The 279,350-nt window shown below is 38.6% G+C and overlaps 7 protein-coding genes and 1 long non-coding RNA gene across 11 annotated transcripts; 4 read left to right on the top strand and 4 right to left on the bottom strand.

The window, feature by feature from the left end:
• Positions 1 to 80,816: 80,816 nt before the first annotated feature.
• Positions 80,817 to 100,966, bottom strand: LOC148413075 (uncharacterized). The gene is made up of 3 exons (XM_088433637.1): positions 100,872 to 100,966; positions 88,573 to 88,755; positions 80,817 to 84,871 (listed from the first exon to the last, which is right to left on the bottom strand). Exons 1-3 carry the CDS (start codon positions 100,964 to 100,966, stop codon positions 84,793 to 84,795), a joined length of 357 nt encoding a protein of 118 aa, XP_088289763.1. The 3' UTR covers positions 80,817 to 84,792.
• Positions 100,967 to 102,835: 1,869 nt separating this feature from the next.
• Positions 102,836 to 105,934, bottom strand: foxa2 (forkhead box A2). Its single transcript, XM_088433153.1, has 2 exons — positions 105,614 to 105,934; positions 102,836 to 104,506 (listed from the first exon to the last, which is right to left on the bottom strand). The coding sequence occupies exons 1-2, from the start codon at positions 105,683 to 105,685 to the stop codon at positions 103,253 to 103,255; spliced, it is 1,326 nt and encodes a 441-aa protein (XP_088289279.1). The 5' UTR covers positions 105,686 to 105,934; the 3' UTR covers positions 102,836 to 103,252.
• A 3,967-nt stretch (positions 105,935 to 109,901) lies between these two features.
• Positions 109,902 to 134,649, top strand: LOC148413073 (uncharacterized). The gene is made up of 5 exons (XR_015867795.1): positions 109,902 to 110,051; positions 129,851 to 130,005; positions 130,390 to 130,512; positions 131,190 to 131,298; positions 134,033 to 134,649. It is a non-coding gene; the product is annotated as an uncharacterized LOC148413073 (long non-coding RNA).
• On the bottom strand, positions 119,005 to 160,092 carry prkd3 (protein kinase D3). Its single transcript, XM_088433380.1, has 19 exons — positions 159,841 to 160,092; positions 158,081 to 158,683; positions 137,588 to 137,726; positions 132,753 to 132,884; positions 131,158 to 131,315; positions 130,253 to 130,454; positions 130,080 to 130,157; positions 129,806 to 129,992; positions 129,499 to 129,622; positions 129,215 to 129,292; positions 123,864 to 124,140; positions 123,297 to 123,349; positions 123,086 to 123,158; positions 122,860 to 122,966; positions 122,613 to 122,774; positions 121,597 to 121,695; positions 121,242 to 121,509; positions 120,652 to 120,737; positions 119,005 to 120,532 (listed from the first exon to the last, which is right to left on the bottom strand). Exons 2-19 carry the CDS (start codon positions 158,366 to 158,368, stop codon positions 120,359 to 120,361), a joined length of 2,685 nt encoding a protein of 894 aa, XP_088289506.1. The 5' UTR covers positions 158,369 to 158,683; positions 159,841 to 160,092; the 3' UTR covers positions 119,005 to 120,358.
• Positions 160,093 to 160,669: 577 nt separating this feature from the next.
• mocs3 (molybdenum cofactor synthesis 3) lies at positions 160,670 to 169,491 on the bottom strand. 2 transcript variants are annotated; one of them, XM_088433385.1, is made up of 13 exons: positions 169,321 to 169,491; positions 167,921 to 168,053; positions 167,747 to 167,839; positions 166,161 to 166,281; positions 164,190 to 164,264; positions 163,994 to 164,111; positions 163,825 to 163,933; positions 163,649 to 163,711; positions 162,633 to 162,796; positions 162,489 to 162,536; positions 161,870 to 161,966; positions 161,677 to 161,784; positions 160,670 to 160,877 (listed from the first exon to the last, which is right to left on the bottom strand). In XM_088433385.1, exons 1-13 carry the CDS (start codon positions 169,429 to 169,431, stop codon positions 160,720 to 160,722), a joined length of 1,398 nt encoding a protein of 465 aa, XP_088289511.1. In that variant the 5' UTR covers positions 169,432 to 169,491; the 3' UTR covers positions 160,670 to 160,719. The 2 variants fall into 2 exon arrangements, with proteins under 2 accessions (XP_088289511.1, XP_088289512.1); XM_088433386.1 differs by having other exon boundaries at positions 167,930 to 168,053.
• Positions 169,492 to 169,870: 379 nt separating this feature from the next.
• Positions 169,871 to 178,947, top strand: qpct (glutaminyl-peptide cyclotransferase). The gene is made up of 7 exons (XM_088433388.1): positions 169,871 to 170,069; positions 172,956 to 173,102; positions 173,703 to 173,981; positions 175,846 to 176,010; positions 176,633 to 176,732; positions 177,649 to 177,765; positions 178,144 to 178,947. Exons 1-7 carry the CDS (start codon positions 169,962 to 169,964, stop codon positions 178,323 to 178,325), a joined length of 1,098 nt encoding a protein of 365 aa, XP_088289514.1. The 5' UTR covers positions 169,871 to 169,961; the 3' UTR covers positions 178,326 to 178,947.
• An 863-nt stretch (positions 178,948 to 179,810) lies between these two features.
• LOC148413069 (connector enhancer of kinase suppressor of ras 3-like) lies at positions 179,811 to 225,851 on the top strand. Of its 2 annotated transcripts, XM_088432609.1 has the most exons (25): positions 179,811 to 180,053; positions 195,138 to 195,301; positions 198,139 to 198,341; positions 199,349 to 199,436; positions 203,734 to 203,775; positions 204,518 to 204,637; positions 204,730 to 204,789; positions 205,249 to 205,317; positions 205,440 to 205,586; positions 207,884 to 208,008; positions 208,678 to 208,865; positions 209,896 to 209,982; positions 210,162 to 210,415; positions 212,790 to 212,827; positions 216,003 to 216,045; positions 219,877 to 219,930; positions 220,908 to 220,947; positions 221,254 to 221,423; positions 222,407 to 222,480; positions 222,641 to 222,712; positions 222,822 to 222,886; positions 223,226 to 223,350; positions 223,445 to 223,769; positions 224,753 to 224,943; positions 225,060 to 225,851. In XM_088432609.1, the coding sequence occupies exons 1-25, from the start codon at positions 180,002 to 180,004 to the stop codon at positions 225,258 to 225,260; spliced, it is 2,997 nt and encodes a 998-aa protein (XP_088288735.1). In that variant the 5' UTR covers positions 179,811 to 180,001; the 3' UTR covers positions 225,261 to 225,851. The 2 variants fall into 2 exon arrangements, with proteins under 2 accessions (XP_088288735.1, XP_088288736.1); XM_088432610.1 differs by lacking the exons at positions 179,811 to 180,053; positions 195,138 to 195,301; positions 198,139 to 198,341; ... (10 more) ...; positions 212,790 to 212,827; positions 216,003 to 216,045 and adding an exon at positions 217,420 to 217,666.
• Positions 225,852 to 226,306: 455 nt separating this feature from the next.
• Positions 226,307 to 257,991, top strand: scaf8 (SR-related CTD-associated factor 8). Of its 2 annotated transcripts, none has more exons than XM_088432607.1 (20): positions 226,307 to 226,436; positions 228,322 to 228,405; positions 247,967 to 248,011; positions 248,314 to 248,475; positions 248,566 to 248,722; positions 248,828 to 248,955; positions 250,881 to 251,057; positions 251,783 to 251,862; positions 251,947 to 252,058; positions 252,238 to 252,369; positions 252,492 to 252,601; positions 252,806 to 253,002; positions 253,131 to 253,231; positions 253,367 to 253,480; positions 253,662 to 253,818; positions 254,305 to 254,435; positions 254,695 to 254,836; positions 255,196 to 255,243; positions 255,328 to 255,549; positions 255,636 to 257,991. In XM_088432607.1, the coding sequence occupies exons 1-20, from the start codon at positions 226,407 to 226,409 to the stop codon at positions 257,348 to 257,350; spliced, it is 4,044 nt and encodes a 1,347-aa protein (XP_088288733.1). In that variant the 5' UTR covers positions 226,307 to 226,406; the 3' UTR covers positions 257,351 to 257,991. The 2 variants fall into 2 exon arrangements, with proteins under 2 accessions (XP_088288733.1, XP_088288734.1); XM_088432608.1 differs by lacking the exon at positions 226,307 to 226,436 and adding an exon at positions 230,827 to 230,908.
• Positions 257,992 to 279,350: the final 21,359 nt, after the last annotated feature.

Here is a 279,350-nt window from a genome sequence, read left to right as displayed (position 1 = left end):
TTCAATATGTCTCACTTCAATAAATCATTTATTATGTTATTTCTAACAAATCAAAATGAAGCTCAAGATTTTGGAAGAGGGATTAACCACATCTTTCAGGAACTGCTATTAAGTTGTGTCAAATATTTTTGAGGAAAACATCTATATGTACATATACTATGTACGTAATGCTCAGCCACCACATTTAAGTGAAAAGACATGAACACTGAGGTATTTGTTGATACGAAAATATCACATATATTCTAATCATTAATGTGAAGATCACTGGGGACAAATACATAGTGATGCTTTGAGAGGAACCGTTCCAGTCTTTACACGTGGCCAGTTATACTCAGATTTTTCATTCCGATAGTGTTAACGATGCACATATTTGAGCCCCAACTTCCTTTTAAAAATAACCCATTTATATGTCATCCTCATCATTTGGGGTTTGACTATTTGGACAGCTTTAGTTCTTTGTGCTTCCAGCTCACAACGAGCTGCAGAATGCTAGGTACAACACTGCTGGGTATTCTCCTCTTGGAACGCTCGTCATGAATCAGGACTAAGTTTCAGCCAAGGCTCCAACGTCTACTTGTGTGCGTGTGCGTGCGTGTGCGTATGTGTGTGTGTGTGTGTGTGTGTGTGTGTGTGTGTGTGTGTGTGTGCTGGACTGCACAGTGCATATCTGGAGACCACACAGGTTCCATAAGCATGTCTAAATCTCTCTGCTGCCCTCTATCTTTGTCTGAACACGTCCCTGAGGAATCAGGGTCACAAGTTCAATAACAGCGGGGAACCTTCGCTCGGATGAACAAGTCGTTGTGCTGCTAATTACCCCTCCAAAATCCCTCTGAAAATTACACTACCATTCATAAATCTGTAGCGATTTTATTTTGTTTTACCTCTTTCCATCAACTGGAATAACAGGGTGTGATGTGCTCTTGACAGATAAAGTGTTTCCTCAAATTAAAAAAGGAGCCAACTTAAATGGAGTGATGAATGGGACTAAACCACAACATAAAGCAACTTACGAAATGTGAACTTTATGGGCACGAGCGATTTTCTGATTGGGATCCTTAAAAATAAATAAATAAATAAATACAGTATTGTATGATCACATTTTGGATTTGAGCTGTTCAGCAAATTTAGCCATTTTGCGCTTTGAAGAAAAAAATACTATATAATAGTATATATAATAATATATTTTTTTAAGTTTTGACAGCGTCATGTATAATGACAAGTTTTAATGGCTGATGCTGATTTATTGATGTTTAAAAGCTCCGGAAAACAGCCTCTATATCCAATAAGTACAAAAAAAAACAAAAAACATAAGCAACCCAAATTAAGTCAAAAGGAACAGACTGGCAAGTTAGGTTACTAAAATATATAAAAAAAAAAAAAAAAAAATTAAGAGGTAAACTATGCCCAATTAGTGAATTGGTCCTTTTTTTTTAACACAAATACTATATGTTTATTATTTATCTAACTTTCTAAAATGCCTTGTCAAGGTGGTCTTTTTTGATAGTATTCAAAAAGCAATGACATTGGTGTTTCTGGATGGCAAGAGGAATGGAGGAAGTCACAAGCCTGTCCATCCATTTTCTGTAGCCGCTTCCTCACAAGGGTCGCAGGCTTGATGGTGCCTATCCCAGATGTCTTCTGGGACACTCTTAATTGGTTGTCAGCCAATTGCTGGGCAGGAAGGCACAAGTAATGTCATGAAATGTGTTGAAGCTGGACCTTTACAAATGACTTTGTCATGCTACCATGGTTGACGATATGTGACCTCACCAACCATAATGCTGTAATAAAATCAAGTATTAAGAATGGGTAGGAGAGAAAAAAGTGTCTGCAGTGAGTTATAGAGAAGCGCTGACAGGAAGAAAAACACACACACACAACCACCTACACGCACACACGCACACACGCACAATTAGTCCTGATAAATCTCAATGGATCGCTGTCATTCTGCATGTTGAAAGTGCAAGGCTGATTTGTGTGTGTGTGTTTGTGTACTGTGTTTGTGTGTATACGTGTGCGTGTTGGTGTGTGCTAACATGCGCACTCACACACAAACATGCAGGCATTGGCCATCCGCAGTTTGCTGTGAAAAGAGACTTCCATATGTACTTGTACATTCTGCGGCCCTTTAACCCACACCAGATGTCATCAATAAATACCCCTGACCCATGGAGGCATTTCCAGCATGTGAGCAGACGTGTGTATGTGTGCGTCGCATGGCTTGTCTAGCTGGTGGACACCTGATTAAACTGCTAGTCCTACAATACAGACACGCAAGACACAAGATGCACAATGAACAGGGATCGTTCAAGAAGTGAAATAACAGCTGAGCTTACGCACGGCATCAGGCCCCACGGGAGCAGTTGTGTGAACCGCTACAAGCGGCCTCCTGTTAAAAGGTCTGCTACTAAGTTATGACCTAGCGCTTCGCCATTCTAATCTTTCCACAAACATCTGTAATGGGAAACTTATATGGCCCCTCCTCATTTATTTTAACACGTCCTCAGTTTTCCATTGATTTTCAAAGCAGCACAGCCTCATGAAATGTGGCATTTGCACGTTAGCATGTGCCGGAGTCGCTTGGCACCGCTTTGTCCTCTGTCAGTGATGCATTACTATCCTGATTCATCTTTTCTTGCCTGTGGCTTTGTGGCTGAATGTCAGTCAATTGGGCCAATTTGAAATGACTTTAAAGACTTCACGGCTTTCTACTACAATGTACCTGTCAGACTTATAAATTGTTTTTTTTCTCTAATCCGGCATCTTGGAAGTAATTGAAACCAACAAAATGACTGATGAAGTTCCTTGAAGTCCTTGTCAATGTTTGCCTGATCCTTCACTCATCTGTGTCTGATAACCATCACAGATGAGTGGTGCGTTTCAAAGGCCACAAACTTCCACAGGAAGAGACTTCCACATTTCTGGGAGTGCAAAAAACAGGGACCCTCTAGGTGGAGAGCGCCATTATCATACAGTATGTGGATGATTGAACAGACATGTAAATGCAGAGGAGGGTTAGTGTTTAAAGTTAGTTTTGCAGTTTGCGTCTTTCTTTCCTGTTCCATCGTCATTAGTTTGATAGGATTACCAGCTCACGCTGAGCAGGTTTTCTGAACAAAATACTGCTTTTCGTCCTTGGTTTCATAGATTGAATTTGATCCGCTATTGCTGTTTGCCAAGATAAACACACCTCCGGATTAATTGACTCATTTTAAGGCTGAAAAAATAGTGCAACCAGAATAATTCTCCATCACTGCGACAAGTCAATAATGATGCAATGGTTTATTCGCCTGCCCTGCGCAGGCATTGTGGATTCAGTTGCCCCCATTTAACAGAGTAAATGTGAGATTTAATATTTTTCTATCTCTCTGTGTCCCTTGTGATTGTCTGGACACCAGTGAGGGGTATAGTATCTGTCTAGAAGTCAGCTGGAATAAGCTTCAGCTCACCGTGATGCTAATAAGGACAAGCGAAGGATGACTGAATGGAATACTATTGACGTTCAGCTGAATGATAAATTATGGCGGGAATGTGGCTGTTAATCACTTGATAACATCATGACTGTCCAATCTATAATTTATTTTATGTTAATGTTTTTTAAATAATATATGGATTTGGAGTCACGGGTCATTAGCTTGCAAGCTACGCTCATAAGCCTATAAATTTAATTTCATAAAATAATTTATAAAAAACGTTGACATTCATGTCAAAAACTACCTGCTGTTGATGAGCTTATCTGTTGAGTGATTCAACGTTGTTAAAAATGTTGTAACATCTTTGGATAATTCTATAACTTGCATAAATTGGACCGTAACGTTTTCAAGGTATTAACAGCCACATAACCACCACAAATAAATAAACAATAAATAAACAAACCTTTATTTGTAATTATTTTTTCTTCATTTGTTAATAGGATTTCAAAACAGCATTTGTGTGTGCATCAAAAGCAAGCATTTCACAAAGCAAAGGGTTCTTTCCATAGCGGCTCGGTGGCAGACTGGTTGTTAGCACATCCGCCTCAAAGTTAATAGGTCCAATTCCAGTACGCTCTGGCGTTCCTGTGCCGGGTTTGCATGATCTCCCCATGCCCGTGTGGGTCATCTTTGGGCACTGTGGCATCCTCTCGTGTTCCAAAACCATGCATGGTATGTGTATTGGACACTTTAAATAATCCTTAGGAGTGATTGGTTGCGTGAATTGTTGTTTGTGCCTATGTGCCCTGTGATTGGCTGGCAACCAGTTCAGGGGGTGCCCCGCCTACTGCCTGAAGACAGCTGGGATAGGAACCAGCAACCCAGCGGCCCTACTGAGGATAAGTGGCTACAGAATATGGATGGATGGATTCTTTCAAATCAACTGCAGGCTTAGTTCCTGCCATGAGAAGTACCAAGCTGTTACAGAAGCTTCCCAAAATGAAGCTTCATTTCAGCATCATTAAAAATGTGCAAACATTATCCTTAACGCTGAAGAATGACAAGCTACTGACAGCTTTGTTTTCTTTTGGTTGATTTCCGCCATTCTCTGCTTGACCCATGCGTGGCATGGATGATTCGCACATCAACTTACTTTGCTCGGCAGCTTGGTGTGACGTCATCTTAATTTGTATTCAGACACAAAAGAAATCAAAGTCATGCATCCAAAGACTGCAATCCAGATGAGACATTCATGCACAGACGTGAAGTTGTGTCTGGTGAAGAGTCATCGTCGTGCAAATGAGAGTTGAACTCAAAATACTTTGCAAGTTTTTAATTCAACGTCATGGAAAAAAAATCAAACACACACAGTTGTGATTTGTACTCACATGAAGAAAATTCAATCCCAACACAATTTAGACTCGTACTCGTACCTCATGCTTTTTGCTTTCAAAGTTCTCAGTTTGGTGAGGAACTTTTTCTGTTCCAGCATGACAGGGTTGCAAAGCAAGGTTCAGAATAACACTTCTTCATTTTAATGTCAGAACAAATCAAGTTTCACATTTTTGTATTCCCTTGCTGACTTCCACCTCACTGGATGTTCTGGCGGCTTGAGCTGCCACACCACTTATGCACATGACAATTTCAGAATAGAAAGTAGACTGCTCTGAGTATTAAATAAGGCACATCTTTCTTTTTCAGGCTGTGGCAATTCTATAGTTTATCATGTTTGGAAATTTAGTGGACTGCACTATGCCTTGATGGAAATTAGGGCTGATGGATCTGCAGTGCATCTGGATGTTTTGTGACATAAATTACTTTAGACTAGAGTTCAGACTCACCAAAACCAAAAGAAAGAAGACTTCTATCTAATTGTGTGTAATATTTGTTACAAATAACAAATATAAAGATAATAAAGATAATAAAGATTATGACTTTGGTTTGGTATAAACTATCCCTTTTGTTTTGGATGTATGCCTTCTCCAACACAAATGCTCAAAAGTTCATCAGGAAATTCATCCAAATCAGGTGTAATGACATGAAAAAAAACAATATTGTACTCATCAAATATTTTTGTCAATTTGATCCTAGAGCATGCAAGAGAGAAATAAACCCCAAAATGCGAGTATGACTGTTTGATTAGTGTCCGCAAAAGACCATGTTTAAAAAAAGGCAGCAAACTGTATACAATATACAGCGAAGATTAAAAAAAAAAAAAAAAAAAAACAGTATTTCACAAGTTAGGTTGAAATGACAAGGGATTCCTCATGAGACATAAAGAATTTGTAATCAGTTGGAAAAAAAAAAACAGTAATTGTGTAGTTTTATACTGTACGTCCACCGAAAAGATTCTCATCTCATTTTAACCCCAACAGCCTCTGCACCTGATTAAAAGTTTGCTGGAGGTCATAAAAATTCCTCACCTTCAGTTAAATTTATGGCAGGACTCATTAGTTGAAGTAAAACCGATTAATACTCTTACAATTAAAAGTGACCTGTGGGTTTAATACTGAAGCCAAGTCTACTTAAACATGTCTCTTCCACTCTCCCCTGCAATTCAAGACCTCTCATAAAAAAAAAAAAAAAAAAAATGTTGGCAAAGGAGAAACTGCCGGAAATCAAAGATTCCCTTGGCAGCCTTTACATACAATGAAATGTACTGAATGTGTTGCACAGATATAAATTTATTTTTTTGATGGAACCATATTTTTTTTTTTTTTTTCTGGAGGGGTGTAAGTACGAGCGCGTTAAATTTTCAGGTGATACAACATGTCAAAGGAGAAAATAACCCCACAGGGAATGCTACTCTGAGATTTGTGTGCAAATCTCCTCTGTGTGTCCATGTCATGCTCTTCCACAGGAATGAGGAATTAGTTTAGAGAGAAGGAAGCCACTACCTCATTATGTTGCTAATTTTAGACACCAGGAAAAGATGTTTGGACTTTTCTGGCCCAGAATCCAAATGCTACAGAATTACCCAGTGCACTAGCCATTCCCAAGGGTGAAGCAGGGGTAAATTTTGGTTGTTGAACTGGCTCAAAGAGACAGCTTACAACATATACACAGAAACTTCAAAGTGTCTTATCAGAACCGGGCATCAAATGTGAATGATTCCATATGAAATAGCAACTTTGTGTTTACTGTAATTAAGGGAATATTTTTCCATTAAGGAAGTAAAAACAAATTAACTTTGTTTTGCTTCAGAGGCTGATGGGAAAAAATGATCAGGCTTGGACTTCTAAAAAATGCATATAAAAAAAGTATTTCTTTGATAAACTATATGTTTCTTTGTCAATAAATTCAGCGGTTATTTTAAGAAAAGGTTTTTCAAGGTCACATTTTCATGTAAACCTCACTAATTACATGAGACAATTTTGACACATTTCAGTTAAAAAAGTCAATATGAGGTATTTTGTATATTTAGTATACCATTGTTGTGCGAAGTGTGTACATATATATATTTAGTGCAAGGTGTGACCACGTAACAGCAGAATTCACAGCAGGTTCTTTTTCGACCCATAATTGGGGTATGTTTAACCCAACTGTTTTTAGAATCTAGGTTAACTTATCTCAGTTTTCTTAATTTCTGATTTCTTTTGATGTTTCTAATTAAATGTGAGTATCTATTACTTCAAATTTTGCTTAGCACTTACAATGCATTATTGTGTCAAAAATACTGTTCAAATGCTTAAAATGACATATGTTGTACATGCCATACAACAGCACAGTTGCATTGTCAATCAAGACCTTCCTTGATTATGTAACACATGAAAATATGATTAAGAAAAAAAAAAAAACAAGCATGCCACCAAAAAGCTCCACTGAACCAATAAGTCAATTAATCATGAATTGTATCTATGTAATTACACCTTTTTTTCAATGCAATCAAAACCCCTCACAAGTTTAATCTTCAAATTTTGTTTTAACTACACCACATTTCTTTGCTCAGCCATCTACTGTATTTATAGAGTGTTAGGGGAGGGTCAAAACTTGAAAAGCCCATCGAGTGGCAGAAGTCTCTTAAAGTCAGGCGTCTGCTCTGTGTTTGACCATAAACGTGGCAGGAGCTATGGGGAGGGACGGAGGGGGTAAACCCAACAAAACCATGATGGTTGATTAATTGCAGATGAAACAAGTGACACTCGGACACTGGCTTCAGAGGCGGCCTTCTCAAAAAGCACAGCTGAGTAGAGAGATCTGGCGCCGGGCCAGCTATAAAAGTCTGTGATGGTTATTAGGAGTGTGTCGCTGAAACAGTACTGCAGTATCTTCAGAGGACTTGTGGTTGGACTCCCCTTAGGGGAAAAATGCTTGCGCAGTCAAAAAATCAGAAGGTAAATCAGGAATTCTGACGCTTTCCAAATTTAAGGCTACAATGAGCGAACAAACTGTAGATGTATGCAGTATTGGGATTCTAAATATTATCTGTAGTAAATCATCGGACTCACCTCACCACAGTGATTTAGAATCAGTGTATAAATATACAGTTTGACCTATACTGGTGCCTCCCTGGGACGGTGAAAAGAAAAGTGTTTGTTGTTCTGTTGAAACATCCATTTAGGAGGTAGGCAGCACATGAGAGTACTGTCCCTTCCCAGTCACGTCAGACCACCCACCCATTCAGTGTTGAAACACAGTCAAGCAGCAGTCATTAAACCATTTCCCCAGGTCACTCCTAATCACACTTGTTAAAGCTGTGAACTGCTGGAAAGGGACCCTGCTGCTAAACATGGAGCAAGCTCAACTCAATCTAATCTGCATTCATAATATTTCTTCCTCCCTTCAAAGAACATTTAGACATTGCTCCATGATGTTGTCTTGTTTTCTTCACGGAAAATTACATTTTACATCTGTGGCTTGGAAATTATAATGTGTGATTTTTGCACATGCTGCCCAGAACATGATACACAGATGGGTCATATTGATCCAAAATGTCACACTGACTGTAGCTTTTTTTCTTTTTTTTGTACTTGCCAAAGATCATTGAATACACCCAGAAGAAGACTAGATTCTTTAGATGGCTGCCTCAGCCATTTTAGGAGAGAGGGGCCACTGAGTTTGGCAAATTTGATCAAAGACCAGGCAGAAAGATTCCACGTTCTCCTGATATGTGTGGTGAAACACTGCATTAACACTGCATAAACATTGCATTCATAATAACGCATCTTAAAGCATTGTGAGTTCATAATTGTCTTTCGTTAAGCAAAAAACATGACAGGAAAAATAAATAAATAAATAAATAAATAAATTAAAATATATATATATATATATATATATATATATATATATATATATATATATATATATATATATATATATATATATATATATATATATATATACCCCTTTATTATCCCTTTAGGGTACAGGATAGTCTGTTCTTACTTTGCGAATGGTTTGTGAGCACTCTCAAATTAAAACATTTTTTTAAAAAAGTTGCAGGTTTCTCCTGTCACAAAAACCGCCGTGGAAGCTTCAAAATTTACTTAGAATTATAAACCAAATTAATAAGAAAAAATGTGCCTAATCCTCAGCTAATTTCATGGATGTGACTTAAGTTGATAGTGTTGTATGCAGAGGAAGAACTTGTTTTTTGTGTTTTTGTTCCAATGCGATACAATGCAGATAGAGGAAAATTTTCACCGTTGGAGTCACAACGGAAGTGTTCCTGCTACCCCAGAATGCAAATGATACCATCAGTATAATGCCAATGTTTTAGGTCAAACTCCATGAACCCAAACGTAACCTGTTTACTCACAAACTGACAATTGTTGCATGAATGTACTGTATCTTTTCGACATTTGAGTGACACTTGAAATGTTATCACTGTCGAGCATTGAAAAAATGTCACAGCCATCATACTTTTGTTCGAATAAACAAAACTAATATAACTGGACTTATTTATTGAGTCTTTCCTGTAAGTGGTTTCAGTAATACAGGTACAGTATCACTGTATACTTGCAATCAGGCACCTTTTATGCAACATGGTTGCCATCTGTCTAAAATACAGAACTGTATGTGCATTTCTGCATCTCCCTGCAACTTTTACATGAATAACAACTGTCTGGTTTGTCCCACTGGCTCAGTGGTTGTCAGTGGTCAGTGGCCCCTTTTTTAAACTCTACAGAGGCAATAATGATATGAGCACTTATTCTGTGCCAAACCTCCTGTGTGTGCAAGTTGTTACCCGCACATTTCGAGGACTCTGCACAGAGTGTGGTCAACATAGAAGCCTTTAAAATGTTTTATCAGAAGTCAACAGTGACTTCAGGATTACCCGCTGCCACATTTGAGCCGTATACAGATCCTTTGACAGGTTCAGTCACTTTGGCTTCAACAGCTGACCTTCTCTCAACTTCTAACAGTCTTAATAAAAATAAAGGACAAGTTTTAAGGGAGAGCACTGTCCGCCTCACATGCAGAGATTGTGAGTTTGCTTCCCATTTTGGTCTCCCTATGTGAAGTTTGCATCTTCTGCCCGTGCCTGCATGGATTTTCTCCGTGAACCCTGTTTCCCTCCCACATTCCAAATTATATGTATGGAAGGTATATTGGACAATCTAAATGGTCCTTGGCTGTGAGTGTGAATGGTTATTTGTCTTTGTTTACCCTGCAATTGGCTGGAAAACAGTTCAGGGTGTACCCTTCCTACGACCTGAAGTCAGCTGGTTTTGGCCTGTGACCTTTAAGAGGATAAGTGCTTAAGAAAATGGATGGATGGATGGATGGATGGATGGATGGATGGATGGATGGATGGATGGATGGATGGATGGATGGATGGATGGATGGATGGATGGATGGATGGATGGATGGATGGATGGTTTGGCATAAGATTTTGTCAGAAGGGTGTATTGATCTGCAGCTGCACCATTACCATCTTACAAAACTAAACAGGCCTGCAACAGTAGCCTGTTATAAAGAACATAATATTCTATTCTATTCTATTTCTTCACCATCAAGGGAAATTGACTTGTCACTTACACAGAGGGAGTTAAAAAGTAGATGAGAAGAGAGTTTAGAGTGCCTCAGAGAGCATAAGAGAGAGAGAGAGGGAGCGTGCAAGAGCTACAGAGAGAGAGAGAGAGAGTGAGAGAGAGAGAAAGATGACTTAGAGGGAGTCATCGCTAGTGAAGGTTGAAGATCCTGTGAGTGAGGAGTTTAGAGAAAAGAAATAGAAAAGGTATAATGTTTCTTGACCAGAGGATGTCCTTTCCAACAACATGCAATATTGTTCATGGTAACCTTTTCTTGCTAGTTCCAAACATCTATCTGGTGGATGCTAACTAGCTTGTGGTGTATGTCAGTAAAATGTATTCTTGACGGCTGTTTTTCAGAAGTGAGCTGAAACTGCCTTAATGGCAGTCATGGAATATCTGAAGACTGTGAGATATGAAGGATTATCCTCTGTACTCTGTTGGATCTATCTGCAGCTTTTGATGCTGTTCATCATGAGATACTCCACAGACTACTCTATAACATTGGTATCTCAGTTACTGCCCAATCTTGTTTCAGGTCTTACCTCTCTGGATGCTTCTTTAATGTGTCATGGCAAGGACTCTCCTCAGCTCACACCCTCTCCACAGGAGTGCTCCAAGGCTCAGTGCTCGGGCCACTTCTGTTTGCTCTACATATATGCCAGCTCCCTTGGTCATGTGATCTATTCACTCTTCTCCTCCCATTGTTATGCCGATGATACCCAGATGTACCCGTTGTTCCAGCCAGATGACCCCAAGGTGTCTGCATGCATTCTGGCCTGCCTCACCGACCTGTCTACATGAATGAAGAACCACCACCTGTTGCTAAACCTGTTGAAAACAGAGCTCCAAAGACTCAATCTGCTGGAACATCAACCTCAAATTGGGCTCTGTCACTGTTGCCTCAAACAAGTTTGCCAAAAATGTTTGTCATGCTGTTGACCGACTACCATTCTGTAACCATACTGCACTTGTTGCCCAAATGTGCTGTTTTGCATTGTTGAACATAGAGAAAATTAGGCCATACTTATCCCAGCACGCCACCCAGCTCCTGGTACAGGCCATGATCATCTCACCGTTAAAGTCGCACTGAGTTGATGTGGATTTTTAGTACATGTAGTAGTTTCCTTAGCCATCAGTACCAACCAACCCAGATACTATCCCTCTCACCCGCATCGACGGATGGTTGCCAGGCTGCAACAGGTTTGGAAGAACAGACAGAAAAAAAAAGAGTCAGTCGTGATTTTATCAAAAATGACAACAGGTAGATATCACCTTAAACTTTCCCTCACACCAAGTAGGAGTGTCCCTCCTGTTTTGCTTTTGACTATATTGAAAGGACATGGTCATGTTCACTATTGGCCTGATTTTCACACTGATAGTTTGACTGTTTGCATACCTGGCAGAAGCAGTGAGAAGATGTGTTAATTGGCACATAAGTGCATGTGACAGGGGCCGCCAGCTGCATCTGTATTTGCCGCAGCCTCTGCAGATTGAAGTAGAGATCATGATGTCAGCTCAAAACATTTTCACCTCCACATGTGCATTCTGCACAGATGAAGGTCACACTCAATGTACGGAGGATACTCATGTGCTGTATTGCAAAGGGGAGGGCTTGACATGAAGGAAATCCAAAGTGGGGGACCAATCAAATCATAACCTCACTCCTTCTCTTTTTAAGCCAATGGCTTTAGGATGATGGATGAGCTCCACTCAATGGGTTTTTTCACCGTAGCAGGAATGTTTCTCTGGCAGTCGCAAAATCCATAAATAGGTGCCACTTTGAGACTGGTTTCTCCCTACGTGGTGAAATGTGGGTGGCTTTTTGGAACTACTTAAGCATTCACTAAAGTAATAGGAGGAAAATGCTATTCAGCCGCAATCTTGGTTTTCGTTTTTTTTCCCTCGCTGTTTCCTTGCCCTTTATGCAAATTTTGTGTGATGATTTCTGACCTCGTGTCTTTTCTTGTGCACAGTCCACATCTATTTTTTTTCTGCTAAATCAAGCAGCGTAACAAGTTCATGAGTAGAGCTACGGAATGAATAAACGAAATTCAAAGCATTATTTTGGGAGATGCATTTATAGTCTTCAAACGTACATACAATTATTACAGTTTTATATACGTCTTGTTGTTGTTTATAGCCTGCTTAGGAATTACTGGTGCAAAGACAGACAAGCACAGTGTACTATAGGTAGTTTTACTGGTAAGTTTTACTGACTAATTGAATGAAGAAATCCCATGTAACTTGTGCACTTTACAAAGCCAAATTCAATAACATATTTGTTATATGTCTTTGATGTATTATCTCAAGTAAAATGTCCTGCTCAAATTCCCTCCACTTGCAAATCAACCTTCCTGGCATGTGCTCCTAATGGGCAGAAATAAACATGGAAGAGACGTTTTGAGAATTGTTTCTATGAGGAAAAAGATGCCTGTAAATTCCAAGATTTTTTCCGAAATAAACAGTACCTATCCCAGCTCTTTACATTGACATTGTACAATGTTTAATTTAATTTTGATTGAGCATGAAAAATTGTGTACATAGCGGAAAATTTGCTTGACAGCACTAGTCAAAGTATTAGGAATTTTACAATTTTTTTCTCTCCATTACCATATATCAGTAACTGATTTTGTTTTAGCTTTTTTTTTAATGCAAACATGGTGTGAACTTGGACTAGCAGCATAGTAGAGCTGTAAAAGCATTGAAAACCTCATTTGCATTCAAAAGACGACAGAAGGCTAAGTTTTATCAATCATAAAAAAGTGAAATTCGGTTAGCTCTCTCATGCATGTGCTACGTGTTTTTTTTTTCCACGTATAAAGATGATCTATGAGGACCCATTCCTCAGTATCACTATGCAGGTGAGGCCCGGTCTCCTGTGCAAGAGTCAGCCTGCAATATGGGTTGAAGATAACAAGATGTTTTAATGTTTGAGGTTTTTTCCCTCCTTCTACTCAGGAGAAGGTGAGAAACCAAACTACCAGCATTACTCCCATATTTGTAAGCAGAGTTTTTTTAGGCGAGATATGAGGTCTGAGAAGGCTGGGGGTTGTTATAAATTACTTTGTGATGAAGGAGATAATCCTTGTCAAAACAGCTCCTATAGTGGGCACAGTTCACATCATTGGATGGCATCTCATGCTGGAAATTATCGTCATGTTGAAGGTGATCAGGGCAAAGAACCGTAGTCGCAACAGGCATTTATAAAGGAACACAGTATTTCTCCTGCTGGAGTGACACTGCACAATAGCATTGTCATTGAGCTTGACATAATTATAAGACATGATCAGAAATAGATCAATCTTTCAAAGATTTTTTTTAAATAAGCAACTGCTCATTTTCAGACCTTACTAACAATTTTGTGGGTCAAAAGACAGTCTGCTTGTACTTGCATTCAGGACACCAACAGCGACAAGGTGCCGTTTGAGCATAAATTACGTTGTTTCACAAACAGCAAGACAGCATTTATAGACCGCAGAAACCAAAATAGGTTAAAATGCACCTAACCTTTCTTTTTTTTTTCCTGCCAAATAGCTAGACATTTAAGCGCGTAATGACTGAAAAATCCCCTTTATCAAGCTACGGAAAATGCTTTGAGGATAAGCCTGGGCAGATAATCGTTAAGACGATACACTCAGTCAGCATGTGCAGAGGGCAACTTCATGTTTAATTGCTTAAATCAACACGATTAGATGCTCTTTAAATGTCTGACAAAGCTTGTTGACATTGTATGCAGGCATCCAGTGTTTACTTATTCAAGAGCTCCATTACAAAGATCAGATCAGTGGCAAACATCAAGATGAACAACTTGAGTACAAGAAAAAAAACATACATTTTATTTACAGGAAATGAAAGTTCATTTGCATCATTTAGGTATATGCACAAATAACTTCACCGGGTGTTTAGATGCTTTGTATTAAAAATGTGCAAAAGTGAAGCAAAAGCAGTGATATCATCCTGCTTGCTCATCAGACTAGACTGCTCAGCAACAATCTCATAATCATTACCATTACAGATGAAAGGCCAGGCCCAATTAGAGTGGCTCCAATTGCTGCAATTAAATAAGTGTGGTTGAATGATAATATCTTTTCCCTCCAGAAATACTAGTAAACGACATCAGCATTGAATAATCGTACAATCAAAAACAATCAAGTTGGACTTTGAAGTTGTGGCACGACCAAATCTTACAAATACATCTGGTAGAGAAATGGCGTCTCGGCCTCAGCCGACAGGCGCCGTGAGCCCTCTGCCATGCAAGACGTGAGGTTGGACCTACTTATTGCTGCATGCTAGGGTAGCTTTTGTTATGCCGAGGACACTGGAGTGTGTTCCCACCCACAGTGGATTGCAGCAGACGGCCACAGTCCACAGGCCTTTCACTGGCGTCCAAGAGTTTTCCCGTGATCCCATCCCTGCATCAAAACCAGCTGAGTGCGAGTGCGGCGTGGTAAGCGCTCGTGCTCGCACATAATTTGTAGCTGACTACTGCTCTTGCAACCGATTGATCACTGAGTAAACAAACATGATATGAATGGAAGCAAACCTCAAAAAGATTAACGCTCTGCTTTGGATTCAAAAGGCTTTTTTAAGCGTTAATGTCAGGCTTTCGGTATTTTTTTAGAAGGCCGCTATCTGCCAAGTTCATAAGTCCAATACCCTCAGCTGATTAAAAGAACATCTCCAAGAATGGTGAAATTGCAAAGGAAATAAGTCTTATTAGGAAGGCTCTGATTAAAAATGCGCTCGACACCCGTTCACTTTTCTAGCTGCCGGCACACATTGAATTGGCTCTTGCAATAGTTGATCCCCATGGCCTCACTAAATCTTAGTGGAGACATGGCACGTGAGCCAAGAGAGAGAACTAAGATATGGCGAGGCTCTTAAAAAAGAGGCCAAGGCAAAATTTTAATTCCATGATGTGAGTCATCGGTTGAACTATATAGTGCATTTAAGCTCACTTACAGCTAACACTGAAATCCCATTCATACTGTACAGCTACTAGATTACTACATACATCTTTGAAATGGCAAGTCACTTGGTAACTGACATAATCGAAAGACACAAAACCTTTCACACGAAGTTAAGAAGCTTAATCAAATGTTATTCTGTCAAGAATTTTTTTAAACTTTATCATGATGTAGAGTTCAAAAATGCATTTTTTTTAAAGTATATATACATAAATATAGTTCTTCAACACACTTCAACAGTTGTTGAAGTCTCACAACTGTTGAAGTGTGTTGAAGAACTATATTTAGACAATAGTATTCATTTATTTTCATCTTGTAGAAACTGGAGGCAATTTCATTTTTGCAAGATGCAAGATGCCATCAGATTGTGCCTAAGCAATACAGTACTGTCATTGTGTTATCCTGGGCACAGAAACAGCAGACATGTTATCTCTTTCTCCGTAGCAAATATTAGAGGATAAGCTTTAAAAAAAAAAGAAAGAAAGGCTTTTAATAAGTAAACTTGTGATTGGCAAACCTAGATTGAGCAAGCCCATGTGTGTTTCTAGCCCTTTTTTGGGTGTACACAAGTGCTTCTAAATTGAATCCTAGCACTTTCTAAATTTAAGAGGGAGATTGTTTTTACTTTGTTTTTTTATGAATGTCCATTTCAAACAAGCAAAACATTTAAGTGTATTCACAGGCAATATTTTGCTAAAGCAAAATATTTTAACAACAAAAATACAGTAATGCCATCATCGCAAAGATGGTTTGTTCTATCTTTTCCCACCCACTTCTCCTGGACCAGTTTTCACAGATGAATATGGTGACTTCCAATGTTACACTGACAGTACAGCACGTGTTAGCATCTAAAAATATAGCTCGTTATTTCACAGGAATATAGCATTGTAAGCATACATTGTAAATATCTTAAACCCTATTTATGTGCTAGCTGCTAGCTACCTAGGAAAGGCTTCAGTTAGTCAGAGAGAGCATGGGAGAATGGTTGAAGGTAGCGTGCAAATGGCAAGCTAACTGATTGAAAACCCATGACCAAAAAGTGTTATGTATCAGAAAATTCAAAAAATGTGAAAATGAAATTACGTAAGTGCAAAATGCTTAAATTTATCTTCTCTGGTCAGAAGATCATAATCCTCAAACCTTTGACCAAAGATTTAACCAACTAGTCTTCACTTTTGGGCTACATCTAGAGTTTGCTCAAAGATTTGCGCCTGGAGCATGTAAAATGGGACTTCACAGAGACATATGAAAAAGCTTGTTACGTGATTAATGGGAGCATGTAAACAAACTGTATGGCTGTCCTTTTGGATTTTTTAAAGTAGCAGCCTTATCTTTAACAGCTTCCTCACATGCACTTGCCAGACAATCCGACTTGTGTACCAACTTCAGTACCCAAACAAATTACCTCCACATCGACTGAATCATCAACAAGCAGCCCAACTGTTAGGACATGTTGCTTAAATATACTTGGAATAGCGGACAAATTCTCCTGCTCAAGATTATTCGACTAGGCCACTTAAAGGACATTAAAAGACAGTTAGGATCTTTGAAAACAGTTCTGGTCTTGAGAACGGAGATTAAATGTGTGATTAGGTCAGCCAGAAGCTAGAAGTTTATTATTCAAGTCTAATCATGGGCACTTGGAGGTTTGCGACTGTTGCTGCTACCATGCAACGTAGATATTTCCAGTGAACATGAAAAGACACGTTTTTTGTGTTTTTTTTTTTTTTTTTACACTGTTAACTTTGCCTCATTATGAGACACAGCAAGTTTAAGACATTTTCTAACAAGAAAACAGAAAGAATGTAGTTTTTGCTCCTTGGCCATCCATGCGTCTGTAAAGTGTTGTGTCAGTCTACTGTACAGTATTTGCAAATCATGAGATATTTCCTACTACTTTTCATGTTTGAGATAATGGGAACATTAGATTAGCGGTTGCTCAAATGGGGGTACGAATATCCCAGGGCATTTATGAGAACAGTTCTGCGAGTACATAAGCATGTAACAGGTTTGCCACATGTATCATCACATTTTGTTTCATGTTTTTTTTTTTTTTGTGAGAGCAATGGAAGAGTTGTCCTTTCAAATTAAGAGGAAGTTATTTGAAACATCAAGCTATTTATTACTAAATGGCATTGTGAATTTGAGTGGCTCCTTTGCAATGTATAGCTTCATTTTATTAGGTTTAGTATAGATCCAGATTGTCATTAATGACTAAATGACAAAAATTAGGATGATGTTGCTCCTTCTCAACTACTAAAGTTGCTGAATAAAATACACCTGGAAATACAACTGCAAAAGTTTAACATTTAGAAATGCTTGGAGTTGGTTAATACGTACTTGACATGAAAAAATATTTCACTGGGGTACATCAGTGAATAATAATTGAGAACCACTACAGTAGAAGGTCCAAGGGGTGCAGATTTTACCCAGGAATCAGTAGCCATCAAAGGGAATAAATTGGCTGAGAGCCATACCACAACATGATTGCTTTTGGAATGTGAGAGGTCAGAACACCTGAAGAAAACCCACCCAAGCATGGTGAGAACATCCTAACACCACACAGAGGCACAAGCAGAAATTCAAACCTGGAATCATCTGAAGATGAGACATATGTGCTACACTCACAACCACCGCTGTGCCAAACTATAATCAAAAATGCATTTGATAATTTCAGTTTAAAAAGAAACTCAAGTCAAGTAATTGACAACAATTACATACCTTATTAATAACTTACTAAATTCAGTTTGTCTACACATTACAAATTACTCTGAATAACATGATTCAACACCTATGCTAAAGTATCATGGATGATTCATTAATGTCATTAATTATGTTGGATGACCTTGTTCTATTATATATAAGCACATCTAAATTCAACAAGAACCAAGGTCATTGTAGTTCACAAAATGAACAAATAACATAGATTATAATAGTGGTGGCGTAGTGGTTAGCACTCCAGCCTTGCTGTGTTGAGTTTGCATGTACTTGCATGTATTGAGGCCTCCTGGGTTCTCTCAGGGCATTCAGGCTTCCTTCCACACTCCAAAAACATTCATGGCAAGTGAATTGGACACACTAAATTGCCCTTAGGCTGATTGTCTCTGTGTGCCCTGCAGTTGGCTGGCAACCAGTTCAGGAAGTCCCCCGGCTACTGCCCCAAGTCAGCTGGGATAGGCACCAGCAACCTGTAACTCTTGTGAGGATAAACTGCTCTAGAAAATGGATGGATGGATGGATGGATTGATGGATTGAAAAAACAAAAGTACTGTATAATAATAGTGTATAATAATATAATAATATCATTGAGGAGCTTGCAGGATTTGTGTTAAATGTGTTAATTTTGGTATTGTTGTTGAGATCTTGCAGAACAAAGAAGGTCAAACATTCAATCAGGAATTCAAATTTACTTTACCACTTGATACTTAATACTTAACATTTTTGTATTGCACTCAAGTGATGCTGTATTCAATATAAAAACAAGAATTAAAATTATAACAAGAATGTCTTATTTTTTGGCGTGTCAATTAATATTGATCATATTTTGGAGTTCATTTTCTTTATATCTTTAAATTATTTATTTTGGCATTACTGGTCAAAGGTCAAACAGTAGTTTGGGAATTATAATTTACTTAAAAAAAAACTTTGTTTTTATCTTGCGCTCGACTGATAGTGCACGCGACATAAAAAAACAAAACAAAAAACAAATACAACATTCACAAAATTTCATTTAAAACAAAACATTTAAAAACAATAATAAAATATAATAGACATAAAAACAAAATAAAATGTAACTATAATAAATTATTGTGACCTAATCAATGTTTCAAGCTTTTTGTGTTTATTATTCTTTATTTTTCAAATCATGCCACCACAGTCGGATTAAATGCAAGAGACAAATGTGACGACAACCAGTGAACCTTAACTGAAACTTACAATGCAGCAAAGAACTGAACATGTACAACATGAGCAAGTTGACGGAATAATTCCTCAGTAATTTCTTTACAAACCTTCTTTGAGCGGGAAGAAAATACATCAAACTGCCTCAAGGTTACCTCAGTTTGGCGTAACTGCAAACAGACTTTCCCAAACAGGTATTTTACCGAACCAATAGTATAAGTGAGAGGTTTTAGCTTAAGTTACTTAAAATTAGAAAATGCTGTTAAGAAGACTTTTATGTGTCCCATTCCAACACTCGGCACAGTGAAATCCATGAAACGCTGTTTAGGTGATGATGTCACAGCATCCTAATCTCATTGCTTTTTTTTTGCTTTTTTTTTTTTGTCTGACTTTGCTCCAGGGGGGCTGCGCTGCATCCTGCCAGAAACACAATTCAATATAAACGTGTTCCGGCAAAGAACTTGAGTTACAGTACGTTGTCCTGAGAAACCAAACCAGCATTGAGTAAATATAAATAATGATTAGCATTGGCAATATTTAGAGTACAAAATACAATTTTGAAGCGCAAATATAATTTACACTGGCAAATAATTGCATATTGTAATAGATTTGAGGTATCTTTATTTACAACTATATTTGCTGGAATTGTCAAAACATTTAATAGCAAAGTCATAATTATCCAACAGTAAACATTCTTTTGTTCATTTTTTTGCGTAATTCAAATCTTCGCTCCTTACTTTCACATTTGAGTTTAAGTATAAATGCTTCTCCTGAGCCTTACATGTCATTGTGCCCCTTTCAATCGAGAAAATTCAATTTGCATCAAGGCAGGAAACCATTTCAAAGAAGACGCCTTTTTGATCCAGTTTGCCCAAAAAAGATAATCTAATCTACAGTCCCAAACAGGGACATATTTCATGGTAAATAAAAGATCACTCAATCAGTTCACCTCGCCTTATTTGAATCACCTTTTGAAAAGCACAGAAACGTTGGAGCGCCGAAGGCTAAACATGATCGATGTCATCGGAAGAAACAAACGTGCGGTTTGCTTTAAGCGGTCCAAGGCGTGAACCAAAGAAAGCACCAATGGTCTTGGTTAGCACGTCCACCTGAGATTCTAACCAGATTAAGCCTTTGTGAATGTATTCCATCACTTGTGCATCTGACATACAGTACGGCGAGGAAGAAGAAAGATATAGGGCCAGCGTCATGTCTGGTGTTCATTTGATCGTTCTGAGCATGGTTAGGCCACCTGGTCTTCATTTCAGCAGTGAGCAAACTGGTCAGCGTTGCATGTTTTATGGGGAATCTTGTTCTTCTATTCCCTGTCTGGTCTATGCTGACCTCTGACAGCTTTCCAGAGGCCCACGAGTGCATCCATGTGGTGTGGCCCCGCTCGCTGTTGCACATGACACTTGCTGTAGCCGTTGTGCTGTCTGGGAAGTGTTTGTGGAGGCCTGCTATTAAGTCACCCCACAGGGAGGGGGAGGAGGACTTTTGTATGTGTCGTGTACTGTGACCAGTTGTTTTGCCGCAAAATTGTTGCACTGTGAAAAAAGGCGTGTCGACGACCCAGCAAGACAGCAGAATCATATTACTTGGCGGAAATATGATGTTTGCACCAGTAACAGTCTACAACGCATTGGAGACAGACTAGCATTAAGTACACACAAGTTCTCGCATGCTATCCTACACACGTTACATTGACTTGAATAAGAAATATAACACATTCGAATCAGTGAGTTCTAATTGATTGTAAATACAGTTAATTTGATATTACTTACCTTCAGCCACATGTAGTAATTTTTTTGTGATATTTCAACATTTTTTTTTGTGGGGTGGGTGACCAAAAGGGGCAAAAGCACAGCAAAAACAACAAACAAACAGCAGACAAAAAACGCTAACACCTTAACAAACAGCAAAAAAGAAGACACAATCACAGTAATGAAATGGAAGCAAAAGGATAAGTAAAAAAAACAAAAACAAGATTAAAACAGTTGCAAACAATAATGCAATAAAATTCAAAACCTTAAGATGCAATCATAAAAATGACATGGATGCAAACTTAAAACAGAGAGAAAACACACTGAGAAGCATCAATATCCTTTTGGTGTCAAATTTCAATATTTTCTTCTATTCATTGCTGTGTTTTTTTTTTTGTTTTTTTTTCCCATTACATTTGTTTTGTTTTACATTTGTGTCCATGTTGTTTTTGTGATTGCATCTTTTTTTGCAGCACATATCTAATGTTTGTATTTTTTGTTTGCAGCTATTGTAACCTGCGTCTGTTTTTTGTATATTTAGAATGTTAAGATATATTTTTATTTCAACAAAACATGAACTATAATGTAGTAACAAGTACAAAGTAAATGGTTGTCCACGCTTCCAGGGTTAAAAGGTTTTAAGTGATATTTTTTTTTCTATATGAGAACTGATGTCAAATCCGGGGGGGCATTTTACTTGTTTAGAAGTGCAACAAGAATTACTAGATGATGTGCTGCCTGCCAAGCCACTATATTATAGTAAATCTCAAACATTGGGGGAAAGCTTAGTAATGCTTCAAAATAACTGTAATTATGGTACAACAAACGTATGACACAAACGACCTTGGCACACTTTTATTTTGAAGCTCTCCCGGAAGCATAGTCACAACAACGCTCAAATAATTAGTGATGTGAACAACACGGTGTTGTTCTGAAATCCTGTTCACATGGTGTTGTGGTGTGTTGAATTAGTTGTTGTTTTTTAACTATCATTTGAAAAACAGCTGGGATAGGCAGCACCCAGCCAAAGGCCCGAGTTTAGATATGCAGCAGTAGAAAATGGATGGATGGATTATTATAATATTGCCTTGTAGCAGTCCTTGATGTAAAATTGCCTAAATATCCTCTTATAATACTTGCTCTCCTATTGATGCTTTATTTCAGCTTCCAACCTTGCATCTTTTTTACATCTCAAGCTTCAAGGAGCCATGTTATGTGCTCGTAAATGAAAGGATGGACATAGTGTATGCACGCATCTAGGACCTCGATTACATATGTGTGGTTGGTCTGTGATTCATACTGCTGCGTCTCTTAGAGAATTGCAGTATGCATCCATGCAGATATAGAAATATGTTCGGTCTGCAAACATTTGTAATTTTATAACATCATGGATCAGATCCATGATCTGAAATAGTAAATAACAACCTTTGATTCAGCCAGGATGCATCCATACTGTTTTTATCCCCGTTTGAAACCCATGCCTATTTCCTGCCAGGGCTTCCAGTCCTGATGTAAAGCTGCCATTTCGTTCCGATTTAGGCTAATAATTTATTGCATGTGGCATGCGGGTCTGCGCAGCCAGACCAAAGGCTTTGCACGCGCTTTCCAAAAGAACCTGATATTTTCTACACACCCTAATCAGTTTAAGATGATTGCGGGGAAAAAAGAAGCACCGTTTGTGAAACGGGACAAACCAAACATCCTTCTCGACTTACAGAGCTATTAATAAAGATATAATCACAGGCCTCCTACAGAGGTTTTTACCGTCAGAGGGAATTCCTCTCTGGTGGGTGCCCGACCCTCTTCAAAGCCCAAGTGTGACTTACAAATGATTTGTTGTGAATGAGTGACGGGGAACATGAGAGATGGCTGACATCCCTTTGTGGAAAAGTGATTTTCCTCAGCAGGCATGACTTGAAGCCAAGCGTCATAACATACTTCTTTCTTCTAAGCACCAGTTTACGGTCATATTTGGCCTCTAAATGCTAGCTTGTGTGCAAGGACACCTCCTTTTTTTTCTAAATGCTATCATTGCTACAGTGCTAAAATGCTCTCGTGAATACGGCATCACAATTTTACATTGAAGCCTAATTGTCAGCTTAGGAATGCCTGGGCTCCAGCAGCCACATCCTGTCCTGCTTGACCTTCCACTGTGGTTGCGAGAGACAGCAGATAAGAGGAGCGAAGGGAGACGCACACTCTCCTGTTGGCAGCCATCAAAGCAAGTTCAGAGCTGCCTTTGGAGAAAGAGTGGCGCAACAGGCTAATGCTCCTTGTTGAAACGCTCCACTTGCTGTGAATGGACACATTTGCCCACGCTAAAAGACGTCCTCGGAGACAAGCTTAGAGAAGGTGAGACTGTGTCACTGCTACTGGCGCCTGGACTCACCTGGCTGCATAACTCCACCGCTGTCACCTACTGTATGTGTGAGTGCTGCCAAACACATACAGACAACCTTTGACATATTTTCCATTTGTTCTCAGCTCAGATGCTTCTTGGCGATTTTAGATTTAATGTGTTTGTTTAGTCAAATGACGCTGTCACACACTTGAAAAACAGCTGAGTCAAAATGAACTCAAATTGGGTCGAACAGGGATCGACTTAACTTTTTGAGTGATTTATTACATCCAAAAAGTTTCATAAAAATAACCCACTATACAACCCGCTTTTGTGGCTTATTGCTTTTGCATAAAAAGACCCCATCTTGCGTTATGTTGTGCAAAGATTCAGTTTTGGGGGTTGTTTTGTGGGTTATTCTTTCAACCTACCTTTTTGCGTAAATGACTAACTCAAAAACATGTACCTTCTAAAAACCATTGAGTTAAAACTTACCAAACTGGGTCAGCAAGTGACCGACCCAACTTTCTGGTTTATTCATTTAACCCCCAAAATTTGGTGTATGGGTCATTGGCTTTGTGTAAAAACAACCATGTTTTTGCATTGTTAATTTTTTTACAAAAATTGCTCTTTTTATTTTATTTTGTGTGAGTGTGGGGGAAGGGAGGGGGGAGCACAGTTGAGTCAAAATGGACCAATAATGGATCAAGAAGGGACAAAAACCAACTTCCTTGTTATTTATTTAACACTAGAAGTTGGATCAAAGTAATAGCCTACCATACAATTCGGGTTGTTGGTTTATTAAAAAAAAAAAGTGTTTTGTGGCTTTTTCATTCGACCCATATTTTGGGGTTTATTTACTAAGCTAAAATGTTGTACACTCAATTAAATGTCAGTCAGAATTGACCAAAATTGTGTCAATTAGGAGCCAACCCAACTTTCTGTGTTATTTATTAACCCAAAAAGTTGAGTCAAAATAATATCCCACCAAACAGCTCAATATTACGTGTGACCAAACAAAGATCAACAAGAGACTGATCTGACATTTTGTGTTATTTAATCCCCCAAAATGTTGGGTCAAAGTAATAATCATCAAATAGCCCAATTTTGGGTCTTTTAATTTTGAGACAACAATCTAATTTGCTTTTTGTTTTCTAAAGAAGCAGTTTTGGTCTTGCAGTTTGATCGGCAACTTTTTGAGCTCATTTAAGCAATTTTTGACCCAACTGTTTTTGGAGTGTTCTACAAGAAAACACATGTTCCATGCTGAACAGTTCATTCCAAGATTGCTGTTTCTTTTTTATCGCAACATAAATATGTGTGCACTTGAGAAGTGTTTTTTTTTTTTTTTTCCACATATAAGCATCATTTTTATGATAATCTTGTTGTATTGTTGTGGCACCGCAGGGACTGTCTGCTACCCTTGGTTCCCCACACTGGAAAAGTTAACAGCTTAGTGTGGAGCAGCTTCACAGAGGGCGAGCCTACTTGCTGGAGGGTCTTACACGCTCACAGAAAGAAGAGTCACTTTCTATGTGTCATGGGTGGTGACGCAGTGTAAAAACAGTCCTGTGAACTCTGCAGGGAATTCTTAGCTTTACTTTGTTCATGCCAGTTATTTTTAAACTGCCTAATAACCGGATGGACAAACATAATAAAATGTTAAACATGGCCTGTGTAAGCAACTACTTTGGGGAATTAGTGTGTTTTACAAATATGTACTGTTGCATGCACTAAAACATTTTACTTAAAACTGTTTACTTAAAATTAAACGAGGCGACAAAATCAAATAACTACCACTTGTGCCACACAATGTCCGATTACTTTGGCAATTAAGCTATTACCGAGAAAGAAAGAAAAAAACTAAAGTCTTGAAAGATGGCGAGATTTAAATTGAACATTTCAAATGAGATACCCATCTTAACACTAACCCGGTAGGACTAAAATTAATATAACCAACTTTATTATCTTCAGAAAAAAAAACAAATATTTATTTAATACAATTATTTAAAACGTGTTTAAAAGTTATTATTAAGTTATTAAGTTATATAAGAATTGAATTTCATTTTGTTTTGAATTAAAGACGAGAAACTACATTAATTACTACGATGAATTTAAGCGGTTGAGCAGCAGAAATTCTGCTGTTTGGTTTGAGTACTCTGTGATGTAATCAATCAAGCGTCAACACTACCATCTAGCGGCCCAAGATTTTAAGTATGTCCCTGCATTTGTCTCGGCCCCTTCCACAAAGCCCCACCGCCTACATCCTCAATAACCTTCCCTTTGGAAAGATGGTAAAGTGATCTGTGGGTCCCTAAGTGCTTTTTGCTGTCAGTGGTGTTGACATGAGACGCTATAGAAACACAGCTGAGGCCACCTTGAACGGGGAAACCTGTCAGGCAGGCTACAAAGTATCCTTTTTTCTGTTTTATTACTTCCTTTAATGATGGATATGATGTTGTTTCTTTATTTGTCATGCTCGTACACAAAACCGTGACAATTGTTTTATTCAGTCAGATTTACTGAGCGATGTCTGCCACGTTACCGTTTGCCTTGCAAGCAAGCAACTTGAAGGAAATGGTCAATATTCTGGCACATATTTGTGTTTTTGTTTCCATGGCGCTTCATCCTGAAAGAAATATTTCAAGGCCCCTTCGGAACCATTGACTGTATGGGAACCCCCCTTCCTCCCCGGCTGTTGAAGGAAGCCACGGACACGAACGGGGAGAGATGTGGCCTACCTGCTGTTTAAACAGATAGCCAGGCCTCCACTTCACGTGTTTAAGTGTTCCACTGAGAACATTTGGGTCCTCCTGAGGAATAAGCAACTACTTGGCCAGAACCGGGTGGACCTCTGGGGCCAATGCGGAGCTAAAAATTTGAAACTAACCTTCAAGAAGAACAATGGAATACTTTTAAGTCCTGTGCCCAGCTGTGGCTCACTGCGGTTTATCATTTAATTAAATCATTTGTCAAAATTGCTTGTGATTATATGGAAGTTGAACAGTTCTCCCAATAATATAGACAGGGCGCAGGAATGTGAATATGTGGTACTTGATCGCACATGTGAACAGAAAATGTTAAATTAGGAGTGGAATACAGGGCTCTAGTGGTGTGTCTTTGCGTATTATATAAATATAGAAGAGTCCTTTGACTGAATGTATTGAATGATATTGCACGGATGTCTATTTTATTTCTAATCCTATATTCAAAACAGAATTTTTTGAAATTGCAGGAAATGCAAAACATACACGAATTAAGATTCACTTACTAACATCAGAAAACCTAGCAACAATTAATATTTTTTCCCCCATAGTAAAAGCACATTTGCAAATGTTTTATTTTGATCCAACACTTAAACACTGTATAATTTTTCCGCTTACTACGGATATGCAAATGAACACAAGCATTGATTGAAATGATAGCAAAGTTGGTATACATTAAAAACAAAGATTAGTTGTCTATACTTCACGTTTACATATTTTGGTTTCTTGTGAGTCCCTGACTACCTCGCTTTTTAGTGCATATGCATGGGGCACACCTGCCGGCAGACCATGGCATAGATACGCTTTTATTGTATTTTCAGTGTTGTTTAATACTACCTTAGTGTAGACTTGCTCTGACTTATTGTCCGCCTCCCCATTACTTTATTTACTTTGTATTGTTTTGTTTTGTTTATACTAGTTTAATAAGTTTAATACTATTATGGCATGGTGAAGAACTCAACAAGTTTAATTTGAAAAATATTACCCTTAGATTTTGTGAATCTAAAAGTAATTGATACAACTATAGGCGATACTGGCACCAGTATTTGCTTGGTATCAATTGATACCAAAATTTCAAGTATCACACTTACATGGAGAAATACAGAAGCCAGATGATATTAAAAAATGGAGAGGCTGAAATTCCGATGATTCGTACCATTTTAATATAAACTAGGTCTTGAATGTCAAAAAGATGATCAATCAATTAGCTGGTAGTCATCAATTAATCTTCGCAGCCCGAAACGGTGTAATAATTTCAAAACAAAATGTGCTAATTGAATCGATCACCCACTTTTCGATATCTGGTTGGAATACATTTGCATCTACCAAATACTGTATAAAACAATGCCAAGGGGGGAAAAAAAATCCCATGTTATTATTATCAATGATAATGTTGCTGTTACATAAACTAGACCAGCAAAACACCTGTGGGGCAACTTTGTTCTCCGTGTGAGGCCCCACTTTGACTCCTTTCACACTGAGCCAATGGCTGGCCAGGGACCCAGATGAGCAGCAGTAAAATCCAGAACAAAAACATTACATGAATAACCGGCAAATATGCCTCCCAGACTGAGAGACAGGTGGAGATCAACCGGTATGGTTTGAATACACATATTAGCGATTGGGCACTTGTTTTAAATTCAAATGAAGCAGGCTGCTGAAGGGTTCGACAGGCTCGAGCCTGTCTCGTGAGGCGCCCATTTCTTGATGTGGAAAGAAAAACACCATAATGATAGGTGGATGAATGTGGATGCCTCTATTGCATGACAGCCTCGGCACATTTTATTGCACCCGTTTTGGGTTTACAGGAAATATGTGTTTATTTAGAGGCACATGAAAGTGTCAACAAGTAAAGGATCTCTGAAGTCCTGCCTTATTAATGATCAGGAGGTAATTGGTAGCCCGCAATAGGATGTCCACAGGTCATCTGGAGTGCAAAGCTATTTAAGGTAAAGGCTATCTTCTTGTTTGTGGCAGTCACTGTTTAACTTTTGCCCCACCTTTCAAGGAAACAATTACATGGAGACGCGGTGACATCATTTACAGTGTTGTTTAAAATCCAGAAAGGTCCTGCTGTATATTTGATTTGGCTTCTGCCGACCGACACATCTCATGGTAGGACTTTGACTATTTAATGTAGATTCTCCAAAACTCACAACTGCGCTATGACCAAATGTTCCAGAGATGTACCACATATTCTAAACAGGCCATATATCTCCAAACAGAAATAGATTTAGCTGAATTGTTTGATACATTTGGTCGAGGTTTTCCATCCGTCCTCATTGGAGCTCCTACTGTTTTTCTGGCTGTTGGTGGCCTAAGCCCTAATCACCCTGCGTTCCCTCAGAGGCCATAAATTACACCGATGAGATGGTGCTTTGTGTTCCTACTGCCGGGGAGCAAGGCGAAGTCGCAGTGCCATATTTTGACAACCCGTGCATTAAATCATTGTTTTATGACAGATGGGAAAACTTCTGCACTTTCACCGTTCTGATTTATGCTCATTTGAGTCTGGAGGACACTATAATTTGCAAGTGATGTGAAAACAGATGGATAGAGAGATACCAAAGGGTAAAACTGACCTATACATTCTCAGTGCAGCCTACAAATGGCATCCATATGCCTCAAAAAGTCTTCCAGTTACATCTACATTACCACGTGTGCGGTTATAACTGTCTATGTCCGTGCACTCTGTTTGTGTGTATGTCCGTGAAACATCGTTTTCACAAAGGAAGTAGGACAATCTACCCTGTTACATGCGCAAGGCCTTGTTTTCGGGTTAAACTCGGGAAACTCCTGAATCTAACAGAATTAGCCCAGTGGCTTCCACATTGTTCTAATTTCAAAGCAATTTAGATAAATAATCTCAAGTGAATTCATTTCTTTCTCTTTGCCATGGTATTACCTTTATTAGATGTACAGTGAATGGAATGTTTTGAATCTCAAACAAATTTGTTGAACAACTCTATTAATACAATCGACTAAATGAAAACCAAATAAAGTAAAACTGAAACCCGCCTAAAAAAAAAAAAAACGGTCGCAGAGCATCATCTAGTGGCATTTGTTGGAATTAATCAGGTTTGTTATTCTGATGGCAGGCACCATCACAAAATGAAGCATCTGAAGTAGAGGGTGTTTGGGGTATGTACTTTTCAATTCATTTTCTTTAATGCTCAGCTTATCGCTTAATGTAGTGACATTATGGGAAAGACTGGAAGAACACATAAAAAAATAATAATTAAATTTCGTTTTTATAGTTGAAGTATAGAGTATTGCCCTCCAGTGCAGCTTCTGAGTTTGCCATCCCCTATTTCACTTTTTTTTTTCTACTTTTTAAAAAATAATTTTGTCATACCCACCTTTATTTTGGGTATAATTCCATCATTGGACGCTAGATGGCCGCTCATTCGTTGGCGTCCGACGTTTTGCCAATGTACCACCGAATGATGAAAACATTTTTAAAATGACAGAGAACGACGGAACGATTGTTTTCATCCATCAATTTAATCTGTCGTTGCAATCATCATGACCTGTGTCACCGATCACTGTTGTTAACAGTTCGTCACCTCACCCGGTTAAATCCTCACAATTCAAAAGAAATGTTTAAGAAGCCATTGACTTGGGAGCCTCGAGGTAGCGACGAGATGGAATGTATCAAGGCTTTGAGGCTTGTTTCGAGTAATGAGAGGGCCGTGCTCACAAAGTGTGTATCGAGGCACGCTTCATATGACCTTGCTGGCTGGCCGGATCATGTGACTGCTTCATGAAGTGGTTTGATGATTTGAGCACAAATGCAAATATAAAAAAAAATTGCAAACTGCAATGGAGTTTGCCTGCCATCTCATCTCTATGTTTAGCATGGCAAACAATTTTAATTCTGTGTCCTTGGTTTACTGTGAAGCTTCCCTTCACTAATGGGCCATGAAAAATGGAAGTGAAATAACTTGAGCCATACCGGAGCAGATTTCCTCTCTGGTCAAAAGTCAAATTCAGCAAAATTATAGCTCTGCTTCATTTCCACTGCCTCGGGTCATATAGCAAGGTCATGTATACATTGCTTATGTTCTACTGCAAGCGTCGAATTTTTATAAGACACACTGCGTGGGGCAACTTTAAGTAACATCTTGACCTCAAAATGATAAAAACACCCCCGTAGCTTCTTAAATGGATATGAATGCTGGTTTTTACGCATGAAACATTCAGGGATGTTTTTCATAAAGTACAATAAGCTGTTTGGATAAGCTACAGCGACGTCCAAAATCATATTTCTGGAAATGTAAACATATTGATAAAAATTCCTTTCGTTCTTGTGGCGATAAGTAGCAAATGTCGGGTAACCTGTGAGGGAAGAAAATGCTCCAAATATATCATGCCTGGGAGCCCAGGACGTCCGTGTTTTATGACTTTTCCAATGAGGCAGGACAGTATGTGAGAGTGCAGCGTCTGGTGCAGCCATTGTGTTCCAATGAAAAGGAGGGGCCAAAGGGGAGACCACCCACATGAAGTTGGTCATCAAGTAAATACTGTTGCATGTTCCATGTCATCTTCCCTAGCTCTCAGAGTAAACTGTGGTCAAAACTGGCCTGTTAGCTCAACTTGACCAACACAGGAGAGGCTTGAAAGAGGGAAATCCAGCGCATTTCGACCCCGATAGCATTTGAACTAGAAGGTCAGCTCATGGTACTTAGCGAACTTGGCCGAGTTTCTCAAGAAGGACGAGCACCCATCTGGAGTGGAGGTCATCGAGGTGCCTTCGTCTTTTGTGCACTTTAATACCCAACATCAAACAGACTGTACAGCGGACGGACTAATTAAGCTTAATGAAACAACTTGCAGGAGCAAAGTTGCAATTATAAAGCTCAGACCAAACAGAAGAGAACAATTCAGACTAACAAACAAACCTCTTGTGTCCTGAACCCATAAATCACATCCTCTCTGTTTGTTTATTTGACTTGTTGGGTAGTTATCAAACTTTTCATGGGGGAATAATATCCCATGTGAACAAAACAAGTCTACTTGGAGGAAAAGCGCATTTGTGGCCCACCAACAGGAAGTTTTACTTGATGGAAGAGTGATTACATCCAGACTACTGTGTTGTTCAAGTCTTCTGCCACCAATATGTTGTGGTTTTATAAATCTTACCACGGTATCAATTATTTTGACAACTTGTACAGTGCCGAGGAATTTCTGAAATTGAGAAATAATTTCTTGAGCTCAGTCATTATCCTTTGCTGTTTTTAATCCAAGGCCAAAGCATTATGATCTAACAGCGATTTTTCACCACTGTGGTCACCCATTTTTCCATTCTAGTTTCTCCAGACACAATCTGAAGATTCGGATTTAGAAGATTTAGATTTATTAGTCCTTGTGGGAAATTCATCTTAGCTGACTATTTACAGGGGCATCATTTCACTTAAAGCAACGAGGAAAAAGCAACAGCAATTAACAACAAGAGACTACACAAAACAAAGACAATGCAGTAACAGGCATGCCTACTATTTAGGGCGGCAATTGCTGCATGAATCATGGTTTTGCCAAAATGGGCTCTTCTAAACTTGATTGTTCTGGATCTGCATCTTGAGGTTTGTGGAATGAAATATTGGTGGAGAGAATGTTTGATGTTTTGAACTATGGCATTTGCTAGGCGAGTAATGGACCTATTGTCAAATTCTGCAAGATTAGGTGTTGGGAGATCAATGATTTTGGAAGATTGGTTGTGATGCGAAAGAATTTGGACTGGTTAAATACGGAGAGCTTGGGTGAAGAAGCATGTGGGACAGTCCAGGAGGATGGATTGAATGATGCTTTTAAAGAGTAACAACAGAAGTTTGGGTGTCATGTCATGTTAAGGCAACGGATCCTTCTTTGTAGACAGGCGCTCATGCGCTCGCCTTAAAAATGGAGTCATCTTCATTTTCATGTCCGGTCATGTCTTGTTTAGTATGTGTGTCAATTTGCTAGCCTTGGGTGCACCTGGAAATTTGGTGACAAAACGTAAACTTGATTTTAGATTTGCAGAAAAAAAGGTCAGAGTGGTGCTTCAGCATTAAACTTAAAGGTCAGTGAGTAAAAATTAAAATGTTTTACCTGAGACCCTGAGAAACTCCGTCTATCCACTGTGGTTAAGATCACATGCCCTCCTGTCTTTGGTTATTTAGTTTTGGGTATATAGCTGTGACAGTCGCAATAAACATGTGAATAGGGATTTAACGGTTGTTTCACCGTTTGTTAGCACTCTCTGTTGGTGAAGCTTTGAGGCTTCTGTCGGCTCTTTTACTCCTGCTCTTATTAAAAAACATTGCTTGAACCATGTGTCCGAGCCTGAGGTGCAAAGTGCAATTCATGAGCTAAAATTACGGGCTGCCAATACAACTCAGCACCAGACGTAAACAGAATGCATGCTAATTGACATTATTAGCGTAGTCCTCTTCAAAAACTATCCCAAAACTATGTCAGATATCTTTCCATTGAGTAAATCAACAAAGCCCGACCCAACTACTGTTGCTGAGTTTTATTGTATTAATCACTGAGACTATAGGGAAAGCAATATCACCATCTAAGCTCAGCTGCATCAGGAACGAGAATAACAGAGGCTCCCGCACATACAGTATCATGATGTCACCAGTAAATTGTCCACCTAAGCATGCACACCAGCTCTCACATCATAAATGTGCAGGTATAAATAATGAAAAAATGATGTATATGTATTTGTGCATTTGCAGTTAGCTTTTAGCCCCTTTGATCGCACTTGTGTTTTTTTTTTTTCCTGTTTGTTTTTGCATGTCACACGTTGGGCAGCGTGTAGACAGGCGGGTTAGCACGTCCACCTCACAGTGTAGAGGTCTTGGGTCACTGTGAACAACTGCCTACTGCTCAAAAACAGCTGGGATAGGCTCCAGCACGCCCGCAACCCTCATGAGGATAAGCTGGAAGGAAAATGGATGGATGTCAGGCGATGTAATCTGATCTACCACTATGATTTACACACACATTTAGCACCCCTGGACTATATGATAATAACCCTTCTCTAAGGGCTGAAATCCCTGCCCTTTATGGTAAATAGAAGGTAACCAATTCAGGGTGTACTCCATTTCGAGGCCAAATTCAAAAAGTGCAGAGAAGAGAATGATAAGTGGTTTCTCAGTAAAATATGTTTATTGCTATCAACTGCCTCACTGTGGTCCAACTGCATGCTGCAGATTACAGAAAGGGCTGTTTGCCCATGTTTTTAAACTAACATCAGTTTAACAATTATTGTGCTCTGGTGTGATTTTATTCCTGTGTTTTTTTTTGTGTTTCACGTTTGTTTTATTTCAATTAAGAAGGAATTTTTAACCACTGCATAGTTAAAACAACAAATGTTTGAAGGTAATGATGCTATGAGGAGGAGCATCATTATGTTGCCATGAGTGTTTCAAACAAATGTTAAAGCTTGGTGAAAAAGCATTTAGAACAATTCAGATAGATGGATTGGATGATGCATTTACAGAGTAACAACTAAAATATAAAATAACTGTTCACACTGCAAGCATTTCTGTTTTTACATGTTTCTCTTCTCAGCACAAATTTTCATGAATCCCACTGCCAAAATTCAATCAAATGTAAGGTTGTCTACAGTGTAGGAGGGTATCCAATTTTGATGGTTTAGCTATTTTTGAAGTATGTTTTCAGCAGGGCGCATTTTAATTTCTTGAATGTTTTCCATGATGAGAACGTGCACTCGTATTAAAAGCATGATCTCAGTGAGAGGCGCACTTTGAAATGTCTACCAACATGATGTTTAGTGACAGTTATATGTGAGGAGACTGTTCATACAAATGGTGGCTTTATTGGTCCTAGATGATAGCACGTCTTTCGCTTTCATAGTGATTTACTGCAGCCTGGTGGGATGAGCTCAGTCAATATGTGTGGTCGCTCGTCTATTGCACTTTTTCCTCTGTTGCTTTTCAGGCTTCGTGGGCCCTAGAGGTTTCCTAAATGCTGTAGGGCCGTTTGGATTGGAGGCCCGGCAGTATAAAGCAGCCTTTGGCAGACAATCTCCTAGCCTCTCCAAAAATAAGAAAGAGCAGAGTGAGCGTGTGTGTGCGCGTTTGTGTTCATGTGTGTTAAGAAAAAAAGAAATCTGTAACATTAAAGAGCACATCAAGTTTTGTTATTGCCCTTGTAGCTTATATAAATCCTTTAAACAAGTATGCATTGTAACAAATACAAATATAAATCTAAATGTAAATTTCTATTAATAAATGTAAACTTAAAGGTGTTTTGTTTTAAGTATTTATGTCCAGGTGTTCATCCGCTGTGCTTACATTTCTACCTGCAGCTGCTCCTCCTGGTCATCATCTTGAGGAAATGTCTGTAGAAGTAGACTTGACCCGGCCAGCGCTGATGTTTTAAAAGGAGAGAGGTGAGGACCTTGCTCCTGAGGGACCAGTTCTTTGACCTAAGAACCACTTGGTTGGGGACATGAACCTCAAAAGCAGCTGGAGGGCTCCAGCTGGTGGGAGGTTGGCAACAGGAGACCTTATCTTTATGTGTTAATATCACCGATGATTTTGTTGGAATAAAGAAAAACATCCGTTTGTTTTTTTTTTTCATTATTTTTCTGGCAGCGGGGTGGGTGGAGTCTTGGAGTTAGCATGGTCTTGCTGTACACGTGAGGGTTTTTTTTTTTTTCCCCCTGACTTCTCCGTTACCCCAAGAACCGGTTTATACCTCGAGAAAAAGCAGTATACAGTAGAAAATGTAAGAATGGACATTTTTTTTCTTTACTGGTGCAAATGTAGATCTCAAGTGACTACACTCCACAATTAAGGCCTTGTCTAAATATCAAACAAATGAAACAGTTAAAATGACTAGTTGAAATGAAACAAAATAAGTAAAAATTAAAGCAATAAAGCATCTCAGTGATTACATTGTATCATGAGCGTCATTTTAGCACAAACAGCAAAAAATAGGGACGAATAGAGCTGCCAATGTGGAGTAAATCTTTTTTGACTGGCAAACTAGCGCGAGCTTATTTACAAGTTTGTTTGGACATATTTATATATGTTCTAAGTACTGTATGTGGAGTATGTATGTAAGTATGTTCAAATGTTAAATGCTGATAGTCGACTTTACTTTTACTACATATACTTGTATAAATTGTAAACATTTCTATAAGTCTACAAAAGGAATCAACATACTAGTGAAAATAAAAGGCGTAACATGAAGGTAAATTATGACATTACAGCTGATAACTAATCTTTCATAAAATGAAAATTATCGTCAGACCACGGACCAAGCCTTATCAGATAAGAGTAAAGTCTTGCTAAATGCAAAGTGGCATATAGCAACACTTTAGTCTTTTGTTTTTTTACAGGTACATTTAGAATGTAGATATAATTGCAAGTACATTAGAACATACAGTATTTATACGTGCATTTTAAAGTATTTGAAAATATGTTCCACCGTACTGTAATTTCAATTATTTTTGAACATTCTCACAGCGCTTTGACAGTTAAAAATGTTCACTCCAGATTGGCAGCAACGTGTTTCCATTATGAAATTTAATAATGAATTTTGTTATATTAAACAGCGCTCCCCCATGGTTTGGTTATTGCAGTTTCCCTTTATTGCAGATACTTGCATTTTTATTCCTTTTCTGTCAAGTAAGTAAAAGAAAAATAGCAATCATATTTATTAAAAAAGAAGAAAAAAAAATCAACCTCTACCACATCGATTTTCATTATAACTATGTAGACCATACAGGTTTACCTCCCTGTTTTTCTCGATTGTCTTTCCCCTCCTAAATCGGACAAGGCAAAAAAAATATCAATAAATATGTGTTTTTTATTTTTTTTAACAAAAGAAATCAAGTAAAAAGGGGGGGAAATCCATTTCTACTCTCTGCGCGGATTTCTGTGAGTATTTTTGAAAACGCAATATGCGATGAAAATGCGATAAATGAAGGAAGACTGTGTAATATCATAATTGTATATTAGAAACAGTCCTTATTAAGATGTGATGCGTTTTACAACCCTGGGAACTTTAATGTAATGCTAATCATGCAATTGTAATGTTATTCTCTGACGGTGTCAATATAAGTAGAGCACCATAACGCACAATAACTTGATAACCATAACGGATTGGAGTCCATTCACTTCTGTCTACAATCAATAAAATATTGAATGTACTGTCAACTCAGACGAACGCAGCTATTTAAGAACTGGTCAAATCCAGTCAAGCCAGTTCAGCTTGTTTGAACCAGTCAGTCATGTTCAAGCTGCTCTGTATTTTCCTGGCAAAGAGTCCACATGACAAATGATCAATTTTTATCAATTTGGCTGCTGATTCTACTATTGGTCTTGCTCCAAATGGCAACGTGACATAAGGCATGGTGGACATGTTGCATAGCTGTGCAGTTTTCTGGCAGGATGGCCCTTCTTCCCTGATCTGTTTAGTCCGTGTACATTAAACGACATGTCTTCACACTTCCAAATTTCATGGCGCAATTTATGAAAATGAAGGCCCCCCGTATTAGATAGTAATCACATCATGTTTGAAAAGCTGTGTTGGTGATCGCATGCCGCATGTCCCAGCTATGTTAGGGTTTGTTCGGAAGCCTTTTGATGACTTTTCCGATCCTTCTTCAAAGGCTGGCAATGAAGAGAGTACAGTTAGTCAGTCAGTTCCACAACCCTCAGATTTAGGACTGGACCTCAGGCAGGCTCCACAGCCTTTAACTTTCCACCATTCATGTTTGTTCTTCTGCAACTTCACTCCAGCGCCAGTCTGCCTTATGACGTGCACAGGTCAGAAAGGGAAAGGAAATCGCAATCCCAGCTGACGACACGGATACAACAAAATGAACTCTGATCCGTGCGAGGGGAAAATGGATCACTCAGTAAGTCGTTGCTTTCAACCGAAAGGCTGATTCCACCGCCACCCGCCGCGTCACCCCCCAAGGGACGATAACATTTTAGATTTGCATGGTGAGAAAGCAGCTGTCTGCTCTAGTGTGTATGCAGCGTGTGGATCATGTTGAGCAAAGCAATCATTTGCTGTAATTTGGGGCAATTATTTACTGCAGCACACTATGTTTGCATGTTTTCTTGTCCCGCACAGCGGCTTTGAATGCCTTCTTAATAAAAGGCCAGAGTTCCGTAGTGATTTATGACTATTTAGACAAGTGGTTAACAGAGGGACGTAGGATTGTGGAAATACTGCATTCATACAAAATACACAAAGAACGTCATGAGGACATTTAATCTGCTGGCAAGGAACAACCATTCCTGCTTGAGACGCTTTTTTTAACAATTTACTTTACTCTAACAAACTTTACTTTCTGGTTCATTATTCGAATTGTGTTTTGGGAGGACAGTTGATTGGCTTCACATGGTGGAAGATGTCACAGACCGGCCAGGAGACTAGCCTCTTGTTTAACCTACATCACTCAACAAGACTGTGGAGCTTTCTCATCCAGGTGTTGGAAACGCCAAGAGATGACCAAGACTGACTGATGCTGTCATACGTTTTTCATCACTTTATTTTTGGTGGGTGGATGATTCAACCAAGATTTACTTACATGATCATTTATCCAGTGAATCATATACAGTATCATAGGTAAGAGCTTTTAAAAAATGTAGCCCGTTTTAAAATAACCAAAAATAATGTTGCTTTACAACAGTGCTTCTTAATTACATTTTGCAAAGGCCCTCCGAGGAAAGAGAAAACATTTGCACTTGCCATGCCGACCATAAATAAAATTTATATTATTTATGAAAATTCTATATAAGTGTATCTAAAACAGTTTCATTTGAACTCTGACACAAGGAAAATGCAATATAGAAAAACAGCAGTTTTTTTTTAAAGGCTTTATACAGGTTAAAAGTTTGTCTAAGTAGAAACAAACCCAAGTGCACCAAAGTGCCTGAAAAAAAAGATGCCAATCCTTATTACAAGGGGGGCTTGCCCTTTTATTTCAGAAACACTGCTTTACAAACTGGGAAGACAACTGATGCAAATGTCAAAGAAAAAGTACGATGATGACTATAACATGGTTAAATGCAGAACAACGCAGCTTAATGTCACTGAAAACAAAAGTACTTCATGTTGAATTTGACTCTCTTACCCAAATACATTGTCCATGTTGTCCTTCATGTACAGTAGACCGCTAAAACTCCAATTTAACATATCTGTCGACTTTCAAACACACCTCCTCCTAATATTTTTAGAGACAGATTACTGATGTCATTTTGTTTAAATTAACCAAATGTCAACAACGTCTGGCACAAATGGTTGTCCTATAGGTTCACTGTTTTCTGCAATGTACAATGAATTCATGGGGCGATCGCAGGATTGAAATGGCCCAACCATTTCAATATTCTTCATATTCTTCATATTCATCAATATGCTTCATATTTACACACATGTAATATACAGTTTATCCATCAAACTTGACAACAACATTTGAACACAATCAAATGGGAAGGAAAAGTAATATATCAAAAGGGTCAAAGTTGTTCTTGCTGTCAATGTGACTTGATTCAAGGCCCTACTGTCAAAGACTGATTGTTTTGATGCCTCTTACTCATTTGATTAAATGAAATCATACAATTTAAATTTCGAATGTCTGTCGTATAACCTGGCAAAAGACGTTTCTGAAATCTTCCTCGAGGGATTTTGAGGGAGCTCCTGTGCCATTAAGATAGCTCTCACTATTTTCCCACAATAAAATAATAAACACATTTTAAAAAATGAGCTACATATTTCAAAATAGCGTTTTGCTTCAAATGTCAACACATTGGCAATTCATTTGTAATTTGTTTCCATTTTTTCTTTGAAATACGGTTACTATCTGCTAGATACCCATACTTGATATTAATACTTGTCCAACAAATCATGTTTATATATATATATATATATATATATATATATATATATATATATATATATATATATATATATATATATATATATATATATATAAATTCTAAAGTCTAAATTCTAAATTATTTCCTGTATTTTACATCCTGTCTGTTGCGGATTTGCTCAAAAATTTCCGAGGTTAGTTTAACAAAGAGCATTGCTATGGCTTACTAAATTGGACTATTGTGAGCTGTGGCTGCAGTTGCGGATTTGCTCAAAAATTTCCGAGGTTAGTTTAACAAAGAGCATTGCTATGGCTTACTAAATTGGACTATTGTGAGCTGCGGCTACAGTCGCAGCTGAGTGCTTCACATTGATGTGGTAGGCTAAATCAGCTCCTTCATGCAGGGGACCATGTGTCAGAGAGACCACTCGTTCGCTTACAAATGATTCTACCTATCCCATGAAATGTTGATGCCGTTCAAAAAGAGCAGTGTGATAACCGCTCTTGGCGATGCAATGTAAGAGGCGACTTGCACGAGGTGTCAAGCACCTGCCTTCTGACTGAGGCATGTCTCACTCACTCTTATTTGATCTCTCACAAATTATTTTCGGCCCTCAGTTGACAAAGATAAATGGGGGGATTAATATATATTGGACTAATCTGTTGTCTTGCACTGGGGGTAGCAGAGAGCGTGGATAGTATTTCCCTCAGGTAACCAAATACAGGCCTACTGGATTAAGAGCCATTTGCAGGAAGGCTTAGCCAAGATCCAAAGCCATTAGCAGAACATGGCTGTGGAAAAGTAACGACAGGAGCAATCAAGTTTTTCTTTTTTTTTTTCTTTTTTATTGCTTCCTGCTCATTATAATTCAAGATGTTCTTTTAAGCTTGCTTGCATTAGTTTAGTTTATGTGAACACAATGTGCTATATTTTCACTGGAAAGGTGAACAAAAGGAGAGAATTTACAATATTCAGTCTATTGATCACTCTGTTGATGTAAAAATGTTAACACCACGATACATCAGATTACTAAATGTTGGCATTTAGTCAAGTTGCATATTTGTGTTTTAAATTGATGATGAATTTATGTTCATCTTTGTGTTTTAAATTGGTGATGAATTTATGTTCATCTTTGTGTTTTAAATTAATGATGAATTGATGTCAAATAAAAGATTATAGCAATTGAGTAGTGTTTTAGAGCAATTTTCACAGAATGTATACATGTGTGCCCACACTCTCCCAAAACATGCAAAATCCTTCAATATAGCTCATTTCTTTCTCATGTACACAACCCCGGGTTTTTCTTCTTGACATTTTGGGTATACGAACTGCTCATCTATTGATTGCAATCTGTATTCTACCCGCTAGGTGGCACTAAACTCCCAGTGTGTAAACCCATCAGGGTTTTTTTTTTCTCGCTAGTCATTAAAATCGTACCGAGCTTCTAATCGCAAGCAATGTGGAGGCTTATTTATTTGTGTTTTTTTCCTAACACACCTTGAGCAGATTATCAGTCAATTACATATACATACAAAATAGATATGAAAAGTCAGCAGACCACGGATAAAATGCTAGATTTCTGTGATATAAAAAATGATACCAAGAGAAATATTTTCAGAACTTTTTCACATTAATGTGACCTATTATATGAACTACTCAATGGCCGGCATAATGTGGTTGCACAAATGTGCACACCCGTTCATTATGCAGCTGTGTTATGCATGGTAAACAGCATAACCTGTCTCTTATTATATCAAAAATAGGTTCAGAGGATGTTTTTTCCTGCTATTTTGTAATCATATTTTACAGTTAAAGCCGTGGACTAACAGACAGCTTTCACAGCATTAGTGTGACATCATTGTTGAAAATAATCAGAAAAAGGGTGTAAGGTTTTACAAGGCATTATATTAGCCGTTTTCAGCACAAAAAAGTTGATATTTTCTCTGTAATTAATGATAACTAAAACGTGCCTACTAAAAAGACATAGCAAATGTTTTTTTAAAGGTATTCTTATAAATGAAAAGTAATTACTGTCAAAAAAACTGCCAAAAATGGCGAAATAAGTAAAGTATCTCTTCAATATACTATGGATCTCAGTAACGTCCATCGTCATCATTAGTAGACAATTAGTAGACAAAGCATCATTGATTATCTGCAGGGATTCATGTCCTGACAGTAGTGTGAAAACAATCGCTCCCATCTTCTTCAAATGGCCGGGCTGTGGGGCAGCAGTTCTTGAGTGAAACCTTACAAAGGAGAAAATAAATGCACGCATATCCTCTAGACACGAAATAAGTGGCATCGATCAGAAAACGAACTGGTGGTGCCCAAATGAAAATAATTTATATTCTGCAATACACCCCAAAACCACAAGAAGGCGTCACAGAATAAGATGAGCTGAGGCGTGTTATGATCCAGCAAGAGCAGGTGGATAAAAACTAGGTGTCTGACATCATCCGAGAGTTTGAAAGGAGCAGGACATCCTGATGATGACATGAGTTTCTTCATTTTCCACCTGACCTTTTCAGCCTAATCAGAGTCACTGTAAAAGAAGAGATATAAAACACTGGCCAGCTGGTGATAAAGAGCCCTCACACGGAGCAGGTGGTGCTTATGTATAACGTCCCCACCATACATGAAGCCGGTTATGGCTTTATTGCTCTTGCACATCCTCTTTATATCTGCCTGCTTCCCAGCCTCGGGCAGGTTACACCACCTGTCGGAACAACCGTAATACAGAGCGCGGGGATCTTGTTACAAAAACAAAAATGCGAAACTCATCCTCAAATTGTCAAAGTTTCTCAAGTGGCACATAACAGATTTGTTGAAATGTGAAAATCATACGAGTAGAATACCGTCGATTTAAAAGACGAATCATCACACAGAATCAATTAAAAACATGTCAATAAAATGAAGAGTATATGTTTGCAAATGTTTTACAGTTGGCACGCGTATGAAAAGTACGATTGTAAATTGTGCTTTGGAGCATAAAGACTTTGACGGAAAAAGGTGGAATAAACTAAATAAACGACGAAGTCTTCGGCAAAATATGGCTTCAGTCTGCAAAGGGAAATGTGATTAAATAGCAAGGATGCGTTTTTTCATGCTTTTTTCCCATAACCTATAACGCACTTGTATTTAACCTTAATTTGCATTTTATCTTTGATATGGTTACTTTTCGATATTATTGGAAGCCTTTTATATTTGCAATGCAGTTTAACCATTCAATTACACCTTTTACTATACTATTAAATAGAAGCCTACTTTTTCATTTTAGATGATGCACATTTTGACTTATACTCTTGGTGTTGACTTCTTTCTTTTTTTTTTTTTTTAAATCCTTGGACCAGAACTCGCACATCCTTAAGCGTGAGATCGCGGAATTTGCTTATCCTAACAAACTTCACACAGTGGTAATAGGTTTTCTCTCCCTGGGACTTAAATTATTCCCGCGACAGCCTTTCAAACAACCTTCAAAACTTAATTTAACCTTTTAACTCAGACGTGCATGTGATTGACAGATGATTTGATCGGCATAATAACAGCACACACAGATTCATGTTTCGCCATTTGTGAATTAACCTATTCACAGTTTTTCAACAGAAACATTATTTGCTAAAGCAGTTTAACAGTTACCTTTTTGTTTTCATTTTTTGGGGGGTGAGGGTGACAACTTGTTGCATTTGAGCGTCACCGAACTACTGTATGTTGAAGTGATAGGAGGAATTTCATTTGAAAATGGATGTCTTGACATGCACACAATAAGATGATGAAATATCAATGCAAAACATAGCTCTTACGTAAAACAAAATCATTCACTACAATCACTAAAACAATGCTTTTTTCAAGTTAAAATCCACCGTCTCGAATATTCTACCGTTTAGAGTTCAAGAAAACGTCAGGGAAATGAATCAAAACAATCAGAAAATCCTGACGTTTCTCGCCTTTCTGCCTCCAATGCGAGCTTCCTATCTCCACTAGAGAGCAGTGTTGCTCACTTCAGCACAGCCTCTGCTATGTCGGCCAACTGTGCAGAGCCACAAGATATATTTGATATTCCTTCAGCATTAAGTGGTATTATTAACACCAAACACCTCAGCAATAAGTATGAAAACACAAGACGGTTGCTTTAAGTAAATACGTCTCTCCCTTGTCCATTTTGGTAGTAGAGGGTGTCGCAGCTGGAGTGGTAAACAATCATGGCTCACTTTCTGGGACTTGGTTGGTTTAGCAGTTATACAAACAAGGCAGGATGATTATTTTTTTCCCCCCACTATGATTTACTAACATGCCGCTGAGATCAGCAGCTAGCTGGTCTGTCTGAATGCCGCGCTTTTCAGCACACTTTGCAGTAAGTCGGAGAGGCTCTCTGCAAACAGCCTCTTTATGACAGAGAACAAGGTGAGTGGCTTCACACTCTACAAGGCAGACAACACATCAAACAAACACTAAACGCACTGAATACACCCACAGTGTACTATCTAAATTTGTGTTATTAGAGCCATTGTTGACGCTGGTGCAATATTACAGCATGCTATCAATCAAACATGCTGAAGCGCATACACTACTACATAGGCCTCAGCTAACGGCCAATCATGACCCATTTACTTTCTGGGTTTGGTCATGTGACATTCACTAGATGAGCCCTTTGGTACTGTGATGTCATTTTTAGTCGACAGCAAGTAAATGCAAAATGGCACCTGAGATGGCCTAAAACGGCTGTATTTTGCTGCATAATTTATATTCTACAAATACAATAATCATCTGTACAACATGTTTGTTCTAGGGTTGTCAGATTAACAGATAAATTGCAATCAATTATTCACAGTCATGGTTAAAGCGCAATGATTACAATTTAGAGTACACATATGGGATATAGTGAGCATTCAACACTTTCTACTTTTTCAAAAACGTTAACATAAATGCACTCTCACCAGTCAAGTAGAATTCAGGATAGCAAAATCGATTACTGTAATCCAAGTGCATGAAGGTTAACAACACGCAATAACACGTGGCTGTTTTCACCAGTTATTTTTTTTGTCTGATGTCTTTGTTGGCATTTTCTTCTCTGTTTGCTGGGTGACTGGGGGATCAAAGATTAACAGTGGTCTATCGACTCTCCTGTTGTGCCCTGTTGTGTTATTTCTTGCATGTTATGTGGAGAAATTCCTTCATCCTCCACCTTCCTATCCCACTCTTCTTTCTCTTTCTGCTTGTATTTAGAATTGTCACACAAACCTCCTTTTTCCTCTTCCTTACATTAAATTATGTTAGCAAAGTTTTACTCCTTCAGCTTTCCATTGCTAAAAGAATCATGACGGCTTCTATCTGATCATTTATATAATTACAAGACCTACGATTATTTAAAAAAAAAAAAATTAAGTTGATGCGATAGAATGCATTTGCCATATGTGCATGTTATTGACATTTATAGAGGGTGTTTATTGATAACTCAATAAATTCTACACACTGTGCATTTAAAACTTTATCATTTTTAGTCTTGTCGAGCAGATTTTTACTATCTAACTTCATGCTTTCTACGTAAAGATGACATCTTTTTTATGCCTTTTTTATACCTTTTTTATCGGGCGTTTTGTGCTAAAGTTGTTGGGGGATGGAAAACAAAGGCCAATAAAACCCTGGAGAGGAAACTGATTGCTGCCATTGTGTTTGGCATAAGCTGATAGGATCCTATTATAGGTGAGAGGGCAAATTCAGGAGCAAAAAAATGTTGTGAAAACGGAGCATGTGAGAGTAGTTGGTCTGATGAAAGGTAAATGTAACTTTTCCAAAAACATCCTGATGGCACCTTCGATAAAGGTAGAGTGATTCTTTGTGAGACGGGGTTTGCCAGCCCAACAGAAGAAGTTCATGTTTAGCTTACCACATAAATGCAAAGCACCCAGCTGTGACTGCATCTACCAATAGACACAAATATGCCAACAAATATGAACATACCACGTTTGAGCAAGCGTGTGACTGACAGGATAGAGAAGACAATGTGTTTTTTGGCATATAATGATGCAATATATCAAAAATAAAATTAAAAAAATTATCATAAATGTTTGGAAGGGATTAAAATGATCTTAATTAGATCAGTTAATTATAAATTGTAATTAATCTGATTTTGCATCTCTTGGCAGCGATTGTTTGTATACTGTTAAGTGGGGCCACATAGATCATATGTTGTAAAGATGTTTTTTTCTGGTCATCCCCTTTAAACTACATTATGCAACATTTTTTTGTCATCTCTGTCTAAGCAGTTAATGAAAGAGAGAAACTATTTTTGTGATGACAAACTATCAGTCTATTTTTGTCCATAGCAGGACCTTTTAGTTTTAAGCATTATTTTAGTATTTAATTCCAGAACATGAGTACTTTTTGTTAACTCTAATGTAAAAAACACTGTGGTGTTTATTCTACAGCAATAAAATTAGATGTCCCTTATACAGTGTATCCTCCGTCCTCTCCTCTGACAATTTTATTCCACTTTTGGCACTTGTAACATCGGGAAGCATTTATCTGTTTATTCAGTACTCCATATGTCGGAAGGTGCCATGCCTTCTCCCAGCTTAGCGCACCTTTCAGCACGTTTCCAGCAGCCTCATCCTGCAATGGCAGTCCAACCTGATGAATCTGTACACGCACGCAACTCCCAGCTGCACAGCTCAGAAGCTTTACAGCAGCTGAATCTGCTAGCAGTCTGAATACTAATCTCCGCTGATTTTTCTCCTAGGCATTTCGCTTCATTGTCTCTTGAGTGTGAAAGTCGCTGATTGATCATTCTGTTCTTCCATTTTCCAAATCTCTTATCATAATTCGAGTGGGGGAATAAAAGGAAAACATAATGATTCAAGAAAAAGCAGGTGGTGCTTAGTGCTGTATCGTAAATCCTTACAAATACTGAAATAAAAGCATGATAAAAACGTGTTCTCCGCTGTACAGACAACTGCTGCAAGGAGAGCTCACATCCAGATGAACTACTGATACAATACTTTTTCATATATATCCCTCGAAATTCTCCATGACAACTGGCATATGATGGAGTTCTTAGCAGTTGCGGCAGAAGCCAGGCAAATACACTCAGTACACATGAGATACAAGAACAGGGAAAACATTTATTGAATCAAGCATAATGCATCGTTTTGAACTAATGCTTTTAGTTTGCTGTGGTGTTGAAGAACTGTTTCTCATTTATTTGGCAATAATGCATTGCAGTTTGACCAAAACAATAAACGTACACATGCATGTTATATGAATTCATTCAATACATACAATACATACATTTCAGTGTTTAGCAACTCAACATAGCTTATCTTAGCAATAGCTTAGCAATTAACAATGTTCCCTGTCTTTGTCTCTGTCTTCCCCTGTCTTTGCCATAATGCTCCTTACAAAGTGCAGTTTTTGTCGATGTTTTGGAGACCAGCAATGCAGACAAATGTTTGCATTCTCATTGTATTTTGCTATGTTGAAGCAAAAAAAAAAAGAAAAAATTTGAAAAAACTAACAGCAGTGAAGCGACCATTGTATTATTTCGCCCTTGGCCACTTTATTATTATTTGAGCGGAGAGGGCAGCAAGAAAGCAAACAGCTGAAGAAAAGTAGAGGCTTCGAAGTATAATACTGCAGCGTCAGGAGCTAAGGCAGAGCAGCACATTAAAATAACAGCAATATTTGTCATTGGTCGACGAGATCTGTAACAGTCACAAGGTGCAACAAGTTGTGCTGTAGTTCTTGAAATCGGTCTCAGCCTCAAGATCACTTTTTGAGGTTCTCATCTTGGAGTTGAAGGCATTCTTTCTCTTCCTTTTTGATCATGACCTTTCAAGACCTGGCCAGTATATTTTCTTTTTATAATAAAATTTACCATGGCTAGACAGGACAATTTGAATGTAACCCTGTACTGGGCACAGCTGCTGCTTTCGGACGATAGTCTACACAGGCAATATGGCAAAAAGCATCCGAAATAGCCATCGCTTAAAATCTAATGTACCCCTAAATTTCTCTGAAATCCCGAAAATTCTTGCCTGTTTATGACTTAAAATTAGAAAAATGTGTGCCTAGTAAAGGCTGGTTTTGCCTGTTTAGACTATTGGCCAAAAGCGGCCACTGTGCTTAATATTAAATCATTTTTAGACCCGTCTTGAGTGTAACACTTGACAAAATTTTAAAAACATAAGCATTCTTTCAAAGTGTCAATTAAAACAAAGCAATGTGATTCAAAAACATTTTAGCCAAATTCCATTAAATTAAATTAAATTAAATTAAATTAAATTCCATCTTTTTCAATTGATTCTTTTCTATGCAGTTGAATGATTGATATCCATATATTTGTGGAACATCAATTATTCTGAATTATCAAGAAAATTATAAAAAAAAAAAATAGAAAAAAGTAAATGAGGTGGCAAAAACACAACACATGGCATTCACATCCCTGCGCTTGTCTCACAGTCTCAGTTCATTGCTGTCTTAAAGTTTTTTTTTTTTAATTAAAAACAGACATGCGCCTTCACACTTGTTGTTCAGGGATTCCACCATGTTGTTTTAATATGCACACGGAGTGACGCGATGAGAAATAAAACATATTAAAATAAGCGTTGTGCTTTTATTTGGCTATGAAAAGGAAAATTGGATTCATTAGGGTTAGGTATAGGGTTAGGGTTACTGTGGTTACTGTCAAAGTGTATGACTTTTCTCACATCCACAAATTGAAGCTACATTTGACCAAATAAACAAGAGTCAAATGAGTAACAACACCTACAGCATATTAACGACACATTTTAGGTGAGAATGTGTTTAGAAAAAAATATGTAACCACCAGATGGAAAAAGTTGCAGTCCGAACTTATCCTTGTGGTGTATAGGAAAATGTTATACAAGAATCAGAAATTATTATCATATATGTATATCACAATCACATTTCTTTAGGATGCTCTCAAGCTCGTACAGATAAACAAACCATGAATGGTGGTTTTGGTGCGTGCTTAGCTGAAAACATTGTGTGTTGAAAGCCAATTCTGCGGTCAAGAGTAGTGTAAAATGAGGCAACCGTCACAACTGCCAGTCTGTGAGACAAATTTATTCAGACGCACAATGCACACACTCATCCGCACATCCGAAAATGTGGACAGAGAAAAAAAATGTTGCTGCAGCTACTTTTTGGGGATGCACCCAGATATCTCTTGCACCTTTGCCGAGTGAGCTCGGAATGTCCTGATGGACGTCGTGGTGAAAAGGTCCTGATTGTGTTGTTCTGCTTGGAGTCCTTCCATCATGCCAAAGTAGGCCTGCTCTGCGGCCATGTGTGACGGGGCCACTTACTGGCTCCCACTAATGACCCTAATTGGGAAAGTGGGATTCGTTTCCGTGTCATTGACAGACTGCTTGGCATGTGAGGAATGTGACCTGATGGCACCACCAGCCTTTTGTGTGCGGCAATTAGCTGCTCCCTGCATCGGACAACTTCAATTATTCTTATCTGTGTTGATCTCAGATGGACAACAAATAAAGCCTATATGTTTAACTTTTTTTTTTTTCTTTTAGAGATTGAAAGGGATGGTTTTGCATTGTGTTTATGATTGCAATTTCCCTTTTGGGGGGTTAATGGGCCTTTATGTGCAGAACTACGTATTTCTTTAATCATTCATCTTTATATTAGTGAGAGAAAAAAGCAACGTTTATTTTTCTTTGTTTTAGTTTTTATACTTATCTTTTGCAGTCAATTACAGGTTAATGTCTGGAATGCATATGCTTTATGTGATGCTGGATTCAATCCTGTTGAAGCTGTGGCAAGAGTGCCATTGGTTTCTGATTTTGGTTCTTGGGTCAATTTTGCTTCAGTTTTGTTTTCAGCGAGGGAATGCATGCTCAGTCAACAGGGTGCTCATGGGCAATGCGCATTTTCAAGTAGGTAACGAAACAGCTGAGGAAGCATCACAAATTATTACTCCGTGTAATATCACTTGCTCGTAGAATTGACATTTAAATGAAAAGCTCACACTTCTCACTCATAGCGCAGTGTAAAACTAGTAATGAATAATAAAACAGGAAAAACACCTGATTCCTAACACTATAGTACTCACTGATGTCTAAAAAAATATATACACTATAGAACACCAAATAAGGTATGTTATTGAACACCATGAAATGCATTATTGGACCATTCACATATCATTCACATCTGAATGACATCAGTGATGGAAGCAAGCATAGTCACTATTTTAAGTTTGTATCTCATAAAAATCAAAACGTTAAGGTTTTTGCAGTCAGCAGTGTTATTTACATTGCTTCAACAGTCAAAAGCGGGAAAAAACTGTCTGCAGAGCAGTGTGCATTCTGTCACATCTGATTGAGTGACTCCAAGAAGTACTGAAATGTAACTATTATATTTGCAGACAATGAAAATAATAAATGTTGCATTTTGCTTTTACAGCATTACAAGTTAAATAGGTATGTCAAGTAAGCCTGCCTTTAATTTGGGAATGATTAAAAATATATTCTTACTAAGTCAAGACAAACTCTTATTTAAGACTGTCTTTAATTTAAAATTTATTCGAATGTATTTTTATTAGTAAGTTGAGAGACTGTCTTAATTTTATCCATCCATCCACCCAGCCAGCGAGCCATTCAGCCATTTATCTACTATCTTAACCGCTTATCCTCAGCATATTGCGTATGCTGGTGCCTATCCAAGCCATCTTTGGGCAGTAGTAGTCAAACACACCGTGAATGTGTTGCTAGACAATCGCAGGGCACACAAAGACAAGCAACCAGTCACATTCACTAACACGCCTAAGTACAATTTGGAGTCTCCAAGATATGTATCGGCAATGTTTTGGGGGAAGGACGTGGGGGGGAATTCAAGTACCTATTGTAGAGAGGAACCATGCAAGCATGGGGAGAGCACTGATTAGCACATCTGCCTGACAGTGCAGAGGTCGTGGGTTCATCAGTGTGTGGTTTGCATGTTCTCCCTGTGCCTGTATGGGCTTTCTCCTGGTACTTCGGTTTCTTCACGTTCCGAAAACATGCAGGGTACTGGACACTAAATTGTACTGGGCGGCATGGTGACTGACTGGGTAGCACATCACCTCAAAGTACCAGAGGTCATGGGTTTGCTTCCGGCTCTGGCCTTCTTGTGTGGAGTTTGCGTATTACTATCACGTCAGCATGCGTTTTTGTACTCGGGTTTCCTCTGACATTACAAAACATGCGTGGGAGGTATATTGGACAGGAAATTGTCAACAGACTGTGTTTGTGAGTGTGGAAGTTTGTTTGTGTACCCTGCAATTGGCTGGCAACCAGTTCAGGGTGTAAATGATTACACCTGCTTCAAAACAGCTGGAATAGGCTTCAGCACATCAGGATAAGCAGTTAAGCTGATAGATCGATGGATGGGAATAAGTCAAAAAAGATGCCGTCTTTATTTTACTCTTAATAAAAGACAAACTTTGCTAATGTTTACCAGAGTGGTGTGTGTCTACCAAGTAAGTCTGTCAAAATAATTTTCAATCTAACTTAGTTACTTTTGAAAGCAATTTATCAAGCAAGTCATGTGTTTTATCAATTTCACCAGATGCACTTGTTTTTAACCAAGATTAATAATATATTTTTCTTGTGTATATATGTACACACACACACACACACACACACACACACACACACACATGAAAAGAGTGTTTAGCACGTTCATGTCACAGTTCAGAGTCCCGCTCAATCCCAGCTTGCTCTGTCCTTCCTGTGTCGAGTTTGCATGCTCTCCCTGTGCCCACATGGGTTTTTTTATGGATGATCCGGCCTCTTCCCGCATTCGAAAAAAATACATGGTGAGTGAACATTCTAAATTGATTTTAGGTGCGATTGGGTGCGTGAATAGTTGTTCATCTCTTTGTGCCCTGCAATTGGCTGGCAACCAGTTCAGGGTGTGTGTCCCCTGCCTATGCTGTAAAAGTAGATCTTAGTGGTAGTAGATATTGGAGCACTGCTGCTAAACTGGAATCAGTTGAAGTGACTGATTTTGCCAATTTGTGTCTGGAAATACGCACACTCTTCCCAATTTTGGGGCGTTCCAGATTCTGTTCAAAGCAGACATCAAATGTTTAGTCTTAAGTCATTTATGACTTTTTATCAAGGTAGATTTTTTGTGTAAACATCATTTATATACAGACCTATTTATTAGGTGGCAATTTTCAACCCAAGCGAATGACCTAAATGACTCAAATGTCTAAACCTCTATAAGATTTGATGTTATAAGCTTTGACTTGTGATGATTTTCTGGCTCTAGCTCGACATTGCCACTCATTGAAAGAAGTGGGCGTGAGCCGCACGCTGCAAGGTATGTGTGTCAACACAGTTGGCCCGGAGGTGAACCCTTAGATACACCTTGTGTTGGAGTGAGAAGAAAGGCCGAGATGGGGAAAGCAGGTGTGGCTTGCTAAGTGACTCAGACTGACTCCGTTGAGTGACAAATCAAATGGCAATTGACAAAGCCCACGTAGGCTCCAAATCACTGGCTCCCTCCGCTGCACAGGTGGTCTTTGTCTGACACACACACACAGGAACACACCCAACCGGACCAACACACAGTATGTACAGCTCAATTAGTGATTGCAGTCTATATTAAACAGGTTAATCTCTGTCGAAAAAAACTGTTCTATTTGAGTTTGACAAACAATGCTGATCACACATCAGAGAATCAATATGCAACAGGAAATAGCAACACATTTATACCTGTGTTTGGGTGACTCATTGCTGTTATTAAGATATTGCTGATCTCGTGTTGATCCAGTGCCCTGCTCATGACCCAGCAGTTGCAACACATTGCACTACAGTCTGATCTCTCTCTCTCTCTCACACACACACACACACACACACATGCACTTGTGGCATTTGATTAATGCTTTCTGGTGTGTGTGCCCCAGGTCAGTCTTTATGTGTTGATCCTTGATGGGTGTGGTCAAGTTGGCCCAGATGAATTGATGGTTCGTCTGTAGAGGCGGGGGGGGGATTGCAATTGTGGCATAGTGAGACTTGCAGAACTCCTTTGTGTGTGTTTCTGTCACACACACACAGACAAGCACTAGCACAAATAGAAACCACTTTCAGGTGTCAGTCACAGTTCTCGTTTACCTGGATAACGCTGGCGTAGTGTCAAACTTGAATCTATAATAGGTGTGTTTGCAAAGCAAAGATTCTCTAAGAATGATCTATTTGCACATTTCTTAGTTCTTGTTCAAATAAATGCATTACATAAACATTTTTTCAGTATTTGTTTGTCAACATTAAGGGATGGCACGCTGAGCAAATTTACTTTGGAGGCCGTTGAGGTGTCTCCATCCAACAACAGACGGCTTTCAACATATTGCAGTTTGAGGATGGTATTTCTTGAATTTGCTGGGAACTTTCTCGCTCCTTGTGTGCACAAGAGAAAGTTGGGGCAAAGGAAAACAAAAGACCGATAAATTAGGACAGTAGTTCTCAATACGGGGATATTCATATACCCTTGAGGATACGTGAAGGCACTTTGTTTGTGTAGATATCAGCAAATGTAATTGAAAGCTTTTCAAGCCCATGACAGGTGCAGCACATTGTCTTTTTAAATTAAGGGCAAAAGAATTGGAACATGAAGCATCTTATTGCTAAGTAGTTTTATTGCAAAACATCCTCCTTTATTTTAACATGCACATCGTCAATAGTAAGGAAAAAAAACAGATGCTACACAATCTATCTTCTGGAGTTACAGAGAGTACATAACTCACTTGATTTCATTGATGGTTTTGATGGCTTCAGTTAAGAATCTACAACTTAAATTAGTCATGATATTAAAGAAAACACATTGAATGGGATCATGAGTCTCAACTTTTGGCCTGTGTTGTAGCACTACCAATGAAGTTCCAAAATTTAGCATATCAGGCACGAACGGCACCGCACTCTTTTCTAAGTTTGTGTTGTTGGGTTTTTTTTCCATCAAAAAAAGCTTTGCACTGGGGTAAAGGTTCCTAGCTTAAAAACCATTTTACTGGAGGCACACCCTTGGATAAAAAAGACTGAGAACCACTGAATTAGGATGCAAGTCATAAAGTGTTCTGTTTTTGTAAATCTGGATGATGAAATCAGTTCCACGGCCTCTGCGAAGCGAGGCTACGACATCGTCTATGTCTGCATGCGTTAGCACGTTATTGCATGAAGCGGGGTTTCCAGCCCACTGTTCTGCAGCCTCACGCTGATAGCGTCGCCCGAAATGTTGTCATCGTGAAAATGCGCCTTCATGCTCAGTGTGTTGAACATCTTATGAACAGACTTGCAACCTGCCCGCCTGTCTGCTTCCTTGTCTGCACTCCACCTCGGGAGACGGGGATTAGCGGCCTTGGAGGAGCGACTGTATGGATGGCGTATGAATAAGTTGGAGCGAGGTGACAGACGGGACAGATCGCGTCTCATCACCAGTAAAGCCTCGGGGCTCCCATAGGGGACCGGGGCGTCACGCAGAGAGCGACATAAAGGGCCGCCGCAGACGAAGGCCTGGTCAAGGCCTAAGCTATAGAAGCCCTGACATCTGGCTTGCTTCTATGTTTCGCCGCCAGCCTGCTACCCCAGTCTGGCAGCTATATGCACTTCATTATTGTGCCTTAATGCGCTCTTGAATCGTTGTCAAAATTTCGCCCCGTTATGTCTTTTTAAATGCATCCGGAATGGGATGCCTGCCATATACAGTAGGTTATAAGGTGCATACAGGAGAGAATGCGCTCTGTATCATTATATTGGCCATCAAAGTACAAAATGTGCAATGTGTGTTGCATTTTGACTTACAAAGTGTAAAGATAAAATGATGAAACAATGAAGGCAGGCTCAATCACATCGAAGGGAAGCAACACAGCAGGTGGTAGGAAAAGCTGCGACAGAACCCCTGATTTGTGCAGAATTGTGTTGCTTAAAGGATATGGCCACCAGATGCCCATTTGGATGAAAATCTAGCTTTCAGTCTAATCTGTCAAATTCGGAAGCCAAAAACGTGTCAGCTTCGTGAGACGTGCAAACTTTGGTTGGAACACCAAGCTCCAAAAGATTTGGTTATTTCTAAGAATGAAAATCACTGAATATCATTTGTAATGTTATGAGTATTGTAATGTATTAATCTTTTTTGTAAATATTGCACAATCATTTTTTCTTTCAATGAATAGCAGGCAGTCAGCTTTTTTGGTGGCTGCACAAGACCTGAGCAGTCCTCAGGAAGAAGCCATAGATGGCAGTGTTTTGCCTTAATTTTAGCAGCCTATTCAGCCAACTGTGCTAAAGCCGCATGTCAGAGGTTTAGTTTCATTTTTATTGACTATATGTTTACCTTATAGATTGCGATCATTTACTAACAATAAAGTAGCGTACCAAGGTATAGTGGGAAATTTAAAGAAAAGACAAAACAATGAATTCATGCTGTGTCTTATAATGAATTCACATTCAGTTCACATTCTCCTTTTGTCCATCCATCCATCCATTTTCTAGAGCCGCTTATGTAATTATGTCAATTACTTTTCGTGAACTTGGCTCGTGAATTTTATGAGCTATTTTTCATGTCGCGTTGCTGCACTGACAAAAGCCTATCCACTGTACAGAATGTGTACACATTTTTTTTCAGCTGAATCCAAGTATATCAGTATAATTATGAGATGTTATAGAGTCAGTTTGTCTGTTGCCTAGATTTAAATAAAAGACAGACATTTTTTAAGATTTTTTTCACAAGGAAAGCAGACGATTTTTATATTCAATGATTTTGAGTTATTGATAGAAAACACCTGGGTATCATGTTTTGGTGATTTGCAAAATGATTTTTTTCTCAAACAAAGTATCGTTTATTGGGAGCCCATTTCCTTGGTCTTGTGCTCCGACCGGGCCAAGGTCGCTCTTACGTTTGACTGAAATCATAAAATGACACTTGAGATAAACAGAATGTTTACCCAGCCAATGTGAGCTGAGGCCGATATGTAAATGCAGCCTTATTCTTTCATCAAATTTGCATTAACCCTCTTAACCAAACACTACAGGCTTCCAATTCAAACAGCACTAATGATGGCTGGCCCTTTATGACCGATTGCCGTATCTGCAAAAGGGGAAAAAAGAAAACAGGAGGGGCAAGAGCAATTTAGCCTGGAATTAAAAAAAAGAGCAAAGCATAGTAGCTATGGTGTTAGTGGCTGGCAATAATTGGATCAACTTTGCAAAGAAATAGATGTGTTTTGATGCTCTAGTGGCTGAGAAGCGATAGCCTATTTATCATTCCCCTTTTATCTGCTGCTGCCAGACCTTTCCACAGCCTTCATTCCGGGGCCGACTAATCAAACAACTTTTTAATAAGACTAAACTGCATCTCAGCAGCCACACATCAGCGTGGTGCAGAAAGAAATATCTTGGGATGAATATCAATGACCACTGTGACAAGCTGCTTTTCTCTCATGACGATTCAGCTGGACATCAAGAAGAAATTATGCAAACTTAAGAAAACTTGACATTGCGGCTTTCTGTCTTACATTTCCCCGAGGCAAATTCTACACAACTGCAATAATACTTTCCGGTTGTATGATGAAAACAAGACAAAACATATGAACCGGTGGTTATGGAAAATGCATCAAACATACTTAAAACAAGAGTGCAAAGAACTAATGCTTGGCCAAGTTGTGACAAAAGAATCCTACATGATAAAATTCAATGCCTCCTAGTTAGAAATTATACAGATGTATGATTACTAAAGGGCCTATAATAAATCATGATTTATTCAACTTTCCACTCCTGCTTCCTCCCACTCTCCAAAAACATGCATGGCAGGTGTATTGGACATCATAAATTGTCATTAGGACTGATTGGGTGGTGAATGGTTGTTCATCTCAATGGATATATGGATAGATATTAAACTTTCCACAGTGAAATGTTGCGTATAAATTATATTTGGCCCCTTGGCGATTAGATTTCTTATTAAATATGACTTTTATGATACTAATACTTCAAATCAGGAAGTAAAACGACATGTATGCTAAGGCCACACCTCTCACCGTGTAGCTGCCTCTCCTCCTTTATGACATTGTTCAATGCCGGCCAGCCACGAAACATCCATCCATCATCCTTTCAAGGCTCGCAGTTGCTGGAGCTTATACCAGCAGAGTGGAAAGAAAAAGGGACAAAAAAAGTGTTTTACTGACATTAGAATGCGAAACAGAGTCAATGCACTGCTCTCACTAACACCCATTCCACCTAGCAAATCAGTCCCTATGGGATCCTAGTATTTATAACAGTAGTTCTGCCCACGGTTGAATTATTTACTACTGATGTTGATTGTCTGGCTGTGTGCTCTTTTTCACTATGTTGCTATTTTCTACGGTAAAACGTTGTCAGTAATAAATGATACATTTCTAATTACTTGGCCAAATCAGTTCAAACTCAAAAATACACAAAAGGTTGGTGGGTATTTACTCTTGCACTGGCGGTACAGCGGTAGTGTAGGTGAAATATAAACTTCTTCTGTCGTCAAAACTTCTTTTTCAAGTCATGATTATCTGCTCAGGCAGGGCCAGTGTGAGAGCGCAGAATAAGCAAGGAATGCTTAGAAATCAATCATCAATGAAAGAAAATTACACTTTGGGGTTGTTTAGGGTGATTAAACAGGGACGGTGATTAAAGAAGTCAAGATCAGTCAAAACCTTTCTAAACAATATGTTCTCTGTCCTCACTGACCTGAACATAGAATTCTGTTCCATATTTTTTTTTAAACAAATCAAGCAGCAAAAAACACCCGTTGTTTAACTCATGTCGGTGTGGCAATTCTGTCACTTACTGTCGACTGAAAATGAAATGCTCAGGTAATGATCAATTACAGCTCACCTGTTGTCCAGGTTTCGTCATGTGACATTAGCAACCCTGTGGTGGGCATGAGGACCTTGCCTCTCACCCAGCGGGCAAGTTGAAACGAGTCTTTGAAGCTTTGAGCTTTGTGAATTAGACTTTGATGATTTGGACAATGTTGTACAGTTGTTGTTATCATGCGAAGCATAAAGACATATATTTGAACAGCAATATGCGGTTGTTCTTCTTGCCAAAACCCTTTCAACCCTTGGTGTCAATTTCGAACCAATTTGGGCCGTTGATCTTGATACCTCTAAAAATAAAGCATTAAAAAACACTTTTTAACACCAATTGTTCAATTATGAAATGTAGACTGCAGCTCGAGGAAGTGAACAGAACGTGAATTTCTTTGTATGGTACAACTATACATATGACAATAAATCTCTTGAATCTTGAATATTAGGAGATTGCTTGACATGGCACAACGTGCAAAAAATAAAACACATGAGACACATGAAACAGGTTATAAAAGGTATTCTGCTAGTTTCACCCAAAGCACTACTGTTAATATTAGGATTAAGAAAATATTTTCTTTCATTAATTATACTGTATGTGTGGACTTACTACGTGAGTTGATGTGCGTGCTGAGCAAGATAATTGTGTTGTGATGTCAGGCTATGTGTGCCTCTAACATTGTCGCTCCTAATGTTTATGTTGCTTTCCCTAAATTCTCAACGATTGAAGCGATAAAACTAAATTAGATTAGCTGTGTTGGGCTTTGTTGATTAATTCATTGTAAAGATATTCTGCATGGTTTTGGGCTCGTGTAGTGGTTGCAAGGTGATAATTTTGAACCACGGTTTATTGAAGGAAGAAGCTAATTTTGTTAAAGCTGAATTGGGTGCATTACACCTACCAGTGACACTCTGCACTCGCAGCTCAAGGACATGGTTGCAGGCCACCATGAAGAAAAAAGTTATCTTATAAGAGGTTCGACTGCTTGAAATGTAGGTTTCGGCACACCTGCCTTAGGCATTAGGGTGTCATTTTTATTCAGGTGGCAAAATGGCCGTCCCTTGAGGTTTTTGCTTCTTATTCCACAGTCTCAATATTAATCAAAATATAATGTTTACAGTAATGAGACTAATGAAAAAACATATTGTAAAAAAAAAAAAAAAAAAAATCACTCAATCAATCATGACCACTTGTCACTACTCATAAAGTTCATAGATCTTAATAGTGACCACTCCATTGGCCAAATGGAAAATGTAATGACATGGGGGGGTGGCACTCCTCCGAAGGTTGCTATTCTGTCATAGCTACGGACAGCTGGAGGAAGAGTATGTATTGCTGCATTTACCGTAATGCTCCTAAAGCTCCCACGAGCACATGCGAAAAATTAAACATACTCCCTTAGAGTAAGCATCTGCAATTCAGGAAATGTTGAAATAAAATAACCACAAAATTCCAGATATCTTCTGGACATAGGATTTTGGGCTAAATCTGGTCCATCATTCTTGGACTCCATTAAGTTCATAAAAAGTAATTGAAAACTAGGTTGTGTTATTGCCTGTCGAAAATGGTCCAAATTTAGTCCCAAAATAGTCATTAGAGTCAAAGAGTTGTGTTTAGCCCGTCCAATGGCATCCAAATAATTTGTTGAAAATAGAATTGTACATTGCCTGTCCATCAATAACCATCCAAAAAGAATCGTTCATATTTGGGTTTTGTTTAGCCCTTCCAATTTGGTCCAAATTTAGTCTAAAAATAGTCCTTTAGAGTTAGGGTGTATTTTGCCTATTGAGTGTGGTCAAAATTTAACTCAAAAATAGCTCATTCATTTAGGTCCAAATTTACTTCAAATTTGTTAGAAGATTTATCTGATTTAGAGAAGAGACAGCCTTTCTTATATCTATCAAAAAGAATTATAGGAAAGAAATGTATGAATACAAAAATTAATCATTTTGAATTCACCAAAAATGGAGATCTTGGATTTTTATAAATGCCTTGCCTGCTAGCATCGCGCACTGTGCAGCAAAGCTTGCATCTGCAAAGGCCAGTGGTTAAGACCACTGGACCACTTTGAGCACGAGAAACTGAGGTTTGGTTCTCAGTCAGGATCAAAAGTAATATTGAGTTGGTTCTGTAGACAAAATCTTTTGGGTCAACAAAGTCCATGCCAGTTGTTGGGGAACCAGGACAAACTGGCGTTAGTTAAATAAGCAACTGAAATAAGAATGGGAAGTGTTCCTTGTTTGAACATGTCGTTAGACGAAGTTGGAAAAAAAACATTTTGACTGTAAAAGAACATCTTGTTAACCACTTGAATATTTTCACTTTTCAAACACACTCATATTTCTTTTTGGAGCGAAACGAGTGACAACTTTTCAATGTGTGACCGTTTGGGGTGTTTCCAAACCTTTGACTTGTTCGCTACAAAATATTTTTCATTTACCTACAGTATGTAAGGCTCATGGTTGCTTGGCAACATGCACAGATGACGTTAAAGGGGCAAGGTTGAAAGCGCAAAAGCTGCTGTGTTTTGGTTGCTTGTCCCAGGATCAAATTGATGCGTTTCAGCCCAGTGCAAGGCGAGCAGCTGCCACAGCGAGGTTAACAAGACCAAAACAAAACAAGTGACAGCATACAACAAAGGGCAGTGTGAGCAGGCCAGGCATGAGGATCTCCCCGTCGGTCGCCTACCGCCAAAGGAGGCCGAAAAGAGGACCTCGACAGGATCCCTCGCTAGGAAACTGAGGCTCTCATGTTTGGAATGCGTCTCCCTACGTCTGTGATATCCCACATCGGCAGCCCTCCCACCATAGGTCTCACAATTTGTCTTTTTCTCCGGGGCGCCTCAATTATGATTTCCTTTTGGAGTAAATGATTAAAACAAAAACAAAAAAAGACAGGACATGCCTGGGATGCCCTTGGAAGAGGACAACAAAGTGACATTTGGAGTGTGCCTGTCAAATTGCTATCTAATTGTTGCAGGGCTGCAGGGGGAGCCCATATCTGCTTTTCTCCCGCCGCCGGCTGCTGGCCCTGCCGCTCACAAAGCCCGGGGATGCCACACACATTCTGTTTGTTCTACATGAGCAAACAGATTGTAAACTGGCTGATAATTTTTGTACTGACAATGTCATTTACGGCTGTCAGCCTTTTGTCTGCTCTGTTTGCTTTATTCAAATATGAAGCGAGTGGACCTCCCCTCCGTCGCACACTTCTGCATTAAAATCGCATCAATTCACTTCCATTTTGTCTTATCTGAAATTCATTGGAGGCAATCATTTGGTTGAATGCCCGGCTGTTGCCATGGAGACCAAGGGTCCCATGTGGACTTCAGAAGGATTAGGAACTTGTAAGGTTTAAGTCGTGAAGTACACAGTTGCTTTGTTGTCACTCTTTGATTTTGATGGGCAGGAATTTGCCTTTTCTGACTTTGAAATTTGCATGTAGAATCACCTTCGAGCTACTATTAATAAGACTTTTTGCGTCCTTTCATAGGAGAGGCATGCAAAGTAGTGGCATGGGAATATTTACTCCTAACCTGCTGAAATAACGTTGTGGCTGCTGGCCTCCTGGGATGTCCAACTCAGCTCCTGAGGCATGCCCCCCTCCCCCTTTGTTCGCCAAGGTCAGGGCACAAAGTGCTGAGTTATTCACATCCAACTGTCTGTCTGGAAGCAACTGCAGATGTTGCCGGTTTTGTGTTGGTTTTGTCTCCTCATTCCGTCCATTCTCTCCCTCGCGTCTTGTCAGCGCAAGCTGCCAGCTCGCTTGGCGTGTGACTTTTTAAAAAGCGGAAAAAACGTGGCCTCTGAAAGAAGTTGAGGCCTTGGCTTCTGCGACTTCTTTTTTTTTATGTTCCTTGCCTTTACAGCCAAAAGTACAAAGTAAACAGTCTGAAGTTAATGGATTCATTTTTAGTTGCGCCAGGCAGTTTGTGGACAACAGAGGGCCGCTTCTTTTTGTCCTCTTTACCATCCACACTAACATCTATTAGGCTACTCTTTATTGTCGCCAATGACAGGCGTTTTTCAGCACTTAATGCATTCCAAATATTTTCTCCACCTTCTAACAAAGGTGAAGAACAAAAGAAATGTTTTGAATAGTTTGTGCATTTAAAGCAACAAGGGTTTAGTCTAGATTAAAACGGTGAAACATCTAAAATATGTTGTAGACGTATGGACTCATTTGCATCTCATTTCTTCATTGAACCATGGATCAAACACACACTACACACACAAACACACACTTTACGGGAAGTGTTGCAAGGGCAAGGGCAAAGACTTGTTAACATATATAAAGTATGTATCCTTGATGTATACGGACGATTTTATTTTGATCGTTAGCTCTAATTTCTTTTGAAGATGAGGTGCAAAATTTTCATTCACATTTTTAGTGGCACCTCGATTCAGCGAAATGTGAGGTGCAAACAAAAGTTTTCTCTGCTGGCACGCTGTCACCTGGAGCATCTAAACAATCAATGCACATTTGCAACTTGCTATTTACTCCATGTTGACATCAATGGCAGCCCTTTAAATTAAGGTCATTTGGTCAGATATTGCATGACATTATGCTTGGCATTTTGGGAGGATAACTAGACAGAATATAAAGCATTTCCCTGTTGTGTGGTGTGTCAAACGGTTGACTGAAAACATATTCAATCAATCGTACTAGGGCTGCTACTAGCAATTATTTAATTAAGCGGATAATCTGAAAATGATTTCTTTGATTGTTTGATGAATCAGACTTTTTAAAAAGACTGGTGTTTTCAAATTCACATCGCAGAAAAGAAAGTACAATTTGGTTGCTGGTTTAGTGTGTCGCGTCAGATAATCGGTATAAATGTTTAAAGGATAAGCAAATACAACACACAACACAATGATAATCATTTTGTTTTCGAGGAATATGAAGCAATTTCAAGACCTAAGATTTTAGGTCTATAAATGTATTAGCGATCAATTGCACCGCTTGATGACAACTTTTTAAATGTGTAAATTTGTACAGGCATACAATTGTAATATTGGAAAATGTCTTTTTTTAGCTGCCAAGGGAAGTAAAAATAAAAATTTCTGACAGTTTCTTGGCTGTACATTTTCCGCTTGCTTGTTGTTTGTTATTAGGTTTCTCAACCACATTCGCACAAGGATACAGCGCTGGAAAAGGCTTTCACATAATCCTTCCCACTGCCTGTCGAGACTCTATTTCATCTATAGAACTTGGATTATAACACAAAGACCAGCCCCCGTTCGAAAAAAAAAATGATGGCAAATTAGACTTTTTCTTTTGAACTTGAAGAAAAAGCTTCAGTTTCCAACTTGGTGGTCTGTGAATCCTCATATTAATGAATTCCCTTGAAGTTAAAAAGAGAATCCGATTGCGGTAAGAAGCAAAATGTGTTGCTTCGTTTTGGAGGGGGACGGGCTTGTTCACGTTGACGTGTTACACTTTGCTCAAGGACACATCTCGTTGTGGCATTGACACTCTTGATTGTGCCAAGAGGCAATGGGAAATCAATGGCAATGGCCTGTCCAACGCAGTGTACCTATAAGCTGACTGAGGTCACTGTCAGGAAAGATCTGGCTCAGCAGAGTACACAAAAAACTTTGAAAGGTCCTCGGGGACATTGGCTACTAAATGGGGCGATATGTCACATCAATATTGCGCGGCGAGCGCGGCGTCTGTTTTTCGACATTTGCAAACACGTGGAAAAAAAAATTGCCGACTAGCGCTAAGCGTGCACAAAAAGATGGAGATGCAGATCAGAGGTGTGGAGCCGCAGTAGCTTTATGCGCTCCGTCTTGCAGCTCAGCGGGGGCCTCACTGGCTGCACAGTTGGCTGGGCTATTGATCTCATTGTTGCTAAAGACACTTCATGTACCCTGAAAGAGTCCCGCACAAAGCGCTGACATTGATAGGGCCACACTGAGGTGGGCCTTTTTGTCCCTGCCTGTGTGTGGGAGTTGGACTTAGGATGGGGGTGGGGGCTGAGCTTCCAGATGACCCACACGGGACGGCGTGTACACTTCGGATTGTGGCGCCGCTCGAATGTCAGGCTCTCGTAGCCAATTCTTTTTTCGGTTTGGTTGTTTCTCTTTTTTCTGACTTGTTTAAAAGGCAGCACGTTGGCATCAGGACTAATCCAGCCAAATGGCTATTGTTTATATGGCCACACTAAATTCAAAATAGCAATTCTCACATTGTAGCCTTTTTAAAATCTAGGTATTCTCCTAAAACTTCAGCATAATTGTTGTTTTGCTGTTATTCTTATTTGGATGACGTAGCATCAGAGACCTCAATATACCACAAAGAAGCTAAATTCAGGCCTTGCTCGTTTCGCTTTTTCTTTGACATTTTGGTGGTTTCTTGGCAACACTTATTACAATACACCCAGCTTTAACCAATGGAATAAAAGCTAAGCTGAAGAGAAAAAGAAAAAAAATGATGTAATAAGGCAGCATTCACTCTCTCACTTGGTAAGAAAGTAGGCAAGGTGTTTTGTTGATGTTACAGTGGTTAATGCTTTTTACACTTGTAAAACAATTTAAGCATGATGAAAGGTAAGGTGCATCAGACACATGTAACCCCACAATGTTGCTTTTAAAGCATCACACTTTTTGCTCGTATGGTTAATACTTAAAATGCTAAATTAGCAAAATTGCCCCAAGCGACATTTTACACAGTATGCCTTTATCTTTAACCATTCTATTTTTCTTGGTGTTCAAGAGATAAGAATTTTGGGGGGAATAATTTATTTTGACCTGTAATTAATTGGTCTAATTAATATTTTTTTCAATCTCACTTAAAAATCTCAGAGAAAAACTCTCAGCAGTTTTAAAAATGATTTAGATTTAGATTTAGATACATTGTGTTATAGTGGCAGATTTAAAGATTAATATACACCAACAAAAAAGTAGCTTAATGTTAATGTTAACAAACTTTAATGAATGCATTTGTAACAATTTATCTTTTGCTGAGACAATTTCCAAGTGTTCGCTGCAATCTTTAGTTTCGGCCATCAGGACAAATGTGATGTTTTCTTTCATCAATCATCAAATTAATTAGAAATTAACAATCAAAAAAAAAGACCGCTGGGTGCTTTGCTTTTATTTGATAGGCTAAACTTGAGCTGCATCTGTGGGTTAGCAAGCTCCGTCTTACAAATAATATGTACTACGCTACCATTTTGTAAAATGTAATTGTGTGTTTTTTAAAGTCAAATTCATCTTTATTTTTGAGTCAAATTTATCATTCATTGAACCGGCAACAATCATAGGCTCTTCCATTTTCGCATTTTTCTTCTGCTTCTGCAAACACAACTATGAAATGTGGCACTTACTTGAAGCTGTCAAAAGGTGCGATCACACTTGAAGGTTGTAATTGTATTATTGTTTATAACCAATTTCTAAAGATAAGATATTTTTGTGTAGTTATGATCTGATGCTTATTCTTTCGCTTTCTCGTGCTCTCTCTCCCTCTATCTTTCACACACATACACACCCACACATACATGCATACTCCCGCACACACCCACGCAAACTCACACACACACACAGCACCTTACTGATGTTGTGCCAAATTAAACACAGTGCAAATCTGGTACATTTAGTCCCAAATAAAGGGTTAAACCTTTCTTTGTACACTGCCTGAAAGGGAAAGTCAAGTTGCAAAGCGATAGCTGTCGACACAACTGCCTTTCGTCGTCACACACACGTTTCTTACATGTATCCACACGAGGTGCCTACCTGCACATCTGGCCTTTATTTTGGTAGCTAAGGAGTATCTAAACAGCGCTCATTCCATAAATGGCCTTGTTGTTTTAGTTACAGGTGGGGAGGATGTTGCTTGCTGCACAAAAGATGTTTTTTTTCTTTATGTCACATTTGTGTTCTTCTCACCTTGCATTCCTTGTATAAAATACCACTGTCATTACTGGGTGCTGGCTATTATTGTTTCCATAAAAGGAGTCCATTTTGATGGGATTAGCCCCTCCCAAGAGCCTTGTTGTGGCCGACTTTTCTATCTACTGATTTAGCCAAATGTAGGAGGTGTATTGTGCTGCTTTCAAAGAGCCGCGGCCACCCACATTTCTGGAGTTGCAGGGGATAACCGTGCAGACAAGGCGTGACCGATGCGCCTCCCAAAGGGGAACAACGCCATCCGAAAGGCAAGTGGGTCATTGATTTAAAGATTGGGTAATAGCTCATGCTTAATTAGGCATACCGTGTGCAGTTAAATCCACAAACGAGTACAGCAGATCTGGCAGAGTCAGTGAATGTTCCATAGCCAATAGAGAGAGTCAAAGAGCAAATGTCATGCTATGACACTCTGCTCTACCATGGCTCACCTCCAACCTCTTCATCATCCTTCATGTCAGAAATGGCACCTTTTTGCCAGGGAGCGGCAAAATAAAAGAAAGAAGTGTCATGTGGAACATGTGCGGGAAGTCTCAAGTGAGGCAAAGCAAAGACAATCCTAAAGGTATTAGACATTTACAACACAGTATTCTGATCAATTTGTGGAATATAAATTAAGTAGCAAAATCCACATTTTTTTTAATCCATCCCACTTGGCAGGCAACTCAAAATGACATCACATATGATAGACACAGGTGTCAAACTCAAGGCCCAGGAGCCAGGTTGGGCCCACCACCTCCTTTTATATGGCCCGTGAAATGCTGATTTATCAATCTTGCAAGTTGTCTTCTACTTTTAAAAGTTTGGGGAGAAAAAAAAAATGTTCCCAAGCTCTCTTTTTGACAGCTTTTACTGACCTCTTATTTATAATAACCAATCACAGATCAACTCTTTTTTTAAATTTGGTCACATGACGTTTACAAGCAGAACCATGTTTGCTCAACACCTGGGCCGTTAAAACATATGATGCCATTATCAGTCAATAGCAAGGGGAAAATGTGTTAGGAATTCTACTTGAACAATTATCATGGTTCCCAAATAAATTATGGAAAAACATTTTACCCACGAAAATGGCTAAATAAGTTTATTATCTCATTCATTATCGTTCGTTCATTATCTCTATGCCTCCCTGTTAGTCTAAGCACAAGATTCTAATCAATTTGTGAAATACAAATTAAGCAGCAAATTCCCCCATTTTTTATTCATCCAATTTTGCAGCCATTTTCCCAATTGCAGTTGACTGAAAATGACATTGCAGTTGCTCAGGGCTCAGTTTGACCTTTTTCTGGTTTGATCATGTGACCTTCACATGCTTAGGCTATTTGAAGTCATTTTCAGTTGACAGCAGGTGAGAAAATTACTGAAATGAATTCAAACAACAACAATAAAATAATAACAATAGTAACAATAATAATATTTTTTTTATATTCCACAAATGCCACATTAATCAAAATACATAGTATATCCTTAATGTGGGAGAATTTTGGACTTGATTTCCTCTTTAAATCTGTCTAACTCTGCATGATTGTATAGTATAGATTCCCCCCATTCATAGTCAAATGTCCTAGTGTCTGCTATTTTGCCAGGACAGGTTGGAGCAAAGATTATAGCAGAGCATTACAGCCAGACCTTTGTACTCCTCCACCATTTTAATGTCATCCTCTGTAGTGTCGACAATGCTGTGGCATCCCACCCCAGCGGCACACGGGGTGTCCCTAATTAGATCATAATGCTGATCTGGTGTCCTGATTAGCATTGAATGGACTTTGATCAGCATGTATTACCAGATTATTGTGATAGCCTACCTTTGGATTAAGACAAGGTCCACACTCATTGTGCTCCCTTGCTGGGAAGAAAGAAGGGGGTGTGGGTTGCCTGAGGATTAGGCCCGATGCCTCCTTTGTATGCGGGAAATACCACTTTATCACGGAGGCTTGTGCTGAGCCACAGGCTCCTGCAGTGAGAGGCACCTCCTATTTTTTCTTTTTTTTTTCAGAAGCAGCCACGCTGTCTTTTTTGGGAGGCACCGTGGCAACAAGGTGTATGACTCGCCCTCATCTGCCCAAGGAAACATTAAGTCGTTTTGAAATAGCCCTGCCTTGAATGAGCAAGACTAAAACCGGCTGGTGGCATGCCACGCAAGCGTCGGAGCAGCTTATCGATGAGGCCTTCCTGTCAATGTTGTTTGTCCACAAAGCTAATTGATCTCCAATATCTGAGTGAGACAGAGTGGCCTAAGTAATTTCATATACAGGCAAAATTAGACATGAATATGCTTCCAACCTCCTGCTGTGATGATCCCCAGATGCCAGGCTTGAGGAATGTTGGATTATCCATCATTGCTATTTGTACAAGCTGCTCACAATGTGAAGTGCAGGGATAGTCCGGAGAAATATGTGACCCATCATAACCCTTTACAAAACTTGAAATTTCCTCAAAAGAAATAACCTCTTCTCGGCCACTTAAACCACTTGCGTGTTTTCATCTGAAGTGATGCTTATTGCTTGCCTTAGAAGAGAAAGATTCACTCTTTAAATGGATCAATCCTGTTGACCATTTTCCCAGCGTGAGTCACGTGATCACCTAAAATATTTATGAGATCAGCCACAGAGAAAAAGAATGTCTATGCTGTTGATGGGCAAGGTATCTTCTCGTCTCCCCTCAGAGATTTTGCCATCAATCGCATTCACTACAAATGAATGGGAAGCTTTGAATGAAGTAATGGAAAATTGCAATCCATCTTTTCTCGTGGACAACTCTTTTATAGGCAGCTTAATGCAACAAAAGAAGCCTGATGCAAGTGTTTCCCTCTTTGTCTGGCATTTTGTGAGAGAACAAACGCCTCCAGGCTTGGCATATGAGAGCAGGAAAGAACTTCCCACATAGGACAGAGTCCTATCAAAGAAAATGCGTTGTTATTATGATTATGATCATGATTATGATGATTATGGTGATGATGATAATGATAATGATAATGATGATGATGATTATTATTATTATTCTCATTATTATTATCATTATTATTATTATTATTATTATTATTATTATTATTATTATTATTATTATTATTATTAGTGCAACCGTTTGATAAAAACAGTTCGCTGAAAAAAGCAAAATTGTTACAGGTCATTCAAACTACAATGATGTTGCTGGTTCTGTAGTTCTTTACATTTGACGTGTTATTACGAAAGATTAATAAAATGATAATAATAAAATTGCTTGCGATACAAAAAGGCTTTCATTGTAATTGTTGGTACTTGTTCCATTTACATGGATCAAATTCAAATTGCAATTGTATTTCAATACTTAAATCTTCCATATTCAGATATATGATGTATTATAGGGGTGTTTGCATATTGTAAAAAGCACATATGAGCAGAAATTGCATGAATGAAATATTGCCTGTTTTTCAATGGTACTTGCTTGGTATTTTGCCTGAAAATATTTATTTCATAGAACAAACATATTGCATACAATATTTGTGATGAATGCAACAAGAATTTGAGATTTTTTTTTTTTTTTAAATAGAGCAAAGGTGGGTTGAAAAGTGTTGGCACTGAATAAATTGTAATGAAGAGTTTCATTTTCTGGGTCTCTTGCCTTCATAATTTCAGGCCATATTTGCAACCCAATTAAGTCTTTTACAGAAGATTAAATAAGACAAATGAACAAAACCAAAGCAGCTAAAATGTGTTATTTGGCACAAATGCTCCATATTGTGCACACTTAAGAATACAGAGACACGGGAAGAAGGGACTGGCCGATATCAAGATTCCCATCTGCTGTCAGATCAATATTTTGTGCAATCCTTGTAGGCCTGTCTGTTTACCCTCAGCATCTGTGCCTAGCATACCAAGCCACTGCAATGTTTGAGCGTGTGACTGTGTAATAATGGCAGACAGGCCAACTAATAGCCATCGCAATATCTGTAGCTTGACCCAGTGTGCCTCTCCCTAATTGATCTATAGATTAACATCAGACACATCAGTCAAGGGTTAACCTTTTCTGTTAGCTGCACTGTCTTTGCTGTGGATTATCAAGCAATTGGAAGTCTGACATCCCCTGGCAAGAAAAAAAAAAAAAATCAGTCACAAAGCCAACAAAGAAAAGTAACAACAGCAAGACAATGGCGTATTTGTAGCAAGTTTTCTCATGTACGATTTCGTCGTCAAGTTTTCTCACCGAGTGTGACCGGAAAGTTTATCGTCAGCAAATCTAACTTCTCAGAGCGAGTCTTTGAGTAATCTCGCCGCTGTGTGCCTTCCTTCACAAAGCGTCTATTTCATGGGCGCAGACTAACCGAGGTCAGGCCGGCCCTGCGCCGCGCGGCCCCACAGTTCCCTCGTCCTATATGTACACTTGGTCCGGCTATGTAAACTTTGACATGTGGGTGTCAATCTCTCCCATATTTACCATGGGCTTTATCAGACCATGATTAGTTTTCCGAGCAAATTTGGAGGTAAAAAGAAAAACACCGCTAGCAGTGCGTAAGCCAACAGCGTGTGTGCCACTGTTGGGCAATGCATATTTACAAGGGTCCGGCTTGTTTTGCTAAGGCTTTCTCTGTAGGTGCATGTCAACTGAGGGCTTCGGCAAGAAGCAGGGCTTTATCAACAAGCAAGGAAAGGGCGCATTCACGCTCGCGGGTTCATGTTTGTTAGCGGAGCTCGTCCTCCAGTAGAACTGTAAATATCGGGCTGCATGTCAACAAGCGGGCGTCGTTGAAACAATCACAAAATTATCAACAGTGGAACAAACAAAAAGGAGTGGAAGCCCTTAATGCACTAACAAGTGCGGAGTTGAGTCCATATAAAACACCAGTGATGGGATTATTTCCATTTATTGCATTAGGAAAACAACAGCATAGGACATCCTAAGATTGAACTTGATAGGATTATATTTGTGGACACTGGTCAATGACATACGAGGGCCCTAAGTGTTTGCCTCAAACAAATGGTCCCCACTAAACGTGTACTCAAGCCAGAGTAAATTTGATTGCGGCCGACAGAGAGAGGAGTGGGGGGGGGGGGGGGGCGGGCGGGGGGGCGGGGGGTGACCCGGCCGTTCCTGTAAATAGCGGAGAAAAGGAAACATTTGCTATGATGCGGAAAAGCAAAGATGGAAATCACATGCAAATGTTGGCGGACGCGACAACGTCGTTTGCGCTCGAAGAGACCTCGTGGAACGATAATCATGACCTCAGCTTGCATGCTCCCCCTGTCAGTTCGAATGATTTTGACTCATTGAACTATAAAATGAACTATATCATAAATGATCCGCATCACTTTGAGAAACCATCCCAATGTTCAACGCCATCCATTTCTGAAAGTCTCTGTCTGAGCCTAAATCAAAGTTACGCTCCTCATCCATGAGCAATCTAATAACCGCTGATACAAAGATCTCATCCAAAGTTATTAACGTTCGACGTTTCTTCCTCCCATGTTACCTTCTCGTCTGGACCAATCCAACTCCGCTCTGCGTGGTGTCATGGTAACCGAGGGAGTGTGTGGTCTCTGTTTAATAAACGTGGCCGGACCAGAGTGGACTGGAGAGGGTCCCATATTGACCACTCGAGAAGAGATTAAATGCTGGTGACATTTCCGAGGTGGAATTTGCAATTTCCACAAATATGAGGGCATCCTCAAAGCCGGCATGACAGCACATAAAATCAATACAAATAACCTGAATCCCTAATACCTTGATCCCTGTTAGTGGAGGGATGCATTACAACTAAGACACTGGGAAGTGGGAGACGGAGGCCCCCCGCCCGCCTCCGGGCTCACTGCTGATTCCAATCGACTGTCTCCGGGCCAAACACACACGCAATAACAATTAGGTGAGCCCCATTCTCTCCAGCTCCCATGCATGCATACATCCCAAACACATACTCCCATATATGTCAAATTGATCACGAAATATGCATCTGATTGTGTTCAATCCTTTTTTTCTAAAGGACAGCTGGTAAATGGCATGATTAAATGGCACACAACCTGATTCCCAGAGCCAACATCAACATTCCTATTGATATTCCAACTGTGGAAAAGATATCTTTGGGAACACATTGGCCACACCCGTTGTGAGTCATCACTCCAAGCGGGATTAGCGGGTTTACCCCAGACTTAGCCAGGGGGAGACACTGAAAAGAAAACAACTCTCCTTCTTTTTATCCTCGCTTCTGTCTGTTGCAAAAGTTACTTTTTTTTTCAGGAAGGGGGGTTGTGGGGATTTGGAAGATGTGCCGCTGCGCTTTACAGTAGACGTTGGAAGTAGGGACTTTTATTCACAAACACAAGAGCAGGTAAGGCAAGAAAGGCGGCTTGCTCTTCATCAAAGCAACATCAGCAAATGTCACACCCTTTTTAGGCTATGCACGATTGCAAACGGTTGTTAAAGTTCCACCTTAATATTGGAGTTAATACTAAAACTGATCAGTGGCCCTATAAAAAAAACAAACAAATATGTACTTTGTATAAAATATTGAGTGTTCTCAAGGCAGTGAGCATTCTCAGCTGCACGGCTTCATTTCCTGTTGATTGTCTTGTGGCCTTGTTACAACCACTCTAGCGCGGTGATAACAGCGCACCTGCTGTCTTGATTGCCTTTGTTAGCCCCTCCCACCTTGCACAGTCTGCTTTCAGGTAGCAGGTGGTGGCGAGGACCCAGCAGAAGTGCCACCTCCACACATGGAAGATATTTATACTACGTCAAAATACTCTACGCACATGTAGCATTGGTTCTTATTGTGAGCTATACTTTACAGGTTAAATAAAAATATTCATTACATCCATCCATTTTCTCCAGTGTTTATTACTGTATGAAAGCTGAATGAATGTTATTCTCTTTTATGCAGACCTGCCCTTCCAAATGATAATTCCAATCTCGACATAATCTGATTCTTTTTATAATATTAGGGCAAGCATTCAAATTCTAATTTGGGGAGAAAAGCACTTGAAAAAAAATCCTGATTTATTCCCAATGACATCATTTCAACTCAAAAATGTCAACGTTTAAAGCAGAAACAAATTAATTTCAAATCCTGATAGATGTTAGAGAGCTAGAAATACATATAGCCTACACACAAGTCAACTGCATGCAGGTACTGCATAGGCAAACAGCACAATATGTGAGCTTGCTGACAGGTTGAACATTATTAGCCCATGTTAGCTCTGAATGGGCAAGCTGACAGTGTACCTTTGTATTCAAAGATATTTAGAATTTCTGAAATTTTGGGGACAGTTGATGGTCACAGGGTAGATGTGTTAATAATGACATCCGGCTACACACACACAATACAATGAAACTAATTCAATTCAACTGTAAATATTTACATCAATTGAGTAAAAAAAAACATTAACCAGCCAAGAGAGAACATTTACATGTTGATAATACACATGACAAAACCTATAGCTGTGCCATGTCAAATCACAATAGGAACTGAACTGAATCAAATTGCTTTTAAATGTACTATTCCTGAATCGTATTGAACCTCATGTATTGAGGTATACATTTTCTTTGAGGGATGAACACAAAAAGTAAAGCAAAATGAGTAATTGTATCAAATACAATTGAAATGTGGTTGTGATTGTTGTTGGTTGTGAAAACACACCACGCAAAATTCTATCGTACTCAACCACGTTTTACACTTGGTGTAGGTGGCAGAACAGTGTGTGGTACACAAAATCACATTCGTACAGAAAATTAAACAAAAGCGTTCAAACTTTAAGAGACTTCTTATTTTAATGATATGTGTGCTAATATTTGATTATTCATTAGGGTTTCATTATATTTTCATTATTCTAAATACATTTTTGATTGTGATTTGGACAAGAAAGGTCACCGTTTAGTGATATTGAGCCGTGGCTGGGATACCACTTTTTGTTATCATTTTAAAAAAGTGGTCCTTTTTCTTGCCTCCTTCCTTATGATTACTTTTACCGTGTGTGCCAGACCGTGGGGTCCACATATTTATGTGAGATGTTTCTTTTTCCGCCTGCCCGGAATGAGGGATCACTGATGGATGTGAGAGCTAAAGCTTCCCTGTCAGGAGGTATTATTACCCTGCGTTTTGCACGAGAACAGTTGGAATCCTTCGCCACTGATATCTTAATCTGCGTCTTTCAGGACCGCCGCTCCTGATGAAGTGGTCACCGGAGAGGCGGGGGAGGGGGAGGGGGGCCTCACAGGGGATCCAGGTGACCCGTGGCGTTCACTTTCAGGTAAATCTTGGGGGAAATAACAAGCCTGGACAGAGCGTCTCCTGAACCCGGCTTTTCTTTTAGCAGCCAAAAGCCAGAGGACAGCAGAGTGCTTGCAGGACAAAGCTATGCCCAGGTTAAAGCAACCATCATCATTACACTAAGAGGCTGAACTGTGGCAGCATAATGTGTGTGCAGAGTTACTCGCTCTGTTTGAAGGGCCCTCAGCACAAGTGTGTGTGCTGTTGACACTCGCCATTTAATATTGTTTGAATTTTTCATCGAGATCCAAAGCCCTGTTATAAGGGCCCTTTGTTTTCCGACGTGTTTGTACATTCTTTGTGTGCCTGTTTGCGGAGCCATTAGCACCTTATTTAGCTCGAAATGTCCCAAAGTTAGCTTGATTTTAATTTCGGCCGAGTTCTTTTTCCCAGCTTCACTAATATTTGTGCTGAGACTGATTGCGATCAAATATTATCCATCGTGGTGGTCCGCCGCATGGGAATTTTAATCTTTTGACTGGACATCCAGCTGCAGACATCCATGTACCCCCTTCCCCACAGTGACCATTGTGCAGGCGACCCCGACGCAGCCTTGAATGCAGGTCACAGCAGGTTGGCCACAAAGCTGGGTGAAAGAGAGGTTTTGTGCGCGGCCCTGAAAGAAGTGCACGCGATTAAAAATAGCCTGCCCTCCTGTCAATGCATCGCCATTAAAAACAGCTGGGCCGGGCTCCTGCCTGCATTGTGCCACATGAAAGTTGTTTCTCTCTTTGTGTTGCTATCTTGTCACGACTCCCCCTTTACTGCCACCCTTTGTTGGCCGCTTTGTGCTCGCGCCATCACAGAGGCAAAGTCAGCCTCATAAAAAGAGTTCATTTTGGATTCACTGGCCTCAGATGAACACTGGGAACTTTCTTTTTTGTGCCGTCAGCCATAAATTGATGCTCACTCACTGGGTGCTGTCAGTCGGCCTCAAAAGATTCTTTATCAAGCATTTCCTACTTCACCCCTTGGACACGTTTTGTCAATTCAGCCATGTAAGGTAATCGGCCTAATCACACTCGGCTGCCTCTGAGGCTGCCGGGATACAAACAATGTCTTGTGGCTCTCCTGATTTTGTTTTTGTCGCTGAAGGGTGAAGAAAAAAAAGTTATAAATGTTTTTATTGTTTTTCTTTTATTACTTATGAGAGGTATTATGATATCAATCATGGCAGCTTGTCAGAGGATGTTGTGGGTGCATAGTGTTTGTATTTTGCCGTCACTTACGACACATTAGGTCTTTCATTAGGTTCTTAGAGTCCACAGGTAAAAGTAAACACAGAGGATGCCACCCATGGAGATGCTGTCAGTGGCTGCAGTCAGTTGCATCAGCACTACCTGAGCAGCCAGGCCCTCCAGGGGTTAACGGAGGACAAGAAAGGAAGAGGAAGGTCTCTTCTCCAAAGGTACCACATTTTTCCGATTGTTATTCTCAATGGACTAGTTTATATTAGGAAATGTTCATAAGTATGGTGTCCTGGTTTATGAGGTCCACTTCTGAACATTAAGGGAAACTTACAAGACAGATGGCATCTACCATGTATATTGTACTGACTTTATTGTCAGTATACCTGCACAAGTACAAGGCTACAAAATTTAGTTAAACAGGCTCGAAATGTCCATGAAATATCCAAAAACAGGGGGATATAGAACAGCAAGGCCTGTCTGCTTGCAACTGCTGTGCGGCCATCCGAGATCTTAGATAAAAAAAAAAAAACAGAAGGGATGAATTGGGAAAAAAAGAGTCTTCTCCCATTTCCCCAGTGAGTCTATAGCGTAAGGTTGAGGGGAAAAAAAACATTTATGTGCATAAATTTCAATCAATTTCTTGCAAAAAAATTGTTTCTTAAAAGAGACCAAAACACTGCTCTGGCCATTTTGGCCTAAATTTCTGGGATTTTTTGAACAAAGCAATCCAGATTGACAGATCCAGATTGGGGGTGACATTTTACAAAAGTGACCAATATTTAGGTCATTATCACAAATACTCGACCCAAATTCCAATTTTCCAATCCAATTTTTGACCAGATGACTAAACTGAAAAGTCACCATCCAACATAAGACACACATGACAGGGATGTTTTGGGGAAAATCAAAAGATTTCCAGCACACTTCATAGTCGGAAAAATATGATTGTCTTATTCATGTTCTGCCTGCCTTAATTATTTTGGGTCCCTCCATTTCATTCTCTTCTTTATCTATTTCTGATGTCAAAGCATTCTCCCCATTGCCTCCATCTAGATGTAAAAACCCCACAGTTATGCATGCTGTATCATGCACTCAATGGTCAAGTGAAACGCTCCCATTGGCAGTGCAGTGATTTTGGGAGTGAAATTAGGGAAGGTCAAATTACAAAAGAAATTTAAAATTGAATTACTGCATCTGTTCATGCTCTATAGTCTATACTGTACTTGCTCCCGAAATACAAGCAAACTAATACAATGAGGTAAACCCGGACAAGACACGGGTAGCAGGAGAGTGCTATGGAAACCAGAGCAAACAATAAAATCATGGGCTGAAAAGAAATGAACTACAGACAAGAAATGAACTAAAGACATCGGAAACAAGACAGAGTATGATTAATGATGAATTATGCATTTTAAACAATTCACAACTACTTCACATATGCCATCCAATCCCAGAACCCAATTTTACAAGTTTTTTATAGTCCAGACATTTATTCTCAGGGGCTTATTCATTTTTTTTCCAAGTGTGTGCCTTAAAGAAAGTCTAAAAATGACTGGTACACAGGTATATTAAGTAATAGATTACTCAAATAAGGAGGTAGAAAAATATTTGATTACTTTAGGTAATAAGTCCCAAAGTGATTGAAAGTAATGCCATACATTGATTATTTTAGGTACTAAAGTCGAAAAATCAATTGCTTGAGGTACTAAAGTAAAAAAGTAATCAAATACTTTAGCACATTAGTACATAAAGTAATCAATTACCGTAGTTCTCAATCGATTAAAATAATTGGTTACTTTAGTACTTAATTACCTAAACTCCAACTAAATCATTTAATTTAATTACTTTAAGTGTTATATTCATTCAGCACAAGTCATTTTTAAAACTTTTAGGCAAACACTTGAGAGATTTTTATTTAATACATACATATATAACTAAATACCTGGAATTTAATGTCTAAACTAAAAATATGTTGTTGGGATTGATTGATTGATTGATTGATTGATTGATTGATTGATTGATTGATTGATTGATTGATAATAAAAAATCTATTTTCATACAAATAATAAGGCAAAGCTGAAGAAAATCATTTTTTTTAATAAATGAATATAAAAAGGAGAAATGGACTTCCAGGGCTTTTCTACCTTCAGTACTCAAAGTGGTTAACACCGACTACTCATTTACCAACTCATGTTGCAGCATCAGAAGCAACTGGGTGTCTTTCTCAAGGACAATTGAGATGGTCTCAATTGTCGAGGGTTTGAACCCACAAGTTCTCAGTTGAGAAGTGATGCTAGCCCAGTGCTACCTTGCACTATTCAGACAGTTGAAACAACATCAATTATTTTGCTTGTCATTTGGTTCCCTCATTTAACTGTGTTCGAGTTGAGATATCGCAAACACCTGCCAGTACGCTGCAGTGCAGTTCGACACAAAAAGTAAACAGAAAAATAGATAAGATAAGACTTTATTGATCCCTGCCCGAAAAATATACAGCAGTGGGAGAGAACAACAAAAGAAAGTGAGCATGTTTTTTTTTTTTTGTCTACATGTCTAAATACAATTGTATGCTTATAACCCATCCATCCATTTTCTTGAGCCGCTTAACCTCACTAGGGTCACAGTACACTTATGATATCCCAAAAATATATAGGTTAGAAAAAATCTGTCAACCATCAAATATGCAAATTCCGTGACCATATGAGGCGCCACTAGTCCAATCTTTTACAGCACCTGTTAAAAGTTTGGAAACACCTTCAAATTCTTTTAACTCTTGATAGAAGCAGGCATGGAAAAAGACGTTTCCAAACTTTTGACTGTTACTGTATATATTTTGAATTTTATCCTATATTTTGTGGTGCTACTAAATCCTCTGACCCATACTTTATGTATACGAGTAGGTGTTGACAAAGGAAATGGTGTACATGGAGCAGAAATGGTATTTTTGAAATGATCATGCTTTTGTAGTTAGCAGCAACATTGAACTGCCTTTCTATGTAATTTTATAACTGCTCAAAGGGGCAAATGCTAAGTCTGCTCCTCTATTCCTCATTGTCTTTTGCTTCTCTCTGTCTCTCTCCCTCTGTCTCGTTCACACGCACATACACACATACATCTCTGCCTCTGTTCTTTTGTTCAATCGCTCTGTCTGCTTTGGCTGCTGCTGTTGTGTTGCTGATGGAAGGGATTGTCTGGTTTTATTAATATGACAGGTGAGCCTGCCCAGCTGCTACCTGTGTGTGTGCATGTGCGTGTGCGTGCGCAAGTGTATGTCGGAGCCAAAAATCGGCAGCTGTCTCCTACACGCAACACACACATCCGTGCGCGGAAGCCACCCACGCGGAAATTATTGCCGCATATTGTTTTGTTTTATTTTATTCATAGATGATCAGACAGGACTTACACTGAAGCATTTGTATGGTCAGCATGCAGATGATCCCCACCTTGACAACATACTAGCCTCATATACGGTCTTTTGTTTACATCCTGGTCCACAAATTACCACTATAATATTCTCTTCTCATCTGACATAGCCAATCCCTTCCCTTCATGTTTTGACTCATATGCTGAGGTTCAATAGCTCATGTTGACTTAAGCCATTGAACACTAGGGAGATGCTCCGCATTCATAAAAGAGGAGACCATCCAGTGAATAGAATGGTTATTGGGACTCGCGGTAGCTTGGTATATGCGTGCTTAGCTCGCAGGGAGGTGTTGGCACATACGTCTGTCATTGACTGCAGCTCACGCATGACGACGGAAGCCCAGAGGTCCTCCACCTGAGTTGCTCCATTACCTGGGTGAACCGCCTTTGTCTCACAGCTCGGTGAGGGGAAAATGGATGCACGCTAAGTGGTCAGGCCCAGCAGGCGTCAGAAAGGGAGTGGGTGCGTGCGTGCGAGTCTACTGGGGTGGGTGATGAGAGAGAGCTTTGTTATGTAGTGCTCATATTTCAACAGCCGCACCAAATTGGACGGAACAATTATTAAAAACTGTTAGTGTTTGATCATTTCATAATTGATCTACATGTGAAATACTGTATATGTGCCACTTACAAAAATGGAACAAATACAGTCAGAAGAAAATAAATGTGGAAACTTTCAAATCACAAAGATCGATGGATTAAATAGTTAAACATGTTTGACAGGTGAACCCATTCGAATATTATTGGAAGTATGTCTAAATGTATTGATATATTTTCTAGTGAATGGCAAGTATATTCGAATGTATTCGAAAATGTGTTCGAATGTAATGGTAAATACAAATCTAATTTTAAGCTGAGTGCTAAGGAAAAAAGCCCAGTCGAGAGTCGAGAGTCCAGTTGGGTCCAGGCAGAGTCATGGACAGACACGTAGACTGGGTGTACAGGTGCAAGCAGGGTCAGAAGCCAGGCAGACAGATCTGGACGGCAGGCAATCGGATCATTCGGGGCAGGCAGGGGCATAATCCATTTGAGCAGAAAAAGGAAGAACATGAGAACGCTCAACATGGCAAAGATGACCTGCTGGAGACTGGTGCGAAGAGGTAGGCTTACTGGTCAGGTAAGTGGAGTCACCTTGGTGGTTTTTGGACTGATTGAATGGAATGTGTTTAGACAAGTTGGTTAGGGAGAATGAGCTGACTGAAGCGTGCAGACTGTGATAGGACGTTGGTGAATGGGTCATTTGCTTCCTTTGGGGTTCGTTCGAGCCTGTTGGTGTTCACCGGGCAGTTGTTAGATTGTTGTTCAAAACGTCCTTGCGACAAGACCAGTACAAGGGAATATCTGGTGACATCCATTGACCGTCTGGCAAGGGTATGGCAAACGCCAGAGGTGCTGAATGAATCCCCGCCTAAACCCCCTGTACTACTAAGATGCAAATATTTGCGAGAGTTGACAAAGGTAGCAAATGTGCCTTCACATCAGGGATTTGTCCATCTTGTTAAGGCCACAATTCTTCTTAAGATGTTCTGAAACAGTCTCAATTCTTTTTGTACCACAAGCAGATTTTGAACATTTTCAGCATTTTCAGAAAAATTAAGATTGGCAAAGGGAGCAGTATTGCAAAGTTTCCTATATATCTGACATACTAGTTTTTGTTTCTTGTCTTGTATTTGCCAAAACAATTAGCCCAAAATCACCCTAGTTAGTTTTAACGCTTGGCAAGAGATGTGAAGTTGTAGATGGGGCCATCCCGTATGCCCACCACTTGCTGTCCGTGATACGCCAGATCTTTGTTGTCATTGCTAAATTGGAGTATTGAGATGAAATTCAAAAAGGAATGGGCCAACATGGATATTTATTTGAACCAGAAATGACCTCGGATTCAGAATCCAGCAATTAAAATGTTGAGACTGCTTTGTCAGACGTTGCAATGGAAAAACAGCGGAGCAAAAATGGAGGCTACTGCTTTGATCAAATGCCAAAGACTGATAATAAGTTTTTGCTATGAACATGAACTTGCATTGGATAAAACAGAAGATAATGAATTCATTTGCTTAACTTTAAATGCAAATTTACCTGCATATGTCGTTCGCAAATTGTCACTCATGCATATTAGTTTCTTGATCAAGAAATATGTCCGTGCCCCCGCTCCAGATCAGCTGTCTAAACATTAAGTTTTTCAACAGTACAGAAGGCAGTCCTTTAATGTTGAATGTAACCAAGACACTTAATTGCCCTGCTCTTTTGCTGTTCAAAGTTGGATGTTCTTTGCTTTGATACTTGTATGAAAAAGAGACTTATCTAACGTAAAATTGCGACCTTGAAAGGAACATGACACAAATAGCTTTTGCTGACACTCACTATTTTTCGTTGGGATTTATTCGGCGCTTCTGGCGTTCGCCAAGCAGTTGCCGGACGCTCGCCAGACATTTGTCTATACAGCTCGTGTTGCAAGAAAGTTTTGCGGAACCATCCAGAGACTGCCAAGCGAATGCTAGCAGCCCAGAATGAACCCTGACTGGATTAAACAAGTCGTTATTGTCGTCAACACTCACTATCGTGGTTTATTGACTTGTGCATGAGCATACATTTTGGAATGATAGGGACAAATGCCAAACAAACATCATAGTAAAATCTAAATAAATATAACAAATAGTGTTCACTTAATTCATTTTAAAACATTCTAGTATGATGTAGGGCAAATACTTACATTTTTTTTTTTGTATATGCAAATGCTCAAGTTAAAGATCTTGTCATTTTAGGGAAAAAAAAAAAACAATGTTCTTTTGTAATTTAGCTTATATTTACATTTGAAAATATTTGCAAAAAAAAAAAAACGTTTACTCCACTGGCAGCTACATGCTTCAGGAGAATCATATTGCATGTGTTTAAATATTTTTTTTATTCATCATATAAATGGCACAATGTGAATATAGGTTAATCTTTAGATTTAATCATGAAAACAAAACATTTCCTGTAGTTGTACATTAGACCCTCACTCGTAAGGGGAAATTTTAAACTGTTGGTCTTAACAGAACAGTTTCAGTTCAGCAATGACTTTTGTTGTTTGCATCCGCATATTATTACATAGCAACATGCAACAAATCGATTGACAATGCTTTTTGAATTCAGAAGTCAAAAAAAAAAAAAAAGAGCTCAATTACTGTGTTTTTCTGTTCCATTTGCTGTAGTTGGCCTTCAGACGCTAATGAGTGCCTTTGAAAAAAGGAGCCTGTCAAACCAGGAGACAACGTTTGTTTTATTACTGTTCAAGTAGTCAACAGACTGGCTGGCTAATGGGCGGGTAGCTCCAGCCCATTCACTTAACAGAGTGTGGAGACAGGTTCGTCCCTGCGTTGACCCATGACCAATGTGGTTGTCTACTGTGTAATGTGTCCACTCTAGCGCCGCCGTTTACTTTTTATAACTCTGTAAGACCAGAGTGGCAACTTCAAGAGAAGTGACCGAGAGGGTAAAGTTGATTTCTGAAATACAAGTATGACCTTGGATTACCTTATGGGAAAGAGTTTGATTTATTTGGATCCTATTCACTATGTTCATGTTGTCATCTTTGCCGGTCATATTTACACAAACCCTCACAGCCAGAGTTTAATTAACTTTATCGGAGAGTTAAGCAAAATTCAATTTGTCAGCTGATCTGAATTTTGTGTTTTGTTATTTAATATGTGTGTTTTGATTATTGTGTGAAAACCAAAGGCTCACTACATATTATTGTACATTTTTTACATGTTTCTACATTTTTCAACCAATTCTCACCAATGTATTAAAATCCACCCAGTTGTGCTTCTAGTTTTGTTCATTCCAAAAATGTATGGTTTTCCCAAAGCTAATACTGTATTATTTATTTAGTTAGTTTGCCATAATAACCACTCTGCTGATTCCCAATGAGGCCCAATTTCCCCCATCAGTTATTTGCCATTCATTTCAAATGCCACATTCAATATTGCACATTTACATATTTCCAAGTTGATCTTCAAAGCATTCAGCCTATTCAGTTTGGGAACAGAAGTCACATGACAAAATTTTGCACACACCAAAAAAAACAAATTGTCATCCAAAATATTCCCACATTGGTACATAGTCTGCACTCATCGCTCAAAATTACTTGATTCACACTATTAAAACTTGACCATGTTCGAATCATTTGAGCCAGTTTATGTTCATCTACTTCAACAAATTTTCCATAGTTAAAATAAAATTACTTATTCACCAATTTTGCAGTGATTGATCATTGAAACTATGACTTGATCATTTAAACCAACGTGTTTTGATTTAGCCTTTCCATCTTCATGCAGTTTCCCCAGAAATTGCATTTTGAAGCTGGTGTGTAATACAGTATACTGCTGTGTGGATGGTTCACCTACACGAAGCATTTTTTGCAACCCTAAATCTCCCACTTTTTTAGGCCTTGACAAATTCAAGCGATATCTATTTTATTGTATCACCGGCAAATCATTCTGAAAGAACCCTATGCTCGACTAGCTCTCGGCTTTGATCACAAACATCTCTCATGGAAGCGGGTGCAACACAAAGGTTCCCCTCCCATTACTCATCAAGTACATTTTCCATAGGGAGGAATATTGCGTCTTTCTGGGTGTCAAAAGACAAGGACTTAATGCGGTGTATTGCTGCTTAAAGCACACTTTGCTCTTTTCAGATTTCCCCATTGTGACCGGCGAGATGAAAAGAGCCTTTTCAACATGTGGCCGCACTTTCATGTCTTCCCTCATTAATGGCAAACTTTCCTTTGATTGAGCTGAGGTCTGAGGCCGGCTTGCCTGAGGACGACCTCGGCGGAACACATTGAGGACGCAACAAAGATGTTGTCTCAAATCCCTCTGGAGATCTAGGGCCCCCGGTTTGAGAATTACTGTAAGGAGCCTCAAAGTGAGGGCTTGTAACTCCACTCATCGGACTCAGCTCGCATAAATTCAGCAAGACGGGGAATGGCGTGAGCCTCTTTGAATATATTGCTTCTCCTGGGAAATCCTTCAATCGTCTCCCTTTTTAAATACAGTCATACAAATATCCAGAGCTTTGAAAATTAATCGATCAATCGAAAAGTAATCCACCGCCATTTTAAGAATCAAGTAATCGTTTAGTGCAATTGTTTAAGCTAATATTGTCCAAACATTCTGATTTCAGCCTCTCAGCAGTAACTCTTCTCTGATTTCTCTAGTCTTTCATGATTATGTTTTTTGTTTAATCAAAATCAGAAATTTGCAAACATCCATTTTTAATTTGCAAAATGATGACAAAACCAATCATTCAATCCGTTTCAAAAGCTTTGGTGAGTTCAACATCAATCCCTCTCATTGCTCAATGCTTTTCTTGTTGTTGCTTATTTTTCCCACCAAACAATACTGAATAAAAAGCAACCGTTAATTAATATCAATTGGGTAAATGGTTTTGCATTACACTTTCATGCAAAATTTTATTTTATCCGATTATTTGATTAATTGATATCAATATTGATAAATAATCAATAGAATAGGGTACTCTATTCTAAATATATTCGACAATAACAGCCCCCAAATATCAGAAACAGATAGATTGAAGAAGAATGAGCAGGACATTTACCTCAAAGATATAAATGTAAATACACACAAAAAGTGATGGAATCAATTTTTAATTCAAGACAATACAGCACAGTTGCAAATCATTAGTTTCATTTTTTTTTCCAAGTTTTTAGAGCTAGAGCACAAGGGTTCTTCTGTTTATTTTGGGGATAGGACGCAAACAAAGGCATGAGTGAAGCCTTGACTGCACTCGCCTCTCTCTGAGAGAGATTTAAGGATTGTGAAGCGCAGGAAAAATATATAATTTTTGTGCATCTTTCTGAATGTCAATGGCATCTTCTCTTTTTATATTTTTACTGGCGCCTCATGATCTAATTGCGCATTTACAACTTAATTTCCTCAGCTGTTTCTTCCAAATATTTGTTTAAGTATGTTTTTATCATCTTTCCCGACAATAAATGCTTTATGGGCTCGGTTAATTGCAGAGCATGAAATTAAATCGCCAACAAGAGACATTATAAATGTATGACTGATTTTAAAAGGCCTAGGAAGAAAATTGAAAATGAAAAGGTGAATTTTCCATGCTGGTGATTTTTCCATCGGCAGGGCCGGCGGGGCCAATAAGAGGTGAGCTTTTGTTCCTGTTATCACACATTGTTCATTTGTCTCCCGCCCGGAAAGCCGTGTTAAGATAACGCCGTCCTATCATCAGATTGTCTTATCAAAGTAAGGAACGACACAGGAGCTCAGTCGGGGTGAACAATCAAGTCGGTCTGGAAGAAACGTTAATTGCTGCACACTCTCAGCCAAAGTTAAGGTATTAAAAAAAATGTACGTACTATTCATTAAGATTTGTTTGTGTCATGTCACTTTTTTGTGTGCAGTCGTACTCCAGTCCTGTGTGATTTCGTTCTGGTCATCTCAAGTGCATGAGCGTGCGAGTCCTTACACAGCGGTTGACACCGGGGTCAGCGGAATTGCCCCACTTGAACCAAAAGACGTTTAGTTTGGTTTGGAAAGTGAAAACTCGAACACCGTTAATTTGTTTGCTCTTCCACTAGTCAAGCCCGCCGCAAATGCCATCACCTCAAAGAAGCGGTCGGCCGTCCTCACTTTTATTTGTTTGTTTCTTTGGAGGGTGTGAGAAGTTGCGGTGGACGTTGGACTTGTCTGGTGGGGGGGCAGGGACTCTCTATAAGGAAGACCGCGCGGCCTGGCAAACAAGTTAGGCAGTGACAGGGAGCCGGGGGGCGGGGGGGATTCATTTAGCCAGGCATAGCTGCTCTTGTTTGTGGTTGTCCCTGACAGCGTCGCCAACGCCGCTCCAAAGCACCTGTGTTTGCTCTCTAGCTTTCCCCAATCTGCTCGAAAAACGCTGCGAGCATGTCACATGGCGGCCAGATAGCCTCGGCACCATGGGAATACAAAAGCCGGGGCTTTTAGAACAGTTAATCATTAATGAAGGCCTCTCTTTTGTTCCCATTGAGCTCCGTGCTGACAGAGGCTTTGATATTACATATGGCAGACAGGTCGCATGCAGATATGGCCAAGTACATCGACTGGGCCGGGCTGTCGGCTTGCTGGAACAGGCGCGGTGACAGCGGGCAGGAAGGAGAGGCCAAAAGCCATCTGCGGATGACGGGAAGGACACGTCGCCTCATTTCCTACGGCCGACGTTAGTTTCCAGCGAACGCGTCCAACATATTGGGGCAGGTAATAGAAGGGGATCCCTGTCTCGAAAATCTTTCGCATGATCTGTGAAATAACAGGAAGCAAAATATTGACACCGGCAATGAAGGTCACAGTCATTCACACTTTGTCCATTTTTTATTTTCATATGGTTGACGAGAACCTATTAGCCAGAAAAGAAAAGTTGCAAAAGACATTACACTTGCTTATCATTGAATTTGGAAATGATTCCCATTCCCGGCAATCAAACAAGCCCGTTTGTTTTTCAGTGTTCTAAACATGTGATAAAAATTGCATAGTGAAGCATTCAAATCAAATATTATTTTACATCATGTATTGTGAATGAGTATGACAATTGTTGAGCTGGAATGTTTTGTCAAAATATTAAATTCAAATAAAAAAAACCCAAATGTTGGTATTAATATCACTTAACCAACCGCAAACGGCATTTCACCATCTTCTACGTGTGATTTCCTTATAAAATAGATGAAAATTAACTGTAACTCAATATATGTCCTTAGTGTACAATACCCCTCAGAAGTTTGAAATCACCCTCTAATTCAGTGGTTTTTCACTATTTATTGATTTGTTTCCCCTCATTTGTTGTAAATGGACAGTACATTAATGAACTTTTCAAAATCAAAATATAAATGGATTGAATCAAAAGCTCATTTCCATTATGAATCCCCATGCCATAAGAAATATGGCTAGGATAAACAAAACAACAGTAATTAAAAAAAATCACTATAATCAAAATGCAGACACAATGTGTATTTGATCGTTAAAAAACATCATCAGATATTAATAATACCCTGCAGGTGTTAATGTTGATAAATTCGGTTTGTCAATTAATTTTATTAATTTCAATTTAAGCAAACCTGATTGTCCATTGTATTCAGCTTCTTACTTGCCCAATAGGGAAAAATAAACAAACCAAATGTATGTCTTTTATGAGGAATTTCAAAACGTCCTTTTGTAACTTCCCTATTAAACACTGTTGAAACTAATTTAAATTGTGTGAGATCACACTCAACTCGAAACCTATGACATATTTTATATACAAGACCGCAATAATGAGATTTTTTTCCTATTGGAATCTTATATTTGCTGAGGATATCTAAATAGTGGAATGAGCTTGTTTTCTTTTTCTTTTGTTGTTTCTTTTTGCTTTTGTTTTTTTATCCAATATCGGCAAACAAAAAAAATCTCAGCCAGCTTGATTATGTGTTTGATGCTTTACTATTTGCAAAAAATTTCAGTTCACACCCAGGCAATTGTTAAGAGATATTAGGTGGAATTTCGTGACCCGTTTGTGTTTGATACCATTTGATTTTTGAAGGTGTTTCCAAACGTTTGACGAGTGTTGCATTTCTTAACTGTGCTGCATTTTGGGCTAACATTAATACTAACACAAGTGAAATATTTCAAATTTCAAATAGAAGCAGCCACAAAGAACCAGTTGAGGAGAACATACATCCAAAATTCACAAGAATGAGGAAAAAAAAAGTGTTTAAGACTTTCCTGTCATAAATGCACCACTGGCACTGACTGGCAGAAGGTAATAAACCGAGTCAAGTCATTTTACCAATTAATTAACATGTCCTTAATCTCAGTTTGCTCACCATTTTGTACTGTCAATGAGCCAGAGTCTAATTTCACGCTCATCACAAGGTGCCCTGGAAAAGGCGGGGCTGAAAAAAATAGTGGGGGCATTAATTTACTTTTCAGAAAGCAAGGGGCCAAATTTATCTCAAGGGGAGATTAGGGGGGGATTTGCACAGTCTTATAATTCCTCACTAAAAGGGTCAGAGACGCTCTTATCATCGTTTTACCTCCAAATTCCAAAGGTTATTTATTGAAAGTTTGTCTGACACCAGCACAAATCTCGTCACGTCGCTAATAATACAGTATGAACGTCGAACAGAATAGTGCATGGGACCGCCAAGAATTAGCGGTGGAAACAAGGCCACTCAAAGCAGGATGCTTGGTGTGCCTCAAGTCAATCATTAACTTGCAGTGATACCTGCGGGACTCTCACAGGACAAAGACAAATGAAGGGTTTGTTTTGGAGAACTCAGTTAGGTACCTGACTTTTGTGCAGGGCGAACATGCCTCTTTGTGTTATTGTGACGAATCAAATGAATTCAACAGATGTGCTTTGAACCATTCGTTTTACGCTGTAAGGAGACTCATAAATTCTGGCTGCAACTTTTAGTTTCAACAATCAGTAGGAATGATGCTTTTGTTGATTGCCGAAAAATTAGAAATCAGTATTAAAATAAAACTGCCATATATTCGCAAATGAGGGCTGTTCTTGATTTTAGTTTAGCAAAGGTCTGTTCTATGACTCACTTGCTTTGTATTTATGTGGTAGGCTAAACTTGAGTCTCTCTACCTCTAACTCTACCTTTTTTATGGTGTCGTCTGGGCATTTTTTACAGCTTAATTTACCATTTATCAGACCGATAACACCCAAATGCTCTTCCATTTTCATGTCTTCCTTCTCCTGAATTTGCCCTCCCACTCACAACAGGTTATGCCAAATACAATGACGGCCAATCAGTGTCCACTCCAGGGTGCAACTGACTTTTGTTTTCCAACCCCCGACAACTCAAGCACAAGATGCCTGATGCATAAAAATAGATCTAATATCATATAGAAAGCATGAGGTTAATGAATAAAAATTTAATTATGGTATTAAAAAATAGACCAATGATGATAAATAATGGATAGCGATTGATCTGATACCCCCCCCCTTTTTTTTTAGCTCTTTTGTACTAAACGACTATATTTAAATTAAAATGTTAAGGCTTCAACTGGTCTATTGACTTTCATATATTGAATATGAGGAGGATCAAATTTTTTAATATGAATTTGTTGTCTTATTTTTTTTGTACTTTAAGGAAGCTGAGAAGTTTTTTTGGATGTTCTGAGCTCATTTTTTCCATCGTAGTTATATGCATATGAATGGAATACAAATTTTGACTGAATTCATCAACGTAGCTTGTTTTGATTAATGCCACAAAGTAATTGAACGCACAGTGCCTCTGTATGTTTTAGTAGAGTCTCCATGCACTGCAAATTTATCTAATTTGTCAGAAGCAAATGTGCACAATCATCCATATTCGATGTATAATTAGTTCATACTTTATTCATTCAGATCACGCAACTATATTTTGCATACATCTGTGCTTTATCTATTTTCCTTTATTTTTATTTATATATTCTAAATAAAAAAAAGATGAACAGGGGTGAAGTATTTTAATTGCAGAAATCGCTACATTTGCAGTTTTATCACATTTCCATCCAAACGGAATTAGTTTTGAGGATTACAAACTTGAAGACGCCATTTCTCAGGCAGTGGGAATCCGTCTGAAAATTGCCTTCATTGTGAGAATATCTCATATACTCTTGCACAAGCCTCACACAACCATAAATCTCGCATCCGCTTACAAGCGGCAGGACTCCGCCGGCGAGTATTTATTTACTCACCCTGGTCACCGACGATAAGGGTCACTAGTGTGACCAAACTGTAACTCTGGGTAACAAGCGCCGTATGTTTCTAACAACACATGCTCAGCAGCGTGCGGAGAACAGAATAGAGAACAAAACCTAGGTGATAATAAATTCTGCCGCGGGCTATGAGGAAATAAATTAGGCTGAGTCAAAAGGATGGGCTTAACAAGTGTATGCTTCAAACAACAGTTCCTGTTTCAGGAGGGAAGGTACGCGTGTGATGGATGGCTCTGCAAACATAGTCGACATACCTGGCCAATGCCATGGGCCGGTCACAAGCCGCGAGTGAGAGGGACATTGTGCGAGGCTCGGAGTGCGCAGCTTCCCTGCGTGCGAGGCTCTCCCGCTCCCGCTCCGGCTCCCGCTCCCGCTCCCTCTCTCTCCCTCCTCTGCTGAGCCCGCAGCCCGCGGGGATCACTTCAGTCAGCGGAGCCCTGTTTGACAGAGACACAGGCTCCGGATAAATTCCACCCTCCTATTTATGGGACGCGAGCTCCGACGAGGACGCCTTGGATCCGTCCTCGGGGAGCCAGCGTCTCAAAACACTCAAATAGTCTGGGTGCGGCGATAAGCACCGGTCTGGAATTATACTCCCAAATCCTTAAAGAGTCTTGTTCCATCTCATTTTAACTTCATGGAAAAATTTTTTTCAACACGCCGAATTAGCTCATGAATTTATATCATGTATATCTTTTATACATGAGGCGTGCGCTGTATGTCTAGCGTATAAATGGAAATAGATGAAGATTAAAGGTATATCCTGGATGCATTTTTTTTTTTTTTTTGCAGATGCTGGGAGAAGGGGCAGTGCAGCCTGTTGGATGAGTGGTAAACCTTTATTGGGAACACCCAGGAATGTTTAGTGAACTCGCCCGTCACATTCAAGCATGTGTGTCAAAGGTGTTTACAGGGTGCTGACATTCACACATTGGCACTCAGGCACAAGCAGCCATGTCTGACTGCGCTGGAAGAATGAAAAATACAAATTACTGCACTCAATATTTGCACTGCAAGTGGCTTGGCTCAAAAAAATTGTTGTTTTTACTATTAGCAGTGGAGCAAGTATTAGAAACATTTATTTACTAGCTAAAACTGCATTTTGCAACAACAAATCCACGTTATGCATTTTATTTTGTTGTTTTATGTAGACGATCAAATTTGGTTTTATATTTTATTTGGGGGTATTCTGTTTACTTCATGATTTTTATTGGACCTACTAAAAATATTAATTGCTGGGTTTTGCAGCCTAAAATCGTCAGGATGTTTTTCATTCTTTTTCATGAAGGCCTACTGTGAATGTTTGTTGAATAAGCTGCATTTTGTTTTTCACTCTTAAATGTTTTTTTTTCACGTTTTTCCTCTGTAATTAGTTTGAAGGTTTGTATCATTTGCAATGTTTTATTAAACGTAATTTAATCATTATAATCATAATTTTGTGCTGCTGTGTTACTTTGCAAAGAAGTACATGATTATTGTATTAGGTAATAATAACAACACATCTTTATTCAAATAGCCCTTTCATCAGTGTTTTTTTTTATCATGGATTGATTGCATATTTATTTCGTTTTGTTTATAAAATGTTATTACGTGATTGTTGTATGTTAGGAAATAAATGTTATTTTATTACACAAAACGGTTGTGTTTTTACATGTTTACAATATTAGCAAATAAAATACCTTGTCATTGTTTGTTAATGTTTATTAATGTTATGTATTAAATGTTTATCATCGTTGCGTTATTGCATATTTGTTAAATAGGGGATATTGCTGTTATTAAGAGCTACATTATGCGGCTACTTTATTCATTTCAATTTCAATTTCAACTTCAATTTGAGCTATTCACTTTTTTTCTGCTTAATCGTTTTAATAGTGACTTCAAAAATTGCCATTAATTAATGGCAACATAATTAATTTCACTATTTATAATGACATTATGTATTGTAAAAGTATCCATTTGCAGCTTATCTGATGAGCCATTAGCCATTAAACACAATTATGCAGATATTCAAAGGCCTACATTAAAAAATAAAATAAATAGTAACACATGTAAATACTAAAAATGTAAATATAAACCGTGTGTTATTTCACACGTGTCACATTTCCTTTATTTCTATCGGTATCTAAATTAATCTATAAGTTTTTTTTTTAATAATACAGTTATTCAACAAATAATTGCAACGAAGAAAATGTTGAGATCGTCTGTGTTTATTCATCAATAACAATCGCAGAAAATATTGCCGTTATTTAACAAATTCTGCTAAGGTATATGTAAACTTCTGAGTTTAATTGTAAGTTATAGATTTGAGAGGTATTGAAAAATAATTTAAGCACATTTGTTTTTGTCATGGTGCATTTGGTTTGAGGCATTATTAGAAGTAGCTATTTTTTTTTTTAAATTTTGAGAAATGCTTTGGGTTAGGATAGAAGGAGTCAGCGTTGGTCTGTGCGTTTGTCTGACCCTGTGACCACCCACAGAGCGCATGAAGCCAACAGCTCCTTCCATCGCCCGCCTGCTTCCCACTGACCCACAGGTGACAGAGCTCATGCTAAGGTGTTTATCCACGCAATGGCTTCGGGTCACATGACATCTACGTCAACGTTTGCCGCACTCCACAAGTGTACATTCAGGTAACACTGGGATCGCACTGTTTGGGGTAATTGGAGGAGTGTTGTAAGTTTCCAACATGACTCACTCACGACTCTTTTCTCTTGGCCGTGAAACTGGAAGATTGCAGGTCTGGTTGAACCTAAAAAGCAAGTCCTCTCAACTCATAAATTACACGGCCGTGGACAACCTTAAGCGGTGTTGAAATGCCTGGAACAGAGCTTTATTTCAGCGTTGGCGGAGCGTGACAGTGAGAGCACCACCCCGCCGGGTGCCTGCCTGGCTCTCACATGCACAAAAAAAGACAGCTATTTAGCCTGTCATACCTGAGGGCTGACATGATGGTTGAACCGAACGTGGAAGTGAACATGAGCGCTCAATGTCTTTTCATGAGTATATATGCCGTACTGCTTGCACATTATTTGCCTTTTCTGCATTACCATAAAAATGCAAGTGCATTTTTTTTTTATTATTATTATTTGCAGCAAGGCTTTTCTTCTCTTGGACCAGTTTTGGAAGTTGGCACAGCTGCTGCCTCTTTGCAATGTCACCCGGTGGATTAAGAGCTTTTCAGTAAAACATTGTGGTGTGAATATGAACTGACAAAAACTTCAAAATCCATACTTAGGAAATTGGCAACAAATTGCACCAAATAATCAAAAAGATACAGAAAGTCTTTTCCTTAGGAAGACCAACATTTTTAAATGTGCAAAAAAACTATTTACATCTCAAGTCAGCTTCGTTTATTTTAGTTTTCAAAGAATCCATATTTAAGTCTTTAAAATGGGTTAATAATGTGATGTTTTTATGAATGGGTTTCGTAAATGCAATGGGTTTTATAAATGCAACTGCACACTGCAAAGAGTGTAGATTGAAATTATTCCCTTTTCATGTTCTATTGGTTGCACAAATTTAAAGCATATGAATCCAGATACATTTTTAAGTAGAATATACATTGATTCCAAAAATGTATTAATCCAGATGATTTTAGTGTATAGCAACCATCTGACCAAATAAACCTAAGTAAATTCAACACACCACTTTACCAGTTCTTAATCATCAATTGATATGTCAATTCCTCATCAATGTTGTCGGTTAATCAATGGATCTACTGTTAAATGTTAACAAAAATATTATTTCCATTACTTTGTTCAAAAATGACTTTTTATTATAGTGTACAAACAATTGGTTTAAAAATAACCCAAATATGGTTTAAAACGGTTGGATTATTTTGACCCATAATTGGATTATTTATAGCCAAACTGTATTTAAAGTGTGTTTATGGTGCATGAAATGCACTATTATGTTTGTTTGGTTCTTTTTAAGATTTTGTGATGTGTTTGTTTTGTCACGTCAGAAAATGAACAACAATATCATCATTGTTTTCTAAAATAAAAGCATTTGTTTGAACAGGAATCATTTTGATTAAACCCTGTTTATGAATGGCTAAAAAAATGTCATTATAAACTGCTGAGAGGATGAAATTTGAGAAGTTGAAAATTTTAGCTCACTAAATAATGACTTAATTGTCAAATATAATTGATTGTTTATTTTGTTATTGATTAGCTGGCGAATAATCATTGCACTTTTAATCCATACTCATTTTGTGTTGGAGCTACCTTGTTTTTTTAGTTACAGTATGTGATTTAATTTGCTTATTGGAGTTGTGTTGTCAAAAACAATGTGTGGCACTGAATTTAATAAAAATTATAATATGTCATAAAGGTTCAAATGTCTAGTGAATCACTTGTCCGTGTTGTTGTTTTTTCTCCACAACATCATATTGTGTAAAAATCATCCCCAGTCTGACCACCCAGGGGGTCCTTGACACCACAACCTTTACAGAGGGGGATGGGTATGTGTGTGTGTTTGTATTTAGGCAAGTGTCTGCTCACATGCATGAATATGCTCCTTCATCTTATGTGTATTGATCAACCACTGACAGCTAGCCACTGTCTCTTCTTCTCGTTTTTTTTTGTTTGTTTGTTTTTCAGTTGCTTGGTTTTGGATATTAATCTACTTGTGTTGTTTTATTCCTAACAGACAGAAGGTAGCCAACAACACATGTATGGAGTGTGAATATACAATCGGGTCAGTGTATATGCAAAAGAAACATAAAGGACGAAATAAATCTTGAAAATGTGCATCCATTTGTGATGCTCTTGTCAACAGAATGCCCTCGAAGCCATCCTGCCATGTTGATTCCCAATCAACGCTGCAGTGCGACTTCTTGGTGGGATCGTTATCACAACTCAGCGCTTGACTTGTGCTACCTCCACTAAGAAGAGAAGAGGGGTCAGCAGTTAGCCCCGCTCCTTCAAATGGAGAGCCCCTAAACGAGAGCGCGCAAAGGTGAAGCCAGATACGATAACCGGTCCAATTAGACGATGTTGACAGACAAATGAGCATACAGTTTGCCGTTTATTGGGAAATAAAAGTATGGGGCAGCTGGTTTCTTATCTGTCCGGGTAAGAAGAAGGCAGGCAACAAAGGAAGGCCTAAGACTAAGAGGCTTGATGCATGGGAAAGCCATGGGCCGGCCATTGTGGCTGCCCTTCTGCTAAGCAAATAGTCCAAACTGTTCATTCCCCATCTCCCATTCTCTCGCCGGTACATTGTTTGTGTCCTTGCATTTCATTCTGACTGGGGAAGATTGCCTCTCAGGCCCAGTGAGCAAACAGTCCAGAAAAGAGCCAGCTATCTCCTGCCGTTCCCAGGAGAACTAGCATTTTTATTTCAGCTCCAAGCTGTCAAAGGATTGGAGAGTTTATGTCAGGATCCTGAATTAATTGCTTTAAGCCTCGAGGCTGACGCCGGTGTTTTTATCACCAAATGTTCGGTAAAATGTTTCCTAGCAAATTATGCGGCCCCCTCCGCAACCCCTCCGCCGTCGCCTTCCGTGGTCGCCAACCGCGTGGGATTGGATACATACAGGATAATTCTGTGCAGCACAAATGGTGTGTTTAGTGGCTGCGATGGTGCGATTCCGTGACGTTTGACGGGCCGTAGCGGGGCTGTCAAGATTTGGGGGAATGAGTGCAAACAACAAACTTTTGTGCATGCGTGCGTGTGTGTGTGTTTTCCAGCCCTCGCCCCGACACTAGGTGCACGAGCCAAGCTTGGCAAGGGAGGGAGTAAGCTTACAGATGCCTCAATAAACCATAGCTGTTTAGACATTTGGTGGAGCAGGTTTTTAAGGCTCCAAACCGTCCTTGGAACTGCCAAACTGTCGTCAGAACCGTCTGTCGTGCTCAACCGCTGACTTAATAACGTATACATAGTATACAATACATTACATGATGAGGAAAAAAATACTAGTGTCATACCTGATTTTGGTTGAATGCAGAACATTGCATGCAAGCGAATAAATTGTGGGAACTTTTGACACATTAGAATCAACCGTAATGACTCTTAAATACACAACTGATCCTCTGCTGATATAAAGCATCAGTATGTTGGCATGGCTACATGTGTTGTCGTTCTCTGTTGGCTCTTATGTGAAGAGGCCAAAACCAACAAAGGAGGAAGTGCCCGGCAGTTCCAGCCCTCAGCGCCACACGTCAATAACTGAACCTGAAGCCGCCATCTGGAAATTGCTTTTCTTTACCCAAATGCATCCAGCGGCGACGGGGACCTTCATTCTACATCACTGGTGTCGGGATGAAAAACATAAGTCGCATTGTGATTTTCATATTTTTCAAATATCGATTCTATTGTTTGGTCTACTCGTGTGGCTGATTATGGACAAATATAAAGTGTTGAAATGTTTTTATCAATTCAATGCTAAGAGTGAGGGTCTCCTGAAAATTTATTTTGGAGTGGGGTTGGGAAAGTTCACTTGTTCAAAGTTCAGCTCACGAATTTTAAAATAAATACGTTCAACTCTTAGTTTAGTGTTGAATATTTTTTAAATCATTTTTGTATTTTTAATTGAAGTCCTCCCGCTTCTTGTGCTTGAGTTGTCCGGGATGGGAAAACAAAGGTCAATCACACGCTGAAGTGGACGCTTAATTACTGGTGTCGGCTCATTTGACAAAAGTAGAGTGATATGTATTTTTTGTAAGACGGAGCTTGCTTACCACTGTAGCAGCTAAAGTTTAGCCTTCCACATAAAAACAAAGCACCCAGCTGCACCCACGGCCAACGATAGCATGATGACTACAATCATTAAAATATTTCTGGGCAATAGCTCCTAGTATAATTACAGGACCAATCATTTCCTGTTTAGTTGTGTATGTAGCATTATTTTGCACAATATTCTCCGTATATGTATATCAAACTGCCTGGTACTTTTTTAAAGTTATACGAGTTCCATTTAACAGATTACGAATGAGATTTCCTTGAAAATCGTACTCAAGCATTTAACTACGCTCTTCCACGATAACATTGTTAGCTTGGCAATTAGCATGGCTTCTCTACTGATTATTTTCCTCCTGAAAAAATCCTTTGCTACTTATTGTTTGCGGAGAAAGGGAATGACGATGGTCGCGGCGCAAGCACTGCTGTGTGTTTAAGTGTGTCATCATGCTCTTTTTGTTTTTTTCCTCCTCAAAGCATCCATCACATTTCAATGGAGTATGCACCCAGTGACGTTGATACAAAATAATAGCCCTTTTTGTTGAAATAGGACCCATTTACTGTGTGCTTCTGCTTGTAGTCACTACTCTAACAGAATTGCAGGCCCTGTGGAGGTGACGTTTGTTCACAGATTGTACGCTAAAGATGTCCAACTAGTATGGTGTTTGAACTTGGCTGTGCAAAGTTTGCAGTTTTTTTTATTTTTCCAGTGAGTTGTTGAGCAACATTTTTTTTAATTTAAAGCTACGCAAGTGTTCATCTTTGTCTGTCTTTTGTGCTGGAGATTCTCCTTTCGGCTGCCGCAGGAAGTAAATGCAACTGAGTTCATGGATATTTTCTTTTTAAGCTTTATCCATTTTAAATTAACCTCCATAGTCAACACTTTCAATTTGACAGACCTAAAAATAACACCGTGTCCAGTTCACGTTCGCCCAAGTAAGAAACTGCTTTGGAGATAACAAGGATTCCGCCCAACTGTTGCAGTCATTTGTCATCAACCCCGAGACAAAGTTGCTCCTGAAACTTCTCACCTTGCATACGACGGAAACGTTAATGCAATATTTGCATGCATACATAAAGACAACAGTTTGTAACGCCGTGACCTCACCCGTCGGCAGGTTGGAGCAAGCCCAAACGAACCGCTCATTTAACTGCAACCACAAATACATCATCTCCACGACACGCACCTTGCATTATCTTTCCGTCGGCCACTTCAAGATAAGAGTATCCAGGCTCCCGCCAATAAATCTGGCAGTTGACTCCTTAATCTGAGAGGATATTAAGTGACAAGCACTGAGATGTTTCTGTCAGCGTCAAGCAGGCGAGGGTTAATAGTGAGTATCAGGGGACTACTCTGCAGTGGCGAGAACATGTAGGCCTCATGCTTCCTGGTAATCTGCTCTGCAGCCCTGTAGACACCTCTCAGCCTTCCTCAATCCTTCAACTCAGCATCCTCCTTTCCATTATAAATAACACAGCCATTTATACGGGATTAAATTGAGGATTAATTTGATTCAAGTTCGGGTAAGGGAATTCATTAGTGAGCTGACGGCGCCGCTATACATGCTGGGAATTTAATTTGCGTCCCCCGAGGAAAGCGCTATGAGACAGAGGTCTTAAAGACAAGGAGGGGGTGGGTTATGGTCCCCATTTTGAATTTGCACACTTGTAAAGTGGCACTTTATTGCTGTCGATTCGTTGTTATTAAATTTACGTGGATGAGGTGTGAGCGCTTTGGAGAATATGTCCACATTTGGCCTTGAATGTTCTGACAACAACATAATGCAGGACTGTCACGCAGATACGCCGCCCCCCACTCATAAGGTATTAAAATGAGCACATGACTTGAATGTCATTGATTCTCATGAATGTTGAAATGACATATCACCTCCACTCCCGACAAGCTGTGTGCTATAAAGTCAAGGCATTAAATTCAAGTCGGGCCCAGATTACAGAAGCCACCCCCTCTTGCACAACATCAATCTGCTCCTCGCTAAATTGGACAAGTCCCATTGTACGATAGCCCATCACAGTGCACGTCCACATAGGAGAACATATGCAGGACAAAATATTCCGTAGTTTGTTATTCCGAGGACGGCGCAGGGGGCATACGGGCTTGTTTGCCTTCGCTGGAAGAGGAGATTGGATTGGGGGTTTAAATGAATCGCTGGCTCACCACGTTTATAGGTTTCATTAACTTTTAATGAGTTGGGTGTCCTTCGCCCTGATTGGCTGGCAAAGCTCTGCCTTGACTTCCTGGAACTGGAGCTGAGGGGCATGTGGAGTGATTTTGCGACGGAGTGATTTTGCGACGCGCTTAAGAGCCCTGTTATGGCAATGCGATGCCGAACGGGCCGTACGGCGAGGGAAGGGGATATGACACGGTACTATTTCCAAAAGCCCCAGATATCCATCAGCATGGCTGGAGGAGAATAAAGAAACCCTGGCAAGGCCGCGCAGGCGTCATTTCAGCATTGCTCACTGACAGAATTTTATGTTAGCTTTGCCCGCAAGGTTTGATCTCGTAGACAGACCCGAGGCCCTCCGGGAAATATCCACGTAAAGTCCAAAAAAAAAAAAATGATGACCACCTTTTTCAGCACCTTATATTCAATGGTGTTTTCTGTTCAGGTTCGTCAGGCTTGTGCCTGGTTAATCTTTTGAGACATTCTGTGTTTTTGAAATGGTGCGGATTTGCATGTTGCAATATTTCACAAGGATAAACACTGACCATCCATCCACTTCCAGGCACATAAAAGCGGCAGGGCAGAGTGAGGCACCCCATCCTGCAGGCCTCAATAGACTGCCTGTGGGTCACTGTGTGTCCCACCAGCTGCTGCCTCCCCTAGTACTCAATGGCCATTGTTGATGGACCTCTCTCGCTCTCTTTCTGTCTGTCTTTCTGTCGGTCTCCTCGTCTCTCTCCCTTGCTCTCTTTCTCGCACATCCCGTCACCCCGACATGAAGGAGTCCCACACTGGAATGTCACAGAGTCATGTCAGAAGAAATGCGGACACATCACAGTCAGCAGCCGCATTCTCACCCTCTCTCTCTCTCTCTCTCTCTCTCTCTCTCTCTCTCTCTCTCTCTCTCTCTCTCTCTCTCTCTCTCTCTCTCGCTCCCTGTCTGTCTGCCCTTCAAACACACACGCAGTCCCATCCTCAAGATGACCCTCATACGTCTGGATTTTCAAAATAAATGCCATGCCTGTCGATTTTGTTGAATTTTAAAGTCCATCCAATCAGGCTTTACCTTTAGGGATGGCAGGAATTCAACTTTTAAGATGGGCAAATAAAATGTTATGGTCATGTTTTATAATGAAATGAAGGCAAACAAAAGTGAGGAAATTATCTCTTTTTTTTGGACAGCAAAAATTGATGTATTCATACAACTTTTTAGTGTATTCATAAAATGTATAAAAGAATGATTGTCTTATTGCTATGTGTGAAGTCAAAATTATTGTCCATCACTTATAAATGAATCATTTTAGAATTATATTAATTCTTAAATTCCTAATTAAATAAATCTTAGCTCAGTTTATAGAAATGACTACAGCTTAATCTGAAATTGATTCAAAATGTATGCATATATATGTTTAATATAAATTTAAGCAAGAAAAAAGTCACGTGTGTGTGCTTTATTTCATGAAACATTTAAAAACTATATAATAGGACTCATTTGTAGTTGTTTTAAACTCTAGATCGTTTATAGTATGTTCAACAAATTAAGGAAATAATCAAGTACGTGTGCTTTAATTCATCATATATTTACAAGCGAGGAATAACTAGGACATTATAAGACTAAATTAGACTAAATAACGTGATTGCAGTTGTTTTGAATTCTTCACATTTTTTTAAAAATGTTTAACAAATTAATGATATAATTAGGCCTGTCTGCATTATTATAACCTCAGAAATGAATTGAGTTATCCTCTAAATGCACATTTTGAATACTGTTTGATTATATTTGTGTTTATTAACGAAGTAATTTATACCCAGTTTAATGCAGAATAAATGTCCATCCGATTTGATGCACATACGTTGTTGGGCAGGCAGCGCGGACTGAGAGAGTCCGAATGCTGTGTGGTTTGGAGTTTTGACTTTTTGGCGTCTTTAATATATAGTGAGGGAGGACAGTTTGCCTTGCTAAGATATGGGATTAGGAGTATTTCTTATGAAAGAGGAGTTAAGTTGGCCGAGTTGGTCCCTCCCCTGCAAAAGCTTGAGACAGAATTACAGCTTGTTGGACCGGTGTCCCGCTGTTGCCATGGAGACGGATCTACTTGGGTGTTCCGAGCTGCGGCGCTTTGAGACTATAAGGTGTGGAGACGCACTGCTAGATGAAACGCCATTTATCCGCCTGAAATTTATCTATTTAACCAATTTGTATGTATGCGAGGGTGGATTCTGATCATCATGAGGTGATATGAATCACGATACCTCAAGCAATAACGGACCGTTGCCGCACCTTTTCAACGTTTAAATTAGAACTCCTCCAGAAGTGGTGAATTTAGATTTTTCTGGGGTTGCACCACTCAGTCAACACCCATGGGTGGATGCTGCGTAAAAGGCTTCCACTGTACTGAGTCATTGATAGAAGTCGCAAAGGCATTGAAATGCATTGCTGCAGGGAGAATGTCTCACTTTAGAGGTGTGCAGCAATGACCAGGTTGTTGACAGCTCGAGTCATCATATTAGTCTGCGAAGACAACCTGGAGGGTATTCAATCATTCATGCTCTCTTTTTAACCATCAATAAAGCCCGACACAACATTGTTTATGTGTGTGTGCGTGTGTGCGTGTGCGCGCGTGTGTGTGTGTGTGTGTGTGGGGGGGGGGGGGGGACTTTTTTCAAGCCTTAATCAAGGAATATGCAAATGCATGGGAATTGCAGCTAAATCAGGTTAACGGAGTAAAAGGATCAACAGGCGGGACAAGGCTTTATTTAGTTGCTATAACAACCCGTTTTCTGGGATGGTGCATGCCCCTATATATATATATATATATATATATATATATATATATATATATATATATATATATATATATATATATATATATATATATATATATATATGGAGTTATTTCAAAAAGCCCATTCCCATCTCCTCTCCTTCACCCCACACTTATTACATCATTATTAACATTGGAAGTGTTATTATTGTTTTTTGTTGTTATAATTGTTATTTTCATGATGGATTATTATTAGCAGTGATAGTAGTAGTAGTCGTGGTGGTAGTATACTTTCTGCCTTCATAATCTTTAAAAGAGCTAATGCAGCACAAGTGTTTGAAATATTTGTGAGCATGTAAAATCTGAAAATATATGCACACTAGTCTAAAAATTCACATCAACAATGTTATCCAAAAATAAGATTTGCAATAAAGGCACTAATAGTTTAGAAAATTATTTATAGAGTTTTAAAAAATCCGTGCGTTACTTAAAAGAAAAAAAGAAAAACAAACAAAAAAAGAAAATCCGTCACAAAAGGAACACGTTTATGATAGTCCCAAAATTGATTTTCGCATGATATGTATATTACTGCAAAAATATTTTCGCGGTTTAGAACCTATAAAATGTCACCGGAAATAGTAACAGTTTACACATCCTCCTTATACATACTCCTGGGTTTATGATTTTTTTTAAAGACTCAATTGTTCTCCATCTCGTCAGTACAACAAGCTGCAAATCCTACCAGCTTTGCGCTACTCATGTTCTGAAATCCAACACGTCTCCTTTGCAGAGAATTCAAGGTATCGCCTTCCTTTTCCGCACCAAAGTGCGACTGGCACTCACGGTCCTAAGCGGACAACATAATGTACATATCTCCTTTAAGCATGCAGCTTTTGATATTTGAAAAGGTGTCCCTACCTGTGCAAAACGGTCGGTGGTTGCAGTGAAGCCACGCATGCAGGAGCCCATTGTAGAAGCTTTGCCTTGCGCCTTCTGCAAAGGGCTCCAGACATCGCGGCATTTATTTGAGCTCAAACTCAGTCACTGTTGACTTTAGCACAAAGCAAAGATTTCACTGCCCCGCTAGTTAAAAAATGATTATTTTACAGAGATATCGATCAGTGTGGTATAAAAAAAAATCAGCTTAGCGTGATATGTCTAAAATGAATAGTGCCAAATTTAATGTCTGTGTAAATTTGCAGAGCTGCGACGTCCTATTCGGAGTTTACACTGAGTGCAATTTGGTCGGTGTATGTGTGTGGACGCTTGTGTGTACTCTTCCTATACATGGGCATAGCCTCCACTCCATTGTTTACTGCCTTTGTTTATTCGCAGATCACTCTGTTTAAAGTGCGACGCGTAAAGAGGGGTCTAGAGAATAAAAGCACACTTTTAGGCCCTGCGCGCAGGTGCTGAGGGGCTATCATTTGTATTGGGCTTGCTTGGCATAAAGGCACGCGCGGGGGCTTCTCGGAGCCCGAAATCTCTCCGTTTGGAGCACAAACGTCTCCTCCCGTTATTCGGCCTCGGATTTAGGCTCAGAGGGCGAGATACGAGCCGATTCATGCATGTGGATGACAACGAACCTATCTTATCTAACAAGATGGGAGGGTCCCCACTACTTGGAGAGAGAGGGAACAATGGAGGCCCAGATTGTAGGCAGAGAAGTTAGAGCATCACATTTAAGCGCCTCTGTTCTACAATCAGGCAGCTTTTTACAGATGCCATTCTCCGGCGCCGCGGGAGGTTGTTTAATGTGACAAAGGACACTTCATCTTGCCCGCTGATCTCAACTTTATTGCGAACACGAGTACGGTTAAAGAGAATGTCTCACTGCGCTCAATGGCGAGCATGTGGTCTGCATATACTGGCCTGCGGCTCATGCCGGCCATGCAACCTTTCCTTAAAATGTTGAACAGAACCCATTCTGGATTCTGTAATGGTGCATATATACACACACATATATATATATATATATATATATATATATATATATATATATATATATATATATATATATATATATATATATATATATATATATATATATATATATATATATATATATATATATATATATATATATATATATATATATATATATATATATATATATATATATATATATACACACACATATATATATATATATATATATATATATATATATATATATATATATATATATACACAGCGAGCGAGAATGCGTGATACTTATTTATCTATGATAAATAGCTAAACCCTTTAATAATAGTGTTTTGGTTACCTATTCAAGTTTCACCAATAACTCTGTAACTTTACCGCTATTATTTCCTATTTTAAAAAAAACATTTAGTTTATAAAATGGTCTGGTTCACAGATTCAAAACGATGTGATTATTTTTACAAAAGCCAAATTTTGGATATTTTTTTGGATGTCATTACATTTCGTAGAAGTGCAATTCTCCGACCTAGATCTTTAGACACTTTTTTATTTGAATAGTATTCTCCCTTATGTGCTTGTTTCCGCAGACGTATAAATAATTGGCTTCATTGTTACAAACCGTTAACCATCCGACAAGAAGTGTATGATGAAGACATTTGAAACTGCCAAAAAGGCATTCTATTAAACCATTGAAATACTAATGCATGAAGGTAATAATAAAAAAGAAATAATTACCTTTTCATTTTTGTTTTATTTTACCGGCACTTACATTAAAAGGGTGCAATTTATTAGACCTACTTAATATCGAATAGCTTTTTGTTTTTCCGGTATAGTTCAGATCATGCCCTTTTCAATATTTGATGTTCCAACCATTGAACAACTCTAATTATATAATATCATTATAATAATATAAAGAGAAATACAACAAACCTTGTAATAATTCCTCAAAACCATTTTCAGAAAACATGACCAATAACACTTTAATATACAGTAGATTCTGCTCTTGTCACTACAAGAATACACATATACAAGCCATAAATAGGAATTACACAACGATTGAAACGAAACGATTGAAGAAATCAGTTTTGAAATTCAGTTCCGTTAAGCAAATGTGACTTTTGTTTTGTTTTGTTTTTTTACAGCTTTTTTATTGGTTTGTTTTCTTTGGAGTTCATTCCTGCGGCAGGCTTCTGAACAGGTCACATTATCAGTCAGTGTCACGGATCGTGAACAATTATAAGGCTACTAACAAATTCGACAACTAAAACGATAGAAGATGAAAAATATTTGAAATACATATTGTACACAAAGTCTATATTTTTTATTTGTTTTTGTTTTGTTTTTTTACATATGTACACGTCAGGCTCAAAGTCTGTTTATGAGGAGTTCATAATGGGCCTGGAATAGACTCCTTGGTAATAAGAGGAGTCAGGTATGGGGGAGGATTCCAGGCCGGCCTTCCCCGCCATGGAACCCATGGAGAGGGCCCCGGTCATGGGGGAGCCGTAGCCCGAGTAGTGCATCACCTGCTCGTAGGCTTTGAGGTCCATTTTGTGGTGATGGTGATGATGGTGATGCTGCTGCTCCGAAGACATGAGGTTGTTGATTGAGAACGGGTGGTTGAAGGAGTAGTGGTGCTCCGGCTTCAGGTGCGCGTCGTGGGCCTGCAGGACCGAGTGATGCTGGGAGAGGAGATGCTGGCCTTGGCTCACCGGGGACGAGATGGCTGCGGCCGCGGCCGCTGCGGCTGCGGCCGCGGCCACCGAGGCGGCGTGCTCCGGGCTGAGGGCCTGGCTCGCCTTCAGGTCCGACATGGCCCTCTTGTGCTCGCCCGCCGACGAGTTGGAGTGCGGCGACTCGTTGCCGTTGCAGCTCTCGGAGCTGCTGTGTGACGAGCCGTCAGCCGCCACCTTGCCGCCGCGTCCCGACTCCTTGCCGCCGGCCAGCTTCTTGTCGCACTTGAAGCGCTTCTGGCGCCGCAAGTAACAGCCGTTCTCGAACATGTTGCCCGAGTCCGGGTGCAGAGTCCAAAAGGAGCCTTTGCCGGGTTTATCCGGCGACCTGGGCACTTTGAGGAAGCAGTCGTTGAAGGACAGCGAGTGGCGGATGGAGTTCTGCCACCGCTGCTGGTTCTGCCGGTAAAAGGGGAAGAGGTCCATTATCCACTGGTAGATCTCGGCCAGGGTGAGCATCTTGCTGGGGGACTGCTGGATGGCCATGGTGATGAGCGAGATGTACGAGTAGGGCGGCTTGGCGTGCGTGTAGCTCCTCCGGTAGGTCTTGGGATCCCTGGAGCGGTTGATGTTGGACTGGCCGTAGATGGGACTCATGGCGTTCATGTTGCTGTAGGAGGTGAGCGGGTTCATGGAGGCGGGCTGCCCCGTCATGGGGCTCATGCTGGGGCTCAGGGCGGCGCTCATGGCCGTCATGCCGGCGGCGCCCATGCCGTTCATTGCGCCGGCGCCGGGGGACATGCCGGTCATGCTGGGGCTCATGGCGGTGTTGACGTAAGACATGTTCATGGAGTTGGCCGACATGTTGGCCGACGTGCTCATGCCCGACATGCTCATGTAGGTGTTCATCGTGTTCATGCCCAGACCCGCGTTCATGTTGCCAACAGACGTGTAACACTGCGAGGGGGAAGATAGGCATGAAAAAACAGTTCATATCAAACGGGCTCTCATTTATATCAGTGATCGAACTGTGCACTGTAATCAGAAAAAACGTTGTCATTTGATTCAAAAGACTTTTTTGTATAGCACACGTATGTTGGATGAAGTCATAATTCCGAGGATACAAACTTTAATTCAAAATTTAGGTTAAGTATTTCAACACAATATTTTGTATTTTATGATAAATTAGCTAACTCGTATTTTCAAAAAAGATTCAACTTGTCCCCCATTTTAAGGCTGAAACAACTCAGCAAAATAGTTGGCGCAAGCATGAATTGCTGCCATGTAAATATAAACCATTCATATTTAAAAGGTGTTCACCTATTACCATTTACATCCCTCTCTAAAAAAAAAGTACTTTTCTTTATTATAAGTGCAGCTGTCGAAACAGATTGTCTCAATAAAAAAATGTCCAAATTAAACTCCTGAGTATTTTAGAAAGCAAAGCATAAAGTGTAACAACTAAATGAATAAATCACGCATTAAGACAAATTTAAACATATGTAAAATGGTTCTTATAAAGCCAAGTGAGTCTTGGGAAGAGATTCAAAAGCAGTGCACCTGCCTCTCATCTTCCTGTATGGGGAAACATTATATAAGTCCGTGCGTTGTATACCATGTTATTTTAGTGCTTCTAAACTGTATGTTAAACAGTACAAGTCACGTCTGCTCAAATTGCACGCCCTCGTGGAGAAGATAGCGAGCAAGCGCACACACGAGAGCGCATCCCAAATATTTGAACCGATGTGCTCCCCAAATCAAACACCGTTGTTTGTCGAGTGAAAACAGGAGCAAAAAAAAAAAAAACGCGTGATTTGGTGAAGATAGGTATATAGACGAAAAATTATAATCCAAGTGAAAAAGTTTAGCCTACCTCCTCCTCCTCTACATGTCAAGCAACTTTGTTAGGATAGAGCGCGCGGCGTGGAGATGGGGGAGGATTTGGAGGCGCCTCAAGTCAATATTTGATCACAAAGTTAATATTATCTCAGGGCTAATATTGAGTTGTATAAAATGGGATCGGCTTTAGACAACGGGGGGAAAATATATATTTAAGGTACCCACCTCGGGCTCTGCGTAGTAGGCGCTCCAGTCGGTGTGTTCGTGTCCTTCCATTTTAACTGCTCCAAGCATCATGGAGGACTTTCAACCGAGCGTCTCCCAGCTGAGGAAAAAAAAGCCGAAAGCCCCTCTCGTATATGTTGCCGCTGACTGGGGACCACCGGTGCATGTGTCGGCGTGGCTGCCGCGTCCCTCCGAGTGCAAGCGTGGCGCACAAAAAGGGAGAGGCAGCCGCGCAATGCGTCAGAGAGGGAGCGCAGTTCAAAATGACGCTCCGTGCGCCCGCTTGACGCAGTGATATAAGCTGTGTGCGCCAGCCAAGCCTCCAATCCTACTTCTACGCCTTGGGCCCTATTTGAATAATCTCCTCGCACCTAGGCGTGAGACTCCTCAAGCTTCACCCCCCACACACACTACGCACACCCCACTAACACTCCAAACCCTCCCCATAATACACCTGCATTGACTTGAGCGAAAAGGACCGTTTCATATGAAAAGATGCATATAATGTTGGTGTCTCGGGGTTACTTTTTGCACGGTGGGCTTTTTCCTTTATGCACCACCTGAAATTGCTCTTATTCTTCTAAAATTAAACGCTCTTTCATTTTTATTATTCTTTGCGTTGTTCCACCGTCGAACCACTGTATAAAACAACGAGCCTTAAAGAAAAAAAAGACAATATTAAAAGAAAAAAAACTCAGGCTGCAAAGACGTTGGATGCAATATTTGCCATTGCGGTTCCTCATAAAGTTACCCGTATACTTCACTTTTGAGATACAGTTTGCTTCAAAATGTATAGGCTTTTTTTTTTTTAAATATACGTTTTGTTTTGTTTTGGTTTTTTTTGTTTTATACAAATATTTTCGGCAAGAAACGTAGCGATCATTGGCTGCATACAGTACTGTATATATTACTTTTCCAATGTTTAAAATGATTAAGGTTCTGAGATGCTTAAAGATATTAGACTTAAATATGGTCATAGTGCACTTTTTGTTTTATTATCTATTGTCCAGGCGTATATTTTGTATAGCGAATATATGTACTTGTTTATAAGATATTATATGGATCAAAAATAAAGTGTATCAAGTGTATCAACTATTTTGTATCAAAAAGTATTTTCACAAAATTCTCAAAAGATTTTCCCCCTTGAGCAAATGTTTCAATGTGTGCAGTTGCGTGATAGCGCCCTCTGTCGGTTTTGATGTCTTTGTAGCTCATTAAAGCGTGCCAAAATCAGAAAATACAATTCCAATGTTTGTTTCGCCGAAATTCAAAATTCCGTTGAAATGTTGTTTCTAAATAATGTAGTAAAAACCCATCTGAGCATGCAATACAAAGGGGTATTTTTTAAAAGTTTTTAATCAATGAAACTATATGACGATTTCAAACCCCCTTGTTGCTCGTACAGTACAGTATATTTGTATGACACAAACATGAAGGTGAGGCTGCAGTGTGTTGCCGGCCACGTGTCACTAGTTGTACATCTATTTGAGTGCATATTTACGCAGGAGCATAACTATCAGTATAGAGCCCCATTAGTATAGGCGAGTAAACCTGTCTTGTTGACGAGGGACTAACAGAGTCTGCTTAACTTGGAAATGAGATCATGAGGGTGAAAAAAAAACTGTTTGACGGTTGGGGATTGCACCGTGCACACACGCAGCTCGACAATGCAGGCCGATGGATGTCGTTTAAAATTGTGTCTGCAAGGATGAACTTGTGAACAAAAATGAACATCCTTTGATTTTGAGACAACGGCAAATTATGCATTTCATTTATGTTAATTTAGCAATAATTTCGGTCTTTAAATCGAGACATGTATAAATAAAACCATAAAAACATGTTTTTATGGTTTTATTTAAAGAACACTGACAACAATAATCAGAGTGGGCACATTTTTAAAACATTTCTATATGTATATAAGTATTTTTTCAAGTCCAACCCTATAGCACTATTCCAAAACGGTCCTTGACCTGGCTGACACTGTGTTCTTGAATGAGACATGTTGCTAATTCCAAGATTAATCATCAACCTGCTTGAGTCCCTTCACATGGGTAAAGGTCACATTTTGGGATTGGTGGAAAAACAAAATTTGCAAAGTGTGTTTTTTGAGGCCTGCCCCTTCTCCCATGCTGATTTTGTGAGTTTGTCAAGCAAATGTATTTTCATGGGACTTATTTCTTGCTGGTTGTTACACATGGCTAATAGTAGGGATGTAAGCCTCCATGTAATTTTGACAGGACTTGTGATCGCATTTTGTGCAAATTTTGTGATTGTGGAATTTACACATTCTGCACAGAAACTGACTTCAAAATGCTGCAAATGAATGTCCCTTCTAAGATAATTTTCTTTAATTAAATATTGTGGGTAACTTGTTTAGTTACAAATTGAATGAAAGCTCTACTAGTGACATTTTTTAAATACAAATTTAGAACTTTCAACATACAAACTGTTGTTGTGTATGTGTGTGGGTGTGTTCTTAGACAAAGAATTGCACTTTTTGAATGGTCTTATAATTCAATTCTTGTGCTTTGTAAAAGATTTTAAGGCAAATCTTACAAAAATGAATTGTGTAACAGAAAGTAAGATAAAAATAAAACATAGTTACTTGGAAAGCTGTTTTTAAAATAAGAAAAAAGTAGGTGTCAGGGAGTTCCTGAACCCTAATGTAGTCCAGGGGTCACCAATGTTTTGCAAAATTAGACCGAATGGCTACCATTTTTGTTAACAACTACCCATTTTCACGCTATCGTAAAAATAATCAACTAGATTATTCTTTGTGAAGACATTGATCTTGATATTTCTCATATTTTCCAACAATTTTTCAACATGGAAGCAAACAAAAATATTCATTTAGATAAATCTTTGTTAATAATCACAAAATTATTCAACATGCTGAAGAAATCACAATTCACCAATGCATAAAATATATTCAAAAAAGGCACGGGCTACTAATGTGGCTAAGATTGCTAATTTGGTGAGCTCGTTATACTAAATTTAGCCTGAAAAATCATTAAGGCCTTAAAATGGTGTTATTAAGTTATAATAAGTTTTAATGAGATTGATTGTGGGCTTAAAGCAAATCCAGCTAGCTATAACACATCAAGATCCAGTAAAAACTAAATAAAAATGTTTGCCTTAATGTTATATTCTATTATATGACATATATGATGCATCCACTTAAGTCAGTGCATTTTTGTTTATGTTGTATCTCTCTTATCTGTCAACCAATTGCAAACCCACAAATTATACACACATATTTTATTTTGTCTTTTCATAGTGCAAAATTTTTGCACATTTAAAGTTCATTATAAAATAAACATCTGTTTATAATTTCATTTAAGATCCCAAGATGTGTCAAACCGAAACTTTCTATTTTCATCTACATGTTTTAAATTTCAGTGGTGATCGTCTCTTTGTTCTTTATTAGCTTAAGCTAGCTTTAGGTTTGTGAATGAAAGACCACTTTCCAAGAGAATCAAGCTACTCTGCTATTGATCGAGTTACCTTCTATGATGAGCCGTGTTACGTTTGACACATTCAAGATTCATTCAATCTATGCTTATGACAAGGGCAAACGCAAAGTGTCGAAAGTTTGATGAGAGGTTAAAAGGCGTGAAAGTGCTACACCTGCATGCGCACAGGCCTAAAACAACATCCTCTGATCCATCCTCATGTGCTGAGCGCTTCTTGGATGCAGGCCAGGGTGAAGAAAGAAGCTGCTCCCTGCGCTGTGGGAGGACCTCTTGGAACATTCCTCCAAACACCCGAGAGTTGTTGGCAGGAACGTGTTAACTTTAAGTTTTAACTTTCAAAGTGACCCCCAGCTCCCTTCTCCTCCCCGCAAACCCCACCACCACCATTTAGGTGAAATTGAAAGATTCACTCGGGAATTCTCTTTTTGGGGCTGTTGTATCTTTGTGAGTCCAAGGATGGAGTCACAAAAGCCAAAGGGTTAAGTATGTAATTTGTCAAAATAAAATTAATAATCAGAGGTCCTTTCTCTTAGAAAAAAGGGGGAAAATGTTTGCTGCCAACTTGCCTGTGGTGACAGTAAACATTCCAGAGCCGGGCTGGAGTTTGGACTTGCCATTATCTGCCACAGCTGTGACAACGGCTCTTGGCCGCAGGTTTGTGGCTGGCCACATTCTGTTTACCTGGAAATGAATCTGAAAAGCGGCTGGACTGGGAAGGCACACAAGGGCAGCTAAATAAAAACTGAGAGTGGTCAGTGCAATGAGATGCATGTGGGAGGGAGTCCAAAGTTATTGCACTGGCCCCAGTGGGTCAGGGCGCAAACACAGGCGTAAACGAACTAAGGATATCCTCAAATACACACCTTTTGATATTGAGAGGAATGTGGCCAGGAATGCCGCTGCGTAGGCTTTTACGTTGACTGTATCCAGGGCGCTCCGGATTCACTACGTGTCTCCTTGTCATGGTAAAGGCTCTCGTGTTGACCGCGGCCGCCATTTATCACATGAGGTGACAGTTCATCTATAGGACCACAGGGGGAGAAGAGGGAAGGTAGAATACCAAAAGGTACGATTTAAAATGATAGATAGATAGATAGATAGATAGATAGATAGATAGATAGATAGATAGATAGATAGATAGATAGATAGATAGATAGATAGATAGATAGATAGATAGATAGATAGATAGATAGATAGATAGATAGATGGTTATCGTAAAAAAATTAAATGTTTGGAGCTTAAAAAATGAAAGTCCATGTTGATATATTATGTATTATATTAAAAGATCAATGAGATTTTAAAAAATCATTTTTTTTATTATCTTTTCAATGCTTTATTATAAAGAACACATAAAAAATATATCTTTTTTTTCTAAAACAACAACAGTTCAGTGGCTTAAACTTCTTTAAATGCCGGTATGAACTTTCAAAGTAAAAGGTGTCTGATGTTTATTAGGGCAAAAAGATTTAATATCACCAAATCGGCCCATTGTTATTCATTAGTGGGCCAACTGCAGAGTCAATACACATTTAATCACAGGCTGTCGGCAATTAAAACGGGAGGAGAGCAGCACTGCTATGGTAATTAAAGTGCCAAGCTCCCATGGGAACCTTCATGTCTAAATATCAGCGCCATCTTCACACCTTGCATGCCGTAATCTGTGATGAGCCAATGCTGCTCATCCCAGGCCACCATGCTGTCAGAGAGCTGTATGGTGATTAGAAAGTTACATTGCATTAATTAGCTTTTTAATCCGAATTGATGCAAAGGATAGAACTTTCTGACAGCTAGGAAATTGGTTAACTATTAAGTGGTGACAAGCAAAGTAAATACTTCTTTAGTAGATTACAGAAAACAGGTTTCTACTTTGTTCTTCTTAATTTGCTAGAATAGGTGTGTTACTTTTTCAGCCTCCACAAGGTACATTTTTGGGATAGCGCTCCTGACTGAATGACATCTTGAGGCCTAGGAAGCAGAAAGAAACACGGGCAGCGCAGCAGAGACTTGGTAAAATATAAACTAAGGCTTGGTAACAATTCAGAGTTTCAAAATTAATTTGAAATGATTTAAATTCCAATTTGATTTTCAGTTCAATTCAGTCTTTTACGCAGTACTGGTCCCGAGTTTGGCTTCCACCTGGAAGATATTCTCAGAGGAACCAGTGTTGCAAGTTTTTTCAAAAACCTATATAGGCAAGGCAGCATTTACATCAGGGGTGGCCAAGTTCGGTCCTCAAGAGCCACAATCCAGACTGTTTTCAATGTATCTCTTCAACCAACACACCTGAGTCAAATCAGTGTCGTTATCAGGATTGTGCAAAGCATGCTGATGAGCTAATCATTTGAATCAGGTGTGTTAGTTGAAGAGACACAATGAAAACAGGCTGGATTGTGGCTCTTGAGGACCGAACTTGGCCACCCCTGATTTACATCATGATAAAAGGATTTGGTGGACCACAAAAATAATGTAGTGTTGTGAAACCACAAAATGTTATCAGACATTCACATTTCAGATTGTGTATTTTAAATTTCACATTGTTTAATTTTAATTAACTACATATTTTTTATATTATTTTTATATGACCCAAATGGTTAAACATCTCTAACGATGTTATACTTAGCTGGCATCACAGTTAGCAACAAACAATGTACATAAAATAGTAACTAATTGGTAATGTAAGTTCATAAATGAGTACCCTAAATAAGGAAAACATGATCTTAACATAAAAATATTAAAGTAATCCATCACAGCCGATATTGGTCGATTTAAAAACATTCAATATGAATATATATATATGTGTATATAATTATTGAATTATTGAAGTATATATATATATATATATATATATATATATATATATATATATATATACTTCAATAATTCAATAATCCTTTAATTTCCTGGACAAAATGGACAAAAATGAAATTATTACACTGAGAAAAGAAAACGTTTAATGTACGAGTTTAATTTAAAAACATCAAAGCAATCTATGACAGTCAATAATCAGGCTCAGGTCAATTTAAAAGTATTCAATGGGTGTTACAGCTAGTAAGTAGCATTATGTACGTTCGAGCACAGCTAAATCGCATTAGCCTCATGCTAATCTCCAATCAATATGCTCTATAGATGTGTTTCCGTTAGATTTTCACAAAATCAAAGCGATGTCTCTACAATTATGATTACCCATAATTACAGTTTTGACTTGTAGGTGTTTCCATTGAGGTATTTTTGCTTCTGCCGCACCAGCTAGTGCACAGCACATGGTGAGCGTGCACGAAGCCGGTTTGCCAGCGAGCTAGCCCAACCATCAATCTGAAAGGAGAGAGCGTTAAAGGAATGATGAATAAAAACATATCTACCTATCAGAATGTGGTTAAACACTTCTACTGTCCGTTGTGATTGTTAGTAGCCAAGCATCCATGATGTCATTTTCAGTATACACAAAGTGACAAACAGCACGCATTTTGAGATGGACAAAAAAGGGTGGATTTTGCTGCTGCTTAATCCATATGACTTGGCGTGCCCGTCAAGAAAAGGATTTGAGTCCGTATTTCTACTTTTCACAAGGTTTGCAGCCGTGCTCGTACTTGAGTACAGTACGAGTATTTTTGCCACTGGTTTTAATGTAAACCGATGCAATGGCACTGTCGTTAATGCTGCTGAAAAGTGCTGGGCTGCGGCCATCTCTAAGACCACCCGAGAAATCAAGCACACACATCAGAGCTCTACATCTGAGAGAGGCTTTTGCTCGATTTCCTTTTTCCATCACCGTGTCAGTGGGCAAGTGAGGCTTATATCAGCTGCGGTCTTATCTGTATTCCAGGCTGATGGGAAATTCAAGTTTGGGATTACCTCTGACCCGTCTTTGACAGCCAGTTACCGGCGCGCTTTCATTATCGTCATGCTTCAGCAGACCACACAACAAAATCTCGCGCCCGCCTGACTGAAAGCTATCCTTGTTTGGTATGCATAGCGCAGAAATTAGGCGCACATAGCGGAGAATTTATATCAGGTCGGCATTAGAGGCGAGCCTATCTTCTGCCGGGCCTTCTCGGACGGGTGAGGGCCCATCCATATGCAGATGGCTAATTTGTAGTGTTTACTGAGGAGCATGGAGGGAGCTGACAGCTCATGAAGAGAGCTGAAAGGGGGCTGCCTACGTGTCACCCCAGGAGCCCGGTGGTAAAACCTGCCCTATAAGAGCAACAACATAAGTGTCCAATCTGTGTTTGCTTACCCGCGGACACGGATGGCCCAGTGCTGGTCGCGGGGCCCGTAAATTGCGCCTTTTTACAGGCCCTGACAGCTAACAGGCCATTGGGAACAGAGGCCCAATGACTCAGCCACTCAACAGATTAGCACCTCATCAGCCTCCTACAGCTTCGAACAAATACCGTCCCTGCCTCCTTCAAGACACAATGGGGCTAACACTGCTCAACAGCCCCCCGCCAAGAGAGCCCCCCTGCCCTTCCTCTGCCACAAAACTTCCCGGTCTGGCTCTTTCTCTGGGCCACAGCTGCATCAAGGGCTCCTTCCCCAGTCCTTGGCCCACCCCGACCCCAATTGGCAAGATGTGTGTATTTCAGGTGAGCAAATATTGCCACTTGCCTGAGAGGTCAATGACCAGCCCTTTCAGGAGGAGAGTGGGGGGTTGCGTATTGCGCCTGCCTGCTTTGCAACAGGGGTACATGCGGCCTCACACAGCAACCGGTACACAGGATGGGTCAGGGGAATTCTCCGGGCACAGCTGGAGTCGGCAAATCAAATATATACCTACGCGGCTCATCTGCATTTTCCCAGCGTTCGTTTCCCCTCTAATTGGCTTCTAACACAAAAGAATGATTTGATGCTTCGACAAGCCACACACGGAGATATTTGACCCTTTTTGTGACGTTGCCCGGAACTCTTACGACTCATATGCAGCTTTTATTGTCTCAACTGCAGAGGAAAGTGCAGTACAATTTCATTCAAAAAAAAACATTATTTATTATTTGGTAGAAAACAAACATACAAAGTGTTCAAGTGTGAACTCCTTTTGTTTCTTCCGGTTTGATGGCTTGGTATACTTGGTCCATTTCGCTGATTGTTTTCTTCTGATGCAAACTGAAGTTACGTGAAACAGCGTTTTATAGATTTTAAAACCACCATTGAGAGGTGACAATATGCCATCGAGCAATGTATCGTAAAAAGTTTTTCTTTTTTTTTTTAAATTGCAACCTGATCGATTACCAAATCCTCCATCTATCCAATGGAGTATTGTTAACAATTAATCATTTAGAAACCTAGAATTGTTCAAATGCACAGAACTTCGATCTTTTGAGAGGAAATATTCTCAGATTTATTGATGAATGTAAAATAACTGTCATTGTATCGAAGACAAAGCAAATCAGTTACCTGCTTTTACTTTGGAAAACAATGATCAACACTTTTGACAATTTAGTCAATGGACCAGGCCAACAACAAAATCATTTAAACCATATTTGCATTGTCACTTTAAAAAAAAAGTTCTAATCTTTTTATTAAAAAAAATTAAAAATACTGAACAAAAAGTGGAAATTAAAACATCTTATGAATGGAATGTATATTAATCAACAAAATAATTGACAGATTTATAGATTTTTTAAAACTAATCATTACTTGCATCTCTATTTGGCAATTTTGAAATACATTTAAAGTAGTTAGAACACCCTTTTTAAAGAATTCTTAGGTTCTCACGTGCTGTCAAGAAAAAAGAAGCAAAAACTGTATTTGGGGAAACAAGAGCACGTCTCTTCCTAGAACAGTTATCCAGTTAGAGGCAGCGGGTGTTTTTGTCTCGTCCTGTTGACATTTACAATGAATGTAAAGTTTAAGAAATAAAAAAAAACAAACAAACAATATTTATAAACAACATTTGACCTCTTTAAACACCAATATATTTTTACCAAACCATGCAATTTCATTCAACGAAAAGCTACAAGTTAAGACATGTATGCGAAACGCCATAGAAGGGCTAACAGAAAATCATGGAGTTGTTACGGTAACTATAAACCTTTAAACAAATCGCCAAAAGCTCATACGTCACGTTTTGCTGAATTTCATATTTTAGGTCCCACTAAACCATTCTCCGAAGTGGCATCCTCTCTGCTGACAAATAAACAATCAATAGCGCTTTTACCAAAGGCAAACGCTAACCATGCTAATTGGTAATGTCATACACAGAAATGGGAAATACCCAAAATAAGTTATTAGGCGTAGAGTAGAGTTTCCATAGAAGTCTGGCCAGAACCGCGTTTGGGAGGAGAGCCAACTGTTATGAAAAGCAAATTTGTATCCCAAACAATATGAATATCTACACATAAAACAAGATAATGGCTATGTTAGCAATTTAGCACAGGCAGAAATAGTGTGCAAAGTGCTGCATTGTAGAGTTTGGGGATTGATATGATTGATCTCAAAATTATTGTAAGTGATTCAGCTTTGCTTTGGGAGTATTAGTTAAATAGATTTCATCACAAACTAAAAAGCATACATTTACATGAAAATGCAATCTTTTAGTTAAAATGAGCAAAGAGAAGAATGAAGGTGATACTTTCTGACCCCTTTGAATGGGAAATAATGTTAATTCATTACCGTTACGACCAGCAATCTTCGGTCATACTTTTGAATGGACATTGTGATTATTGGACTTGAGTTTAAAATGGGAGGGAACGCAAATCAAATCCAAATTGTAGTATTGTCATTAAATTAAAAAAATCTGAAGATTTTTTCTAAATAGAATATAACGGACAGTCTTTTTTTCATTGTATAGCAAGTATACAAGTCATTCAGCCCTAATGCTGATGGTTGAACAAACTTGCCATTTTGGGACTAAAAAAAAAAAAAGACTATTTTGAACGTGGGAAAATTTGAAATTATACTTCAACATATACCAAGCAACAGCGCATATAACAATAACAAGCACACTACTCACATGTATATATTTTGTGTGCTCGGTGGTAATGATGACCAATCGTGAAAATTAGTTATGGACCCTCCCTGCCTCAAACCCTTACTCTTGCTCTATGTGCTGGACAGCTTCCAGAGACACAATCGAGATGGTGCTACTTTTATTTAAAACTATTACAACCTGCGTAAAGATGCATGTACAGAAACACTGTCAAAAACTTTCTTTACCTAACAATATATGTTACAATGAACACTGGCGAAATTACGACATAGAATCAAACTTGATTTAATCAATTGAATGACTTGAATTCATTTTAAATGGGATGAGATAAAAGTTGGCTTATTCATTTGTTTGGGGACAGATGTGGTCTGCAAATGTTGATTGCTGTGTTCAAACCCAAGCAAATAATGCAAATTGGGAAAACAACCCAACACTAAATAATAGGCACTCAAGTGTGTGAGCTTAAACGGGAGCTATCATTCGTGATGCATTTCTTTTTCTTCTTTTTCCTGGGCTTGAAAATTACATAACAAGTAGCATTGTTAATGTGTGGTCACTCTCAGAGGCAGGACGGAATAACAACACCGCCGCCGAGATGAAAAGAATGAAAAACTCGCTGTAGTGGAGGCTGCAGTCAGTTGTGTATTAGGTGGAGAGATGATGTGTCAGGACCCAGGACCACCTTGATCTCCCTGGTAGTCAAACACAAACGTGGATAGCCGCGTCCTAGGAGGCCTCCTCTGCCATCAGAGTGAAATGGAACCAGCCCAGAAAGCAAACAAGATCTATCCTCATTTCTCTTAGACCAACCTTGTCTGGCTGATGGGCTTTTCTGTTGTTCTGTTTGTTTGCTTGTTTGGTCTGGAGCCCTTGGATACCCGGCATGGAGCATCGAGAGGGGACGCTGAAGACATGGAGGAGCAGGAGAAAGGGGAGCGTAGGGGGTCGGATGAGGACGCGTGACATGCGGACCTCCCCGTGAGTTGACAAGAGACCTGCCGAGAAGCTACCATGTAGGCAAAGCCCTTCGACAAATACGGCAAGACCTTCACATCAAACCTTTGATCCGTCAGCAAATGTTATTTCTGACATGCATATGATAGCAATGACTTAATGGGGACTGATTAGGAATCACTGCAGCAGTGTACCTATATATACATACATTTGCCATTGAACATTATACAGTATTGGAATATATATATATATATATATATATATATATATATATATATATATATATATATATATATATATATATATATATATATATATATATATATATATATATATATATATATATATATATATATATATATATATATATGTATGTATGCATGTATGTGTGTACATGTATACGCACACACACATACATATATTCCTCTTTTGTGTATTTCCTGTCAAGGAGCTCACAGTTTTGAGGCCATTCCAATATTGTATAAGGTTCAATGGCAAATAACTTACAACACTGCCACCTTGTGGCAGGATAAAGACTGTGGTGTCGCGCTTCAAACGATCACTTTCTGGTGACGAAACAAATTGAAATGCTCTCTTGGAGCAATAAAACAAATCGGAACAGAAGATTTTATTTTTATTTTATTTTTACTGTATTTTTAATTGTAAGGACCCCATGACTGTCAGGGGGTGTCAATAAACTGTCTTTTATAAATAAATAAATAAATAAATAAATAAATAAATAAATAAAAGGGTCCAGGAATACACTGTCTGTCACCCAATTTCAGCTTGCAGCTCAACTGCGGCCAAGTTGAGGATGATTAGTAGATACAGCATGTGTGCTGGTTCTTTTTCTTCAAGAAAATACAAGAAGTAACCATGTGACGATCATGTACATTATAGCGTAAATGAATATGCCCGAACATCAATTAGGCTATTGATATGAAAAAGGCATGCCACTGTTAAACAAGTGTGTCCAGCCAGAGGGGGGAGACATTACACTCATATTTCTTCCAGGATTTGGTTCACACCTCTTTACTACAAATCACTCGAGAGGCCCATTTACTTCCAATATATCATTACATTTGACTGCATGAAAATTACCAGATATTTTTAGTTGGACATTTGGGGTTTTCAGTTGAATGTGCAAGCTGAGTCAAAGTAGTACTTTTTGGGTGTCTTAAGTGGAGTAACTCTTTTCCCCACAGGGGTTAATGGGGTCACTTGGCCAGCAAAGTTCACATCTTGAAAGAATTCAAGTGAGCAGATAAAGGAGCGCAGTGCAGTATTGGATTGCCGCTGAAGAGAAAAAGCACATTTTTTTTCAACTTCTCGTCTGTGGTTAGCAGAGTTTGTTGCATTTAGTGGTCAGCCAGTATCTCCGTGCAGAAACCATCAGAAAACGAATAAAAACGTTAAGCAGATTAATCATAAGTGTCTGAATCTCTGTAATTTCTTAGTTCTGCAGTTGAGTATATATTTGATACTTGAAGGGGTTCCAAGATAGCATTTATCATGAATGATTTCAAAGACCCCACAAACCCCCACATTGCAGTCCATTTCTTTCACCATGTCATTATTCCTTTGCGGTGAGAGACTGGCCCAGAATCGCATCCATCTGTTCAGAGACTTATGACATGAAAATATTACGACTAGCTCACAGTCACGATGATACAAATTAAATACAACAAAATTGAAAGCGAGGGCTGTTTATGCTTGGGTATGCTATTTGCGACGTGAATTTCTTTTTTTTTTTTAATACATTTTATGATAAATCTAAGAGGGTGTATTTTTGAAGACATATTACATCACCCTGGTATGTTCTATTGGCCAGATGACACAAATATTTCGTATTTCTGGGGCTTCGGAAAAAAAACCCCAGATGTTTCTTGCGCTGGAACATTTGATTGTTTGGAGTCTGAACGTTCTGTTGCATGCATGATGCAGAAGGGAAGTGTAATTCATTCATTATGTTGTCAAGTCAAATTAGTCAATTACATGGCATTGAGATGTTAACAGCTTAAAAAAAATCTTCTCGGTTAAGAAGTGTGGTCTTTATTTTCCTCTGGTATGCATAGAAATGTACAAAACACCTGCCAATCCAGCGGCAACAAAGACAAGTAAAAGCGAAGGAAAACAGGAATGTACTCCCAAATGACAACAGCAGCGTTAACAACCAAACTGCTGTACACTTAACTCCAATACCTTCTTGAGACCCAGCAAAGTTAATTGTGTGATGTTCCCACCCAAACATGTGACATCATAAGAGAGGTCAACTTGTCCTCTACTGAGCACACTCGGACTTAGTGAGCGTTGTGCTTGAATGGGTCAAAGGATGCATGCCGAAAAACAAATGTACACTACAATGAATAGGCTGGGTCTCAGGGGGATATGTGGACCTTTCAATATTGTACTAAAAGAAACAATTCAGACATCATACATAAACTTACATGGAATGGACAGTTTTGTTCAACTTTGCTCTCTGTAATTCTTCATTTAACCAGAGATAAAAAAAAAAAAAAAATCACATTCCACAAACGGATCACTACAAAGTTCAGTTTAAAGTCATATGAATTCAAACTCAATTGGAGTGTACTGACTGAGTGGCTTACGGGTTCATACTGCTCCAAAATTCTTTTTTTTTTTTTTAAGACAATAGTTCAAATTACGCTCACATTATGAAAATGCAGGCGCACATTAGCCATTACTGAGCTCGAGCTACTTTTCACTGATTATCACCATTGAACATTGTGCACTGAGACCAGACATGCCCTCTGTAGCAGCAAATGGGAGTTTCTGTTCCATCGGAATGTTCAAAGTAACATAGTGCAAAACACTACCACAATTACTAAATACATTAAAACAATATACAAATTACATACAGTATGTGATTGTTCCAGTTCCATGCCAAAGGACAGTCTCACAAACAGATTAGAAATGAGAACTTACAGTATATAAATGATAAATTCTCAAATCCCTAGTCAAAAGTGCCCTTTACTCCTGGCATAAGCTCCATCTCTATTGACCTCCTCTCTCACACACGCACGCACACGCAAACACACACACACATACACACAGACAAAAACAGAGCCATATTATTAATGAAAATGAAAACAACGAAATGATCAAGTTTATCTTGGTAATATTGTCCTTACATCCATGGAATGTGATGATGCAAAGAGGAGAAAATTCGTCTCCTCACAGTTTTTTTTCAGTGGCGCACATCCACAGCTTTGGACTTGTAGCAGTGCAGTGTGCCAAAAACTCGGGGCTTCACATGCATCACAAGTCTTACTCTGTTTCCAAAAGCAAGTTTGGGGGAAGGGCTCACACTTCCCATAGTTTGATACAAAAAGTCCCCTGTGAGCTTCCTGAATAAAGTCCCCCATGCCACTAGGGATCCTCATCCATGTCATCCAGATTGGGTGCCATGATGAAGTGTTTGGGGTAAACAAGACTATGCTCATCTGCATATTCCTCCCAACGTGCGTCGTCGCTCTCGTGGGTGATGTAGCGTTCGCCTCGTCGCGTCTCAAAGTCCCTGAGGTCCAACCATGTCTGATAGTCCTGAGGGGAAAACATATTAGTCAGCCCAAATATTGAAATATAACCCCAGTTCCAATGAAGTTGGGAATTGGGGCTGTACTGTATATCAAGTCAGTGTGGATATCTAATATGGAGGTCACCTGCAACCAAGGATGGCTAAGACACTTGTCGACACTATACCGCTTCCTCATCTTCACTTGGAGGAGATTATTGATCAGGTCTGTGGCTGTGACAAAAAATAATATTTAGAATGTTATATCATCACAAAACACTTTAAGCCCATAAATGAATGCCATAAGCTTACACTCCTTGATTAACGCATGAAAAGGGAGAGCAAGGTTAAGAAATCTTTACAAAAGCATATTCTGATCAGTGCCACTTGTGTGAATCTGGTGTTTTGATTCATATTGCTTTCGTGGAATATGATATAAGTAGCTACAGGAAATCTTACCCTTTTTATACATCTCAGGGAGGCGGACATTTTGACTTGCTGTTAACTAAAAATCGCATCACAGTGGCTCAGACTACAACCAATCACAACTCAGCTCAGCTTGTGCATAAAAAGCACATGAACAAACCCAAAAAGCTGTTGCTGTTTGATTAGTTTGTTTGAGAGTGAGTCATATCAACTTGACAACAGCAAAGTTTAGACACGCAGGTGTTAAAGACAGCTCTATGTTTCTGAGAACGATTCTGACACTGACCACTGTGAAGGGGCATTTTCCATTACCTTCTGCGGAGATGTCCTTCCAGGGTGTAGGAGGATACATGAAGCCAGCGTTCTGAATCTGGTCGTTGATGTCCTCGTCCTCATTGAAAGGGAACGTCCCGCTCAAACTGACATACACTATCACCCCCACAGACCACATGTCTAACGAGCGATTGTAGCCTTTACTACGCAGGACCTCTGGAGCCAGATAAGCTGGAGTGCCGACTACCGATCGCCGGAAAGACTTCTCACCAATGATGCGAGCAAATCCAAAGTCACACAGCTTTACCTAGAAGTCAAAAGAAAATATATATTTTTTTGCACTAAGATGTGGTCGACTGAACGTCCAGCTTTACACAAACCCTTTGTGTTTTACCTGAGGGAAGGGTTCTGCAGAGGCCAGCAGCACATTCTCAGGCTTCAAGTCACAGTGGACTATGTTTTTGAAGTGCAGATGTCGCAAGGCCACCAGAATCTATGGCAAACAAAGTGTAGAAAAAAAAAGAAAAAAATTAGCCTCAAAACCTAGATGAGGAAAATGCCTTTACAGAGGGACTATATCCTTTTGTATCATCCAATCTGAACTCTTATATTGCTTTACTACTTTATATTACTATTCTTATTTTATATTATATATATATATATATATATATATATATATATATATATATATATATATATATATATATATATATATATATATATATATATGAAAAAATATTGGCAAAGTAATGTCCATGAGTACTTTAATCTTGACCACCTCACAACATCGTATTTCATCATTGCGTCTCTACTCACGAGCTGGCCCCTCATGCATGACTGTCTTGTGGCCTTGCTACCAAAACCACAGTGCTCCAGGCTCCTCTGAGCTGACTGGCAATGACAAACGTTCTCCTGACCACATCAGAGCCAGACCTGCCACAGCTAATGGGGCTGCAGTTAATGAGGCTGCTTCTGTTTAGGATCCGGGTTCATTGAGGCCCAGGAGCCCACTGTTCTCCTAATCATGCCACAAAACCACTGCGCAGTAATCCACAGCTAGGGAGGAGGCCCTGATGCCACGCCGGCTAGTCCCATAAACAATTACCCACAATCAGGTCACCACAAGAATCAACAGGGCTGGAGCTTGAGTAGAGGCTTGTGTGCAGTGGGATAACACAAACCATCAACAAATGGCAGCATACAGAGACAGGAGACCGTGACAGACAATAAACACCAAACTGCAAGAGTGTTTGCAGAACCACTGCAGGAAAAAAAGAAGAAAAAAAAAAACACCCATTCATGTGCTCTAACCGACAATTGAGACTCTTGCCGTTTGATTTAAAGATACGCATTCAACCCTGGAATCGTGATGACATAAAAGCAGAATAAAATGGTTTCTGCGGAACAAACCTGTGTAACTAAAAACTTGGTGATTCTTTCAGGCAGTTTGCTCTTTTCACTAGACAGGATCATTTCCAGCATGTCACCATGCAACTTCTCCATCACAACAAAGACCCGTTCTGGTGTTTCAAACATGCACTCCAGGTTGACAATACCAGGATGATGTAGATTCTGAAGATAGAGAAGACACACACACACAGCCGGATGCATTAAAACAGTTTTATAAAGAATGAAGAATGCAAGTGTAGACATTCACCTGCAATATGGCCACCTCATTCCTCAGCTGACTCTCTTGCTTGGTTGGAAATCTCATTTTATCGATTACCTTTATGGCGACATCTCTGCCACTCTTTCTGTGTTTACCTACATCATCCACAAATAGCATATATCAGTAAAAATATATGTATTCTTTAAATGATCAATATACAGTATATATATCTACATGGTATGTTCATTTACTGGAATTCGCATAACATACATACCACCGTATACAATGCCAAACTGTCCTGATCCCAGCACTTCATCTGAGAATATTTGGTACACAGAAGCAATATCCTGTTAATAAAAAAAAACACCATTCAACTATTGGCAACGTGTTTGCAAAAGGAATGAATGAATGCATGCATGCTTAAATGGAAATTGTGCAACATGGTTAGTATTGCAGTTAACCAAAAAAAAAGAAGAAATCCTCACCACATTCTCTTGAATTTGGCAATTGGACACAGATATGCTGATGGACAGTTCTCCTGGAGGGGGAACACACATCGTTAACTGATGTTTTCAGTGGTCACTGGTTTCTTAAGTAATGACAAGCAGTGCTACATTCTTCTAACATAGTTTCTTCAATCTTATCTCAGTTGGACAAAGTCACATATCATCACGATGAAGCGATTTCTTATGCAACAAACTGGCAATTTTCTAACGTGTGACTAAATGGTGAAAGTATGCACGGTTTCATAACAGAGGATTTTGGAAACTCACTGGTGCAGACGACATAGAAAAAGCAAGGGAACATAATGGGCTGATAATTTAATGAGGTTGGTGTTGTAATCCTGGTAGAATATATTTCATGTGGAATGATCTACTGCCATAATAAGACGATTTCAAGCTAGACAAAGAAAATGACCCCAAAAACCTCTTCTAATTTATAAGCAGCGAAAGAGATTTAAGCCTTTGACTGATTTGGCCCTCCAAATTTTGAAAACAAAATTGTTGTGTATGAAAAGAATCACCTTTGGCAAAAGTGCAGGTTAAACTTACTATGATCTTTGCCCGGGCCTGCAGCACTTGCCACACTAGGCTGAGGTGTGACTGGCATCAGGGCCTGTCTGATGGCCTTCTCCCACCCTTGAGCCACTTCCATCCCAACTCCTGAGGCAGCCAGAACAGGGCTGTGGTAGTGATTGTCATTGTTCTCCCCGACATAGTAGACCATGGTGGCTGTGATAATCTCAAAGCAGTGTGGGTTGCTTCCCTGGGCCAGTTTATTGTAGTCTCTGCACTGCTCTACCTGGAGAATCTCAGACAGAGGGATTTCCTGCAATAAAAGTGAATGCCTTTATTTTCATAGCTGACATACAACAAAACTGGGAGCGCTGCTCCGATTGGTGCATCATAAATTAATATGAGCAATAGATGGAAAAAATGTTATAGACTATAAAGCATCTCATTTTAATATCTAACTTTGTGCTTGCTGTATGATGATTAGATACATTTTTGTAGAATGAGCTTCTTGAGCTTGAGTTATTGGGGGTTGGAAAATGCAGGTCACTCAAACCCTGACGTAGACACTGATTGGCTGTCGTTGTGTGATAGACTCCTGTTGAGGGTGAAAGAGAAAGGTCGGCACAAGCTGCCCATTTTGAAGATGTGAAAATGGAGGAGCCTGTGAAAGCTGTCGCTCCAATGAATGGTAAATTTGACTTTAAAAAATGCCTTGACAGCACATCGGATAATGGTAGAGTGACCTGCATTCTTTTCAAGAAGCTTGCATACCAACGGAAGCAGTTCAAGTTTGGCCCAACACATAAATGCAAAGCACCCAGCCACGACTAGCTGCACCTAACAATAGCGAAAAAGACACTAATGTAACAAGACGTAGCAAAGCCCTTTCCCAAACTAAACTTGAGAACAAACTGCGTTTTATTTCAATGTTAGTTAATTATTAGCTAATTAGCTAATAGTTCATAATTTGGTAATTGATGCCAAAAAAATACAGCACCACTCCTCCTGAAGGTTGAAACTAAAGGTTGGACGGGACAAGACTCAAATACAGCAAAACAATAAATGGTTACAATCGTGTCATTAAAGAAAATACCAAAAGCCACATTTTGCTGCTGTATCATATGCTGTTGATTTATCATAATAGCACAATGTATCTACGTTTTGAATGAAAAAATAAATAAAAAACTCCAGTTGAGTGTTTTTCTCAGAAAAGATTAGATGAGATTAATTAGATCAATTAATTAGATCCTAATTAAATAATAATTTTAAAAAAATCATTATAAATCTCTTAACAACACTTGTAATATGTACTGGGTATTACTCATAAACAAAATAGATGTTGTGCTGTCCAGATTATAAGCAGCAAATTTAAGAAAAACCTATTCTTTGAAAAAAAATCACATCATAGAAATAATTTTGAAATACATTTAAAGACTAAGTGAAAATCGGACATAATGACATTCAATGAATTGTGAAGGCAATATTTTCGTTCTGTTTTCTCAATTAGTGCATTAAAAAAATAAAAGACACTCTCTTGTACAAGAGGACATTTCCAAAATGAAACAATACAAAAGATGTAAACTCACACACTGCACTGGGTCTCATTATTTGTAGTTATCCGGTATAGTCTCAGCGGTGATAATGTTGTCCCAATCCTACCATCTCCTCACCCTTTCTTTCTTATGAACACTCAAGAGTCAGGGTAAACTTTAAAAGTCCCCCCATCCCCTCCATATTTGCTGTCAAATCAAAGTGAAGAGGGAGGGTCAAATGATAAAAAACCCAGAGAGGTTTAACCAATCTGCATTTGCAGAGGCACGCGCTGTCCCCTTCCGCGTGGCTCACCACAGAGTATCAGATGAAGTGCTTGTGGCTAGTGGGGCCGGGTCACGTGAACGGGCCCTGTGGCGGCCTGAAGCGCTCTGTTTCCCTGATTACAAGGCAGAGCCAGCCAGAGGCTCCATCTGAGCATGAGCCGCTGGCGCTACCACTAGCCACCAAGACGAAAGAGGTTGCAACTACCGTTTTGAAGGGTGGTGCGATGAGCGAATGGGTGGGTGGGTGGAAGTGGGTGACTCTGCCTTTGACTGTGACAGGAGTCGACCAGTAGACAGAGAGAAGCCCCTTTACCCCATAAAAGAGAAAACCACAAGTACAGGGGTCTCATCTTCAAACGAAGGGCCGTTATGGCTTCCAAATGGGGAAAATGGCAAGTGAGCTACCACACAAACGCGACTAATCAAATTGGAAGTATAAAGCACAGAGAGGGGAGAACAGTGACCACATGCTGATGAGCAACAGCATAGAAGATTTGAGTAAAATTACAGGACCAGGCTCAAGATATACAACTTCGGGATCTGGAGAAGATCTATAGTATATGACATGTGCAGTAGGTCCTCGTATACTACAAAATACTGTATATTTCATATATTTTAACTTAATAACCTAATGGTTAACTTGCCGTTAAACCATTTTACAGGATCAGGGTCGGTCCATGTCATGATTTTATATAACTATTAGGGATAGAACAAGATCACGTTTGACGAGATCTTGCGAGATTAGGACGCCGCAAGATTTCTCATTTTTCTTTTGGCTGTTTGTTGCCAATGGAGTACAACACACACACACACACACACACACACACACACACACACACACACACACACACACACACACACACACAAACAGGGTTGCAATATTTTTTGTGGGTGACTCACATGAGTATCAGGTCATACTGTTTGGTAGGCAATCTTTTTTTTTTCCAATTAAAAATTGCTCAATGTCCGCCTCAGTGTCATTCTCACATTAACCTTGGGTGTTGGTGTTATACAGGTCCCTAGTGTGAAGTTTGCAGTAAAAAAGCATTTAGGGATAAACGCATGGTGCCGATTTGAACCTCGACCCATTTTGACAATCCAGCCGTTTTAAGCCACCTAGTTTTTTTGTAAAATGTCTTGTTTTCATAATTTTTTGTAAAACGTCACACCTTCAAGAGAATGATTCGGGGCCCTGACAGCCAGTCCAAGCTGCTTCAGTAAACAAATCGGAAGATATGGGACGTGCATGCTTAGGTGTATGAAAGACGAGGTCAAAACTATTACACAGAGCGTGCGCTGTTTCTGCAGTTTGTCTCACCTAGCAAAAGGTTGATTAGCTATTGCTTCTCGACAAGCTTGTTTGTTGGCAATAAGGTTGCACTTCATTCACGTGCTCTTTTCATATCTGTCTAATAAAGGATGATTGAAAATTTTCACCACCATACAATACACACTTGTTTTGTCTGCTAGCTGAGCACCACATTTAAGTACCGGTAGTTATGGCACATGGGGTCAGGTCGCGGGGGCAGCAACTTGAGCAGTGAAGACCAGATTTCCCTTTCTTTCCAGTTCTGTCATTCTGTATTCATTCTGTCGGTCATGACGTACGGCTCGTGAACATAGGTGAGTGCAGGAATATAGATTGAACGATAACTATAAAGCTTCGCTTTACAGACCGGTACAGCGTCCGCATCACAGCGGAAGCTGCATCGATTCGCAGGCAGGGAGAAATCAGATCCGACTGTAACTCATCATAAAGAGTCAATGGTCTGTGCTTAGTCTGGTCCCTCATCTAGGACCTGTTAGCCATGGATGGCATGAAGCCCCAGACAACTAAGCTAATCATAGGATAAAATCAGCATAACAACGGAAGAAATCTTAACCAATGTTGAGATTTCACATACTGTTAAAAACGCACACCATTTGACCAAGATCAAAAACAAACAAAAAAACAAAAAAAACCTGACCGTGTTTTACACATAATACTGTATTCGGTGAATGTGGTGGATGGACCATAAAGAGTTCATACTGTAGTATTAAAATGATGATTTACCAATGTCAATGTTGTAAAAGCAAAACTAACCCTAACCCTAACCTATGTAACACATTTAATTTGGTTGTCTGAAGTGAACTGAATGATGTGGTCCGTTAGTAAACCTCATGGCACTCTGGTGAAAAAATAACTTTTAGCATTCATTAGCTGGCAGAATTTTCTTCAGAAAAGTTCAGTGCCCTGTTGTTAATTAATGAAGATGCAAGCTAACACACGTCTGTGCATCAGATTTGTCAAGACTGCAGAACAGCAAGCGACACCAAATTCAGCAAAAGAGATTGAAGCTACAGTACAACTTCACTCAAAAACACCTGTCTGACAAAGACATGCACCAGACATTTCCTGCACAACATCTTATTGCATCAAAACTCCCACCACACCACAAAGAGTCATCTTAAAACATAGTGTGACATGAACAATAAAATAAAAACATCCCAGACAGCCGACAGACAACCATCAACACACATGTGGAAGTGTTTATCTTGCAGCTCCCTCAGTGAGTTCTCAGTGGGTAATTACTATGTTATTAAGCTCTTGTGGTCCAGTAATGACCAAGTGTGGCGCAGGAAGTGCCTCGCAATTACTTTTACGCAAAAAATAAATAAAGCTACAGTTCAATTATCAATACTGTTGGACGTCAATCAGTAGTCTCTTTTATATCATTGCACCAAGTAATATTAATCAATGGCACAATACATTACACATACACAGTAGTACAGGCTACTTGATCATTTAAGTTTAATGAAAAGATGACTCTAGTAATGTTGGTCACATTTTTTACTTTTAAACCAATAACTCCAATTTTAAGAAAGACTAAAGATATAGAACATTTCAGAGAACTGATCTCCAAACAGTTTATAAACACGTTACAGTTTAGTCACCAAGCTTCCCGCTGTCTTCGGTAACATTTACAAAACTGTCTAAACTTCTAAAGGGTAAATATTCAGTTGAGGCTGTGAAAATGGCTGCAATGTGTCACTGCAAGGTCCAGTAAAAGCTAAATTCTTTGAAGGTATACTTTAGGAAAAAATGCATATCCTCATCAACTTGCAGGAACGTGACTGAAATTATAATTTAGAGAATATGAGCAAAAATGTTCAACATGAATGATCAAACCACAAAAGATTTGGAGGCCTTGTTTTCTTTCAGAATCAAGATTTTCTATGGCAAACTATGCCACAAAATACTTCCATCCATCATGTATCAGTGCACACTAATACATATTTGTTCTTTAGTTTCTAACAAAATAATTTGTTTCAAAAACGAGTGCACAAAAGGGGAAATCAAACAAAGCAAATGTTTAGATTACAAATAAAAGAAGAATTCAATCCCAGGCAAGAGTAATAATCATTCAAATTTGGGTTCACCGAAAGAAAATTAAAAGAATGTCAAAGAAAAGAAATGAAAAGAAAAGAAAAGGAAACTTTACCTTTCAAGAAGAATGTGCTCATGTCAAGCTCTGTATTTGGATTAACGTGGAACATAATGAAAATTTCTCCAACATATTTCTTGCTTACTTTGTAAAACTTGGCTCCTGTGTCGTTCTGAAAAAGACTTAGACTTTTGCTGTCCAGCCGCCAGTAGTGTCTCTTCCTCTGTCCCAAGGAGAACATGACCCAAGTGAGAAAAACAAGCAAAAAGAATACATCTCACCGAAAACGTTGCTGACTACTCATACTTGAAATAATTTCTTGAGAGAAAAAGCCTCTCAGTGCTGCTTTGTGCAGAACTAAATAAAACTCAGCATGCAAGCTAACCAGAGAAGACATTGTCTAATGGGTTTTGAGGTTGTCAGTCTTACCAAATTGTCTCTGCTGGTATAATGAACCATCCAGCCCTCCTTCACCACAGTGGAACTCCGCCTCTTGGTGTGTTTGATGGACTGGACCACACGCATCAATGGGATGTTGCTGCTTGTAGAAGGGCTTAATTCAAGAAAATAAGTTTTGACTTTTATTTAGAAACATTTAAAATAATAACCTTTAAAGATACATTTGATCCATTAGAAAAACTGTAACCGCACAGACACAGACCTATCATATATTTTTGGTTGTGCCACCTAAAAGGTCTTACTGAAATCTAATCTTACTGTAATAATATCCCTGTACCTAATCGTTTTAATGGGTTCCTCATCTTTCTCTCGGTCCATAAAGGGAGAATCCATGTCGGACATCCTCTCCTCTGGAGTGGAGAGTTCCTCAGCGTCATCCAAGCCTCCGCTGCATTCCATGTCACCGCTGTCCACTTCCATTGTATCCAGAGCCGGGTCTGACTCCGGGCCAGGGCTGGCTGGCTCTACAAATGTACAGTACGGCACATCAAGTACATTTGAGAATTCGTTGTGAAATAGCTCAAACCACATGGATGTGATATAGACCTTACCTCCATTGAAATCCACCTCACCCAAACAGTCTCTTGGAACCTTCGAAGCACACCGCTTATGGCAGTTAAATCGGCAATCTGGGAGAAGACAACAGAAAAACATGCAGTCAATGGCAAAGAAGACCAGGAAAAATCTATTATCTAAAATCTATTTTGTTCATATGCTGGCTTGCCTTTACACTGCATTCCCTGACGAAAGATTCCCTTGAGCAGGCGCTTGCAAAACTGGCAGATAGTGGGTCGAGTGTAGGAGTGAATGGCAAAGGTGTGAGGCACCTTAACTCGACTGAGCACCATCTTCTCCATCCAGATAGGCCTGCCGCTCCAGGACAGGATTCGCTTCCCAGCTTCTTGATGGGACTTCTGCTGTTGTTGCTGTATTGGTTGTATCAGCAAGGGAAAGATGGAAGAATTGCAAATTGCAGGAGCACAGGTTAGGAAATGTAAAGTATAAACACATTGTAAAGGAGAAGAAATAAATCATGTCTTAGCTCATCTGTAATGTAAACTAATTAATTCAAGACTCTTTGGCAGCTTTTACTACACAATAAATTAAGCCATTTGAAATCTTCTGATCAGTAGAGGGAGATTTTTGCCACAAAATGAGTCAACGCATAGATTTGGCAGTTATTGATCCTTATCATGAAGAAAATAAGATGTCTTAATATTTCACAAAACAGAACAAAAGAAAACACAGCGGCTTATGCAGAACTAATTCATAAGGCCCTACAGAATATTGCATGCAGCTCTATTACATTTTATGCATGTGCGTGTGGAACAGAACACATGGCAAGAACACAAATTGATATTTATTAATAACCATTTAATGAAAAAGAATGCAAGCGATGGGAACAAAGATAGCTTTCCTCTGTGGAAGGATGAACTAATTTACATTCAATTTAAGATGAAGAAATCATAATAATAATTTAATTGTATGCATTAGAGGAAAGATAGTGCCCCTCATTCACATCACAAATCATCAGCATGGTTTTGGGTTTGATCATTCCTATTAAAAAAAAAAAAAAAAAAAAAAAAACTGCCTAGAGTTTCTGCTATGCAGCTTCTAAAGGAAACTCACCTCATCCAAGACAACCGCTGCATTCTCTGCAGGTACCGGTCGAGGAACAGAGAGGGACGGTCCTGGCAGCGAGACATTGGACAATCTCCTCTTCTTTACACCAGTACAGTTATTTGGAATCTTAAAGGCGCAGCGTTTGTGGTAATTTAACCCACATCCTGACACACAAACAAACAAACTTTAGAGGTGTTACAGTGGCTGCGTTTACATGCAGTCAATTAAACTCTCAAGACATCTGGTGGAGTTGCAGGGATTTCTAAATCAAATCGCAAGAAGGCTCAGCTGATAAGGTGATTTAAATACAAAGGATGGCTGTGTATATCCAAACTGAGATTTAACCAAAATCAAGCGTTAGATTTGAGAAAAATATTACATGTAAGTCAAAATGCCACAGTTAAATGTTGAATGTCACCAGTTATGTGAATTTAATTTCAGAATCTAATATATGAAAGAAAGTTAACAATTGTTGGGTTTATATGGAGACTTTTCATTCTAATTGAATTCATTCAGACTGAAGATCTCTGGTGAGCCATTTACATGGCAAGTTCTATTCCGATTTACCATTTTTGTGCAACACTACATTAAATCGGAGCAAAACAGAAATCAATGTAAACAAGTCATCTAACCAGATTGTGTTCATCCATCTAGTTAGCACAGTACTTGATTGCTTTAGCACTTTCTGATGAAACAGTTTAATAAAAACAAGTTAAAAGTAGTTTTGTAAAAGGTTTTTAATAACTATTTGAATAATGAACAGTACATAATACTGTATATGCAAAAAAAGATTAATATAAATATTGCATACAACTGAAATTCACAAAACATATTGGGGGGTTTATTAATTGGCCACCACATCTGGTTGGAACACTGACTTTAGAATGTTTTAAATTTTAGGCGTTTGCTTGAAAATGAACATCTAGAAAAAAGCATCTCTTAAAATTGCTGTACATACGTTATGCATAAAAAAACCATTCAATTGTTGTTGGGTTTTTTTGGGGTTTTTTTTGTGGGGGGGCATAGGAGGAGGATTTTGTACTTTCAAGTATGGCTCCCAGAAAAAGCATTTTTTTCTGAAACCCCCCTTAAGTTTTAACATATTTCTGGCAAGTTTTTTAAATGTTGGAATGTTATTTTTTGGAGGCCATGTTGTGAGTTATTGTGGACTACTGAAGATAATCAGGAAACTTGTAGAAAAAAACACACACAAAATAAAAGGGAAGCAATACATTTTTAGGTTATTATTTACTGTAGGTTTATAAATCGAATTAATTTGACATGTTTTTTTTTCTTTTTTTTTTTTTTTTGGGGGGGGGGGGGGGGGGGGGGGTTATTTGAAAATGTCTTAGTCCAGCCACTACAGGGTTAAAAGTATCAGAAGAATCAATAATTCAGAATCCACCTCTTTATTCAAACTAAGGGAGCAGTCATTTCGTTTGTACATTTGGTTTCAATATAATCAGACTCCAAGGGTCCATGTAAAGCCGGCAAATGTGAACCAAAAGTCTAACAATGAATAGTGTTTATGTGCATCTGTATTGAAACCTGTTTTAATTCAAATACTTTAGGTACTGTAGGTGTCTGTGTGTGTGTCTAACCTTCACATTTGAGCCCCTGTCGAACAAGACCCCATAACATCTCCCCACAGTAGTCACAGAAGGTGGGGGCTTTGTAGGAATGGACATAAAGGGCATGAGGTCGAATCTGGAAATCTTCAACTGTAGCCTGGGCTAGAAACAACAGTAGACAACAACCGTAACCAAACTTGCAAATCAAAACATCCACAAAAAAAAAAAAAAAAAACAACTTGACCAACAAGACTGAGGGTTGAGAAGATAGAGTAAAATGATATAAAAATGGAGGAAAGGAGAACAGTTGATCAAACTGGGGCACAGTTTCAATATCAGTTGACAACAAATCAAAAATATGTACATTTTTGACTGCAAATGACTGCTATGTCTGCATTGTTACAGCAGAGGGCATTATATCTATGCACCGACCACATTTAGGTCAATAATAAAGCAGACTGACAGAATCCAGACAAATGCTCCATAATCATGTGCTATCAATCCATTGTCGTTATTTATAATCCAGAAGAGCTGTGGATTTGTCTCTTCCTGTTTCTCTATTTTCTCACTCAGTGGTTTTGAGTCAAATAAACACTGAGCTCATTGTTGGCAGTAAAAGTTGTTTAGTCATGTGAACTCGTGACTCACTTAAACGAAAGAGATGTGTAAGATTGTGAGGTGACAGCTGCCAAACAAAGACATCCAAAATGTATTCCTAGTTTCATATTGTGTAATGTACATGTGTGTGCAATGGAATAATTCCTCCTTTCAAATCAGAATACATGTGTCATTTTCAAGTATAGATGTGTGTTTTTCATTATAAAAAGGTGAAGACAAAAACATTGTGATAAATAGCCCTGCATCAATTTGGCAACTGATCAAAGACATGAATCAGACATGCTGCCATTTTGCCACAACTAGGAATTACTGGTTTACATATTTTAGTTCCATACTTTTTTTCCTGGTACTCAGAGACTACTCAATGTTTACTCATCAGAAATTCTAATCGTCTGTTTGGTCATATAATTTAACCATGAAGAGTGCTGAACAATAATTTGGAATAATGACACATGTTTTAAATTATATATTAATATTTTTCTGAATCACTCTAATATGAGTATTGCTTAAAATTGTAAAAAAAATAAAAACAAAAATGGATTTTTGTGGCCTGTTGCAATAGTCATTGAAACATGATTTTTTTTTTAATTAGTTTCATTTTCCATACCCTGATATTCATGAAAATAATTTCCATACTTTTCTATGGAACAGTAAGCGAGCGAAACCTTGAAGTAATTGCCATCCGATTGCAGGGCACACAGAGACAAACAACCATGGTTTCTGGAGTTTGGGAGGAAGCCGAAGTGCCCGGAGACAAGCACAGAAGGCCAGAGCCAGCTAGAATCGAACTCAGGTGCCTTAACTGTGAGGCGGACGTAGTAATCAGTGCACCACCAAGCCACCTCAATATTTTCTGTTTATTGTTAAATTAGCCATCTTGTACTGAGTAGCAAATACAGTCAAACTATTCCTGAGCTACACTATCACACTCACATTCATGCAGTAATATGCATCTGTGAAGACTCTCAACAAGCTTCTCTACTTTAAAAAATCAAACTACTGGCTGGTAATGTTTTGTGTTTTTATTTTAGGGTGCATGAGACGAAAGAAGTAAAGCAGGTCACTGGTACTGCCAAAATGAAAGGCAGCATTCATGAGTAACACCAAAATAAGACAACTGGAGACTCCTTCGTCCTCACAATATTACATCACTGCCTTCAAGTTAATTGGCCTTAAACAAAAACGCAATGTATTCAATAATCTGTTTTAGAATAACTTCTCTTAGGCCAGTGCTTCTCAAACCCACCCTGGGGAGCGTGAGGTGATGCCAGGGGGGGCGAGTATGATCCCAGGAAAAGGGCTTTGTTTTTGTCATGTGGAATGTAATTGCAATAAAGATATAATTTTCATCATTTTCTTTTAGTTTCAGGCACTTAGGTGCACTTTCTTCTTTTTTTTCCATTTTAGACTAAGCTATAACTCGTACAAACACGATAAAAATAAATAACAGTTGTTGAAAGTTGATTTATATTGTGTTTTTCTGTTGTTAATGTTAAAAAGGATACATGTGTAGGTATACTTAAATAATTTTCATCAATAATAATCTTATTTATATTCAGTGCATCGACGGGCGGGGGGCGCGAAACTTTTTCTCTTTTCTAGGGAGGGGCTGGCAAAATATAGTTGAGAAACACTGTCTTAGGCCAGGAGGACTGCATCTTTTTGTTTCCATTTATAAATTTTGAAGCTACAAGTTTCAATCAAATAAGAGACAAATAACAAATGCCCTTGTTAGTAACATTTACAAACAAGTGATATAAAAGACCATTTCCACAGTGCCACAGTAGTGAATGAGGAACTGATGAAAGTTGATGGTATAAGATTGGAGTGAAAAACAGAACAAAGGGACAATCGGTCAAGCTGAACCGCAAACCTCATGGGCCCACATGGCCTTTGCAGTGTATGCTGCGACCAGGGCCAGCCTGCATATCAGAGCATGTTTACACACCACGGGCCTACTACTATCACTTATTGCTACAAAAACAAGTCCTCTTCTTTTGAGCTCAAAGCCAAGAAAAAGCCACTTTTGCCTCTTTCTCGCAGTGAGGGAGATTTTCAGACTCTCTCTTCCAAAGCCACCAGACAACTACAGGTTGGTCATGGATGATGATAAGACTAGACAAATTACTGTGCGGAAAAGATTCACATTTTCTCTGAACCGATGCAAACAGTTGAAAATAGGAATTTAATGTAAAAATCATTGTTATGCTGTTAAATTGACAGCTTGTTAAGTGACCTACTGCAAAACCACCAGCAGATAGATAGTGCATGTTCGAAAACAGAGAAAGCAGGGCGGGCAAAGAACAACAAAGGGTGACACAAAGAGAGCACAAGACAAACACAGACAGTGAGAAACAAAAAGAAGGAAGTTTTCCAGTCTACATTCCACAACCCTGATGCCTGAAGTATCCTCAGATCCTGAACCCATAACAATCGTACCCTACCGGAATCCCTACAAACAATACTCTGGGATCTGTAGAGGGGAGGGGACGATTCAGCACAGGTGGTGTCAGGTGCTTCCTGAGAGATTCGAGAAAAACAGCTATACTTAAGTCATCTGTGACCTAAGCATTACACAGGAAGATGATTCAGTGTTTCATTGCTGGAAGGAGCACGAAAAACACCTGAGTAACTGATTCAAAGGTGAATCATCTTATATAGGAGTTTGACAATGGAACAATCACGCAAATTTCAATATAATTCAAAGAGTAGGGAGGTGTGTAAGTCAATGTCTTAATATCGAGTCATTCAGGCATCCGTCCATTATCTTAACAGCTTATCCTCAGGAGGGTCGGAGGCATGCTGGAGCCTATCCCAGTTATCCAAGCAGTGGGCGGGGTAGACGCTGAACTGGTTGCAAGCCATTGCAAGGCACACAAAGACAAACAAATATACACACACAAACTCACACACAACCATACTTAAGGACAATTGTGCATGTCTAATTTTTGTGTCATGCATGTTTTTGGAATGTGGGAAAAAACTGGAGTACCCAGAGAAAACGCAGGCACGCACAGAGTGAATATGCACACTCTACACGGAAAGGCCAGAGCCAGACGTGGGCAGACGTGAGATTTTTTAATAATTTTGTTATTAAATTAGCTCGTACTAATATATTGATGACAACAAAAATAGTTCATAAGAGTTTGATTTAAGATCTGATAAATCACTACCTTCCAAGGTATTCTTGATAAAAAAAACTAAATCGTAAAACATCAATATGGCACTGTACTGCTAAAAACCTTGTTTTTAGGCATTCCACGTTTTTTTTTTTTCTGTCTGAGTCACATGATAAGATTTAGTGGTACCAGGCATAAAAATAAACACGAAATTGAAGAAAACAATGTGGTCTAATAAGTTTTCCATTGACTCTACAAAGAAGTCTCAGTGGAGGCAACTGACCTAGGGCAACGTACGACATTACATATTTTTGTAAAAAAGAAGCTACTGAATCTGAATCGTTGTTTGTGCTCTGTAATTGGCTGGCAACCAGTTTAATTAAGCGGGAATCATCTCAACAGTCCTGGAAAGATCATAAAATATTTTTGAATGAATCTCGCTTAACCTCAAAATCCACATTTTCTTGTGAAATATCTTGTTATACAACTTGTTGTTTTCATTGGCTGTTAAATCTGCAAAATACAATGAATGTGACCTGCAACCGTGTGAAGAGTGTGGATGTTCTCCCCAAGCCAAACCAATATGGGTTCTCTGGGTACTCCAATTTCTTGCCACATTCCAAAACGATGCATGTTTAATTACTCACTCTAAATTGTCCTCAGGTGCATTTGTGAGAATGTATTTGTCCATCTTTGTGTGCCCTGCCATTGGCCGGCGACCAGTTCAGGGTGTATCCCGCCTATTACCGTAAACAGCTGGGTTGGGCTCCAGCAAGCTCACGAACCTTGTAAAGATAAGCGGTCAAGTTAATGGATGAATAGTTGCAGATGGCCAACCATTCATAAAAAATCATTTGCAAAACCCCACACACTGCATGAGTGACTTTCAGTCAAATTTGGAGATGTCTCTTGAAAAGCAGCAGGTGTATGATTCAAAGAACAGTTCATTGTGATTTTGTCATTAGTATGTTATTTCTCAATACACGGTGTAACAGCAAAATTTTAAAATTGGAAAAATTCCCAGAAAACCAAAATGATATTCCTGGTTCCACACGACTCCTGATTCTCTGTGCCCAAACCCACTATAAATAAATGACTTACTTTCACATTTCAAGACAGTATACATACCAGAGAGAACCACCTCAATTAGGTCTCCCTCGTGGATGTCTTCGGTTGAGGTCAGTCTCTGCAGGATGTTTTCATCATTTAGATCGTGGCGGAATAGCAAGATCTTGTCGTACATGCCAAAGAAGCCGCACTCTGGGAACTGGAGGGAGGTGTAAAGACCAGTCAGTTGAAAATACCTGTAAAGCCTTAGGAGTGACAGAAGTTGTGCATACATAGAAAAATACATGTTTATATGAGTATTGTTGTGTTAATATGGAAAACAAAAACAAGAAACAACAAAAAATGAGAGCTCTGAAAAGCACTAGGGATAATGATCAGTCCAGACTTGTTGGTCCTGTTTGCCTAGCCCGAGACAACCTCAATCTATTAGTGCATGGGCTGGTCATGAATTGACAGTAGTGTGATAGAGAAGCAATCAAAAGTCAACAAAAATAAGAAGAGGTAAATATTCTGGAAGTAAATTTTGGAGAATTACAGTTCAGAAAGTAAAGAATCGGTCAATTATGAGTCACTTCCTCAATGCTCAATTTCTTTAAAAGCAAGGCTTTTCCACGGCAGCAAAATACAAATCATACAGTATACACTTTATTTGGCAGTATTGCCTTCTTATCTCTTCCTACTCCATTTTCAAAGGCCATAAAAAATCCCATTTCAAGGATGGAAGAAAGGATGTGGTAGAAAATCAAAACCAGATGCACGCATGTTTGGAATTGTCCTGCATCAATGGTACTCAGGGTAAATTCAGGGCACTGTGATTGTGCTTGGAGCTTCATCTCAATGCCATGCCATGCAAAGTGCCACTGGGGGATCTAACAGCTGTTTCCCGTTGAACCGGGGTAGCACACAATGGGTCACCGTGATGATGCAAGTGTCACCCAAGACCACTAATGCTGGCAATGACTCTTCCAATATGGCATGTTGAGACACCTGCAGGTTCATAGCTGCCAGGCAGCAAATACAAAGAGACAGATTAATGGAGCTAGAAAAAAAATGAGCGTGTCACAGACTTGAATCCATCTGAACAGAAAAAGTGAAATTTCCAAACTTAAGGCGATCACCAAACCACTACTAATACATCTAAGGATTATTTTAGTGAGCAATTGAGATGCCAAATGATTTTGTCGACTAATTGTTGAATCGGATTTTCAAAACTTTTCATTTTTACCACTTTACTAAAATATCACTTGACATTTCAGAAATCATGATTTGCTTGATGGTTTGGTCTGTCACATGAGAAAAACAGAAAAATCTTGATCATTGCTTTGTAGAATAAATTCTGACATTTGTAAAAGTCTTACTTTAATTTAGTCCTGTTCAAATAAAGGTGCCAAGGATGACGACAGGGAAAAGGCTTTGTCTTTGCAATGTGAAGTGTAATAGCAAAAAAAATAAAGATTGGCATCAGATTTTTTTTCAGCCACTTTGATCCACTCTGCAATATTTTTTCAGTTTTAGACTAACCTGTATAAAGGCTGTAAAAAACAACAAAGTAACGTAAATTTCAACAGTTTTGTGTACATAAAAACAATAACCATCATAACATGCCCGCCTTAAATCTAATCACAGAACGAAAATATTAACTTATATTTAAATAAAGTTTTAAAAGGACTGAAGGTGATTCTGAGTGGCAAATAACGGTTTTGCTTCAAGGGTGACTGAATAGCCTACTTAAAATAAATTTAGATTTATTTGTGTTTTTGGTGCAGTATTCTGAAATCTAATTGGACACCTATTTTTAAAGGACTTTTGAGAGGATGTAGCTTTTTGCATTTTAAAATTTAAAAATACCCTGATGGGTAAACCTCCCACCATTTCAGCACTACTGTGCAAAACAAAGCAAGTAGCAAAAACATGTATTGGGAAATTTGGTCTTGATCTCTGAATTGTTTCATGTTTCAAAACCACATTCATGCATAGTCTCTCTATGGGGTAAACGCCCCCCCCCCCCCCCCCCCCCCAAAAAAAAAAAAAGTTTAGTTATGTTCCATTTCAGAAACTGCAATGAATACACGGCCATCCAATATAATCATTATGGGGACATCCCTGGCGGCACCTTTGAAAATTCAGTCAACTCTTGGAATTCAGACGGTTCACTCGAGCCATCTGCAGACACAGTGTCCAGAACATGAATTTCATATTTCAACAGAATTGTAAAAGTCCCCATAAATTTAAGGTCCAATGAAAAATATTGGAGGATACACTAAACTAAGGTTTATTCCATCTTCACCAGAAAGCTGACGCCATCTTGACCATTCCCTTGATTATCAAAGGCTTTCTTGATCCATGGATATTTGCCCAAGTACATTGCATGTTCCCTTTAGGAAGAAACAAACACCATCTAACTGCTCCCATTCACATACTTTTCAGGCCCTAAACCGCATAACCCTCTGAGCTGAACAGTACTGTTTACCTTAAACCTTCAAAACCAAAGTCGGTGAGTAGAGGGGGTTGGGGGCATCCTTCCTGTGGTGACTACTAAGTCACTGAGAGGTTTTTACTCAGCTGACATGACAGCTTTCAAACCCGTTCATACTTGCGCGCGCGCGCACACACACACACACACACACACACACAAACACACACACACACACACACACACACACAATTGTCAGTGCAGCTGCCAGCTGTAGTCAGCACTGCTTGGCATTCATTGCAAAAGTTTCCACAGAAAACAGGTCTCATTCCACCCCAGGAGCATCTGCAAGGTGAGAGGGCAGAGGATAATTCTTTTGTTCCAAACCTCATTAAAATAAGTGGAAGCCAGGGGTACAAGAACAATAGACTGGCAAGTTTCGGACACATTCCAACATTGCGTACCTGCATGCATACTTGAGTCGCATACTGCTTCCTTCCTGCATATAAAAAAAAAACATATACGTAGAAACAAACTACCGGTATTCATCATCATGCTCCTGTGCACATACACATGTCCTATTGCAGCATCACCAACACATTGTACTACATACATCTTTGGAGTCCACAATGACCGAGCATGTCTTTTGTCATGTTCAGACGGAAATCAATTGAACTGAGTGGTAACGACCACACACCCGCACCAAAGACCCTAAGCAGAGAATCTGCGTGTGAGGTCCACAAGTCAGCCTGGAAAGACGAGTGGAAAGGAGCTTTGCACTAGTACGCTTTTGTTAAACGTTATAATCTACCATTGATATGCTAAATGCTGTTATGAGAAAAGAGAGAAGGTGGTAGCAAAGTAGAGGGAAGTAGTGTGCATGAGGTGGCAAAGCCAGACAAAAGGGAAATAAGCTCGTATTTCAGCAGAAGTTAAAACAAATAGCGTCGAGAAACTCATGAATTATGCAAAATATTATGACACTAATTTAATTGAACAGTCCTTGAATCTGAATACGCTGATTTTACATAAACTACTACACTGATGGGTTTAAATAAACAATTAATCGACTTAAAGAAATTTTCCATTTCATAACCTGGTATTGATTCATAAAATCATAAATCGATCTGTAACTTGCATCTAAATGTGTGGTTGCTAAAACTGTTTATTGTATGCCAATTAGAGGTGTGTTTCACCTTGACCATACAGAAATTGAGTGTGTTGCTCCACTGCACCATTCGGAGAATGAGCGTGCACCAGAAACTAGTCCTGGTGCGCTGACTTGGCACTCTGACTGGGGATAGAGTGTGCCAGTGTGTCAAGCAGTACAACTGGACACAATTCCAAAATGGCCGTTGAGCTTGGTGCTGTTGGAAATTCATGACTTTTTTTTCAAGTCATATTGATAATTAGGGTATACAACTCTCTAAACTTAAAGCAACCATAAGTAAACCTAAATAAATAAATATGCCAGTAAAAGTAAGCGTCATTATCTTTGAGTTTTGAGTACCACTAGGGGTGCTTTATATTTTTACAGTATGTTTTTGCAATTTACTTTACACACCCTCTCCTAGAATTGATGTATTGAATTATTATTTTTGTCAGATCATGTTTAATAACATGAATTATTTATGTAACTGCATTGGTTTCGTTTTTAATGCATTATTCTTATTTTTGCCAGGACACCAAGCTAAACCAAAAAGTTTCTACTATTTGCCGCATTGCTTCTTTTGAAAATGCCTTCCATATTAAAAGCAAAAATGGTGCCGCATGACTTCTTTACCTGAATCAAAAATCAAGTAAATCAAATTGAAACATGAGCCTTGACATGACCCTGGAAACCAAAGTTATTACACAACCTGCTAAATAAATAAATAAATAACAGCACAGACCAACATGGGCACTCCCATCATAAACCAGCATACTTTTGTTGTGTTCACATGCTGGAAGGACAAGCACTCAATAAAATTTACATGATGGACTACCAGCATCACATGTTGGATCACCATCAGTGCCATGCTGTTCCACCAGCACCACCACCATCAGACCCGCACAAACCAGCATTAACCATCATACACCAGTAAAGCTTCCATTCTGGTCCATGGTGCATTTTTAACAGAGCAACCCTATTAAATATAACTTATACTGAATATCTGCAACAGGCTTCGTAGAAAAGAGAATAAACAAATGTGATTGTGATTGAGAGTAAATGCTGTGATCAATAATTAAAACTATATTAAGTTTCTTCTATAATTATAATTATAATAAACACAAGGCAGATAATGAATGAATCCTGGGGGGGGGTAACATTCTTGTTTTGTTTTTTTTTAATAATTAATTACAGTTTTATGTGATTAAGAATTTGCACATATCAGCACGTCCTATTTATGAAATGAGGCAGTGGTGGGTGGCAAAAGGGAAGTGGTGTTGAGAGCGGTGCACAGCGACTGACAGATGGCCGTGTGATTACAGTAAGGAAAAGTATGCTGCTTGGCCTGAGGCTACCTCACCATTTATTTATGCTGCAGGAATTCCCTCAGATCAGTAGGACGCTTCCACGGAAATGACAGGCATTAGTTTGCAGTTAAGAGTGAAATGCCTGTCTTATGAAAATCATTCAACACTCACGTTGAAAAAAGGAAGGAAATAAAACAGATGGGGAAAACTGTGGAGGATCACCATAACATGTGACCAGGAAGTCAATGAGAAGCCCATCACCTTTCTGAAGTTAAAGCCTAAAATACTGTTAATTGGCTATAACTTAGAGAGTAGGCTGAAGCTGTGCATCTGCGTATCTGTATCTAAATTTGGGCTGTTGGGAACAGAAAAGACCTTCAGGATGGTGGAGAAATCTCAAAGTCTACATTTTTTACCAATTTTTGTCAATTACTGAAAAGTTCCCTAGGCCAATATGCGGCCCTTTAGCCAGAGTGGGCCAAGTTTATTTGTATCAGATCTACAATAGCTTGTGGGTTCACTTTTTAGCTTGTTAATTTTGTTATTGATAGTTAACTTCTCGATCAAAGAAAATACCAAGTAGACACTATCATGCATACAAAGAGGTTGATTTGATGATTATGATGATGATGAGGATAATGATGATGATGAGTCTCCGTAAGAGACATATGTCAGGATTAGAGCCTATACATTGTACTCAATGACACACTGCTAAAATATTTTCTTGCTCTTATATACCCCTTATATGTGTTCATATACAATATTCAAAGGTTTACACACACACCAGACAAACACTCTCACTAATGAATATATAGAAATAATTAAAAACAATTAAAAGAATAAAATTTCCCAGTGTAGCATTCAACTAAAAGACATTGGAGCATTGATTTAGCTTGGGGTGCAGAGATAAAGAATGTCACAAGATCAGTGATACAAGGTGCTATTACCAGATAAAGACAAATGTTGAATAATAATGCTCCTTTTGTCAAAAATAATGCAGACTGATAACAATTTTTCATGTTTTTCTCTGTATGCCTTAGAAGAGACTTGAACTCCAGGGAATGTCACATCACAGCACACTAAATGTGCATAGATTTACACCAAATCACTTTTAAATAGTTGCCCCATCGGCACTTATATAAGAGGTCTGTGTGTAAAAAATGTCAACACTGAAAGTCCTCACTAAAAAAAAAATAAATAAATAAAAAACAGGAGTTGTTTAATGTGTTTATAACGACTAGATTTAGCACATCTTACCCATCATTCCATTTTCTTAGTCGCTTATCCTCACTAAGGTCGCAGGCATACTGGAGCCTATTCCAGCTGTCTTCGGCCAGTGGGCGGGGCACACCCTGAACTGATTGCCAGCCAATCACAGGGCCCACATAGACAAACAACCATTCACACTCCTGAATATATCTATATAAGGGCATTTTGGAGTGTGCTTCTATCTACCATGCACAATTTTGTGAGGAAACCAGAGTACCCGAAGAAAACCTACGCTGGCATAGGGAGAAAATGCAAGCCCAACACGGAGGCCGGATCGGGAATAGAGCCCGCGACCTCTGCACTGTGAGGCAGTGACATCTTCTCTCATGAAATGCACAACTTCACATCTTAATAAAGTTAGTAAATAGAGTAAACAAACAATACTCAATAGTAATCAAAATAGAGCACAAGAAGACAGTAGTAGTATTGTATCTGGTGATACATTTCAATTACATTCCAAAGAAACTAAATGAATAAGAGTGCTCAAGGCTGTGCGCACATGTTCACAGTTAACTGATAATCTCTGGGATACCTCCATGTCCCATCTATACAACCCCTAGCGTTAGGCCTCGTTTGAATTTGAATAACGCTGGTTATGTTCAGCTTATAACGGCAAGCAGAATGCTATTTCACTCATCAATATTTCAAAGGAATGTGTGCTGAAGCTGTGTAATTCTGCATACAATTGGTAAAACAAAGAAGCTTGAGAATGAACAAATGACTAAAGCTCTTCCTTTAACACATCCAACACAATTAACTGTTGTGTCCTTTATTTGACAGAGATACACTTTACATAGTCCAGAACTGACTCGCTGACATTCTCCAGAGTTTTTATTACAACCTGAAGACAGATTATTAATTCAATTTGCAAGAAGTGAACTGTTTATACAATGTCAGGCAGAAAGGGGCGGACTCCACCATCTGTCCACTGCTCAGATCATTTAGCAAATTGTTGTTAAGTGTTTTGCAAAGAGTTACAAAATGCTGCAGCTCAACTAATTACAACCGGTGACTGGTTAAGAAGCCGCATTGAATATACTTTCCCTCTAAAGTCAGTGTAAGGAAAAAGCATTTTCTCGGTCTGCGCCAAGGAAAACACATTACATCTGGACGTAGAAAGTACAAACTATAGGCCATGTGTGCATGCTTGCCTCAAATAGTTCATAGTTCATGTACAAAAAGGAGTCTTGTTCAATTGAAAAAAAAGGGAGAACTCATGCTGTCGCTCCCCAGTACATGCATACATGCATGTGACAGTGGGCCAGGACAGCAACTCCACATTCCCTGAGCCCGCAGCATAGATGAATCCTAACGGGGAAGGAGAGCAGCCAGAGATGAGTTGTGACATTTTTGCTTTCTGGGTCAGCTTATATTCCATTTCTGTAGCAGTCAATATGTCATATTTCAATCTGAAGTCTAGCTAGTTAATGCTATGTCATGGTAGATTGTATAAAAATCAATGATTACTTATGCTTCAAAAACTAAAGCAATCTTTGAATTAGTAAAGTATTTATCAGACACTTGACAATCCAACGAAGCACACAGAGGCATGCACAAAAATATGCATATATGAATTTTTTTTGTAATAAAAGGTAGCAATCCTGAAACTAAGCGCCCTCTACCCACCAACCGGACGACTGGCCGTTGTGGCCCCCTGCAGCATCGGCCAATTAATGCCAGCAGATCGGCTCAGAAAAATCACTCCAAACACACAGCGACAATGCCAACTACAATGTACTTTCTGCACATGGATTCAAAGTAGTACTCCTCCAAGCCATTGAGCAGCAGTAGTTATTATTCTTCATTTCAACCCAGAAGAATATTCCTCCTCTTTGGAGCAGAGAAACCAATAAATATTGGTTGTTCCACTGCTTATTAATCAAGAACAGAAAAAGGTAGAAGCAAACAGTTTTTCTGATGAAAGTCTAACCTTTCTTTTAGGGGGTTCCCGCAACCGTACAGCTCGTGGCACAAATATTCTGCACAATATTCTGTTTGCCTTCAAAGATCCATAATAGAATATGGAAAATTAATAACAGTTGGAACCTTTCACGCTGACAGTGGCACCTGAGTTCATGCTGCCTGCATTTAGGCAAATGTATTGCAACACCTTCACCCTACAATACTGTATTTGAGAATTGACCCCAAAAAAAAAAAAAAAACAAGCCGACATATATAACAAGAAGCGCTTCTATGATTTAGAATTGTAAATTTCCAAGGCTCCTAAAATTGTAAAATTCTGAATTAAATCAAATTGTAAATGGAGGTTTTAAAGTTCCACAAAAACAACAATGATGCCAAAAAAGCAAAAGATGAGATAATGACCGTCAAACTAGAACCGGGACCTGTTGTGACACAGTAAAGTAGTACACACCCTTGTGCTGGTTCCTCGGTTCACGGACAGACAACAAAAAGTACAATGAAATTAAGCAGCAATCAGTCTTACAGAAATTAATTTCTGCCACAAACAACAGCTGCAACTTTAGCTGCATTTATTATCTCATCAAAATTGCGCACGCATACACAGCATTGATTGGTATCTATATATAATAGTATGACTTCTAGGAATGTTAAAATGCAATGTTTCTATGCAATCCAACGTTTCTTGGTGGGCACAAATTGACCAAGAAACGTATTGTCACTGCATTGTTTCCTAAAATGTTTGATATTTGATGGACCATTGTCATGGATTGAATTGTAGTTAACAAATTTGGTTAGAGTGTAATGCACTATGCAATCAGTTTGAAACTAAAGATAGTTTTGTGTGCACATATACTAAAAATATCAGGTGTCAATTTTTTTCACATTTTTTGGGATTCAAATTCTACTATGCTGCCAATAATAATAAAAAATAACCTGAATTTACATAACGACTTTGAAAAAAGAGAAATTTATTTCACCTCGCCACAATAGTGGATTCTGACCAAACTCCTTCTGATATTACATAATGTTGCTTTAAGGCTCTCCAAAGAAAACCTCACAATCATTGCACATGGCCTTTAATAATTGGAATCAAGATAAACAATACTCTTATGCAGTAATCCTAAGTAAGCGCCAAGGCAATGAACGAGAGAGGAGTTTGATGGTGAGATCACTGTTTGGTTAGTTGCCTCTGTATACCCAATGAGAACCAGGTGGTTTTACACAGAATCTGACTATTCGATAGTACTAAAATATGAAGCAGAACAAAAAAAGCAACAACAAAAAAAAAAAAACTGGAGAAATGACATGACATAAAAATGTTAGAGCATCTCGATGTGCAGTTAATTCAATTTTTTTCAAACATGAAAAGTGAGTTGTTGTTTTTTTTTAAATCAGAAATATCAGCACCCACATTCTTTTTATGTTTAGTAGGTGATAGAGGCTCAGCTTGCTTTTCTGTAATAGTGTGTGCATGCCTACATAAGTATTGCGTGTGCTAACTCTGTCCAGAGACCAGGCAGAGAAGAGGAAGCCTGAGTCACAGGATCTAAAGCTTCTCAGGAAGAGAGCAGAGTGATCTAAGACATGCTTGGCTCAGCCCTCGCACACTACTGATGAGTTATAGCTTTACTGCGATCCTCCAACAGTGTCTCTGCCTGAGAAATTCAGTGCAGCACATACTACATCTCCCCGCTTCCAGGTGCCAAATAAATAGGTGAGCCTAGGGAAATTCATGCGATGATTAGATTGATAGAGGTTATGAGTTTAGGATGGAGCAACATGCTGACTTTTGCATTAAGTGAGTGATGGACTGACTGTAGGTTTTAATTACTAAAATCCCTTCTGGTTTGTATAACTTTTTAAAGAGATTATTCGCGGCCAAATTCCAAGACTTGAGCTGTCACCTCTCTCAAAAACAGACAGAAAGGCAATATCTGCAAATGTTTAAACAGACGGGGAAGAATAATAGCAAGTGCAGTGGAGGGAGAAGCTATGTGAACATGGGCTGTACAGACTGTGCTGCCTCGCTGACCACAGCAGATTGAAGAGCAGGAGCAGTGAGAATATGGAAACAGGGAGTGGCTTCAAAGGGGAGCTAACCAACGACGAGTATAACAGTACAAAGACACTCAGTAAGAAACTGAGTCATATTAAAACGAGATTTGTCTTTGCTAAACTGCAAACTAATGAGCAAATTTGGCTTTGACTTGTTCGTAAGGTGTTAACATTTGTGTTTCAGTGATTTACTTTAAATAAACGGCAGCCGCAATAGTACTATTGTGAGAACGACTGGCGGAACAGTGGTCCCCAACCATTTTTCGCCTTAGACCCACTCATGGTCCGACTGATAATATTTTCCCCTTTATTTTATCTGAGTGGCCTGGTGCCAATTGTACTAGTCCACAAACCAGTAGTTTGGGACCACTGCTCTAGAACATACCAGTTAGTTTTTCTTGTATTATTGTTGTTTCAACATTAATTGCACTTCCGGTTCCACCTTCCTATCAGTTTGACAGATCATGCACTTCACTGAAAGCCAGGAAAGGCAAACAGTGCTGTGAAAACAACATGGAATAAGACTTTCTACAACCTCCTACTGCCACATGGATCAAAAGTGTTAACCTGATTTAGCTGTTTAGTCTATGTGTGCATCTCTCCAATAAAAGCCAATCCGCAAGAAACATTCACTGGCGAGGTAAAGCATATTCATGTCAAGGAGAAACAAGAACCTTTCCTGAAGCATGTACAGTAAGTCACATGTATGGGAGCATTTTGGTAACTGGGTGAAACTAGTCTTGCGAGTTTTTTTTTTTTTTTAATTCATGGAAAATGGATGGATGGACGGCTGGGTGGATGGATGGGTGGCACCATAAAAGCCACATAAATAAACGCAACAAGTGCACAATGTGTCTTGTAGTGTCTTTGTCATTTGACACGTTTGTCATGGCAGATATCCTCCAATAGGTGAATGTGTACAGTAGGATTTTAGTGTTTGCTTTTAAATTTCCTACGCAAACCGTCAAACCAAACATTTGGTTGGATTGTTTATTTCCCACCTATGCTCCAACAGCATTGGCTTGTGTTATTTATTGCCAATTCTTAAAACCAATACGGAACAAGACAATGTTTCTGTCACTGGTCGATTCATAAATTGTGAAATGTTCCAAAATTCAAAAAGAAAAAGGAAAGGGAGACAGGCAAAGAGATCAACTACCGGATTTAGAGAAAATGTCGACAAATATAGTTTAACTCTGCCTCGGGTAAGAAAATACATTTAAACTCTACCTAAGGTGAGAAAGCTAACCAAATGTTTAACATGCTACAACTCCCACTGACCACTGAAAGTGAGTCCAATAACTCTCATTTGACTGAATTTGTACTGCGTATAACTATTTAATGTGTGTACAGTTTTCCAGATGGTTCAATCCAAGCAGAGTACAAGAGTACAATTGGATATGAAGTACTTACCTACCATCTTCCAATGAATCTTCAATCATAGACTTATTATTCTATGTTGTTGGAAGTGCCATAGCAGATCATGGTAAATTATTACAGGTGATTGTCTTCACAAGGACAAAGTCACATGGATTTGATTAATATACAGTACAAGTTATTATTTCCTCCCAATTCATTATATTGATGATCACAACTCATTCATCCAGCATTAACAAGAGATTGGATTGATGTGGGATAATCTCCCTTCCACGGCTTGGTAGAGGGCATTCCAATGCAAAGCCGCACTTGGTAGCAGCCCTCAAGAGATGGTTTGGCACTGAATGAATGACAGGGTATAAGCTACTTTCTGTGCCCCAAGAGAGGCCTGCCAAAGGGTTTGTTCCAGCCTTCCCTGACCATTGCCCTTGGAAAGGACCACCCTTCCCCGCTCTGTCATTCCCTGATTCTTGTGGCTGAGCCTTGTGTTCTGCCATGCCACTTCACATTAAAAGGAGAATGAAGCAGCAGAAATGTGCACTGCAGATGGTAGAAATTACTTAGCTCACTTAACTTTAGAGATGTTTTTTCCCTTTTTTTCCCCCTCTCTCCCTTTTCCACAAATTACTCCAAGACCAGGAAAATTGATAGATTCCTTGTGCAAGAAAGCCTCTGAGTAACACATGGAAAACTTCTGTTTCTTCAGCAGTCCCAATTGTAATATCAAGTCAGGCACCTCCACAACTTTGAAATACATCAGTGTAAAGAACACACTTTGAAAGTCATCTCAGTTGGACAAGAGCTGACACCATAACAATGTGCATTCAGAACCAATACCAACACTGCACTTATTGACTCAAGAGTGACTTGTTTTACTTGTGGGGGTGCTGATTGTGCTTTCCAGGAAATGCCTGGCACCATGTACTGTATATGACACATAAAGCCCTGTGTCAAAGAGGCGACGGTGGGAGGCTTCAAAGTGTTGCTTTATTTGTGTATTTCTGTTAGTTCAGGTCAATTAGAACTAAAAGCAAGATTCCAAGAATTGGCCAACTGCTATCCCTCATTATCTGTTAAAATTGTATTTCAACATTTGCGCATATGAAGGATAAGATTGCATACCCAAAAAATTTCACTTATGACCCCTGGTGACCATCAGAGAATTTACTCCTGCAAACACCGCAGAGACAACGATTCTGAGTGGCAAGACACTCTGGTGGTAATTTTGTTTACAATGTTTTTGTTTTGTTGTTAATTTCTCTTTGTTAATTCAAAGAACAAGTAATAGTATAACTTCAACACAAACAAATATTTAGTATCCTGCCACAACTAATCTTAAAAAGCAATATTTCCCGCAGTTAACTTGCATACGGGAAGAGATAGTTCCAAAAGGTAAAAACTAGGCATGGAACAATAAGTATGATAACCTTGAGCAAAAACATTGTGGTTTTGTAGCATCACGGTATCGAAATTACAGCGTTAAAAGATAAAATTTTAAACAGGTATTTTTTTCTACACTGATTTAAATCGTAGTAAATGAGAATTCTGATTATTAAGTAAATCAATGTTTTGGCACATCCCTACTAATAATATTCTGCTATTTCACAGTGAATCCTTGATTACAGCCTGCCTACAAAAAGTCCAGTTACAGAGACAGCTACCAGGCATTAACCAAACACTAGAAGCCACAAGACTTGCAAAACTAGTGAAGAAACTGGTGCTAGATGCAAATGAAAGTAGCTGTTATAGTTTTCCGCACTATAAGGTGCACCTAGAAGCCTTCAAATTTTCTCAAAAGCTGACAGTGCACCTTATAATCTGGTGCACCTTACACTGTGCATAAACTACGAGTTATCATTTTTGGGAGACGAAAAAAAAAAAACAATCGCCATGTAAATTCTTCTATTTTTACATCTGCATTTTAATTATGAATGCATTTTTTACAGTTTTTTTAACACCCTGTTTGAAATTATGTTATAATATAAAAGCTGCAATTTTGATGCAATTTATTTGGGGACAAGGCGCAAAAAAACTGAGTTTTTGTAAATGTGTGGTTTTATGTAATCAAGAGGTATTTTTCCCCCCATTTTTACTTTCCACAAATCTGTTTGAAAAGTTTGAGTGACTTATCTGATTGTTTTGTTGACATTCCTTTTAGCACAGCTCCGTCTACTGGATGCACTACACAACCCCAGTCACAACCATAGCTTCTATTCTATGTGCCTTATAATGTAGTGCGCCATATATATGAAAACAATTTTAAAATATTCATTGAATGTGCGCCTTTTAATGCGATGTGTTTTATAGTGCGGAAAATTCATATTCAATTTGTTTCTCTATTATCTGTGTCAAAACCTTCCTTCTTTTGAAGAGCCGTACATTCCTCTTTCGATAGCATCAGAAAATATTGCAATCTTGGCCATTTTATTCCCCAGAAAATTTCATGGGAATAACCAGTGGCATCACTAGACTTAATACTGTACTTGGAACACTTAGGAATACTTATGTCTGTTCAAGAAATCAACCGTTAAACAATATGTCAGTCTCAAGGAGTCATAAACTTTCGTCCAATCACCACTCCCTTGATGGCTATTCACGAGGTTTTGGGCGACACTCGACAGGAAAGGCTCAACAAGCTTAGGCTATTGATGTCTATCTTGCACCATTCATTGAGTCTAAACACCGGAGAGAAGAGATGGGCTTGACAAGTGAAACAAAGGTGCCCTAATGTGGAAATGCAGTAAAATGGGGCTTTGAGGTGTGAGTTGAATTTGTCCCGAGACCACAATCATGATTCAAAACACTTGTATCTCAAATCCATCTCAAATAGAAATGCAGCTATGCTGTTTGTACAGCCTCCCTATATCACACAGCCCCTCCCCCCCAAAAAAAGAAAACTAATGGTGTTGTAATTTAGCTCATGAGTAAATGCACATTTTAGTCAGTCTACACAAAGTATATGAGATACTGTATATAAATGTGACAAATGTTATATTTATGAACATGACGCTGCACAATTTGTTTTCCATCCAATGTATAAAGCACTGCACACAGACAATAATTAGTGGTTAGCATTAAGTTATTAGCCTGAAAGGCTACAACATCGTTCTTTGAATAAACAAGGTACACTTCTCTTTGTTTCATCTTAACTTTGACAGTAAACTTCAATTTGCAGCAAGATTTAAATAGCTTAAACCCCTTTTTTTGATTGACTTCTTACTACTATTTACCAACTTGCTGCATTGATCAAGTGAGTTAATTGCATTACTAAAGTAAGTTAATTGCTATAGTCAAAGCAAAAATAAATAAATAAATAACCAGCCGACTGGCATTTGTATCTTGAAAACCTGGACACCCCCCCCCCCCCGTATACTGTGTACGTGACAAACTAACTTTGCAGCCATACAAGCTCGTATGCTGTAGAATTAACTTCCAAACTGACCAAACCAATTTGTTGGGTAGATATACAGAGACCTTCAAACAGTTGAGCGTACACTTCCCACATGTAAACAGATTAATTGTCAGCAGGTGATGGTATGTCGAGCCATGTGAAATGAAGACAAATTTACCACTTTGTCTCGTAAAAAAAAAAAAAAAAAAAAAAAAAAAAAAAGGGAATGCATTTAAGCTATGTTTTCAACAGGTTCCAGCAGTTACACCAAAAGCATGAGGCTCTGAGATACTACTGAGACTGAAATAATTAGGATCAGGTTACCCTGGACTATGGTTGACATAGTACATGCATTGAGTGTTTTCTACAGCTCAACTGTTGAAGCCCTTAAGAACAGCAGGAGAAAAAAAAATGTTTTCAGGGTGTTATTGCCAAGTTGAAAGTAGTTTGTATAAATCAGCTACACTGTCGATAGCTCTTATAATCTCCTACCTGCATTACTTCAATTTGAAATCATAACAATTAATGAAAGGTAGAAAGAAAAATCACCTTGAAAGCCATGAAGCGTTGTATACAAAAAAATAAGAGCAACTGTCTGAGACACAGCGAATTTCACAAAAGACTAAACTCATGCTGTATCTGCTACAGCATGAAGGCTTGTATTCATGGTTTGCGAGTGGCATGTCTCTGCCAGCAATCTGGAACACAACATGGGACTACGCTTTCACTATATTTACACTGGAAAAAGGAAAAAACGTATAAAAAAAACAAAAAGAAATGTTTAAAATCTGTCATAGCAGGGACCTTTAACCGCAGTGTAGCAGGGTGTTTCACCGTGTGACTGACTCAGTGTTGAACCGCTTGGTGAAACAAGACCATTTTTCCTCAGCAGAGGAAACTGCAACAGAGAGGGACAGAGCAGCAGAGAGGGGTGGGTGCAAGGGTAATATTACCACATTACATCTCCAAAGCTTAACTGTCACTTTCCTGCTGACAGACACAGGAGGCTCTGCTGACTTGAGAATCCCTAAGCTATGGTCAGTGATCCGCAGGTGAAAAGTGTTGGCGCAGTTCAGCACACTTGGATGTGAAGCAGAGGGGGTGTCACTATCTACGTGCATTTCTTGTGAGTAGTGAGGCAAGGATGGAGTGGAGTACAAAGGGCCTGCCTGCAGTCATAATTTCCACAGATATCAAAGCCATATGGTTGGTTTCATGCAGCAGCTGGTGCTGTGCACTGTATTTAGCAGGGTTTAATAGAAGAAATGCACAACAATGTGGTTGAATGTTCTGGACATGTTCTGTTGCAATGATGTCCACAAAATTATAATGTCAAATGATTTACTGTATGCTCGGCACTACAACCAGAGTTTATTGTATACTGAGCTATATATACATAGTTTTGGTGCACATACACACTATACATGGATAAAAGTATTGAGACTTGTGGCCAATCTTATAAAAACAAAAAACAAAAACAAAAAAAATAAACTATGGAGTTTGTCAGGTCAGTCAGCTTCCAATCTTCTGGAAAAACTGGCAATAAATAAAACCTTTTTTTATTATTCTGATCTGATAAACCATACAAACATACTATATTCAAAGGTTTGATTTCTTTTTTAATCCTATTAAAAATGTAAATAGTGTATTCTGATACTAATGTTCAATCAGTTTTAATATAAACTTAAAATTCATAGCTTGTGCAGAAAAATTGTGACTCAAAGCTTTTGTATAACTCGCTTAAATGCCAAAATTAAATGCGTAGTCTAGTCAGTAACTATTGTAAATACTGTACGTCCTTTAAGCCACCCATCCAGCAATATGCCACTTGTGAAACACATTTCATTCACAATCTTTTCACCATTTACCTAATTTTCAAATCCTCTATTTTTAAAACAACAAATAAATCAAGTTAATCGGATCTAATGTCCAGCCCTGCTTTTCATAAGATGCATAAAATGGAGATAATGCGATGTGTTTTATAGTGCGGAAAATTCATATTCAATTTGTTTCTCTATTATCTGTGCCAAAACCTTCCTTCTATTGAAGAGCTGTACATTCCTCATTCTAAATATATATATATATATATATATATATATATATATATATATATATATATATATATATATATATATATATATATATATATATATATATATATATATATATATATATATATATATATAATATAGTTGACTAAATATAGTATAGTTGACTATCGTAGCTATTTTATGTATTGATTGATATGATACATAAAATGAGCATGCAAGTTTTTTTTTGTTTGTTTATTTTTACAGACTCCATAAACTGCCACTTGTGTGCCACAGATGTGTTTAGCAGTCGTCCAATCAGGCTGTTCAGCTGTGTTTTATCCTGACCGGCACAATACAATTTATGGTCTCAACCCCATTGATAAAGTGAGAAATGAACCCTGAAAAGGCACACCGGTGAAGTGAAAACAATTTCAGAAGTCTACCTCTTGAAGCTCATTGCGAGAATGCAAACTGTGCAAAGCAGGAATCAAAGCAAAGAGTTGGTATTTTGGAGAAAGTAGAATTTAAAACATGCTTGCTAGGTACATTACTCCACATGTGTTCATTATTCATGGTTTTAATGACTTCAGTGAGAATCTACAATGTGAATAGTCATGAAAATAAAGAAAACTCATTGAATGAGGTGTGCGCAAACTTTTGGCCTGTTGTTTTCCTCGGAAATTTTGTTCTTGCTTGAATATATTTTTCCCTGTTCAATTCTTCTGTAACACTGTCCATTACATCACATAAACTATATGCAGTACAGAGGCTCCTCTATGTATAACTGAATTACGTTCTGGATGGCCATTCATTAGCGTAATTTGTTTGAAAGTTGTTGGTAAAATAATAATAAATAATAATAATAATAATAAGAAGAAGTCCGCCGATAAAAAGAATGTTGATCAGAAAGAAAAAAAACCTGTTGTTTAGTACATTGAGAGCTGCTCTAGGGGGAGCAGAGCAAGTTGACTCTTGTCACGATATAAGGCTTCCATGAAGAACTTCAAAATGAGAGCAACAAGTCCATGCGCATCATATACTATACTTCTTGCTATGGTATTTTTATATTTAAATTTATTTTGAAGCATTGACCGCCCTCGCACGACATTTCCTGCCTCACTATAATGGAGACAGGCAGTGCATTCTCCTCATGTACTGTACTGTACTTCATAGCTCTTCTGGCACATCCCTTCTAGACACTGCCCAGTAAATGTGTCTATCCTGTCTGGGTCATTTTACACTATTGTTGTTCTTTCCCGTTCTGTCCTGTGGCCATAGACAAGGTACACGAGGGAAGTCTCTCTTCCAGGGCCGGAGTTGCCCTTCGGGGTGGATGACCCTCACACGCTGGCTCGAAGTGGTGCCCACAGCCGATAAAATGGGCAGCAGGGAGGCAGGTTTGACATCAACCGTCAATTTAATTACATCCACAAAATCAAAACAAAGCACAGCACTCCGATGGTCTCTCGCTACACGTCTATACAAGCACACAAATTACTACACAACCAGCTGAAAATTCTACCTACAGTATTGTCAAGTGCATAATATTAACTCTGATCTAAATCAGTCCAAACACAATTAGCTATAATATAATCCCTATGTGACTCAAGTTTGTAGTGTATTTATTTTTCGTCGTGTTAATCAATCGCCATAAAATAATAGTTGACCTTCCCAAATGCTGATGTCAAAGCAGCTGATTGAAGTGCAGTTTAATCACCTGTTCTTTCTACAGGCAACAATAAAAAATGGTGTACTGTAATCATAATTATACACAAGCGGTTAAAAAATAGAATGTGTGGTTGCACTTTCATTTCATTATTTAAACAGGATCTGCCAAGCATTAATCCCACAAAATGGATGTAGGCAGGTCAATAGCACCATAACGAGTAGGGGAACAGGAACTTTTAAATGGTGGCTATTTGAAAAACACATTTGAATTAAGTGGAAATTAAATACGGCACAAGAAATTCTTTGTGGCATGCCATGTTTGACTTTGTCTTATTTGATTAGGGCAATTAACTGCTTTTAGTTCAAATCCACCACATAGTCATGCCATTTTTGTAAAAAAAATAAAATCTTACAATTGAAAGACTGTAAAAATGCCCAAACAAAATTGTAAGACTGAAAAATACTGTTTGTGGGAATATGTACAGTAAACATTGATTTTAAAAATGTCACAGCAAAATTTATTAATTTAATAATTTATGAAGTGGTTTCATAGCAGGAGAACGCAGGCAACATTGACATAATAAACCACAAAATAAAACATCAGAAGCACACACTATTTAGCAACTGAAGTTATATGTCAGGCAAGAAATAACAATGATGCACAATTCTTCAGTCACAGCTAGATTGCGGTAAATAGGCTCCTGCCCCAACTTTTTGTTTGTTTGTTGGATCTGTTTTGTGAATATGTTTTCTACGAATAAAATCTTTTTGTTTTGCACTCCAGTGGAATGCCCCTAAGGTTGTACAAAATCTTCTGAAGAAATGTGCCTCAGTGGTTGCGCAAAAATGTGGACTGTTATGATCCCATCGGCATATCCACGAGACCAGACCGCCAGTTTAGCAGACATCAAAAGAAATTATTTGACAAAAACAGGAGCTTTTTTTCTTTGTGTTTGTGTTTTTGCACTGCCACCAAAAAGGTAAGCAACGGTGTGGTCATGCAAAATAAGATACATAGAAAAAAGTGGCGCACACATTTTGTTGAGTCAGCTCTCTACAATATTGCTGAACAATAAAAAAAAAAAAAAAGAACAGAACAGAATGTACACAGCACACAGTCAGCTGTGTTTAGTGTTTATGTGAAGATATGAACTTCCCAGGAGCAAAGACATCAACTGCTATTAACAAGACTCCCTCTCCACTTGGGTAACCACAACGTGTCACAGAGAGAAAACGAATCATTTTATATTTAGGCTGTACAACAATGAGCCTATTTCTACATTGTCCACTTGGCAGTTATAAAAGTTAAAATGTGACAAAAACATTTTTGGTTCAGATTTGATCAGTTCATGCATTGGCCCTTATCTTAACTATATCATAAATTTCTTTAATTTAGGATTCTCATAAGAAAAAAAATAGATCCATGAGAAATGTACGCAGCTAAAGCATGTTCTTAATTATGCGCATAGGTACTAATAAACTATTTTCAATTTTCAATTAAAAATCAAGGGAAATTATCAATCTGATGAAACTGGTGCCTCTGAAGTGATCACTCTAGATTCAGTATAAACTTGAATTTTCAAGCCTGATTACATCTTTGGCAATGGTAAAACTGCAGAGGAATGATTAAGTGTGTTTGTGCAACTTTGAAGAGCACTGCAATGCATATGCAATGTCACGACCAAGACAGTCCACTACCGATAATGTGTGTGTGATTCTGCTTTGTCAGTTTCAGGACAGGAGGCCCAGATGTTTGTTTTGGAACACCTCAATAGATGAATATGGTCAGTTGACAACACACAGTTGCTGATGCAGCATGTTGGTCCACTACTGCCTTCAGAATAGCTGCACAAATTGTTGTGGGCAGGAAAGTGTTTGAGGAGTTTTTAATTTCAGGTGTTAGCGTTTGATATTATTCTGACAATGTAAGTAACAAGAAAAAACAGTGATTTAAAAGTGATTCTTACCTTTTGGTCCACAATAGAGCACACCAAGTCCTTGACAGCTGACAGTGATAAGTCACTGCCCTCCAGGTTCACCGTCTCTCTGGTCAACCCAATTTGCAGCAGGAAAGACACCCCATGGAAAGAGCCACGGGAGTTGGTGGGGCTCGGGACACTGTGGTTTCCGTTAGACAGCCGCGTGTAGAGCGGTCCAGTCGAGGTTGGGGACAAAGCGGGTGGAAAGGTCGGGTGGTGCGGATGGAGAGAGTGGAGGAAGGCTCGAGGTAAGGACGGGGGAGAGGAGGCAGACATTGGCTTTTTTCCAATGGCGACGTGTAATGCTGAATACTGGAGGGTTCAGTGACAGGATTTATGGCGGGGAATACTTTTGGTACTCATGAGTTTTCAGTGAGTCAGCATTGTATACTTTTCCACTGTGTCACTGTCACCCTGGAATTACAAACCGGGGGGCAAGCCGTTGGTCCCAACTGAGCTCACACAATTGTTCACAAGATTGAAAAAGAAGATGGGGTGAGTCTTTAAAATATCACTGCAATAAATGCCATATTGTGAAGCGGTGTTCCTTGCCTTTATTGAAGTCACTGATCCACTCTGACCACAGGAAGCCTGTCACCGAAAACACAAACATTAACATGTTTGTAATTTAAACAAAGCAAAGATCTACACACAAGAACGAGGGTTCATTATTTTAGCATCACTAATCTTTCACATGTAATATTATGCAATATGTGTAAATACTCAAAAAGTATGCTTAACCCTAGAGCAGAGATTTTTAATGCCCCCACTTTGGAAGTACTGTATACAAAAGTCATAGAATTAAAAATTTAAACTGTACATATTTTTTGAATGTTTTAAACGTTTTGAACCCAGTAAAGTACATTTCAAAGTACAGTTCAGTTGGATTTATCTGTTAGGTACAATGTATTTGCATTCAATCATTAAGATTTATTACATTGATGTTTAACTTTTAAGTGCGACACACTAATTGAATATAATATTTACTTTTACGAACATTTGAGGGAAAAAAAAAACATTTATTAATGTGTAGCATTGGAGTTACACATAACGTTGAAATGTTTAACCGGTAGTATTTAATACATATTTTTCGTAATGAAACATTTGCCTGTTTTTTGATGGACGCTTGTGACTACTATAAGTATACTGCTGTACTTGATTGTTATTGTTTTTATTTACTGTTATTATTCTGACTTCACCGGCGAAGTATGTAGTTGTGGGTCGGTGTAAAAAGTTTGAGAAGTACAGTACTGCCCAAAGACATTGTTTTTTACTTCATTAGATTGTATTTATAAATACACAGCGACGCTTCGGAACAATTAACCACATCAAGTTACTTCTTACAGCTCCGCATAAAAATAGGTCTTCGTTAACTTGCAGCCAATCCAATTAAATATGTTTTCGCGGAACTCAACTGTAATAACGGATGGTGGAAAGCTCTGGTGAGCTTCGGGCCGTACAGTATGCATGAAAACAATAGCATCGTAAAATAAAGTCTAAGGAACACTTTTCCCATGTGTAAAGGAGTTTAAGTGATTAACATCTGGAATAACAGTTTGGAAACGTGTAAACCTCCCGACTTGTACTGATATAATGGCAAAACACAAACCGAGAGTACACGGCAACAACTTAATAAGTTACACAAGCTTGAAATCTGCTCGTCAAGCGAACGTTTCGCTTCGGTGAAACTTGTTGCATTTACAACAGCAAACGTCTCCTTGGATGTTGTTTCAAATGTGATACGTTACCTTCACAGTCAGCGAAGGGCGCATTTCTTTCCAATGCGAGTGGACTGAGCAAACTTTGAATCTCCATCAACTGCGGAAAGCGGCGATTCAAGTTTAACTTGCACTTGGCAGCAAATCGTCGAGGAAAGGCCAACTTACATAAAACAAACACCAAAACAAAAATCTGAGTAATGGCTCGCTCTGGCCGTCCATCTATTTTTCCCGGATCGTTGTTTCAGATACTGTAGTAAATTCATGCGCATCTTATTATCCTTCCAGCTGTGACTGCTCCCCTGCTACACTACTAAGGGAAAAGTCTGGCGCTCGCTGGGATTTGTAGTCTTTTTGTAGGTCCGTGCAGTAAGACTTAAGAGCTAGACTGCAAAACGTAGAACTACAGACTCTGTGGAACTATGGCGCCACCGAGGAGCAAACCGCAATACGCATGCGCAAATATTTCCCCCGTTATTTCACGTTTTATTCTCTTCGAGGAAAAAAAGTTCATAAGAAACTTGACAAGACAACACTCGCTAAAGGAAGGTATGTGGGTGTCAGTGCTATGCAAATTAATTAGGCTTTACTCTTATGCGTAACTGATTATCCTTCATGAGATCGCCTGGAATGGAAATGAAGGAGGGCAGCGTGGAGATAGTAGGTCGCTGGCCCATTTTGGCAACACGTGGACATGTATAATTATAACGTAATACCTAGAGCGACGTCCATCGAGTGAACTTTATCGGGGAGACATGAAAGGCAAACAAGGGGGACCTTATCTGTTTGGTAACTGTTTTCCTGAAGATCTCACTAGGACCTTCTATTTTAAAGGGTCATAAACAAAAACACAAGAACAAAAAGATAAGGGTTTATTTTTGAGTAAACACATATACAGGTAACATGAGGTTAATACTGTGGGAACTTTGAGTCTATCCTTTGCGCCCACGCCATCAGGCCTCCAGAGATATCTTTCACTGCAATATTGTCTACTTCTGATCCACTCATCTTCCCCAGAATTTGCACAGCCTTCTGGGAGTCGTTGCCCAACTTGCAAATCACATAAACTGGAAGAAACCACAGAAATACTTTTGGTGACAGAATTACATTCCTGTGGATCTTTATAAGAACTATAGGGAACAACAAAGTTTGTACACATATCATGTTCAACCTAAAGATGCTGGTTTTGCAGTCAGGTCTGTATTTCTCATGTTTTAGGGATTAGTTACTGTATGTGTTACTGCGTAGACCACACGTCAGATCAAAAACAACAATTTATGGTTTAAAAATTGTTCCATGAAATGTCATTAATTTTTGTGTTGATTCACATATGTGTTTGTGTAAACACAAAATTTAAAGAAAGTGTGCATATATATATATATATATATATATATATATATATATATATATATATATATATATATATATATATATATATATATATAGGTGTGTGTGTGTGTGTGCATGTATGTATATCCATCTATTTTCTTTAGCTACTTATCCTCACTAAGGTCGCTTGCGTGTTGGTGCCTATCCTGGCCATCTTCTGGCAATTGACGGGTAACACCCTGAGCTGGTTGTCAGCCAACTACAATCACACCTCAGTGCAACTTAAGAGTTTGGAATATACCATCCATACATGTTTTTGGAAAATGGGAGGAAACTGGAGGGCCCAGAGAAAACCCGCTAGGGCCGGAGCTGGAATGGAATCCGGGACCTCTGAACTGTGAGACTGACACACAAATCGTGCCACTATACATAGCAATTTTCTACTAATGTTCAAAAATGTGCAGCCAGCGTAGCATTGGGAATATACTGATTGGTTTCAGACGACGTACGGATAAAGCAAACGTTTTGTCATGTTACCTGAAGGACAGCAGACACCAACCATCTGCTGTTTCAATTGGCCAATGCGCTCCTGGAGTAACTGCATATGTTCACTTTTTCTCTCTTCTAAACTCGAGAGAGGTATGTCTGGCAACAATGTCAGGACAATAACCACATGAAGATAATGTCGCATCAGGTCGACAAATTTTGTTTCCGTGCTCCAGAAGGATACTGAGTGAGGTGGGTAAATGGCATATGTTCACCTCCACAAGAGGGCGCACATCTAACAGGAGATGGGGCTCTGCATTGTCCACAATGGATTTGTAATCCTGGATATAAAATAAAACAAACATGAGTTACCCAAATCATTACGAGCGAGTGTTTTTTTTTTTAAACGAAGAAGAAGAAGAAGAGGAAAATGTATTTATACCTTACTCCTAAATAGAGAAATGTCAACGACTAGCAAGTAATTTAAGGAAAGTATTGCTTGGGTTTGGCTCATAGCATATCAATTATTTGAATAGCTTTTTCCTAAAATCATTAGAGTTAAAACTGCTCCTAAATGGAGCTCTTGGCAAATACTACTGTGATCTACATCTCTGTGTTAATGAGTGTTTAAAAGTTCAAATTGTGCAGTCATGAGCACGCACAAACCCACACGCAACACTAAAAATGCCAAACAGTGTGTTATTCTTTTCTGTGGAAAATTTACTAGCCCATTTTAGATTGCTTCCTGTGAGTGCTTGGTGCAATCAGGTAATCAATTTTCATGAACCCTGAGAGAACATTATGAGTAATGGTTGAATAAACATGACTTAATAGGAGGGATGCTCTGGCAAAAAGTTTACCACCTGCACTGTGATCCTCTGATCTCTGGAGAGAAGGTTGAGTCTGCGACACTGAAAAAAAACAACAACTAAATTGTACTCTGCATTAGGTTAATAACTACATTTAATCAATGGTTATAAAAAAACGGCAATTTGTGCTTGGTCAACCTTATCTGTTGCAGTAGACCCACAGAAGGCTTCGTAATCAACAAGCTGGGTTACGCTGGGCTCTTCCCCACAGACTCCACATCCTGACTGCTTGGGTCGTAACCTGATAGACCTGAACCTGGCACTTTGAGCATCAAAAATCACAAGTTGCTGACCACAGGAAGCTGATATGCGTGTTTAAGTAAAATGCTTTGTAATTAAAAGATAAACAAATAAAGAAACACAAGGCAATTTTTTTGGTTAGTCACAGGCTCAAAACACCTTAAATTTGCTCGGTTTTGCCACATTTTAACAAAATATTTATTTGTTGCACCTTAATGGGTGTGTAAACATCCAACAATGTGTGCTAATTTACATAACTAAAGACACACTAAGTTTCTCCACCAATATACTCCACCAATAAGGTGGCAGCTAGGCTGGCCTAAGTTGCAGTGATTTATTCTGTCCCTGTGCAACCTGCAACAGCATACAATTGCTGGCAAATCGAGCTCAAATTATTTCATTTTTAATAAATCCCAGTTTTTTTTTTTTCATTTAAAAAAAGTATCATGTGTCACTTGTCTGCTGAAATCATACTATGCTGGAATGTGTGTCTATGTTACTGTAAGGTTGAGAACATTTGGTTCCACTTCCCACTGTACTGTATAAATGAATTAATACTACAAGTTGATTAGTTACATTCAATATATGCTGACAACACTGCTTAAAAAAGTGGCTCTGCCAATACCTAAACCGAAATGAACTTTTAACTTGATGTTTATGAATAACGTTAGTGTTTTAATGAAAAATAAAGTCGACTTAATTGTTTATATGATCCCTGACTTGTATAGTCTGGATTCACTTAACACAAATATTTTTCACAGCAGTCTGTTTTTGCCAGACAAATAATGTGCATATTGTTGTGGCAGGATTTTATATTTATAAGGGGCATTCTTTCTGAATATAATGATTACATTTTGGGGCCTCAAGGCTGAAATGTACAGCAGCAATATTATTTTATGTCACAGTTTGGATACAGCCATGTCCAGAGGCAATCTTGAGGACCTCCAATGCTTGAAAGCAGCCCATTATGCCTGGAACTTAAAGATAAGTGGAACATTTTACAAACAAGCATTATTTAAAAGGCAGGAGACGGCGGAGAAAGGCGAGTCTGTACACAGCTAATGGCTTCTGGGAAAGAGGCTCAACTTACCCACTCCTAACACCCCTCCATCAGAACAATTTGTCACTGTCTCAGGAGGAGGGGGTACTGGGTAGAGACATCTGTAGCAAGGGCCTCCATTGTAGTTTAATACGGTCAACTATGGAGACAACACAAAAGGCTGTGAAGGACGGTGATGTGCGAGATTAAAATGTCTTACCTGCCCCTCCATTCTGAGGGCGCTCGCTGATACGAGAGGCTTGCCACTCAGTACGCAGGCATCATTGACAAGATAACGAGTGGGTACATTGTCTGAACAATCAGCCACAATGTCATATATGAAGTCAGTGAAGTCAGGGCATGTAAAACAATATACTGTACTGCACAAATCACCAAAACTTGAGTGAAAAGGATACTGTTGAATAAGTTGCAAGGCGTTTTCAGGTGAAAGTTGTAGGTGGTAAGGTATACACTCTACAGTTGAGTTCAACCTGTGAGGTTATATTCAAAAGTACAAATTAACACAGCAAAATGGCAAATACTGAAAATCTCAATCAGTCTTCTACCTCCCCATACTCAATTAGTTTGGTATCTTTTCCATCTTATTTTGATCAGTGATGGGCCATATTTTTGGGACATTATTAATGGGCCCAGATGGCTACAGATCTGTTTTGCTATTCCAAAAGCTGTTCTTCGACCAATGGGGATGTAAAAGTGATGAAATAATTTGCTGGCTGTGTGAGGACAAATGCGATGTTTGACAGGTTAGAAATAGAGTCTCGTTGCTGATGTAGTTTTAGCTACATCAGTCAGCACAACTGATTCCAAGGGCCCTGATGTGGCAATAATAAGAGAATGGAATCTGACAGATAAAAAAAAAATAATTATTATTATTAAAAAAAAAAAAAAAAACACACACATCATACACATTTGCAGCCAAGACAAATGATAGAAAAGGAGAGAATACACCATTGGGGGAAAAATACACAATTGTGTTGAACAAATACTGGGATTTAGGCTGTAAATGTAAAGTCGGTTATTGCTTCTGATCGCATTTAACCAAGGAAGGCCTTACTGGTGCTGACATTCTACCACAGATTTTAGCGGCAGTTTTATTTTTTTAATTTGCACAGCATTTGGGAATTTTTTTTGTTTTTACTTTAAAAATGCCTGACTTTAAAATACAGTCAAGTTTGTTTTGGCTCCTTATGAACCATCCTAGCGTATCTATGATTACAGAGCTGTTTCATTTGTCTGTATAAAAAGTTAAGTTTATTGTGAAAGGCGACCGGAGCTTGTTGCATTGAGCGCTTCCTGTTTGTCATCGCGGCCGAAAGCAATGCATGAGTGGCTACGATTTTGTGTCCTCAAGCCATGAACCAAGCACAGCCTGTACGTTTGTATATTGTTGTTATGTTATGCGCAGAGTTTTACACATTTGTTGGGGATATTGTTTGAATGTTTGTATCACGAAGATGACACTTATGGCAAGTGTTAATACGGCAAGTAGCATCGAGCTAGCGATTAGCATTGAGCTAGCGAATAGCGTGTTAGCTCGCGACTGTTAGCATGCTTGTCTACCCTCGCATTATATCGCGCTTTAGTCAAGTTAAGCGATTTACCTTTGTTGTATTTTATTTTGCGGCAGCATATAAATATTTTTATGTCTTTGATGTTTTTGTTTTACAACTTTAAAGTACCTACAGTGCTAAAAGTGTGTATAGGGGAAGAATCGCCAACAGGTGTCATTATTGGAGGAGTTCCTTATTAATTATAACTTATTTATCTCGAAACGTAGCGAGGACAGAATGTTGATGTGATACGTTGATCATTGAATGCATTTACTCACTTTCAACATTTCCTGTAAGATTAGATTCTTAAATCCAAACAAATCTGAGGTCATGAAATATTTGAATAAATTATAGTCAACGGTTCTACTATAGATGAAAGCTGCTGTCTGTGTGGTTCTGGCTCCTTACTGGTAAAATGGTACCCTCATGTGGTGAACGCCAACCCGTGCACATACAAACCGCAGTGGGGGGCAAGAAGAGGCACTAAAACAAGCTGCCTCTGAAATAGCATGTTTACACAATATTTGCAGTCTGGATTCAAATACACACCCAAATATAACTGGTGGTGAGACTGGAAAGCGCCTGTATAAATTACACAGAGACCATCAGGGTCACAACAGTTCAATTATGCTCTTTTCACCAAGTGTGCAATATTTACTCATACAATTACCTAAATAGCAACTTCCTCATTTGAGAACTACATTTTCAAAGTTTGTTTTTCTGTTTTAATTTTTTGAACATCATGTGAATTGTAAAATAGCTGGCAGATGTGCATTTGACAGAAATTAATGTGACTGTGCAAGGCACACACATTACCTTAGGACTGCGTTGGCCGCAGACAGCGCTTTAGACTGACCCTGGTTCTCCTCGCCATGTAGCACTTGTCTATGAAGATTACTGAGCTCCACCTCATCATAGTCAAGTAGTCCCAGACGCCCTGTGGAGAAACACACACAGAATAAATCAATTCTAATGCCTAATAGCAATGATGAACAATGCAAAACAGTGATATATGCTTTGCAAAAATCACAGCAGATCCTCTGAGGTCAAACACCCTGCGGTCAAATATTCAGTAAAATAGACATCCCAGTAAATACAAAACTTTTTTTTTATGTTTTTATAGTTGTCCTGCAAGATGAAACACAAGATGTCAGCATAATGTGCAAGACTTCATCGTAACTCGTGTGACTTTAGCTCAGCCTCAAGGGATTAACATTCTCTGGCTTTTTTTTAAACTCCGAAAGAAACATCAGCATCAACAAGTGGTGTTAAAAGAGCAACAAGAGAAAAGTAAAGAATGCTCAAAAATAGATTGCGTTACACCTCCCATATTTGCCCTGTTACAATTTATAATCTATTGTTTTGACCTCATATAGAGTTTATACTTATAAGACTAGTCAAAAGTTTGGAAACACTTTCAAATTCACAGTCACTTAAATATGTTGTCAATAAATTCAAACTATTAGCTCTTGTTAATGCACATCTGAGAATTGTAAGTCATTTAAAATTATAAAGTATTATCCACATTAGGTATGGGCAATTACCGATACCTATTTGAAGGTATCAGCAGTCACCATGGCAACTAATAACAGTTTTGACAGGTCTGTTGGGGTCTTTTTTTTTTTTTTTTTTAACTCTCCAGGCAGGCATTGCAAATTTGCAACAACAATATGAGTCCCCTCGGTATTCCACATTAATATTGTTTGAGGCATTTTTTTAGACATTTGAAAAAAAAAAAAAAAATTTGAGCCTGAAGGGTTAAAAGGGACCTAAAAACTACAAATGAGAGTAATGGGAAATTGCCATTAATTTCATGCATATTTAAAAGAAAATGCTGTATTGGAAAACAGTATAGAGGGGAAATTTTGTGTAGGTCCGAGTGAGTGGGACAAAATTTCTCCAAAAAACAAAAACGAACCATAACTTGTCGAAACTTGTCATCTGTTTTGATTACTCAAGAGTTGAGTACTTGTATTGGTATAGGTCTGAAAAATGTATATACTCGACATCCCTAATACAAAAAAGCGGAAAGGGAATACAAAGATGTGCAAAGCTGTTATATACACATTGAAGAATTTAGATAATAAAATATTCTGCTATGATTACCATTTTTTATTCACCAAATAATTTCATGAATATTTATAATGTTCATAATATGTTAATATTTATAATGTCTGATTGCTATACTGGAATACAGTATACAATTAGAATATTTCCTTTTGACTGGTAATATATAGTTATGCATCTCTTGTAATGAACATTGTTGGAGTAAATTAGGCTAGTAAATGCAAGCCTTATCTCTTAACCTTGGTTTTAACGTGCATTTTATTTTATATTACACAAATTCAGAGCCTAACTGGGACAAATGTTTGCTTTGGTAAAATTTAAATCAAAGTACCTACCAACACCTGCTGCAGCTAGATACTGAGCGAGAGGGCAGCCCAGTCCTCCACAACCCACAATCAGTACAGATGTCTTGAACAAGTTTAGCTGTCCTGTGGACAAATGAAGACCTCACTGATTTTTTTTTGTGTCGTGCCATACTCGTTCCCTGTTGTGCATAGAGAAATTGTTACCTTGCATACCCAACTCAGGTAGGAGGAGCTGCCTGCTGTACCTCATGATGTCTTCATTGGAGAGAAATGCTTTGGGTTTTAGAGGCGTAAGTGGAGTCACTCTGTCAATTAGTCGTGGTACTAAAGCCTTGTTCTTCAAGAAAAGGGGAAAAAAATAATTAGTTTAACACTGTACATTGCAATAAGTGCCTTGCTTTCAAATACCACATCACTACAGCAAGTGAATCTTTATTAGATATCGCAGATACATTCACTTATTTCAGGAGCTCAACTACAAAAGAAACTTTATTGGTTCTGTGTTTTTTAAAAATGCTTCTTGGTGTCATGTAGAAGTTTATGCTGCTGCCCTTCATGCAGGTTGTGCGGATTTAACAATTTACTCATTTGAGACCATACGTTTTCATCTTTTGACAATACGTACACTTGTTGAATGGACAAATTCAGGTCGGTTCCTCCAGTGACACCCACATTGGAAGAGTGAGGGAGGTGTGGCTGTATAGTTGACTAGAACAGGGCGTTTTGAGAATTGATACTGATTTATCAAAATCAAATTGAGAAAACTGAAAATCCAACCATTTTCTAGAGCCACAACAATCAAAAAATACATAAGGAAAGTTTTGGAGTGAAAGTTTGGCCATTCCTGCCAGATCCCTTAATCCAAGGGTGTCAAAGATACAGCCTGCGGGCCGTTTCTGGCCCGCAAATGGGTTTAATCCGACCCGCGAGATGATTTTGTAATATAAAAATGTGTGTGTGTGTGTATACATACATATATATATATATATATATATATATATATATATATATATATATATATATATATATATATATATATAGAGAGAGAGAGAGAGAGAGAGAGAAATTTTGTTTCAATAAATGAAGAACCTGAAATGTTTTAGGATTCATTCATAAAGTTTTAAGATTAATACCTACTTTGTACTTGTACTATTTTAGACAGTATTAAAAAGAATAATACATTTTAAGTTATTTTAAAGTTATATAAACACACACCTTGATTTTATTGGTCCGGGCCACTTGGGATTATATTTTCCTCCATGCAGCCTGCAAGTTTAAACGAGTTTGACAGCCCTCCCTTAAGCAATCAGAACTATCAGGAGATAATCCTAGACCAAAATGGTCCAATTTGCTGAGATATTGCACTTTGGATTTTCATTGGCTTTAAAATCTCTTAAAAATATTCGTGTGTAGAGCTCAAGTTTTTAAATGGATGATTCCATGATATTTATATGTTTTGATACATTGGCAGACAGGGATAGAGTGACGTACAAATGTAAAAAGATAGATTGCAGAACGGGAAATAGCATCGTTTGCAAAGATCTGTTGACAATCATTGCAAATAAAACTTAACTGGATGACTGGCAGTCACAAAGACACTGTACCTTTTCGAATGCGGCCAATTTGTTCTTAAGAGCAGCAATGTCTTTCTCTTTCTCTTCTAGCTGTGCCTTCAATAAGTCCACTTCCTCAGCCATCGCTAATTCTACTTCCATTTTACGCCAAATGGTTTAACTACGGAACAGTAGTCCAGTGTGTGGGGAAGCGCACACAAGCTCAACAGACTTCCGGTTTAATCACGTGGCTATCATACCACGTGGTACACAGTCTGGCTGTTTGTAAATTTTCATTTTGTTTTTCGTTCCTTGGTAAACTTTATTTGTTTTCACATTTGTTGTTGCGTATCCACCCTTTATTTAAAAAACGATAATCATTTGGAGATTTGTTTTTAAAAAATGACAATATACATACAGAATATGAATATATATATTCAGAATAATTTGAATAAAATAAGACACGTGTGGTTTGAGGATTAAATAGAGTAGAGTACAGTTATCGAAGTTTACATCAGGCAACAATAAGGTAAACAACCCCTATCGGTAAATTCCTCAACGAGTAGTTCCAGGCGCACGCACACGCGCGCGCACGCACGCACACAGCAGATCATTACGAGCGCTCCCTGTCCTTACTGCCTTTCACATGATCTGAAGTGTGCGAGGCAGAGAAAAAGAAATCCGCTGAAAAGATGGCTGTGTGGGGCCGCAGCTCTTCCACAATGCGTTGTTTTGCCACTATTGCCTTCTGGGTACCATTTATTTACTCCGCTTATGGAATTCCATGGACAGACGAAAAGGTAAGCCAATAAATAAACGAATCCTGAGATCATACGGCTATAGCCAAATACATTGAGCGCTTCTGAAAAGTAGTCTTTGTTTTGGTAACAGAATACAATATCGGATCATTCACATTCTAGAAATAAACTTTTTAAAAAATGCTAATTATAACATCTCAACCATCGATGATGTTTGAGGGATTGTTTTTGAGATGTTTAGTTATTCACGTAATAATGCTATTAATGTATTATTCATATTGTTGTTGTCATGTATGATAAAAATGAGAACCAAACAAATCCTCAATGGTGTGTTTAACATTCAAGCAAAACATGGCCTACGTGATTATACTTTAACAATCCTGTTTGTCATGTTCTTGTGGTTTTAGCCTGCATGTAGTTGCTATGGCAGCACTGCCATCATCATTGATCTTCCAATTGCTGGGCTTGGTATTTATAGATCTCAAGTGGACCCCACTTAACCCTTTAAGGGTTCAGTGAGCCCCAGCTCTTTGCAGGAAAATGTCGTAGTGTGAGCAACCACATAATAATGGTGTACATTGCACTGTATGCTACGTTGTAATTTCAAAACCGGAGCAGGACTTTCCAAAGTACAAACTGGTTTTCGGACACGTCAATGAAAGGACATACCTTTGGAGATCAAACTATGAGGAACAATTCTGCTCGTCGCGTCACGTCAAAACATTATGGGCGTGTGCATAGGGTGTTTCACAGCTTTAATTGAGCCAATTAAAGCATGTATTTTATATTGGCAATAGAAAGCACAACAGCTAACAACATTGCTTCTATTCAACATTCAAAATGTTCGTCTTGTTCAGTTTCCATTGGCAATGATTTTGAAAATTCCCACTTTCCAACGTAATCTCTTAAAAAATATTCACATTTTACACATACAACATCCTTATTCATTACCTATGGTACATTTTTTCACTCATTTTGCATTCCAGCTATTAGGAAAAATATATATATAATTTGTGCTGTACTTTAGATATTATGACTGGTAATAAATAGTAGAGAAGGTGAATCAGTTTAAAACAGATGGTTTGTGTTTGGCCTGCTCAGTTTTAAATGTCTGTTTCCAAGACAACCTTGCTTCTGTGCAGCATGAACTTTGAAAGCAATCCCAAGTGAACCACTGCAATCAGAGGATCAATATGTTTTCTTAACCCATGACTGTATTTTAGCACTCACAGAACAAACTTAGACAGTTACCGATGAGCTTTCTTTCTTAGTCAATCGAACACTCAACAGCCATAAGGTACAATGCGATGGGATTGCTGTATTGTTTTAATTAAAACAGCAGAGAAGCTACAGTATTAACTAGGTTTATTGATATCAGTATTATAGCATTATATTGATGAAATTTGATTTAGATAGAAAGGTGTTTCTACTATTTTGGTTACCTTGATATATTCACTGTTCATATGCATCCGCTTAATTGACTTTGTGCTGCATACTTACCATTAGCAGGTGTTTTATGTGCTCGGTCTGTATATGTAGCAGAGTCACATTGAACTTTTTGTTCTAGTGATTATACTCTACTACTCAAATACAAGCATTGAAGGGGTACAGCTAAATGGTCCAAGGATCATTTATCACAGGCAGTGGTGTCACATGCTGTAATAGTGTAGTATTTAAAATGGTATGTCCTTTTCTTTTAAAACAGCAACAAAAATTACAACTAAAATAAAATGTACTTTCTGTATTGAAAAACATTTTAAAATGAATACATGAAGACAACAAAACATGACATGATTTTTTTCCATCCATCCATTCATTTTCTTCAGCCGCGTATCCTCACTAGGTTCGCCAGCTTGCTGGTGCCTATCCCAGCCGTCTTTGGGCTTTAAGCGGGTGACACCCTGGACTTCTTGCCAGCCAATCACCAGCCAATTTCTTTTTTTTTTCTTAAATATAACCACAAAAAAAAAAACACAAGAAGGAAAGAAGAGAATCTAATATGGAGTTTCAGACTTCAATGTATGGCAGTGAGTGTATCTTGTGCGTGTTTTAAGCAGATACAGATTAGCATGTAAACCCAAAAATAAATTAACAATTAATAACAATGGTGAACTTGAGTACATTTACAACATTTACATAGACAAATAAAGCACTTCCTATACTATGCCCTTGTCCTTTAAGGCCACTTTCAACACTTCTGGTAGCATATGTAGCTATCCTAGTCAATTGATAGATGTTGACCAGAATCGAATGAAACAAGCTGATAATGCATTCTAGCACAACAAGTAACAAACAATAGCTATTGCAATGTGCAAGCCACAAGATTAGTAAATTTGATAAACAAATTTACAAATACACCCAGAAGAAATGAATGATTAAAACACTAAGTTATGGAGATGAACATATTGTACATGCCATCTGTGTAGCGTTTGCATGGAGATAAGTCCCGGAAAGGACCCAGGACATGCTGGAGAGACTATGTCTCTTGACTGGTCTGAGAACACCTGGGGATCGATCCAGAGGAGCTGGACAATGGCTTGGATGAGGAAACCTGCTGACCCGAGACCTGGCCCCAGATGATCGGTAGAAAATGGATGGATGGATAGCTGACCTCCTGCATGTGCATTGATTGGGGCGGTTAACTGTGCACTGAAGTGTGCTAATTGAAGGGTGGTTTTAGCCCTTGACAAGGGATTGAGGACAACAAATAGGTAACTCGTGTGCTCGATATGCCCCTGGGTCTAAATATTGAGGACCCCAACACTTTTCATAGGCACTTGGAAACAGGCATCAGTGCAACGACACACTCTTTGGATATTCTTTACCATGTTGTTTTACAAACAATATACAATATTAATCAAGCTAGAAGGAACTGTACACAACTGTAGACACAACGAATCTAAACAAGAACACTCTGCTCTTTTTCAGTTACAGCACCAAGCAGTCACACTCACGCCTAATGAGATCCAGACGGCCCTGTCACACACAGACCTCACACAAATGTGGCAAAGAGACCTAAGGCCATTGCTTGTTACCAGGAATCCAGGTTCTCCTGGCAGCCAGGCAGTGCAACAGGTGAGTTTGACCATCACAACTATGACAAAAATTGAAACATAATCCGAGATCTGGACAATAATGCCTCAAAAACCACTGTAGCGTTTCTTGTGCTGCATTTGACACATGCAATCACAACAAAATTTAAAAAAAAACAAAAAAAAACAATGTACGTACATACTGTGGGTGTACTTACTGGCACTGTGCTGAACAGGTTCTAATTTTATTCACAGCTTTTAAAAATAATTAATCTGAGCAGAGATGGACATTATTTTCAACGCTCAAATTTTTTTTCCGCGCGCGCGTAATTGTGGCACAAATATAACGCCATAAAACCATAGCCTATTGCTAAGCTACTGCAACCAAGCTAAAAATGAATTACAGACCACGATTATGCCATATGTTTATGAGAAAGGGAAGCGTATAAGCTCTTTAAAAAAAAATAATAATAAATAATACATTTAGCTTTGCTTCAAGATAATAAAATACAGTTTGCTGCTGTACACAATGTAAATTTCAGAAATAAAACCTGTTGCTGATATAAAAAAAGAAACCCGATTTTTCATGTGTTGTCTTAATAGTAAAAATACTTATACTGAACCTATTGTTTATGTTTTTCAGCATCTTAAAGCAACCCTGAGTTCCCTAGGAGCAGGCTGGGAAGTAGCGGAGGATGGGTTCACTTCAATGACACCTTACGGGCCATTGCCCTTCACCAACATCATTGCTACCCTTAACCCATCAGCCAAACGCCGCCTGGTCCTGGCCTGTCACTACGACTCGAAGTACTTCCCTAACCATTACGGTCAGGAGTTTTTGGGTGCCACAGATTCTGCTGTGCCCTGCGCTATGATGCTAGAACTGGCACGCGCACTCGACGAAGAGCTGAAAAATCAAAAGGTACTGTATGTGGCTAAACCCTTTCACTACCTGTTCTTTGTTTTCTTTTTTCTTTTTTTTTCCTGAAAAAAAAAAAAACTTATGGCGTGTTTTACTTGTTTATAGGCCTAGGATACTTGGAAAATTAGTTTAAAAATTCTCAATTCCATAGATTAGGGTACAGGCCCTGGGATTTTTGTCCCATGTATATTTAATAATAATAACAACAACAATAACAACAACAACAACAACAATAATAATAATAATAATAATAATAATAATAATAATAATAATAATAATAATAATAATAATATAAATGTGCCAGAGAAGTGAAAAATGATCACGCCTAACATACATAGTAATTAGTGTAATCAACAGTAACACACATATGTAGCACATATTAATATTTTTCCGCGGTACTAGATCATTAATTTACAAGAAATTGTACAACACAAGCTGCCTTATTAACAGTGGGCCCAGCAATGACTTGTTGTGTATGGAAAAGTTGCCAAATGCCACTAGAATATGGAGATAGGTGTCTAATGAAATGCTGGGATGCCATTTCATCTTATTACTACCATTTCTATACCCACAGTCATTTTTTGAAAAATTGTTGGGCGCATTGTCCCAACGGGAGTGAAAGGGATAAGGAGGCCCAAAAAAAATGAATTGTAGGAACAGTTTGGATAAAGGCTCTTTTCTATTCCATCACAATTGCACCCCAGTGCATGAAGAATATCCATAATTACATGATTGACTGATTTAAGGGTGGAAGAATTTAACCTCTTATATGCCATCAGTATGACCTAGTACAAAAAATGTGAGAAATCCCATCTGCTCCTTGAAGAAATGAACCAAAATTTATATGGACATATTGCACACAAAATGTAGACTGGAAGACATATTGTTATAGTTGCACAATATGTCAATGGCATGATTTTGTCAAGTTACAAATTTATAAATTTCGCTTGGGGCAGAATTGTGTGGGGAAAGGAACATTGTACTTGTTTTTTTTTTCTAATACAAATCTAAAAATGTGCAAAAATATTCAGACTCGAGCTCTGGCTGTAATAGGCTGGAATGCAATTGTGAAATTTGCTATGAATGTGGTTGAAATAAAAGAAAATCTGAATCTTTTCCATTCATAAAAACAGTATGCGCACATTTGTGTTTGTCTAGCAAATGAGAAACCATTTACTTCTGTGGTTATAAAACGAAAAAAAGAAAGAAAAGTTCAACTGGTACCAATATTTTTGCAAGCCGCTTTATGCGGTATACAGTAATTCAAAACACGGCTCTAAAGCAGAACACACTTAGCATGCAAGCAGCCTACTCCGTTGCCCTTTGCTTGAGCAGTATGTCTGCCCATTCTATTGAATGGACAGAGACAAGTCCTATGTCAGCCAGAGATCAGCTAAAATACGTGTCTATCGGGTTTAGCCGTCTATCAAAAATGTCCAAAGGGAAGAGAAATTCCATTGAATGCAAATACGTTTACTTTCAGAGTGCATATCCCTGATGACCTTATGAAGCCTGGATCAAAACAAAACACATCCTATTTCGATTGGCACCAAATTATGCTGATTTTTAAAAAGTGCCTTTTTTATCATTAACAATTAAGTATTAGTCAACATTCAGCAGCATTAAAACAAAATCCAATGTCTATAAAATTCGACCCTCTTAGTGAACAAAGACATCAGAGTGAAAAAGTACTATTAAAAATGTACCCTTCCACCTTTCATGCAATCAATGCGTTTATCCTGTAACAAAGCAACATCTACTTTGGGGTTTCCCAGTGCAAAAAGATACAAAATACTTCCGCTAGAGGACAGCAAAGCATTTAGAATCTAAAGTGGTGCTGCAACTAACTGCTGACTTTTTTTAGGCCTCCCTCCCGAACCTGACCTTGCAATTGATTTTCTTCGATGGCGAGGAAGCTCTCCACCACTGGACTCCTCTTGACTCTTTGTATGGCTCTCGTCACTTAGCACAGAAGATGGCATCCACCCCGCATCCTCCAGATACAGATACCAATCAACTGGATGGAATGGTGTGTCTCTTTTCGCCAAATGTTGAACCCTGACCCTCACATGTGCAAATACATACACGCTTGCACACAACACGCTATTCGCAGTGGTATACATATTTAAAGGTTTGTACGAGAACAGTGAGACCAACATGAACCTTTTCACAACTTTTCCCTCCAATAATATGACATATGTTTCAAAAAAAAATTTGACCCAGATAAAAAAGTGGTATACTTTAGACATCTTTCAAGTGGGTATGTGGCACATTCAAACTTGTGTTAAATGTGAGTCAGTCCACGTTCAAATGTTCTTGGAGACTTTTTCTGACATTTTTTTTTTTTCTTGCAGAAGCCTTAAAATTCTACGTTGAATTGCTGATAGTTGTTATTATTGATTAGTTATTGATTTCTTTTTATGTTGGAAGGAATTCTGAAGTATTCAACCTTGATTTTGCTTGACCATGATAGTTTTTCCCCAAAATTAAAGTGTGTGTTTTAGCGTATTTTGCTAAATTTTGAAAACCAAGGTTGAAACATTCGACCATACAGTACTTCCAAATGGAAAGCTTTATCGCTATAACAAAACATCAGTGGTGGTTGAATCGTGTGTGCAATAAGAAATAAACTTATGTTGCTTCTTCTCCAGGATTTGCTTGTGTTGTTGGACCTTATTGGGGCCCCGAGTCCACGCTTTGGTAACCAGTTCCCTGCCACAATGCAATGGCTCTCCTGGTTGCGGAACATAGGTAATTCAAAAGACTGCATTGTTCTGTTTTTGGTCCCTTGTAACATCCAGTAATAAACAATGCAATATATAGTTTAAATTAGTAAGCCACCACACTGGTTCAGCCAGAGACCATTGGAGAAACATTGCTGTTGTCACATCTATCACATCTTTTTTTTTTTTTGCACATAGACACATTTATTAAATAAATACCATATAGATCACAGTATAAACAAATATTTTAATTATTTTGTGGATTAATTGTTGAATCAGATCGAATTGATATTTCTATTTTAAATTGATAGCCTAAAAAAGACACAAAATAAATGAATAGTGTATTGACAATGGTTTTGTCTGTAATATGCCAGAAAATCAGCACATATGTCCACCATTGTTTTACAAAGTAAAAACAAATGTTTACTTTGATTCAACAAGATGACAATTACTTATGGAGGACAACGTCATGATCATATTTATTGGTGAGGAGCTCTGATTACAAACATGTGGACAACTTGAAATTAAAAAGGGTATCTACAGTAAATGATTGTTTGTTAAAACTGTTACATTTCTAAACACACACAAATACATATTCATATACACACACTAAATTGTCTATATATCTGAACTGGAGAGTGAATGATTATTTGTCTGGATATGCCCTGGTTGATTGGTGACTATTCTAGGGTGTAACCTGCCTCTCGCCCAAGGTCACCTATAGACCCGCGCAATTGTGGCACAACTATAATCATAAGAACGATTATGATCATAATCATATTATTCATATTCATCATGTCATAATACTATTATTGTTCAATAAAAGCAGTTGCTTCAGGTCTCTGGAGTTAACACGCAAAAAATGGTCTGCAAAATTATAAAGTTGCTCCTCAAATTAAGTCCCATGACTGTGTACACTGATGCATTTTCCCTTTTATGGCCAGAAAAACGTCTACATTCGTTGAATCACCTTGGAAATCATCCTGACGAGGTGGAATATTTCTGGCCAGATCGACGTGTTGGCGCAATTCAAGATGATCATATACCATTCCTGAACAGAGGTATACACACATGATAGGCTACTCAAATATGTTGGTTTAAACTTTTTGAAACTGAGAGCTACTTATATGGTACTGAGTAAGACGGGCTACCACTTTATGTGAAGACATCGATCATGTTCATGATTTATCACAAAAAATAAAGAACAGCTGTATTAAACATGTAAATCAGGTGCAATATGTAATGTGAATGTAATACATGTATAATTGTTTGTAAAATGCATAGAAAATCACCAATGTTCTGTTACTTGTAAGCTATCTGCAGAACAGTCCTGCAGGCTACTCATGTGATCTTTGGGGGCTACCTGGTGCCCGTGGGCACCACGTTGGTGACCCCTGGCTTAATGTCTTGATTAACCCTCTTCATTTGCTTCTTGTCAGGTGTCCGCATCCTTCATCTAATTCCCTCGACATTCCCTGTTGTGTGGCACACGTTTGATGACAATGAGCAGAACCTGGACCATGTGACCATAGAAAACCTCAACAAGATTTTACAGATCTTTGTCCTTGAGTACCTTCATGCCCGGCCTGTCAGTACCACAAATGAAATGACAAACATGTAATTTTACCATTGAACATGTTTTATAAATTTGTATTAACCTATTATTTGCAATACAATGTTGACATTTTACCTCTGATTACAGAACAAGCGCTTTTTGTTTACAATTGGAGATGTTAACTCACTGTATATACTGTATTGGCTCATGAGTGTGTACCAAATGTAAAATGTGCAACAATTTGTTCTTTTTTTGAGCCCAAATTCAGAACAATTATGATTTTTTTTTTTTTTTTTTTGCGTGAGGATGCCTAATATTGAATATTATCTGTGTATGCAAATGCTGTAATCCATACATTTGACACCCACTCTTAATTTCCTGACCTCTTTTGAAATGTTGGATGACATTTAGAATGATGATGTATTAGTGTGATGTGACAATCTGTTTTGAACAGTTAATCTGTTTAATGTATATCGAGCAAACCATTCATGTGCATTGCAACAACATCATTAGCTCTTCATATCTTATCTATTTAGCCAAATGAATAATATCCAGTTTGCCTACCTTTATTTATTTTGATGATTATTAGTCTTTATGTAATAGACAATGCCAGAAATGTACTTTATGTATTGAGTCAGAAATAAATGTTGCATCACGATAGGGCGTGCATGCAAAACTGTCCTAATAAGTTTCTGAAAATGTCAACAACTGTTAAAGTTTGACGTGCTTTTATTCGGGAGGTAGAAAAAAAATCCGATACTATTGACAAAAGTGTACAAAGTACATTTATCTACAGAAAGTAAAATGTAGTAATAAAAATACAATGGGCAATGTGCAGATTTCTGAAAATAAAGAGCTACATTTTTAAGTTTTAAAAAGAGGAAACAAGTACCACCATAGCCACCAACGCTTGTAATTATATACCAACGTCTGTCTTTCTTTTCACAAATGGGGACGCTTGCCTACCAGCAGAGGGTAGTAGTAAACCTTTTTCACACATTTCTGTCAGTGCTGCGGTTGAGACGATATTATCCTCGTTATTTTTTTGTTCTTAATGTAATGTAAATATCATAGTATCCACTTGGTCAGTGTTGCAACGTAAGCTGCATCAAGTACATTATATGTTGATAAACACACGTATTTAACACTACTTGCGTTGAATAAGATTTCTCAGAAAGTTCGTTAAAATTATGCAAGCATTAGCGTGTTTTATAATGAATTGCATGCATTGTGAAATTGAATATAAAAAAAAGATCAAGTTGAGCAAACCTGTTTTAAATAAGACCGGTGAATGAATACTTTGCAAACGTCACTACGAAGTGTTTGGTGTTCCTCGGAAACTCAAAAGCAACCGATTTCAAACACATCAAATAAACTGACTAGTTTTATGGTCAACGCTACATATTGCATGAGTGTGGTATATTCAGTTGAATAATCAATATTACAGTGGTTATACAAATGAAAGGCTCTAACAACTGCTCCTGGGTCACGGTGTTGTTAACATTTTTACTACATGTCCGTGAAGGCAGCGCCGGTCACACACGCTCGGGAGAACTTGTAATGTGGGGGATTTCAATCCTGCTCCTATTCGTCTCGTGCGACTTGTTTGTAATATTAAGACGCACAGCCTGAACGAAACAACACAAATCCATCTTAAGGATGTGACAGCCAAACGGACACTCAACTCTTCCTCAAACAGGGTCGCCAAAATATTTTGTATCTTCTTCTCAACTGAAGAAGTCATGGACCCGATCACGAAGTGGACGCCTAAGCAAGTTGTAGACTGGATGAAAGGTAACCCCGATACACTTTTGCTTTGTTATATTGCGCATAATACTAGATATTAGTAAGAAAGTTGCCAAACGTTGAGTTTACGTGTCAAAACCGACGATAATCGCAGCGAGTTTCGTAGAAACTGTGACAACAGCACCCAACAATGCCAGTGCATAGCACTTGTCAATCAAGTTCAATGAAGCACTTGCAGGCAGCTGTATTTTCTCCTACAAACATTAGTAAAAAAATACTTTTTGTTACTATTTATGCTCTTTCTTTTGGAGTAGCTGCAAGTTTGCTGGAGCCTATAAACAAACGTGCTGACTATCTCAACTTGCGGGCAATACAGTGGGCACCCTGTCATTTGCAACCCTCAATTTAACTTAGAAAACACAAATGTTCGGGCATTGCTTATTTATCTTCAAGTCACTTTGAAATCACAGTTTTGACGTTTAAAATCAGTGTAAACAAATTCTTGGAACACCTTAAGAAGTCTTCCGCTTCTTAGACCAAGGGTGTTCAAGCTGTGGTCCAGAGGTCATTTGCGGGCCGCCATTCATTTTCACCTGCCCAATAAATGCCACTACTAAAAATAAATTGGTTTGTATACAGAGGATATGCAAGTGTAATTGATTAATCAGTAACCAAACGATAAGCAAATTCATTTTGAATTATTTTTTATCATCATCCGATTAGCTATCTAATATTGTCCTAATCCTCATAATTTTAGGTTTCAAATGGAAAACACAGATCTATTTAGTCCTCCATTAAAGCAGACTATAATTGTTCATTTTAATTTACTTCGGAGAGCAGTGATGAATATTTTAGTCATTTTTTTTTAACAATTTACTGACCAAAAACAATAAAAGAATCAGAAAAACAAATCCTGTAGTGTATAATCCGCACCATCATTCACCATCCTGTTTTAAAATGAAGGGATCAAATTTAAAACATTTCTTTAAACGGCCCAATAATCAACCAAAGAGACAGATTAATTCACTTTCAAAAATATTGTTACTTGATGACCTTTTTTAGATATGCTGATACAGATAAAATTCTTGTGACAAACATAATACCAAAATTGACTGGTGAATAAATTTTGAAAACAAAAAAAACAAAAACGTTTTTTACATTTTATGCTGCGTCAAGGACTGTTTAAAATACATATCACATTAATCCCCAAGTAACTATTTTAAAAATGGCTGCAGTTTGCTCATATCTTGGTTCTGGATATGGAGAATGAATTCATTGGCCAGATGATCAACCTAAAATGTTGAAAATGTTTTAATTGCTAACTTTAAATAATAAATAATCTGCTGTGTAGCAAAAATAACTAGAATTAAAATGTGAAAAGGTCTGTATATGGTTGTCTTAGACATACATTTAGAGGATCATACCATCTACAGATTACTCCCTCTATCTGGAACTAGTCACTGGTGAATGTGAGAGATGTCAAATGGTATGTGAGGTATGGGTGGAAAATATGCACTGCTCCCATTGATAGTGTGTACTAAATGACCCATAAGACTTGTAAGGAAAATAATTTTTGTTTAGAGTTCAAATGACCCTAGCACTCAATCTTAAATAGTTTTAATTTCAAAGACCATGTGACACATTGCTGATTGTGCTCTGCTTGAAGCTGGTCTGCATCCATGGTTAGTAGCTCAAAAGGATTGTGGAGGGGGTTAGTTTCAGTAAAAAAAATAAAAAAAAAAGCCAGGACAAGCATGCATTGGGGGATTAGTTGACACAGGCCTCATTGCTGCCAGTGTTGCTGAAAATCGGAATCAGCGGTTGTCTTTATTGGCCTTAACTACAGGATTTTCAGGCCATGACAAATCAGGTTTGATAAGGTGAGCAGTCTACAAAAGAATATTATTTAACCTTAACATACACAAACCCAGGATACTGAGCAAATCAACATCAAGATGGTCAGGTTTGTTTGCAAGATGAGCAGCTAGCCATCCGATAATTGTCATGGTTAGATCGAGAAAAGGGATGTTTCCTGTTTTGGTGTTTAAAAAAATGCATAATTATCCTTAGCATAGTGATATTCTTAATTGCGTCTAGATTTTTGGATTTTAAAGGCATCAGAAATTACTACTGTGCAGTCATATACTATAGAAGCACAATAGAATTTTGATCAGATACAGTGTTAAAGAAAAAGTCATATTATTGAGGTGGCGATTTATGGGCTGAAATATGTGCTGCTATAAACTGAATCAGAAAAAAAATGTTAATATAAATTTATATATGAATTTGACCCTTTAACTTTAATAATTTTATCTTAAAATTGAATTTAAATACATAAATTAAATTTGTACAATTTTCGGCAGTCGATCGCAGAACACAGAGCTCTTCTTTATCCAATCAGCCCCTTTGTTTTAGTGCATATGACAGACACTGTCTGTAAAAATGTTATGTTCTCGGTAGCGCTTAACCTTTGTAACTCCTTCATGAACCTTTGTGGTGTATATATACTGTATATATTATGAAGGAAGACAACATTATGTCATTGAAGTGACAAAAACACCATTAGGGTTTGTTCATTTACAGAAGGGTTGACTGGAAAGTTATGTTATTTACACATGAAAATTTCACAAAGACAACCTTGTCTTGACAATCATTGTTCACACACTGCCAAATGACGTTTGAAAATGAAAACGCATTTCATGTATGGTGGACCAACACGTTGGCGCACTATACATTGAATGTAAAGATTTGGAATGAAAGACTTGAAATGCAGCTCTGCTGGCCAATTTAGCGCTGTGATTAACACATAGTTGGAGAAGCATAAAACACCATTATCATTCTGGGTTCCTTTTGAGTACAGAATTAAGCTGAAGCCTTTTTACTTGGATTGTTTGTTTTCACTCTTTGCATAAAACTGTATCACTTGTGTTTGCTTTTTTTTTTACTGGCTCTGATACATCAAACAAACTTGAGTTGCAGCTTCCATGTGAGAAGTAAAATTTAACTCACAGGATCATTGTATACATTTGCTCTCCTTTGCCTCAGGTTGTTTTTCTCAGAGGGACAGGGAAGTTCTTTGTGTATTGAAGCAGTTGTTAATCACTTGCATTGTTGGAGGAGATCAAGCAGTGGCTGGTGGATGTTTATTGCCAGTGAAAGGGCAATTGCTTCTTTTAATATAAACACTGTCCACTTTTGTCTCGGGGACTCGTGATGCCCTAAAGCGTGTTGTGTGATCAGTGTGCCAAGTGTCACATGTGACCCATCAGAAAGTGTTTTTTTGTTGTTGTTGTTGTTTTTTTTTTTTAATAAAGCCATCATAAATAGTGTGGCAATATGTGGTTGTAAAAATCTCCACATATAGTAGTAGTGAGTGTGCATAGGCGAAGCTTCAGCTGTGAGGGATTGGCACCAAACATTGGTTACAAAGCTGTTGAATAATTTCTCATTAATGTAGCTTCTTTTACATCCCCCTGTTTTTTTTTTCTATTTTTATTATTGCAAGTAAACCAGCCAAATTTTGACAAGGCATTCTAAACATGCAAACCTGCACAACTACAGTCTGACGGCTGCCCTTTAAACCACTAGTTTAACAAGCTTACTCTCAACTGTGCTTGAACATGTGACTAAGTATCAGGATGAACTGGAAGTTCTCCAGGGTCTGCTATGCATAAAGACTGCCTTTTTTTTTTTAATCATAGCTGAATTGGGCGTAAGTAAATCATTAAAATGCCTACTTTGATCTCATGCCTCCATCCAGTAAACCCAATGACCTAATATCTACACCATCTGACTAGACTGGTTTGACTTGAGGCGCTGATACTAACGTTGTGTATGACTGTGAAATATGGGTTTATACAGTACACATAAAGGAATTTGCATCCAACGTTAGCAAAGGTGTGGATATCTCTTTCCTGTTTTTCAACTAACATCAATGTGCTAAAGAGGTAATTATCATTGAAGTGACAAAAAGATGGCAAGTATAATTTACTCCTGGGATGGTTTGTGCTGTGAAAAACGACAGAATGTGTTTGCAGTCGACACTTTTGAAGCGGCCTAAATGATGGCAACCTGCAGAAGAATTAAAAAAAAAAAAAGATACTAGAGAATGAGTAATGGTTAGGGTTAGGATGTGACACAAATCCCACGAGACTAGATTGAATCCATGAGAAAATTTTTCAGTTTTAATTAGATGTGTTCAATCAGAAATAATTAATGTACAGTATATGTTTATTGGTGAGCAAAAGCCGCTTTGCTCACTCACTGAAGGTTTGTTTTGATTTTATTTACATAATATTTATTTTAATTTAGCAAGGTAAATGTTTGGTATTGTAACAAAGGCTGTGTTATACTGTACATTTTGTTTAAAAATAATTTTTAATTATGTATTTTAATGTTGTAATTTCAATACCGTTATACTGTGATAGTGATATTTTTGCTATCAGAATCTGATAATAATCATAATCAATATTGATAATTTGGCGATTTTACAACTTAAAATTAGTCAACCCCTACATACTCTACTTGCACTTCGACACTTGTAAATTCACATATTTGCTGATTTATTTGGGGGTATTTTAGGTTTTTCTCTTTTTTTTTTTTCCTATGGCCACCATGTAATGAATCTTGCTTGACATTTTCTGAAGATTTACAGTACTGGGTTGTTTGTTAAAAAAAAAAGTGTGTATTTGAATATCATGAGGCCACTCAGAATGTAATGGACTGTCAATACTGACAAGTCATGTTTTCAGTTTCACCAACGTTTGCAAACTGTTGACTTGCCTTATTAATACAAAGGTAGAAGGACTATTACCGTATTTTCTTCATTATAAGGCGCACCGGATTATAAGGCGCACCCTGAATTAATGACATAATTTAAAACTTTTTCAATCACAATATAGTAATACTCAAAGTAATAACAATAATATCTCAAATAATAACTCGAAACTCTCAATAACATAATAACTCAATGTCAATATGACCTACCTTGTTCAACTGTAAACACACAAAAGAAACAGGTAAAGCTTATTTTATCGGTTCATTCCTCATCTACGAATCCCAATCTCAATATTCATCCATATATAAAGCGCACAGGATTATAAGGCACACCATCAGCTTTAAAAAAAAAAAAAAAAAAAGGTTTTTAGGTGCTCCTTTTGGTGCGGAAAATACGGTACTTTATTCTTTTGACGCCTTTAAAACCCATTGTTCTTAATGAATTTCCAGTCACCAAGCCCATCAGCTCTTACAATCAACCTGTTGTTCCATTGATGGGCAGATACCTGTGTTTCTTTTCTATTGAAAAGGGTCTTTAGAGTTTAGGGGAAGTGCTGTAAGAGGATTCCCCCTGGGGAGAGGTGACCGAGAGCGATTGCCTTCGTTACATCTAAGCCTGTTTCTCACACTGCTTGGTGTTCCAACCTTACAACCTCAGGATTTCCACTAATATGGGAAGAAAACCATTAATGCTATTGTTCCAATCCAGTTTACGTCATCAACAGAATGGACTTTTCTTCAGTGGCTAAAGATGCTATTCACATACTAAAGTAATTGAACCCAGTTTGGTGTGGGGTACACAAACTGCTGGCGACTATCTGAAGCACCTGCATACAAGAATGCTTCATCAGTAAAATAATACATTTGCATTCACGTCCAACAGACATAGCGTTTCCTGGTATCCCTGTCAACCGTCCTTCGATCAGTTTGCCTTTCATTCAAATGTAAACTGTGGATTACAAATCTCATAGATGATCTCTGCTTAGTGAGACCTGCAAGCTATTTGGCTGTGGTCAGCCCTAAGAGCATTGGCCTGTGAAGTGCTCTGCTTAAGCCTTAGGTGGCACAACTGGTGCAAGTGCAAATACGGGTGACATGCTGAGTGAGCTCTTGTGCAAGGAAGTCAAGCGTGGGCATCAGACCGTTCACCCTTTTCTTTGTCTGCCAGTCCTGTGATTGAAGTTGTTCCAATATATTGAAATATCTCAGACACCTAGTAAAACAAATGTGTCCTTGAATAGTGATGAGCCTTTGGTATGCCTGTGTCAGTATTGCAATCAAAACAGCGTTAGTGCAGTTACGCTTAAATGACCTTGGAATGCAGTCATTTTCTGCTCCGAGGATATGCAGTCAAAACAAGTAAGATGTGTTTGCTCTCGTTTTGGAGCTACAAGTTGCCTTTATAAACGTTGATGTCCACTCACGGACCAAATACTTTTTTTTCCTCAACAAGATCCCATCATGATTTTGTGGTATAATCAAGTCAAACTACTTGTGGGCATCTTTGCGAAACCGCAGTTATCTTTAGTTGGGCACTGGGTGAATATCATAACACTGCTTGTTTAGAACATGTCAAGACATGCCTGCTTTTTTCCAGTTCTCCGCTCCAACTGGACGAATTATGTTATTTGCACAGTTTCTAAATGGTCCTGTGCATATAACATACAATTTAATGTTTTCCATTGATTTACAGAGGAACTATTTCCGATCCGTTTTAACCAAATGTTGGGAACATGCTTTAGCTCTTTGCAGGCTCCCATTGCTTCCCGATGATCATACTTCATGTATACTGTATGTGCTGACTGATCTTGTCTTTTATTGTACGACTGACGGTCCATTGATTTTTGGCTTTAGACTTACAAATATCATGGCTCCCAATGCTTCAATCGGCATATGTTGCTTTGAACAAGATACACCAAACATACTGCAAATAGGGATGTGCTCATATTAGATTCTGATGGTATTATAACTTTGAGCAAAAATATCATGATGTCACAGTATCATGGTATTACTTTTACAGCTCTATGTATATAACCCTTTAATACAATCTAATTTTGTTTAGTAAAATTAATGAATAAGAAATAAATGCATTACTATTCTTCTTGTTTCTTTATTACTCTTATCAAGTCACAGTGCCCTATAACTGGTAAGCTTTTTTTTTTTTTTTTAAGTAATATAAATATAAGACACAGTTGTTCCCCAAAATGAAAGATTACATTTTTTTTTCGACAACATTTGAAGAAGATTGCATCTGTCACCCACATTATCAGAGTTATTATGTACGGGTGTACATTTATGATAAAAAAAAAAGAGCACTTAGGTTTGCCTTTTTTAAAGTCGTCTTTTGAGTCGTTTTGTAAGAACCCCAAAATATTTTTGATGGTTGTTAAATCATGTAAAAACCTACAGTTTTCAGCAGTCCCATGTGTGCCACTTCTACAGATAAATTGGTTTATATAGTGAAAGTGGAAGGCTTAATTGGTTAATCGACAACTAACTGATAAGAAATTTAACAGATGATTATTTTTGATAATGGATTAATCATTTAGTTGCCGAAAATTGTCCAAATACTCTGAATTTCAGCCTTTCAGTAATAGATATTCTTTGAATTTTGTCGCCCTCTATAAAAGAGGCAGATGACCATTTTGCTAAATCAAAATGTTTATGAACACCAGATTTTACTTAGAAAAGCAATGCTCAATATTTTAACCAATTTTGTGACGTGTTACGACTGACCACACCAATAATGAATCATGAAAACGTTTTGTTGATTTTCTGCCATCCTTTTAGAAAGTCCTGTTTTTAAAAGAATGCATGGAAATTAAGAAATATTTTAAAAAATCGAATTAATCAATGATGTACAAAGTTGTTAGTTGCAGGCCTATTTTCTGTTTATCAACCACTTCAATCGTAATGCCAGAATGATCATGAAACGTAGCATAGCCTAATCATTTCAAGCTTTGCTGCCTGTTTTCATGACTCATATCGCAGGTAGCTGTTCTTTTGTTTGGTACAGACACTCGGGCAAAGCCTCCCACCTGCCCTTCACCCGCGCACAGCTTGTTTTAACTGCTTTCAGTCAACATTGCGTTTATCATGTACAAAACATGAACCTGATTGGCCCTTTCTTTAAGTGTCATAGCTGAAGGGGAAACAGACAGCAGGTGCTAGCAAGAGTACAAACACACATCACCTGGAAAAAAGGGGGCAGTCTTCGGATATGTTTTTATGGAGAGGGATTTAATTGTATGCATATGGCTTTGTTGTCTTTAATTAGAATGAGTGGTGACATGCCACAGTGCAACAGTGTTGTGTTTTTGTGTGTGCTTGCGGATCCCCATCCTGTCCTGCGGGTAACAAGTCACTCGCCCTAAGATTTCCCAGATGATGACTCACCCATGCTTCAGAGTAGAGAAAGCAGAAAAATATGCTCACATTCACCGCCTTTACGTTCTGCCAATGGCAAACAAAATGAGTCGGAGATACCCCTTCTTTTCTGTGGTGCACAATTGGTAGGCAGATATTATTTTGATAGTAAATTAGTCTGTACTGTCATCATTATGCCGGGCCACCCTCATGATGTTTCTAATGTTTGTACCACACACACCCTCCAGTGTGTCCTTAGCTGGATTCATACTGCATGGTTCTTTTTTGTTTCCAAAGCGTATAATTTGGATACCTGTCACAGTAGCGAGAGAAGAAACCATGCACAGCATCGGCTATCTAGAGCTTGAAACCAGGAGTCTTCCAAATGTGATTAAAAGTATAAAATATAGCGTATCAGTCAATGCAATTGCATTGTTAACAGATTGCCTTGAGTGTTTGTTCAATATAAATAATTGTGTGTGTGTGTATTAAATATGAATTGGATGTTGAGACTCATGTTGTAAATTCTATCCTAGAATGTTTTTCTTACATGCATTTTTATAGTTTGTTTGAATTGAAATCTAGTTTTTTAACATCCTTGTTGCATTTGGAAAACGCTTGCAAAGAAGGTCAGTGTGAAAGAATCTCTAACGGAATATGCCTTCCTCGTGTCCTAAAACATTTATTGCGGTATAATTACATGTGGCTTACTAAGTGATTAGACCATTGACTAAATAGACAGGTCTTTTACTTTAGCACATGTGCATTTAGCAGCTGCGTTTGACAGCAACACGTCTTCACCACACAGGCAAGGATGCGCTTGAGTTGCGCCTTTTAAAGTGTATTCAGCTGTTTGGTGTTGTGTTGTAGCAAGTGACCAGAAAATGGGTCACTTTATCAAGAAACAGCAGGCTTGCACAGTTTTATGTCTGTGCCACTTAATTCGATTATTACTTGCTTTTCTGTACAGCAAATAATAGACAATATTTCTTTTTCAGTGTCTTGTGACCACTTACTTCTGACATCTATTAAGTCCTCCTCGGCAGTACTTAGCTCTAATTAGCGGAAAATTCATGCATCAGCAAAACTTCGTGTGTCAGAAACAAAGGTTTATGTCTTTATGTCATTGTGTGAAATTACAAATTAAATATCAAACGTAGGACTGAAAGGAGTACTCGAGTAATTAAAGTACCTCAATTTAAAGAAAAAAAAATGGGTTCTTGCCTCGGATCCCTGCTTATTAGTGTACAGAAAAAAAGGTCAAGTCAGTAACAGCAACAGTTGTTAATGCTCTGCATGTCAGTAAAACACACAGAAAATGTGATTAGAAGACCAACTGCAAATAAACCTTACTTTACCTAAGAATGTATTGGTCCTGAATTACTTGGAAGACTTTTATTTTGAAGGGTTCTTGGCAGTATATCAATATGTGGGAGAAAAAGTATTAAACAGATTAAGATTAAGATTTTTTTCTGGAAAAAAAAAAGGAGAATACTGGATTAACTAAGCACACTAACCCTCGTTGATATGCTTCTACCCTGGCAAGTCTTGTGAACTTTAACCTGCTCTTGTCCCATCAGTCATCATCAATCAAGTTAGCGAGTCGCCTCAGCTGCTTTTGTCACTTGGGAAACCCACTTTGGATACATCAGCACCAATTTGTAGTTGTCGGTTTTATTTTCCCTCTGGGATACAGGAGATGAAACACTCCCTGTTGGCAGTGAGTGCAAGAAGTTATTAAAATTTATTCACTGATGAACATTTTGAAGTTCTTATACTTCAAAACATGTAATCAAAATGATTAGAATCATTAAATATATAGTGTCAGATTTTTACACACTTAGTTGTAGAACCAACACCAAGCAAAAGAGCCCCGTTTTATGATTCTTTTTGCCAGTTCCCTATTGGACGGACCAGCCCAGTGTTTATACAGGCTTTGTTATTTTGTTAAGTCATGCATAAGAAGATAGCTTTGCAGTTGCAGGGACAAGCTTTTTCTTTCTAATTACAGCACCGCCTGGTCCAGCCAGAGTCCATTGTGCCGGAGCGCTTGAATTCCCACAATGGAGCTGCTCAGTGGGGAACAATGAGTCAAATTCCTGACCATTCCCTGCAGGTTCAGAGGACTGGCTGACAAATAAAAACAGCAGAGTTACAGTGGCTTTGCCATTGTACACCCAGTCATGTTCCCACTGGCCACCTCAGTTGGGGATATTGCTGCATGTTTGTTTGTCTGCATTAGAGAGCGGCTACAGCTCCCAGTGGGAGCAAAGGGAGTGGTGAAAGATGGGAGAGATTTGGTGCAGGGCGCTTACCTTGTTTTTTGTTTATGAAGTGAAGGCTGTTTATGCTTTTGTGAGTGCAAAATGCATTCCCCCAAGGCCCATGTTTTACATCACAGACTAATAAAATATGTTACAAAAATTATGGATGCTGAAATAAAATCTTGTTTTTAGTTCAAATCAAAATTGATATACTGTACTCAGAGGAAGCCTTAACATATTCTGAAGTAAGGATTGCAACAGGTGAATATACTTCTTTCCATCTTATGGGTGATTATTTAAAGGAATATTTTGCTTATTTTGCCATTTTCAATAGTAGACAGTTTTTTTTTGTCTACATCATTTTGAATACACAACTCAATGCCTTTAAAAACACATTTTGCCAGTTGCTGTCTCCAGAAAATGTCACATGTGCTCAAGACTTTTTATGTTCTCTTGTTTTCTGTGACATTTGCAAGCTGATCTCTACTTAATGGTTACCTGAACACTGAGTACAAGTGAGGTCATTTTTAGTCAATAGCAAGTGAAAAAGCGTTTTTAAAGGTATTTATTGTATACGAAAAAACAATTTACTATCATCAACCATTGACAAAGCATTACACGTTTACAGCTGTAAGTGGACAAATAAGATCTTTTTAATTGTTCTACCTGCCTTTTTATATGTTGCTGGCAAAGTTAGATGAATGAACCACGATGGTTTTCTTATCTACTCGGTCGGGTGTGTAAACATGCTTGTAAATGGGGTAATAGAGTTTTTGTGTGTACCTTGTTTTCCACTCCAAGCTCAGCGACGATAGACCGAGATGACTGACCATGCCTAGCACAAGCAGTCTACAACATGGAGTTGATTCTGCAGTTTAGTTTAGTCTATGCTGATGTGAAATATTGCCATTATGACAACAATACAACAGTGTCAGAAATTGGCAACTCAATGGTAATTAAAAAAAAAATATATATATATTTTTGGCAAGGAAGAGAGGTCGTTTCCAGTGTATATGGATACATATATGGGTTCGACGTGCAATATGGCCGTGTACTTCATTCGTGCTTTAAAGTGTGAACGGCTATTCCTCGGTGGGGAGTTTGTTGGATGACGCACTCTTGATTCCCTTGTAAAGCTTGACATGTTACATGCTCGATTGGGTGCCTCTGATTTAGTTGCCAAAATAAGTTTGTTGTGCACAAACGTTGCAGCAGTAATTGCTCCACGTCTACAAATCCAAACGACTACAAACCACTTATGGTGCCACGTTGGTCAAAAACAAAAATAAAGTGTTTGCTTTATGTTATCTCAGAGTATACTGCTGTTCCACTTGCATGGTACAGACTGGAGTGTTTGTGCCCAATGCATTTTCCAAACTACCTACTATTTTGCCACAATTATCTGGGCGTGAAGCCACTTCTCTACAACCTGTAGAAGACAAAAATAATTGTTAAGTTAATTCAATAAGCTGCTAGCTTTCAAGGTGTTGTGTTTGTTTTCTTCAGATGAGTTTCTGAGTCTAGTTTTCCAACTTGTGGTTACATTAGATTATTACGATCCACTTTCCACTTCCATGTCTTGTCAGCTTCTGGGTCTAAACTCTGTTCCTCACATGACGTGACACTTAAGCAAACTTAAGGTTGTCGCACAAAAACAGAAAGCACCGTAAAAAAGAAAGCAAATGGTTGCAATGAAATGATAACACCAGCAAATCCTCAGAGAAAACTATGTTTAAATCGAACTTATTAAAGCTCAATACATTTATTGAGAGACTGCACTTAGCCATCAATCGAACCGAACATTGGGGAGCTGTAAACATGGGCCCAGCTGTTTATCACCGTGATTGTATTTGACATTGGTGGTGTGTGTTTATGTCTCTGCTGTGGAGTTACACCCTCCCGCTTTGGTCTGAGGACGTTTGCCAAGTGGTTCACAGAGGCCGTAAACCTCTGTCAATGCTCTTTCATCATGCACAACGTTTGAAAAGCTTTCACACAGGCACTGCATTCCCCTCCGAGTTCACAGCATTTTGACACTTTACTAGTAGCTCTAATTGAATCAGGGTGACAAATGTACAGGTACCAATTTTGTCATTTTATTTTCTCATACAGACTGATTTGCGTAGCCTTGGTGTGGTTTTCTTCCTGAGGGCTGAAAAACAAAGTACAATGTGAACCATAAGTCTTATCGTTTGCTGACTTTCCTTGTGGCATTTCTCCTGATAGTAGACGGAAATGTGACATAATTCCCAGTGGCCTCGCTAACCCGAGATTTGTTTCCATTTACTCCCTAGTGGCTGGCTTAGTGTTTACATGTAGCTTGACTTTGTCTTCTTTTTCTTGGCTTGCTCAGTTAGTTATTCTTGCTGGTCTTGCGTTTAACATAGTGTTTTTCCTTGCAGCTTGCCATTCAGAGGTTAAGCCCAAACTTCCTTAATGTGGTGTTCAGGAATTTGCATGCCAAGGAATGAGAAACATCTCATGAGCCTAACTGGATTTGGCTTGTGTGCAGACTTAATGGTTAACAAGCCACGATTGCTTCTCTTTTGATTCAGCTGAGATGACTTGAGCTCTGGCTCAGACCATAACAAACCAATTTATGAGACCACCTGTCATAACGCATCAGGAATTGCTTCAATGCCGACTTTCAAGTTCTGTGATGTTTCAAGTTTTCATTTTCATCGGTCATGAGAATTTTTAAACTGAATTTACTTTTCAAGAAATAATCAAGCATGACATTCAATCAATGAAATTTTCAATACTTAAATGGGGCAGCTGTGGTTTAAAATATACCAATAGATTGTATTAGTTTGTAGAGATTTGTTGTCATATGTATAGCAAGAAGGTGGTCTCATAATTTTTTTCAGACTCACTATACCTATTTAATTAGGATTCTCTAGTTTTTAACAAATGTACATACAGTATTTTAGCTGTCATTTAAGTATACTTAGCTAACCTAGACATTTGTAACAGTAAAAAAAAGTTAAGAATTTGTCTAACTAAATTATTATTCATAAATAATACCTTTAAAAACACATTTTTCTGCATACTGTCAACTGAAAATTTCAAATGTGCTCTTGACTCAGGTAAATACCATTTATCCCTCATCATTTTTCTTTGTTTGGTTCATGTGATAATCAGAAGCTGCGCTGTAATTGGTCGTTACTTGGGATGGGCGAGTACCATCAGTACTGATTCCTGATGTATTGGTATGGAGCCTAATTTCAAGGCATCCGTACTTGCAATTACAGATGATAGTAGGATCAGCTGCTCTCTCAGAGCAGTTTTACAATCATAAAATAGAAATGACAAATTAGAAGAATTGAAAATTGGTATTAATGTCATTACATTTCAAGGAAAAATGCTATATTGGAATTTATTTGTCTTTTATTTAAATTGTGTAATTGTTTACTTGGGCTGAATATTGTATATCAAAAGTATTAATGGTATCGTATTGGCATCAATTACTACTCAAGAATTGAATACTCGCACTAGTATCGGTCTGAAAAAAGTGGTATCAAACATACCTTGTCGTAATTTTTAGTTAACTAAAAGTGAAGATTTTAATTATTCATGAAAAAAGATTTTATCTAAATAAAATCAATAGACCAATTCTGAAGTCTCCGTTGCTGAAAATGGCTGAAACGGTTTAGTGTCAACTTCAATCCATTTTTTCTATGTATTTATTTCCAATGCCATTTTATGTCAATAGGTGTCTACCTAGCAATTTGAATTATTGAGCGTTTAATTTAATAATAAATAACCTTTCAACGATTAACATTCTTGTCATGTTTTTCACTTTGATACCAACATTCATGACCCACCCCGAGTGGTAATGAGATATAAAATGTAATTTGCCCGTTGTAAAAATATCTTCATGACGAGAAGGCGCTCCTAGTTCGTTGTCTGTCGTAAATTCATAGTCTACATTTTATAAGGCCCCACTGATCTGCTGCTGTTTTATGTTCTTAGAAGAAAAAGTCAAGTTCCTCGTGACTTGAATTTCAAGTTGAGTTAGTGCTGCTAAATCCTGCCTTGTACTGAGGAATATTTGCGTGTGTATGTGGTGAGGTTGGCCTGAGTTGGGACTGAGGGTATCACACAGCTGACGGGTCTTTTTGAGAAGCAGGGCACGGTGCCATGCATCTGCAGCTGCCCCCTCTCTGTACGCTCTTTCATTGGAAGAAAGATGGCGTTCTACAAAGCACAAACACATACGCACACACGTTAAAGATTAATGAGTAAAAAGTTGCATGTGCACGGTCTGTGTTTTCATTTCTTTTCATAATGTACATAGCTTATGTTAGGCTACCGGATGCAAATATTTTAGTTAAAATGATTTAGCGATGTTTGATCTATCCATACCAGGCTTGTTTGCATGGCCGTTCAGTGTCCATTATTTAAACTCACCAAAAGGCGGGTAGCACACACAAGCACACATGTATACTTACGCACACACACACTCTCTTGCACAAATATAGCCATCCATTGTTTAACCAGCCTAACTGACTTAGCGGTCTCAACTGTTGCTCTGTTTGTAGTGTGTTTATCTTGCAGTTATCTGTCCCACCTGTTACTCCTCTGCTCTCTTTTTAAATTCTCACAATCAACCACATGTGCACACAAAAATGTTTCCTGCAAATTAAAGTGACAAATACTTTTGATAATATTTGCTGCCGTTTGTGCTAAATTAACATACACTGCTCTCTTTTTCACCTGTGTCCAGGTTTGGATGAAAGCTTACAGCAGTATGTTGGAAATTTTGAGCAGGAGAAAATCAGTGGAGAACAATTGCTAAAGATCACGCATCAAGACTTGGAAGAGCTCGGTGTTGCAAGAATTGGTCACCAGGAACTGGTACTGGAGGCTGTTGATCTGCTATGTGCGCTGGTGAGTAGAACTTACCAGCAAATGTGTTTGTAAAAAAAAAAAAATAAACATGTAAAGGTTGTTGCAACCTGCAACAGATGAGCACAAATGCACCATTTGTCCCACACACCTTGTCCCACGCCTCATATACTGAATATATGTCTTTCCTCCTTGCGTGGAAGCACTGAGGTACTAGTTGGCATCAAAGCAATACTACAAACGGTCCAACTGAGAAGCAACTAACTTTTCCAGCAGATGGAATTGATTCAGAATTTTATCACTTCCTGCCCCATAAAAGTCTCCGATTGCAGTTCATGTGCATACTGTAGTTCTGTTTCAGCATTTTCTCAAAAACATCTTTACATTGTAATGTTGGGTTTGGTTATCTTTAAAAAAAAAAAAGAAATTAGCAGACTTAGTATTGTCACTTTTGTCCAAAAGGACATCTTATTCTCAGGTTAATTGAAATATTCAAAGTATTTAAGATCTGATAGATGCCACGTTGATTCTATGTTGTAAAATCACTGTCTCCTTGATCTTCTATCTGGAGCAGTGGTTCTTAACCTTGTTGGAGGTACTGAACCTGACCAGTTTCATTCACCGAAGCCTTTTTTAGTGAAAAATTAAGTGATTTTTTTTTTTTTAATCAAATTCAAATTCACTTTAGTTTAACAATGACTTTTGAGCATACTAAATTCCTCGCAGCACTGATTGGCTCAGCTACTGTATGTAACATGATCATTTGTAGCCAGTGATGCCCAAACAGGATGTGTGAATTAATTGAAACAATGAGTTGGGTGTGTCTTGACCTCCGCAGCAGAGGCTCCGCCGTACGCCTGAGGGATACTCACCAAACCCACAGGGTTCAATCAAACTCAGGGTAAGAACCACTGTTCTGATGGAAAGGAACATAGCAAAAGACTTTCTTTGAATGCATTTTCGGTTATAAGTAGTGACAGGTTCCATTGAGCAATGTCACTGTACATCCTGTGGTCCAACACCATTTTGGCCCATTATTATTTTTAAGTAACAGTACTCCTTTTCTCACTTGTCCTAATTCTTTTGGCATCCAAAGATTAATTGGCAAAAAAAAAAAGAAATAAAATGTGTTCTGCAACAGTTCTGCAGAATAGATATTTTGTTGAGTTCAAAATAGACTATGTTTGAGTATCTATGCTAAATAAGTTTAGCGTCAACTTAAATCCAACAGAATTGCTGGCAGCAACACCCAATTTTAGTATGAACTGTATCTGGTAACAGTTAAAGTAGAACACTGATTAAAATACTGTGATGTGCATTGGTTCAGTAAAAAAAACACAAAAAAAAACCAGACACGTCTTTATTTTGTCCACATTAATGTACAATGGAGACCCACTCCATCATTTAAGTTGTCGATCCCTGTTCTAGTATATTTCGCTCATGTTGAATTTCACATTGTAAACTGCTCATCATTACCTATTGAAAAGAACATGGCCTGCGGGCCAACTTAAATCACAGTGACTGATGGGTAGCATCCTGCCTCAGTGCTGTCCCACAGCTCCACAGAAGTAGTGGTGTTCCTCACAAGGTTTCAGACAGTCGCTGCTGTCCAAGGACAAACAAATAACATTTTATTTTCCTGGACTCCTGTAACCCAGGATGTCTTTTGCAATGACTGTGAAACCCAAATTGTTAATGCTTCTCTCATCCCAGTTAAAGCCCCATCCCCCCAGACAAATTGGCATGTTTTTATATTAATACAAATAAAACCATTTGATGAGCCAAGAAGCACCATTATTGTCTTATGTTATTATCAGTGGGTTTATTCCAAAGTAGGGTAAGACTTATCTTTAGATACCATAATTATACCTTATTTTTGCAAAATACACAGTGTGTTTATAGTCCAGTCAAGCTAAAGCCTGTGGAGTGGACAGGGCAGGAAGTGCTGTGTTGTGATAGCCATCGTTCACTTAGAAGGAAACATTCATTCCAGTCCTTTTAGATATTCCCACATCTGAATGTCAACATCAACTTTGAGGCAGCTACTTGCACAGTTGTCACATGGTGTTTCTATAATATCAACATTCAACAACCATGCATATATATATATATATATATATATATATATATATATATATATATATATATATATATATATATATATATATATATATATATATATATATATATATATATATATATATGCTGCCTACAGTGACTAGGACAGACAAAACAATTCCAGTATTTCCTTAAACACTGACATTAGTGAAAAGATTTGTCCTTTAAGGAGGAGAGAGCGGAATAAAAGCAGACACCACTCACAGATCTCCTTTATTGGCTCGACACATGCCGCGTTTCTCTTTGCAAGCATGTTTAACCTGGCACCAGTCTGAAAAACAGAATTGCTGGCAACGTTGCAACACCCTGTAAACTTTCTGATTTACTAGGACGGCAGGGAATATATTCCTCCTGTTTAGCTTTAACAAACTAGGTATGCAAATCCAACAAAAATGATTTTGTGAATCTTCAAACGCAAGATTCAAGTGTGTTTATTTCCCACCGATCCACTGTTTAACAACCCCTAAAGAATAATCTTGGCTATTTATACATGAAGCAGTGATAAATTACAGGAATTCAATGACAGGAAACAAACCCAGCCCAGGCACAAAAATGCTAACTCTACTCTCCAAGATTGCAATCAGATGATGACACATGAATACTCTGGCCATACACTTTCTCAAACAAACAAGCAACAAACCAGAGCCTTACCTCTGTTACTTTGACTTGAACAAGCAAGTAGCTTTGTATTAATTGCCATTTAGTGATTTATTTTTCTTATTTTTTTGTTTTGTATTTGTGCATACATTGATTGTTTTTAGAACTACGGTGTGGAGACAGACAATTTGAAGAACCTGGTGGTGAGAATGAGAGCAGCCACCCACAGTCTCCACATGGCCATATCAGATCGCAGGAAGAGCCCGGTGTATGATGGCACTGCATCACGCAAGCCACCAAATGATTTTCTCACATGTGTGGTGGAGCTCATTGGTGCTGCAAAGAGTCTCCTGGCTTGGCTTGACAGGTTAGCGCTTTAACACACGTCAACACCGTACAAATACCGTTGGAGTATATTGCAAAACAGAATATTATAGGACACAGCAAAGGATCAAGTTACAATACAATTAACACCTGCATTATTTAGGCCTCTGAAACGCAAGATTGTTTTGAGGGCGGCAATCATGCCTCATGAAAATTTGCAAAGGCTCACTCCATTCACTCTACAAGGGACAAACCAACTACGGCTTTCGTTGCCAAGACAACCGGGGCAGAGTGAGGAGGTTCAATGAGGCAAACTGCTTTTACTTGCACAAGTAAAAGAGTGTGTAAAAACGCAAGTGCCTGGCAATGCATTAAAAGTGTGGAGGAAGCACTTTATACTCAACATTTAAGACGCTTCATGCGCAGATCCATGCATGCGGTGCATGCTGGGCACACATCAATTTAAATGCCCCACATACTAAGTACATAGACCTACTCAAAGTTGTGCCTCTTATCAGAAGCTAATGCTAATCTTTTCATCCAACAAATCTCAAGGAGGCTCTGCTTACCTTTTGACCTTGACGAAGTGTTTCAAACAGTGTAGTAGAGGCTTTAAAGCTATATGTAATGTGCCAAATGTGATACCCCAGATAATAAATTAAAAATTTATTTGGATGTCAAGTTTCATAATTGATGGTGGATAAACTAGCCACAGGCCCAATTTTTTTAATAAAAGCAAGCACAAAGTCAAAATAAAATGGGGATATTGCTAACTCCTGTGACCTGCACAGATTGTGTTGGCCTTGTGTGTTGCACAGATCATGCATTTGCAAATGCATTAAAAGTGTTGTTGCAGGGCATTAATGCAGCGCAGATTCTGACTTATCAGATTTTGAAATAAGCGTCATGCTCATTTAAATCATTTATAAAAAGGTTATCTTCTTGAATTGATCATTTTACACAGGGTTAAGTATGTTCATCAAACTGTGGTAATTCATTGCAGTTTATGAGTAATTTGTAATGATCCCCCACTTATTTGCCTGTGGACAGGACACCTCTCACAGGGATCAGTGACTTCACAGCCACCAAGAACAAGATCATTCAACTTTGCCTGGAGCTCACTACCACAGTTCAACAGGTTTGTATTCTAGTTAGTAAAACAGCATATGTATAACCCGCCGCTGAGAAACCGACGTACGCACAATAACAACAAAACATTGAGCACATACCAGCCCAAGGGCACAGACATGCAGGATCAAGTGAATGGAGAGGAGTGTTATGGGAAATGTGGTCTGGCAGGCAGGACAGAAGCCCGCAGTCCTCAGTCTGAACAGATAATTGCAAACATGGATTTTTTTTTTTTTTTTGGGGGGGGGGGGTGGGGGTGTCTTTCCACTCGCTAACATAAAGGATGACCACGCTTTGTGTTTGGAGAAATGCTTAGATTTTTATTTTTTTTTAAACATTTTTTTAACATCGGGAGCCCAGACACTCTGTATGAATATGGAAGTAGTGTGTTGGATTCAATTCTTGTCATATGTTATTACTATAAGTACAGTTTCTCACACTCTGTAGTCAATGCAGTCAATAGAGTAGTTGGCTGACTTAGGTAGTTAATTTTAAGTTTTCAAAGAATAAATGGAGTGTTTGATGGTCTTTAGCAGCTGACCTCCAAGGTGTAGTTGAAAGTGGCCACTGAGACCTCAGGTGTCCATTTCCGAGGCTTATGGCATCAAAACGAATTCCTTTCCCAGGGTGCACATTTCCTTGCCTGCGTTGGGGATTTCAGCGCCTCTGCTGATTTACTGTGGTTGCCTCGTCATGGTTATCTAGTAGAAGTGGGGGTGTACAATTCCCACACTGCCATGTAAATCACAGAGATTATGGTGTAGACAGAAACTCAAAAACAAATCTTAAGGGGCCACACAATGTATTTGTGTCAAATGTTCATTTATTGATGTCGTTCAGGTCACACAAAAAAATACTGTAATTTTCAATTCAGTTCAAGAGTTCATGTTCATTCAATACAAAAGCAGTACAAATTATAACAAAACATTTCCCTAAGGACATTAATTCTAAATAGTTGAATAGAACTAAGGAGGTTACGCTGAATTGGACCTGTCATTTCTATCTTTTATTTTATTTCTGAAATTGCCCTATATAATACTCAGATTAGTACTTTTTGGTGAAAAAAACAGTCATTTCATTTATTCTAAATGTCTTTAACTTCAGGATTTTACAGAGTCTCTTCAGAATATTCCTGCTCATACCACTTCAAACTGGAAATCCTATGTCGATTTTCGTTCTTGAAATATTTTTTAGAAGCAAACTTGGAACCCTTAAATTCTGTAGAATATTAATTCCTACAGCTTGCAAAATGTCAACACAGTCCTTACTCCTCAAAAAATGAAAGTGAAAGTGTGAACTCTGAATTACCCAGTCGCAGGTTGTCTGTGTAAAGTTGGCGTGGAAACAAGTACTGGCAACTACTTGTTAACCCAACCAAAACACACACACACTCACACATCACCTCGTGCACTGCCAGCCTCCATGGAACAATGAATGGGTTTGTCGAACGAAAGCGCTCCGCACTGTGCCAAGTGCGGTGTGAAAAGGCCTTTACAGTTTAGGGACCAGAATTTGGCAGAGTTGGATGAGGCTTGGGGCCACTTATTAGGGCCACTCTTGTAGAATAAGCTCTTCATTTGTGATAAAAGCAAGGAGAACTTTGATTTCATTGACACATAATCTGAGGCTGCGCAGAGAAACCATTTTTTAAACAACTACGAGTTACTGTACAGATTTAGGCCAAGAATTAAGGCATTTTTCATTTCATTTGCTATTCACATCTTCTGTTTGACTGAACCCTATGTTTACATGCACCCAGACTCAGTCATACAACTATTAAGAGCCCACCTTGGGTGACCTGTTCTAAATTAGGCCGTAAAAATAATAAGCCTTTGATCAAGCTTCAGTCATCTGAATGGTTGAATCAGAGTGTACTTTGAAATATCAAATTCACACAATATAACTTAAGTGTTGAAGTCAGATGTTTTTTTTTTTTTTTTTAGTTAAGATTTTAAGTCCCAACATGTTCCCGCTTCGTACCATCGTTCTGTATCGCATCGTTGCTCAACCGTACAAATCTGCTCTGGTGGCAGATCAAAGGCCCAAAAGCTTGTAGACACAGTCATATGATCCACTTGGACTTTGAGGGTCAAGTCCAAAATGTGAGGGATCACTACGTTCAGGGAACTGTCATTTTGCATTTATTTACTACTAGTTATGATCCAGCTTCCGTCTAAAGGGGAAGCTTGAGTATATTCTTTTCATCAAACCAATATTAATTTTACACTGAGACAACCGTAACGTTACACAATAGATAAAAAAGCTGTTTTGAAATGATGTTGCTATTTATCAAGGGGGGAACAAAATACTGTACATACTGTGACCCTATGAGGAGAAAGTAATTGCCCCCAGAACCTAATAATGAGTCGCGTCACATTTTGGCAGCAATAACTGAAATCAAACATTTGCAATATTTGGTGATGAGTCTGTCTCACCACTATTTAGGAATTTTCAACCACTCCTCTTTGCAGAATTGTTTCAGCTCTGCCATATTGGAGGGGTTTTTAGCATGCCTTTTTAGGGACACACCACAGCATCTCAACTGAACTAAATTCGCACTTTGACTTGGCCACTCAAGAACTTTAATTTTATTCTTTTTGAGCCTTTCTGAGGCGGTCGCTAGGAAGTTGCTAGTGTGCTTTGGATCATTGTCCTGCTGCATGATCCAAGAGTGCTTGAGTTTTAGTGCACACATTTCTGGTCAAATGTTGTCCTTCAAGATCTTCTGGTAAACAGCAGAATACATTTTTCTGTCAATTGCAGCAAACTGTCCTGGTCCTGAGGAAGCAAATCAGCCCCAAGCCTTCACATTGCCACCACCACCATATTGTTGGCATCATGTTTAGTTTTTTTTTCAAATGTTATGCCACACCTTCAAAAAAAGTTAAATTTTTGACTCATGAGTTCAAAAAATGTTTCTCCCTTAGTGTTGATGATCGTCAGGTTTTTTTTTAGCAAATTTCTGTTCTCGTCTGGGAATCTTGCCATGGATGCCATTTTTGTCCAGTGTCTGTCTTACAGTGGAATCGTGAACAATGAAGTCAGAAAGGGGGCACAAGCTTTTTCACAGCACTGTATTTAGGCACATCTATGTACAGGATCAATTTGGGGTAGGAACTGAAGAAGGAAGATCTAAAATAGAAATGAAGAGGAGGGTGAGAGATGTGATCCAACCTGTTTTCCATGTAACCCTTATCCAGTACACCACATAGGGGCTCTTGAGGACCGGACTTGGGCACCCCTGGTTTGGGGTTCATGATTACATTATTTGTTCTCTTTTTAAAATTACGTGATAGGGAAATGTGTAATTTAATGTGCTGGGGTATACACACTTTCTTTTTGAGTTGTCTTTAGAGTAAATATCACATTGAAGTAAACTTTTTGAAGCAACATACTGTATATGAAACGGCAACAATCATCAACAATCAGCAAAAAAAATCATATGTACACTTCTTTATGATCGGAGATAAAGTATTTGAAGACAACGGATGTGAAAAAAGCAACAAAACCATCTTTTGTTTTCGGGTACACGATTGTGCATGTTATTTCAACTGTTCATACCCCTTTTCTGCTTTTCATCTTGCATGAGTTCAGGCCTAAGGCTGGTTAAGTTGAATTCTTTGTCAAGTTTTGACTGAAGCATTTCACCTGTATTTTGATGGATGGCCTCCTTTGTAGGAGCACTTCCCTGTCAGAGCCAGTTTGGAAAACAAGCAGTCCGCCCTCCCCCACCACCTCTTCCACACTGGCAGGGTGAACCTCAGTCCTTAACACAGCCCCTTTTCACCACGATTAACACACCAGTTGTCAGGGGAAGCTGTTGCCTCAGCTGTGTGCGCTCCAGCTGCAGTCAAAGCATTCCGGTGGGCCACCGTCACCTCCAAGCTGACTTAGCAGAACTGATCAGTGGGTTACCTCTCTAAAATGACATTCATATCGATGATGGTTCTTTGGCCTTCATGCTACTGTGGTGACCTACAAGGCCTCCAGTGAAGAGTGCTGTTTAGTTGAACATTTTCTTGGCATCATTTAATTCACCACATTGTTCCCACATGCGTCAGAGTGGTCTTTAGGTCCCAGTAATAGTAAACTGAACCACTCAGGGAGTTGTGTAATTATAGCTCCCGTCAATTTAGGCAGGGGTGTAATTTTGATGTACAGGGTGTTTATTTTTTGGCTGTTCTCTATTTCTCTCCATTCTATACCTGGAACGCTGATTGGGTTTTTCACCAACTCCTGTTCTGACTGCATCTTTTGTTACTTTGCTGTGCTCAGAATTCTAATCTGACATTTTTTTTTTCTTACAGGACTGTTGTGTGTATGAAATGGAAGAAAAAATCCTAGAAGTAGTAAGTATCCTGGATGTTGTGTCCGTTTCTTGCTTTGATTTCAGAAAGACAAAACTTAATTTAAAGTGTCTGTTTGAATAAAAACTCTTGTACTTAGACAATGCATGGTTTTGTCTGAGGTCTCGTTATTCTTTATGGATAGCGATGGGTGTGAAGCCAGTGGTGAGGGAGCCTCTTCCAACCAGGACATAAATCAATGAATGTTTCCTTTTACAGACATTGTTCAGGATCTGGTGGCTTCTTATAGCTCACTATCACTCTGTCACACAAGTAGAGAGTCTAAAATATTGCTGAGTTTAATAAGACTAAAAGAAGATAATAGGCCAGGTACCTTGCTCAACTAATTCCCTTATACTTAGCTCTATTAATGTAATCCTTCAAGTGGCATCTGTGGAAAAGCTCATCTAATGAGGAAAAACTCAACAATATGCAGTGGATTAATGCAAATTCTCTTTATACACTGATACATTGATCTATTTAGTCCCCAGATTAAATATGGATTTAACATTTAGGCTTTCACAGTCGAAAGCTGCTTTCACGGCAGCTTCCTGGTAAATCAGCCCATTAGAAATGACAGCAGGGTTGGAATTGATTCACCTGTCTCTTTAAAACAGCATCCACTAAAGCGGGGCATCACAGTGTCCAACATGCTCATTCTCACAGATACAGCGGCTCTGCACATTGAGGCAATTATTGATCTTTTCAATCATTTGATGCATTTTGTTTTTTGTTCCTTCACCAGTCCAAGATTTTGAATAACATCTGTGATCAGACTGTGAGAGCCACCTCCGACCCCCTGATGAGCCAGTCTGCCTGCTTGGAGGAAGTCCAGCTGACCAATATCAGACCCGGGGAAGGACTGGTAAGGAATGTTTCATCTTACTCTTGTGTCAGTTCCCATATTAAAAGTATTTATCACACTACAAAATACATGTTTTTGTGTTTCCTTCCTAGGGAATGTATATTAAGTCGACATATGATGGCTTACATGTCATTACTGGAACCACGGAACATGTAGGTGTTAACACAACAACCCGTGCTTCTCTCTCACCCTCCTCTCCATTTCCATTTTAGAGCTTCCTCCTCCAGTAGCAAAAACGTGTATGACTTTTGAACTCTTAGGGAGTTTCTTACGATTCATGCTTATGAAAACGTTTTGCACGTCCACAAACAGCCATCGCAAAACTCCCACCTTTCCCAACAATGACACATTCAGCCAGTGACTAATGCACCAGTATCACTGTTACGTATGGATCATTTTCCCTCCGGTCCCAATAGTGAATCACTTTCTGACTCATCAAGCACAGTCGTGTTTGTTGTGTTTTCCACTTATTTTTTTGTTTGAATGAAATTTGATTGATTAAAGGTACAAATAACATTATATGGTCAATAAAACAAATGTTCTGAATAATACTAGGATTAGCAGGCGAAAAAAAGCAGGCAGAAATTAACTGTTTGTTTTTTGTTTTTCAGTCCCCTGCTGACCTGACCAGGAAAATCCATGCTGGTGATGAAGTCATTCAGGTCAATCAACAGACAGTGGTAGGCATATTGTTTGTTGTAGGTTCGCGCATTAATGTTAGCTTATTTGGTATAGCATGATATAATATTGTGAGCACATGTTAATGAGACAGTACAGTATATGTTCTATTCCTGTAATCTAGGTGGGTTGGCAGCTGAAAAATTTGGTAATCAAACTGAGGGAGGATCCCAAAGGCGTGTTCCTCCTCTTAAAGAAGCGACCCACAGGAACAACGGGTTTTACCCCCGCCCCGCTCAAGAACATGCGCTGGAAGCCTCCCGTACCTCAGGTACATGTGCACTTCCTCCTACGCGTGTCTACTTATTATCTATCAATTATAAGCTTTTTCCTGCCAAGAGTCCAAAGCAGCAAGCCCAGACATGTCTCAGTGAGGCTCTCTGAAGTGTTCTCTGCCTTTGTTTTCCATCATAAATGCCATAGTCTTGTGAGTCACTGTGCCAGATAAAGTGGCCGCGCTGTAGTGTAGGAGTCTGTTCCGATTGTATCTGGGCAATTAGAACCAAATGGTTGGGATATTGCTATCAAAATAAAACAACACAACTTCTAGTGATCCATGGAAATCATGCAAACACAAAGTCACTGTACCAGTCAAAAGTTTGGAAACACCGTAAGATGACAACACAAAAGAATATGTTTTTCTAACCAAATTATTTGGTAGCTTTTAGAATCTTCAAAGTTGGCACCTTTTGCACAAATGACAGCCTTGCACAACTTGGTATTTCCATTGTCAGCGTTATGATGTGGAGGATGATTGATGACCTGCAATGACTTTTCGTTCATACTTGTGCATTTCAAAGAGGTGATAGTGTGAGTTTTTAGGCCTGTGTCAGTTAGAAGGTGTTTCCAAACTTTTGACTTGTACTGTATGTGCATTCCAGGCATTTTTGCTTCTGGGTCTCCTTCAGTAATTAACATAACAACAAAGCAGCTGTAAAAGTGGGTGACTGAAATTCAAGTTGCAGTTTTTGTCTGATTGTGTAGACTATTGTTTTAGTCAGAATGAGATAAACATGTTTCGCAAAAAAGCCTGCGTCACAAAGGCGACCTTTGTCAACATGCCCACAGCATCTTGTTTTAGCCTTCAATACAGGGATATCGGTATTGACAATCTCACCATATCTTTGATCCCTACAAGAACAACAGATGTGTCTTGCGTCCTGTTTTTAGGCTTTTAATGAATGCTTTGTTATATGTACATATGGCACCCACACTAGGAATGAAGTCTATCTCAGTAATTGACAGTAGCCAGATTTACATCTAGACACTTTTTTTTTGTCATTCTGATTTAAATCTTTCTGAATGAAGCTATCTAGTCCCCTGTTTACATTTGCACTTTGCCTATTTTGATTGAACTGTTTACGTAACGCTTGTTCCGAATGGCAAAAGGAACAAATGACCCCTGAGATCCCAAAGAAACTCCATTTGAATTCATTCCAAATTAGGTGTTTATATGCAGCGTCTTCATTCCAAATGGTCATGTGGATTTTATTTTTTTTTTTAATGGAGAGACACCATGTAGTAACATTGATCACAGTTAAAATATGGCTGCACTAGATATAGTGAGTTGCTAATTTCAATCATAGGCACACAAAACATCCATCACATACACATCATATAGAGAGACAGTCTTAAAAAAATACATTCCAAATATAAAGTGCAGGGCATAAAGCATCAAGTGGGCACAAACAAAGAACTGACTAGAGAGTGCTATTTATTAATGTCTTAAAAATACAGTCTAAAAATATATTGTTAATATCAAATGCGGGTTATAGTGCACTTGTAAAGTGATACTAAGAAAGTGCTATTTATTTTTGCTTATATACATCTACAAATATGTTCCTAATATAAAAGTGCCAGTGATAGCAGGTAGCAACATTCTGATCAACAAAACAAAAAATCAGGAATGAGCATTGGCAGGAGATCGGACAGCACCACCTAATGTTGGCAACATTGATTACTCAAGCCATTTAAAAAAAAATATACATATTGTTTTGGTAGTAAAGTAGACATTTTTGTGTTGAACATTGGTTTGCAAAAAGTACTGTCACAAGGCCTGAGAAGCCTGAGGAGCAGTATTGTACAAAAGCAGAAAATCTTTTCAAACCTTGCAGTCCCTTCTAGATGCAGATCTTAGTGCTTTGTTTCTTGGATCAGAACAGGCTGTCCCATATGTTTTAAATTGTGTGGGGCGAGCATTATTTTTTTAATTATATGGATTCATTCTAATCCAACTAACTGACTCCATATACATTCAGCTCGTCTTCCGTTGTGCACCATCAAACACTCACTATAAAGTGTATTATTGAGGTCGGGTCAGAAAACTATATTCTTTCGTGATGGGAAATATATCAGCTTCAATTCTGCTAAATAGTGCCAGAGAAAAAATCCTCCACATAACCAAAGCATTGTCCTTGTTGTATTTAGAATTTGCAATATTGTACTTAGCTGTAGTTTTCTTGAATGGTTTGTCAATATAATTTTAAAACAACCGTTGTTGATTCGTAATTAGTGTGTCTAAAAAGGGAAGGGTGGATTTTGTTTGACTAATTTTGCTGTCTTTTCTAGAACAATTCCTGTTTGATCCGAGCCCAGTCCCCCTGCAGCTCAGCCAATGGATCAACTAAAAAGGAGAAACCAGCAATTCTTGATTTTTACATCCCGCCACCCCCTCAAATGCCGTACACTCCAAGGTGAAACTTCTCATTCATGCATTATTATGTTATGTATGTTATACAGTATGTTTGATGCAGTGTATACCAGAAACATACTTCTGCCTCATACCAAGATGTGAAAGAGGAGTCCCTTTTAAGGCCTTTTTGTTTGGGGGGTTTTCTCTCTGCATTCCCGTTTACTCCCGCAGTTGAAACACTTATTGTTTGTTAGGTTAGTATCTTAACTTGCCTATTTTAAGTTCGACAGTACCTGTGTCATTGGCTGATCTTCCAGTCATTCCCGCCTTTCCGTACCCAATGCAAGCTGATAAGCTCTAGTTTCTCTGTGATCCTAAAAACAATAAGTAGTTTAGAATATTGATTGCTGATTGATTCAAGAAGTTGAAGTGTAAAAACATGCAACAAGGTGCAAGTTTCTAATAAGTTGCTGCGGCCTGAAATTCACCTCCTTCAGAATACTCCGTTCTGCTTTTTTTTTACCCCCCAACACACTCTGCTCCCTCAAATCCCACCACAATCCTGATGCAATGACTCTTATCTTCCTCCTCCAGGGAAATGACATGTTCCACATTCATTTAAACGATAGAGGGACTTTACGTCACGTCTTATAGATTAGCCATATACAACTCATGTTTTTTTGTTGTGCTGTTAAAAATAGTCCTGCACTTTTTGTACTTGTGCTTGCAGAGAGGGAAGAACAGACACTTTCTCGAGCTTTAGTAAAAGGCCAAAAGGCTCTGAGTCGCCCAACTCCTTTCTGGACCAAGAGAGTAGGAAACGCTGCACCGTTCCAGATTGTGACAAACTAACTGGCGGCTGTCCAATCGATGCCAATGTGGTCCAACCCAGGATGAGGGAGCACAAGCCTTCTCGTGGTGTGTACCTTTTCACCATATACATTTCCATGACATCCCATTAATACAGTAGTTATTCCAACTCACTAGTGTGACGACCATGTGTTTGACGAGATCTACAGGGCTGCCACAGATAATGAGCGAATTCCACAAAATGTGTCAGAAAACCATTACTTATTATTTACAAATACAGTGGGCCCCCGTGTACGACATTAATCTGTTTTGCTGTTTGGCTCGTAAAGCGAATTCGTCGTATGACGGGCAATCCAAACCTTTATTAAATAGCTAATGCGTTTAGAACCCCAGGTAAAAACATCAAAATTGTACATACATATTAAGAATTAGTACCAAAATACAGTAGTATAGTAAGTGCTACGTATATGTAATGTACATGCATACAATCAGAAAACATCAATTAAAGTTTATTTACTAAATATTTTGCATTATTTATTGATAAAAACAACAAAACAAACAATACTACACAGTATGGATTTGATCGCGTATTCACCAACCGTTTGGAAACCAATTCATTGACTGATTCAGTCATTGTTTACCCAAAGTAATATCAAATATTTTGCAAAGAACTACAGAAATCATAATAACTCCTGTTGAGAAGCTGAATTTGAAGGATTTGGGTGGTTGACATTCACTAATGTTTAAACAATTACTCAATTATTACAATAGTTGATTATTTAGGAAATCGATTTGTGACTTGAACTCTAGAAAAGTTAGAGCTTTTTACATTACATCAACTTTGTCTTCTCTTAAACATGCCTAGATTTGTTATTTCAATTGTCATACTTTTTGTGACATTTTTATCTGGCCATCAGAACCTGGAAAGATGGCTTTCCCCACCTGCAGCCCCTTGTCAATGTTTCTTACTTTTCCCCAGATAAGGTTTTCGGAGGTATTCCTTGCCCTGTGAAACCCATTCAACTCTTTTGTAATGAAATACATAAAAAAAATTGACTTGTGTGCCTCGCTTTAAAGTGGGGACACTGCATTAACAGATAAAATAATCACACATCAATTTTGAATTGTTTTTTTTTAGGCAAACCCCGGCCACTCTCCATGCCTGTGGATACTTCTGTTGCAATTATAGATCCCTTCGCTAAGCCATGGACACAAAACAGGAAAGGTATCAACTAAATTCTAATTTCGGAATTCCAATTTACCATTGAAGTCGGTTTCAGTCTAACACCCACAGCTCTTTCGTCTGATTGATATATATATATATATATATATATATATATATATATATATATATACTTTATAATATTTTACACATCAAATTTCAAGTGACTTTTCCTTGTGAAGGTGAGGACCTCCTGTACAGATACCTGAGCAATGAGAGGATCCCCACCATAGCAGAGGAAGTGGCGTCAGCGTCACCGCCCACCTACATGCACGGCGTGGAGCATCGGCTAGTCAGGGTGGATCACATCCGTGGCAGCCGCTACTACTCAAACTCCGACCTCCACAACAGCGCCACCATCCCCTACCAGGAAGACGTCAAAAAAGCCGCTGTAGCTGCCGTCTCCAAGCGCACAACGGCTGAACGTTCGCTACTGGTCAGTTGGATCACGAGACTTAAATTGTTGACTCAATGATGAGCTGCTTCTTGTTTGGGGCTTCCTGTTCCTGTTTCCTAACTTGATGCCTTTATTTTATTTTTTTTTTAAATAAAGTCCGGCTGTTTTTTGGCAGCAGCTTGTGGCTTTCTTGCACTCTCTTGCCAAACTCTTTCTATGACATTGCCTACTACTACAACCTACTACTCATCCACCAAACTTGCTTTTGTAGTACCAGGGTTTGATATTAAGCTTTTTCCAAGTAGTGGCCCGATGAGCTAATTTATGGTGGCCCTGTCAGACGCAGTAGTGGCCATCTGTATTCCTTATGCATTATGTTTTAGTGATTATATTTAGCGGCATAATACTATACCATGACTGTATATAAATAATAAAAAAAACTATTTTAGAATATTTGTCATTCGATGAGCAGGATGGATAGTTTTCAGCTATTTATGAGGAAAATTATTTGTTTATTTCTGCCTCTGACATTTCAAAAGATGACATACCCCGGTTTGGACACAAATAACATACAGATTCTTATTTAAAGTGTGACATGCGGTCCTTGTGCAATACACACATAAGGGGCAACCTTCCAAACCCATTTACACAGACGTTCCCTATCACGCTTCAAAATTTGCATTGACTTGGGCAGGCAGTGATGTGACACATCAGTGTCATGTCATCGAGCCACCATTTATGTCGAACCCTGAGTACTGCACTTAATACATTACACAATCACCCCTTTAACCCCGACTACGATCAAGTCTCTTCTTGACCCCAAGATGATCCGTTTTTTTTTTTTTTTTCAGGTTAGGTTACTTTGCTATCCGTCAACCACTATGTACTTATTTAGGTATGTTTCTGCCCGGTATGACTCTGGTCATGTTCTCTTTTTGTTTTATTTACACAAGTAAGTTTAGCAAATAAAGTAAGACCTCAGACAGCAATTTTTATCAATGCAACTGTGCATGTATGTATTTTTTGTGATAGATTAGCTCCTGTATATCATTCTTCTCTGCCGATGGTTGCCTCTTGTAAGCTATGCATATCCTTATAATAATCATTGTGATTGTCTCTTAAATGGACATTGCTGCATCGGTTGGTCAAAAGATGTATTCATTACTGTCATTAACAAATTGTGTTGGGACTTTAAGCTACACACACAACTACTGAGTGCAATCTTTTCCATCCTCTTTCCGTTTACTCTGTAGTTAGCCAACTCAAGGGACGTATACAGGTACATGCAGCTGGATAACTGTAATCACTGGCCTTTTTAAAACAGTGTTACTGTTTTGTCCACACAGGTTAAAATTACCATGTGCTAGATCATGCTATGGAAAGACTACAGATGAGGTCAGACAGTATTATTTAAAAGTAATGTACTGAGAGGAAGATTCCGTTATTGCTTGATATGCCTTTTTGTACGTTTTGCATAGCATTTTATTAAAAAGTAGTTTGTTTCAGTCATACTTCGTTTTGTCTTTATTTTACCATTGAGTGTGGTATTACTGCTTCAAATTTAACTGAACTTTATTCTATGCTCATCTGACTCCTTGGTGAGAAAAAAAAAACCATCTCTGATTATCTGTTACGGATCTCTAAAGCTATTATTGACCTTCTCACCACACGAGAAAGAAAGCAGCACTAAACGATAGTGCCTTCTGCCTTATTAACCCTGCTCGTGTTTTGAAGCATGTGGCGTAACAGGATAGCTAATGTCAACGTACCCAATGTGTGTGTGTGTGTGTGTGTGTGTGTGTGTGTGCGCGTGTGTGTGCGTGTGCGTGTGTGTGCGTGTGCGTATGTGTGTGTGTCAGATGATAATGGTTATGAATGCACCTTCTCCTTTGAATTTTTAACCTCCAGCTGGTGGACCATATGCTCAAAGCAGGTCTATTATAAGGAGCTCTTATTTCTACACATAGTATGTTGTCTTTTAAACATTATAAGGTGAGGCTAGGTTTACATCACCTGGCAGCTTTTGCAATTTTTCTCTCAACAAAATGATCTCTCATCTTGATGTGGGGTTTTGCTGCATGATTTTCTGATTTTCTCTTAATCCTGCCGTCTCTAGCTTTTGCCCATGCTTTCATGCTAGTTTTCTGCAATCTTCAATAATTTGCACCTACTGCAGGCCTGAGGTCTGCCTAAATACCAACCGCACTCCCTTTAACCCATCAAGTTTGCTAACCACTGACCCGTATGACTGCGCACATCACAAACATCTGCAAGTCATAGATGAATACATTATTCATATTTTTTTATTTGAATGCATCGTCCAAAATACTCCATCTACTTATTTAGAGTGAGCGTTAAAGATGAATTCCTTTCAAATGTAACATAAAGCATGCACTTTTTTTATGTATCGCAGGGACCCGACTGGCACTCTAGCAGGGACTTCCTCAACCGGTGAGTGTCTTTGCCAACTTACTCAACACATTAATGCAGGTTTCTGCTCGTAAACGAAATGGCAAAAAAAGGAGGCGGGTGCCTCTCATTTCCTTTCATCAGACTGGGCGGCAGTCTGTCAGTCAGTTTAAAAACGAACCGCAGAATCAGTGGGTGGGCTGCTTTTAACTGCATGCTGATAGCTGTAGGGTGGCAATACTGTCAGATCAGGGGTGGCATCATTAGGGGTCTTTAAATTACAGCAAATCAAGTCAAGGGATTAAAGAAATCAAAGTTGTTTCATGAATGTGATTTATACATCAACACCTTAAATTTAGGAACGTGAAAAAATCTAACTAAAATGACAGAATTGGTCCATGAGCTTCCACTGTTCAAGTAGGAACGGCGTGGGAATCATTTTTAGTCTTAGGGTCGTGTCATTTGTTGAGGCAGTGAAGGGTGGGAGTCAAAATTTATTAAAAAAAAAAACTAAGACTATAACCTTACTACCTTGGCTTTTCACATACTGAAAATTTGCTCGTTTTTGTACAATATTGTATTTCGTTTTATGAAATAACTGCTCGGCCTATCAGAGAGACAGATATTACGACGTGATCTATCTTGACCAAAGAGAAGCATTGTACTTGCGATGATCATGTCACACTTTACGAATAAAAAACATGCAATCACAAACATATAATGAAACAATAATTATAATGATTAGTAAACTTCAAAAAACATTGATGAACAATCATTTTATGTTCCCCACGGGAAATGGGCTGGGAGTCGATGAAAAATCTAAAAATGACCACAAATTAATTGAATTTGTATTTTACATGAGGGATTGTGAACTTTTGGATGCATGGAAACAAAAGGATGTTCTTTAAATCGCTTTTGGGCACTATTTTGCAAATATCGGTCCCATTTCCAGTGGTGGTTATGGAACTCAAAAATGGAAGCCTTTTTTAGGACAAAGAACGACAAGTAAGTTCCTATTTGCTAACCTCCTCAATTGAAGTGATTTTCAACCCAATCTCAATCAATCGTTTAATATTTATTATTATTTATTATTTTTATTTATCTCGATAATCTAAGAATTGTATTTTGTTTGCTGATTTCAAAGCAGACGTGCAGGCTCTAGATATTTTCTTCACGGACTGGAAAGTCAGCCCATAAAGCAGCACAGCGCACCGATATTCCTCCCTGTGTTACAGATTATCCAGTCCAGTTCTGGTTTCCTAAATTATTTATTGGCGAGGCTGTAGAATTTTTTTTTTTTTCCCTCCTTGGTCAGTCTAAATGACCATCTCTGTTCTGGTCCCAAAGGTTTTCAAAGGATCAGATTTTTTCTACGCAAACCCCCCCAAGCATGTTTTCCCTTGTGCACGGTAGCACAGATACAAATAGCAAAAGGAACTTCCCTGAGCTGTTCCCATGAGTTGACAAATATTTGTTATTGAAAAATATTCGCATGTGGCGCAATTAGCATTTAAGAGATGTTCATTCCAATCATTAATGTATTAATATTCAACAGAAGAAAAGTGTCTCATTGCACATAGTTGTGTGGAACAGTACCAATTTTTCATCTTCAGAGAGTCTTGGAAGCACAGCATCCTTCTGTGACAGCTGATGACATCTGAGGCTTGCTCTTTCCTCTATATTTCGTCATCCGTGACACCAGTGTCTCCTGTGCTTTCGGTTGCATAGCCCGATGAAGCGCGACTCTCCACATTAACGCTGCGATCGATGACTCAAGTCACCCAACCACCTACACGCTGCTATTCTTGGTAGCAAAAACATCGCAGCCAATTCTTCGCCCGCTCAATCATATCACATCTTTTGTATTTACAATAAATAAACGGATGCAACGCTAATCAGTTGACTCATTATTGTGGAGGTGGGGTGTTATTTTGGAATACAGTACAAGGCCTTGGTTAAACCTAGAGAATTTGATTGACGCAGGAATTAATCTGCTGTCATCATCATTTTAGTATGGAAATGTACGAAAACAAATGCGTTTTCCACATGACAACACATTTAATGTGATGCTGCATTGTTTTCATTCTGATGTCACCTGTCAAAGTATCTACTTGGATTAGCTCCACGAAGGACACGAAGCACACATACATCTTAATTAATTGATCAATTGGCTTGACATGCATAGAAAAAAATTTAGACAACTATTTGGGGAAGCCTGTTTACTCTCTTCAAGGCACAAAGCAATTTCCAGAGAGGCTTTCTTAGATGTTATTTTTATGGAAGTCAAAAGCCCTTCGCTCAACCCCATCAATGACCTTTAGGATAACATTTTCATGCGTGGTCAATGCAGCTGGCAGTTGTCAATATGTTTAGTTTATTTGCAGTTTAATGAATATAAACTTTTCAGCAAATTAATAGCCTATTAGCCTCAATGGTAACCTTTTAGCCGTAAGAAGTTGGTAGCGTTTGGTAAACGTGCAAGAAGATTCCGCGATGAATAAATATATAAAAAAGAGTCATGCTAAGAATTGTTAATTAAGTAATTTCCCATTCCTAAACCGTCTGCAATTGTAACACTAAAATAAAAACTTTTATCACAAACCTAAAAAAATGACATCTTCAGTTTTTATTATTTTATTTATTTGAATTATTTGCAAGTCATTTTATGAATATGGAATTTAGTTAGTTATCACTTGCATTAAAATGACTAAATTTAATTTGTGTTCATTAATGAAAATTCATTTTATTCTTTTTTTTTACTTTTTGTGTTTTCATTAACTAGAATAACCTTGACAGGGAAAGGAAGAAAGGATAAGAAGCTGAAATGCAGGGAAATAAGATCGCATTTTTGTTGCCCTAAATTGCAGGGTGACGCCTGTCTGGGGTGCACTGAGTATTTTCAGCTTTGGGAACTCATGTTGCTGTGGCATTTTTGCCAAATGCATTATCAAAACCACTGGCACCAACCCACCACATTCCAGCCATTAAACGTTTTCCATGGAATCTCTCGTCAGAATCAGTTTGAGCCAGCATGCAATAAATTGTGTGGTTATGAAGATAGTCACAATCTTTACATGCTTGTGTGAAATGCATATACAGAATATATAATGTATATATGTAGATAAAACTACTAACTAAACATCCTACTAACTAACTGTATAGTTTACATGTTTTCTGCTGCCCTGTCAACTTTTAATTTTTCTCATTACTCTTTCAGATATAATCAACCAAACATAAGGTCCTGGTCCTTCTCCCAAGCTGTAAGTACATAAACCCTGTTAAACGGACACAAACTGATTTACTTGCTTGTGCATAGTTGTGGGTCATCTGTTTTGGTACCCTTCAGCTAGAAGAAGAAGAAGAAGAAGAAAAAAAGAAATGTAGCTGTAATAATAATTAAGAAACCATTATTGGTCGCTATCTTTCACCCTGATAAATATTCATTTGATATCACCATAGTAGATATCAATATTCCATATGTTATCGTTCATATTAATTTTCTTTCATGAGAAGGATTAACAATTTTGTACATAATTTACGGCTATACTAAGAGTGAGGCAACACAAGACCCATCATGGCGGCCATAGAAGCGCTACTAAGGGAGCCAAGTGAGCAGATTAGATTGTGATATCATGACCAGGCGTGGACCCCTCCCCCATTTACACATTCTCTTGCTCAAGAAGAATAGCCTCTCTGTTAGCCTTCTCTCTCACACCCTCGGTTTCAGGTCAGGAAGCGTGTGGAGTGGTGTTAGGGTGTGGGGTACATTAGATAAGTGCCGTGACACTTCCCAGCATGAATCGTGATGGGAGATTGAGCGCCACAATAGTGTGACCAATCAGAATTCCTCGGAATCCTTATGGCCTCTCGACATTCCGTTGCACACAAATGCTCTTTTAAATCGGGATTAAGTTTTACACTGCCATTAAAAAAAGAAAATAATATGCATACAGGAAAGTGAGTTATGTTGAAATGGAACACCTGATTATGACAGAATTTAATGGACAATACTGTATGGATGGGAAACTGGAACACGCAAATGGAGATTGACAGAGATTAAGCAAAAGTGGGAGTTCTTAAGTCAGTTTGAATCAAGCTTGTGCTTAGTAAAAACAAAGCCTATAACAGGACTGGAGACTGTCTTGTTATCCCAGAAGAGACATTATTTAAGTGCTCCACACAGCGACATAGATCACGGGTGTCTGCAAAGCAACACCTAGTGAAGTTAGGCAGTGAGTGGATAATAAACTGTGTTTGTTATTTTGGGACAGCTTTTTGTTAGATATGTGTACTCAAAGACAGAAAATGTAGGCCTATATGCTTTTACTCAAATGAGGAAAAGTATTTTAGGAAAATGATCAAGAAAATCATCTTTGGGAGTTCTGTGTTGGACTTCTATACTTCAACCATACAATCACAGTCAAATAAATGTCCATTTCATTGTACCTATGTTACTTTCACAGATTTGACGCCTATTGCTAACTTAATTATATATTTTTACTTTGAAATTACCGGTTATTATTTTGACATTTCCAGCACGTTTGGTTCGACTTCCTCTTTGTCTGACGCTTTTTAACTTCCAGCGCTCCCTAGTGGCAATTCTGCAAACATTTCTTTGACGTATTTAGTTAAGTCCGAATGTGTGAGTACTGCAAAACTGCGTTGAATTTAAAAAAATGTTCCTTTTATTTCACTGTATTGTACAAAACTCTGTTGATTCGGGGTAGTGATTTCAAACTGGCGGATTTGACGAGGGCAGAAAGTCACTTGATTGCAACAAGGGCTCTAGGCTTCCTTTTGTCCGACATGCTCGCCAAAGTATGGTCGAACTTGGAGCAAAGTTTTCGGGCTACGCTGTTGTCATTGAAAATGTGGTGCCAGGTACGTTCTTTTTTCTAGTAGTTTATTAACATTTGTCAACAGCTTTTGATGAGTGGGTTTGCGTGGGCGACAATAAATATTGTTTATCCTTTTACGTCAATACAGTATACCATGAATTGCAGGTAAACCCACTGGAAACATATTCTATAACAATATTTTAGAAAAAAAAAAAAGTGTAGCTTTCAATCTTATTTGTCTGTTTTGTCCCAAGTAAACGATGGGCATCAATTGCGTCTTCTAAAATGGAACTGTTAAAGAAAGTGTGTGTACGTGCATGTTTTTAGGACAATTGCACAAACCTGGAATGAAGTGGTGCAAATGAGTTTCCTTATCTGCCGTATAATTTGCAATGCTTTCGAGATTAATACGGGGCAAAGTTTGTTTTACTTTCTATATTGGTTTAAAAAAAACTGGAAAAAGTACGCTCTGCATAGCGTCTGATTCTGTGGAGTTTGATGTTGCTGTCACCGCTCTCTGGCGGCTCAAGTAGTTCAAAACACCCTAGAATTTTTTTAAAAAATGTTATCTGTCCAACAACTCTAAAGGCAACTTGCGATCGAGATCACTTTACTGATAGAAAATTGGAGACCTGTTACACTCTGAAACATGGATGACTCAATTATTTTAATTGTTGTATGCAAAGGGAAAATTGAGTAAAAGGAAAATAATCTAGTTAAAATGAACAAACTAAATTGATGTCAAACTGCTACATCAGTTCAAATATCCCACGTGTGCTTTATTTGCAGTAATAATCTGACAATTGTTATACATAATATACATTTATAGTATATATCTATATTTTTGCATTTCTTGTTCCTTCTAAACTTTTCATTGCAAAAAGTCAAATTACATTTAGAAATATCACAGAATCGATACTCAAATACCATTTTATCTGTATTGATAACAGGTGTTCTCTTCATGAAATTTAAATTTGAAAGTGTGACACTTTTGATGATCGCCCCATTTGTTTTACTTTCTGGAAGTACTATAAAAATATAGAATGCAAAACAAACTGTAGGATTACATTGGATTGAGGGCTGAGGAGTAGGGTTATCACTCTTTTCAAATCTTATGATTAAATCCTGTGTACAGTTGTATATCTATGTATGTGTGTGTGGGTGTTTTTTGTGCTATTTTCGTGTACTGTATGTACATAAACCATGCAATGCAAACTCAGCTGGCTTTTGTATAGCAACATTTAAAAAACAAAAAAAAACTCATGACACCCGGAAAGGATGCTGAAACTGCAACTACTCTTGTGCAACATCCACCGAAGTTCATTTTATTCACTGCGGTTAAGCATTCAGAACAGAGGACACTATTATTTGAATTTTGAAGGACTTCTAACAGGTATGAGCTGCGCTGTTGCTCTCATTTTTCTTGTTCTTTTTTAAAATGATTTTAATGGATTTTATGTTTTTATGGTTTTACAGATAATGACAATAATAGTATGGGAATGGGATGTTATCCTACATGAAGGTGCTGTGTTGATTGCTTTTTAATACTCTCACAGGAAAATGCCAGGCTGTTCTTAAGGCTCTTGTGATCACTATCTTTGCAATTTATAGACACAAAAAAAGGGAAGTCATGTTTGCTGAGGAAGTGAGTCAAGTGGGTGCTTAGATTTCTCAATAAGTCACCCATCACTGACGCGATCAGTTGAGAATTGGTAACGCTCTGCGTCTGACCTTATTGCTAATAGAGTCATCACTAACATTCGACCGTGTAGCATTGAAACAATTTGTGAGGATACCGAGGAGCTTGGAGGTATTCTTTGCATCACCAACTGCTGACAGTGCAACTTGAAAGCTGCCAGTCAAATGCTAGGTTTGTTCATTTTTTTACTCAAATTTCTTCATTTGTTTGGTTGGTAGGATGGTTCTGTTTTTGTAAACTGGTTTCATCGGTGATGGAAGTTTAAATCCTTGCTATGGTGTATGCGTTGATTTTTGTGTGCTGTAATAAGACAAAACGGTGAGTCAAGCTCATTCCATCTTTTGTTCTTAGGCTTAGTCAACTGTGTCATACTCATGGCAGCAGTCTTCTTGTGTATGTATTTTATACTATGTTTGGAGAAGGTCTAGGCTTTGCGGAATACTGTGTGTGTTCAAACGTATTTTAATGTAACTAATTACTGTGCCTATTAATCAGAGAGTTTACCCATTTTTAGAAGGTGATTTATTTTGTTTGTTTTTTCTCGTCTTGACCAGGCTGCCTTTCCTATATCTGTCTCACCCTCAATGGCTGCTGATGATTACAACCCTGTAAGTTATTTTTACTTGTTTTTTTTTAATTTGCATGCGTGTGGAAATGTTTTCCTTATTGGCAAAGGGGTGAGCTATTTTATTTTATTGATCACCACTCAAGCATAGGGCTATTTGCTGTAACAGATTTACATATGCTGACCCCCTTTCAATTATTTATATGTATTGGAAGATATGATGATAACATAGTTTCCCCAAGCTTCCACCAGACTCTTTCTTCCCCCTCCTGCCTGGCTAAGCTCCTCTACCTCATCAACATAATGTTTTGGCCTAAAGGGTAGCGGCAGGAGACAACTGGTCTTAGTGGAATTTTTGGTAGAAACCCTATTATATTTTATATTTTACTCCGTTGTTTTTTTTTTTTTTTTAACTTAACTTTTAATTTAAGAAGAAATAAATGGGATATCAAATTGGATCTTATGTTGAACAGGTAAGAGAAAAGCAGGGCAAATGTCTACAGTCAATTATGTCATGTTGGGTTAAGGATAAAAAAAATGTTATCAGTATTTCTTTAGTCAATGCTCTTTTTTTCCACTCAATTTCAACATATATTGTTGTATGGTAGCACTTAGTTTCTGAAGATACAATATGTGAAACCAAATTTAATCTACAGTCGCATAATTTTACATGGCAAGTTCATCTGGTTTAGACCTAATTCATTTAATTTTACAAATGGTGTAGCTCCTCCTCGACTGTATATCCTAAAATTTTGGTATTGTTTGATTTATTTGAAGTAGAGCCATAACCGAATAAGACAGAAAGTTGGGGAACAGTTGAAGATCCTCATTAGTCGTGCGTGTGCGCGTCCGTGTGTGACAGAGAAGTAGGAGAGAGAGAGAGTGCATGTCACACTTGCAATACGAAACAGGATGTTCTCGACAGCCTCTTCTTGTGAGCCACTATGTCTGGGTTAGATCACTCTTAAATTCATTGACTGTCAAATTACCCTGTGTCCATCCTGTGTTTGGCTCCAAAAGGTCTCCCTGCGACACAAGTCCAAGAAGAAGAGCCGAGGAGGTAAGTCAGCAGCTTCCGGTTCACATCAATTTGTCTTCAACTGTAATTCCCAGCCTCTGGGCAAGTATTTGCTCTGGGCATTCTTTCTTCAATCTTGGGCTCAATGTTAATACGTATAATCATTAACCATATTTATGCTCGATTCGTGTCTGAAAAAGGGAGATATGAACAGCTTTAAAATAAATATCTGTAGGTGTATTTTACCATTTTTTCAACCTTATTTTAGGTGACTGGAAACATTTGGGCTTTCACATTTGAGTGTGGTGCATCTCATTGTGGCTTTTGCATGCGTCTGTGTGTGCACAGGCAATGGTGCGATGAGCAGGCGGCGGGTGTCAGTCAAAGAGCTGGGTCAGCCAGACCACCAGGGTTGGTTATACAAGAAGAAAGAGAGCAAAGGCTTCCTGGGTTTCAAATGGAAGAAGTTCTGGTTCGTCCTGAAGAAGACTGCATTGTATTGGTACTCGAACCCGCTGGTGAGCATTTTTTCTTACTAACCTTATTAAATCCATTGAAGTGGATGACTTGTTGATGTTTGAGGGATTGCGAAAAGATTAGTAAAGTACTGTACTGTATTTAGGGGTACAGATTAGTAAACTGTATGGATAGATTTGTAAACTATGAGTATCTATTGGTAAACTGTGTTCAGATTACTAAACTTTGGGCACATATTAGTAAACTGTGGGTACAGTTTACGGAACCGTGTTTATAGGTTACTTAACTCTGAGTCTGGATAAATCAGTTGTGAATACAATACTAAACTGTGTGTACAGATTACTTCATTTGTGGGTACAGATTAGTAAACTGCGAGTATGTATTTGTTAACTGTAAGTACATATTGAAAAACTGGGTTCAGATGGTTAAACTGTGGACACATGAGTAAAGTGTGGGTACAGATTACTTAACTGTGGGTAAAGGTTACCGAAGTTTGAGAACGGATTAGTCAATTGTGAATACAGACTACTAAACTGTGGAGACAGATGACTGAACTGGTGGTTCAGATTACTTAACCTGAGAGAACCAGTTAGCCATATTGTTTTCATACACTGGCACCAGCAAAGCTTAGTTGTAATTTTTTATTCACAAACTAGCCATACTTTTAAAAAGAGTGTTTGGGTGTACTTTCTTGTGGTTTGCAGCTACAGTGCATTCAAATATGGTGCAATCGCCATACTGTAGCTGCGTCTCAGTCTGGCGATGATGCGCACCAGCACAGCTGTCTCCTTGTCATTTTGTTTTAAGTTACTACCGTGCAGTATCGCTGTGGCTCCCGAAGCAGACTCTACTGGACCTGATTGAAGCCACTGTGTTACTGACAGTTTTATTTAGCGTCAGAAATGTCACAGAGACGCAGTAGGAGGAAATAGAAGAAGTAGCGGACGGCTTTGTCAGGAAGTGGCTTGAAGTCATTTGTTCATCTTGTTTTCACGCTCACTCTTGTTCAATGTTTGTGATGCAGGCCGAAAAAGCTGAGGGCTACATTGACCTCACTAACTTCATGATTGACCGAGCCATCGAGTGCAAAAAGAAACAGTAAGCATGCATGCAATCTTCAATGTCCCCGATTTTGTAAAAAGAAAGAAAAAAAAAAAAGAGGCACACATTTTGGGAAGTGCACTTATAAATGGAATTTGACTCTGTGTCTGTCTTCTGTTTCACAACCCATCTCACTGCTGACTCTTTATTTCTCCAGTGCTTTCAAAGCCTGCCACCCACAAGTCATGATGTTTTATTTTGCTGCTGAAAACCACGACGAAATGAACATGTGGGTAACAGCAAGTGCAATGGTGTATCTACTGCATTCCTAACGATGCTTCAAATGAAACGAAATGGCCAAATCCTGCTATGCAATATCTATATGCATTTAATTGCAGATGGTTAAATAAGCTCGGGCTTGCCTCCATTCATTATGAGCCCACGGAACAAAACACAGCAGCTGGTGAGTTTCAGCATGAAACGTGAACCGTTGTGCACATGTAATTAGGCTTATTTAAACCCGCAGTAAACTGCAGGTGCGAAATTACTTACTGTGGGTACCGATTATGTATGGCTAACAGTTGTGTGCGTGACTGACAATGAGGCACAATTAAATATTTTGTCATTATGTACATATTAGTGTTTTACAAAAAAACAGTATAGCAAGTTATTTTACACATAAAATAATATGTGTAAAAGTAAGGACATTTTTAATGCTGGATGATCTTTGATGACAGGTGTTCTAATAAATACATGTGCACCGACTGAATTTGGAGGTGATATTGTACATGTACGCTTTCAGAGTGTTATAGTGAGGCTAGTGACCATGAAGAAGCAGAAACCACAGACATACCCCCACCACCATACTGTGAACAGACTCTACGGGACTCCGTGCCTCCGTCGGGTCCTCCTGGTAGCACACATCAAGTCAGTGTCATGGCTTCCTCAAGAGTTTTCCAGTACTTTATTGCAAATCTGTAATCAGGCTTAAAAAAACTGTTTTACTTGAAAAATATCACAGGGCACTCTTCCTCCACCGTACTCCTCTGCGGTCCCCAGCGAAGCAAACGGCTCGCATTCCTCGCCTCTCAGTACGATGACATCGCAGAGCTCGTCCGCCTCGTCTCTCTCCAAACAGCGTCAGTCCTGGTTGGACCTGGTCACGCAGGTGTCTCCTGCTCCCGCTGGCGAAACGGTATGCTCAGTCCAGGTGCACTTGCATCAACAACCACCTGAGGAGGACGACAATCCTGAGAGCTCGGACGTTACTGAGAGCTCGGATCCTCTGCAGTCGGCTGAAACAGGGTCCAGTGAGGATGGGGGCGCTTCAGGTGTTGTAGATAAAGGTGAGACTTCTGTAACACTGCCAGCTAGGCCTGGGACTAAAGGATTAATGAAAATCTCAGCTTGTTTTTTGTGACTTGGAAGCAAATACGGAAGGCCAAATATTTCCATCATCTTGATCTTTTTTTTTTCCTCGTATTTTTTGACGTAGTACACCTCCTTCTACATAATTCATTCAGTACACATCATTCCAATTTTATCATATTCCAAAAATTCACACCTTGTGAACTAGTATTCTTCAATTCCAAATATTTATGATAATCTACTCCTGCTCGAGAGTTGTATCTACTCCTGCCCTCATTGGTTGATGGTCGCGCCGGGAGCAAATCATGTGTCTGAAGGAGTGCCTGGCTCCCTCATGCTGGTAGACGCAAAGTGAAGAGCAAGAAAGAGAAGCACTGCACCGGAGAGTTGTAGATCTGTTACCTGGATTTCTTTTGTAATAAATTGGAATTTCAAGGGTAAACGCTGATCGTTATCATGTTTGGTCAGCTACAGGCTTCACTCTAATTAGACCTATAGTTTACTCGTCCGTCTGGCATGTAGGAAACCTTCACGGCATGTCTCTGCAATATTTATTTTATTTTTTAAATAATGGAAAAACTTGTGCAATAATGAGCATTATCTGAGCCATTCATCCATGTGCAATATGTGTACTGCGTGCGAGAAAAGCCTCAGACCAAACTACCACTACATATGCTGTTGTTGTGTGTGTTTTAAACATTGTATTTATATACTGTTATATTTTACTCTATTTATTCTGTTTTTTAACGAAATGCACTAAGGAGTAGCACCCAAATTTCGTTGTATGCTATACAATGACAATAAAGGCGATTCTGATTCTGATTCTGATTCTGAAAGTAGTGAGGGATCACTGTAATTTGCATTCTATATAAGTGTGTGTTGTTATGGTTACTGACAGGTCTGATAACGTTACATGTACTTGATGATAATTATAATGTCACGTGACTAATGTCACTTGCAGGCGATAACTGTAACAGCGCCGATGAAATGGAGAAGCTGTATATCCACCTGAAGGAAGCCAGCCTGTCGCCAATAGGAGACCGCAAACCATCCACCAAACGGGAATTTAGGGCCTCCTTCATCAAACGTTGCAAAAACCACACTGTCAATGACAAACTGCATCTCATCAGGACACTGAACAGCACATTAAAGGTACAGTGTACTAGCGTTTACGAACAAATATTTTGTTGTATACAGGTAAATGTGAAAAGAAATGAGTGATCATTTAATAGTTTCCCTAATCTTCCTTGCTCTCTGTTCCATCCCAGTCCAAACAGGCAGACCTGCAGGCACTCGAGCAGGTGCTGTCAGACCCTGAACTGACCTCAGTCAGGTTCAGAGAATGGAAGGAAGCCAATGGGTCTTTGGTGCAGGAGATCTGTGTCCAGAATGAGCAGCAGGTGGAGTCAGAGGCATCCCAAGATGATGCATTGGCCATTGCTGTTCCTGTGGTGGAGACCAGTTTATAAATGCTCCTTGTGGCTTAGATCTCGCATCCACACACACACTGCTGTTGATTTTTCAATTTGGACTACTGTGGACTTAAGATATTCTCAACTAGAAAATGGATCTTTACTCATTTCTAAATGGAATCCGTGAAGCCATTTTCTAACTAGCGGGTCACATTACAATGTGAAATGCATCCTAGTATTACTTAGAGCATTTTATTTGTAAGATTGATTTTACTTGTTTTACATTTGTGTTTCTGAAAGATAGAGTATGTCGAACTGCTTCCTTCTTGGAAACACTTGTTGTTGTTTTTTTGTATTGCATGTTGATTTGTAAGTACAGAATTTGTTTTTAACTGCTTTCTGCCTCTTATTGGTGCCATGCACCTACAGTGCCTGTTATATACTTTTTAAACCACCTATTGAGAAGAATCTCTTCAGAACTAGTGGTCATAACTCATGGAAGTTGTCATTTGTTTAAGTTTTTGGATAATGTAAAGTGGAATATTTTGTTCTACATTGTCATTTAAAAGCAGTATCGTGCCATTATTACTTGTAAGTATGTTGACTGGTTTTCACTGCTGTAAATTAAACCAAACCAAGCACATGAAACATGTATACTGTATTTTAGTCCCCATGAAACACACAGTGGGGAAGCTTATACCCCACAAATATGTTTTTACTACCCAAAATCATGTAAAACAAAACCAAGTCCAAGCTGCAATCAAAAATCCATCACCTCAAACCAAATCCTAATGTTTACACTGGGAGTGTCCCAACTTTGGTCCAGGTCAGAAGCAATGTCAGCTGTTGTGCCTCCTAAAATTGAGACTTTGTTTCTTAACTATACAGCATTTGGCTGTGACGTTATTTCAATGTGCGTTATATGAGACTTTTTTTTTTTTTTTGGTATTCAGGTCAATAAAACACGATTGTAAAAGCGAACTGTCTTCTGTATTACAGTACTTCAGAATGAGCCATTCAGAAGCATGGTAGCACAACTTGCAGTTCCGCCAAAGCGACGATAGGGGTCAGGGTCGTGTCTACTGTTGTTGCCCTTTTCTTATGCGCCATATTATCATTCGTCTCCATCTCGCTCGACACCGAGCATGCATGTCTCAAACCTGTTCTTGTCTTGGTAGTTCCTGAGCGCACGAGCACGCCACCATGGAGGCCGTGAAAGCCTTTAACAACGAGGTTTGTTGCAAATCTCTGCTGTAGATATTAACACGACGAGGGATCATGAATCCCCTTCTTGCTGGTGGCGACGATAAAGCTAGTTAGCCCGATGCTAACGTAAACTAACGCTAGCGGCGCTGTCCCGCAAGGCCGCGTAACTGCACAAAGATGTAGCCGCGCCGATTCTATGCGGAAGCACTCGCCCTTTGATAATCACAGCAGGTGCTTCGAGCTCGACGTCACTAAATTGTAACAACAAAGATTTGCAGTTTGGAACGAGAACGAATGTGCTCCATCGCTCGCTGCTAACATTAGCACGCTGCAAGTTAGCTAACCCGCCTGAGTTACGCGATAACTTGGAGCGTTAGTTTAACCATCACTGACATTGATTAAAATGACCGTGGCATTGCAACTCTTGTTGCTCTGTCAGTTCATGTTTTGCACACACTTGGTATTAAGATCAAACAATGCAGATCTACATTCATTGCTTTCAATGGCCACGATGTAGCCCTGCATTTTTTTGTGACTTGACACTAATGTGCAAAAACACTTGAGCTAATTGGGCCAGGGAGGCAAATGTGTTTTGTAAGAGATTTTGTAGAGATTGGCATGAGTGGTAAATGCAAAATATTAATTGAACGTAGGCGGGTTATTTTAATATGATTCCAGTTATAAAACTGACGTTTGTCACCTCACGGAGGGGCAAACGTTGGCGAGGCTATTTTGATCACACAGGGCCATGTTCGCCCAAATATCGCCAGATGTCGCCAGACTTTAACTGTGCAGTTTTTGTCGCATAGAAATTTAAAATAAATGTAAATCCCTGCAACAAGAACAGGAAAAATAGAATTATAAAACTGCTGGCGAACGTTTGGCAAATTTTGGCAAACACTGGTGATGTTTTGGTCGAATGTTGGTGATCTTGAACAATCCCTGATGAGTCAAAAGGATATGCTACCTTTGTCAACACTTGCCACAGTCGCCCCTGCGTGTAAAAGGTTCTTAAATTTGTTCAGGGCTCCCGTTGTTCGGCAGGAGGAAACCGGACATTTGCCAGACTTTTGCCTTATTAGTCTTGTCACAAGGAAGTTGTAAAACCTCCGGTAAATGTTGGCCCAGAAAGAACTCTGACGAGATGGAAAGAGCCAAGACCCTCACCGGCACTCACCAAAGTCGCCCCTCATAACATAGGAGCTTAAGACAATATCAAGAATTTTTAGGGTTTTTTTTTTCCTAACAATTCAAAATATGTCTTTCTTAATTAGTGTGGACTGAGATTTCAGGTACCACCTTTTGTGGTTTAGTCTGTGGTTAAAAATTTAAGTTTGAGAACTTTTTGCATTTTTTTTTCCTGGTATCATTGTAAGGCTTGCTCCACACATAAACATACAATAAACATTGATGGTGAATGTAAAATAATTATAGTAAGTATATAGTAAGTATAGTAAGTAATGGTCAAGAGCCAGACCCAATTTGTAGATGATAATCAGATTCTGAATTTTTTGGTAATCAAACTTGCATCGAAAATAATGACTTATGAGTAGAGAATGAACAAGCAGTATAGATAATTGTTAAGTCCATAGGTAGAAATAAATAGAGCACAATTGAGGCAGCTGGTAAATTCATGACAGTTGTGGTGAATTAAGATATACTGTACAATCATGACGGGTCAGGGACACGAACACAGTGAAACATGTAAAACAGCAGTTTCATCTGCAGTCACATAGCAGCAGCAATACAAATACTTTAAATTTAGAAAAAATATTGACATGAGTAAAATCTGAATCAAACTCAATGTTTTGTTTTAATCTTCATGAAAATTTGAAGCTTAGGAGGGAATCCTTTAACAGGAAACTTTTTTTTTTTTTTGAGTCTCATTTTATGCTTTTTCTGGTTTTTGCAGCTGTACTCGTTGAATGAGTACAAGCCACCCATCTCGAAGGCGAAGATGACCCAAATCACCAAGTCTGGTATCAAGGCTATCAAAGTAAGTATCAGAGATTAGGTCCATATTTGGAATAAAGATTGCAAATGGTGTTAACACCAGCTTCTTATTCATGGGCCTGCTGCGAAGCGAGCACTGTTGCCCATATAAAAATAGAAAGTAGGTGACAATATTAAAATTACTTGTCGTAATGAAGGTATCCTTCATTAGTTACCATACCATGCAATTGAAATATCAAAACGTGTCTGTCTTGCTCAAATCTGAACTACTTTTTAAACAATTCTGTGTCAAAATGTTTACACAACTTCCCCTAAAAAGAGAAAAAAAAAATCCCAGTGAGACGGATGGAGCATTGTAATCTTAAGAGTCCTCTTCTCCAGTGTGCTGTTTCTGGCACGCAGTAAGCAACAGACATGTTTCTCATGTATATTTGGTCGGCACGCTTCTGATCTTTATTTGTTGCAGTTTGGTCTTATTTACTGAGAATAGCAATGTAGCAAGATTTTAACAAGAAAGCATCACATAAGGGGGCATTCTTTTGTGCCTATTACGGAAGGAGTTCATTGATTTCTTTCTAATTGTTAAGAAATCATCACTGCTGAGATTGAATAGACTGAATGGATCAACAGTAGGAATGTGATGAGATCTTGTATAAGATCTTGCAGGTTTAAAACGCTACATGATTTCTCTGGTGCATAGCACGAGATTTGTTATGTTTTTTTTTGTCTAAACAAGACGCAAACGCAAAATAATTATTGAAAAAAAAACCGCCCTGAATGCCTTTATTTTGAAATTCTTCCTGGAAAGGCTTGTTTCAACGATGTTGACTTTATTTTCTACTGCGTAATTGTTCCTCCAGGATCCATGAGTTGTGACAACCATTGTAAATAAACAATGCAAATCGAAACTCGTGTTCAATCGCCAATCCAGGGCCGTAAAAAAAAATAATTATGCTGACATTTTATTGTATCCCTTCTGTTGTCAGCTTTTTAGTGCAACTTCTACCATGAATTAGCTGCTAGCTCGCAGCGCTCGAGTACTTCAAGAGTAATCAGATTGACAGATTCTAACCAGTCATGGTTTAGCTTGCAAATGTCACATGATCAAACTCTGAAAACAGTTGAACCATGATTGGTTGTTGTCTGGATGTTGATTACAAACAAAATATTAGGTTTTTACTGCTGAATATGGTTAAAAAAATTCGGTAATCCTTTATAGATGAGAAATAGGATTTCCCTGGATTACAAATGACTTTCCATAGATTTGAAAACTTTTATGACAGGAAGATTTGCTAGTAAGTAGGTGGGACTCCCATTTTCTCACAAGTTTTTTGTCATCTCCATATTCTTGGTACGTTTGGTTAAGGGGTGTCAAACGCATTTTAGCTCAAGGGCCACATGGAGGAAACTCTCGACTTAAAGCAGGCTGGACAGGTGAAGTAATGCTATATAATTTAAAAACGCTATATAATTTAAAAACAGTTCGTGTCAATTAAATGTAGATTTTTGCGATGCACCCTGGCCTTGTCCCGATAACTTGCGAATAGCGAATTGGTTCACTATGTCAGAGGTTCTCCCACTTTGGAGTCAGGGACCCCTTTTAGAAGCAAATTTTTCAAATGTTTGTGAAAACAAAACAAAAAAATAATATTTTATTCCAAATATAAGTGTGCTTTTTATTCGGCAACCTATCCAATTGGACAACAAGTACTTTTGTTACTTTTTCGCTATCCTGAAGTTTATAAAATAAAAATTGCAAATTTTTAAAAACAAAACATTTAAACATTTAAACATTTAAATGGGTGTTTTGGGTTGATCACTTCAATTGATATTGTAACTATCCGAAACAACTGAGAAAACCTAGAGATTTTATTTTTGAGCCCTAACGGTCGGTTGGGTCTCGGATATCACAAGCTTAAATCATGGAAACATTTATGTGTGTGTGAAAGCGAAAGTGGGTGTATCGCTTCTGAATAACTTGTGCCATGTAACAGGCAGATCCTTGTGATTAGGTATTTGTCAAGTCATTAATTTACATCATACATACATTAATTTACATCATACATACATTTACATCATTCTATTAAAAACATTCATCAAAATTTTTATCCCCTAATTATACAAAAAATGGGGCAATATTAAAAATGAATGGTGCAGAAAATGCACAAACATAAATTATGATTCAGTTATTGGTTTGGTCTGGAATGTGCTTTTTTGTGGAAAATGGATTTTTTAGTTTTTTAATTAATCTGCAATGAAAGGCATTGATCACTGTGGCAATCACGTACTTCTTTACGGAACTCGCCATTACAACCAAAAGTACAGAACACCACCAGCCTCCTACATGGTCCATCAAATGTTTTTTTGGTTGTTTTTTTTTTTTTTGCCTTGTTTGTTCTTAAAGACCTACTGTACCTGTGGTGTTACATGCCTGATGAATAACACTCGTTTCCCCTTCCCTCAGCAGCTCTCCCAGCTCCCCCAAAGCACTGGAGGATGGGGTGGAGAGAGTTACAAAGAGATAAGAGAATCCCTAACCAGCTTAGGTAGGAGTATGGGTTGTTTCACAAGGAAGTTGCCTCAGTTGGTTCCATACCTCTTGTTTTGTCAGGCAGTGCTAAAATTGGTGCTTGGTGTGGCCTGGCTGCTGATGTATTTCTTCGGTGTAAAGACTGTAGACTAAGAACACTTGGGAATGCATTGTGCTCAAAGTGGGATGTTATTGGGTGTCAAACATGGATGTTGGTTTGTGGACATCCTTATACTGTGCACACATTTCACTCTTGAACACTTCCCGTACATAATGGTGTTAATTCCCTTTAGAGTGCTTTTTTTTATTTTTAGCATTGATTTCATTCAAGATCAAATACTGCAGTACATACATTCTGTATTTCTCCGTGTACAAGACAATTTTTTTTTTTTCCTCATTTCAACTCTCATATTGGGCGGTCAACTTCTACACGCATAACTCAAAATCTGAACAATGTTCTCCACATATATGTGTTTGAATAACATTAATTTGAATGCAAAATAAGTAATATGTCATTTACAAGTTTGAAAATTATTATATATGCCTCTAATTTGATATAGTATTTAGTGGTTTTAGCGCGTTTGCCCTTTCAAATGCACTTTGTCAAGCGCTGCCATATTCCCTCTTTATCAACAACAAGACTGCATGGATAGTTTTTACGGCGGATTTTGACCAATTATGAAAACGAAAAGACTGCTCGACTTGTCCGTTCAAGACAAAAATGCGAGAGCGGTGGCATGGCATGCTTGGATGTCGGCAAGTGAGGGGGAGAAACACAGTGAAGAGCAACCAAATCCACGCTCTGATCTCGCCACGATCGTCACTTGGGTAAAGAAGGCTTCAGCAAAGCATTTCTGGTGACCTCCATTTCAAAGAAATTAGACGGATCCAAAGATGAGAGTTAAAGAGTTAAAGGGGATGTTTGCTCAAATGACAAGCAGGAAGACGAGGGTTTCCGGGATTTAAATGGGAGGACCTATTTGGCATGTCAGATAGTGCTGATGACTTTTAGGTCTTTTCGACAAATCAATATTCAGCTGTCTCAAAAAATAAACCATTGACTCTTCAAATCATTTTACTGTTGCAACATTAGTTTCAGCATTTGTATCTACGCGTACATTGACTCGCAGTGTTTCGTTTGCGCCCCACACTCTTCCCCTCCATAACCGCAACAGTACGTTATTTGCTATACGATGATGAAATGGATCTTTAATTGGGTATAATTGAACAGCCATGATCTACAGTATGTAACCACTAAAGTCAGGGGTAGACCTATAATCATATTTTTCTCAAATTTACCCAAATTGAAGTAAAAAAAGGGGGGTTGATTTATACGCGACATTGTCTTGTACACGGAGAAATACAGTATATATTTTGTGGCGTGTTACTTTTCCTGGTTTGTGCTTTAAACCTAGCGTTTACAGAGATAAGAGCAGTGATTTATTGAACCACAGATAGTGCGGCAGTGTTTTCATTGGTGCATGATACTGTATGAACCCAATTTGTACGATAAATTGTTATTGGTTATGATTTCCACCTAGTTTCAGTTGACTAAATAGTACTTTTCCCACCTGTAACAAACGCATATTACGAACTCCAGTGCATGCTAAGTAATTTGCATTTTTTGAACTGGAGCCTTGTTTGAATTTTGTGATCACTAAGAATTTACAAAAGATGGATTAAGTTGACATTTTTTTTGCAGCCGGGTGTATTGTTGGGCTTAGATGGAGATTTGATTGGTTTGACAAATTTCATGTCGCTAGGTTTCGAAGCAAGTGAGAAGGGTTTAGGAAAGATGCCAAATATTTCAACCAAAGTTTTTGTTTGCCCGGTTCATTTTCATCAAAACATTGCAGGATATACAATGCTCTGCCCTGCAGAAATGAAACACTCAAGCGGTGTTTGTCTTGGTCAATGAATGGAGTCTGAAGTGCAAAAACTGACTTTGGATTTCATTATTTATTCCTATGAGAGGTGCAGCAATGAATTGCCAACTAATCTAAAGGTTAATTGATGAACATTTTTAATACCATGATCAAATTGATTAGAGATCTAAAATTGGTATTTCCTAAGAATTTATGCCTGACTGTTAAGATCTGATTTTTTTTAGTCCTTCACGAAAACAGACTACCATTTGTGCTCAATCCAAATGAACAAATGACAAACTTCTACTTGTATTTTGGAAAACATTGTTCACCTTTTTTGCATATTTCCTGACATGTTACAGACCAAACCAGTCTAAAAAATGTTCAATTTTTTTATGCATTTTCATTTTGGAAAAAAGTCTTTTATTTTATGTTTTAATATGAAGATGGAAATTAAACATGTTTTGTTCATCCAATTCGTCATTTAGTTTAGTTGCAGCCCTAATTAGTGGTGAAAAAATGGCATAGTACAGTAGAGCGCCTTTGAATGTCTTCCTCCAGTCCTCAGGTGTACATTGAAATATTGTCTGAAAAAGGAAGTCAACATTTCTAACCAATAATATGTTCTAGATGCCCCCAATAGTGTAAACGCAGCATTCAGACTGCATTTGCAGAATTTACATTTTGCAGAAAAATCCACCCGTTTTATCCTTTTATGAATTTATTTTTCATTGATTTATTTTTTGTGCCACTTGTGGCAACTGTTATTATTGGCTTATTATTTATTGGCTCGTGATGTCCATGAAATAAAAATATTTCAGCTTTTCGTTTATGGGCCAAAACACGGATGTTTACATTTTGGTGGCAATTAATCGCATAGTTTTATTATATGTATGTTTTTTATTTAGTTGACTGTTTTCTCTCGAGAACATGAAGCAGGTAAAGGTTATTGACATCTCTAATATCAAAAATATTGTGATGATCATTCAAATGTTTTCAGAGTATGTAGTCAGCATGAAGGAGCATAAACATTTTCGTGATGATTGGTCCTAGTTTTCAAACATTTGTTTTCTCTCTATGGGGGTTTCTTGTGCAAACAGTAGATGTGGGAATCTTTGAAAGTCGCACAATTCTAATTGATTCAGATTTTTGGGTTGATGATTCAATTCAGAATTGATTTTCGATTTTTAACTATTTTTGATTCAAAACAAAAGTGAAAGTTCTGCTTCAATTTATAAATGGACTAAGAATCATACTACTTCAGTCTCATACTGCTGGCCGTGTCGTGACGTCATGACAGAGTGTGCCTCCCATGTAGTATGGAAGCCGACAGGAAGCGGAATAATTTCTTTTTAGCCTTAATATCGATTTTGGAACATTTTAAATCGATAATGAATCGTGGTAAAGGAGAATGTCGAGTTTCGTCAATCTTTTTTTTTTTTTTTTGGGTGGATGGGGCGAGGGCACACCACTAGGAAACAGCATAAAGGGCAAGTCAAGTGAAATCTTTTCTTAACAATATTATCAATGCGCTCCCACTTGTCTAAACACAACATTCTAGTTAGTATTGTGCTCATGGAGTATGAATTAAGCAGCAAATGCCACTTGCTTTTATCCATCTCTGAGGGTGACCTTTTTGGATATAGCTGTTGACAGGAAATTATATCATGGTTACTCAGAGTAACAAACAATCACAGCTCACAGGTTTTTGGATTTTGGTCATGTGACATTCGCAAACGGTTGTTACTTGAGCAAATCTGAACCGAATCAACAGCAAGTGGCAAAAGGTCCATTCCCAATTATGGATAAAATAAGGTGTGAAGTCTGCATCTTATTTCATATTTCACAAACAATATTAATCAGTGTATCACATTTACTTAATTCAACAGCTCAGCACTGGAGTTTTTGTAGCGGTGCAGCCAAACTGTAGAAAGTAATTTTATCAAATACTCTACAATATCTAGTGAGACACAAAGGTAAAGCGTCTTTTCTTTTTGCCCAGGTTTTTCTCATTCAACAAACACAAATTCATGTAGAACCTCAAAGCCATACTGCGTTAAGAGTGTATGGCCTGTAAATCATAATCCTCATCCATTTTTTTCAGTCTCAATTTTTTCATGCCACTTCAGTGGAAATGGCGTAACTTTTCGTTACTGGTTTTGGAAGAAAAAACACCACTTCTCCCGAACATTGTTGCATAACGGCACCTTACACATGCCCAGAATGATACAGTAGTATATTTTGATAATGGTTAACAACCCTTCAGTAGCAAAACAGAATTAATGCCATCCTGTGCTGGAGCCTTGAAAGGGTAGAACTCTCGTCAAGATCGCCAGCCCAAAGTGACTAAATTGGTGTCTGTGTGTGGCGAATCTACTTTATTTGAATTTGCTTGTAGATCCTATGCATTCACCTCACCTGGTGAAAGGATATAGATTAGGCAGTTGTGCTTAAAATTTTGAACAAATTCACCCTAAAAGCTTTTTCAAGAAATCGTAGAAGTACTAACAGCAAGATTCTAATAATTACTCTGGTAAAATTGCAACCTTTGATAAAAGACTGAAAAAAAAATATCATGTAATACATGTCAGCTCACGGGCGATGCCTCCCGACTTCCGTTTCACTGTACATGCATGATGTCATCAGGGGTCTTGTGTGCCAACCAAAGCCAGCAACACAATGTGACGGGATAGTCAAGTGCTCTTTAGAGTCAGCAAGACACAAATTTGGTTAAATGCCAAATTTCCAGTTTGCGTTTGCTACTTGCCCTGCCAGAAACATTTTTGGAGTGTAATTTAAAATCCATGAGATACTGTTGTAAAATGTGTTGATTTCACTTACACACAAACACACACACACAAATGTTCCTTGTGTCATGGATAAAACATGGTTTCATACAACATAATATGTTTTTTTAAACATGTCTTACTCTTTTAATTGCTGTTTTACAACTCGGAATGCTCTCCAATCAAGTGGTTGGAGTATGGCTATCCAACGTTTCAGTAAAATGTTGCCGTGAAGCCTATCTTATCTTACTAGTTGCATTTCTGAAGGACGTCTGGGCTTACAGTTTCCTCTTTTGGTTTTGTTTGAAAGTCCTTGCAATTTGCTCTGGTTTCCTTCTGGAGACCTTCCGAAGACTGGCCATCTTAGAGATCCATCAATTATTACCACTTTTATATTGTCGCTGCCGCAGAGAGCATACCACAAAGTATGACTTGATAATAGATTCTTCACTGCTTCAATTTTTGATATCTTCTTTCAAGTTTATCCCTGATGTCCAGTCTTCTCTGTTTCTTACTCTCCTTGTGAATGTACTGTAGGTTTATTACCAACATTACAGAACTCCAGGTTTGTACTACCAAAATATTCTTCCTTCCTGTCACTGACATCAGAAGAGCCCCATAGTGTATGGTGCAAATTTGCATCATATTGTATCATTATTTTTTCACAGAATAATCATTAGTTAGCAGCTAAAACTGAAATATGTGCAGCTAATCAATGAGTGGAATCTGTATTGGCCAATGTCACTCATGGATAATCAGAATTGGCATTATATAACACTGAGCAGAAGACCTCCAATTATCTTCATTCCTGTCTTGTCTGGATCTGTCACATCTAAGTGGACTTTCATTTACATAGTAACCACTAGTAATTTACTCATCACTATCTAGGAAAATAGCTTGCCTCCTGATTCATATATCACAAAGAGGTGGCCCAAAGAAACATACCTGTGTAATTTCAAACCTGATGTGGTGCTTAGTATCTCCAGAGACCCAAATATTTGTATAAGGAGGTTGTTGTTTTTGTATGGTTCATTTGAGGAGGTTATTATGTAGGCATAGACCGATTATTGGGCAGATTATCTGCACCTATATTTTGTATTCTGGCAAATCCATGAGACAGTGAACATTTTGTGTGTGCGTGTGTTTTTTATTCATGCAATGCCACTGATGACAATCGACATTAAATTTCCATTTTAATTAATAGTCAAAAATCCATCTTTGCAAAAATTAACTGGGCTGGCAGTGAATGAGTTGTTAAAAGTCTGAGGGCTGATAAAAGATCATTCCAAAACTGTTAACTTAAGAAAACTCATGAAATGTATTGTTCGCTTTATAAGTGATGCTGCTGATTCTGAGAACTCTGCACCTTTTGTTTTGTTTTTGTTTTTGTTTTTTTGCGATTATAACAAAGCAACTGGGTGAAAGATGAACTATTTGAATTATTATGAAGATTTAGAAAAATATTGACTTTATTTAGAAAACTAATGGGTGCTATGTTAGCTAAATTCTCATTTAACTTTTTAAGACCTACTGATTTGAAATCCGCATGATTTTGCCATAAAATAATTTGGGTTGAGATATTTCAACAGTCAAGTGCTAGTATTTGCATTTTTTAAAGGTTCAATGCTATATTTTTTTCCTGAAAATGAATATTGCATTCAACTATTGGTTATTGGCCACCATGACTACCTTAATTGGTATTGTATGGACCCTGAAAAAACATCATTCTATATTAATTTTCTTATTGTGATTTTACATTTGTAAGAATCAACTTTTATGTACTCTTAAGTTGCCCTTTTCTTCAACATGCATCCCTCCACCAAAAGATAATTCAGTAACATCTTAATATGTTTTAAAATTGAACAATTCAATTTGGTTAAATTCAATGCATTCGCGTCTTGTAAATCAAAATTGATTTTCTAATTCAAAATGTTTTTTGTTCGATCCTTAGGGCGAACCAAGAAATTATATGTGGAAAATTAGATGATCACTCCTCAAGGTTATGGACGCACCTCACTAAGAAACCGTCTGCATGGCTAAATTATTACTATTACTACAAATGGCAAAATATGTGATTCCAGTGAAGGTCCAATTTTACAAATCTAAAAACTTATCAGGATTAGCCCACCCAAAGACATCCCTACATCCCCTGCACCACACGTACTTGAAATGACTTGTAAAAAATGTTTGTGTTGCCAACTGAATGAATGCCAAACCAACCATGGGAACTGTGTGGCCAAATGCATTTGACAAACTGACAACCCATCCCTTGGAAACAGGTGGTTGATTAGACATAGAAACCATAAGCAAATAATCCTTAATACTGCTGCAGAAGAGATACACACATTTATTATCTTATGAAATCAGCGTTTGGAAAAATGCTGTTGTTTTGTTTTGTTTTGGGCAGAATGCAGAAAAAGTGGCTTTCATCTGCTTGTTGTGGCGGCAGTACTGTTCCCAAATAATGTTACTTGGGACTTAACCAGCTGGAAACTTTATTGGCAGTGTATTACCTGTTAAAGCCCCTTCCCCGTTGAGGCGAACGTTGGTGAGTGTTTGCAAAGGCAGTGGCTCTTTTGAGCTTGTCAGGGTCGCAAACATTCGCCCCAAGGTTACTTGACAGTCACCTGACATTTGCCTGTACTGCTCTTGTCACAAGGAAACTTGATCTAACCTTTGCGATAAGTGCAGTACAGGTCAACATTAGTGACATTGAATGAACCCTGACAAGATCAAGAGAGCCACTACATTCACCGACAAAGGTAGCGAGTCTTTTATCTTGTCAGGGTTCAACCAAGGATGGAAACATTCACCAAACATTCACTAGATCTGAGCAGTACAGGTGAACATCTGGCGAAAGTTTGGCAAACGTTTGCAACCTTGGACAAACCCTGACAAGATCAAAACAGCCACTACCTTCCCAAACAGTCACTAACATTCACCCCATAGTGGGATAGGGGCTTTAAAGATTGGCAGAGATGGGGCATAGATAACATAATTATTTATCATATTTTCAATAAATTACTCTCAAAAATCTTTCATCGTGATTATTCTAGAATGAATGACCTTTGCCCATACATTTTAAAGTTGAATAATTTGAGAATGACAATGACTGAAAGTTATTGAATGTTGACTTAATATAAAGTTAAGATAATTATTAATTGAATTTAATTAATTTAGAATTAAATTTTCAATCATAATTCATGAATTAACAAAATAAATACTTATTAGCTCGATTTTGTCAAAAGTCACACAGATTTTTTTCAAAAACAGAACAAAAGTAATCAATAATTTTGGTGGTGCCAAAAATTCTGCCAGCATCATGCGAAGTCACTAGCCATCTTAATCAGGTACCACTAAGCACCTTTATCATTAAAAGTATACAAAAAACACTAATCTACAGCTTAAGTCGAGTGTATTATTTTCCAGTAACAATGCAAACATTTTTCTTTTAAAATGTTAAAAGGAGTGCTAAATCTTTTCAAACATTCTGAATAAGCCAGACAATGATTCAAAATAAAATGTGAGATATAAATTCATGCATGAAACGAACGGCCTTGGAACGTTTTTATTTTGAAGTTCCTCCCAGAAGCAAGGTTGTGACAACAATCTGCCTTTTGATCATCTTTACTTCCCAGTGTGACCAGCATTCGATGTAAACGCTGTGTATTAGTGTGATGTTATCTCATCGACTAACAATAACTCGGTAGGCCCCTGTTAGACCGCGCAATGGACACACTGGTTTACAAACTGTACTGACAGACCACAGACCGATCTTGTTAAGAGTCTAGGAATATGTCCCAGTACGTTATAATTCCACATGTTATCCGGTGATGCGTGAGATCTCTTCTGCCAAAATGCATACTTTAAGCAGATTGTTCCATGTGTCAGTGAATGAGGGGGAGGAAACCGATTTCAAATAGCCTTTATGAATCGCCAATCAACCACTCTAATTGATTGGTGGGGTGCACAATGGACCAGAAGTGCAAAACAACAAACAAAAAACAACAGAAAATGAAAGAACTAGGGAACATTGGATATTTAATGTCTTATTAAATAAGAGATTTATGGTACAGACGTTTCTAACCAGGAAGTAAAACGTCTCGTTGGCAGGCAGTGCTTCACATCATGCGGCTCCTGCACCCCTTTATGATATCATTCAATGCCGCCGGCCACGAACATCCATCACTGTTTATCCTCACGAGTCGCGGAGTGAATGAAGAAACCAAAAACAGGCATTAAAATGCAAAACAGTGTTTATAGATCGCACTCCCTAACACGTTCCTCCTATCAAATTGGCCCCTGTGGGAACCCAGTATTAATAACAAAAATTCTGCCCAGGGGTGGCTGCAATGGAATGTCCGTCTCTGTGCTCCAAAACACACACTTTTCTCCACTTTGACATTTTCTACAGTAAAAAGTTTTTACTAATAAATAATAATTCTACATAATAAATATAACATTGTTGTTTACTTGGCCATCACAGACTCCTGAACCAAAACAAAACTAAAAGACATAGATAAGTTCGGCATGTTTATACTCATATATGGGCAGTACAGGGGTTAATTAGGGGAGGCGCAAATTTCTTCTGTTGTCATAAGGTTTTGTCAAGATTTTAACCTGCGTGGGCGGGGTCGCAGTGAGAGCGCAGAATAAGAAAGGATTGCTTAGAAATGCATAATTGAAGGAAAATAACTGTGTTCGTTCGGTTTGAAAAATCCAACATTGTGGCAGGGTTTAAAAGTTCCTAAATGTTGACTTTACATGATAGGGCCTCTATAAAGCATTAACTTTGTAGATGTTTAAAAAAAATATTTAAGGCATTTGAATATATTAACTCAGTTAACAGTTCCATTTGCTTCTTGAAGTAGTTTATAACCTCTGCTTATGTGTGCGATCAAACTTGACAGTCACTTGTGGGCGACATAGACAATAGCTTATTTTACTTCTAGTTTTACTTTCTGGATGCTTGTTTGAGGAATGCAAATTAATGTATGCTCGTTGCAAGGCTAAATTCAATTATCATTTTAGTAGTAGCTCTTTGGTGCATCATCTCAGCAAAATATCTAAGCCAGCCGAAAGGAGAGGCCTATGACGTTTAAAATAGGCTTACCAGGTAGGGGGCTTGGTTCTTGGGTTGGTTTCATGGATGTTATGTATGTCTTCCAGCTCCAATACAACTGGTTTTAACAGCAGAGAATTAAAAAAGGTCTGAAGAAACTGCTTTACATCGTTTAAATCAGGTTTTTTGTAGCAGGGAGACATACATATAACATTCAGGACACCGGCCCTCGAGGACCAGGATTGAAGCTCCTCCTTCACACAATTAGGATTTTGGTTTGGTCTGTGAATTTGAATAAAATCCAAAAAGATAATCAATGTGATTAAAATTAAATTAAGACAGAGAGCTTTTTAAATTACTTTTATATTTATCCTAGGAAAGAAGGGACCAGCTTGGCCCACAAATGGCAAAGACCCACCTATAATCAACAGCCAACAAAATGTACTGGAAAAAACATTCAACCCCCATTCAATTTATATGTTAAATATAAACATGTAAATTACAACATGTAAATCTTTTCTTTATAACATATCTTCTCTGTCATTGTAATAAAATAAAACATAATAAAAAATGAACATCATCTGTCATGTCGTTCAGGTGATCAGGGGCTCGCAAATGTTGGCTTGTGCTATTTTTTTATAATATGTATAAAAAAGTAGTTACCACTTTGCCAAGATCTTTGCTCCATTGTTTGTTCCCTACCTCATGTTATGCAATGTGTCTGATATAGTAAGCATGTTTCTTGTTCAATGTCATTTGGCTCCTGACAGATTCACCTTTAACCATGCAAATTTTGGAGCAAGATCGGTGTAACAAAAGAAAACGTCTGCGTGTTTAACAATTATTATGAGTAAAAATCGGAATTGTTTTGAGTTTGGAATTGGTTTTTATGTGTACGACTAAATTGTGTCAAGTTTATGAATTGACAACTTACCTTACTACCATGTCTTTGCATGAATCTCTCCTTTGGATTCGTGGATCTGATTCTTTCGATTTGAGTTTATTATGCAAATTGAGATAACGTCACGGCAAACCAACAGGCAAAGTCAGTCGATCTGCGAGTCATTTGCGTCACGCATGTGTAAAGCAGAAAAAAATGGCCGAATTGAACGCGAACTGAACGCCAAACAAGCTTTCAATTGGTCATCAGGCTTCAATCTGAAGGATGATGTATGCACATTTTTAGTGATGCTCAAATTAAGCTTTATTGGGCTATTTGTGGACATTTAGGGCCAATTTTTTGGAAAATGGCATTTTGGGAACCTTCTCTAACAGCTATTGACATCTGCTGGCAGAAACAAGCACTGTAGTTGATTTGGAAAAAGCCTCCCCTTTGAATTGGTCTTGACGCAGACGCAAACGCTAAAGTGGAATCCTATGACAAAATAATGATTAATTAACTACAAATGAAGATTTTTATATTATTTATTGCTTTTTAATTGTGGGTCTTATGTTGTAGTTAATCTCTTAAACGTGATCGACCAATTTATCATTTTTATTATTGATGTTCAAAAAATGTATGGATTAGGAGTCACAGGTTTGCTCGCTACCTGTCAGTGCAATTTCAACGAATGATTTACACATAAATTAGACATTTATGTCGAGTAAGATCGCTGTCAAAAAGTAATGGCGGCGCGGCTGACTTGAAGATCGATTGACTTTGCTGGTAGCTTGGCGTGACGTCCTGTCAGTTTGCATATTCAATTCAAATTCGAAAGATCTGATTCATGAATGCAGAGGACCAGATCCACAAATTTAAAGGAGGGATTCATGCGACAACTTGAAGTTGTGTCTCGCGAGGTCATAGTATTGAAAACGAGAGTTGTATTCAAAATATCTTGCATTTGCAAGTTTTAACTTCATAAACTCAACACAGTTTAGTCGTACTCATATGAATTGTTGACCAGGCATACATCATTGCTTTTCATGTTCAGGCACAGGTTGCGACGTGAGAATACCTCAATTCTTCTTTGGTATGACAGCAGTAAAACCCATATCTTTGTTTGGTAAAAGTTTTGTGCGTTCGTCAAACAGTTACTTGTTAGTTCAAATAACACTACTACTGCCTGTTATTGGCTGAATGTGTGTGGCCAGAAGTTGCAGGGATCTGCCGAGTGCTGAACTCTTTTTACATTAACACAGCAACATTCACTGTTAGTAGTTGAAATAGAATAGAAAATGTAAAAAGTAACATGAGAAATAGCTTTTTTTTGGTCATGCAACAAATGGTTTTGTGACGTTTTAGCAGTCCTATCACAAAACCGCATGGATGCTATGGGATTGATCGAAGGCGCAGAAACCGAACTTCTGCCATGCTCGCATTAAGCCTTTCCAGTCCTGAGGTACGCGGCACGGGTAATAGATGAGATTTTAGGCTCACAAAATACACTGTGGTAGCATAGAACAAGTCCACAGTGATTGTGGCTGAAATTATTTGACGGAGCTGATTAATGACAATTACCAATTTTGCTTGAAATGCAAAATATCAACCAATCTTGGTCTTGATGTAAAGCCTAGTTAAGTATAAAGTACATTGTGTGGGTGGCCATTTTGCCGCTTGCCGTTGACAGAAAATGGCATCACAGTTGTTTAGGGCTGGCTCTTCAAACAACCCTGAAGCCATAAATTATTAAGGATTATAGTTATGGTTTATGGTTTATGGTGCTGTTTAACATTTTGCATAATTGTTTTTATCCTATTCTATTATATGGGTTACTTGCTTTATCTGTGCTTCTGTGATGTTATTGACATAATGTAAAAGGTATGCAAAAAAGGACACCAATATTTTATGGAAGTTATTAACTATTGATCGGCAGCTCTGTAAACATAACAGCAAAAAAAAAACCACACACACATAAGGCAAATGACTAAACAAAGCTATTGTGAATTAGCAGAGCAAATGAACAAAAATAATTAAAGGCACAAAACTAAAATCAACAGCAAAAAAAAAAAACACACACACAAAGATAAATCGCAAAAGTGAGCAACAAAAAATGAATCACAAAACCAAATGAAAAAAAAAAACAGCTTTGAGGACCCATTTTGCATGGACAGTGATGGTTAAGAACACCAAAATATTTGACCGGAAGTGCCTTTTGTTAAAGAGTATTGGCCGCCGTTCATAATGAAAAAGTTCAATACACAATTTTTCATTATACACGGCCAAAACGCAAAACTCCACTGAAACCTTAGTCACTATCCACCTTTACAACAAAGCAAATGTCTGAGTAGCAGTTTTTTGTTTGTTGATTATTGGTGGATCTTGCAATTCGTGGGCCAAGCTAGTCCCTATTCTCCTAGAATACATGTAAAAGTCATTTAAACAGCTCTCTATCTCTATTTTATTCAAACTCACAGATCAAACCCAAAATCCTGATTGCCTTTGTCGTCGTGGTTTGCTTTATAGTCTAAAGTGACTTTGTCTTTGTCCAAACAAAAACAATATTACCATCGCCTTTTTTTTTTTTTTGATGAGCAATCTTTGACATAGCACATAGACTGTAGCCCAGACGATGTAGAGTTGCTTCATAGGACCACCTTGCCACCTTTGCAGAAATGCACAGATGTATTCCATACATGCTGGCTTCTCTGTGTTCTGTATGCACAAATTTTTTCATAGAAAAAAAAAGAATAAATATTGAAGATGAAACTACTTTTTCATCCTCTAATAAGATCGTCTTCACTTAAATGTAGCCTTTGTAGTAGACTCACAGACATACTGACCTCCTGTGTTAGGTTCATTCATTTTATAAATTAGTTTTAGTGTTTAATTTGGTTGTTTTTGCTATTATTTTCATTTGATATGTTTCACGTTTTAGTTTTTGTTTTTTGTTTGCTGTTGTGGTTAGTTGAGGTCCGATATTTTATCCATTTAACAACAACTAATTGATTATCACAGTAACTGATTTTTGTTTTTAATTGGGCTGATGCCTGATTCCATTTCTGATTTGTGGACAATCTTGTGTGTGTATGTGTAAGGTAGCCCTAGCTAACACACAGAGGTTACAGTCTATTTGTTGAATATACCCCAGAATAGTGTTTTACTCAAAAAAAAAAAAAAAAATCTGTGGAAAATATCCAGAAAACAGTAATGTGTCCTACTTTTTAATCAATTCAACTTAATTTATTCATAGCTTGTGCAAAAATAGCTGTTCATACGCTGTGCATAACTTGCCTCATTTATTAATTAAGTAGTTAGTAAACATTGTAAACTGTTTTTTTTTAACCACTCTGCATCCTGCCACAAAACATTGATTTCACCATTTAAAATGAATAAATCAAATATTAGATCTTCAAAATGACGATTGACTCAATTTGATGGATTGCCCTGCCTGACTTAACACATGCTGTCTGGCTTGCTCCCAGGTCTCACAAACAAACCATTTTGGACTATTGATTATTTCATTGATTACTAAGGCACCTATCACGCTGAATGGGAACAGTTGTGAGGGTAGTGATGTTATTTTTGCAAACTGTTGAGGGGCTCGCCGCTGTCATTGGCAACACTGAGCCACCTCTCTGTTTATGATAACGGGGTAACACTTTTCCACATTCTTGAATCTCTTAACAAGAGACCACACATTCTCTCTTGCTTCACAGTGTTTTGAAATATACGTACATCGACACTTGATGACATATGTTCACACTCACTGTTGAGCAGACAGAGAAGATGTTGCTTGCGGCAGTGGGACTGCTTTATTGTGGAAGTCCAAATATGGGCATATTTTACAAACGCCTTCTCTTCGCCTTCTTTCTATTGCCTGGCATGATAATCATAATTTGGGTGCTTTGCAAACAATGACAGTCACTGAGCAGCAAGTGTTTACACAGAAATCGGATTACATATGCTGAAATCAAGGTCACCTGTAGGCATGCGCCGATAACCAGATTGACAATATACCGCGGTTTTAAAAGTCACGGTTATTTAAAATCGCCCTCTGCTGCAGCAGCCAATCACATTGTCCATTTCCTGCTTTGTGGGCTTTGATATCAGTATAATCTTGCTGCTGTGGCTAACAACCGCGGGTAACGTGGCTAACATGTTATCACATTTTACTTTCACGTAGTGTTTTATATGCTATCACTTGAGGTACAGTAGGACGCAAGCCATCTAGCCTACTTGAGTGTGACTCAAGCTAATTGATACACATCGTCGTTGAATGATTGATTGGAATTATACTTGTGGTAGCTTATTTCAAATCAATCATTTTTAAAAATATTGTTGTGCAGTAGATTCAGTTATGTTATTGTAAGTGCCTGCATTTCAGCTTAAATTTGATGTGTTCAGTCAGAAAAAATTCATGCATGATTATTGATGAGCAAAGCCCGTTTTGCTCACTGAAGGTTTGTTTTAATTTTATTTACATATTTATTTTAATTTAGCATGGTAAATATTTTATTATTGTAGCAAATACTTTGTATTTTGTTTAGAAATTAAACTGGTTTTATACTGGTTTTATACTGTAGAAAAATGGCTACTTATCATTTTAGAACATTTGTTGTTAATATTGTTGTTATTATTAATATATACAATTATTGCAAATTACCTCCATATTTTGATATTATATATAATGTAAGTAAATGGAAACTTTCTACATAAATAACAGTTAAATATTAACAAATGTAGGTAATAAGTATTTCTGTTTTCTTTAGCACTGTGCTTTGTCTTAGTAATACTTGTGATTTCTTTAAAATAAAAAAAGTTTGATGCCTGAGAAGTGAATTTTGATCAGATTTTTTGTGCTGTGATGTATTGTGTCTACTGTACAATTATGCATACTATAGCTGCGTTTCCATTAAAAATGCAGAGGCCACAGTGTTACCTTCAATTTCGGTTGCACCATCATTGATAAGTGTCAGGATTGCCAGTATGACCTGCAAAAGTTTTAATAAAAATTAAATGTGCTGTCATCTTATTTGTACTAAGGAATTCAATCTCTAATTATGGTTGGACTCTGCCCTCCACAATTATTGGCACACCTGGTTAAAATGTGTTGCTTAGCTTCTCATAAGTTCTTTGTAGAATAATATAGAACTAAAAAAAATAAAGGGAAAAAAGAAGAAAATCCAACCCTTGATTAGTTTTTTTTTTTTTATTTCTGTATGAAAATGTGGTTCTGCAATAAAACAATTAATATATTTTAACGAAGGCTTTTGACACCTCTTAATCAGGTGCCCAAAATTATGGAGGGCCCTGTATAAGAGTAAGCGAAGACATTTTGATGTCACTTGCATTTGGCACAAGACACAAGGTGCATTCAAAGGTGACATGCACATTTCAAAGTTGGACAGAAAAAAGCTTGCATCATTTCATTTAACTTTTATAACGAAACAAATCTAAACAACCTGGACTTACAAACAGTCTATGAAAACTGAGTTGTGCCCACACTTACACTTCTGTACAATCTCACCTTTATGTTCTATTAGACTCACAGTCTCATTACGGGCGTCAGAAGTGTTCCTTACCCTTGCATTCAAGAAAATACAAACAAGACAAATGAGGAATGGTAGAATTTTAAAAGAAAAAAAACAGTATGCTTGCAATGGTTGCCTGAAACTACTTCGGAAACTTATAAAACTATATTTAAATGCAAGACAATTATGCCAAGAAAAGGCCACCTTAGATGGCCATTGTCAACGGGGTGTCCATTCAGTCTGACTCGTACTGTTGATGTTGTATTCCACCTTATGTGCGCTTGAGGAACTAATTTTTCAGCCGATATTTTTTGGGACAATACACTCAAGGCAGGATAATCATCATGCATTTGTTGTTTCCATTTTCAATTGAAAACACAAAAGAAAAATTCAAAGTTATTTGTTTGCATACAACATACAAAATGATACAATGCCAGTCTTTTCCCTATTTCTTAGCTTTACATGATATGGATATTGTGAAGCCTTAGTATATTTTCCTACGACAGTCAGTTTGGCCTGCTGATAACAAACCATCAAATGATCCACTAACCATATTATATCATGATCACACTTTCCCCCAATTAGTTAAAACCTCTATGCTAATCACCCAAAATGTGTATGGTTAGGTTATTCAGATAAACTTGACTTAAAAAAAAAAAAAAACTGTGCAGCAAAACATTTGTCACTGAGCATACACAAAAACCAGTTTTCTGACTTCAGTAATATATGGATGTCTTTCCTGGGGCATTAATCATGCCCTCCAAGTATTTTAGGGGTGTCTTACCAGTATGTTGATCAATAACCAAACATCTTAACATATTAATATGTGAATATTGTTTAGTTCTGAATATTTGAACTGGCAGTGGCAGCCAAAATGTGTGGAGCAAGAAAAATGCTATTGAAGCTGGTTTAAGACTCCTGCTAACAAATGTTTCCTCTCTTTTCAGTTCTACAAACATGTTGTCCAGAGTGTGGAGAAGTTCATACAAAAGGTGTGTAGTACTTACATGTAAGAGACTGAAAAATGAGTAAACAGTAGAATAATTTGCTAAATTGAAAAACATACAGGTGTTAGAATAGTTTCTGCTCAAAATAGTAACCCTAATTTGAGTACAGTTTTTGAATTCTGTGACTAATTACTGTTGCTGTGTACTGAAAACATTTGTCACCGAAGCATACATGAGAACAGGACCTTTTATTTACAACTCAAGATATTTGTAACAAAACATTAGATTTTAAAATCAATTTGCCATTCTAAAACGTTAACTGTTGTACATTTTTACCCTTTTATTAGTGCAAACCAGAATACAAGGTTCCAGGGTTGTACGTTATCGATTCAATTGTGAGGCAGTCACGGCACCAATTTGGCACAGAGAAGGACGTCTTTGCCCCACGCTTCAGCAAAAATATCATCTCGACATTCCAGCACCTCTACCGTTGTCCCTCAGATGACAAGGTTTGAATGTTTTCCTTTAGTTCTTTGCTTTTAATGCCCAATACAATGTGTTATCATTTATAGTTTGATCTTGCCATCATATGTTTCCAGAGTAAGATAGTGCGGGTCCTTAACCTGTGGCAAAAGAATGCTGTCTTCAAGAGTGATATTATCCAGCCGTTGTTGGACATGGCTGCAGGGATTCCTCCTCCAAGCGTTACTCCCATCATGTCTAGCAGTACTGCTCCTGTCAATAGCACTACACCAGGTCAGTCAGACAACAAGCATGGTTTGAAAGTCTCTTACGTGGAGGTCATCTGCTCAATTATGTGCAATGCATTTTTTCGATCCATTTGTCCTTTTTTCCATCAAGGCACTCCAGCCACCCCAGCCACTCCTGCCAACATCGTCCAGGGTCTTCCGGACTGGGCTTCCCAGATTACCAGCACGGATACTGTGGCAGCTGTGGCGCAAATCTTACAAACACCTCAGGGGCAGCAGGTTAGAAGAAATACTACGTTGCACTTTAAAATATTTGATGGTCTCTACTCTTCCTATTCTTAACAATGAAGCATTGATAAAGCATTATGACTATTGTTGAAGTACAGGTGGGTTCTACACTAACTTTTGCACTGGCTGTACTGATGCTTTGAACTTTTTCAGTTGGACCCACCGCACAGGCTTTAGTCACACCACTTTTCAGTGAAGTACATGACCATATTTGCTCATTTATAGGCGTTCCAATTTGCATACCATAGTTTCATATGACACAAAGATTGACAGGGTTTTGCTCCATAACACACATATAAATTAATTCTTTCTAATTGGAAACAACCAATATAAACTAAAATATCAAAGAATAAATATACAGCACAATAATCCCAACGCGTTTTTGATTTGAAATATACTACCATCACTCCAACTGCTTTATGTACCTATTATGTGTACAGTGTGGAATCTTTGTATTGTGACTAGCATGCACATACACACCAACTTTGAGTGATATCACATAAAATGCTATGCGGAAGTAGCATATGATAACACGTTAACCACGTTACTCCCGGTAGTTAGCTGGCGACGCAGAAAGTGGACTGTTGATGTAATGTGATTGACTGCAGCAGCTAAAGCGGTCTCACATAAGATACGCAATGAGAGGAGGGTCCCGCTGCACAGTGCATTTGCACGTTAAGGCAGACGATGCAGGAGGGAGAAGAACTTACTTGTTTTGCCAGAATTGGACGGTTTTAAATAACTGACTTTTACAATCACAATACATCCCTAATCTGATTATCGGCGCATGCCTATAGATGATATTTTCTAAATATTTCCCTGCAACAACTTTCTGCAACAAGTAGCGACTGGCAAAACAGGTCTTTTATTTTATATAACTTTAAAACATGACATTGGAGGCAAAAAAAAGTATGCTTTTATATTTTGTACAATGCAGAGGAGCCAGCGCTTATTGTGTGATTTATGATCTCCATTGCAATGTGTCCCAGCCTGAGGTATTTGAAAACTCATTAAAGCTCAGATGATTGGTGAAAATAAAATAAAAATGCATGCTAAGGTTGTGATTATTCTTCTTCTTTAGTGTTGTAGTGCCTGGAAAACAAGGCCTAATGTAAAAGTGGTCCAGTTTTGTTTATGGTAAATTGAATATGAGTTGCACATAACAAAGGCGGGTTTGGTTTTCATTTTCTTTAATTAACATTCCAACTACAAGAATGGAGGACAGAAGCACAGTTATTCTTCTGGTCAGTTTTTATAGATTGATAGGAAGCCTACCTTGTTAAGATATTTGCACTCAAAAACTTTTTTTTTTCCCTCTCTGAGTCTGGAACGTCTCAATGCATATGAAAGCACACTGTGCACTACGAATTGTGCAGTGTCATACAACAACTGTGTAATTGTCGAGTGGTTTCTTAGCATGCTTAATAAGTGATTGAATATGATTTGTTTATGGCGGTGCACTGATGTTAGATGTTGAATGTACAGCTATGGGATGTGATGGTAATAAAAAAAGGAGTGTGGACAATTCAAGCTAACTGCTGTGCTACCTCTTCTGCAAAGGCCAACTTAGAAATAAAAGCCTACTGTATTAAGGCTAATGCATTGATGTCTAATGTGTTATTTAGTGTCTTTATTTTGAAGTTGGCGGTGTCTCACTCTGTGTTGTTGTCTTCTTTGTCATGTCTTTTTTTAATGGTGCACATCACTAACACGTAAATTGTCACATCTGTGTAGTATTTATAAAAACATGTTTTCACACCATGTAACAGGATGAAACTTTTACTAGCACACGCTCTAAAGTTGGCTGCATACAAATCGTTGATCACAAATTTTTTGCAGCAAGCCCTGAATAGCTGGAAAATGTGTTGTGCCTATTCTTCAGAGTTTCTGAAATATGTATTTGTTTCTGTCTCCAGCTTCAACAACTTGTACAGAGCCTACAAATGCAGCAGCAAAAGCCTCAGCCTTCACTGCTGCAGGCCTTGGATGCTGGGCTTGTTGTACAGTTGCAAGCTCTTACCGCTCAACTCACTGCAGCTGCTACTGCCAACAGCCTCAACCCCCTCGAACAGAGGGTCTCCTCTTTTAACAAGGTACTCTTGTGACTTTGCCCCCATTATTATTATTATTTTAATTTTAGGGCCTAAAATGTCCTGCATAGTTTCAACATGTTCATTCTTTGTGCAGGATTGTTTCTGGGGCACATTCTTACACATTGTACTTGCCATATTTTAGCTAAGGGATGGCACACACCTGGAAGTGTGATAACTCAGTGTTTGTGTCATTTCAGAGTTAAACATGATGCCAGCCTCTGGGTGAAATTTCAGCAGCTTGGTGTCTTTTAATTCTTTCCCTTTCATGTAAAATGCCTTAGTTCTAAAGATCAAAGGGATTGGACAAAATACCACACAAGGGTAGTTAAGCATATTAAAGCACTGTTAAAAGCACATTATTAACATGTTTTAGCAGAAAAAAAATGGGACGTATTTTTGCCCTACCACTGCAAGTGCGTAAGCAAGTGTGGCACTTGCTTGCTTCAATCAATCAAAACCTTTATTTAATGATAAAATAAACACCTACTGAAAAATGAGCACTTTTTTCCAAAAGCAATAGGCCAAAAAGATGCAGTATAAGTGTGTTGCTCTCGTAAAAAAAATGATATAAATCACAGATTTCTGCCATCTATCAAGAATTTTTGTGATAGGAAATGAGACATTACCTGTATGTTTCATTGAAAAGTCAGTGGTATACCTGTTCATTATTTCTTACTTTATAGAACTTTAAATGAGACCAGTCTAATTCTTTTTTTACCCCCCAGAAACTCTTGGGGCAGTTTGACTTTAGGAATGAGTCTGAGCGTGGTGAAGAATCAAAGAAGGAAATGCCATCCTCTCAACTGTGAGTTTATTATGTTTGATCATACAGAAGGATTTCCCTAACTACATTCGGATGTGCCTAATCAACTTCTTGATCACTTTGCAGACCGATGGTGACAGAACCCATTAACAACTCATTGTTCCACCAGCTTGCTGAGCAGCTTCAGCAGCAAAACCTGGAGCAGTTTCAGAAGCAACTGCTGGAGCACCAGCATAAGGTAGTTACATGCACACGTTGATAGGGGGTGCTGTTGTAATTGACTAGCATGAGCATGTCCAGCTTATTTTGGGCATTGCTTAGACACCCCTAAACCTCTGACCCTAGGTTCGACCTGGGACGTTAATGTTAGCATACCCACTTGTAATAGTTGAATACATTGATAATGTATTTCTTCAGGCTATGAACATCGATGGGCAGGACACTCTTTTTGGACAAGAGAACTCAGTTGCAACTGCTCAGGCTAGCAGTGAGCCACAGCTGCCTGAACCAGAATGTAAAATGGATGACTCAATCGACAACCAGCAACAGGTACAAAAGGCCATGCGACAAGACTGCTTGGAAATTTTGTATATGTAGGATTTTTTATGGATGATTTCTCGGGGGAGAAAAAAATGTGTTTACGTCAAATGACCTGTGTTTAATTCTTAAAGGACATGGATCTTGATGAGGGCCCAGATGGAATGGAAGAGGATAACTTTGAAGCAGAAGACAAAAAGACAGTTACGACCCGCTCCAGAACACACTCCAGGTCACGTTCTCGGTCAGTCCAAGACTATTTCTTTACAGTCATAGCAAATGTTTTATTGACATATTTCAAATTGATGAACTATTTGTAATGTTATTACATGGGTATAATCAAACCCCCCCCCCCCCCCCCCCCCCCCCCCCCAAAAAAAAAAAAAAAACAACAACAACAAAAAACCCTAAAATCATTACTTTAGCCTATGTTGTTTTGTCTCCACAGGTCTCCTAAAAGGAGAAGATCCAGGTCCCGCTCTGGCTCTCGAAAGCGTAAACATCGTAAGCGGTCGCGATCACGCTCGAGAGATCGTAAAAGGAAGCCATCATCACGTTCATATTCAAGTGAAAGACGTGCCCGAGAACGGGAAAAGGAGCGACAGAAGAAAGGACTGCCTCCTATACGATCCAAGACTCTAAGTGGTAATTACAGTAAATCACTTTACTCTTGTTTTTCTTTTGTTTTTGTTTTGTTTTGTTTGTTTTGTTTTCACATTACATGATTAAATTGGGGTCAATAATAATTGTTAACTGTTTGTTCTTTTATCTAGTGTGCAGCACAACTCTTTGGGTTGGCCAAGTGGACAAAAAGGCTTCACAACAAGACCTCACCAACCTGTTTGAAGAGTTTGGCCAAATAGAGTCAATAAATGTAAGAGTTACTCTCCAACTACAATAAAAAGTGTATATAATATGCTAGTTGTTGAATTGAGGAAGACGGGTTGAAATCTAGTCATGTCATGTCTTTTTCTTTCTTTCTTTTTTTTTTATTCTGTGGCCTTTCTAGATGATCCCTCCAAGAGGCTGTGCCTACATCTGTATGGTCCACAGGCAAGATGCCTACCGTGCACGCCAGAAGCTCAGCACAGGTTCCTGCAAAATTGGCTCCAAGATCATCAAGGTATACTTTGCTGCTTCTATGCTGTAATTTGATTGAACGCAATGTCATTTTCCCCATGGTTTCTTTTGTAATTTAATTCTACATTGACCTCTAGCAGTAGAACCTTGGCCGGCTTGCTGCCTTTTATAGATTGTGTCTTTGAAAGGTAATTTGGTCTCTTCCCGCCATCTTTTTAATGCAGATTGCTTGGGCCTTAAACAAAGGAGTAAGGCAAGAGTATAAGCAGTTTTGGGATGTGGACCTTGGAGTCACCTACATACCTTGGGAGAAAGTTAAGGTGGATGACTTGGGTGACTTTGCCGAAGGCGGAATCATTGATCAAGAGACTGTCAATGAAGGTGAAATTCCATTTAGTATTTTAGCATTTGGCAGAAAAAAAATCGGTCAATGAATTAATATAAAATAAAATGAGCCTCTAACTGTGGCAACACAGTAATAATGCACTCTGACCATTCATGTAATATACATATACTTACATCATGCGCATTTTAATGGGGATTTGCAATGAATGGGTGCAGTTCATTTTGAAAAATTTCATGCCATGACTTTCTAATAGTGAATGATTAATATCAATGGCTAGTATCAGCACCCTTTGTGAGTCCTTCATACCTTGAAATAAGCCTGTTTTGCCCTGATAACTGTATTCGTACTCACCCATGTATAGTTTATTTTTGAATTGACAACAACTTGGTGTGTTATATATATATATATATATATATATATATATATATATATATATATATATATATATATATATATATATATATATATATATATATATAAAATTTTGCTTCATAAAATTCAAGCTTTGTGTGTTTCTTCAGACTGGGACACAGCAAAGACCTTGGAGGCAACAAAGGACATTATAAGCCAACCGCCAAGTGCTGAGGTGACCGCAGCATCAAACAGCCAGAATAAAAACTACAACCAGCCAGTCACAATGATGCCAGTTCAGGTATTAAAGATGCTGCCTGTCAACAAGCAAGTTGTTATTCTTTTTGGTGCTCATTGATATTAGACCCCATCTAGGGGAGCATTCCAGTTATTCTGTAAGTCTTCCACAGTCCACATTTCTTTGTTTGCATGGTCCGCACTGGTCACAATAGCCAGACGAGCTCTTAAAAAGACAACGCTAAATGAAAACATAATGTAATAGTTTTGGTGACATTACAAATAAAGTAGTTATATTGTACTTGCTCCTGTCTCCTCTTCAGCTTCCAGTTCCCCCTCCTGTTCCTGCTCCAGTAGGCTTGGTGCCTCCTAACTTCCCTGTCAATATGAGCATTCCTCCACCAGGTTATGGGCCGCCCCCACCATTCCTAAGACCTGGCTTCAATGCCTCACAACCACCTCCGGGTAAATATAATTTTTCTGTTTGAAGAGCAGAAATGCCAGAGATGGGGCCAGTGTAAATAGGCACAGCTTATGGTAATTATAAACCATCGAACAACTGCTAATTTGCGACATAAAGAGCAACAAAATATTGGGGAGGGACCTACAATATAGGCATTTATTTTATTTAGCTCTGTGTGAACAGCACATATTATAACAGTTATACAACACTGAAAGCACACAGTGTTTACTCTTTGTACTATAAAGAGCCATTAAAAGTCATTTATGTAGGAGTGTGCGCATGAATAATGAAACCTCGCAGCATAACATGAAAATACTGTACCTAAGATTCCATTCTTATTGTATACTATTGTGTTGTATAGGTTTTATGCAGACAGCACAGACTGCAGCCATGGCCACAGCACCAGCTTGTAAGTGTTATTTATGTGGTAACCTTTGACTTATGGGAGAATGCGGCAGTCGTTTAGAGTGACGTGTTTGTGACCCTTCTGTAGCTCTCGTGCAGCCCTCAGTGGCAAGCAGCCAAGAAACAGTGAAGGATTCACCATTCAGCTCTATGATCCCAACAACTAACTCGGTACCTGGTGGCTTCATGCCTTCCGCTATGCCTGGAGCCAATGTCTTCAATGCGGTTGGGGTTCACAGTCAGCAATCAAGTGACAAAATGCCACCACCTGTGAAAGCGTTGGATGGGACACCCGAGATCACTCTTCAAGGTGGGGTAACATCAACATATATGATTGATGAGTCTACTGTACAAGCGTGGAAGATGCAATTGACATGTATGTTTTACCCTCCCCAGGTATGCATAATGCAGTCCGTAGTGGAATGGGCCTCCTCGGCATGCACCCCCCAACCCCTCTCGCCCACTCTCTTCACCAGCCTGGAATGGCGGGACAAAGAATGCCTGGAATGCTGCCCCTTGACGTGCGTCCTAACCTCATTCAGCCCGGGGCCACTGCTCGCTTCCCCCTCCTCCTGCAGCAGGGACCTGGCCAGCAGGCGGGAGGCCTCCTTGATAGCCCCCTTCAGGCTCAAGGCCACGTCAGGCCCCCATTCCCTCAACATGACCCCTTTCAAAGGCCCCCTCAGCAGGCCAATGATAATGTGTCCAAGAAAGAAGACTCTTCTTCGGGGGCTGACGAGGGCAAAGACCAGGACTACCGCTTTCCCCCGCCGGAAAAGCAGAGTACCGGTCTGCTGAGAACACCTCCTCCGGAGCAACGGGTGTCCGTCGGTGGCGGCGGGGGAGGAGGCAGGCCGCCGTTGCTGCAAACACCAGGGACTCAGCCGGCCAGAGGCAGTCTGCTTGGACGTCTGCAGGCTCTCGCCGGCTTTACCCCCAACAATAACTGGAGCCAGTCGAGGGGGGACTTCGATGAACGGGACGGCATGGATCGTCCCAACCCGGGGCAGAACTTCCAGAATCGCTTTGACAACCGACCCGGAAACGCAGCTCCCAAAAATGTCGGTGGACCACCGCCGTGGAACCGCAGCGGTGGCGGCGCAGCCTCTTTTGAAAGTGACCTGGATGAACGAAGATCCCAGTGGGACAGGCAAAGAGACAGAGATGAGAGAGATTTCGACTTCCGCAGGGAAATGAACGGAAACCGTCCCAGCCGGGAAAGGGATAGAGACAGGGAACGAGGGCAAGAGGCCAGGGGACTGCCTGACAAAGACCGCGATAAAGGCAGAGAGCAGGACCGCGGCAACTGGACGCCTGTTCTGCCTCTACCAACGCCTCTTCTTCCCACACCACCTCTCAACCCCAGTCTGAATCTGAACCAAGGGAAGCTGCTTGCCCCACTCAAGTTGAACACCCCCGTTCAGTCACGATTCCAATCTCCCTTGCTTTCTCAAACTCAGGCCAAAGCGCCTCTGTTAGCCCAGCATCAGCAGCCGGCTCCCGTCCAATTGCAAGAGGCTAGAAATTCCCGCCAAACAGCTGAGGCGGAATCGCGTGAGAACATCAGCCCTTCGCCCGAGACCTCGCAATCCCAAACGCTGCCCTCAACCCAACCTGGCAACAAGGCTCAGAACCCATTGCCCGGCTCTCTCGCCGAGGTCCGCTCATCCCCGCAGCCGGAGACCACCGAACCCGCCGAATCACTACTCGAAGCCTCGGACCATGCCTGTCCCCAGGTGACCACATCCTCGGACGCTCTGAGCCAGGGTGCTTCTGTAGGCTTCATGCAAGCTGTCAGCCCCCCTGAAGAGATGACACACTCTCTGGAGGTGCAGCGAAGCCCGCAAGAGAAGACGGTGGCGGTCTTACCAGAGAAATCCCCCTCCCCAAAAGCCCAGTGGCTTAATGGAGCTGACATGGACAAAAGTACGGCGGCCCAGCCCACGCCGGACGCCTCCCCCGAGCACACCCTGTCCGCGTTTGCCGAAAGTCAAGCCGAGCAGGAGCCGGCTGCGCCTCCTCGGGACGTAGACATTGTACAGAGTGAGGCCGCGGAGGAAGCTGCCAGTGAGCCAGTGCTAAACACTGACACAGACACTGAGGGGACATAATCATCACTCAGTAGGTAACAGATCATTTTGTACAGTTGTCTCTTCTTCTCTGTACTCATTTCAGCAAAGCATCCACCACCACACAGGACACGGCAAATACCAGTGTACCTAATTAGTGATACACTGGGAGAACGAACCCTTTGTTTTTATTTTGTTTCCTTTTTAAGTTGTACTGCCACCACACCAGATTTTATCAATCGAAGCTTAGTGAATTTTTATCCTATCCACAACCTAAATGTTTGGTAATGAAACGGGAATGCGCTTTGACCTTCCTATGGAAGAAAGGATGACATCAGGGCCGTTCAGCAATTGCACACGATACTTGAAAATTGCAGTTGCGGACTCATTTTTAAAAGACTGCTGCAAAGTTTTAGTGATTGCTTTTAAGGCATCCTGTGTTTTTTGCACACACATCTAAACCAAACAATAAAACCCCGACTAGTTTTCAAATTGGAACGATTTGAAATCAAACCATGAAGATGTATTCCCAAGTCAATGTATGTTATCTGTTACTAACTACAATGAAGGTGAGCAAACAGTGACACATGGGGAGGAGCAATGCATAAGAAAATGAACAGAGGGATGTGCTGGATGTCAGGTGCATATTGTTTTAGTCTGAAATAAACAATTGTCTCCTTAAATACATGCTTTAGGACTGCTTTTCTGACCAAGGAACACTGGAAACACTTCTTTACACCCACCCATGCACGCACGCACGCACGCACGCACATGCTGCGTGCTGTCACATCAGACATTCGATGTTCTTCGGAACTCAAATTACAGCCATGCCGTCCGTCCGCAATGCACTTTGGTGGATGGGGAACCCGGGATGTAGTTTTTAATTACAGGTGACCTCAGCCTGTTTTGTGCTTGGTGACTGTTGCAGATGATTGGATTGTGCCTTTTTGAACGGACTCTTTCAATGTTACTGTGCGATACACACCAAACTATGCGTGTGTGAGCGCGCTACCTGAAGAGAATTAACAAACCTTTCATGTGCGCTCACTGGAGAGTTTGTACAGCACTCAACCTAGAAGAGACTCTCTATATACTTGTTCTGTGCATGCAGCCTTGTAGCCTCTTGTTGTGTTCATTTCATGCTTGTAGTGCATTCTGTTTTGAGGCACGTCCCTGGAGATGCTTAGGCTACTGTTCCAATGCAGGAAATGTGATCATAAATAAAAGTTGAAGGTGTATCAGATAATGCTATATTTATTTAATTAATATTGTCATGAATCTAATTTTAGGCGGCGATGCCAGAAAGCAACAACTATCTGTAATTTTGTCTGTAGTTTTACACCACTTTACACTTTAAGCGCATTTAATCTGATTGAAACGCATGTAAATTGAATGCTTCCGAGTAGTCCTTATGCTCCTGTTGTCACTCGCACTTAAACTGTTCTTTTTTTAATAATCGATTAATCGGTTGAAAATATTGTCAATTGTTCAATGAATCGTATAGAAAAAAGTTTATTTCCTTCCCTTCTTTCCAAAACATGAAATTATTTCAAATCAACAGCGCAACAAGATAAGTCAACTAAGATTTAGTTACTGGCTTGGTCCATAACATTAGAAAAAAACGGAGAAAATGTAAAAACTAAATTCCCAAATTCAAATCAAATGTTTTTGTTTTCATTCAACACAAAGATAATGAGCTTTATTACATTTGGGACTGCAGAACTAGGAAATTATATTTTGATGAGAGGCTGAAATTCCTCTTTTTTTGGACAATTTTACTAAATCTCAAACAATTATCAAAAATACTTATCCATTAATTTGATAACTGATAAATTGTTGATCAATCATCACAGCTCTGGTTCTATGTGACTCCAAGTTGAGGTTTACTATTTTACAACTGAAAAACTGAGGAATAAAAGAAAGAACAGAATGTATGTACAGTTCAACGCCAAAATGTTAAACCAAGCCATATAATTTCCGCTAATGAAAGTCGTGATGCCGACATAATACATAATACCATTTATAGGTCAACAAATTAGCATCAATCTTACAATAATAGATCTATAAACCGCTACTTTAACAACTCACAGGCAAAACAATTAATGACATCGCAAAACTTGGTTAATGCATTACATTAAAGCAGGAGTGCCCAAACCCGATCCTTGAGGGCCGCTGTCCATGTTTTCCAGGTTTCCTTCCCCAACACACCTGATTCAAATGATCAGCTCATTTGAATCAGGTGTGTCGGGAAAAAACCCGAACACATGCAGGATACTGGCCTTTGAGGACCACGTTTGGACAGCCCTGCGCTAAACTGAGGAGCATCCACTTTTTGCTGGTAATTTTCCACTAAATCATGTTGCGTTCGTTGCATTGTGATACTACGCTGACGGCACTCAGTTCTAAATTGGGACTTTGCTGTAAACTGTAAAATCCCATGAAATGATAGCTTCAAAAGCCGCAATATAGTGAGGATATCGTATTAGAAGTTTGCAGTTGTGTCTGCTAATGCCCTTACCCCCCAACAAAACACAACCATGGATACAAATTACATGCTCGAACAATGTAATAAAAACATGTTAATACTCTCAAAATATTATTTAAATGGAAAACATATATCTTGCACTTAATTAACACAGGCAGTTTGGTTTGTGGTTAGTATGTCTAGATTACAATCATGCAGTCATTGATGACCCTGAAGTGGCCGTAGGCGATAATGTAAATGTGAGGAGGTTGTTTATCATTAAATGTCTTGTACTGACCAATCCAGGGTGCTCCGACCTCTTTCCCAAAGTCAGCTGCCGTGAGCTCCAGCTGATACTAATGAGGACAAGCATGGTAAAGAAAAAAGATGGCCTAATAAGACAAAACAGAAATAAAGCTGCACATGCTGGCTAACTTAATTACCTCTTTACTCAATACAAGAGCTGAGCCAGCATTCGCTTGCACCGAGACCTTTTATACATGTAATGGGCCTGCATAGTATAATAAGGAAACACAACGGGATTTCTTTGAATAACAGTGGCGGAGGAAGATTAATTTGCATATAATTACTATTCTTAAAGCCACCTTATTTTATGTTCGTAAACACATACGTCATTAAAAATACTAATTTGTAGGTCTCTTTGTCAATGTTCTTTCATAAATCTGTAATCCCGGTAAAGCCAAATAAATGTGATTTGTATACACAAGGATATAATGAGTTAATGCTCTCTGGGATTTGATTATTTACACTTTGATGCTGTTGGTGAACATTCAAGTCAAACCGGCATCCACTACAAAGTGTAATGGTGCTCCAGTGCCATCCTTAGTGTACATTGCACTTCTTGAATAAACCCGGCAATCATAAATGCTACGTGGGCAGGTAATTGATGGCAAGCCTCAAGACGTAATGAGAGAGGGTAATGATTCACTGCCTGTTCATGACGAAGTGGTGGCACTGATGCTTTAGAGTAGACTGAGCAAATGAATCAAGGCAGGAAGTTCGCATGGATGAAGATCTGCAGTTGAATGATTGCGTCCTAAATAGGCATTGACTGGTGCATTCTCACAGCACAGCTTCTGTAGTGAAATAAAGCCACGAGCCTCGTCCAGTACCGGTTATGACCGTTAGAGGGCAGTGTGGTACCGTATTGCAGACAGAGCCATTACCTTGAAAGAAATGGCCTCTGCACAAAAAAAAAATTCTTCAGTAATATGATAAGGGAATAGAAAAGTGTATCACTCCAATGAATCAATCATATACTTCTTTGGGAGTCGCGTGATAAATGGGGTGAGCTTCTTTTGGATGGAAACGTTCCGCGGCCTTGTTTTGCCCGCCACATTCTTAATTGATTCAAGCTTTCGATTAGTTGAGTAACAGCAGCCTGCCATGGTTGCACTACACCCATATCATCTTCATTCCTAGTCTGGAGAACAGTCGGGGACGTTTGCGAGAGCATCCATCATTCGGTACACGGGAGGGAGGAATCCCCTATCTCAGCTCCAGCAATTATTCACCGCCACGGGGGTGTTTAAAACTTCCTGCTGTTTTCAGGGAGCCTCTGCTGCCATTATCGGTAGCAGCAGTGCGCCAAAGCATGTATTTTATTCAGGAAAAAATATCACAGCACACCACAAATGTAGCAAAATTGGACACGTGGCTTAATTGCTGTCTCACGGAGGTGCATGTTATTTTTCTGCCTGGAGCTTGGCACGTTAAACAACAGAAGTCACATATAATTAACCAGTATGGCCATTAGATTTTTCTCATGTGTCATGGCTCAACAAAGCTTTGCAACACTAATCGAGACTCGCGATGGGCATCGTAGTTGGTTTACTTCAAATGACTATCACACCATACAAGTCGGGTGTCAAACTCATTTTAGCTCAAAGGCTGGATAGAGGAAAATCTATTCTGAAGCGGGTCAGACAGGTAAAATTATCCTATATAGTTTAAAAATTGAGTGTCAGTCATATGTAGATTTTTGCTATGCGCACCAGCCTGGTCCCAATTCCTGAAGAATAGCAGGGGTCAACTGTGAATATATTGTTGAAAACTAAATGTAAAAAAATAGATGAAGCAGATTTACTCCCTTCTTGGTCCCCTAGTATCACAATAAAACATTTTTTCTTCAGTTGCACAGAAAACAATCATATGTAGATTTTTGCTATGCGCACCAGCCTGGTCCCAATTCCTGAAGAATAGCAGGGGTCAACTGTGAATATATTGTTGAAAACTAAATGTAAAAAAATAGATAAAGCAGATTTACTCTCTTCTTGGTTCCCTAGTATCACAATAAAACATTTTTCTTCAGTTGCATGGAATACATTGACATTTTCTATCTTTTTTTCCTATATGTTAGTAAAATAAATATTTTGTACAAAACACAAAAGTCAGTTAACAAGAAAATGAAACAAAAATATCTAGAGGAAGGAAAATGCAGAAATCAAAATCTGTAATTGTACAACTTCTTTGCAAAGAGTGCAGTGAAGTGCAAAGAATTGAACAAAATTAAGTGGTGCAAAGTTATGATGTAATGTCAATGACGTTGGCGCTATGTTCTAACTACTGAGCTGTAAATTTAACAGAAGTACAAGACTTATTGTTTGTAATACAATATGGACGAAAGCTGAATGAATGTCTGGTAATGGCCCAGATGGCACCCTGCACCCATTGTGAATCTCTTCGGGGGATCGAAGGATTCTACCTTTTCTGAGCAGTTGCAGGACAAAGCTAGATGCTAATGTTAATGGAAATCGTCCACACAAAATCATCTTGCGGGCCGTATTAAATCTCCTTGCGCGCCTTTTATTATCAGTGGATGTCACCTCATGTTTACCAAGATACTCAATGCCACTGAGTTTAAATGTCTTCTTTTTTTAGCAACAAATTGCATTTGAAATCCAGCTACAAAACATAATGACAACCTGCAACGTGGAGCTGCCAACATGGAGTAAACATTTTTGACTGTGAAACGTGTCAAACTTCTTTTGAACGTACATTCAAACGTAACTCTGAATAACTTATCGAATACTTCGGAAAATATTTTCAAATATGCTTGAATGTACTTATAATACATCTGAATGGACTTATAAGCTGAATGCTAAAAACATTCCTCTGCTTCCCAAAATGCCACAATGTCACAAGTATACCCTGCAGCATCATGGGGGGAAAAATGTGTATCGAAACGTATTTACAAGAATGTTTGATTATATTTTTAACAGTTTGATTTTATATAAAAATATGTTTGAATGTTTTTGAAAATACTCAAATGTACCTGTAAATATGTTGGAACCTACTTGCAAACACATTCAAATGGAATTGCCAGTCAAAAATGTGCACATTGCCAACCATTTTGCTTAATTTTTTTAAGAGATTTGCTGTGATAAAATGTGTGAAAACATAAAGTCCAATGAACAGGCCAAATTAAATTAGCACAAAGCATCACATATGTACACTTGATTTGCCTTGATTAGCTAGAAAGAATATGGCGCCCACATTTTTTCCTCTTACTTTTTTACAACAAGTAGCACCTAAAAAAAATATACATTATACTCACCATCATGTCCAACATTAAAATATAATCGTTTAGTAGGCAGCCACTGAAAACTCAGTTGGTAACAGTGCTGACTTCAGACATGAGAAGCTGGGGTTCAAGTCTGGGTCAGGATGAACTGCAACATACTATTGGGTGGGTCTCTGGGCAAGAACTTAGGTTGCATACTGAAATGGGTGTTTTGTTTCAGAAAGGGCATCCAGAGTACAAAGTGCCAAACAAAGCATGCAACTCCCTGGTTTATTCCTTCAAATTATATGATGCTAAGTCATTGACACACACTTTATGTACAGTTTCAACATAAGAGTGGGGCAGAAATATCGAACCGCGTGTCACAGAGTAGACGATTTTAGAAATAGTTACAAAAACATAACTATTTGGTTGCATAATTTCACATACACGGACAGGTATTCCAGAAAACTAACCCTTGGTGTGCAAAAATACATGTCAATTTTACATAAAATGACCACTGAAAGTTTTCCTATATGTCATATGTCTAAAAAAATATAAAAATTCATTTTTCGACTTGACTTGACTCCAAGTTGAAGTTTACTCTCAAATAAAGCTAAAAATCACATAATCCCAAAAATTAACGTGCATTTAAATGAAGAAATCTTACCTTTGGCAATTGGTGATTTTGTTTCTTCTGAAAGAAGAGGATTTTCTTTGCGACATCTCTAACCAGGAAGTGAAACGTCTTGTTGACTCAAGCTGTGTCTCCCACCTTTTGGCTGCCACGCCCCCGTCATGAAATCATCTAAAGATGGCCAGCCAAGGAAAAATAACAAAGAAAAAAGCTTAACGTAACCTTAGTGTATGTAAACATCTCCGTGCAACTGTAATTTTACATTAAAAACTCAAAAGTAGACGTAACCCTTAATCCTTAATGACAAATGTAAAAACGTTTTGCAGCAGAAGGAAAAAAATGTTTCATGAAAGGAGTTCATATACAGAATGCTTGCAGCTATGGCCCCTCTAGTAGGAACTGTGGGAATTGTGCCAGCTTTTATTTGTGATTACATGGCAAATCCACTCTTGTATTGGTGAAGGTTCACCATTCCGTCCTTTGTGAAATTATGACGATCACAAATACCTATTGGTTGTCCGGTCATGTGCTCCCAACTGCACATTTTCATCTTTTCATCATTTTCTACAATAGAACTTTGTAGCTAAAAGGTGCACGATATCTTCTCCTCAGCAATGGGTCAAGGTAATAAAAAAGCACTTGCTGTGTAGTGTGAGAAATTAACAATGTAATATGTTAAAGCTCCAAAAAGTAGAATTTTCATAATAGGGGTCCCTTAGAATTTGACCTAACTTGCATCATAAATACTATCCACATGTTAACATTAAATAATGATAGTCACGGTTGTACAACCCTTTCAGCTTCAGATAATTTAACACCAATGGTGGAAGGACACATGTAGACAACAAACTCACAGTTATAGTCCTTATACGCAGTGGAAAAAAAAAAGATTAATACTAAGTCGTAGTACAGTAGAAGAAATCAGTATTAAGTCATAATCAAAACAAAGGTCTGCAATTTTATAAAGTTTAACATCATAGTACAATTTTCTTGAATTTTGATTTTACTGAAAAATAAAAACACTTAAGAGGGGCGTTGGAATGGATTGACTGTAATTTTCTACATTTCAACGGCGAAAAGATGATTTAGGAGGATTTGTCACCAGCCAATCACTGGGTAATTCTAGACAAAATTTATTTATGCTCCGACTCACACCTGTGGACACCTCAATTAACATTTTTTGAAAGTAAATATATAAATCCAACCCAGAACCTCTAAATTTGAGCAAAACTCTACTGTCATTCCAAAAATATATAACTGGGAATCATGTACTTCCCCAGCTGTTACATTTTCAGAATGTTTCCTAAACACTCAGCGACCATATTTGATCTAATTACACTCTCAGGTTTCATTTGTGTCGTTCATGTAATCATCTTTTGGGACACGTTCAAAGCTTTTTAACAAGACGTTATGACAGCCCGTGTTTGCCAAGACACTGTGTATTTACATACAAGTGAGTGTGTTTTATTAGTGGTATAAATGCTTGTCACGAAATAGCTCACCCCTGTGCACATTACTGTTTGTGTATTGGCAGAGATTCAGCAGTTGTCACAATGTAATTCGAATCGCTCTCACTTGTGCAAACAGGGCTGCGTACACATTGAAGAACTGACGTGTGGTACCTTTGTTAACGTGTTTTGCCACATGCTTTTTTGTTTTCGAGGAAACAAAAAAGAATTTCCAAGCAAAACTTTCATGTGTTATCAATGCACGGCCTTTACAATGGTCTCGTTTCTACTCACACTCCCTTCTATACCTGTTCATCATGGCTGTACCAAACATGAGGTCCTTAGGGTCCCGATGTCATCGTTTTGAAATGTGGCAACATGCTAACTCCTTTTGAGGGCCAGTCGCTTGGCCGTTGAAAAGGGTAGGCTTGGTACTGTTCAGTAACTTGGAATAAATTATTTGATGATGTTTTGCTTCTGTGCTGTTTTCCCAATTTTTCATTTCTCTCTTTATATTTTCAGGTTATAACTAGGGCTGCCAAATAAAAAGTCAACCAAGTTGGGTTCCATATTTCTCAGAGTACAAGTCGACCCATCCTTTTTTACTTCAATTTGGGTGAATTTTACAAAAGTACGATTATACTGTAAGTCTACCCCTGACTTTAGTGGTTTCATAGATCATGGCTGTCCAATTATAACACATGGTGTTGGTTATTAAAATGATGAAATTACAGTACTTTTAGATGCATTTCTTCATTATATATCAAATAACATACAGTACTGTAGGGGAGAGGGTATGGCGGAAACGAGCCAAGTGCGAGGCGAGTACACGTGAGTAGACGCAAATGCTGAAACTAATGTTGCAACGTTAAAATGATTTGAAGGTTCAATGCTTTATTTTTTGGACACAGTTCAATAATAATTTGTCGAAAAGCCTTAAAAGTCATCATCACTATCTGACACGCCAAATGGCTCCTCCCATTTAACTCACGGACATCCCCTCCATCTTGCTCGTCAAACATCGTCATTACTCTTCCATGGGTATTCATCTTTGGACCCGTCCAATTTGTTTGAAGTGGAGGTCTTCGAAGATGATTTGCTGACCATCTTACTTGGGATGTTCTTTACCCAAGTGAGATCAGATCGTGGAACTTTGCCCTTCGCTGTTTCCCCCCTAACCTGCCGAAATCCATGCCTGCTTGATCAAATACACATCCTAGGGCTGAAGGAGACAAGTCAATCTGTCTTTTTCTTTTCATATGTGTCAAAGTCTGCGAGAAAAATTATCCACGCAACCTCGTTATGGACAACAAAGACAATAAGGCGGCACTTGACAAAAGTGCATGTTTACGATGTTCTGTGCAGACGTTCTTAAAACGGATGCATACTATATCGAATTAGAGGTCTATACAATTATTTTAAGCCTTTTAAATGGCATAATATTACTTAATTCACCTTCAAATGTTATTCAAATACAGATGTGTGGAAAAAATTGGTCCGTTTTGAGTTAAACGGTTATAAGTCAACCCCCCTAATATGGGGTTTGGAAATTAGGAAAAAAAAAAAAACTTGACATACTTGGTAAGTGGACTTTAAAAGTAGCTCAACGGAAAATATCCGCCTCGAAGCTCCAGCGGAACCATGTTAGCGCAACCTTTTTGATTGGTTGATTTGACTTGACTGTTCTCTATACGAACCTTTCTTAGAGACGCACGCAGAGTCGCAAGGGCAGTTGTAGAGCACAGGAGCACTTCAAACATTTTGATTGGTTGACTTGACTGTTCTCTATACGAACCTTTCTTAGAGACGCACGCAGAGTTGCAAGGGCAGTTGTAGAGCATAGCAGCACTTCAAATGTTGCCCAGCATAAATAGCAAACTCTCATATGCAAAGACCGTCTTGACATATGGCTCCATTTCTTGTCTTGGTGCACCATCTAGTGGCTGAATTGATATTCCTATTATGTGAGCTTGAAACCAAATTCATTTAGCATTTGACAGACTTTCATTGAAGACAATATACTGTACAGTAAGCACACAGACATTCCCAACAGAAAGCAAAGTTGGGAATTTACCAAAAAGCACTTTGGTTGTATTACCCAAAATATACTCTGTCATCGCAAACAATCTATTGTGGCTTAGGTTTAAATGTTCAAATTAAAGAGGGCAGTCCAACTTGAAACATGCCCAGTCTGCTCGAAAAAAGAAGAAGCTATTAGCAGAAGAAGCAGAAGAAGATAAACAGGAAATTATTGACCTTGTTGTAGCTAACAGGCAATTCTGCTCATGGAATATTGTTAAAACATTTCGAGGTGACAGTTGCTAACCATTAAGCACAGACAAATTTTGTTTGTCTAAAAATTAATTGTGGAACATAACCAATTTTTACATCCACTCATTTCAACTCACATTCAAACTCAAAGTCAATTCTACTATGGTAAATTATTTTAAAAAACACAAGTAAATAAAACAAACACTTTTTTTATACAACATAAACATACAAACATAAACACTTTTTATATAAATTTTGTGAGTGAGTGGGTGGTGTATTACATAATTAATATGATTATTCAATTGAATAACTGATAATCAATTTATAAAGGATTTAAGACACGTTTTTAGTTTAGAATAATTATATTAATGACTTGATTATTTTGTCGATTAGTTGATTCATGTTTTTTTTTAAAGCTTTAAATTTACATCCCTTGCTAAAAGATACATATTTTTTTCTCTTACTATTACAGAAAAAAAGAAGTATGATTTTTTTTCTTTGTTTTTTTTATGGGTTGTTTGTTAACAACATTTCATAAAATCATGTTTGCATTTTTCCTATTATGACTCTTTTGCAGCTCTATATATTTGCCGTTTTTTGTTTCACATTTTTGCAATGGAGTATGTGCAGCTTATGTGGTGATTTTTCAAGCTTTTGTGTTGTTTCTTTTTGTCAGATTCGCATCTAGGGCTTTCATGCATGGTGAGAGGTCACTGTGACATTGGAGTTCAAAGGTTGCGGCTATTAGGAGACATGGAGACGAGGCTTTGAATGTGGAGATGAACTTGTTGTCTAGGAGACAAAATGCAGCTTTTTACCCATAGTTGTTATCTGGGTGACAGGGGATCTTATTAAATGTGGAAAATGTGTGTGTGTGGGGGGGGGGGGGGGGGGGGGGTAGCGTGTTGAGATGCTGAGCAAGCCCCAACGCAGCACATTGTGTGTGGAAATAAATGAGGCATGGTGGGGGACGTGGGTCTATGAATACCCTCCCCCCACCGACACATCACCAGGCAGATTTTTACACTCTGCTGTAAGAGGTCTTCTTCACACATCCCCCTTAATAAAGAGCAGACATTTAACATTCATTCTCGGGCCGTCTCCATTCATAAGTCTGTCACCGGGGTACAAAAAACTCGTAAAAAGCTGCGTATTAAAAGGCTGACTCAGCGCTGTCTGCAGTTGTGACACCTGTTTCATGCACCGCCAAAAAACAAGCCTCATTGTTTTCCGTTAAGTGCGATGACTGTGTGTCTATTTCACTCCCCTCTTCCCTTCCCTCGCTGTGTGAAAGCGTGCTTCATGTTGCTTTCAGGTAATTAGCCCTTCAGGCCTGGTCGATGTCTTCCTGTGTGTTTACGATGCTATAGAGAAGATTTCCCCCTGAGAGTCAGATTCCCATGGAGGTCAGGTCCGTTGTCAGCAGCTCATCCCAAAACTAATGTTAAAGCCACGCCCCCCCCTCCCCCAAAAACAAAAACAAAAAACCTCCAGTCATCATAATGCAAGAGACAAAGCTAAACCTTAAAGTCTCCCTTTCAATCACTCAATCATCCAAATAAGTCAGGGCAAACCTATGACAAAACAAAAAAAATCACACCACAGTGCCTCACATGCATTCAACAACATGGAAGCCGTACATTGATTTAATGTGTTCCCGTAGCACTAGACTTTAATAAGCAATCGCATCCGATAGAAAGAATCGTTGTGTTTCATACAACCTTCAAACTCTGGAGTCCTTTCTAAAAATATAATTTTCAGAGACAATTACATAAAACAACATTGCGAGGACAAGACCCATGCGAGAGCAGGGAGGAGATGTAAAATCCTTGTAATACTAGTTGCTGCAAACTAAAGCGCTAGCACTCAGCTAGTTATTCCTGGGTGCATGTATTTATTTATTTTTACAGTAGATTCTGTTTATCCTTCCATGCTCCCAAGTATATGGTATTTTAACTATTTCTCAGAAGATTTAACTAGGTCAGGTGATAAACCGTCTCCAATGGCGACAGGTTATACAGGTGGTGAGTATTACAATGACAGATTACAATGACGGGCAAAATATACTGTTCCGTCGGGCTTAGTCCATTTGTTTTCAAATGTTTTCATCTTTCGGTGGTCTCTCGGCAAAACGAGCCATCTTTCAGTACTGATGGACTGCCCACCTCTGAAAAACAAGTTCCATGATTCCCCTGAAAACAATGTCTTCCGTATGGTTTCTGCGTTCCGGGTACCAGACGATCAATCATTCATGTAATATAGTCTTAGAAATTTTCATGCATACATTTTTTTTTGGGTTTGGGAACTGTTTGAAAATACTTACTATACTTAATACTACCATTAATTTATTTTTCCAAATAAAGTGAAGGAAAGTGCACTGACGACTGCGTCTGTTCTTATGTGCAATGACAGGCTATATCGAATTAGCAATCTTCACATTTCAATGTGCTGGCCAATCGTAAGCATGTCATTGTGTGAGCCATTTCTGCATTAGACACACTGCACTATCTACTTTTTAGACATACTCTGTTTTTAATAGACTGTCGTCCTGGCTTATTGCCATCACATTTGTCCGCAATGACTTGATTTATTCAATGTATTTAATGAATGGTTTTGGCCCTAGATTTTGAAGCCATAAATAGAGAACAAATCAAATGAAAAACAGACAGACCGAAGGGAGAATAGATTCTTAGGGAAACTAGTCATAACTGGTTTGTAGCCGCAAAACGCTTGAGTTCAGAACATCATAATCATTAAATTAGTCCCATAATTGTTATTAAATTGTTGTACGCTGTCATTTTTCAACCCAGTGTTTCATTTTGTTGATAATGCTAATAAATAGCCTGGAGGATTGAGAAAAAATAACAATTGTTGTTTTAGTTTTGATTTTTAGTTCGACCACAGTTTTAATCAGTTGCTAAAGCGACAGCTGCAACTTTTTTCACTGAGTTAAAACAAATTAGTTCTGAATGAGGCTCGGCAAGATTCTAAAGATGTTTTTCTTCCACCATTAAATCAATCTTAAATCGTGGATTTTTTTGGATCCCACTACAGAGAGATTCCTCATTCTGTTTTTAGATTCTCATAAAAAGAAAACAGCAAAATTTAAAGTGACACTGTGACTTTCTCTTCCCACTAAAATGACAGCTTCTAAATCAGTTGCGCTGACATATACTGGGGAGAGTGGCTGCCAGTTTTATCTTAGCCATTCATTTAAAATGTCACAGAATGATGTTTTAAACGTGGCTTAGACGCGAGGGCAGAGAGCGTTCATATGCTAGAGGAAAGTTGGTTGTGTGCATGCATCATGGTCTTGCTGGCACTTAAAAGAATTTAGCATTTTGCAAACTTGGCAGCAATTTCAAAAACCCCTGTTCATGTGTAGATACTAAAACTGCTGAAGACTGCTTGTCCAACTTATCGCAAGTTTTAGCCCCCAAAAAAGTTCCTTTTTTTGAATTGAGCTAAATGACAGCTGAGCCATGAAAATGGATTGATTCTTGTCATATGTTCTTTTGGTTTCCCCACATCTACTGGTAAGCATTATCAGAAGACATAATACTTGGGTGAAACTTTTTGCGGAAAGACTTTGGTTAAAACAAACAAACAAAAAACAACATACTGTATATATTTCAAATGATACATCGCAGAGAATTATGTTGCTACTAATAACCATTAGTAACCATTTTGGGGTATAGGGCCAAACTGTCTCCATTCTCATCGTTAATAGTCAACTACAGATAGATCAATAATCGGCACCCATAATTGGCGTTTTGAACATAGTGAGCTATCCTCTAAAAATGTGATGGCCCACATAAAAAAAAATAAAATAAATAAATTAAAAAGACAGTTCACTCCACTTGGTGCAACAGCTTTCAAAAGGTACGATCACTGAAACTGCAGAAACACCTACATCAATCCGATTAAGATGCTAGTTTTGAAATGGAAAATTACGGATATGTTTTTCATCAGAATTGAATGAATCCATATTTTGTTTCCTCTTTGCTAGAACTAAACAAGTGACTGTTCCAGACTACCTTTTTTTTCATTTATTCTAGTGTGTTTTTTAGTTTAACCCAGGAAGTTGCATGTTGAAATGATAATAACTTTACGTCATTTCAGCGATGTGCTTTTTTTCCTACAAAATTAAACCACTGTATGAACATTCTCTGAAACGGATGATTCCATAATTTTTTCCTGAGGGATTAAAATGTATTGAAAAAAAATCCCTGCATTCACTTTCCATGCATTGTACCTTCCCAGAATGCGATACCAGATTCTAGTTGTCAAATCCTTGTCGATGTGCGTGAACCAGAAAACAGCCACTTAACTACCATATTTCGGCTTTCTTGTGTCTCAGTAGAAAAGCCTCCAAGAATCAAACATGTTATGGTCCTGTCACCCTAAATCAGGACGCGACCTGCCAAAAGATAAAGCACACACAACTGCCTTCTGCCTCTCTAGCTCCTGATTTGAACATGAATTCAATGTTATGCTTTTCATCCTAGGATTAATTCCTGAATCATTTTCATAACTACATTCTATTTGTCCTTATTTGTGGAAGTAAGATAAACTATGGAGCCCAAATCCAACAGTAAATAGCTCTTCTTATTATTACCTTTTATACTGTATTTTGTAGATACATACGTCCCCTGGTGTTCTTAGTTTGAGTGTTTAAAGTGTTAAACATGTTGATACAAATCGCGTCTTCCTTCACAAGTAAGCACATTTGACACTTTTGGTGCTGCTTACAAACTTCCCTCCTGCTGCTCCTCCAATCTGTGTGTGTACTTGTGTATGTATGTGTGTGTGTGTGTGTGTGTGTGTGAACCCTGATGCCTGCTGGTCATTAATAAACATGCTCATAAATGTTTAATCCCCATCAGGGTGGTGGCAGGGGAACCCTTGTGGGTGATATTGATAAATGTAAAAAGACACACACACACACATTTGAGTATTAAAGTACACAATCTTCCTCCTACACAACCCATGCTTACACAAACTTGGACACACTATACTCCTTTTTGTGCAGATTGTACAGTCATACAAATATTACCTAAACTTGTAATTTTCTCCCATCTACTAACACTGATTAAACTTCATTTACATTCCGCATGTGTGTGTGTGTGTTTGAGAGAGAGAGGTGGACAGGCTGACACAGAGAGAGTGAAAGAGAGACAAATAAAGACAGAGTGAGATCTATAGACACACAAACAGACAGACAGGACAGGACAGACGGACATATAAAGGGAGCGAGAGAGAGAGAGCGCGCATCTGTAGTGTTCGTGTTGTGTCATTGAACTGTTGCCCATATATGCTATACTGTACATTCTATAGAGAGAGAATATATATGCATATATTTACTGTTAAATCGAAACACACTTCCTAGTTTATTGTCTCCCTGGGACTGAATTGTGAGAGTGAAAGAAGGAAAGGGATCTCACAGGGAACATCTGTGACGGTGGCCCCAACGGAGAGTGCCATGTGACTGTCGATTGACAGCAGATGCCACTCCGATGTGTGTTTGTGTGTGTATGTGTGTTTGAGAAGTCCATGACCTAGCAACGGTGCAGAGGATATTCCCTCTGTGCCCTCTTACTTGCACTCCTGTCTGTACATTTCCAGCTGGTCTTGGCATTTTTCCATCCATTTTGTGTAGCGTTTGCCCATGCGTGTCAGGGCATATACTAACAAACAACAGCTTTCACGTTCACACCCACCCATTCATTTAGAATCGTAACTTGTAAATTAACCTAGTAAACATGTTTTTGGACGGAAGTATACAGTTAACCCCACTATGTTAATGCTAACATGTATTGTGAAATGCTAAAAAGAATTACTTAGTGTGACCAGACATCCTGCTTTAACCGGGACAGTCCAAATTTTCAGTCTTGAGACCCAAGTTCAACAGATTTTTATTGGTCGAATCCTGCTGTTCCGTTTTTCTTTCCTTCTTTTTTTTTTAATTCAGAAAGCCAATTGTTTGAGCCATGTGTAAGTAAAACACACAACTGCCATTTATACGGTAAACCTATTAAAGAGACATATAAATGCTATGTTTATATACAAAAATTAGAACTACTTCCTGCTTCTGTGTTGAAAAATCATGAGAAATTACATCAGACAATAGTGAACTGATCTTTTTGCCGGCGCGTTACCAATATGGGACAACAAAGTATGCTGTGGCAACTTTCAGTTTAATGGACAATTCTTTGGAAACAATATTTCAATAAAGTCCTCGCATTTAAACTTCATAAAACTCTATGTGGAGCAAAAGAGAGCATGTACTGTTACGCTAGTGACTGGAGGTGCATTCAATGACCATTCACACAGTAGTACATGTCAAACATCAATTGAAATAATAATTCAGCGCACCAAACAGAAATGACTAGTCTGTGAGCACATTATAGGTTGCAAGTGGAAGCATTATATTATTACTATTAATATTTATTTAACAAACATAACCAAAGTTAGAACAGCTGCATATCAATTCTAGTTGCTGAGGCAGGGGATACAGTACAAATTTGACTACACTGGCACAACACCGGGATCATGGTGAGCGCATTGACCGGCTAGCATAGTTGAACTGCCATCCAACATATTATTTACCATTAGCGAAACTATTAGCACAACCTCCGGTCAAACTGACTAGTGATTAAAATCGCTATAGTTTCTGGTGATAATTTATTTCATCTTTCATTTGCAGCAACTTTTTCTGTTCTAGTTTGTTTCTTTTTGAAAATCTGGTCACCTTACGTCAAGTGCTTGTCCATGCCTGTCACGAGCAAACAAAGAAAAACACATTCCCATTTTCACCCACACATTAATGTAGACTTGTAAATGAAACTAGAAAGCATATTTTGGGCTCAAGCAAGAGTACATTTAACCTTGCCATCTTCCCCTATCTGAATGCTAACATGTGATGTGAAATGCTAATAGGCTATTGAAAGTTGTTTTCGCTGCTACGGTAATTACCAAAAATATAAAAACAACTGCTACTTTAATGCACTCACCGCAGCAACAAATTCAAGCACAAGGGTATTTTGTTCTCTGCCCTGTGAAAAATATAGTATTTTGGTGGGGTAAAGTAGCATACTTATTCTGTAGACTAGTATGTTGTGGCCCAACGTCTACATTAGGACTTTTTCCTTCTTTTTTCTTCTCTAAATGTCTCAAAGAGTCTATGGGCTCGTTTTAATGCGATGCATAAATCAATTTTTTCACCCCATAGCGTCTGCAAATGAAACGACAAATGATGAGAGGAGCAGTGATGCCGCACTGCACCCTTCATGTCTTCCATCAATTTTACTCTCTGATCGGTCCTCTTGGAATTCGTTCAGTCTACATTACAATTACATGGGTACATTTACACAATAAAAATGAAGAATAAATGAATATTTTTATTTCAAGCTGCATTTGCAATCTATACAATGGATGAATGGATAAAAGTGCACTAGATATCACATTTCCTGATTTCTGCAATGTGTTGAAGTCTAAAATCACACAACAAGGGCTTTGCCCACACATACGCACTAGGCTATCATTATCTTTTGGTTACACAATATCATCATTTACACAAGCTAGTGATCATGGAAAATAGCTGGAAGATACAGTCTGTTGTTACACCATCCATATATTGTACGTGTGTACCTTACATACTGTGCTTTTGATTTCTATTACTCATGACATTTACTTTTTTTGGTATGATCCTTTTGGACATTGTGTTGCATGAAAACAGATGTATGGACTTCCTGCTTGACTTGTACTTCTCAGTTGAGCCTGTTTCATTGTCTGGCACTACTATTAGTAAACAGGATCAACTGTTCACATGTTGCAAAACATAGAACCTCATTGTCTAGTTTTTATTTCATTTTTATTTAGCTCTACTATGAGAACTTTGTTTTGGTGCAGTTTAAGAAAAGGCAGACTATTGTGCCTGATTCCAGAAAGACTACCACTATAATTAGATTTTCACAAATTTCTTTTAACTCTCACGCTTGTCTGTGTTTGTGTTTGTTTATGGGACTGCACAGTTGCCCTGAGTAAAGACATAACAGTCATATATCTATATTTCCACTTTTTATAGTAGCTGTCAAGGAAAGGAATCTCTGACTTTCTCACGATTCCGATTTTTGGGTGTCGATTCCGAATCAATTTTTGATTCAAGACGATTCAATTCCGTTAAAAAATAGTTCTGTTTAAATCTACAGATGTGCAATGAATCATCTCCCTACTTTAGGCTGCTTTTCAAGACAGAATAACAAAAGGAGACAGTTTTTTTTTTTTTTTTAACCCTTTATTAAGTTTTGGTTTGTAACAAACTGGCGTTTTTCCACAAAAAAAGCATGTGTACAACTGCTACTCTTTGAAGCAAGCTGTAACATATATAGTCTTTATGTAATGACATAAGATTAAACAAAAATGAACTGCATCTATACCATAAAAAGTAGAATAAGATACATAGTCATTTCACAGGAAATTGTAGCACTAAAATATGTGAAAAACTATTGTCCAAATTAAAAAAAATGAATATTTATCTGTACATTTATGACAAACAAGATGACATATAAATAAAGTGAAAAGTGAAATAAATTCAAGTGAAAAGCTAAATTAAAAGTATGGGCAAAGCTTGAAACGTGTTCCAGTTCATTGAATTGTGTTCCTGTTAATCTCTCTCATTGAGAGCATTATCAGTCACAATCGTAGCGTATTGCTTCTGTATGAATATTTGTTACTGGTTAGTACATTGAATTCTAGTGCACGTGTGAGAGATGAAAGCGCATTAGAGCAAGGATAGTCGCGGTGTTGTTGTTGATCTGTTAAATTTATTAATGACTGCTGTCTACCTACTAAATAGATTCTGTGTAGTAGGAAGGCGGCAGAGATATGTATCATGGCTTCAATGTGATTGTGACCCCGTGATAGGGAAAAGCCACTTTTAATGCTTACACAATCGCCAGATCCATGACTGTCAAACTCCATTCATTAGCAGAGTGAAACGTTGAATTTAAATTCACGGCTTTATGGCTTTCGTACGTCAAGCCTGCTTTTATTGAGGACTGGGTGGTTGAATTTTCCCCAATTTTTGTTTATGTGCGCTCTGCTGAGCAGGCTTGAGTTTCAAAAACAGGCTGCATGGTGACGTCATGGCACAGCGTGCCTCTGTCTTAGTACGGAAGCGGACAGGAAGTGGGTCGATTTATTTTCTCTATAATATCATTTATTTAGACATTTTAATCGATTCAAATTATTGTGGCACACCCACACATTTCAGGCTGACAAATTTGGATGAATTCTGTTCTTGAAAAAAGATGGTAAAATGTATTATGAGGTTATATGTGCCTCGTTTCTTTTTCCTCAACTGTGTCCTCTTAAGCGAAAGTGTAGATGTTCCTTTTCAAATAGAACGCTTTAAAGTGTCAGATATGATAAAGATTTCCTAAAAATTAAAGCAGGGTCTCCCAAACATTTCCAGCTCAGAACCCAAATGAGAAATGTTGTGAATCATGAATTTCCTTAGTTCATCTGACTTTGAGGGTCACTGTTGGGAGTCCCATTACAAACAAATGAAAATGGTTTTATGATTTATCTGCACTCAACTAAAGCTTCAAGAACCTCTGCTGTCCAAAACAGAGGACTAATATACTTCCACAGTCCAAATGGAAAAAGTCCATTGCTAACACTAAATGCTACTAGTACACACACACGCACACACACACATTCTAGGCTGCAAAAGGACTGCAGTAGTGCCCAAACCCAGCAGGTACCCCGTTGTGAAATAGACCGGAAAGTGTTTATTTCAGCCTCTCTCAAGGACATGAAAGCTTGGCGCCATAAAGCACCGCACACTGTGGAGTTTGCATGGATTTAATTCTTACCCAATTCAAAACCACAATGGACACAGTGTACAACAACACACCCGTCTATACACAATGTAATTCCTTGTTGCAAGTTGCAACATAATTTATAAACAAACCCTAGCCAGACAGTCCACAGACAAATGATTATGGAGGAGCTAAGAGAGATCATCTTTCTCATTCCAATTCATTTAGTGTAAAAGGTGAACTTTCGGACATGAAGACAACATGGCCTTCCTGTTGGCAGGTGATTATTTTGTGCGGTGCAGAATGTTTCCAATTAAGTGGATTTCAACAAGGAAGTGTGATTTTAACTGCCCCCTCAACAAGGGTGTGAAAGTGTCTCTCCATGGGGAGCGAGAAGGTAATATGTTTGGGAACCTCTGTGAACAGGGTCACATGGCTAATTGGGCATTATACTACAGTACAACCAATGAAAGCCCTGGAAGGCCCATACTTTTTTATGATGATTCTGGCAATAGTTTAAGACAAAACTGGTTCCAATTGGTCATTCTTAAACTTTCTCCTCTTAGTTGTTTACGTCCTCAGCATCACATTTGTTAAGCCGTCGCTTTATTCAGTTGAACTTAGCAGCACACAAACCGCATTACTCCTAAGTGACTGATTGCATTTAGCTCATTGGAATCACCTTTTACCATTTTCTTGACAGAACATCCCATTGTCAAGTGTTATTTTGTTGCCTTGTCATATGTTATTCTCAGTAGACTCAATTTTGGAAGGCGATAACTCAAATCAAGTGACCTCTTTTCTGGAGTAGGCTATGTTTATCCTACAGCAATTTCAATTTCAAAAGACACAAAACAAATGTGACGTGCATCATATTCTTGTATTCACATTCAAACAAAATCAAAATATGAAGTAACATCCCTGTATTATCTGCATCTGGAAAAAAAAGACATATTACAAAGTAACGGATAAAAAGACATTTTCCGTGAAACAGTGGTCTAAATATTTAAACAGACTTTATCATTAAACCATCTTTCTTTGGTGCTTTTAAACACAAGATCTACTTTCTCATTTGCTCAGTTGTGTTGTATCTATTTTGAGCCTATAAACAATATATGTTCCTATACTCACTCTAAATAGTATTGAGAAATTACAAGGATAATATATAAGCTGCTCTGCTCAAATGAGAGGGATTTTGCCGGATGACAGAACAGATTTTGTTACTTCACACAACAGATGCTTGTGTATAACTAATTATATATAACCGGGTGATGTGTGTTATCTCCTAAAGGTGTGAGTATATGTGAGTGTGTAAGAAATATTAACAAAGACTTACAACAACTTCAACAGTCATTTTTTTGTTTTTTTTGCTTAGTTTTTCACTTTGTGCTGCGAGTCACCTTTCAGTCTATATTGTTGCCCCAAGATTTATCCTTTTTCAGGAGCCAATCTCCCACAATTTTTTTTCTGAGGTGGGGTCCTAGCCCATGTTTTCTGGTTGAGAGCACAGTGCGCTAAAACTATGGACTGCCGATAGAGCTCAGCACCACAAGTAAGTAGAATGCAAGCTAATGTTAGCAATATTAGCTTTGATGCAAAGTAAATCAAAAGTATCACCTAACGACTAAAAGATGAGCTCCAAACCACGCAAGATACAATGGATGGATTAAGTGACATAGCACAACCCAACAGCTGCAACTTAGTTTTATAGCTTTAATCAATGAGAATATAGGGAGAGCAACAAAAATATTGGAAGCAAGAATGTCAGAGGTACAAGCAAGCACGTAGCATAAAGTCACCATGCGATCATTCACCGCAGCATGCATACCGGCTCATGTAATAAATGCAATGCAAAGGTATAAATATTAAAGAAAA

This window comes from Hippichthys cyanospilos, chromosome 14 (assembly GCF_059441005.1).
Source record: "Hippichthys cyanospilos isolate Australia breed blue-spotted pipefish chromosome 14, RoL_Hcya_1.0, whole genome shotgun sequence".
NCBI lineage: Eukaryota > Metazoa > Chordata > Actinopteri > Syngnathiformes > Syngnathidae > Hippichthys > Hippichthys cyanospilos.
This window is presented reverse-complemented; position numbering and strand designations above follow the sequence as displayed.

Coding starts and splice junctions, on each gene's coding strand:
- LOC148413075 (XM_088433637.1), bottom strand. CDS start 100,966: ATGTCTGGAGCCCTTTGCAGAAGGCGCAAGGCAAAGCTTCTACAATGG. Junction 88,756..100,871: donor CCACCGACCGTTTTGCACAG/GTAGGGACACCT, acceptor TCTGTCAAACAG/GGCTCCGCTGACTGAAGTGA. Junction 84,872..88,572: donor CGGCCCATGGCATTGGCCAG/GTATGTCGACTA, acceptor GTTATTTCACAG/ATCATGCGAAAGATTTTCGA.
- foxa2 (XM_088433153.1), bottom strand. CDS start 105,685: ATGATGCTTGGAGCAGTTAAAATGGAAGGACACGAACACACCGACTGG. Junction 104,507..105,613: donor CCTACTACGCAGAGCCCGAG/GTGGGTACCTTA, acceptor TCCCCCTCGCAG/TGTTACACGTCTGTTGGCAA.
- prkd3 (XM_088433380.1), bottom strand. CDS start 158,368: ATGTCTGCCTCCTCTCCCCCGTCCTTACCTCGAGCCTTCCTCCACTCT. Junction 123,159..123,296: donor GCCAAATTCAAGAGAATGTG/GTGAGGATTTCT, acceptor TTTTATTAACAG/GATATTGCTTCTGTGTACCA. Junction 121,510..121,596: donor CTGCAGAACCCTTCCCTCAG/GTAAAACACAAA, acceptor TTTGACTTCTAG/GTAAAGCTGTGTGACTTTGG.
- mocs3 (XM_088433385.1), bottom strand. CDS start 169,431: ATGGAAGTAGAATTAGCGATGGCTGAGGAAGTGGACTTATTGAAGGCA. Junction 163,934..163,993: donor CCCTCAGAATGGAGGGGCAG/GTAAGACATTTT, acceptor TTGTCTCCATAG/TTGACCGTATTAAACTACAA. Junction 162,537..162,632: donor GGTCTACTGCAACAGATAAG/GTTGACCAAGCA, acceptor GTTTTTTTTCAG/TGTCGCAGACTCAACCTTCT.
- qpct (XM_088433388.1), top strand. CDS start 169,962: ATGGCTGTGTGGGGCCGCAGCTCTTCCACAATGCGTTGTTTTGCCACT. Junction 173,103..173,702: donor GCAGCCAGGCAGTGCAACAG/GTGAGTTTGACC, acceptor TATGTTTTTCAG/CATCTTAAAGCAACCCTGAG. Junction 173,982..175,845: donor AAGAGCTGAAAAATCAAAAG/GTACTGTATGTG, acceptor GACTTTTTTTAG/GCCTCCCTCCCGAACCTGAC.
- LOC148413069 (XM_088432609.1), top strand. CDS start 180,002: ATGGACCCGATCACGAAGTGGACGCCTAAGCAAGTTGTAGACTGGATG. Junction 208,009..208,677: donor CAAATGCCGTACACTCCAAG/GTGAAACTTCTC, acceptor TTGTGCTTGCAG/AGAGGGAAGAACAGACACTT. Junction 223,351..223,444: donor CTCCTGGTAGCACACATCAA/GTCAGTGTCATG, acceptor AAAATATCACAG/GGCACTCTTCCTCCACCGTA.
- scaf8 (XM_088432607.1), top strand. CDS start 226,407: ATGGAGGCCGTGAAAGCCTTTAACAACGAG. Junction 226,437..228,321: donor TGAAAGCCTTTAACAACGAG/GTTTGTTGCAAA, acceptor TGGTTTTTGCAG/CTGTACTCGTTGAATGAGTA. Junction 255,244..255,327: donor CATGGCCACAGCACCAGCTT/GTAAGTGTTATT, acceptor ACCCTTCTGTAG/CTCTCGTGCAGCCCTCAGTG.